Below are 288358 nucleotides of genomic sequence, written 5' to 3'. Positions count from 1 at the left end.
GTTATTTGCTTGTATTTTCATTATTTTTAACATCCATAATATCATCTATGTAGTCTATGTTAGATTCTTGTAAATGAAACAATTTATTATATGCAAGAGCCAAAGCAATGAAGAGTCTTATTGATAGCATATGGATATTATTGAAGATTTAGCTTCTTCATCATCTAGCCTTAAAAAGAGAAAGTGAACTTCAAAGACAAGAAAGACCCCCAAGTATACTAAGGAGGAGAGGTCCAAGGGATCCAAGGAGAGTGCAAAGGGCACATTAAAAATATTTTAAAAACCCCAAGAAAGACCCTAGAAGGACACATACAAGAAGGTATCAGATGGAATATCCCTTAGGAGGACCCTAGAAAAACCCAACAAAGAATCTTTGATGGAGCATGGATATTTTGAGTTGGATATTCTTTCAATCTTTATGATTTGGATATATCCATCATTAGGCATATTCCAATTTGTAAGTGAGGTGAGATTAAGTATAGAATGTTCTTTTAACCTTCCATACATCTATACCTTTGTTGAAAGAATACATATTATAAAGTATAAAATCAAATCTTTTTTATAAAGAAGGATGAATAATGGTGGCTGAGATAAATAACACGGTCAAATTTTGCATGTGCTCTTAATATACTTGTCAATGACTTCTCTTTGATGTTTGCCACTTAGGGCCAGTGTGGATCTGGCAGCTTTAGAGGTAGGGGGAGATCACCCCATGGTAGAGGTGGTGGATCTGGTTCATGGTAGTCAAATGATCAGTCAAACAGAGATAAGGACTATCATTGCTATGGCAGATATGGACACATTGCAAAGGATTGTTACAAGAAGCAAGTAGATATGAAGGCAAAGGGCAAACAACATGGGCACTATGCATCTTCTAGCCGTGCTCACGATGAGCAAGTTGACAAGTTGTTTGGCATGCAACATGTGTCTAAGAATGCATCTAGGTAGAATAGAGATGAGAGATGGTACATTGATTCAAGGGCTTCAAATCATATGACACCCCATGGAGAATGGTTTGATGAGTTGGTTGCAGGTTCACATGGTTATGTGTGTACTAGGGATGACACCCAACATGACATTCAGCACACATGAATTGTTCCATTGTTGATGCCTGATGGCAAGAAAAAGAGCCTGCATGATGTACTACATGTACCTACAATAACCAAGAATCTTTTGCCAGTTGGACATGGCAGAATAGAATCTGCAGGTGAGATTTAATAGAGATGGATGCTTTGTTGAAGAATATGGTAATGGCTGCAAATTGATTGCTAGAGGCCGAGAGATGGCAGAATGTTTTCTCTTGATGTGTCAGTTCCAGAATTGAAAGCAGTCATGTTTTCACATGATGAGGTGCTATACGGGATGTTGAGATATGGCATAAGTGGATTGGCCATGTGAATATACAAAAGCTGAGATCTATGCAGCAGAAGGAGATTGTGCTTGGACTGCCTAAGTTCAAGTATCATGACTTTGGACATGTATGAAATGCATGTCAGTTTGAAAAGCAAGCACGGTTTCCATTTATGAGACGTGTATGGAATAGCTGACGACCCTTGCAATCGGTACATTCAAATGCATGGGGTCCATCTCATAATGCTTCGTTTGGTGGTGCTCATTACTATGTATCCTTCATTAATGATTTTAGTAGGTATAATTGGCTTTACATACTGAAACATAAGGATGATGTGTTTGATGCATTCAAGGACTTCAAGAAGCATGTTGAAAATGAGTTGAGTTGTAAAATTTCATGTCTTAGATCAGATGGACATGGAGAATATGTCTCTAATTACTTTGACATGTACCTTGCTAAACATGGGATCAGAAGACAGCTAACTTGTAGCTATACACTGCAGAAAAATGGTGTAGCAGAAAGGAAAAATAGGGTACTGATGGAATCGAAAAGAGCTATGCTAAATGAGAGGAGTTTGCCAAATGATTATTGGGCTGAAGTAGTAGTGTCTACTGTCTATGTGTTGAATAGAACCCCTACAACAAGGATTCATGATGTAACTCCATATAAGAGGTTGTATCTCACATTTCACACTTGAAGGTATTTGGTAGCATTGCATATGTGCATGTTCCTAATGAAAAGAGGAAGAAATTGGATCCTAAAGCTGTCAAGAGTGTGTTTCTTGGTTATGCACAAGACTAGAAAGCTTACAAGTGTTATGTACCGTCTACACATGAGACATTGTTAGCAGAGATGTTGCTTTTGGTGAGCTTGCATCGTGGTATGGTAATCCTATTGCAGTGGCTACTAATGGATCAACCAACACTAGTAATGCTAAAGATACACCTACAGTGAGTACATCTATGAGTGGTCCTACAAGTGATGGATCACTTATAGTAAGTCATTGGTCAAGACACATTTGGAATCTTACTCCTACATCCACTGACACAGATATGTTAGTGAGAGGGAGATTGGATAAGGAAAAGAAAAGATTCTTAAGGATGTGTCATGTCCACTTATAGTAGGTTATGAGTCATCTAACAACGACAGTTTGGATAGTGAGTTGGGAATTCCGTCTATTATGATATCTGGAGCAAGGCAGAGTTGTTATGTACTGCCTCATGAGAGGCAAGCTCAGAGTGAGCCATAGTTATGGAGATCTGAGAGAGTCAGAAAACCTGTTGATAAGTTTACATACACTGGTTATTCAGCCTACCATTATGCATATATGACTAGTGTGATAGGTTACAAAGAACCTACAAAGTTTGATGATGCAGTTACAGATGATAATTGGTATGTTTCCACCATGGATGAGGAGTACGTAGCCTTGGCTGAAAATGAGACATGGGAATTGGTTGAGTTTCTCGTGAAGGCAAAGTCCCCATTGGCTGAAGTGCAAGTCAGATGGCTCGTTAAAAGGCTATAAGGCCAGGTTGGTTGCAAAAGTGTATGCACAGCAATATGGCCTTGACTATGAGGAGACTTTCAGTCCGGTGGCTAAAAGGGCAACAGTCTAAATTTTCATTGCTTTGGTAGCATGCAAAGGCTGGAAATTATGGCAAATGGATGTCAAGAATGCTTTCTTGAACGGTGATTTGGTTGAGGAAGTATATATGGAGTAGCCTGAAGGCTATTTTCTCCTGGACTTTCCTACACATGTATGTAAGCTAAAAAAGGCTTTATATGGACTGAAACAAACACCTAGAGCATGGAGTGCTAGGATCAGTAGTTATTTACGCAACATGGATTTAGATTGGGTGATGCATATCACAGCTTGTTCATGAAGAAGACAGATTGTGGATATGTGTTTCTAGTGGTTTATGTAGATGATCTTATCATCACTTAGATGATGAAGAGGGCATTGCTCAAATTAAATCATGTTTACAGGTTGAATTTAGAGTCAAATACCTTGGTGAACTATAGTATTTTCTTGGGATTGAGATAGTCTCTACGACAGAAGCAGTATGCTCATGACATGTTACAAAAGTATGGTATGGCTGAATGTAAGCCTATGGAGACACCTCTTGATCAGAATGTCAAGTTACAGATTGATGTTGGGAATGACATAGAGAATTTGATGATGTATCGACAAATTTTGGGCAACTTGATATACTTGCGTCTTGACTTATGTTATGCAGTGGGGCTGATTAGTCAGTTCATGTAGAAGCTATTATTTTTGGAAAAAAAGTATTTTTCTTGGAAATAACATAAACTTATTAAAAGTTTATGTATAATGCATTTGAAATAAGATGTTTGTGATTGTAAACTAGGTACTAGTCTTTTCTAAAGTGATTTGGCTAAAAGATGGATGACTGAGTACAGTTCATTGAGTGAGGCAATATTCTGGTGAACACAAAACGCCAACTGAGGCAATGTTCTTGATGGTGCTAGACCTCCCCAAGGCTAGCGTGAACAAAACCTACTCCAAGGGGTTTTTCTTTTTTTATTTCAGGTTAGTGAGTTTAGACCAATCATGACGTGAAAGGTCTTGTCATCGTGAACTCTAGTCGGCATGAGGAGGTGAGGATACCAGGGGGCTCTGGTCATAAACTCTTTAGGCTCTTATGAAGAATTGCCAACTACCCTTTGATTTCTAGACTGTGTTTGGAAGTTCCAATACTAGTTGGGGAACAGAGCTTGGAGAGAATAATATTTTGAATAGAAAACATTGGATGTGATATCCCGACTTTAATTTAAAATATTTCCAACTTCTCGCAAAATGGACTTCAAGAACTCTAAAATCATTAAATAGAGAAGGCCTCAAGCAAAAAGACCCGAGGATTGTAATGCGATATTTTTCAGATTGACAAGACTGCACGGAAGTTACCACGTGAACAAGAGTTATGAGCCATATTAGTCATTAGTGGTCCAAAAATAGTAGATTTTTGGACAAAACTAGCATATTTTTGATATTTTGAATATTATTTATTGTAAATATCCAAAAAAGCTATGGAAACTTCTAGAACAAGGTGTCATGTAAAAAAACAAGTGACTTTTTCAGCCAGTTTTAGAGATTTAATGCACAAATAAAAATTGGCAAATTTGTGTACATTGTGATCACAGTTTACAGGCAGCAAATAGCACTTCAAACAAGGAGAATAAGAAGAAGAAGAAGAAGAAGAAGTGATTTAGAAGAATTCTAACTAGGCATCCTGTGGGTGTCCTGGGGACTTTATCCACTCTTTCGGACTTAACAGAACCATCAAAATTATGGTCTAAACATCAAATTGCATCTTGAAAGCTTCAGATTGCTGATTTTGCTAAGATCACCTCCATAAAGAACTCTTCTTCTTAGCCACAATCCTTCTTCTCTAATTTAGATATAAACAAGAGGCATGGAGAGCCATCGAGAGCAATCACAGAGCAAGAGGGGAGAGCCCCTTCTCAAGAGTATAGAGCAAGAAGGAGTGGGGCAAGAGAAGTGCGAGCACATGAATTTCTCGTCAAGAAGACAAGGAGGATACTCCATGAGCTCTCGAATCCAATTCCTCCATCCCCTCTATTCTATTCCCCCCTATGGAATCAAGACTCTTCTCGATTTTTCAAAATTCTTGGTGATCGCTTTCTCCCCCCCCCCCCCCCCCCAAAAAAAAAAAACTGTCAATCTAAATACCCTCAAACTCCTTCATCAAATTCCCCCTTTTCTGCAATCTCTCAAGTAAAGACCATGGACTGGAACAAGAAAGCTACGAAGGTCACGGAGGCAAGAGTTGCCAATAATGTTGTGGACACAATTACTACAAACGGAATGGCGAGTACGGTGGGGATTACAAATGAATCCGTGAATACCATCAACCAAGCACCCGTCATGGATCTTCAGGTACTAATTTTCTTAAATAAAACCAGCTAGCAGTCCTTTATCCCATGAATAGGCAACATAAGCTACATGCGTAAAATAAGACTTTTTTCGATTCCTGCATATAATTTCTTTGAGGAATTCTTAACTGTGAATTCCAAGGGGTAACTTAGGTCTACACAAGATGAAACTAAGTGAGTACAAGGAAGGTATTGTGTCTCTAAAAGATTTAATATTTTTTATTTTTGTGTTGATCAAATGAAATCTCTGAATCACGAACGCTAATCCTTGGTATATAAGAGATCTTGAGATGCAATTGCCAAATGATACTGTTTGTAATTCAACTAATCAATATTTTCTTTTATTGCAAGTAAATACCCACAAAACTCTAAGGGAGTTATCCTAAATTATGAAATTCTTGCTTAAATTCAATCCAAACTAATCCCCAAGGAAGAGGGAGTCCATGAAGACTATTGGAAGGTATTGTCGCTTATGCTAATTTGCCTCAATGTTATTATTTTTGGAAAGAAAAGATTTGTCTTGAAAATAAGCTTGTTAAAAGTTTATGTCTAATGCATTCAAAATAAGATGTTTGTGATTGTAAGCTAAGTATTGATCTTTCCTAAAATCATCAGGCTAAAAGATAGATGACTGAGTATAGATCGACTGAGGCAGTGTTTTGGTGAACACAAAATGCCAACTGAGGCAGTGTTCTTGATGGTGCTAGATCTCCCCAAGGTCACCATGAATAAAACCTACTCCAAGGGGTTTTTCCTTTTTTATTTCATGTTAGTGAGTTTAGACCAATCATGACATGAAAGGTCTTATCATAGGAAACTCTACTTGGCATGAGGAGGCGAGGATACTAGGGGGCTCATGTCATAAACTCCTTAGGCTCTTACAAAGAATTGCCAACTACCCTTCAATTTCCAAACTCTGTCTGGAAGTTCTAATACTAGTTGGAAAACAAAACTTGGAGAGAATAATATTTTGAATAGAAAACATTGGATGTGATATCCCGACTTTAATTTAAAATCTTTCCAACTTCTCACAAAATGGACTTCAAGAACTCTAAAATCATTAAATAGAGAATATCTCGAGCAAAAATACTCGAGGATTGTAACCCGACACTTTTGGGATTGACAAGGACTGCACGAAAGTTACCGCGTGAATGAGAGTTATGAGTGATATTAGTCATTAGTGGTCCAAAAATACTAGATTTTTGGACAAAACTAGCATATTTTTATATTATTTATTATAAATATTCTAAAACGCTATGGAAACTTCTAAAACAAGGTATCATGTAAAAAAACAAGTGGCTTTTTTAGCTAGTTTTAGAGATTTAATGCACAAAGAACGATTGGCAAAATCGTGTGTGTCATGATCGTAGTTTACAAGCAGCAAACAACACTTAAATAAGGAAAAGAAGAAAAAGTGATTTGCAAGATTTCTAACTAGGCATCCTATAAGCATCTTTTTCAGAGCCAAAGGAACCATCAAATTTGTGGTCTGAGTATCAAATTGCATCTTGGAAGCTTTGGATTGCTGATTTTTCCAAGATCCCCTCCATAAATAACTCTTCTTCTTAGCCACAACCCTTCTTCTCTAACTTAACTATAAACAAGATGCATGGGGAGCTATTGAGAGCAATTGGAGAAAGAGGGGAGAGGCCCTTCTCACACGAGTATAGAGCAAGAGGGAGTGGGACAAGAGAAGCGCGAGCACGGAAATATCTCGTCAAGAAGATAAGGAGGATACTCTGTGAGCTCTTGAATTCAATTCCTCTATCCCTTCTATCCTATCCCCCCCTGTGGAATCAAGTCTCTTCTCAATTTATCAAAATTCTTGGTGATTGCCTTTTCCCCCCTAGTCAATCAAAATTCCTCAATCTAATTACCCCCAAGCTCCATCAAATTCCCATTTTTTGCAATATCATGATTAAAGACCATGGCCCCCCCAAGAAGAAAGCTACGAAGGTCGTGGAGGCAAGAGGTGCCAATAACACTGCAAAGACAATTACTACAAATGGAATGGTGAGCACGGGGATTACAAATGAGGCCACGAATACCATCAATCAAGCACCCATCATAGATCTTTAGGTACTTATTTCCTTAAATAAAAACAACTAGCAACCCTTTATCCCATGAATAGGAAACAAAAGCTGCATACGTAAAATAAGATTTTTTTCGATTTCCACATATAATTTCTTTGAGGAATTCTTAACCGCGAATTTCAAGGGGTAACTTGGGTCAATACAAGATGAACCTAAGCGAGTACAAGGAAGGTACCGTGTCCCTAAAAGATTTAATATTTTTTATTTTTGTGTTGCTAAAAGAAAATATCTGAATCACGAATGGTAATCCTCGGTATATAAGAGACCTTGAGATGCAATTGCCAAATGATACTGTTTGTAATTAAACTAATCAAGATTTTTTTAAATTACGAGTAAAGACCCACAAAACTCCAAGGGATTTATCATCAGGTATGAATTCCTTGTTTAGAGGGAGTAGAGAAAGACTATTGGAAGGTATTGCCACTTATGTTGATTTGTCTCAAAGTTATTTTGCCACTTATGATGAATTGTCTCGAAGTTATTTTGCAACTTATGTTAATTTGCCTCGATATTATTATTTTTGGAAAGAAAATATTTGTCTTGGAAATAAAGTTGTTAAAAGTTTATGTATAATACATTCGAAATAAGGTGTTTGTGATTGTAAGCTAGGTACTGATCTTTCCTAAAATCATCAGGCTAAAAGATGGATGACTCAATACAAATCGTGGACTAAGGCAATATTCTAGTGAATATAGAATGTCGACTGAGGCAGTTTTCTTGATGGTGCTAGACCTCCCCAAGGTCAGAGCGTGAATCAAACCTACTCCAAGGGGTTTTTCTTTTTTTATTTGACATTAGCGAGTTTAGACCAATCATGATGTGAAAGGTCTTGTCATAGGGAACTCCAATTGGTAGGAGGAGGTGAGGATACTAGGGGGCTTTGTTTCCAACTTCTCACAAAATGGACTTTAAGAACTCCAAAATCATTAAATAGATAAGATCTCGAGGAAAAAGACCCAAGAATCGTAACCCGATATTTTTTTTATTAACAAGGACTGCACGAAAGTTACCGCGTGAACGAGAGTTATGGTCATATTAGTCATTAGTGGTCCAAAAATACTAGATTTTTGGACAAAACTAGCATATTTTTTATATTATTTATTATAAATATCCTAAAAAGCTATGAAAACTTCTAGAACAAGGTGTCATATAAAAAACAAGTTGCCTTTTCATCTAGTTTTAGAGATTTAATGCACAAAGAAGGATTGAAAAAATCTCACGTGTCATAATCAAAGTTTACAAGCATCAAACAACACTTCAAACAAGGAGAAGAAGAAGAAGTGACCTGGAAGAATTCTAACCAGGCATCTTATAGGCATCTTGGAGTTTTACCCCTCATTTAGAGCCAACTAAACTATCATATTTGTGGCGTGAGCATCATATTGCATCTTGGAAGCTTTAGATTACCGATTTTGTCAAGATCCCCTCCATAAAGAACTTTTCTTCTTAGCCACAACCCTTCTTCTCTAATTTAGCTATAAATAAGGGGCATGGGGAGCCATTGAGAGCACTCAAAGCAAGAGGGGAGAGGCCCTTCTCAGGAGTATAGAGCAAGATGGAGTACGAGAATTTCTCATCAAGAAGACAAGGAGAATACTTCATGAGCTCTTGAATTCAATTTCTCCATCCCTTCTATCCTATTCCCCCCTGTGGAATCAAGGCTCTTACCGATTTCTCAAAATTCTTGGTGATCGCTTCCCCCCCCCCCCCCCCATCAATCAAAATTCTTGGCAAACACAATTACTACAAACAGAATGGCAAGTATGGGGATTATAAACGAACCCGCGAATACCATCAACTAAGCACCCGTCATGGATCTTCAGGTACTAATTTTCTTAAATAAAAACACCTAGTAGGCCTTTATCCCATGAATAGGTAACAGAAGCTACATACGTAAAATAAGACTTTTTTCAATTCCCACATATAAATTCTTTTAGGAATTTCTTAACTGCGAATTCCAAAGGGTAACTTGGGTCTGTACAAGATGAACCTAAGCGAGTACAAGGTACTATGTCCCTAAAAGATTTAGTATTTCTGATTTTTGTGTTGATCAAAGGAAATATCTGAATCACGAATGCTAATTCTTGGTATATAAGAGACCTTGAGATGCAATTGCCAAATTATATTTTTTGTAATTAAAATAATCAAGATTTTCTTTTATTGTGGGTAAAGGCCCACGAATTTCTAAGGGAGTTATCCTCAAGTATGAATTTCTTGCTTAAATTCAATCCAAATTGATCCCCAAGGAAGAGGGATTCTAGGAAGACTATTGGAAAGTATTGCCACTTATGATGATTTGTCTCGAAGTTATTTTGCAACTTATGCTAAATTATATCGATTTTATTTTGCCACTTATGCTAATTTTTCTCAATGTTATTATTTTTGGAAAGAAAAGATTTTTCTTGGAAATAACGTGTTAAAAGTTTATGTATAATGCATTCGAAATAAGATGTTTGTGATTGTAAGCTAGGTACCGATCTTTCCTAAAATCATCAAGCTAAAAGATGGATGACTGAGTATAAATCACGAACTGAGGAAATATTATGGTGAACACAAAACGCTGACTGAGGCAGTGTTCTTGATGGTACTAGACCTCTCCAAGGGTAGCGTGAATGAAACCTACTCCAAGGGGTTTTTATTTTTTTATTTCGCATTAGTGAGTTTAGACCAGTCATGACGCAAAAGGTCTTGTCATAGGGAACTCTAGTCAGCAAGAGGAGGTGAGGATACTAAGGGGCTCTGGTCATAAACTCCTTAGGCTCTTGCAAAGAACTTCCAACTACCCTTCGATTTTCTAGATTGTGTATGGAAGTTCCAATACTAGTTGGGGAATGGAACTTAGAGAGAATAATATTTTGAATAGAAAACATTGTAAAGGTCATTAATTTTTTAAAATGAACTATTAAAAAGGAATTTCTTTAGTTTGTTTTTGTGTCATGAATTAAGGGCATGTAATGAATTTGTATCATGAGATAATTCAAGGAAGATGATTTTATATGTTTAACCTAAAGTGGTAGGTAATTAAATAATTAAAACTACTCTCTCGAGGAAAGTGGGAGGATGGACATGCAATGGATCCAGACCTATGGCTGGGTGGTCTTGGTAGGTTGAGAGTTTTCCTAAGAATGAATGAAAATCGTGCTTGATGGACCATTAGAAACCAAAAAGATTGACTCACGTCACTTTAGAATCTGCTAATATTAATTAGCCGCTAGTAATAGATTTGACCAGAAAAACTCAAGTCGATCCTCGTGGGAGCGACCGAAACTTCCACTGCAGGGTAGGCTTAAGTGAGCCTAGTTAGCAAACTCCGCGGGTTTTATCAAAATCTCGGACTGCGCTTACTAGGACATCTCTTGATGGGCTACTAAGAATGCACTGCCAAGGAATAGCTCAAAAAGCACAATAAAGTTGGTATCAAAGTGCACGTTGATGTAGGACATGACACAAGTAAATAAAACTAGTTACATTTATAGCAAAAAATATATACTTTCCTTAAGTAGTAAAATCTTCTCTTGTTGATATATGTTCTTTATTTCTTGTAGAAAGACGAACCTTGAGAACGATTCTTGATTTTCCAAGTTATGTTTGCGTAAGCAATGCACTCCTCTAGTTACAACTGGAGAAACCAGATGATGCAGATACCATCAGATTTACAAGATACATTGATTTGAGCAGCTCCAATAGTTCAAAAGATTGAACAAAGGCCAAGAAATGCAAAAATTTGGAACAGAAGTAGTCAGAATAAGGGCAACTTCCAAGGTTATGCAAAAAGAGCCCAAGGACAATAGCAACCAAATAAGATGAAGAATGCCAAATCAAATGTGGTGGAAATCTATATACCCATAGGAAGGAGAAATGAGACTCCAAGGTGTTTCTATTGCAACGAACCAGGACATTTCAAGAGGCAGTGCCCAAAGCTTGGCCAAGCTCAGTTTCACAGGCAAAGCCAAGATGCTAGGGGAAAGATTGTTGGAATACACCTAAAGGAGGTCAATAATGACAAAGATCCCATAATGGAATCTGATATGGAAAGAGCCAGAGTTTATGCCACTCTCAATAAGAAGGGTCCAAATCACCAATTCTCAGTAATTCAAACACCAGTAGATTATCAAGCTTTTGAATTTTAATCGACTGTGGAAGTATCCATTCTTTTGTATCACGAAAATGTGCAAAAAGGCTAGGCATAAACACTATTCTTATACCTAGAATGCTTGTGTAATTAGCAAATGGCAAAGAAGTTCTATGAACACAACAAACTAGCATGACAGAATTTAGCTTGGGTGGCAATTCTTCCAAAATGAACTTCCAAATTATGGACCTCAAGGCTTATGAGTGTTTGCTAGGAATGGATTGGTTCATCCCAAAGAATGCTCATATCTATTGCCAAAAAGACACATTCTAGAACTCAAAGGGAGAACAAGTAATCACTCAAGGAGAAGCAGGAAACCCTAATGTTCAACTGGCTAAAGCCTCCCGAATAGTAAAGAGATTGAAGAAAGGATTATCCATCTATCTAATTAAACTCAACAAGACTGAGCAGGATAGTGAAGCTAAGGATCAACCATCTTGGCTAAAAGAATATACAAATGTTTTTCTACAAGACCTAACAGAGCTCCCACCAGCAACAAGGGAAGTAGATCATGAAATTCAACTCATTCCAAGCACTATCCCCTCGTTAAACAGCCTTATCGAATGTCGATTCCTAAAGCCATTGAGCTAAAAGAACAACTCAACTAGCTATTAGACCAGTACATTCAACCAAGTAATTCACCATGGGGATCCTTTATTTTATTTCAAAAAAAAAAAGACGGAACACTCAGCCTTTGTATTGATTACTGTGGATTAAACCAAGTGACAGTGAAAAACAAATATCCAATTCCTAGGATAGATGAGTTGCTTGACCGACTACAGGGAGAAAAGGTCTTTTCAAAGATCGATCTCAGATCATGATATTATCAAATAAGAATTAGGGAGAAAGATATCCCAAAAACTGCTTTCAACACAAGGTATAGTCATTATGAGTTTATTGTGATGTCATTTGGGTTAACAAATGCTCCTGCCACCTTCAACAAGTTGATGCAAGACATCTTTCGACCCTACCTTGATGACTTCATTCTCATCTTCTTTGATGATATCTTAACGTATTCCAAGGATGAAGAAGACCATGAACCATAGCTACGAACAGTTCTTGAAACAATGAGAGCCCACAAACTGTATGCTAAAAAGAAGAAATGTGCTTTTTTCAAGAAGCTGATTGAATATCTAGGATTCATAGTATCGATAGAGGCATTTCATTGGATCCTGCCAAGGTCCAAGATGTACAAGAATGGCCACCCCCAACAATGATCAAGGAAGTGCAAAGCTTTCTAGGACTAACAGGTTGGTATAGAGTCTTCATTAAAGACTATGGCTCAATTGCTCCACCTCTTATAGACCTTCTCAAAAAGCAGATCTCCATTACATGGACGTCCACTGAAAAATCTAGCATTAAGAAGCTTAAGCAGAGTTTGGTAACTGCCCCTATCTTTCGGCTACCTAACCTTAGCAAAGAATTTGAAGTTATAAATGATGCAAGCTCTCTTTCATTGGGTTGTGTGCTTATGCAATAAGGGCATCCAATAGCCTACGCTTTAGGAAATTAAAGATCCAGGAAAGAAACTATGCCACACATGATCTAGAATTACTTATTGTAATTCATGCCTTTAAACTATGGAGACACTACATGCGTGGTAATATGTTTTCTCTAGCCAGTGATCATAAGAGCCTAAACTGGATTTTTACTAGCAAGATCTCAATATGAGACAACACCAATGGATTGAGACCTTGCAAGAATTTGACTTTGAAATCAAGTATGGACTAGGCAAGGAGAATGTGATTGTAGATGCCCTAAGCAGTAAATCATTTTGTAATGCTCTAATCCTAGAAAGAACCCTCTAGGGTTGGAACTCTTGCCACAATTATTTCAACGCCTAGTAACCCTCTCCTAGAAATGGCTAAAGAAGATGCGGCAAAGGATCCAAGATATCAGGACTTCTTAAGAGAAATTTCTGTCAAGAATTCAAATCCAAATCTCAAGACTAAGTATCGATATTTTTCCATAAACGAGAAGCTTGCCTATTACAAGACAAGACTATGTATTCGTACAAGTCAGGAACTCAAAAGGAAAATACTCTGGGAAGCTCACGATTCCTCATTTTCACATCATCCTAGTTATGTTAAACTCTTGATACAGTAAGAAAAAGCTTCTACTCAGAAAGACTCAAGGGTGATGTACTCAAGTATGTCACTGAATGCATAAACTGCCAACGAATTAAGGCCAAGTGTGTCAAGATGCCAAGAAAGCTCCAGCCACTTGACATCCCTCGAATGAAATGGGAGTATATTGGTCCCCCCACCACGCAATTTTTGACATGGTATCAGAGCCGCGCCATTGAGAGAGGCTGATTTTGAAGGCTGAAGTGAAGGAGAAGAAGCAAGGTTCGAGCAAGCAAGCAACGGGTAAGAAGCTCTTCCATTCTTCCACTCTCTCTCTCGGATAGTGCCTATGGAGGCATCAAAAGCAGGGTCAAGCAAAAATCTCAGATTGCTGTGAGATTTAGTGTGTGAGAAGATCACTGTATATTTTGCAGAACAACACTTTAGGGCTAATCCGCAGTTATTTTGGGCGCCTGAGGCTGTTTCAGACCCGTTTTAGAGCCACAAGGTTACGGAAAACATTTGTAGGGTACACTGTGATTTCAGTTGTATTGACCGAAAGTGGGTGCATAGGTTACAGATTGCGAATCTGCAATTTTTGAGGTGTTTGCAGGAAGCAAACATAAGGTTTATCTACAAACAGGTTGCAGATTACATGTACTATGGAGCAATCAATGAAAAAGGTTGCTTGGTGTATTGTTGTGCACGTGTTGTGAAAGATTGCAAAAGACTAGCTTGATGTGTTGTATCCTTGTTTGTAATAATGGCAGAGAACAGTGGAAATCCCATTATTGAGAAGCTCAACAAGAACAACTACCCTTCATGGAAGTTTCATGTGGTGAACTTCCTCATTGGAAAGGGCCTTTATGAGTTTGTTTCAGGTGAAGAAAAGGAGCCAGAGCTAGGTATCCCTCCAACTGCAGATGAGTTAAAAGCATGGAAAGAGTGGAATGTGAAAGACAAAAACGTGATGTACTGGCTATCTGCAATCATTGATAATACTATGCTGGGACATATCAAGAATGCAGAAACTTCACATGCAGCTTGGACAATTTTTGAGAGCATGTTTTCAGAAATACAAAGGCACGAAAGATTCAACTCAAAATACCTTGAAGAAAGGAAAAATGTTTGTCAATGAGTATGTGTTGAAGGTGAGGAGCATTGTAGATGCTTTAGTAGCGATTGATGCAATGACAGATGATGATGATTTGGTTTCATCCACTTTGAGTAGCCTTAACAATGAGAAAGCATGGAAATCATTTGTTACTTCAGTATATGTACGGAAGCCATTTCTAGATTTTAACGAGCTGATCTCTCTCATGATTACTGAAGAGATCAATATGCAGGGTGATTCGTCTGAAAGAAATGGTAAACAGGTCCAAGTATTTTACTCAAGTTCAGGAAGGGGACATGGTAGATCCTCTTTGAGAGGCCGTGGTATGGAACGTGCTAGCAATAACCAGCAAAACAAGTTCAATCAACAGTTTGGTGAAATGCAAGTTTTTGGAGGCAGAGGAAACTTTAGAGGTAGGGGGATCTCTAGATGAAGAGGTGGATGGCAGAACAGAGGCTTTGGAAATTTTGCTATTGTTTGTCATTATTGTGGCAAAACAGGACATATTGCAGCCAATTGTTATGCTAACAAGGATAATATTCGCAGTGGTAAATCGCAACAAGGAAACTATGCATCGTCTTCATGACAGAATGAAGACAAAAATGAGCGTCTATTTGTTATGCAGCATATGATGAATGCAGTTACAGAAAAGGGGACACATGACGATGTATGGTATGTCGATTCAGGTGCATCTAATTATATGACCAGTCATGTTGAATGGTTTGGAGAGATGCAGGACTTACAAAACCTAGGTTATGTGTAGATGGGTGATGATTCGTGCCACCCAATTTCACACATTGGAAAGGTTTCCTTGTCCTTGTATGATGGCCAGACACAAAGAGTTTGACATATGTATTACATGTTCCATCAATTACAAAGAATCTAGTGTTTGTTGGCCAAATGGTAGAGCAGGGGTTGCAGGTCCGATTCAATGCAAAAGGTTATGTTGTAGAAGACTTTAATGATAAGTGCAGGTTGTTCACAAAAGGAAGTAGAGTTGGTTGAATGTTCACTTTAGATGTTTGAATTCTTGCAATGGATGCTGCTATGTATGTTAAAGGAAAATGACTAGTTGCAGATATTGAAATATGGCATAAACGTATTGGACATGCAAATGTGCAAAGGCTGAAATTAATGCAGTCTAGAGGATTGGTTACAAGGTTGCCTTCTTTTAGAGTTGCAGAATTGCATAAGGTTTGTGAAGCATGCCAGTTTGGTAAGTAGGCAAGACAACCCTTCTTGCATGATAGAGAAGTGAGCAGAAATATACTTGATGTAGTACATACAGATGTTTGGGGGCCTACACAGAATGTATCTCTTGATGGTAGCAAATACTTTGTCACATTTATTGATGACTGTTCAAGGAAGCTATGGGTTTACTTCATGAAGGAAAAGAGTGATGTGTTTGAGTACTTCAAATCTTTTAAGGCAGCTATTGAAACAGAAACAAGCTTAAGAGTGAAGTGCTTGAGATCAGATGGAGGGGGAGAGTACCTCTCTAATGAGTTCAGTGGCTTCTTGAGGACTCATGGGATAAAGAAGCAATTTACTTGCAGGTTTACCCCACAGCAAAATGGTATTGCAGAAAGAAAAAACAGGCATATTGTAGAAGTTGCACTGGCATTAATGGCTGAAAAGAATATGCCCAAACATTTTTGGTCTGAAGCTGTCCATACTACTGTCTACATTATGAACAGAACTCCCACAGCTGCAGTTCATGGGTTGACTCCTGAAGAATGCTTCACTAGCAAGAAGCCTGATGTATCTTACCTGAAGGTATTTGGCTGTGTTGTATACATTCATGTGCCAAATGAGCTACGGAAGAAGCTTGATCAAAAAGTAGAAAAATGTGTTTTTATTGGATACTCTTTAGAGTAGAAAGGGTATCGCTGTTATAACCCTATCATAGGTGAGTTCAAAGTGAGCAGGGATGCATCTTTGATGAGATGGGAAGTTGGTATACACCTATTGGTGATGTTTTGGATGATGATAATGATCAGGACAGCTATGTGCAGAAAGATAAACAAGAATCATGGAGTCTTAATGGTCCAGAAACATCATCTGGTACTACACCTACAGTGAGCCCTTGGTCTGGGAGACTAAGGAGTAGCCCCACATCTTCAGGTGGATCTATAAGTGTTGCAGAGAAGGACAAAGGAAAGAAGAAAGTGCTAGATGGTAATGATGCATCTACCAGTCATTTGGGATTTGATGGAGATTCTAGTGGTTTGGAGAATTTGGATGATGAGCTTGGCATTCCTTCAATCAAGACACCAGGTGTACAGAGAGCTCATAGTAATGTAAAGGCTCCATTGAGTGATTTAGTGATATGCAGATCTAGCAGGGTCAGATACCCTGTTAAAAGATTTGGTTTTGAAGGTTATGCAGCTCACCATTATGCTTATATGGTGAAACTAGTTGAGGATGTTGAGCCCACTTGTTTTGAGGACGCTGTTGGTCATGCTCATTAGGATGCAGCAATGGATGAGGAGATGGCTGCATTAGAATCCAATAAGACTTGGGATTTGGTACCTTTATCTAAGGGTAAGAAAGCTATTGGTTGTAAGTGGGTTTACAAAGTCAAGCATAATGCAGACAGTTCAGTTAGCAGGTATAAGGCTAGGCTGGTTGCAAAAGGCTATGCTCAAACATATAGCATATATTATGAGAGACATTCAGTCCAGTTGCTAGGATGGCAACTGTTAGGTGTGTGATTGCCTTGGCAGCAGCCAAAGGTTGGAGTTTGCAACAAATGGATGTTAAGAATGCCTTCTTGCATGGTGAATTGCAAGAAGAAGTGTATATGGAGCAACCAACAGGTTATGAGGATTTAGAGCATCCCACATATGTGTGCAGGTTAAAGAAGGCGCTCTATGGACTGAAGCAAGCACCTAGAGCATGGTCTAACAAGATTGGAGAGTATCTTGTCAATATTGGATTTTGTATTTCTAATGCTGATCACTCACTTTATGTGAGAAAGGGAGATGTAGGTTTGGTCATCATAGTCATCTATGTGGATGATCTTATTATTACAAGTGACAGTGACAATGAGATTGCTAAAGTTAAGGACTTCTTGAAGAAGAAGTTTGAGATGAAAGATTTGGGTGAGTTGAGATGCTTTCTTAGTATTGAGATGATCAGATGTGATGATGATATATGGCTGTCCCAAAGGCAGTATGGCTTGGATATGTTATCCAAGTATGGTATGATAGCATGTAAGCCTCTTTCAGTATCGATTGGAGCAAAATGTGAAGTTGAGTGTTGACATTGGGGATGAGATAGAAGACCCTACTATGTTCAGGAGGATAGTAGGGAGTTTGATTTACATGACTATCACAAGGCCAAATTTGAGCTATGTTGTTGGCCTTGTCAGTCAGTTTATGCAGATGCCTAGAAAGCCTCATTTGGATGCAGTTAGACATATATTGAGGTATGTGAAGTTCACTTTACATTATGGAATTTTTTATGAGGCAAGTAAGAACGTACAGCTCTTTGGATACACAATGCAGATTGGGCTGGTAGCATGTCAGACACAAGATCTACAAGTCGATTCATGTTTTCCCTTGGTAGTGCAATAGTTACATGGAGCAGCAAAAAGAAACCTACAGTTACTTTATCGAGTACAGAGGCTGAGTATAGAGGTGCGGCTATGGCAACATGTGAGGTGGTATGGCTGCAAATGTTATTAGGTGATTTGGACATGCAGGGAGATGGTCCAGTTGTCATTCATTGTGACAACATGAGTAGCATACAACTAGCTAGGAATCCAATGTTCCATGCTATGACAAAATACATTGAGGTGCACTACCACTTTGTGAGAGAGAAGGTACTTGCAGGAGAGATTGACTTGGTATATGTCAGTATACATGATTAGATAGCAGACATTTTCACAAAGGCATTGGGTGCAGAGAAGCTTCGAAAGTTTTGAAGCTTACTTGGAGTTGCAGAGATAGAATTGAGCTTGAGGGGGAGTGTTGAGATGGAAAGCTCAACACATGCAGACATTGATGATGGACCGCCTGGCTAGATGAGTCCGCATGTCTACACTTAGCACGTTGGTGGTCATTATGATACTCACATGGCCACTAACTTATCACTTATTATATTTAGTTTGTTACACCTACCTACATCTGGCAAAGATATAACGACAGTCGATTAGTGCAGTCGATTATGCACTGTTTGACTTAGAAGGCCACTTTCCTTTTTGTTGTATCTTATCTATACTTTGTATACCTTATATAGTGTGTGGAAGAAGAAGAAGAAACCAGCAAGAAAACGTTTTGGCCTCCATCTCTCTTGTGTTCTTGAGTGAGCTTCCTCTTGTGTATATAGTGTGTGTTTGGTGCAGCAGCTCAAGCACATTCCCCCATCATGCGATTTTTGACACAAATTCCCCCCTTTTTTGCGATCTTGCAATTAAAGACCATGGCCTTGAAGAAGAAAGCTACAAATGTTGCAGAGGCAAGAGCTAGTAATAATGCCTTGGACACAATTACTACAAGTGAAATGGCAAGTACGAGGATTATAAAACAAGCCACAAATGCCATCAACCAAGCACCTCTCATGGATCTTTAGGTATTAATTTTCTTAAATAAAAACAGCTAGCAAGCCTTTATCCCATGAATAAGCAATAGAAGCTACATGTGTAAAATAAGATTTTTTTCGATTCTTGCATATAATTTCTTTGAGGATTTCTTAGCTGTGAATTCCAAGGGGTAACTTGGTTCTGTACAAGATGAACCTAAGCGAGTATAAGGAAGGTACTGTGTCCCTAAAATATTTAATATTTCTGATTTTTGTGTTGATCAAAGGAAATCTCTGAATCACGAATGCTAATCCTCAGTATATAAGAGACGTTGAGATGCAATTGCCAAATGATACTATTCATAACTAAACTAATCAAGATTTTCTTTTATTGTGTATAAAGACCCACGAAACTCCAAGGGAGTTATCCTCAAGTATGAAATTCTTGCTTAAATTCAATACAAACTAATCCCCAAGGAAGAGGAAGTCCAAGAAGACTATCGAAAGGTATTGCCACTTATGCTAATTTGTCTCTCAAAGTTATTTTGCCACTTATGCTAAATTGTCTCGAAGTTATTTTGCCACTTATGCTAATTTTCCTCGACATTATTATTTTTGGAAAGAAAAGATTTGTCTTGAAAATAAACTTGTTAAAAGTTTATGTATAATGCATTCAAAATAAGATGTTTGTGATTGTAAGCTAGGTGCTGGTCATTCCTAAAATCATCAAGCTAAAAGATGGATGACTGAGTATAGATCGTCGAGTGAGGTAGTATTCTGGTGAACATAGAACATCGACTGAGGTAGTGTTCTTGATAGCGCTAGACCTCCCCAAGACTAGAGTGAATAAAACCTACTCCAAGGGGTTTTTCTTTTTTGTTTCTCATTAGTGAGTTTAGACCAATCATGATGTGAAAGATCTTGTCGTAGGAAACTCTAGTCTCTGCAGAAGGAGGTGAGGGTACGAGGGGGCTCTGGTCATAAACTCATTAGACTCTTACAAACTACAAACTACCCTTCAATTTCCAAATTGTGTCTAGAAGTTCCAATACTAGTTAGGGAACATAACTTGGATAGAATAATATTTTGAATAGAAAACATTGTAAAGGTTATTAATTTTTTGAAATGAACTATTAAGAAGGAATTGCTTTACTCTGTTTTCATGTCATGAATTAAGGGTGTTGTCGTGATGCTATGTGAACACAGTGTGAAAAGGCATGGAATGCATCATCATCCAACGTTCTTATTGATCAAGAGAGTCAATGTGATGTGAGTCATTAGTACTAGTGTAAGTGGCATGGATGGTCCAAAAATACTAGCTATATTATTTATTGTAAAAATATAAAAATTTAGAAAAGCTTCTAGATTAGGATGGCATGCAAAAAAGCAAGTTACTTTTTCAACCAATTAAGGGATTTTTCATAAAAAAGAGAGATTGGCAAAATCGTGCACGTTGCGATCACTGTTGATAGGCTAAAAACTGCACTTTGAAGTGGAAAAAGAAGAAGAAGTGATTTGGGAGATCCTTGATCAAATGTCCTAGGGTTTTACCCCCCTTCTGAAGCCAACCAACGAATCCATCAAATTTGGGTTCTGAATAGCAGAGAAGGAGCTGTTATTTTGATGTACGTTTTTGTTCTATGAAGAAGCTCCAGGAGATTTGATGCCTAGAGATTGTCTCTGAGTAGTGCCAAACAAAAGAATTCAGATTCTATCAATACATATTGATTCAATTCATTATGCTTTGTCTTTGTCGTGTTTACCTCTTGTCTATTCTTTTTCTTCTTTTCCATCTCCTATCTCTACTTCCTTCTACCTCTGATCCCCGATGGATTCGACCTTTCGACAAAAACCCCTCTGATAGCATGTAACAAATTTGTATAAGGAGATGATTCAAGGAAGTTGATTTTATTTGTTGAACCTAAAGTGGTAGTTAATTAAATAGCTAAAACTACTCTCTTGAGGGAAGCGAGAGGATAGACCCCCGACGAATCTAGACCTATGGCTGGGTGGTCTTGGTAAGTTGAGAGCTTTCCTAAGAAGGGAATTGATTTTATATGTTGAACCTAAAGTGGTAGGCAATTAAATAGCTAAAACTACTCTCTTGAGGGAAGCGGGAGGATAGACCCCCAACGGATCCAGACCTATGGCTAGGTGGTCTTGGTAAGTTGAGAGCTTTCCTAAGAAGGAATAAAAATCACACTTGATGGACCATTAGAATTGACTCACATCACTTTAGAATCCGCTAATATTAATTAGCTGCTAGTAATAGATTTGACCAGAAAAACTCAAGTCAATCCTCGTGGGAGCAGCTGAAACTTCCACTGTTGCGGGGTAGACTCAAGCGAGGGTTTTATCAAAAAGATGGATGGCACTTGCTAGGACATCTCTTGATGGGCTACTAAGAAGGTACCACCAAGGAATAGCTCGAGCGGCACGTTACATTGATGTATGATGGATTGTCCTAATATTACATGAGATTTGACAATTATTGGTGCCATGATTTTCTCTATATTTCGAATTTATTTCCAGAATTTACACTAATTTATATCTCTGATTTTTCGTGATTAATATTCGAGAGTGTGGTTCTATGTCTATATGTCATTGTACCTTAGTTTTTGGTTGATTGCCTGATACAACATTATGTATTTTCTACACTACTTAAAGAAATATAGTTTATTCCTGTATGAGGCAGTTTAGTCCTATTGTGCATTCTACATAGATTTGGGGTTGAAACACTTTGGCGATTCTATCATTGTCATCCTGAACCTTCAGTGTGAAGCTTTGTGAAAAATGAATTTGTTTTATGGACGAAAAATGAATTTGATGTATGTAATTCAAGGGATTTTCTGTGAGTATCCTTTCAATTGTCCATATAAGCAGCAAGAGACAACAAAAATAGTTACAACTCAAGTTTTTGAAGACCTTCATATCCAAACAAAAAAAGGCGACACTAGGAAGTGAAAGTTGTTGCCATCATCTAGTTGTCAATGAATTCACAAAGCTTATTTGAGAGAAAACCCAAGTCCTTTATCATATGCAACTTTACATGCAAGTGGTAGGTTGATTAGTATAGAGAGTGGTTGAAGGTGCTTCCTATAAATGCCATTGTCTTTATAGTAGACTTTACTAAGAACTACACAATGCTCAAAGACCATAATGAGATTTTGTCAATACATTGGCATGGACATCAATATACAATCTTAGTTTGCATCATTGAAGTAGTAAAAATGATAATATAATCATGGAAACAATCTTTTACATTTTTTATTATAAGCTTCATGATACTCTCTTTTTTTTAAATGTTGTCATAGGCATACCGAGTGGGCTCAAAAATCAAGGTATGGGTGTTTAGCACCATTGGATGTGGTTTGATAATGTAGCTTTGTAATTCAAAGCTTCAAGGCCATTCTATTCTATACATAGATTCTATAATCTAATAGGGATAAAGATGACATGGAACTTTTTTGGTTTGGAGCATGGAAAGGGAAAACATGATGGAGCTAGCATTGTGGTAAAGAGGGCCTTGACATGCTTAGATGGATGGAGTAATTCTTTAGCAAGCTATAAATGTTACTAATTTTTTGACAAAAACAATGATGCATGGTGCATCTAGTTCATATTCTTCAATAAAAGACAACCCTACCAAAAGTAAGACTTTTTGGTTGATAAAGCCTCAAGACATAGAGTCAAAATAGCGAGGATGCAAGACAATCCATGGGTATCAACCCTTGCGTAGCATGCAAATTTTTGCACCATGACATTACACAATTGAAAACCAGATGATTTTCATGTTTTTTGAATGCTTACATTAGAATGAAGTAAAGGTCTTGTTGCAATAAGGCTTATTCTAATGATGGAAATGCATTACCCTAAAATCAAACTTGGGAAATGAGAGAGTAATAAGTGAAGCTCAAGTTGACCGTGCTATGTTTAAAGGGGAGGAAAATATGCTCAATCAACTCACCCTTGAGAATGAAAATTATGTTGCGAATATAAAGGAGTAGAATAATGAAGGTGTGGACTTCTTTATTCTTAAATATGTTGGTCCTAGATGCTTGTTTGGGAAATCTCTCAAAGATGCACGGGGAGATAGTCTCAAAACATAAAACCACTAGTGGATCTCCTATTTGAAATACTACTAGTCCAATCTACATTTGTGAAGCCATGAAAATCTAATGGTACACTACATTATATAATAAAGCATAATGCTATGTGGACTTGCCATAGTGCAATGTATACTATACTGCATCCAAATGTGTCTTCCATGGAAGCTACATAAGCTGACTCTCCAAACCAACTGTGTAGTTTAGGTTTGGCCTAGTGATAATCAAATAAATAAGGCTTTCCATAATCTTTCGATAAGTAGTGACATCCTCAATCAAGTCATGCTCATGTGTGGTAAGTTTAGCATTAACATCCAAAGGTATAGAAATAGGCTTGCAATCAGCCATACCATACTTATTTAGTATATCCAACGCATATTGTCTCTGTGATAACCATATACCCTCTAGAGTCCTGATTATATCTATGTCAAGAAAGTAGTGCAGCTTTCTAAAGTCCTTTATCTTGAATTCAATCTTGACATGACTCTTCACATTGTCAATCTCTATCTCAATATCACCCATAATGATAAAATCATCCACATATATAGTAATGACCACAATACCTACATTATTCTCACATACATAAAGTGAGTGATAAGCTTCTACTCTACAAAATCCAATGCTAATAAGATATTTTGCAAATATATATGCTCTATCTCCTCCTTGGGCACCCATCCCCTTTTTAAATAACTGACCATTTTAGCCTAGGTCCTCTTTCTCTATTCCTTTCCTATTTACATTGTTCCTTCACCATACTTGTCTACATTTACAAATTTCATAGGAGGGAGCTTGGTGCTCTTTTACAAAAATTTAGGGTGCGCTTTGATATTTAAAATGTGTATTTTTCTTTTTTGCACTCACCTTGGCCTTTTAAAGTTACTCTTGCGCTTTTGGCTTTTATATTTTTCCATTGGGCTGCCTTTTTTCTCTTTGCCTTGCATCTTTTGGTTTTCTTTCACTTTTTTTTTACTTTCTTTGCACTGGGGTTAACATTAAATATGGGAGTTCATGCTTGATCACCAAGACCTATGGACCGCTTATTGTTTCAAGAGTTTCAAGCCAAGTGCAATGGCTACCTCTCATATAGCGGTGCACACTCTCACACCTATAAGTGTAGTAAGCTTACCTTCATGTCCGATCAAGTTGCCTCCTCCTATGAGATCTTTGGTAGCTTCACGATCTAAGGTGCAAGCTCAATCCTCAAGCTCCAAGCTGCTCCATTGCCATGTGTGAGACAAGAGAAGAGAAGAAGAAGAGAGGAGAAGATGGAGAGCTTCTGTAGCATGGTCCCTCACCCTCACACACTCACTCTCTCACACTCCCTCTCTCAAAGCATAAGCACAAGTAAGAACAAGAAGAAGATAGCTAGTTTTGGCCACACATAAGAATGACCTTTTTTATTCACTTTTAGGCTTTATATATGCTCTATCTCCTCCTTGGGCACCCATCCCCTTTTACATAATTGACCATTTTAGCCTAGGTCCTCTTTCTCTATTCCTTTCCTTTTGTGGAAGCAATATGCTCTAAGAGAATTTTCAATGACTTGGTTGACTCTCTCCGTTTGGCCATCAATTTGAGGGTGATAGGCTATATTGAAACATAGTTGAGTCCCAATGGCCTCAAATATCCCTCTCTAGAAGTGAGATGTGAAGAGGGAGTCGTGGTCAGTAATGATCCTTCTAGGCAACACATGGAGTTTGAATATCTCCTTGATGAATACTCTAGAAATATTTGAAGCTTTATAGTTTGTCTTGACTGGAATGAGATATGCAACCTTGGTGAGCATGTATACTATAACTATAATTGAATTGTATCCTCCTTCAACTGAGGGTAACCCAACAACAAAGTCCATGCTGATAAATTCCCACTTAATCTAGGGAATGTCAAGAGGTTGTAGCTTCCCAGGCATCTTGACATGCTCTGTTTTAATGTACTGGCAAGTCAAACATTCTGTGACATATTTGAGTACATCTCCCTTAAGCCTTTCCCAATAGTAGCTAGCATCCTAGTACAAGTGAGCTAGCATAATTCCTTTCATGGGTTTTTAGTTTCCTCAAAGAATATGCTATAGGATGACCTTCTCGCATTAGTACACAGCCTAGTACAAGTGAGCTAGCATCCATGACAACTTCAAATTCCTTGCTCAAGTCAAGGAGTTTTAGAATTGGTGTTGTCAGTAAGCTATGCTTGAGTTGATCAAAACTCCATTGTTTGGTGGGCGTCCACACTATAACAACATGTTTTTCAGTAGATTTGTGAGGGGTGCTGCAATTAAGGCATAGTCGTTAATGAAGATTCTGTACCAACCTATTAATCAAAGAAAACTACGCACTTCTTTGATAGTGGTTGGTGGAGGTCACTCTTGGACATCCTTGACCTTTGTAGGGTCTATAGAGATTCCCTCGTTTGACACAATAAATCCAAGATATTTGATTAGCATGTTGAGAAAGGCACACTTTTTCTTCTTAGAATAGAGCTTATGAGTCCTCATGGTCTCAAGGACGATGCGAACTTGGGGTTCGTGATCCTCCTCTTTCTTGGAATAAACCAAGGTGTCATAAAAAAAACAAGTACAAAATCATCGAGATATGGTCTAAACATGTCCTGCATTGCCTACTAAATGTGATAAGGGCATTAGTCAATCCAAAAGACATTACTTTGAATTTGAAATGACCATATCTGTTATTGAATGCCATCTTAGGAATATCCTCATCCTTGACATGGATCTGGTAGTATCCTGACCTCAAATCAATCTTGGAGAAGATTTTTTCTCCCTACAATTGATCAAGTAACTCGTCTATCCTTGGGATAGGATATTTATTCTTAATGGTTACTTGGTTCAGGCCTCTATAATCAATGCAAAGGCGAAGTGTCCCATCCTTCTTCTTTTGGAACAACATTGGAGCCCCCCAAGGAGAACTATTGGGGCGTATGTACCCTTGGTCCAATAGTTGTTTGTGTTGTTCTTTTAACTCAATAGCTTCAGGAATGGACATCTTGTAGGGCCTTTTTGCAACCGGTGCAGCACTTGGTATCAACTTAATCTCATGGTCAACTTCCCTAGGCAGTGGTAATCGTGTCAATTCTTCCAGGGAATACATCGGCGTACTCTTTTAACCAGGATGGTTCTTCATTGGAGTCCTCTACCTCTTCCGACTTATTTAGCTTGATCAGATAGATGGGTAATCCTTTCCTTATTCCTTGAGGTATTCACATTGCCTTGTTAGGTGGATCTTTGGTTTACCTGCTACTCCTTGAGTTGTAACTAACTCACCTTTAGGATTTCAAAAGGAGACTTGACTCTTCCCACAATGGATGTGAGCATCATTGGTGGGGACTAGCCAGTTCATCCCGAGTAGGTACTCATGGACTCCTAGATTCATTACCCTGAACTTAATAGATGTGGGCTCGTTTTCGAGTGAAAATCCCACCTTAGCAGTTTGTCTAGTGCAAGTGATTTCTTGCCCATTTGCTAGTTCCACAAGCAAAGTAGGTGTAGCTACAGCGGCTATCCCTAACCTTCTTGCACAAACTGGTGAAATGAAAGAAATTGTCCTACCACAGTCAATTAGGGTTTTGAATTTCTTACTTTGGTAATCTGATGCTGTTTGGATCACCAAAAATTGGCAGTTTGGCCCCTTTTTATGGAGAGCGGGATGGACGGATGCCCTCTCAATCTCAGCTTCCATGGAGGGGTCTTCTTCTTTGTTTATTCCTTTAATGGTGATATTGGAAGTTTTTTCCCTTCCCATTGCTACACAACCGTGGGCATGGGTAGCCCTGGCTTGGCCACTGAATTTTCCTTGACAATGATCTTTGCCAAGTTTGGGACATTCCCTTTTGAAGTGCCCAAGTTCATTGCAGTGAAAAATCACAGGCTTTGGTCACTTCTTTGAGTGGAGACAAAGCCATTGATTTCATTTGCCCTTGACTTCTTCCATTGGCCTTGACTCTATCCTTGCACCCTTTTAAATTGAGCTTTCAACGTCCCTAGATTCTGGTCTTTGTGAGACCAGGGTCTATTATTCTTGGACTTTGGTTGGACTTCTTGAGAAATGGGTCCGGCTCATATCAATGCATCTTGTAAATCTGAAGGACGCATTGATTCCAACTGAGTGTTCATTAGTGGGTTCACCCAATTATAGAACTTCGAGACTTGTTGGGGAATGGCATATTTTAACAAGGAGACAAATTTCGAGTAGTATACCGATAGAGACATGCCCAATTGTTTCAACTTAAAGAACTCATTCATCTTCTAAGTTCTGTATGCAGGTGGCATGTACCTTTCCTACATTGCTTCCTTTAGCTTATCCCAAGTTATTGTGCTTTTCGTAGACTGCTTGGTCTTTACACCATTGCTTCCACCAGAGCCTAGTTTTGCCGGTGAGCTTGAGATGGCAATCATGGCCTGGTTTACAGGTGCTGTTCCTATTGCATTGAAGTAATTCTCCATAGATTCAATCCATACCTCGGCAGCATCTTCAATAGTCTTCCCTTTTCCATCAAATTCTGGTGGTTTAATTTGTTTGAGAAGAAACTTCTTCTCGTGTGCCTCCGCCGGGAAACAAGATTTTGATTCTGCGTTTGGGGTTCTATCTGGTTTCAATTTAAACTTTCGCATTAGGATTGCATTTACACATCTCTGTGCAACCTATATCAATGTGCAAATTATTTTTCATCACTACTATGCAACAAATAAAATAATAATAGAATTCTTGTTTATCCATAAAGAAGCGTAAGCCTCAAGTACAAATATTCGGGGATAGATAGAGATTGACTTGAATGATTTTCTTTCCAAGAGATACATCAATGCCAGGCTAATAATTCCTTATTGGATTCAGCTACAGGGATAGAATAATAATATGTATTTGGGGAATGGATTCTTAGGAAGTGATAAGTCATGGGAAGTTTAGGAAATCCCTATTTTTGATAGCTATCACGTTTGTTTCACCCCCATTACTTTAATTCTGTCTACTACTAACAAGACTTTGACCACCTCCTCATAGATGTAGCGAGTCTATTCTACTTTCCGGCATCCGATGTGTAGGATCGAGTTCACACATGCTCATGGAAGATAAATAACTTGATAATCTTCAAGTACTTGGACCATTTTACCCTCTTCATAGGCGAGTTGGTTGGCATCTATGTAGCAGTAACCTGTGCTCCAAGTTCAATGCCTTTCCACATACATTGGTGAAGGGTTGTAGAGTCGATCCAGGATCCCCATCATGTCGGATCGTCTGTAATAACTTAAAGAGTTCATAGCCATCCCAAACATGATATGAAATATGAGGAACCTACTCCATGCCTTGTAGGTCTGGAAGCAACAACAATCCACAAGTGAGTAAAAAAAATTATTTTCTAATGAAAACATCAATTCACTCTTCTCGATTTATTCCTATCTTGATTGTTTTATTCGATGGTTTGCTTTGATACCAATTGTAACGTGCCTGCCTTTCGATTGCCTAGGCATGTTTTAGTGGTCCATCGAGAGACGATTCTAAACGACGCCGCCCGGTACTCCCATGGAATGTTACAGGGTTTGCCACCTAGGGTTTCTTGAGTCCACCTCGCAACGAAACGTTCGCGGCTACAAACCCACTGGGATCAACCTGATTCTGGGATCCTATTGGCCAAGGTCTCTTGACAACACTCTAGCATCGGGTCCTAGACATACTATTTTATGCAGAGATACCCAAGCTTAAGCTGACCATGTTGCACTTGGTTCAAAGAGAATGGGAAATGACAAGGATGCGTCGCTCAACGTCTCTATCGTAGGGCATAGTCCCATTTTGGTCCCCTAAAATAGCATGAATCGGGGTTCTATCCGAGGCTCTATCCGAACAATTTCTCAAGGTCAAAACGTTCGTAAAACCTTGTGAGAATCCTCCCAGTTTTTTGGGACTACCCTGCCGTAGGATAAACCTGTCGGGGGTTCCGCCCACCCATTTCCCTCAATAGGCATTCTTTACTTATCTAATTAGGACCTATCGCATTTAAGTGTGACATTTAAAATCAACTTTCTTAAGTAAGCCTTTTAGGAAACATGGTTTGTTCGCATAACTTATGGCATTGACATAAAAACAGTTCAAACAAGTTCCTTGGAAGTAAACTTTATATTAGCATTTTAACTAAGATATAGGACTTGTCCAAAAAGGATGATTCCCACAACCATGAGGATGTGTCTTATTTCCTCCAATTTTTTGCCCTTGCACTAGTAATAGGGCATCAAGATTCTATCTCGAGTTCATGCAGATCGCTTGAGTAGGACGGCCCAGAGGCAGAGATTTTATAGCTAGAGCCCCCTTGGCATCCAAGCATCCTCCTACATTCAAACTAACCCATGGAGAGTCCTCTCATGGTGAGTTAGATCCATATTCCCATCACGGCTATTAGAACCCCCTTGGATAGGGTTCACGGCCAGCTGGGGGTGGTTTGGATCACGCTCTAGGAATTTTAACCTGATTACTATACCGATTTCTTATGTGAGCCTGGGCCATACAATCCTTTTATAGACAGTGTTCCTAAATTTACAAGCACAAACAATAATGAAGGCGAGTGCTCAGGACATTTGCCAAGGTGGATTTTCTATTTTTGAATGCTTAGCATTCATCCTTTTTGGGTTTTTCTTGCCTTTGTGTCAACTGCAAGTGATCTTTTGAGGGGTAGGGAATACCCTCATTCCCCTCATTCTTATGCTATAGGAGCAAGCAATTACATCATTGGGTTTATATCCAATAGTTTTCGGGTGGTAATTGCCCTAATTTGCTAGCCTTTTGACTGGGGTTCTTGTCTTGAGATCACAGATCTTAGATGATTCAATCTATAATTTAAATTGGTCATTTGGTAACCATTTTCCACCTTAGAACTTTATCGGGGTTTCTAAGTTTACCCTAGGGTTTCACTCCCTCAAGATTTTGTAACATAAACTTTTGTTCATTCCTCCCGCAAGCCAAGAGTAAACTAAGCCCTTTGCAATCCTTGAATAGTTGCGAGCATCAAATGTCATGTGGCGAATGGTAGTTCTTTCTTGCGGATAAGATATTCAAGTTTTCTTGTATTGACATCGAGTTGTATCATGGTTTAAAACGATACCTCTAAGGGTGTTATTAGACATATTGTGGCTAGGTTACTAGGAATAGAGACCAATGAGCATGTTTACTTGATTCTAAGTCAACCTATGATTGTAATAATAATTTGACTTATTTACAACTAAACCCTAGCCTTACTTATCATATAGGGTTTCATTTACCAAAGTGCGTCTTGCAATTAAGTTTGAGAATTTACATGTGTATCTTAAATCTATCTTTTAAGATGAATCTCTAACATATAGTGCAATCGAAACTATCCATGATGCCACACAGATCTAGATGCAAGTCTTCCCTAAGTTGATGATACAATGCGGGAATTCTATTTTTGAAAATTCATTTCAATGAATTTATGAAAATCATAAAGTGTGACTTATGTTTTAAGTGCGAGGTACACGAAATCATCATGCTTAACATAAATGCAAGCTAATTCTCTTTAATGGTTTATAGGATGCAATCGTCTTATATGGTCTTGTATATTCATATATATTGGTATTCTAAGATGCACTCGCAAAAATTTGTGCCTAATAATTAGTTTAGTATTGTAAAAACCCATAAATGCTCAATCAACCCGTGGCCTATCATGACCATCATGAACTTGATTCAAACCTACGCATTTACCTTTCCAGTTATACAAATCACATGGTGCAAAAGTACGATTCCTTTCTATGATAATTACACTTTACCATTCTGCTTATAGGACAAAACATCATAGCAGTACGTGGTTTTGGAGTGATTTATTGGCATTTATACCCGATAACCCATTTGTGTTAGTGGTGGCATCTTTTCTCGATCCTCCTTCCATGGTTGCAGCCTTTCCGGTTACTTGGGAGAGTTTGCACTTCGGGGCCTTTTCGAATCTTGGAATGTGGGCCTTCTCTTTTCTCGATACACTCCTTTCTGTGGGAATTTCTCACTCTTTGCTTTGATTCTAAAAACCTTTTGCCAAGTCGAGGGGTAGTTGATAGAGAACCCGCAGGAATAGCGAGGGGGGGAGGGTACTTGTAACTTTTCATAAGAGAGGGAGGAAATGAATTTTCCATGAGGCCTATTCTCCCTCTCTCTCTCTCTCTCTCTCTCTCTCTCTCTCTCTCTCTCTCTCTCTCTCTCTCTCTCTCTCTCTCTCTCTCTCTCTCTCTCTCTCTCTCTCTCTCTCTCTCTCTCTCTCTCTCTCTCTTGCTCTAAGATTCCCTTCCCTTTCCCTCTCCCTCTCTCCCTCTCCCTCTCCCTCTCCCTCCCTCTCCCTCTCCCTCTCTCTCTCTCTCCCTCTCTCTCTCTTTCACTCCTTCACAGATTAGCAACAGGGGGAGGGGGGAGAGAAAGAATATCATGTCCTCCTTTGTTTTAAGGAGGGGGATTTTATGGGGGGGCAGGGGGGGGGGGGGGGGGGGGGGAGAAGGGTATTATTTGGGGAGGGGAAGCGCTATGATAATGAGCCGTTAGCCCAACTAGACGACCAGATCAACCATCGCCCATGCGGCTATTAAGGGGAAAGGAAGGAATAGTGGGTGGGCGGGGGGGGGGGGGGGGGGGTTTGGAGGTGGCACACATGTGCCCCTCCTCCCCATCGTCATTTTCATTGCCACCCTCATCCTTATGAGCGTCCTCGACATCATCGCCAACTGCACCTCCATCATCATGCTCGACACTTCAATGTAGCTCCCCCTTCGTGCGCCAGCTGCTGGCAGCATAGATAGGAGGGAGTTAAAAAAATTTTGTTTAATTATTAAGGGGAGGGTCTTATGGCCCACGGGAATATTACAATTTTAGGGTATAAGGGGAAGCCTTTGATTCTTAATACCCCTCTTGTTGGGGGTAAAGACACATGTACCTACGCCACCCTATATTTACTTCACACACCACGATTGCACACATGTACACTACAAGTGGTGAGCACCCACCGTTGTTACTTTATTCTTTATTCTTTTAGTGATCATGATAGAACACATGTACATATTGCGATTATTGAAGCTCTCTTGCTCCATTTTCCATAGCTCTTACTTTGCTCTTAATTCTACTTGAGTTGAGCTCTACGTTTCAATTGGTATCAAAACCAACCATTTGAGAATCTTCTTTATCCTTTGCTTCAATAGAGATTCAACACTTTAGCTCAAGGTTTCATGATAGCCATTATTTCTTCCTCTTGAGGTATGCATTGAGTCTTTCCTCCTCCCGGCTTGTTAACTTACTCTTAGCTTCTCAAGGAGTTTTCCAGGGCTAAGTTGAGTCTTATTGAGTACTTATTGAGTTAAGAGTAGCTATTCTATCCATTTTTTATGGATATAGAGCATACTATAGAAGTCATGGATAGATATGGTTGCTTTATAGTACTTTTGTATTTTGGACATAACTGTTGTATATGATATTAGATTCGTGTGTTCTATAGCTAAAAATAAAGAGCACAATAAGAGCTACATATCTGAGTATTGAGAGAGAGTTGATTCTATACAATTTTTAGTTCTCTATTTCACATAGAATAGAATAGTATTGGTCTAGATAACAAATAATAAATTCAATATGCATGTTTGATGCTTTAGGGGTGCTATTTTGATGCCCGTATGGTATGGCTATGATTTGGAATGCTATTTGGATTATTTAGACCTTGATTACCTCAAATTTGTAGAGGTTCATTGATGTGATAATAGTTTGGATAGTAAGCATATAATAGTGAGCTTCATGCTTTGAATGCCTATTGTGCCTACATGGTATTTTGAGTATGCTACATGTCTACAATGATGTCTAGCATTGATGTATAAGCTCAACTATGGTTATGAAATGCTTTGGCACTTAGATTTGAGCTACATTTGGTATACTTTGGCTTTTCCATGCTTACTAACTTATAGGTATTGAAGCTTCATTTTGGACACTTATGCTCCTAGATGTATTTATGATGCAGTTGGGCTTTTTAGATACTTTCATGTATATCTCTTGAGCTTTTCTTGCTCATTTTTCACTTTGGATTTGGTTCTAGTGGTGGGAGACACTTGTACTTACTCAGTAGAGCTTGGTTCTTTGAGACAATTGGACTCTTGGTTCATGTATATGCTCTCTTGTATGCTATTGGATGTTGTTACCTTCACTTGTGGGATGATTTGATTCCGTATGCTTTGGACATTGGAACTTACCTTTGTAAAAAATTTGTTAATGATGTATATACTTATGGGATATATGGCTTATTGACAATTTGAGCTCGTGCAATCTTTGGTGCCGATGGCCTATACTTAATCACTTTTAGTTACATTCTTTGTATCTCAGTTGCTCCTTGGATATGCTTAGCAATAGGAGCTTGCTTTCTTGGGTATTTGCCCAAAATTGGATTGATATATATTTATGTCTTTGTTTCAACAGTGCTATAATTATAGTTTTCAACATTCTTTGGAGCGCGAACATCATACTTTGGTAGTTTATTGCTTGTAGTTGGTGGATAGCTTTGTACTTTGGTATTTTCTTCTATTTTGCCCTTGTTTTGATTAATTTTTGGGGTGTAATTTGGAATCATTTACAACACCTCATTCACCTAGATTTTACATTGGTATACTATCATTATGACTGGTTCTTTGAATTATAGTGCTATTTTCAATATTGAAAATCTTGATGCTATAAATTTCACGTATTGAAAGACACAGATATGGTAGGTACTCATTCAAAAGAAGCAGGTTAGGCCTTTGAAAACCAAGAGTGTAAAGCTTGAAGGCATTGATCAAGATACTTGGGATGAGTTGGATGAGCTATATGAATCCACTCTTATATTCTCATTGTCAAAACAAGTTTATTTCAATGTTGTGACCCCTAAGGATAATGCTTGATAGTTATGGGATAATATATGAAATCTTTATGGCAACCAAAGTCTTGCTTCATAGATATATTGATTGAACAACTCATGGGCCTTCACATAAAGTAAGGGACTAGTGTGTCTACACATTTGAATGAATTTTATTCTATTTTCATCTAGTTGGCTTTAAAAGGCATTGAGCTCAAAGATAATCTCTCTCCCTTGTTCTTGCTTGTGACACATCCCAGGTCATGGGGTACTTATTGTATTGCCATGTGTACTAACATACCAAAGGATGGTTTGAAACTCTAAGATGTTAAGGATGCCTTACTCATAGAGGAGATGAATAGAAAGAATATGGAAGCTGCCTGTACTTCTTATGGATTGACTATGAGGGGTAGACATGATGGTAAGAGTGATAATGACCACTGTGGTAGAGATTGACAGAGTTCTTAGTCTTGTAGTAAGTTCCATGGTCCTAAGGCCTCTCTTATATGTCATTATTGTGGAAAGTAAGGTCACATTCAGTCGCAATGCCATAAGATGTATAAAGAGCAAAGAAAAGGGCAAGGGCAAAGTGTAGAAAATATTTGATGATTGCAACACTGTTCCTAGTAAGTCCAACATGAAAGTTGAGGAGGTAAATGCCTTGGAGCTTGAGTTTGATGATGATTTTATCTTAGTAGCTTATTCTCGTGATGTTAGTTAGTTGACCAATACCTTGTCCACTTTTTCTCAGTGTTTGATTGCTTGATTCAAGAGCTTCTTTCTATGTTACCTTGCATAGGAATTAGTTTCATTCCTATCACAACACGACACGGTTTATGAGACAAGGAAATGAATTGGCATTGGATAGTAATAGTATTAGTGATATTAGATTGCAAATTTGTTTCAGGTAGCGCTTTTTTTGTATGATATACACTATGTTTTGACTTTGACCAAAAGCCTACTCTCTACTCCAGTAAGTTCCTCATGAATATATGTGTGCATCATGTGGGTTCAAAATAAGGTATTTTTAAAATACCATTTTTATACATTTTTTACATATAGAAGGGTGTAATATAAAGAAGTTATTTACAGATTGAATAGAAAAGGGTTACATTTTATTCATGCAAAATTTACAAATAAGGATATTTATAAATACGCCTTGAACGCATGTGATGTAGAGGATATACATATGGTAACTTCCCCGAGACTCTCTACTGGTGGGAAGTTGGATGATGAAGGATATCATGTATCTTTTGGTGATTCCACATGGAATATTACCCATGAAAATCTTGTCTTGGCTCGAGGTGCCAAGGCTAGTAGCCTCTATCCCTTGCTTGTATTTGGGTCTATTGACCATGTGTTGGCTATGATTGATATATCACATGTATCTTTTTGGCATTGTCAACTTGGAGACATGTCCTTAAAGGAATGAAAATGCTTTCTCATTTGCAATATCTTTTGTCCTTTGATTACAAATGTTTGGATTCATGTGAGCATTGTCTTTATGGTAGGCAGATCCAGAATTCTCATAAAAAATCTAGCATTATATGCATGGGTGAGCCTCTGGCTATTATTCATTCTGATGTATGTGATCCCATGCCCTATCAATCACTAGGTGGGACAAAGTACTTTGCAACTTTCATTGACGATAATTTGCATAAGGTCTGGGCATATACCATAAAGCAAAAATTAGATGTATTGGCTGCCTTTCAGTGTTGGCTTACACTTGTTGAGAACTACTTTGGGTATAGGCTGAAATGCCTAAGGTCAAATTATGAGGGTGAATATGTCTCTAAAACATATGAGAGATTTTGTAATGAGCGGGGTATGAAGTGTGAATTGACCACCCCTCATAACCTATCCCAAAATGTTTGTATTGCAAAGTGTATGATTATGATGATTCATGAGGGAGTCTATAGTATGCTTAGCTAGGCAAGCTTATCATAACGTTTTTGGGTTGATGCAATTATTGCTACCATATACTTAATAAATAGATATCCATGCATTGCTATTGGTTGTCAGGTTTTAGAGGAGATATGGTCTAGAAAACCTCTGTCATATGCTCATTTGTGTGTCTTTGAATGTGAGGCTTTTTGCCATGTTTCCAAGAACAAACAAAATAAGTTGGATCCTAAATTCATGAAATATATGTTTCTTAGTTATGGGGATGCAAGTGAGATGGGATATCACCTATGGGATCCGTAGGCTAGGATGGTCATCCATAGCCATGATGTTGTTTTCCATGAGGAGAAGATACATAAGTGTAACCTAAGCAGGTAGTTGAGGTACGCATGGTGGTATTTTGGAGGAGCCTACTATTCTCATATAGCCAATTAGATAACCTATAACTAATGTTCCAATGGTCCACGATCATGATATTGGATAGGATGTAGATAGAGGCCCCATAACCTGTTTTGAGATAGTCTACTACAGATAGATGTTAGCCTGATCAATTCAAGCCCTCCACGAACTATGTTATGGTGACAAATTCTAGTGAGCCTCTTACTTATGAGGCAACCATACACAAAGATGATAGTCACTCTTGGGAGAAGGCCATGTAGTCAAAGTACGACTCATTGGAGAAAAATCATACATGGGATTCGGTTCCTTTGCTCAATGGAAAATATGCATTATTGTGCAAATGGGTATACAAGTTGAAGAGTACCCCTGGTGGACACCCCAAAGCTAGCATATAAGTCTAAATTGTTTGCAAAGAGTTTTAAGTAGGAACATAGTGTTGACTTTGATGAGTTATTTTCTATTGTAGTCAAGATGGCTACCCTACTCTTAGTATTGGCCTTGGTTGCTTAGTTAGATCTAGATCTCTATCATATGGATGTTAAGATGGCTTCCTTACATAGGGACTTACATGATGAGATTTATATGCAACATCCTAAGGACTTTTAGGAAAAGAACAAGGATGATATTTATATCCATAGTAGGCAGTTTGATGTATGCCATGATAGCCACTCGACTTGACATGGCATTTGCAGTGGGAGTAATGGCATGCTATATGGCTACACTAGCTAGTGACATTATGAGGCCGTGAAGGGTATCATGAGATACGTAAAAGGCACTACATATATGAGCATTTGCTATGGTGGTTAAGATACTATAATTGTGGGTTACACTGACTCCGACTATGCAAGATATGTAGATAGTAGAAAGTCTTCTAGTTATGTGTTCACTTTTGTTGGAGGTGCTGTTTCTTGGATTTCTAGGGTGTAGAAAAACATGACATTATCTACTATTAAGACAGAGTATATTGTAGCCACTACGGCTTCTTGCAAGGAGGCCCTATGGTTAAGCCATATAATAGAAGACCTTGGTATTACTGTTACTCCTACACTACATTTGGATTCTATGAGTACTATTTAGTTAACCAATAATCCCAGTCTTTCATGAGAAGACAACGCACATTGAGGTGCGTTATCACTTCATCAAGGAGGTGGTAGAGGAAAATTTTATTGAGCTTATTAAGATCGCAACTGACAAGAGTCCTACATTGAGGTGCTTTATCACTTCATCAAGGAGGTGGTAGAGGAAAATTTTATTGAGCTTATTAAGATCTCAACTGACAAGAGTCCTACATATCTTCTCACTAAAAGTCTATCAATAGAATATTTTACCTTCCTTAGGAAGTTGATGGGCATAGGATGAGATGATGTCTATTCCTCATCTTGTTGTACTTTATGTACATTTGTACTTTGCCACTTTTTTTTCTTGTTCTCTCCTAACTAGAGGCACATTTTCTTTTGAGTATGTACACTGCAGGTGGCAAGTGCCCATCACTATCACTTTACTCTTTATTCTTTCAATGACTATTGAATAAGGGAAAGCCAATCACACATTGTGACTATTCGAGTTTTCACATATAGTGTTTCTCTTTCTTACTCTCTTACTCCATCCACTATAACTCTTGCTTCCATTTATATTCTTCTAGTCAGTCTCTACCTTTCACCTCTCATCACAAAATTGTTCAAATACCTTAAAAACATATTCATCCCCATTGTCTGATTGTAGGCATTTCAGCCTATCTGTAGACTAGTTCTCAACCATAGGAAGAAAGTATTGAAAGGTGGGCAAAACTTTTAGCTTTTCCTTTTGGGATAGGCCTAAATATGTGAATAATCATAAATGAATGTAACAAAATACTTTGCACCACCTAATAACTAATAGGATATGGAGCCACAAACATCTAAATGCACAAGAGCCAACAACTCGCCCATGTGCATAGAATCAAACTTTTTATACGATTTATGAGTCTAGCTACCATATAAACAATGATCAAAACATGAATATTCAAGAGGTGGTAGATACTACAAATGAGTTAAGTCCTTTGTTCCTTTAAGGACATATGTCCAAGACATCAATGCCAAAGAGATACATGTGAAAGATTGGTCACAACCAAAATACGATCAACATATCTAGATACAAGGAAGGTATATAAGCTTCCAAGCTTGGCATTCTAGCAAAAATAAGGTTTCCATTTCTAATCTTCCATTTAAAATAACCAAAAGATACATGATACCTATCATTAGCCAACTACCCAACTGAGAAAAGGCTTTTAGTCAAAACCGAAACATGACATACATCATGTAGCATAAATGGAGCATCAATATAAAACTACAATATTACATTACCTATGCCAACAATATCACATACATGATTATCACCCAATCTAACAAAATGTCTAACTATGTGGTAGTTATAAAACCAATGATGAGATAGGGTAACATGGAAGGAAACCCTCGAATCAAGAAGCTAACAATAAGAGTAAGAGGACTAAACATTAGTCAATAAGTAGCATAACGTGAAGAAGAAGAAAGGATATTGTAACGTGTCCCCTTGTGCGCTTGTAGGACACGTCTTAGCAGCCCATCTGGAAGAGAGTCTAGAAAGCACCACCCGGCACTCCCAAGGGATGTCACGGGGTTTGCGATCTAGGTCTTCCCGAGTCTGCCATGAAGCGGAAGCATTCCGGCCGTTCCCACTTAGGACCGACCTGAATCAGGGTTTCACAGGGTCACATCCACTACACTTTCCTTGGGTTGCTTTAGTTATCTAATTACCTACCACATTTAGTTTGACAAGCAAAAAGAGCTTCCTTAATTAACCAATTAATCATTGGTTTCTTCACATAACTTAGGCACTGACATAGAAAAACAATGTCAAGCAAGTTCCTTTTCAACATTTGATCTTTATTTATCAATCTTTGGAATACATCATATAATCCGCCCGAAGGCTATTCCAGCAATCCTCAGGGATTGCTATTCCAAGTTCCGTCCGTTGACTAGTATGTGGGCCTCGAGATCCAATCTCGAGTCACATCGGCCTCCTGTGCAGGATCCAGAGGCAAGGGATTTACGGCCAAAGCCTCCCCTGACACCCAGGCGTCCTCTTGCTCCAAGTAGCACCCACCGAGAGACCTCTCCTAGCGGGTTCGGTCCACGTAACTGGCACGGCTAACAGCCCCCTTGGATAGGGTCAGGCAGACAGTCGGAGGTAACTGATACTGCCTCTCCCTCAAGGCTTTTAACTTCAAGCATTAGATGTTTTTCTTGAATTAGTTCTTTGAACAAAGAAGTACAAACAGTGCACCTAAATGTACAATCAAGAACATTCTAATGGTTGCTTGTACGGCCAACTACTAAGGTGTGAATCCTTCTCTCCGAATACATCCAGCATTCGATCCGGGATCAATTGCAGCTTGGCAAGATCCCAAGGGTTTTGTAAGCTAAGTTGCTTTCTTGGCAAATTCGTAACTCCCCTAACTTGGCAAGTCGCCCTAACTTGGTTGGTCAACTGCTTTCTTGGCAAATTTGTAACTCCCCTAACTTGGCAAATCAGCCCCAAGGAAGGGTGATGTAGCAGGATGACTACTCATCCTCTAGAAAATTTGACTTGTACTTAGAACTCACCAACCTTGTTCTAAGGAGTGGCAATACTATTTTGTGATTTAGACACAAAACCATGCGACGTTGCAACTTGTTGCACGAGATAGGTGCCAACACCTAACTTGTGGGATTATTTTTCTTTATACGGTCTTTCTTGATCAAGAATACCATTGATCAAGGTAAGGGCTTGGGAGTCCTCTTGACCCAACTCGATCCTAACCCTACTAGGCCGATAATGCTTTGGCCCTAAGGTTCCTAAGTTCATACGGAAGTCTAGTATTTGGTCAATTGATCCTTAGGGTGAGAACCCTAGATCATTTTTGCATGGGCGTTTAGATAGTCTTAACATTTTGAGAATGTGGGTAAGACCTTTGAGATCGAAAATATTAGATCAGCATCCCAATTGCGATACTAGGTAGAATTTTAACGTAACTTAACCCTACCTAGCACTTTGAGGTGATCATCATATGCAATCTAATCGTACCTTTATGATTTTCATATAAGCTACTCAATTATATGCGGATTACTTAGTTGATCTAACCAGCCCATGATTAGAGATGATGCAAATATTTTCTAAAAGGTGTAAGTAACTGCAAGATGAGTGAGATGTATCATTTCATGCAAATTCAAGTCCGTAGACCTTTTTGCCTTTATGCAACTAAGGATCTACAGTGATTTTTCTTTTCCTTGCCCTAAATGGTATTAGTAAACATTTAGAACTACTTCTTGTAAATCCCACGTATATGCATCAAATTCAAGGCTTTAGTCTTTTAATGAAAATGCATCCTTTTCCAATTTTGAACTTTGATAAAAGAGCTTCTATGCATGGATGCATCATTCTTTCGTGACGAGATGCCAGTGAATACATGGTTGATTCAATCCTTCTTCTATTGCTTATCGCAACCTAAATTGTAACTAACATTGCATGCGAATTGTATAATATCAAGTTCATAAATCTTTACCTTTGGGAGATGCACAAATTCGTCTTTTAACTTATGCATCATACATTTAGAATTTCAGCTACCCTTGACTATGGAGGTGCAAGCAATTGTAAATACACAACATGCAACTAACTTGTAGATCGAATGAGCAAATAAATTTCCCAATGTATTTAAACTTGCCTACAAGAATTAAACATGCTTAGTGCATCCTTTCCATGCGGAATTAATTTTTTGGAACCTGGGCATTAAGAATCGGGACATTGTCCACTCTCGTACTCGGGTTGGAAGCTCCCGCGTGTGCTCCTCTCGACTTTTGCTTAGGAGCCATCGATGACATAGATCTTGACTCAGCAAACTCTCCTTGCCCTTTATCGGATTTCCAAAACTCCGTACTGCCCGCGAATTTACTTCCCTTTGCAGGAATTGGGCCTTGCAAACTTGGTTTTAAAAACCCGAAAAGCATGGGTGAATTAGGCCTATGGAAGCTTTAGTTAGAAGCTTGCAATAGAAGCTTCCAAATTCTGTAACAGGGATGACGTGGATGAATGATTGGAGAGGATGAAGATAACGATGAGGGAGATGAAGATGATGATGACGATGTTGCTGCTGACGATGATGATGACGATGATGGTGATGATGACGACGGGGCGTAGCAGCCTGGCGGCAACAGATTGGCGGCAGCTGGTGGCTCCTCACGGCGGCAGGGCGGGCAGCACCACATGATCCTCTCTCCTCCCCCCTCAAGCTTGGGGAGGGGGGGTTCATATATAGTGTGAAGGGGGGGTAGCCACACAAGTGGCAGGCAGCATGTTCTGCTCCCCATGCTCCTCCCTACTCCACACATACTCCCTCTCCCTGCCATGCAACCGCTGAAGGGGAGAGGAGTTTTAAAAAAAATTACAAATAATTATCCATTATCTCTTTTCCAGGGTTGTTCCCGCATGGGCTACGGGTTTTCAGCCACGATGATGCGGGGCTGGTGTCATTTGATGCACACGGAGGGAGCACTTAGCCCAAAGTCTTTTGTTGCGGGAGATCACTTGAAATTGCTCTTGCGCAAGGTGTGTGGGGTCTAGGATCGTTAATATTTCGTTGCGGAAATATTACATTCTCTCCCCCTTAGAGGAATCGAGATGTCCTCATCTCGAGAAGATCTAGGGGTATTGTTGGTTGAGAGTACTTTCATCCATCCAAGTGGCATCCTCTTCGGGGTAATATTTCCACTGGATGAGGTTTTCTCTCAAGGTTCTGGATCTCAAATGCCTCTCCCTAACATCTAAGATCCTATCAGGCCGTAGCTCAAGGACTCCTTGGCTAGGCATTACAACTTGTTGATCATCAAGCATGTGACTAGGGTTAGGCACATACTTTTTCAATAGACTGATATGGAATACATTATGAACTTTTAGGTTTTCAGGGAGTTGAAGTCTGTAAGCATTAGGCCCTAGGCACTTGAGAATATTGTAGGGTCCACAATACCTTGGACTTAGCTTTTTGCATTCACCCAAGGATAGGGAACTCTTCTTTGGACGTACGCGAATGAAGACCATATCACCTTCAACGAAGAATCTGCCTTGACGTTTCAAGTCTGCGTAAGCCTTCTGTCTATCCTTGGCGGCTTGGATGTCTTGTCTTATTGATTTGATTTGGTCATCCATGTCTTCCAGAATCTGCTTTGAGGCTTTAACCCTCAAGGTTGGATCCGAGAAGCTTAAAGGAGTACGACAATTGTGCCCATACAATGCTTGAAAAGGGGTCATCTGAATGCTTTGTTGGTAGGAACCATTGTAGGCAACTCAACCAGTGGCAAATATTGAATCCACTTTTTGGGTTCATGACAACAGTGTGCCCTAAGCATATCTTCAATGACTTGGTTGACTCGTTCCGTCTGACCATTAGTTTGGGGATGGTAAGCTATACTGAAATAGAGTTGAGTCCTAATGGCCTCGAAGATAGCCCTCCAGAAGTGTGAAGTGAAGAGAGAATCACAATCACTAATGATTCTTCTAGGTAACCCATGCAGTTTGAATATTTCCTTGACGAATAACCTTGCAATGTCTGAGGCTTTATAATTTGTCTTAACAGGGATAAGATGTGCAACCTTGGCGAGCATATCTACCACGACCATAATGGAGTTGTATCCTCCCTGAATTTGGGGCAAGCCAACAACAAAGTCCATACTAATGAATTCCCATTTCATTTGGGGAATGTAAAGTGATTGCAATTTCCCTGGCATTTTGACATGTTCGACCTTAATGCGTTGACAAGACAAACATTCCATGACATATTTAAGAATGTCGCCTTTGAGCCTATCCCAATAATAGCTCTTCCTAACCGCATTAAGGGTCTTGGCATAGCCAGAATGTCCTGAGAAAGGGGAGTCATGGGCTTCCCAAAGTATCTTCTGCTTGAGTGATCTGCTTGCCAGTATACATAATCTTGTCCTATAGTAGACAAGTCCACTATTGACAGAGAATTCTTGATACTTTGTTTGTAGCTTCGGGTTTTGATCTTTGATGGGGATTTCCCTTAGCAATTTCTGATAGGTTGGGTCATGGCATGCCTATTCTCTAGCTAGCTCAAGAATTGGGTTGTTTGGCATGGATACCTTTGTGGCTAGAGATCTTGCTGTTGATGGATCTTGCAAAATCAGAGAATTCAGAAATGCCTTGCGACTGAGTGCATCAACAACTACATTCTCCTTTCCAGGCCGGTATTTGATTTCAAAATCATATTCTTCTAGCACTTCAATCCATTGGTGTTGCCTCATATTGAGCTCATTCTGGGTGAAACTCCATTTAAGACTTTTGTGATCTATCACTAAGGTAAATTTGTTACCCAGCAAGTAGTGTCTCCAAATTTTGAGAGCATGCATGACAGCCAACAGCTCCAGATCGTGGGTAGAATAGTTACTTTCATGGCTCTTCATTTTCCTTGAAGAGTATGCTACAGGATGACCTTCTTGCATGAGCACACATCGTAAGGCTAGTGTGCTAGCATCAGTTATTATCACTTCAAACTTCTTACTAAGATCTGGATGGGTGCTAATACCAAGCTTTTCTTTAGTTTGTCAAAGCTGGTCTGTTCAGTAGGTGACTCTACAATTGATACTTGCTTCTTTAGTAGATCAGTCAGAGGTGCTGCAATCAGAGCATAGTTTTTGATAAAGACCCTGTACCATCCTGTCAATCCAAGAAAACTAAGTATTTCTTTGACAGAAGTTGGTATTGGCCATTCCAAAATGTCTCTGACCTTGGCGGGATCTACTAAAACTCCTTCCGCTAATACAATGAATCCTAGATATTCAATGTGTCGCTTGAAAAACACACACTTCTTCTTCTTGGCATAAAGGTTGTGTGCTCTCATTGTTTCAAGAACAATGCAAAGCTGGGGTTTATGATCTTTTTCCTGCTTGGAGTAGACTAGGGTATCGTCAAAGAAGACGAGTACGAAGTCATCAAGATAGGGCCTAAAGATATCCTGCATTAACCTGTTGAAGGTAGCAGGAGCATTTGTCAGCCCGAATGACATGACTAGGAATTCAAAGTGCCCGTACCTTGTGCTGAATGCCGTCTTTGGGATATCCTCTTCCTTGATCCTTATCTGATAATATCCAGACCTGAGATCAATCTTAGAGAAGATCTTCGCACCTTGATGACGGTCAAGAAGTTCATCTATTCTTGGAATGGGGTATTTGTTTTTAATGGTTGATTGATTTAACCCTCTGTAGTCAATGTATAGCCGAAGTGTTCCATCTTTCTTCTTCTAGAACAGCACTGGAGCTCCCCATGGCAAACTGCTAGGACGAATGTAGCCTTGGTCTAATAGTTGCGTGAGTTGCTCCTTCCGCTCAATCGCTTTCGGGATGGACATCCTATATTGTCTTTTTGCGATTGGTGCAGCTCCTGGCGCTAGCTTGATTTCGTGATCAACTTCCCTTTGAGAAGGAAGTTCTGTCAGCTCTTCAGGAAATATGTCTGCATACTCCTTTAACCATGAAGGTTCTTCCCTAGACTCTTGATTCTGATCTAGCTTATTTAGCTTAATCAAATAGACAGGTAGGCCCTTCCTAACTCCTTTTATTATCCGTGTTGCTTTGGCCAGTTGAATTTTTGGCTTCCCAGCCTCTCCTTGAGTTGTGACTAGTTCCCCTTTAGAATTTCGGAAGGAGACTTGGTTCTTTCCACAGTGAATGTGGTCATCGTTGGGTATTAGCCAATCCAGTACGAGTAAACATTCGTGGACACCTAGGTTCTTTACTCGGAATCTGACCAAAGTCGACTTTTCACCTAGTAGGAATTTCACCTTAGCAGTTTGCCTGGTACAAGAGACCTCACGACCATTTGCTAATTCCAGAAGTAAGGTAGGTGCATCTTTTGTGGCTATTCCTAATCTCTTTGCACAGATTGGTGAAATGAAGGAATGTGTACTGCCACAATCAATCAAGGTTTTGAAGCTTTTACCTTGATACTTCGATGGAGTCTGAATCACTGAAAATTGGTGATTCGGGCCTTTCTTGTGAAGAGCAACATAAACTGTTGCCCTCTCAATGTCAGCTTCCATGGTTGGGTCTTCTTCATCACTCAGCTCCTTGGCAACACTGGAGGTTCTCCCTTTGGCCCTGACGGTGGCTCCTCCATGGACGGCTCCTTGGAATGGCCTTTGATGTTGTCCTCTGCTAAGCTTGGGACACTTCCTTTTAAAGTGACCAGGCTTGTTGCAATGGAAACAATGGAGATTCCGGCCATTACCTTGGATAGGAATGAAGTTATTGACAGTGTTGGCCCTAGCTTTCTTCCTTTTTCCTTGATTATGGCCCTGCGCTCTCTTAGCCTGAGACTTATACATTCCCTTGTTTTGATCCTTGTAAGACCACGTCCTGTTATTCCTTGGCTTGGTTTGCACCTCCTGTATTATTGGTGCAGCTCAAATGAGTGCGTCTTGCAGATCCGTTGGACGCATTGACTCCAAGCGGGTGTTCATGGGTGGATTTGACTCGGCACAAAACTTTGACACCTGTTGTGTCATATCCATTTGTGGTGCGTGCTTTAAGAGAGAGACGAACTTTGAATAGTAAGCATCCAGGGATAGTCCAAGCTGCTTTAATTCATAGAATTTGTTCATCTTCTGCGTGTGGTAGGCAAGTGGCAGATATCTCCCTCGCACAGCTCTTTTAAGCTTCTTCCAAGTAACTGACCCTTTTGAGATCCCTTGGTCTCTGCACCATTGTTTCCACCAAAGTCTTGCTTTGTTGATAAGCTTCAGTTTGGCGAGCATAGCTTGGTTAGCAGGTGCAATCCATGCTGCTTCGAAGTAATCCTCCATGGATTCGATCCAGACCTCGGCGTCAGTTTGGACAGTTCTTCCCTTTCCATGAAATTCAGGTGGTTTGATCTATTTGAGAAGGAACTTCTTCTCTTGGATTACAGCCGTATTTAGTGCAGGGGTCAGATTAGGAATCTGCACTTGAGGTTGCACCTGGGCAATAAGATTCTTTACGTTAAAAACTTATTAAACATTTCTCACATTACATTAATATGCCTAGTTCAGCTTTTAGCCAAGTGGCCTAATCACTTAACTCATTTACCAACACTTACAGCCATGACAGACAGTGATAAGAAAAATCTTATTCATTCATGTGGACATAACCCTTTCGAGTACATTTATTTTAGGAAGGTAGAACAAGTTGATTGGCACATCAGTTTGGGGAGAATAAGATTGTGTTACATTCGGCTACGGGAATTGAGTAATAATATGGAGAGGGATCATGGATTTTCAGGAATCGATAGGTCATAGGAAGCTTGGGGTATCCCTTCCTTTGATACCCATACTTCTCATAATGTCCCAACACCTTGATTCTGTCAGTAGGGATTATTCGAGTCACTTCCTCGTATATATACTTGTTCTACTTGACCTTTCGACCGCCGACATGTAGGGTTGCGTTTGCGTGAGCCTCGACAAAGATATACAGCTTCACGATCTTTAAATCCTCCATCCACTTGACTCTCTTCAAGTTGGTCTGAAGGTACGCAAGTCGGTGGGCCGCTATATAATAAATTCCCAATTCTTCTGTCCATCTCCGTTCCACGTACAGGGGTGAAGGATTGTAGATATGGTCTAGAATATTCATCATGCCTAGCCTCCATTGATAATCTGAAGCACGCATTGCAATCATAAACATAACCTGGAACACCAAGAATTTGTTCCATGCTTTACGACTCTGCAGGCCAGCATCCATAAGTAAGTAAGGAAATGTTCTTAATGGCAAGATTGTTCTATTTCCCCTCATTAAGTTCCCTTGTAAATTATTAGATTCTGTTGGTTTGCTCTGATACCAATTGTAATGTGTCCCCTTGTCCGCTTGTAGGACACGTCTTAGCAGCGCATCGGGAAGAGAGTCCAGAAAGCACTACTCGACACTCCCAAGGAATATCACGGGGTTTGCAATCTAGGTCTTCCCGAGTCTACCACAAAGTGGAAGCATTCCGATCGTTCCCACTTAGGACCGACTTGAATCAGGGTTTTCCTAATAGTCAAGTTTCTAGGAAGTAACTAGCATTGAGCCCTAGACGAACCACTTTACGCAAAAACATCAAGGTCGAAGCGGATTCATGCTGCACTTGGTTCAAGGAGAATGGGAAATGAGAGGGATGCGAAGCTGGACCTCTCTACCCTTAAGGCATAGTCCCATTCCGTTCCCCTAAAACAATACAAATCGGGGCTCTAGCTCTATAGATTCTAGGTTATCGTTACGTTGTTGTCAATTCCTTTGAGAAAAGTTATCGGCCAACCGGGACCACCCTTTCGTAGGACGGACCCAGGGTCACAATGTGCACACTTTCCTCGGGTTGCTTTAGTTATCTAATTACCTACCACATTTAGTTTGACAAGCAAAAGCAGCTTCCTTAATTAACCAATTAATCACTGGTTCCTTCATGTAACTTAGACACTGACATAGAAAAACAATGTCAAGCAAGTTCCTCTTCAACATTTGATCTTTATTTATTGGTCTTTGGAATACATCATATAATCCACCCGAAGGCTATTCCAGCAATCCTCAGGGATCACTATTCCAAGTTCCACCCGTTGACTAGTATGCAGGCCTCAAGATCCCATCTCGAGTCACGTCGGCCTCTTGTGTAGGACCCAGAGGCAAGGGATTTACGGCCAGAGCCTCCCCTGGCACCCAAGCGTCCTCCTGCTCCAAGTAGCACCCACAAAGAGACCTCTCACGACGGGTTCGATCCACGTACCCGGCGTGGCTAACAACCCCCTTGGATAGGGTCAGGTAGACAGTCAGAGGTAAATGATACTGCCTCTCCCTCCAGGCTTTTAACCTGAAGTATTATATGTTTTTTCTGAATTGGTTCTTTGAACAAAGAAGTACAAACAGTGCACTTAAGTGTACAATCAAGAACATTCCAGTGGTCATTTGTACGACCAACTGCTAAGGTGTGAATCCTTCTCTCCAAATACATCCAGCATTCGATCTGGGATCAATTGCGACTTGGCAAGATCCCAAGGGTTTCATAAGATAAGTTGCTTGTTTACCCTTATCCTTGGGTTAGGGTTTATACCCTGTTGACTCAAATTGTCAATACCTTAGGTTTCCTTATATTAAGGTCAATAAATCCTAGGCAACCTCGTCGCCCTAACTTAGTTGGGTCAACTGCTTTCTTGGAAAATTCATAACTCCCCTAACTTGGCAAATCAGCCCCAAGGAAGGGTGATGTAGTAGGATGACTACTCATCCTATAGGAAATTTGACTTGTACTTAGAACTTGCCAATCTTGTTCTAAGGAGTGGCAATACTATTTTGTGATTTAGATACAAAACCATGTGATGTTGCAACTTGTTGCACGAGATAGGTGTGAGCACCTAACTTGTGGGATTATTTTTCTTCGTACGGTCTTTCTTGATCAAGAATACCATTGATCAAGGTAAGGGCTTGGGAGTCCTCTTGACCCAACCCAACCCTAACCCTACTAGATCGATGATGCTTTGGCCCTAGGGTTCCTAAGTTCATATGGAAGTCTAGTATTTGGTCAATTGATGCTTAAGGTGAGAACCCTAGATCATTCTTGCATGGGCGTTTAGATAGTCTTAACATTTCGAGAATGTGGGTAATACCTTTGAGATCGAAAATATTAGATCGGCATCTCAAGTGCAATAATAGGCAGAATTTTAACATAACTTAACCCTACCTAACACTTTGAGGTGATCGTCATATGCAATCTAATCACACCTTTATGATTTTCATGTAAGCTACTGAATTATATGTGGATTACTTGGTTGATCTAACCAACCCATGATAAGAGACGATGCAAATACTTTCTAAAAGGTGTAAATAACTGCAAGATGAGTGAGATGTATCATTTCATGCAAATTCAAGTCTGTAGACCTTTTTGCCTTTATGCAACTAAGGATCTATAGTGATTTTTCTTTTCCTTGCCCTAAACGGTATTAGTTGACATTCAAAACTACTTCTTGTAAATCCCACGTATATGCATCAAATTCAAGGCTTTAGTCTTTTAATGAAAATGCATCCTTTTCCAATTTCAAACTTTGATAAAAGAGCTTCTATGCATGGATGCATCATTCTTTTGTGACGAGATGCCAATGAATACATGGTTGATTCAATCCTTCTTCTACCGCTTATCGCAACCTAAATTGTAACTAACATTGCATGCGAATTGCATAATATCAAGTTTATAAATCTTTTCCTTTGGGAGATGCACAAATTCATCTTTTAACTTATGCATCATACGTTTAGAATTTTAGCTACCCTTGACCATGGAGGTGCAAGCAATTGTAAATACACGACATGCAACTAACTTGTAGATCGAATGAGCAAATAAATTTCCCAATGTATTTAAACTTGCCTACGAGAATTAAACATGCTTAGTGCATCCTTTCCATGTGGAATTAGTTTTCGAAACCTAGGCATTACGAATCGGGGCATTGTCCACTCTTGTACTCGGGTTGGAAGCTCCCGCGTGTGCTTCTCTCGACTTTTGCTTAGGAGCCATCGATGATGTAGATGTCGACTCAGCAAACTCTCCTTGCCCTTTATCCGATTTCCAAAACTCCCTACCGCCCGCGAATTTACTTCCCTTTGCAGGAATCGGGCATTGCAAACTTGGTTTTAAATATCCAAAAAGCACAGGTGAATTAGGCCGATGGAAGCTTTAGAAGCTTCCAAATTCTGTAACAGGGATGACGTGGATGAATGATTGGAGAGGATGAAGATAATGATGAGGGAGATGAAGATGATGATTACGATGATGATGATGATGATGATGATGATGATGGTGATGACAACGACAGGGCACAGCAGCCTGGCGGCAGTAGACTGGAGATGGTGGCAGTTGGCGGCTCCTCATGGCAGCAGGGTGGGAAGCACCACATGATTCTCTCTCCTCCCCCCTCAAGCTTGGGGAGGGGGGTTCATATATAGTGTGAAGGGGGGGCGGCGGGGGGGGGGGATAGCCACACAAGTGGCAAGCATCATGTTCCCCTCCCCATGCTCCTCCCTACTCCACACATACTCTCTCTCCCTGCCATGCAATGGCTGAAGGGGAGAGGAGTTAAAAAATAAATAAATTTGTGAATAATTATCCATTATCTCTTTTCCCCCTTGAAGGGGTGTTCCCGCGTGGGCTACGGGTTTTGAGCCACGGCTTCTTATACATGACGCAGGGTTGGTGTCATTTGATGCACGCGGAGGGAGCACTTAGCCCAAAGTCTTTTGTTGCGGGAGATCACTTGAAATTGCTCTTGCATGGGGTGTGCGGGGTCAAGGGTCATTAATATTTTGTTGCAGAAATATTACATATATAATCATTTGAATGGTACTCCAAGGCATTTATCTCCTCAATCTTAATAGTGGACTTAATAATGCTATGATCATCAAAAGAATTAGCATTCTCCTTCACTTTTCCTTTAGATTTTTCACACCAATCATTGTGCATTTTATGGCACTATGGCCTTATGTGACCCTACTACCTATGAATGTGAGAGAGGATTTAGAACCATGAGACTTACTATGTGATTGCTTATGAGAGTTAGACTTGATTGGAATATGAGTCTCTACCATGGCTTATTCTATTTACCGTCATGTCTATCTCTAACTGTAAGTATGTGAGAAGTATGGGCTGCATCAATGTTCTTGCTATTCACTTCTTCTGTAAGCAACTATCCCTCTACATCAGAGTATTCAAATCTATCTTCAAAGAGATTAGCACTCATAGCAATACAAAATGTATCCCAAGACCCAAGTAGTGTAACAAGCAAGAATAGAGAATTTATGTTATCTTCATACTTAATGCCTTTCAAGATAAGCTAATTATAATGGAGGTAGAACTCATTCAAATGAGTGGATATAGGAATGCCCTCCTTCATGCAAAGATCCATAAGATTCTTTGACCAACACAATTGAGATATAAGACTTTTCTCATAAAGATCACATATCTTTTTCCTAAATCATAAAGATCACCTTCTATCTTAATAACATTGAAACACACTTGCTTGGATAATGAAAAAATAATGGTGTACTTGCATAGATCATCCAAATTAGCCCAAGTATCTATGCCAAATGCCTTGAGCTTTATGTCTTTGTGACAAACTCTTTGAGCTTTATGCCTCTGTGTCAAACACCAAAATCACAGCAAAACCAAATGAAAGAGGCAGGATATAATGCAAGATACAGATGTCCACAAAATAGATGTTGTAGAGTGTGAAAGGAAGCCCTTGAATCTATCAACCAACACTGTGTATATCTTAACAAAGTATCAGTAAGATATAATGCATCCAAATAAGAAGTTGCCAAGATAAGATCATCAAATACATGAGGGTGCACCACATTAACCTCCTCAATATTGATACTATACTTGCTAGGTACAATGCTGTGATCATCATTCTTGTCCTACACTTTACCCTTTCCCTTTTCCTTGTGCTTGTCTTCATGCATTTAATGGCACTATGGCCAAATATGACCTTCTTTCCCACAATAATGATAAGTAAAATCGGACTTACGGCCACAGGACTTATTGCAAGAATATCCATGTGCCTTAGACTAAGTCTTGTTAGAGTCTCTATCATGGCCATTTCCATCCTACGCCGGCCTCTCACACTCAATGCATGTGATGTAAAGAAGCATCCATATTGTTTTTGTTTAGCTCTTCTATCAAGAGGACACTCTTAGCATCCTGCAATTATAGTCCATCCTTAGCACAAAGAGCCATACGAAAAGTGTCCCATGACTCAGGTAGAGTATGGTAAATAGAAATAAAGGATGTAAAGTATTCTTAAACTCAATCTCTTGCAAAGCTAAATGGATGATGATGGAGTGAAAATCATTCAAGTGTGCAGATATAGAAGTCCCTTCCTTCATGCAAAGGTCTATTAACTATTTCTGCCAATGCATTTGAGATGCCGGACTCTACTTGCCATAAATATTCTTAATCAGTGTTCATGTAATATCCCGCGTTAATAAGAATGAATTAGTTAAATAGAATTTTTTTTAAAATTATTCCCCCCTTATCCCTCCAGCCGACTTACGAGCTGGAGGGGGAGGGGAATAGAAGGAGATACTAAGCTCCTTGGTGGAGCCTGTGGAGGGAGGGAGGACATGCCTATCGACACGCAAGAAGAGAAGATCCCCCTCCCTCCACTATTTAAACGAGGGGAGGGGGCCGCTGTACAGAAGAAGGCTGGGCCGTGAGAGAAGAGGCCGAGCAAGACAAGGGGAAGCGCCGCCATATCTCCGAGCTGAAGGGAGGAAGACGAGTCGCCACTGCCACGCCGACATCTGCCCCACGTGGGGGGAAAGCTTATTCAGCAGAACGGTGGGACTGGACGGACTGCGACAGTCGATGGTGATGTGGTGGAGGGCAGATGTCGGCGTGGCAGTGGCGACTCGTCTTCCTCCCTTCAGCTCGGAGATATGGCGGCGCTTTCCCTTGTCTTGCTCGGCCTCTTCTCTCACGGCCCAGCCTCCTTCTATACAGCGGCCCCTTCCCCTCGTTTAAATAGTGGAGGGAGGGGGATCTTCTCTTCTTGCGTGTCGACACGCATGTCCTCCCTCCCTCCACAGGCTCCACCAAGGAGCTTAGTATCTCCTTCTATTCCCCTCCCCCTCCAGCTCGTCAGTCGGCTGGAGGGATAAGGGGGGAATAATTTTTTAAAAAATTCTATTTAACTAATTCATTCTTATTAACGCGGGATATTACAGTTCAAAGCTAATACACAATCTCATTTTCAATTACAACATTACAGTGACCTTGCTTAGAGAGTAATAAAATGATTGTGGACTTGCATAACTCATCCAGTTCATCCCAATCCTCACGTACAATGTTTTTGGGTTTAGCAACCCCATTTTGAGTGGTCTAACCTACAATTTTTGCACTAGAACCTACCATATATTGGTATTCCAATAGCTATAATTGGTCCCATCTAGTTTCTCAATATTGAAGATAGCACTATTGCAAGAACCACTAGCCATAATGAGACCAAGTGCAAATAAGGGCAAGATAGGTTGTTGTAATACCCTACAAATTAGCTCCAAAACCATTGCTAAATCAAGCTTGATATTGGAGATACTGCCAAAGTAATGAGCTTTCCACAACTTATAAGCAAAAGACTATCAAGTCCATGTTACTGCCCTCAAATAGAATGCATAAAACTAAATGACAGGTTGTTGTAATAAACTATAGCAACATACCAGAAACCAACTATGAGCAACCAAAAATGAATAAACCATGAATGATCGGTAGCACTGAAGACTGTCATAACTACAGTGTGTCAGAAACCATGTATGCAATAGGCATAGTGTTAACAATATTGAGGATGCATGCTAAGGTGGATCAATGATGAGAAAATAAACAATCATAATGAGGCATAAGTAATGAGAATGAAGAATAACTGATATTATCCAAGCATAATGCAAGTACAAATGAATGATAATGATTAAGCAAATGAGTGTGGGGATGAGTGCCTTTTATAGGCTTATAGTAGGTGGTATTGGTAGGTAGAAAAAGGTGGAAAGGGACCATGGTATTCACCAAAACAGTGGTTTTAGTAAACCATACACACATGACCTAGTCTAGGGCTTTATTTGTAGTGTGATTCTTTGCCTTGCCGTTCCTTACAAAGAGGCTATAATGGGTGTGATTGCACATTTCTCAACACCCCTCCTCAATCACAACCAAGAAAGACTCTGATTATATAGAGGCTTCTGTCATGAGTAGAACCTTGTTAAGTGTAGACATGGAAAGAAACAACCATATAAAGCTAGATGTTGTCACAAGGCCTCACTAAGTGTATAGAGAATGTAGTGTGCAAAGGTTACATGAGGAGAACAAGAGCTTATGGTAAGAACATTCAGCAAGTACACATTTAAAACCTTAAAAAGTCTATAAGAAAATGGTGCACAGATCGGTCGCTGTATGCTCACGTAGTGAATCCTGGAAGGTCCCCAAGAACAATGAACTCTACCTTTTTGCACAAATTACAATGTAAAAAGCATGAACGACAAGAGCAAGAGACCAATTGGGTTCAATCTCCCCCCATGCCTTGTGTGAGCGCTTCACAAAGCATGTATTTTATGTTCATCCCAAAGAGTCTGGCACGCCCAATACAATGTCCAAATAGAAATAACATATCCGTGCGCATAGGCGCATACAAAATAATGATAAATAATCGATGCCTCAATAGACATAACAAAATATAGGCGTGGCGCCTATCAAAATATAATCCATAGGTCGAATACTCGCTAAACTCCAATGCTTTCCTCCGCCACTGCTGCTATCTCTACACATCAACTGAAGCATTCACAATCGTTAGTAAAATAATACAATTAAACCGAAAAAAGTGAATACCTAGCAGTCTTCAGCTACATAAATAAATCAACTGGTTAGAAATAAATCCTAACCTTAATTTATTACGAGTGCGCACTCTAAACTCATAAATGTTTATTAATTTAATATGCATTTTGCGGAATCACCCGCTATGGAATCACCCATGTACACACTAAATTAATGAAACGCCCGAAAAGGACAGGCGTCCCCATCAACTTCTCGCACAAAGAATCCACTTTGTGTATGAGCCCCGGTCATCAAAGTTTACGGAATCCACCGTAAAACCTCACGGAATCCACCGTGGCACGGAATCCATCGTGGAATATGCCTCCTGGCATCATACCCCCGGGGTGGGATAGCAATTGACCTCAATTGCTATTAGCTCAATGTGGAGCTAACAGAGTAGGGAAAGCATTTAAGTCTCTAGCGTGCATCCATTGTGCTTCCTCTACAGGATGGTTCTTAAATTTAACTAGATATCTAGAATACCTTCGGCCAGTTCTAGTGGTCATAAAATCAGTGTCTATTATAGCTTCTGGTTCAAGTATTTCAGTCTCTTCCTCTAATAAAGGTGGGTTTTCATAAACAGGATGTACAGGTAATTGGCCTCTAAATGGTCTCAATAAACTAATGTGAAATGTATTGTGAATTTTCCAATGAGATGGTAATTCTAACTTGAATGCATTGTCATTAATTTTATGAATGATTCTAAATGGTCCATAGAATCTAGGAGCTAATTTGACAACTGGATGTCTATCTACACTTTGCAGTCTACGTTTTTCTATTCTCAGCCAAACATAATCATCAACTTTGAAATTCATTGCTTGTCTTTTCTTGTTGGCTTGTTTGGTATATGATTGCTGGGCTTTAGCAATCATATCTTTAACTTCATCAAATATACTGTTATGCATACTAGCAATATCATCAGCACTCTGAATTCTATTAGACAAAGATGCAACAGGTGTAGATAATCTATATCCATAAATGACTTCAAACGGTGCTTTCTTTGTAGATGTGTGCGGTGTATTGTTATATGCAAACTGTAATAAATGCAAATGAGTGTCCCATGTCTGAGGTTTAAAGATAGTATATGCACGTAAAAGATCTAGAATGGTGCTGTTTGTGGCTTCTGTTTGTCCATTAGTTTCTGGATGAAATGCAGATGAGAAATCAATCTTTGTGCCTAGGTTAGCAAACAGGGTAATCCAAAAATTGTTACAAAATCTAGAATCACGATCTGAAATGATAACATTTGGCAATCCATGGTTAGTAAAAACAGTTTTCAAAAACAACTGTGCTACTTGTGATGCTGTTAAAGTTTTCTTACATGAAATGAAATATGCTTGTTTACTAAATCTATCTACAACTGTCCAAATCATATCATGGTTAGATTTAGTATTAGGTAAACCAGTAATAAAATCCATTGAAATTTGTTCCCAAGGTTTAGATGGAATAGACAAAGGCATAAGTAATCCATACTGTTTACCATGATGTCTCTTAACTCTTTGACAAATCAAACATTCAGAAACGAAGTTAGATACATCAGCATCCATATGCGGCCAATAAAAATCTTCAGTTAACATACGTAAAGTAGATATGATACCTCTATGGCCTTGATATGGAGGACAATGAATTTCATTCAAAACAAAAGATCGGAATGGAATTGTAACACACAGTCTCTTTTCATAAAACATAAATCCATCATTATATGACAATGAATCAACAGGAATGAAATTATTTTGAACTAATTTGTTCCAATCAGAATGAAAAGTAATATCCTGGTGATATGTATCTTTCATAGCAATCAAAGAATCAAAAGATATAACAGAAATATTATGAATGGCAGGTCTTCTACTCAATGCATCAGCCACTACATTTTCTTTTCCAAGTTGGTATTGAATGATAGGATGAAAACTTTGAATAAAGGAAGCCCATTTGATATGACGGTCAGAAATTTGGGGTTGGCTAAGTAAATGTCTAATACTTTGCTGATCGGTCTTTATCATAAATTCTGAACCCATTAAGTAGTGTTTCCACTGTCTTAATGCTTGTACAACTGCTAATAGTTCTTTGTCATATGTGGAATATTTCAGCTCAGAGGGTTTCAGCTTACAACTAGAATATGCTATAGGATGATTGTCTTGCATAAGTACGGCTCCTATTCCTGATCCACTAGCATCGGTCACTACTAGAAAGAATGGTCTATTAAAGTCAGGCAACTATAAAACAGGGGCATGGGTTAATGCATGTTTCAGTAAGTCAAAGGATTTCTGTTGATTTTCAGTCCATTGATAAACAATTCCTTTCTTGAGAAGTTTGGTTAATGGTAAAGCAAGTAATGAAAAATTACGTACAAACTTCCTATAGAAACTAGCAAGACCAAGGAATGAGCGTAACTCATGCACGTTTTTAGGAACAGGCCAATTCAATATTGCATCAATTTTCTTAGGATCAACTTTAATTCCATCAGATGATACAATATGACCTAAATACTCAATTTCTGTCTTAAAGAATTCACTCTTTTCAGGATTTGCATACAGTTGATTTTCTTTCAATAATTGAAAAACTAATGACAAATGCTCATAATGTTCTTTCTCATTTTGACTAAACACCAAAATATCATCAAAGAAGACAATTACACAATATTGATATTTCAAAAATATACGGTTCATCATTCTACTAAATGTAGCAGGTGCATTAGTCAATCCAAATGGCATCACTAAAAATTCGTAATGACCAAACTGTGTCCTAAATGCAGTCTTGAATATGTTAGACTTATCTAGCCTCACCTGATGATAACCAGACTTAAGGTCAATTTTACTAAATATAGAAGATCCTTGCAATTTGTCCATAAGGTCATCAACTCTAGGAATAGGATACCTATTCTTTACAGTGATCTTATTTAAAGCTCCATAGTCAATACACATACGATAGGTATTATTCTTTTTCTTGACTAACAATACAGGTGCACCGAATGGAGAACTGCTAGGTCTAATCAAACCTCTATTTAGTAATTCCTCAACTTGACTCTGGATTTCTTTTTACTCTATCTAGTTATGCCTATATGGTGCTTTGCAAGGTGGTTGTGTGCCAGGGATCAAATATATCTTATGGTCTTCTGGACGTGAAGGAGGTAAACCTGGTGGTAGGTCTTCTGCAAAACAGTCCTTAAAATATGCAAGAAATTCCTTATGCCTAGGGTGCATATGATTTTCCTTTACTTGCAATTCATTCACCCAAATGAGATAGGATTTACTACTCTTGCGTAATGCACGTTTAGCTTGAGTATGCGAAAGCAATGGAAAGACATTAGATGCATGCATACCATATAAGATAATAGATTTTCCTTGAAAATTAATATTCATTGTGTGTATGGAATAATCTATATCTGGATTATGCTGGTATCGCCAAGGCATTCCTAAAATAATGTCATTCGACTGTAATGGAACAACTAAGAAATTTCTTCTTTCAGTGTATGAACCAATTTGAATCTCTAAATCTTGCACTTCTTGTGTATCATTATACCTAGTGCCTAAAAATGCAGCTTTTATGCGATAATGCGTAGGTACAGTCTGTAATTTCAATTCCTTTACCAATTTTGCTGAAATAAAATCATGAGTACTACCGTCATCATGCAAAATAGTCTTTTCCTTTTCATGCACCAAACATTTCATAGTCAATAAAGAATGTGGAGTAGGCATACCTGGTAAAGTATCGGAAGTAGTAGTAGTGTCGTCCTCATCTTTAGTGAAATCAGGCATATCCTCATGTTCGTCTTCGTCCATGGCTCCAAGATAGTTGATATGAGCTGGTGGCTTCTTTGAATGACAATTTGCTGCTAGATGTCCAGGCTGGTGGCATTTATAGCATACTATTGGCTTGGCTTTGGTTACATTGTTTGCAATGTCGGGAAGTCTAGGTACATTTGGATTTGGCTGTGGAATAGGCTTAGGATTTGGATTGACATTGGATGGTAATGCAGGTGGTTTAGCCCAATTCTTGCGGAAAGATGATGAAGAGAAACGACCTGGATTAAATCTTCTAAAATTGGAATTGAATTGTTTAGATCCATAATTACCATTGACTTGGAATTGCTGTGGTCGTCTGTCTCTACCGCTTAGCTTATCTTTAGTGTCGTGAGCTAGTGAAATGGCGTCTTCAAGAGTACCAGGCTTGAACATGTTAACTTCAGCGTAGTAATGCCCAAGAAGTCCAGACATATACTTCCGCTTATGTGTCGCCTCTGGTACGTCTTCAAGCATGCGTAGCTGGAGGAGTGCATTCCAAAAACGCTCTGTATACTGAGGTATAGGCTCACGATCCCGTTGTTGGAGTAGATCCCATTGCTTGATAGCTTTCTCATGAAATTGCGGTGGAAGGAAATTTTGCATGAACTTCTTCTTGAAATCTTCCCAAGTAGCAGGACAATCTATGCTCTTGCGTACTACAGTCCACCAAAGTGATGCTCTGTCTACCAAATGATTAGTAACACACTTGATTTTATCTTTTTCTGGATAGGTTTCCTCATGGAAATAGTCATCAAACTGACTAATGAATGCTAGAACAGTCTTTCCTTCTCGTATGCCATTGAAAGTACGGAATTTGAAACTTCGTTTACTTATCTTTGATTCCTTGCGAATGGTTTGAGCTTCAAGGGTGGCATCGATGGTACGTCGAATCAAATCTTCAGCTTGAGGTTCTTCTTTGTCGGTAGACGCTCTTTGTAATTTTGCCAGTTGCGCTTGCAATGATTGCCTAGCCCTTCGTTCTTCTTCCAATTGCATCATGATTAAGTCCAGCTTTTGCTCCATTGTAGGCTCAGGTAGGTCGTCTTCAGCCATAAGACCATCCATATGTGGTTCCGCCATCCTGTAAAACTCAAAAGACCTTTCTCACTCAAAATCAGGTTAGCGGGATGAGCGTAGCTCAAGTTCGGGGTTACAAGGCTTATGTGTTTTTTTGGGTATTTCTTTCTCAATCTTCAGAAAATCTGCGATTTTTCCTTCTTCGTATGCTGAAAATGCTTCAGCAAACCTGCGTATGGGTAGAATACCTTCCAACGAACAACTTTGCAGTTCGGAGTTTCTGCGCAGGAACAGCCCTTCTAGGAGTTTTGAGCACAAGTCAGTTCTGACTCCAGTTGACTAGTCTGACTTGCAGAGTTGCAGACTTAGGTGACTTGCAGAGTTGCAGACTTGCAGAACTTAGCCGACTTAGTGAACTTGCAGAACTTGATCACAGATGACTTGCAGAACTTGATCTCTGAGGTGCGGGACCTGGAGTTGTTGACTTGCAGAGTTGGGGAGCTTTGGGTTACTTAGTGGATTAAGAAGCTTTTAGCTTCTTAATCCGCCGTCGATTTTAAGGACAAGAGTATGTCCTTGGCGGAATTTTCACCGCCCAGAACAACCTCACGCCGTTTTGCAAACGATTGATTTGTTGCTTAAGCTTCTAATCAAGCTTATTAAGTTTTAACTTTAAGCTTTGAAGCTTAATGAAAAGGGAGTTACTCTTTTTCTTTGTTTATCCACGATTTTGATGAAGGAGATGAATGAGTGGTCCTCCGCCTATACAGCCCGGTCCTTCGCGATCTGATGACAGAAACAGGGGTTCTTGATCGCCAGAAGTCTGCCTGTATCGACGGTTCGCGACAAGATTGACCGTAGAGCCCGATCATTCCAGGAGCTCCGCCTTCGCATGAGATGGGTAGCTATTGGAAGCTCTTGATCTCAGCTCCGCTCTGATACCACTGGTGTGCAGATCGGTCGCTATATGCTCACGTAGTGAATCCCGAAAGGTCCCCAAGAAAATGAACTCTACCTTTTTGCACAAATTACAATGTAAAAAGCATGAACGACAAGAGCAAGAGACCAATTGGGTTCAATCTCTCCCCATGCCTTGTGTGAGCACTTCACAAAGCATGTATTTTATGTATATTCCATCTTCATGCTCAATAATAGCCCAATTTACAAAAATATATCAAGCTTTTAGCTTTTGAGTTTGCTTTTACAAAAATAGAAATAAAGCTAATGGACGGTGCCCAAAGAGTCTGGCACGCCCAATACAATGTCCAAATAGAAATAACATATCCGTGCGCATAGGCGCATACAAAATAATGATAAATAATCGATGCCTCAATAGACATAACAAAATATAGGCGTGGCGCCTATCAAAATATAATCCATAGGTCGAATACTCGCTAAACTCCAATGCTTTCCTCCGCCACTGCTGCTATCTCTACACATCAACTGAAGCATTCACAATCGTTAGTAAAATAATACAATTAAACCGAAAAAAGTGAATACCTAGCAGTCTTCAGCTACATAAATAAATCAACTGGTTAGAAATAAATCCTAACCTTAATTTATTACGAGTGCGCACTCTAAACTCATAAACGTTTATTAATTTAATATGCATTTTGCGGAATCACCCGCTATGGAATCACCCATGTACACACTAAATTAATGAAACGCCCGAAAAGGACAGGCATCCCCATCAACTTCTCGCACAAAGAATCCACTTTGTGTATGAGCCCCGGTCATCAAAGTTTACGGAATCCACCGTAAAACCTCACGGAATCCACCGTGGCACGGAATCCACCGTGGAATTATGCCTCCTGGCATTAGAAAATGAGCTACAAAGGAGGGACTAGTGGTGAGTCCTATCCTTTTGTTCTTGGGTGTCTTGTTCTTCTTCTTCTCCATTTTTGTCTTTATATTCTTTGACTATTGCAAGGTATGCTCTTTGAGATCTTTTCTTAGCATGACAAAACTTCTCAATATGCCCACTTTTCTTACAAAAATCACAAACTATGCTCTTCTTCCCTTTGTCCTTACATAGAGGAGTTGTTAGTCTCCTCTTGGGGTGCTTCTTCTCCTTTGCTCTTGATCTTCTTTTCCTCTTCTAGGAGAGAGGCTTTGATATCCACAAGCTTTGGTTTTGGCATGTTGATTAATGTGGTAGACACATTATCATACTCAGGTGGAAAACTTTTGAGAAGTACTCCAATGCAAATGTCTTCATCCATCTTCGTGTTGATTCTTGCAAGTTGTGTTCACAAGCTTTCCATATAATTCAAATGAGTTGCAAGTGAGGTACTAGTCTTCATGTCAAGCCTAAAAAATTCAATTAGTAAGCCATATTTGGAGGATTTTGAGTGAGCTCCAAATAGGGTTTCTAATCGATCCCATGTTTCTTGAGAGGTTTCGCAATCATCAACATGATGAATGTAGTTATCATCAAGTTCAAGCTTGATAATAGCTTGAGACTTATCATCATTTTTATCCCATATGACTAAGAGTGTAGCTTCCCTTGGTTTCTTCTCTTGCATAGAATCACTATTTGATCCCAAGGGGGAGAGCGAATATGCGATGGAATTATTGTCGCATCTATTTTTGTATTGTTTGGAAAAAATACAATTAGTTTTGTTGGTTGATTGAACAACACCCTAAATGTTTTTCTTTCAATCAATTGATTGTTGCATTGTGATTTGGATAAATATTCCAAGGCTTGTGTTGATGGCAAATGTATGGCAGGGGTCTGTAATGACAAGTTGCCATGTGAATAAAAGAATGTTTTAGGCTGATTGCCTTGATTATGCTTGATCCTTAATTGGTTAATTAAGGAAGGATATTTGCATGGCTGGATCATCTCCAAGATCACACTGTGAATTATTCCAAGAGGGCATTGCTTGATTCACGGGCCGAAGGTTGAGTGGTGAAAAGGCCAACCACGGAAAGTGTGTCTCACTCCTAGGTTGCTCGGGGTCAGTGGAGCTCTGGACACTCCTTGCCAAGTTCGGAACGGAGTTGTAGACTACCATGAGCCCAACATCTAGAGGCATTGGAAGATCCTATTCTAGATAAAGGATGAAAATTTTGGTGCCATGTGATTTGGACCATGTATTTCTGTTGGACAAAAGGGATATATAATTCTCCTGTATGGGCAGGAGACAAAGATTAACTTGAAGATAAGTTAAGGAACTTGTTTGTCAAAAGGACTGCTTGTTTTGTTTTCGTGTCTGAGCTGTAAATTATGTGAACAAACCATGTGCCCTAAAAGGATTAATTAATGAAGCTGATTTTAAATGTCGTACATAAATGTGGTAGGACCTAATTAGAAAACTAAAGCTATCAAGGGAAGCGAGTGGACGGAATCCCGGACACGTTTGCCCTACGACAGGGTGGTCCCAGAGAACTGGGAGGCTTCTCAAAAGGATTTATTGCCATTCGACTTTAGGTATTGTAAAGTTAGAACCCGATTCATGCCGTTTTAGGGGATCGGAATGGGACTATGCCCTACGGGCAGAGAGGTTGAGCGCGCATCGTTCTCATTTCCCAATCTCTTTGAACCAAGGGCGGTATGGATTTTCTTCGGATTGGGTATCCCTACATAAAGTAGGATGTCCAAAACCCGACGCTAGAATGTTGTTAGGAGACATTGGCCCTAGAAACCTAGATTTTAGGTCGATCCTAGTGGGTTCGGCCGTGAACGTTTTGTTGTAAGGTGGACTTGGGAAACCCTAGGCAAAAAACCCAAGAACATTCCTTGGGAGTGCCGGGCGGCGACGGTTAGATTTGTCTCGATGGACCGCTTAAACGTGCTTGGATGCACGTTACACCTTTTGAGAAAAATTATAGTACCTATGATAAATGCAATGAAGGAGACCTAGGAGAGAGAAGGAGAAGGAAGAAGACTAGAGAGTGTAATATTTCCATGCAATTAAAAGTTAGTTGGTTAGTTCGAAAGTTAGTTAGTCAATTAATAAGTTAGTAAGGTTACTAACTAAAGACTGATTAAGGTAAAAACTAACTAACATTAATAACTAACAATTTTTATTTAATTAAAATATTTTATTAAAAAAATCGAGAGTCATAAATCCGGTATTTTCCTCGGATTAACAAGGACCATAGCCACCCTATTAGCACAACAAGCTAGACAATTATGGTTAGGAAATCACAATGAGCTCATAAGTGATTTGGGTAAATCAATAAGCATATGACTGCATAGAGTTTACAAGGCATTTGATCTCCTTGAATGCATCAATGTAAGGAGAGGGGTGGGCTAATTGATGACTAATGTTTCCTTTTCAATTTCAATAATAAAAGAGCTATTGAAAAAGTAATCTCAATGAATTATGAGCGGGATTCAATACCTCACCACTCCCATGGAGTCCATAGCTTCATGCATGAAGATCAGATACCCTTGAAGCTTCATCCCACACAATGGAGAGCCACTAGCACTTGAAGGTCAAGGAAGGTTGGTTAAAGAAGGGTCTTCAACTCTCTTGAGTGCTTGTCCACCAATATTAGTGTTCTTGATCAAAATTTTCAAGAAACAATCCCATCTTGCTTCTTGATGCTTTAATCCTTCTTCGAGTGTGCATTTTTGACTCCTTCTCGGAGTAAACCCACTATGAAAGAGTGTTGGGACCCAAAGATGGATGAATCTTGAAGTTCATGAGAGCTCCAAGCTATGAGCTATGGCTACATGTTGTGATTTAGGGTTTGCAGAGAGTATGAGAGCTCCCTATGCTAAAGAAAATAGATCCAAATGCTAAGCAAGAAGTGGAGGGAGGTTTCTTGAAGCACTAATGAGCACCATAACTAAAGAACCTTATTGGAGATGGAGCACAGAGAGCTGGTAGTTCAATGCAAAATATGTTGTGAATTTTGGGGCTACCTATAGAGGCCACACACAAGCTCCAACACCCAATCCACTACTCAACTTCAAGCTGATGATGCAAAGAATTCATTGGTGGATGTCCCTAATGCTCTAGAGGAGGAGAAAGAGAGATCATAAGGGATCTTTGGCTATAAATCCATGGTAGTTTGTGGATAAGAAGAGAGAGAAATTCTTATTTCAATATGCGGCTATGGATAATGACTTCTCTAACCCCTAAAGCTCCAAATTTGACCTCCGATTCCTAAAATTTGCATATATTTAATTGATGACATGCTACATTGTCATGGTTACCTCCAAGTAGACATGTAGCTCCTACCATGGCTCCTATCTATCCTTCAAAAGAGGTTGCCAACTTGTTTGAGTACTCTTGTGTACCTGAATGGACTAAGGTTTTCACAACTTTAAAAGGTGAAAGTAGATTTGAAAGGAGGAGAGAGAATGATCAAAACACATAGCTCTAATACCAACTATAATGAAGGAGACCTAGGAGAGAGAGAAGAAGGAAGAAGACTAGATAGATGAGAGAGAAAGAGGGAGAAAGAGGGAGAAAGAGAGAGAACAAAGAGAAATACTTAATTATTGATAATAAGTGATGCCCTAACTAAATCTCTTAACACCATAAATATCCCATTACTGTAATCGGGTATGCTCATGCTGACCCCATGTATCCTACCCATCTATCCCACTCTTTTATAATAAAAAGCTTTTAGCTATTGTGCATGTTCTAGATATTTGGAAAGATTACCTTATGGATTCAAAAGTTTAATAAAAACTAATCAGAAAGCAATAAAGCATCTTCTAATACTAACGAGATATTCTCATACGAACCATGTCATGCGTCCTACCCATCTATCCCACCCTTTTATAATAAAGAGCATTTAGTTGTTGTGCATGCTCAAGATATTTGGAAACATTACCATATGGATTCAGAAGTTTTAATAAAAATTGATCAACAAGCAATAAATAATCCTCTATCTAAGTAATTCCTAATAGGCATACTAAATAGGCTTTCTTCATTCAAAATTTTCATCATATGATCCAATATCAACTAGGACATGCTAATGTTGTAGCTAATGCTCTTAGTTGACATCCCATGATCATGTTTCTACTCATCATATTCTTGGGTTTGACAAGATAAAATCTGTTTACTTAAATCATGCATTTTCCACAACAACTCAATATTTTGATTCTATGATTTCTACTTGCTCTTTTGGTCTTGATTTTTGTGATGTATGGTGTCACATGCATGACTCTAACATTTCTACTTTCAATGATTATACTTTTGTCAATGGATTTTTTAACTTCTAAGAGAAATTGTATGTATCTACACCATTTAAGGTCATGGCTATGAATAAAATACATGGATCACCCTATTTGAGCTATCAAGGCATTCAATCTACTTTAACTATTTGTAAAGAATTGTCTATTGGCCTAATTTAAAACATGATGTAGTTGAATTTGTATCCAAATGTATTATCTATCAAAGAGTTAAACACCATCATAGTAAAACATTTGGTTTACTCATAGCTTTATCCGTTCCTATTGGTTTATGGAAAGTTTCCATGGGTTTCATCACTTGTTTGCCAACTACTTCAACATATAATGATATGATTCAGACCATCATTGATACATTTAGCAAAAAAATATTATTTTATTCCATGCAAAAAGACTTTAGCTAGCCCTCAAGTCACTAAGCTTTTCATTAGCACTATTTTTTCACACCATGGCTTTCCCCAAAATTCTTCTATCCAACAGTGACCATTGCTTTTGTAATCATTCTTGGGTTGCCTTATTTAAGAACTTAGGTTCTTATATGGACTTCGCTTCTTCTTTCCATCCTAAAAGCAATGATCAAACTAAGGCTACCAATAGCATTATCCTAGATTTACTTCAATCTTACATAGTCAATCAATCTAATAATTGGGATTATCATACAATTTGCTTATAATAACACACCTAACTCTACAACTGGATGAGCACCTTTTGAGATTGTCTATGGCAATAAATTTTCCCATTCCTATGCCCACTATTGCTTCTAATATTCATGTTGTTGCAGTTGATTTGGCCTCTAACAATAAGAAAAATTTAAAGAATGCCACTGAATATATTAAACAATCTCAATTGCACTATAAGCCCCCAATTTTGGCACCAAATTTATCACTTGGAAGCCGTTCAACAACACCAAATCTACATTCTTCTCCTACTTTGCCATGTTTTGTAGCCTTGTTCATAGATATTGCCATATGTTTTTTATCCTCTTTTTGTAAATGCTTACACAAAATTGAAAGCATAAGCCTAAGGTTCAAAAATCATGTAAATGTTTTCATTTTGAATAAAGAAAAGAAAGGAGGAAAGAAGAGTTGTGTGATTGTGGGTTGTTGAGGAAGTTGCAACTTCTCTCTTCCTTTATCAACCCATGCATACGGTCTTTTCAAATGCTCTCTCCCACTTGGCACAACTTCTTTCTTGATTCTTATTCTTTGCTTCTTGTTCTCTAGTGTGAGATCATTGGGGATTACGGGTGAGGATGAAGATGGGGATGGATTTCATGTATTCCTTTTGCATGCCAGGACCTAGGCTAGGTCTTCTTTAGTATGTGCATGGCTATGGTGAGTGTGTGTATGTGAGATAAGCGTAGTGAGTGTGTGTTTTATGAGAGCAATAGGAGAGTTTCTTGCAACATTTTGTGTCTATGGGCAAAAGCCCAAGGCATTGGTGTGTTTGCCGGGAGTCAAGTGCACTTGGCCGGATAGGTGGTAAGTTTCCCTAAGATATTCAAATCCTAGGGCACATTGGTAGAAAGTTAATGAGTGATTATGAAGTCTCTTTCTTAAGAAACCATTTTTTGAATTTTCCCCAGGATTTCCAAAGGCAAGTGTTAGATTGGGCAAGAGACACAGAATTAGTAGAGGCTGGAAAATATTTTGGTCCACAGTTAACGATAGATGTTGAACAATTATCCTCTTGGAGTTGGGGGTATAACAAATGTGCGCAAACCATTGTTTTCTTAGTGACAAATTTTGGGTTGATAGAAGAAATCAAAATAAATACGATTAGTGTGTCATACCACTTTGATTGGTATTATCACACAACTTATCAAACGTTTAGAAGAACTAAGTGGAATGATGTACTGCCTTGGATTCGTATATCCAAAGACTTGAAATTTTCTTTTGACACAAAAGATGTGAGAGAGGTAGCTTAAATTATAGGTCTAATTCTTGAGCAAAAGGAGAAACTACTGTATGGAGAATAAGATCTAGAATTGTTGACTATTCTCAAATTATTGAGAGCATATGCAACCACAAAACTCTAACTTTGTAGCTTTAGGGGAAAGCATATGAGTTGCAAGAAATTTGTGGAGAATGACATTACTGGGTACTAATTTAGTGGTGGGTGAGTTTTGAGGAGAGATAAAGACAATAAATTGAAGCTTGAGACCAACATGCAAGGAAACGAGCAGCTAGACAAGCTGCTAGAGAGGTTGGAAAAGGTGAATGCTTTGCTGAATTTGGGAATAGATGTTGCATCATGCTCAAACATGGAGCTGCTTTGTCTTAACATACCACTCAGTTGGTCGGGAACTTTTCTCAAAGGATTTGAGAGCAAGGCAACAATGACTTAGAATCAATAAAAGCTAGAGTCCTGATTTATGCTATTTTAGGGGAACGGAATGGGACTATGCCTTACGGGCAGAGAGGTCGAGCTTCACATCCCTCTCGTTTCCCATTCTCCTTGAACCAAGTGCAGTATAAATCCGCTTCGACCCTGATGTTTCTACGCAAAGTAGTTCATCTGGGGCTCGACACTAGCTACCTTCTAGGAACTTGACCATTAGGAAAACCTAATTCAGGAGGTCGGTCCTAAGTGGGAACCGTCGGAATGCTTCCGCTTCGTGGCAGACTCGAGAACACCTAGATTGCAACCTCGTGACGTTCCTTGGGAGTGCCGGGCGGTGCTTTCTACACTCTCTTCCCGATGGGCTATTAAGACATGTCCTACAAGTGGACACGGGGACACGTTACACTACACCTCTTCAGGATTATTAGAAATCCTAGAATTTTTATCAACATGTAGTACAACTTGAATTGGGCTAAACCTTACTCTTATAACTACAATTAACCCAAGTAATATAAGTTGCATCTATTTTGAGTCTAGAACTTGCAAGTGATTAGAGATATTCTAGTAAGGAATGGTAGTTATAACTTGCAATGAAATTTCCTAAAGTGTTCGTCTCAACTAATATAGATTGGGGTCTTGTCAAAATGTCAAAGTCTAGGAGTATTCTTTAATATTACAAGCAAATCTGATTTACCATGGACCTCAGTCCAGATTTAAAAAGATGACAATTGAGAAACAAAATTTCCACGATAAAGGACCACTTCAATCTGTTGAAAGGATCCTATGACAATTTGGCCTAAAGAAGAGAATCCTGCCAAAGCCAACCAAGAATCTTGTGACCCCAAGTGATAGTTCTGCTCTGTTTCTATTGCAAGGAGTTAGGTCATTTCAAAAGGAAATGTCGCACCCTAAACAGTGACACTCCAAGTGCCACAACATTGGGCATAACCATGTCAATTGTTCCAACAGGACTCAAAGAGAACTTGAACTTACAAGGAATGAAATTGTACAAGCTCTAGTGATCCAGAATATACAAGATACTTAGGAAAAAACCTAGAATATATCAATGGGATGTAACTACAATAAACTCTTCTCTTGTAATCCAGACTTGGATATATCTAATACAACAAGTGGTCGTTCTAAAAGACTATATGCTTATGAGTGAGCAACGAAAGTGTGATGGTTCCTACCCCACAGGTTCCAAAATGAAATCCCCAATTCTTCCGAGATGAAGACATCTCGAGTTCTCTAAGGGGAGAGGATGTAACAACCCTCGCTCCCGTGTAGGAATTCCCTCCCCCCTTTTTTCTGGTTAATTTTTTAAAAAATTTAATCTTTCTCTCCCTTGTTGTCACCTGACAGGTGGTGGGAGGGGAAAGAAGCGAAAATGGAAGATGACGACGGGGGAGTGAAACAACGTGATGACTAGGAGGCAAGCATCGATGATGACGAGGGAGGGAGGCAGACCACAACGATGTCAAGGAGGACGAGGATGACATGGAGGAAGATGAAGTAGGAGGGGGAGGCCATGGGCCTACCACCCCTCTCTAACAGTCCACAGCACCATGCAGTGATAGGTGGAGGTGGGAAAGACCACCACCACTCCACCTCTTCCAAACGTCCCCCCCCCCCCATTAATAAACCTCCCAAACCATTATATAATCCCCCCCCCCCCCCAATCGCAATAAAGGAAGAGGGCCAAGACGCTACAGAAAAGAGAGAGAGAAAGAGAGAGAGAGAGAGAGAGAGAGAGAGAGAAGAAGAAGAGAATAAGAAGAGGAAGTGGAGGGAGAGAGAGAGAGAGGGAAGGTTCTAAGAGATTCCTCCCTTCCCCTCCTTAGAAGGTGACCACACACTTCGTCTCTTCCCTGCAATTATTCCCTTTTTTCGTGGGTTAAACCCCCTTCGCGATAGAGGAGAATCACCCCGGCATGCTATCTCATTGATGAGAGAGAGAGAGAGAGAGAGAGAGAGAGAGAGAGAGAGAGAGAGAGAGAGAGAGAGAGATTTATAAGCCAAAGGTATGGCCCCCAAATGGAGGGAGACACGCACCAACCGTAATCCTGCACCCAACAATGGAGTCATCGATCGGGGCATTTATGCAAATACGAATACAACGTTGGGTATGGTTAATTCATATCCCAATATCTAGGTATTAATTACCATCCCTGCTATTCATTAAGACATAGGTTATATCACCTTGGCATGTGCATGAGTTCATTTTAAATAAGTAACCCAAAATTATTTTTCAATAGTTAATGTGCATAGATTTATTCATATGACACATTGAGGTTTGCACAAACCCTTGTATTTGAATACAATCATTGCATCCTAGTGCTATACGACAAAAATCATACGTAGCATGCATAGGAAAGATTATATGAAACATACATCGATGGTACACAAATTAATCTTGCATTAAAGTCTTGCTAATATCACGGACAATTAGTTTATTGGGATCTCAAAGTTGTGTATAGCTCATACAAACACCAATCATTGAGATTAAAACTACGATGCCTTGAGATCCACTGATAGTGACTATGTTTATCAATCCTATTCAGCGCTAGGCTAGATGGAACAATAACTCTAAGGCAAGCGAAGAGCTCAAGGGTTACGAAACCCTAAGTTGAAGGAAAAACCAATGCTTTTGTACTTGTTGGGAAAAAGGTGGGGTTATCGATCAATGTAAATGATTAATAGAACTTATGTCTTGTACAGTGTTTGAAACCTTAGCATATGCCTCAGTTGAAAGAAGGGTAAGTTAAGTAAATTTTACATGGAACTACTCCTAGTCCCAAGAGGGAGAGCGAATATGCAATGGAAGGTTATCCTGACTATTCCTGCAATGTTGGAAAAGGATATCATTGTTTTGGTGATTGATCTAACATCATCTTAAAAGCTTTTTGCATTAAACGATGATTATTCCAAGTGCTTGTGTTTGATGATAAATGCATGGTAGGGGGTCAGTGATGACAAGTTGCCATGGAAAAATAAAGGAATGTTTTCTTGGAAGATAATATTAGGTTGATTGCCTTGATTGTGCTTGATTCTTAATTGGATTAATTAAGGAAGGATATTTTGCATGGGTGGATCATCTCCAAGGTCACGCCGCATTTCAATCGAAGAGGGCACTGCTCGATTCACGGGCCGATGGTCGAGTGGTGAAAAGGCCATCCCCCACGAAAATTGTGTCTCACTCCTAGATTGCTTGGGTTCAGCGGAGTTCTCGACACCCCTTGCCGAGTCCGAGGGATGGATCTAGAGACTTCCATGAGCCCAACATCAGTGGCATTGGAAGATCCTATTCTAGATAAAGGATGGAATTTGTGGTGCTATGCGATTTGGACCGGGTACTTCTGTTGGACAGAAGGGAATACATAATTTCTCCTGTATGGGCAGGAGACAAATATTAATGTGAAGATAAGTTAAGAAATTTGTTTGAACTTGTTCTTCTTGCTCTATTTCCGTGTCTGTGCTGTAAGTTATGCAAACAAACCATGTTCCCTAAAGGCTTAATTAGGGAATCTGGTTTTAAATATCACACATAAATGTGATAGGACCTAATTAGAAGACTAAAGATATCAAGGGAAGTGGGTGGGCAAAACCCCGATGGGTCTGTCCTATGGTAGGGTTGTCCTAGAGAATTGGAAGGTTTCTCACAAGGTTTTACCATCATTTGACCTTTAGGCAGTGCTAGATTGAACTCAATTCATGTCGTTTTAGGGGACCGGGATGGGACTATGCCCTACGGGTAGAGAGGTTGAGTAGCGCATCCCTGTCATTTCCCATTCTCCTCCTTGAACCAAGTGTGGCATGGATCTGCTTTGGCTTGGATATCTCTGTGTGAAGTAGGATGTCCATAACCCGACGTTAGAATGTTGTTAGGAGTCCTTGACCACTAGAAGCCCAAATTTTAGGTCAATCCTAATAGGTTCAACTGTGCACATTCTGTTGCAAGGCAGATTCAGTGACAAACCCTGTGACATTCCATAGGAGTGCTGGGCGGCGTCACTTAGACTCGTCTCTCAATGGACCACTAAAAACATGCCTAGACAATCGATAGGTGGACACGTTATAGCCCCCCAATAATACACATCTCCCCTCCCATATAGAATCCCCTCCTCAAACAAAGGATGAAAAGCTATTTTCTCCCCCTCCCCTCCTGCCGATCGATAAAGGAGAAAGAGAAAGAGAAAGAGAGAGAGAGAGAGAGAGAGAGAGAGAGAAAGAGAGAAGAGGCCTCAAGGAAAAATTCATTTCCTCCCTCTCTTGAAAAGAGGATACAAATACCCTCCCTCCTTTGCTATTCCCATGATTTCTCTATCAATTACCCCCCCTATTTGGAAAAAGGTTGCAGGACTCAAAGCAAAGCGTAGGAGATTCCAGCACAAAGGAGTGCTTCGAGAGAAGAGAAGGCCCGCATTCCAAGCTCCGAAACGCCCCCAAGCGCAAACTCTCCCAAGCAACCAAAAAGTCTGCAACCACGGAAGGAGGATCAGGCAAAGATGCCATCGCTAACACGAATGGGTTATTGAGTGCAAATGCCAATTTTTCACTCCAAAACCAAGTACCACTACAATGGCTTGTCTTATGAACAAAGTGGTAGAGAGTAATTATCATAGAAAGGAATCATATGTTTGCATCGCATAATTAGTATAACTAGAAAGGTAGATGCATAGGTTTGAATCAAGTTCATGATGGTCATGATATACTATGAGTTGATTATGAATTTATGGATTGTTGACAATACTAAACTGATTATTAGGTACAAATTTTTGCAAGTGCATATTAGATTACCAATTATATAAATATGCAAGACCGTGTAAGGGGACGATTGCAACCTATAAACCATTAAGGAGAATTAGCTTGCATGTACATTAGACACTATGAATTCATGTACCTCACACTTAAAAACATAAGTCACAATTTATGATTTGCATAAATTCATTGAAATGAATTTTCAAGAATAGAAGCTCCGCATTGTATCATCAACTCAGGAAGGACTTGCATCTAGTTGTGCATGGCATCATGGATAGTTTTGATTGCACTACATGATAGAGATTCATCTTAAAATGTAGATTTAAGGTGCAAATGAAAATTATTAAACTTAATTGCAAGAGGCAATTCGATAAGTGAAACCCTAGATGATAAGCAAGGCTAGGGTTTAACTGTAAATAAGTCAAATTAATGCTACAATCATAGATTGACTTAGAATCAAGTAAGTACACTCATAGGTCTCTATCCTAGTAACTAGCTATGATAAGCCCAATAACACTCTTACAGGTATCATTTTAAGCCATGATACAACTCTATGTCAATACAAGAAAACTTGAATGTCGTATCCGCAAGAAAGAATGACCATTCACTACGTGACATTCGATGCTCGCAAGTAAAGGATTGCAAAGGACTTAGTTTACTCTTGGGAGGAATGAGCAAAAGTTTCTGTTATGAAATCTTGAGAGAGTGAAACCCTAGGGTAAACTTAGAAAACCCCGATAAATTTCTAAGGAGGAAAATGGCTACCAAATGACCAATTTGAATCCTAGATTGAATCATCTAAGATCTGTGATCTCAAGACAAGAACCCCGGTCTAAGGGTTAGCTAATTAGGGAAACTACCATTGAGGAACTATTGGATATAAACCCAATAGCATAATTGGCCGCTCCCATCGCATAGGAACGAGGGTCAAAACGAGGATATTCCCTACCCCCTCAAAAGGTCATTGCAGTTGACACCAAGGCAATAAAAATCCAAAAAAAAAGGTGAACGCTAAGCGCTCAAAAATTGGAACTCCACCTCGGTAGATGTCATGAGCACTCACCTTCATTATTGTTTGTGCTTGTAAATTTAGGATCACTATCTGTGAAAGGATTGTATGACCCAAGCTCACATAAGAAGTCAGTACAATGAATCAGGTTAAATTCATGGAGGGCACCCCAAACCACCCCCGACTGGTCGCCAACCCTATCCAAGGGGGTTCTAAATATTTGTGATGGGAATATGGACCGAGCCCACCATGAGAGGACTCTCCATGGATTAGTTTGAACGTAGGAGGGCGCTTGGATGCCAGGGGGGCTGTGGATGTAAATTCCCTGCCTTTGGGTCCTACTCAAGTGATCTGCATGAACTCGAGATAGAATCTCAAGGCCATGTTAGTAGTGTAAGGACGAAACTTGGAGGAAAATAAGTTGTCTCCTTATAGATTGCGGAAAATGTCTGATGGACAAAATTTATACTTCAGCTAAAATTTTAACATAAAGTTTACTTCCAAGAAACTTGTCTGAGCTATTTTCGTGTCAATGCCATAAGTTACGCAAACAAACCCTATTCCCTAGAAGGCTTAATTAAGGAAGCTGATTTTAAATGTCACACATAAATGTGGTAGGACCTAATTAGGTAACTAAAGAATACCTGTTGAGGGAAGCGGGTGGGCGAACCCCGGACGACGGGTCCATCCCCCAAGGTGGTCCCAGAGAACTAGGTGGCTTCTCACAAGGTTCTATGTCATACGACCTTTAGGTATTGTTAGGTTAGAACCTGATTCATGCCATTTTAGGGGAGCAAAATGGGACAATACCCTACAGGTAGAGAGGTTGAGCGTTGAATCCCTCTCGTTTCCCATTCTCTTTGAACCAAGTGTGGCATGGGTCATCTCTACGTAAAGTAGGATGCCCAAGATGACCCGCTGACACTAGAATGTTGTTAGGAGACCTTCACCACCAGGGACCCCAATTTTAGGTCGATCCTCGTGGGTTTGGCCATAAACATTCTAGACTCGAGAAACCCTAGGCAACAAACCCCGTAACATCCCATGGGAGTGCCTGGCGGCATCACTTAGATTTGTCTATCGATGGACTACTAAAAATGTGCCTGGATAGCCGAGGGCACATTACAGTTGGTATCAAAGCAAACCAACGAATAAAAAATTGAGATAAGAATAAATCAGGAAGAGTGAAGTGATGTTTTCACTAGAAAATATTTTTTCTTTTACTCACTTGTGGATTGTTGTTGCTTCTAGACCTACGAGGTGTGGAGCAAGTTCCTCATATTTCATATCATGTTCAGGATGGCTATGAACTCTTTAAGGTATCGTAGAAGATCTCACATGATGGGAATCTTGGATCGACTCTACAACCCTTCATCACTATATGCGGAAAGGCGTTGGACTTGGAGTGCGGGCTACTGCTACATAGATACCAACTGACTCACCTATCTTCAAAATAATCTGAAGAGACTAAAATGATTGGAGGACTTGAAGATTATCAAGTTATTCATCTTCCATGAGGCACATGTGAACTCGATCCTACACATCGGATGCCGGAAAATAGAATAGACTTGCTACATCTATGAGGAGGTGATCAAAGTCTTGCCAACATATAGAATTAAAGTAATGGGACGAAATGAACGTCATGGGTATCAAAAAGGGGGATTTCCTGAACCTCCCATGACTTATCGCTTCCTGAGAATCCATTCCCCAAATCCATATTACTATTCTGTCCTTGTAGCTGAATCTAATAAGGAATTATGAGCATGGCATTGATGTATCTCTTGGAAAGAAAATCATTCTAACCAATCTCTATCTATCCATAAATAATTTTACCTGAGGCTTACGCTTCTTTATGAATGAATAGGAATTTTACGATTATTTGACTTGTTGTACATGATTGATGAAAAATAATATGCGCATTGATATAGGTTGTCTAGAGATATATTGACGCAATTTTTAAAGTGAAACCAGATACAACCCCAAATGCAAAACTAGAGTTTTATTCCTGCACTAAGTCTCTGGCGGAGGCACAAGAGAAGAAGTTTCTTCTCAAACAAATTAAACCACTGGAATTTGACAGGAAAGGGAGGACTATTGAAGCCAATGCCAAAGTATGGATTGAATCCATGGAGGATTACTTCAGTGCAACAGGAACATCACCTACAAACTAGGCCATGATTACCAAGCTCAAACTTACCGGCGAAGGTAGGCTCTGGTGGAAGAAATTGTGTAAAGACCAAGTAATCACGGAAAGCACAATAACTTGGGATAAGCTAAATGAAGCAGTGCAGGGAAGGTACATGCCACCTACATACAGAACTCAGAAGATGAATGAGTTCTTTAAGTTGAAAAATTTGGGCATGTCTCTGGAGGCGTACTACCTCGGGGGGTCCACCTATAAGAAATCATCTATATAATGTGTGTTCAAAGGATATTAAGAAATACCATTTCTTTACATGCTATACAGCCTTAAAATGAACCCTTTTACTTTACTAAACTTACAATTTTTTTTCAAATTGTAATTTAAAAATCCCTTTTGTAAATATAATCTTATAAATGTAATAAATTTAATACCCTTTCTTTTGAGCTCACATGGTATCTCACATGTTCTATAAGGTGGACTCCACGAGCGTACTACTCGAAATTTGTCTCCTTGTTAAAATACGCCCCGACAATGAGTATTCCCCAACAAGTCTTGAAGTTTTGTGATGGGATGAATTTTGTCTCCTTTGACACACTCAAATTCAACTCTTTTGTTGGTATATTCTCAGTTATTTACTACTTCTACTGCCAACAAAATGGGCAAAGATTCACCCTCATGCCGATTTAAGGGTATCAAGTTCCACACATGGCAAACTAGGGTCAAACTAATCTTGATGGAAAACTAGGGTCACAAGTGGTCACTAACTCCCATGTGTCATTATCTGTAAATGCAATTGTTTCTTCATCCATAGCATGATCCCAATACTCATTACCCACTGCATCCTCAAAACAAGTGGGTTTTATATCCTGTGCAACCTTAGTCATGTATGCACAATGATGAGCTGCATAGCTATCATATGCCAAACATCAATGCGTTAACATTCTCACTATACTTGACCTGTGTGGACCTAGATCACTCCAAGTGCTTTAGCATCCTCTTGTGCCATCCACACATCAAGTGTTTTAATAGATGGAATCCCAAACTCCTCATCTAAGCTTTGCTTAAAGCCATTTGAATTAGCATCAACATGACAGAAACCTGATGATATATCTATCACAATAGGTGAGTCTCCAACTTTCTCTTTATCTTTTCTTGACATTTGTGATGTACTTGTTGGTAGAGTAACATGTGATCTCAAACTGCCACTCCATGTTCTATCAATAGAACCATGACTAGGAGACTCGTGTAGCCTACTCATTGTCTATGACCACCGACTTGTTTTTTGTATAGCTACATTCTCATGCCCATTAATCCCAACTGTATCCAGCACATTACTGTATCAACTACTCATTTGATCAAAAATAATATCCCTGCTAACTCTCACCTCACGGGTAACATGATTATGATATCTATATCCCTTCTACTCAAGAGAATATCCAACAAATACACATTTTTCTGCTTTGGGGTCCAATTTAATGTGAAACTCATCAAGAATATGCACATAAGCAATCCATCCAAATACTTTTAGATGGGATAGATTTGGTTTTTTACCCATAAGCTTCTCTTTAGGTATCATACCATGTATAGTAGTAGTGGGTTTTTTAATTCATAATGTATACAACAATAGCAACTACTTTAGCCCAAAAGTGATAAGGCAAGTTTCTTTCTAACATGAATGCATGAGACACCTCTACGATATGATCGTTTTTATACTTAGCAACTCCATTTTGTTGCAGAGTATATCTACATGTATACTATCTCTATATATCATATTTTTGAAAAAAATCAAAAAACGCATTTGAGATATATTCTCCCCCTCAATCCGATCTTAGGCATTTAATATGCAACCTTGTCTCCTTCTTAATTAAAGACTTGAAGCTTTTAAAGTGAGTGAACACCTCACTTTTGTCATGCATAAAGTAACTCCATACTTTGTGAGTATGATCATCAATGAAGGAAACATAATACCTACAACCACTCAAAGTTGCAGTTTTTATAGGACCCCACACATCAAAATGTATCAAGTCGAGTGGTTTCTTGCATACATGCTTTTTATGTGGAAACACCTGCCTTTCTTGCTTTCCAAGTTGACATGCTTCACATCCTTTGCGCATCCCATCAACTCTAAACTTAAGCAAGCCATCCACTATCTATTTTGATTGCATGTCTTTTAGTCATTGCACATCCACATGACCAATTCTCTCATGCCAAATTTCAATATCAACCACCACAACACCTGTATCATGTGCAAATATGGTAGCATCCATTTCATGTAGACTTTCATCAAGAGTAAATAATTTTCTAGTATGTTTTTCTTTTGAAATAAATTTTTAGATCTTCTACATAGCAACCATAAGATATGAACCAAACCTAGAATCTCCTTGTTCTACAATCTCGCCACTACTATCTCACCAATAGAAATCACATCAACCAAGTACTTAGTTTTGCCATCCTACATACTCAAATGAATATTTCCAACATGACTAATGGGGTGAGTTATATCATCCCCTATCTCCACATAGCTCGAAGACTCTAGACTGCACATCTCTCTAAACGACTCTCCATTAGAGGTCATGTGGTTAGAAGCACCTGAATCTATATACTATACATTATTCTTTGATGAACCATCAATAGTCATAGTGTTCACAAAGTGCTGCATAGCAAACAACTATTCACTTTTGCCATCATTGTTTCTACTACCAGATGCATAGTTACCTTGCTCCTAAAGTATCAACATTAAAATTAAGTTTGCAAAGTCAGGGATATTATCCCTTGTACTTGGTTTGTAACTACGTGTGAGGCATTCGGTGGCTTCTTCCAGGCGGATCACGCTTCTCATTAGTTGGGGTTCATCAAATTCCAAGGTTTTCCTTCTTAGACTGTGTCCAATTTACCAGTGTCTGATTCTGGGGATCGGACATGTTCAGGTCTGATTGTCACAATCGGACAGGGTCTGTCCGATTGGACAGCTGGAGTTGTGGTCCTGGGAGTCTGATCCTAGGGCGTCTGATTCTGGGTGGCTTGATTGGGGTATGTTCGATTGGACGATTGGGTATCCGATTGGACGGTTGGTTCGATTTTTGTGCGTCCTATTCTAGGAATCGAACGTCCGATTTGACAAGTGTCTGATTTTGGAATGGTTCGATTTTGAAAATCGAAGCAGGTATGTCCAACCGGACAAGGCTACTGGTTTGATTCTATGATCCAAGTGTCGTGATTGGATGGGTTAATTGTTCGATCGGACAGGTTGTGTGTCTGATTATGGGTTGTCCGATTGGACAGTTGGTTCGATCAGACAAAAGGGGTTGGTCCAACTACCAAGTGTGTTCGAATGGACGATCTAGTGGTTTGACTCCTAGCAGTCGAATGGTCCGATTCTTCCAGTTGGATGGTCCAACTGCCTGACTCTAGGAATCAAACCAAGACATGTTGGTCTGACTCGACGGTGCAACACGATGCATTTCGGTTGATTTCTCCATGCAGTGGTTGTGGCCACCTCCAGAACTTTCCAGATCAAGAAAATACATAGCTAGGAAGGTTTGTGTCAACCTGGTATGGCCGAAGAACTCCGAATCATAAAATACTCTATGCACTCTTTATGGCCTCTTTCATAAGTTAGACATCAAGGATTTGAATACCCTTGGAATTACATTGAAGAAGACATGATAGTAGCACCTAAAGTTCTTGCATGAAATGCTATTGCAAAATAGTTAAAGGCTAAGAAAGATTGGGAGTAGACATAGAGTAAAGTCATTTACTAGCTATCTATTAGTGTCATAGATAGCATGATGGGCTATTTGCAAAAATCTAAAACTCTCGCTATTGCATGAAAGAATTTGGCAAGGTTGTTCAAAGTATATATAAAGACCAGAAAGCTACATAACCAAGTGAAAAGAGAGAACCTATCCATTAGTGATTATGCATTGAAGATCAAGAGTATTGTGGAAGCTTTTGTATCTATCAATGTGATAGTTGATGATGATGATGATGATGTTGTGCGTGCATGTTTAGATGGACTTAGAGATAAATACAAGAGCTTCATGTCATCTATTATAGATTATGGTTGAATAGTTTGAAAGGGTGTTTGGTGTTGTCAAGCCAACCCGTGGACAAGAGCATCAGAGCTACACTTACTTTTTTTTTTCACTCACTTTGAACTCCACCACTCGAAGCTCAATTAAGGAAAACTAAAAGCTTGATTTTGCAAAGTACACAGAAAAGAGCACACACACACCCACCCACACATAGAGTGAGGGTAAGTTGAGGGCTGATTGTAAGTAACAAGGAACACACATGGACCTAAGGACTTGAAGAAACCCACCAATAAGAGAAGACTCAAAGACATAGAAGGGATATCGAATCCCCAAAGGTAGGACCAAGCGGAGAACATGGCCAAAGATCTGAACACAATAAGGACAGACAATACCACGGAAGTGGATCTGCTCGACCTTATCAACTTGATCAACAATTTGGTAGAATAGGAAGTCTCAGACATGGAAGGAGGCAGCTCAGGTCGTAGAGGTGATGAGGAGCTTAACCTAGGAGACTTTCCTGAGGTTGTTCAACATTTAGTGAACCAATACAACACTCAAACCCGACTAGAATACCACAATAGGCTGGTAGAGAACATCATAGTAGACTAGAGGAAGAGAGAAAATTGACCCATAAGACTCCGCAAGGTCTGGCTACATACAACTAAGATTAGCAAACCAAGAACTTGTGCCAGAGCTTAAAAATGTGAGAGATCTAGAGAGTGCTACCCTTAGCAGGCAAGAATCGGTCAAAGAGCGAGAGAGCACTGGAAGGAGATCTCACACTGAGCGAGCTGCTAACAAAGTGGCTGTTAGATAACATGGCCACAGAACAAAGCGCTACAACATTGGCAACATTGCTACTGATGGGGTTGGGAGTCAACTAAGGCCCTAAGAATCAATCGAAAACCGTTATGGTAGCAAAGCAACTAGACAAATACCAAGCTACCGACGACCCATACAGCTTCGTGGAGCAGTTTGAGTAGGTCTGCGAAGCTAACGGCCTCATTGATCCTTCTCAATGCTCCCAAGCCTTTGGACTGTGTTTAGGCAAAAAGGGTCGAACCTGGTACACAAGTCTGGATGCTGTGGAACGTGCCAATTTCAATGGCTTGAAAAATCTCTTCATTAAGAGATTTTTCGAACCTAGATACTCTGATAAAAGCAGAAAAAGAGAGAGAGAGGACATTTGAGATTATGTGACCCACGTAAGGAGCCTCTAAAAGAGAATTCCCCTGGGTGAGAGACCAACCGAAAGGGCGGCATCCACGATATTCATCAATGGAATATGGGGTGAGGAGCTCTACAAAGCCTTGGTCAGCAACTCAAGCTTGCAATGAGATGCACTGGCAAGGGTCTTTGAAGAAGCTATTAGAGTGGATGACTAGCTCAAGGAAAGAGGTTCCAAAGGCTCGAATCAAGAAGAGTCCAGTGTCAGGAGTTTCGAGAGAGCCTCAACGTCGAGTGAGAGAATAGACTCAAGCACTCAAGACAAAGGAAAGGGCACTAAGTCAGGACAAGAGCTAGCAGAGATTAGAATGGACATAGCCAAACTGCAGGAAATGATGAGATGACCAACGCGCCCACATGTCCAATGTGTGCATTGTGGCGGGAATCACTTGCCAATTGAGTGTCATGACCCTAGGTCATGACCTTATGCTAATTGTGGTAGGTTCGGCCATGAAACCATGCATTGCCGATTATCTCGGAGGCTCCCATACCTGCAACCTTACGGTCAACTCCACCCTGCGAATAGACCACCAAATTTCTTTGGAAGGGGAGCCCTGTTGGCTCTTCCAACACCAAATGGCTCTAAATCGACCATCCCTAGGAAATAAATATGAGATGCACTGAGTGTGGAATCACTCATCTCTTTGTCAACTGCCCTAGGTGGAGAACATCCTCTAGTTTGGCAAATGAGCCATCAATTCCATTGGGGTTGTTCGATGTCGAGACACTCGACGGGGAGGCCACAACTATCCCGTTACATGTCATAACCCATGCACAAACAAAGCAGGCCGGCATATCATTGCTAGGGCCTAGCAACCATGACGCAACCTCAGTTGGAAAGAGGAGTCAAAGACGAAGGAAAAGGAGACCAGATGCTAAGATCACCCTCAAAATCGAAAGTGCCATGACTTTGTCGATTGGAGAGAAATCCATTGATGCAGAAGAAGAGACATCAGCACCTTAGACGGCTGAAAGGGAAAGTAATAAGGTTGGGGAGTACCCCAACCCGAAGAAGTGCCAAGTCGAAGCCATCAAGAATGTGAAAGAATGGGTAAGGGAGGCCTAGGAGCACCTAAAGAACACTGAGCCCATACTGAAGAATGAGATTGATGATCTCTCAAGCATAGGCACCCCAATCTCTCCCCCACAACCAAAACCAAGGGAGGCAATGGAACCACAAGCTGAACCGCCTAGACAAAGTCTAACCAGCTCAAGCCGGCAAAATAATCAAGGCCATTGGCAAAGAACCACAGACCTAGAAGAGAGGCGAGTGACTAGCAACCTCCTCAATACACTGGTGACCACTGCGGTAACTCTGAGCTTAGGAAACCTACTAAGGTAGCACCCAACACTATGGTAGGAGCTTAAGTAGTGGATTGAAGAACCAAATGAGCCAATTGCCATAGACTTGCTTGAGCATGATGCAAAAACTCAAATACCGAGCCTAACTCTGCACTCCATATCCAAATCCCTACACGTCAACACCTTTTGGCAAGGCACGAAAATGCATGCAGTCCTGCCAATCCTAGCACAAGGAGACATCACCAGAAAGGGGATTTTGGACACAAGGGCAGGAGTGAGTGTACTAAGCCATTGGATACTCCAAACTTGGGGTAACCCACCGGTCAAGACTATTAGATTTAATGTCACACTGGCAAATGAAATGAAGGTGAAGCCATTCGGAGTGTTAAAAAACTGGCCAGTAAAGATCGCAGGGATCCGGTTCTCTGTTGTCTTCATAATCATGAAGGGAGTGGACTACGATATCCTGCTAGGATGGCCCTGGATGGGCAATGCGAGAGTCGTAGAAGACTAGGGAAATGGTCTTCTCTTCTTGGGCAATTGAACAGAAGCTATGAGAGTGGAAATGGTCACTTGGAAGACTACCCCAATTGACCTAAACACCATCTCCACCATGCTAAAGGGCGATGGATAGACTAGGGGATCCTATGGGGCCCTTACCAAGTATATTCCATGCCCTGAGAACAAACGAGACTAGATACACGTTCCAACTACCATCGACCTACTGTTCTCAGATACTGAGGAGTACGAACAAGCCGTCAAGGTGACTGATCAATTCAAGGGCACATCTTCAGTACCAGTCTGCATGATGACCAGGAGTCTACATGGAAGACCCTCTCATGTTGCATTCAGAGTCCCAAGCAATAGACGCGAGCTCTAGGAGGTCCTAGGATACTTAACCAACAAGTTGGCTGGCAATATAGCGACGACCCTTAAGCCACTCCAAGATCTCTTGGATGATCATGAATGGCGATGGTCCAAGGTACACAGTTTGAACTTGAATTACAAACTTCTTGACCAACAAGAAGGGAGTAGTCAAAACCAAGAGAATTAGGAGCAACCTAACGAAGACAGCTCCGAAAACAAGTATGAGAATTGTTGTTCCTTTAGTAGAGAGCTAAAAGGAAATCGATATCCTAGAGTACGACACTTGGGGACATGTAATCGAACAAATACAAGCAGACCCCAGACCACGCAAGCAAAGTGCACTTAGAGATGGAGTCAGATGTGAGGACTACGATCAAACTTGGTTGGAGCACACATGTCCAACCAAGTGATATACCACTACTGCGAATGAACTCACCTTTGGAGCTACAGCCACCAGGAGAGAGCCCCTCTTTTAGCGAAAACGGAGAGTTTGATTTCGAATCAGAAGTCAGCTCAGATAGTGATCTTGAAATACCTCGGTCTCCCAAGACTAGATGCACTAAGGGGGACCTACCCATTCTTCTATGATGCCGACGATTAAGGGAGGAACGACAAATGTTGAGCAAAGAAACGCTGACAGAGGAACAACGAAAACTGCAAGACCTACCAAAACGGTTCACGAAGTTCAAAAAGGGAGATAGGGTGGTGATCTTGATAGGAGCCAAACGACAACGGCAAGCAAGCGAACCCATCAAGGGCTGCCAAGGTCAAGGAGGTCAATTTAGCTAGGGAGGGGGAGACCCCACGACTTGTCTTTATAGTCAATGGCTTGGCTAAGCAAGATGAGGCAAGTCTCATTACTCTCTTGTGAGAGTATGTAGACACCTTTGCTTGGTCCCTAGAAGAGCTCAAAGGGGTGGACCCGAGTGTAGTGTCTCACAACATACCCATGACACCTGACGCAACACCGGTCAACAAACACCGACCGTATCCCATGAATCTAAAGCATGATCAGATGTTAAGGAAGAAATTAACAAGTTGATGAGAGTGGGATTCATCTACGAAATTGAACACACGGACTGGGTCTCACCCATCATCATCGTCCTAAAGAAAAATGGGAAGATTCGAGTGTGTGTCAATAAGCTTAAGTCAATACTTTTGTAAAAGAGCGCAAGGCGCATTGTGATTTACTTTAAGAGCACTGAGCTCTGAGCTATGCAAATTGTAAATATAGATGAGCAGTAGGAAGGAATTTAGGAAGATAGAAGAATAATGGAATTTAGGGCCTAGGCTATGGCCGACCATGTAAAAAGGGGACGATTGCCCAAATGGGATTTAGGGCTTTGTATATAAAGTTCAAAAGATGAAAGAGAGCTCATTCTTTGGTGTGTGGCAAAAAGCTTCTTCTTCTTCTCTTCTCTTGTCTTTTTGTGAGCGCTTGAGTGAGGGAGTGTGAGAGAGTGAGGGAGTGAGCGTGTGAGAGTGAGGGATCGAGGAGAAGAAGCTCCCCATCTCCTCTCTTCATCTTCTCCTCTTCACTTCTCTTCTCTTCTCTCACGCGACTATGGAGAATAGAGCTTGATAGTTGAGGTTGCTTGAGCTTGCCTCAAGGATCATGGAGCTACCTGTGTGCAAGAGAGAGGAATATACTCGATCAAGCATCAAGGTAAGCTCACTAAATGCCATGGGTAGGGATGGCGCGTCGGCTATATGAGAGGTAGCCATGGCCACTCGGCTTGAAACGCTTGACCAATAAGCGGTTCGTAGGTCTCAGGGGTTGAGCTAGAGAGCTCCCTTCAGCTGCTATGGTCATGTAATGCTTAATATACACATGGTAGACTGAGGATCGACCAAGAAACCCTCTAAGAGTGGTAGTTTTTACAAGAGTTGGCCAATCTCTAACACATTGTATTTTCTTAGGGTCAACCTAGTTACTTTTTTTTACTGGCAATATATCCCAAGTATTCCAACTATGTTTGCATAAAAGAGAACTTCATCTCCTTAGCAAAGATTTTGTGGTGATAGCTTGATGTTGGTTCTAGCTCATACTAGCCTTTCCCCAATCATTTTGGGCAAGAGGCATAATGCTTCTATGTGTGTGTGTGATTTCTCTTTTCTATTGTTTAGGGTTTATAGCTTGATGTTAGTTTTCTAACTCTTACTATTTTTTTATTGCAGAGATCTTGAGAGAGAGAGAGAGAGAGAGTGTGTGTGTGTGTGTGTAGTTAGTGCAAAAATTCTTTCACCTCTATTTGTTGTCCACTCTTTCCTTATTACAAACTGTAGGGTGGAGCCATGTGATCACAATGATCATAATAATAAAATATGATGCCTAGGTATGGAGTTTTTATGGTCAACAACACTCTTGCCATGCAACGGATGGCTTAGGGTGCAAAGTGCACTCTATTTTTATGACATTGCATCTCATGCAACCTAAGCTCAAAGTGTCAAGAAAGGTTGAAAACTTTTTATAATGTATAGTGATAATAAAATACTTTTTATACTTGATAATAATATAACATTAAAATTTTATATATTAAGAAACATTAATATATTAACAACAACAACAAGATATATATATATATATATATTATTACATCAATGATTATTATATCAATGGTAATCTGACAAGACATTCAATCCTCTCACTCACTCAATGCTTGCTTTCTCCTCATGTAATGTCATGTGGAAACATCTTACAAAAACATCAAACACTGATAGACAATGCACGAATGGGAAAATGGTCGTTTCACCATATTTACGTGCTCTCCCTTCAACTTTATTACGTATTACCACAATTAGTTGGCCTAACTTCAAATTGTCATTTTAAATTGGTTGATAAGCCAGCCTTGTGAGGTCCCCACACCCTTTCATGTGTGCATAATCAAATACTAGCGTTAGCTTCACTGCCTTGAAGCAGCAAGCGAAGTTGCCGTGCGATAACTTCACTCAACAATCCATTTCTCATCTTTCTCTCTCCTCTTTTTCCTCTCTCTCTCTCTCTCCCCCCCCAAAAATTCCCTATGTCTAATTCTCTCTCTCTCTCTCTCTCTCTTTCTTTGCCTTCTATTTTACTTTTTTTTCCTCTCCTGGTTCTCTCTCTCTCCTTTTATTCTCCCCCCTCTCTCCTCTCTTTTCCTTCTCTTTCTCTCCTCTTTTTTTTTTTTTTTCTTCTTCTTCTCTCTCTCTTCATTCTCTTTTTAAATTTTTTCTTTTCTCTCTCTCTCTCTCTCCTCTCTTTTCCTTCTCTCTCTCTCCTCTATTTTTCAAGTTTTATCTTTTCTCTCTCTATAATTCTCTCTACATGTTCTCTCTTCTTCTTCTTCTTTCACTTTCTTCCCCCCCCCTCAGTCTCTCTTAAAGTATGTAAATTTTATCTTTTCCTTATATATAATTCTCTCTTTATGTTTATATTCTCTCTCTTCTCCTCTCTCTCTCTCTCTCTCTTTCTGTCCCCTTTTCTTCTCCTCTTTCTCCTAATTTTCTTTTTTTCTTCTCTCTTTTAAATTTTATCTTTTTCTTCTCTCCTTCTCTCTTTTAAATTTTATCTTCTCTCTCTCTTCCCCCCTCTCTCCTTCTCTCTCTCAAAAAATATTTAAATTTTAAAAAGGCTTTTCTCTTTTCTATTTTTCTCAATCTCTCTTCCTCTTTTCCTCTCTCTTCTTCTTATTATTCTTATTCTCTCTCTCTCTCTCTCTCTCTCTCTCCCCCCTCTCCTCTCATTTCCTTTTCTCTCCTCTTGTTTCTTTTTTTTTCTTCTCTCTTTAAATTTTTTTCTTTTTTTTCTTTTAAATTTTATCTTTCCTTTCTCTATAATTCTCTATGTGTTCAAATTCTCTCTCTTCTTCTTCGTATTTTCTCTCTCTCATTTTCTTCTCTCTATCTCAGTCCTCCTCTCTCCTCTTTTTTTATTTTTTCTTTTCCTCTCTCTCTCTCTCTTAAATTTTATATTTCCTCTCTCTATAATTCTCTTTCTCTCTGTTCCCTCCCTCTCCTCTTCTTTCTTTTTTGTTCTTTGAATATTTCTCTCTCTCTCTCTCTCTCTCTCTCTCTCTCCTTATTTTAATTAAAAAGAAAGTTATTTTTTCTTTTTCTTTTCTCTTTCTTTTAAATGTTATCTTTCCTTTCTCTATAATTCTTTCTCTTCTTCTTCTCATTTTCTTCTCTCTATCTCTCTCTCTCTCTCCCCCTCTCCTCTCTTTTCCTTTTTCTTTTTCTCTCGCTCTCGCTCTCTCTCTCTCTCCCTCCCTCCCCTCTTCTTTCTTTTTTACTCTTTGCATATTTCTCTCTCTCTCTCTCTCCTTATTTGAATTAAACAAAAAGTTTACATTTAAAAGTTTAATTTGTGTGTGTGTGTGTGTGAGAGAGAGAGAGAGAGAGAGAGAGAGAGAGAGAGAACCTAGGCCCTACGCATGAGAGAGAGGGGGGAGGGGGAGAAGAAAAATTTTAATTAAAAAAAGTCTATTATCTTTCCTCTTTCTCCCCCTTCTCTCTCTGTCTTCTTCTTTTTAGGCTTATTCTTCTCTCTCTCTCTCTCTCTCTCTCTCTCTCTCTCTCTCTATCTCCTTCTCAAAGTGTGTGAAAAACTATGTTTGAAAATTTTTAAATTAAAAAAGCTTTCAAAATGTTTAATTAAAAAAGTTTAAATTAAAAAGTTTAATCACAGAGAGAGAGAGAGAGAGAGAGAGAGAGAAAGAGAAAGACTTTTGATTTAAAAAGAAGTTTGATTTAATTAAAGGAGAGAGAGAGAGAGAAAGAGAGAGAGAGAGAGAAAGAGACTTTTGATTTAAAAAGAAGAAGTTTGATTTAATTAAAGGAGAGAGAGAAAGAGAGAGAGAGAGAGAGAGAGAGAGAGACTTTTGATTTAAAAAGAAGTTTGATTTAATTAAAGGAGAGAGAGAAAGAGAGAGAGAGAGAGAGAGAGAGAGAGAGAGAGAGAGAGAAAGAGAGAGAGAGAACCTAAGCCTTACGCATGAGAGAGAGGGGGGAGGGGGAGAAGAAAAATGTTTACTTAAAAAAAGACTATTCTCTTTCCTCTTTCTTCCCCTTCTCTCTCAGTCTTTTTCTTTTTATCATTCTTCTTTTTCTTCTTCTTCTTCTTCTCTCTCTCTTTTACTTCTCAAAGTGTGTGAAAAACTATGTTCGAAAATTTTTACATTAAAAAAAGCTTTTAAAATATTTAATTTAAAAAGTTTAAATTAAAAAGTTTAGTGAGAGAGAGAGAGAGAGAGAGAGAGAAAACCTAGGCCCTACGCATGAGAGAGAGGGGGGAGGGGGAGAAGAAAAATGTTTAATTAAAAAAAGACTATTCTCTTTCCTCTTTCTCTCCCTTCTCTCTCCGTCTTCTTCTTTTTATCCTTCTTCTTCTTCTTATTCTCTCTCTCTCTCTCTCTCTCTTTTATTCTATCTCCGTCTCAAAGTGTGTGAAAAACTATGTTTGAAAAATTTTAAATTTAAAAAAAACTTTTAAAATATTTAATTAAAAAAGTTTAAATTAAAAAGTTTAATCAGAGAGAGAGAGAGAGAGAGAGAGAGAGAGAGACAAAGAGAGAACCTAGGCCCTACACATGAGGGAGAGGGGGGAGGAATTTAATTAAAAAGGGAATGGGGTTTTAATTTAAAAAAGGAAGGTGAGGAGGGGAGGCTTTAATGAAAAAAGGGAAGGGGAAGAAAAAATGAGATATTTTAGGTGAGAAAAAGAGGAGGGGAGGGGGTTTTGATTAAAGAAAGGAGGTTTGGAAAAGGGACTAGGTTTAGGAAGCCCTCTGGGGTTCAAGGCTTTCCCCCTCCCCCCTCTCTCTCATGCGTAAGGCTTAGGTTCTCTTTCTCTCTCTCTCCTTTAATTAAATCAAACTTCTTATTAAATCAAAAGTCTCTCTCTCTCTCTCTCTCTCTCTCTTTTACTTCTCAAAGTGCGTGAAAAACTATGTTCGAAAAATTTTATATTAAAAAAAGCTTTTAAAATGTTTAATTAAAAAAGTTTAAATTAAAAATTTTAATCAGAGAGAGAGAGAGAGAGAGCCTAGGCCCTACGCATGAGAGAGAGGGGGGAGGGAGAGAAGAAAAATGTTTAATTAAAAAAAGACTATTCTCTTTCCTCTTTCTCTCCCTTTTCTCTTCGTCTTCTTCTTTTTATCATTCTTCTTCTTCTTATTCTCTCTCTCTCTCTCTCTCTTTTATTCTATCTCCGTCTCAAAGTGTGTGAAAAACTATGTTCGAAAAATTTTAAATTAAAAAAAGCTTTTAAAATATTTAATTAAAAAAGTTTAAATTAAAAAGTTTAATCTAAGAGAGAGAGAGAGAGAGAGAGAGAGAGAACCTAGGCCCTACACATGAGAGAGAGGGGGGAGGGGGGAGGAATTTAATTAAAAAGGGAATGGGGTTTTAATTTAAAAAAGGGAGGTGAGGCTTTAATGAAAAAATGGAAGGGGAAGAAAAAATGAGATATTACATGTGAGAAAGAGAGGAGGGGAGGGGGTTTTGATTAAAGAAAGGAGGTTTGGAAAAGGGAGTAGGTTCGGGAAGCCTTCTGGAGGTCCGGGGCTTTTCCCCTCCCCCCTCTCTCTCATGCGTAAGGCTTAGGTCCTCTCTCTCTCTCTCTCTCTCTCTCTCTCTTCTTTAATTAAATCAAACTTATTTTTAAATCAAAAGTCTCTCTCTCTCTCTTTTACTTCTCAAAGTGTGTGAAAAACTATGTTCGAAAAATTTTACATTAAAAAAAGCTTTTAAAATGTTTAATTAAAAAAGTTTAGATTTAAAAAGTTTAATCAGAGAGAGAGAGAGAGAGAGAGAGAGAGAGAGAGAGAGAGAGAGAGAGAAAGAGAGAGAGAGAGAACCTAGGCCCTACACATGAGAGAGAGGGGGGAAGGGGGAGGAATTTAATTAAAAAGGGAATGGGGTTTTAATTTAAAAAAGGGAGGTGAGGCTTTAATGAAAAAAGGGAAAGGGAAGAAAAAATGAGATATTACAGGTGAGAAAGAGAGGAGGAGAGGGGGTTTTGATTAAAGAAATGAGGTTTGAAAAATGGAGTAGGTTCGGGAAGCCCTCCGGAGGTTCGGGGCTTTCCCCCTCCCCCCTCTCTCTCATGCGTAAGGCTTAGGTTCTCTCTCTCTCTCTCTCTCTCTCTCTCTCTCTCCTTTAATTAAATCAAACTTCTTTTTAAATCAAAAGTCTCTCTCTCTCTCTCTTTTACTTCTCAAAGAGAGAGAGAGAGAGAGAGAGAGAGAGAGAACCTAGGCTCTACGCATGAGAGAGAGGGGGGAGGGGGAGAATAAAAATGTTGAATTAAAAAAAAACTATTCTCTTTCCTCTTTCTCTCCCTTCTCTCTCCGTTTTCTTCTTTTTCTTATTCTCTCTCTCTCTCTCTTTTATTCTATCTCCGTCTCAAAGTGTGTGAAAAACTATATTCGAAAAATTTTAAATTAAAAAAGATTTTAAAATATTTAATTAAAAATATTTAAATTAAAAAGTTTAATTTAAGAGAGAGAGAGAGAGAGAGAGAGAGAGAGGCCCTACACATGAGAGAGAGGGAGGGGGGAGGGAGGAATTTAATTAAAAAAGGAATGAGGTTTTAATTTAAGAAAGGGAGGTGAGGAGGGGAGGCTTTAATGAAAAAAGAAAAGGGGAAGAAAAAATGAGATATTACAAGTGAGAAAGAGAGGAGGGGAAGGGGTTTTGATTAAAGAAAGGAGGTTTGGAAAAGGGAGTAGGTTCGAAAAGCCCTCTGGACTCTGGAGGTTTGGGGCTTTTCGAACCTATAGCTAAAATAATATAGTAGTGAGTGATAATATAGTAGTAAGAAAGACAAGTACTTGCACGTGGAGAATAGATAGAAATAACACGTGAGTCATGTATGTAAGTATCGATATCTCTCCTACTAGATGTGACATAGTATAATATAAAAACGTCCCTATAGGATAGGTACAGACAAAGGGTTGGAAAAATGTAGAAATAGTAGAGAAGGTGACAGTAAATAGTAAAATATAAAAACGTCCCTGTAGGACAGGTACAGACAAAGAGTTGGAAAAATGCAGAAATAGTAGAGAATGCGGACTTAACGTCACGGTGCCATTTCACGATGGACTAGCCTAGTGAGACACTTTTTGGATGATATTTGGTATCGTACTCTCTCGAAGATAGCTGAGGCCATCCAATGCTTTGTGATACAGACAAAATCACACACTGTTGTCACGCATGAGTGGTAATATACATTGTCCATAGATGATGATAGGAGACACAAAACGAGCGTGCTTTTTGTCACGCATAATAATGAAATAAGTACACGTTTGTTGATTGATGGATGGCAGGTGCGGGGCCCGCCCGGTCAATTCAACAAACAAGCATCCCAGATTCCCAAAAGGTGATCGACCAGAAGATGGCGCAGGTTGTTCGTTCTGTGGACTTTGTGACGACGGGCCAGGTAGAGAGCTGTTGCGATCGTTGATGCATTAATCTTCCTTCCTCGGCCATGGCCGCCTCGTTTCTTGCTTGCGCGAGCTTCAAGTTTGCCCCTATTCCGCGTGGACAGTTTTCTTCAAGCTGCGGCCATCCATCACAGGTGTGTACACACACACACACACACACACACACTCTCTCTCTCTCTCTCTCTCTCTCTCTCTCTCTCTCTCTCTCTCCGGGCGTGCCGTGCAAACACACTTAAAGCCTGCCACAGAGGCCTGCCATAGACCTTCATAATCATTTCCACAACTCGATCCAGCATCTAAAAATGGTCCCTTCGTTTGCCTCTTTACTCAATGCAAACGAGGAGCCGACTTCCAGTTATGCCATCAAGTATGTCAGGCTTTTCATTGACCGTGCTCCATTTTATGTTTCTGGAGCGAACAAGTAGTTTTTAGTCAGGGTTGAACGTTCGTTTGTTCTTTCAAACCAGAATATGCCTAAATTTGCTGGTTGTTGACGCCTTGCCGGGACTAACTATGTGGCCATTATTACCTTTCTGCCAGTTTCTTGCAGGTCAGAAGTTTTCTCATGGAAAAAAAAGATGCCCTCGAGGCAGGGGTGGCACCTTGTACTTTTGTGTCAAAGCAGATATGGACAACAAGCACACGGGCACCTTTTCTCATGATTTGATAGAATCTGGCGAGCACTTTTTAGATGATGTTAGCCATTGGATCTCCAAGAAACTAGCAGAAAAAGTTGGTCCACATTTACCAGAAAATTTTGATCTTCTTGATTGGTTACCAAGTAGTTTGCACAGCCGAATTCATTCCGCCGAGAGAGCTGTAAGTTCCAGTCATCCTCTTCATGTTTATCATCTGAACTGCTCGTTAACTGCATTTGCTATTCCTTCTATGTGTATTCAAAATTGTTGATCACACTAGGGTGATGTGGCTGTACAAATTATGCTAAACCAATGACTATGGGCATACGAGTTTGTGGTGTGATTAGCATTGTTAAGTATGCAGGTATTAATTGTCTTGCTTCAATTTCTTCAAATTTGCATTTTTAGAATCAATAGTCCTACCAAGTCAACAAGAAACTTTCGGACACACTATTCCTTGGATCATTTAACCTTTAGATTACCAGGGCAGGGAGTGTTTTGACCACTTGTCTTATTGGATAGGGCACATATAGTATGCATTGTAAACCTTGGTTGGCTATATTTCAAGATGCAAGATAACACCATAACAATGCACGCACATGTGTATGCATGCACAAGCGCGTGCTCACACACACACAAACACACACATGGAGGGAGAGAGTTTGGCTTCTTGGTTGTAATTGCATTAAAAAAAATGAAGGATTCTTCTTTGAACACCTTTGTCTCAATGTATATTGATCAAGAAATTTTCCTTTTATTATTTTGCACTAGCCTTGGTTTATCGTAACTGTTTGTGTATGTTATGGGATATTGCTCGGAAAAGGCTTGCTTGGTTACGTCTTAATTGCTCTGGCATGCATCCGTTGCACTTTCGTTTGAAATGGGGTAACTTTGCAGGGCATTGTTTCTCGTGTGGAAAATTGGGGCATTTTATGGCCGGATGCCCACTAAAGCAACCGACTTCAGATGCTGAGCATGTTTTGCCGCACATGGAAGATATGGTGCTTGATGCTCCATCGCAGGATGCAACCCAGCCACCCAAAGTTTTGGATAAAGGTAAGCAACAGGTTTCAGGTTTGGATTCCCGTGGCAATGACTGGGTAGATGTACGTGCAAAAAAAGGTAAAAGGCTTGATGCTGGCATGGCGGATACTGTGCCTAATGCTTCACAAGATTCCTTGCGTACTTATATACGCAGGAAAGAAATGTTGTTTTCAGAGCACACTGCTCATGCTGTGGTTTCTTCTGCTCCTCAGAATCAGCCTACTAGGAAAGTATATACGGATGGTCCAAAGGGCCCACCTACTAAGTTGGCTTTTGATGCTAGAGGTAACGTGATTACCCCATGGGATCGTCATTATCCCCGTTCCATCCCCAAGACAGTGGATATACCGTCTACCTCTAAATCTGGCCGTCAGAACTCTTTTGCCGTGTTAGCTGATTTTTTGGATGAGGGAGTCCTTGACATTCTAGCAGAAAAGGTTAAATCGAGGCAAGCTCTGCCTCGCTCCTGATTTTTCTTTCTTGAATATACATGAAGATAGCCACGTGGAATGCGCGAGGCATTTGTTCTCGTAATAAGCAACATGCCATGTGGACTGTATTGCATGAGAATCAGTGGGATGATTTGTGTGCTATTGAGCATAAGAGTCACGGTGAAGCAGGAAAAGTTGTGGATTGCCATGGGTTTCGCTTGTTTTATGCAGGGACACATGCGAGACACTATTCTGGTGTGCTTATGATTGTACATGAGAAATATCAACCCGTTCTTATAAAAAATGATGTACATGGTGGTTTTGTGGTGATTGAAGTTTTATTTGAAGGAGAGATCCTCTGGTTACTTGGCCTCTATGCTCCAAATGATCCTTTATCCTGCCGGGATCTTTGGAATACTTTGTAGACCTCGTTGTCACTGGGTAGACAGGGTTTTTTGATGGGGGATTTTAATATGTGTGTTGATTCTTCGCAGTCCACATCAGAGCATTCGGTGATGGACGCCCTGGAAAGCCGCGTATGGAATGCGTTTGCTCTTGCCGTACTTAAGCAAGATCTCTGGTCATGGCTACACCCTTTTTCTACAGGTTTTACTTTCCATTCTACGCAGTATACAACTACATGGTCGCGGTTGGACCGCATGTATATCATGCAGGATGATGATTTTCTTCTTGAGATGCTGGAAATGAAAGTGTTGCAGCAATATGCCTTGTCGGATCATTTTCCTCTACAGCTTGAGATGCTTGCACAACCCATTGCATCTTTTAAGCAATTTCTGGATAGACTCCCGTTGCGTTTCAATTTGTCTTATTTGAAGCATTCAATCTTTCGGGGCTATATGCAGCAATTGATTGATAGATTTGTATTGGACTACTTCTCTGAGGGCAATGCTTCTTTTGAATGATTGCTCGCTAATGTGCAGTGGGTTGTTCGGCAGTATGGGATCCATCATGCCTCTCTTTGTCGGCGGCGTCGACAAGCAGCAGAGGAATTATTGGCTTTGGTTCGTTCGCTATTGGTGGAGACTCCAGATGATGCATTTTTGCTGCCACTGGCTAGGCGTTTGGCTGATCTTATTAAAGAGTTTCAGTTGAAATATTATCAGCAGGCCAAATTGCAAAATTTGACTGAGAATTTGCAAGACAATGCTTATCAGACTCATAAGTTCTTTCAAGCTCTCTATGCATCTCTTGCTCGAGAGAATATGACTAGACTCCAGGATGCAGAAGGTCAAATGGTCATTGATCCTCAGACTATTGTGAATATGTGCATGACTTATTTTCTAGACCTTCTTGGTTCTACTCCTTCACCTTCGGACCAAATTACTCATGCCCACTCAGTTTTCTACGATTTGGTCCGCAATCAGGTTCCACATGATATGCAAACTACTTTGGAGACAGATATTCGTGAGGCGGAGGTTATGGATGTTTTGTTACACTTGCCCAAGGATAAAAGTCCTGGTTGGGATGGTCTCACGAATGAATTTTTTGAGGCTTTTGGTACCCAACTGGTGAAACCATTGACGGCTATGTTTCAGCAGGTTTGGGAAACGGGGTTAATGCCTTCCTCATGGAAAGAAGGACTGATCAAACTGCTTCCAAAAGTTCCGTCGCCATGTCTGCTAAAACATTGGCGACCAATTTCTTTGATGGGTTCTATGTATAAAATCTTTTCCAAAGTAATGGCGAATCGGCTCCATAAGCATCTTCCTGCCATTGTGCATCCTCTTCAATATGGTTTCATTAAGGGCCGAAACATTCTGCACAATGTCTTAAATATGCAAATGGCTATTGACTATGCAAGGCACTCTAATCAGGAGGTGGTATTGATTCAATTGGACCTGGAAAAGGCTTTTGATTATTTAGACTGGTCTTTCATTGCAGAAGTTATGTCTACTATGGGCTTTGGTACTCGGATGTCTCATTTGATCTACACCATTAGTGTCGAGGCTTCTTCGCGAGTGATACTGAATGGTGGTGTTTCCGAGCCATTTGTCCTTACACGCTCTGTGAGACAGGGTTGCCCTTTGAGTCCTCTCTTTTTTGCTCTTACAATGGATCCGGTGCTTTCGATGTTATCTCATATGGCAGCTTCTACTCAGTTGGCTGGATTGTCTCTTCCTTTTGGACAACACTTCATGAGTCAATCCTTGACTGATGATAGCTTTATGATTTTGTGCGCGGACAAGGATAATCTTTGCAAAGCATTGGATGTTTGGACTCTTTTTGGTCATACTTTTGGCCTTCGTATCAATGCTTTGAAATCAGCCATTCTCAGTTGCACGGAGTCAGATTTGCAGTCTTTGGACTGGCAGGGAATGGTTGTTCCCCGTGGTTCCATTGTCAGGCACCTTGGGTACCCGTTGGGTGTTGATGTTTGGCCAAAGCAACTACTTCAGTGGATTTCACAGAAACTCGTTGCTAAGTTTTTGTATTGGAAGTCGCAGGCTTGGCCCTTCCATGTTCGCCTCAAAGTGGCTCAGACAATTATGTTGCCAATGCTCACATATTTCCTGCCCGCTGCTGCCTTGGACTACTACTACATTGAATGCGGTGACTTAGTACATTCGTTTCATGTTATGGAAGGACTCCTTGCATGCAAGCATTTCATGGATTTCTTGGTCGCATGCATGTATCCCCAAACGCATGGGTGGTGGGGCTATTTTGGATGCCGAAACTCATATGCTGGCATTATGTTGGTCTCTCTTTCGTGCCATGTGCTTGGATCATCACCCGTGGGTCTTTATAGCTCGTTATTTTCTGAAGGATCACGGACTTCTACATGGTAATACCCAAATTCGGAGCTCCTAGTGGCATGTTCTTAATGCAGGCTCACGGTTTTCTAGTCCTTCATCATCCCTGCTTGCTCATTTGGTATGTTCCTGGAAATTGGTTCTCTAGAAGGCTCAGTGGCATCCAGCGGAGGACCACTCAGCTACTAACTTTTTCCAACTGGAATTGTTGGTAGCCTCGCGATTACTTTCTTGGGAAGGCAAACATGAGCTCAGACCAAAATTTAACCGCATGGCATGTTTGGGCTTGACTTCAGTTGCAGATGCCACCCTCGCCAGCCGCAATGTGTTAATATCGTTTCGTATAGCCAGGAGGCTTTTCAGGATCCCTCGTGGATACCGTGACTTATGGGGTCGGCTTTTGATGGTACTCCAAAATAGACAACCCTTTCCTGCCCTTGCGTTGGATCGTCCTTGGCAGGACTGGGACCTTGCAGGCCGGCTGAATTTGGAAAAGGCCTCAGCCAACCAGGTGTATCATCTTCTGATTAAAGATCATCAATGGCTGCTTACTAAAGCTAATACTGTATGGGGTTTGCGTAAACCTCAGTCATGGTGGAAGGTAACTGTGATGGAGGGCTGGTTGAACAAGACACCTTTCAAATGCAAGGTATTTGTTTGGAGGGTGATGATCGGTGGTCTTCCCCTTGCTTCAGCCCTTTCCAAGCATCGAATCTCCAATGGCAATTGTTTCTTTTGCACCACTAGTGTGGAATCGGCTCGTCATCGATTTATTTCTTGCCCTCTTGCTAAGAAAATCTGGTCACTCTTATTGGCAGTTTGGCGAGCAGTGGTTGGCTTCTCGTTAAGCCCTTTTGACTGGGTTTTTGCGCGGCCCAAATACCCCACACCGGCTCAATTGCATATGAAGATCTTGTCAGAGATCATAGCCTGTTTTCAGGCAGCAGCTGCACAGTCCAGCTGCACAGTCGGACTGTGCAGTCGGACTGCCACGTGGCAGTCCAACTGCCTGCAGCCGATTTTTATCAGGCTGCGCCCTATTTTGGCGCCCCATTCTAGGCAGATTTTCGCCTATTTATTGCTGACGTTTTCAGCAGTCTGCCCACTATTCTCTGTCGCAGATTACAGACCGGTGCCGTGCAGATCTCTGTCTCTGTTCGCAGATTTCAGACAGCAGACAGTGCAGACTGCAGCAGACTTCGAGGTGGACAGCAGGTCGCATCGTCGAGGTGGAGACACGCAGTCCAGCGCACTGCGCCCGTGTATATCTTTGTATTCAGCATTCTTTATACAGCAGATCTTCAGTGTACACTGTCTCTTTCTCCCCCTTCTCTCTCTGCGTTCTCTCTCTCTCAGTCCTACGCTTCCGCACCGCTGCACTCTGACATGGTATCAGAGCAGTGTTTGAGGGCTGACTGAGCGCAGAATCAACCTGAAGAGGAGTTTCCATCGCGACACAAATTTGCGTTTTTTGCGTTTAAGGGCAGACAGGAGGGCTGCGCCTTGGAACAAGGCTGAAACGAGTGTGGGCGCACAGGAAAGGAGTACAGGTGGTGGATTTGCTGCTGTTTACTGCTGTTTGACGCGGAGAAAGTTTGAGTTTTCAACCTAAAAGTGCAGGTTTTGCTTTTTCATCGCCTCCGGCGGGTGAAGAAGCTTCGGGACGCAGAAGAGCCTTAGCAGGCTGAGTTTACCCAGTTAGAGGGGGCTGCTTTTGCGTTTGAGAAGGCATTGCAGGTGAAGATGTCTACAGAGATGGACTTGGAGTTCCAGGCGATTATGGACCGGAAGGTGCCTGTCCTACCGGCTCTTCCTACAGATCAGAAGCTCGACGGCGACAACTACCGCATTTGGCGCGTTATGATGTTGGCCATACTGGAGTCCTATGATTTGGCGGAGTTGGTACAGGAAGATATTGACCGGCCTTCGGTAAGAGATGAGTCCAAACTCTCTTCCGATGCTCGTGCGGAGTTGGCCAGGGCCCAGTCTCATTGGGACAAACTGAATGCCAGGATTCGATCCTTTCTCTTTCTATCATGCACTACAGCCGTGATCGCTCACATCGAGCACTTGACGGTGGCTCGTGAGATATGGCTGGAGCTTGATCAAATGTACAATCGGATGACCCTGATGAAGAGGGTTTCTTTGGAGGTACAGATGCGGACCTTGTCCGTCAATAAGTCTTCTTCGCTAAGGGAACACATTAACAAGCTAAGGCAGCTACAGATGCAGGTTCAGAATGCGGGGAAGCCGATCTCCTCCGAAGACATGGCGATTACACTCTTGTCCCAGTTGCCGCCACGATTCGGTACATTTTACTCTGCCCTTATTGCTTCAGGGCGAGAGTCTACTCTTCGGTGGGAGGAGTTGGTTCCTATGGTCTTGGACCAAGAGGAACAGTTAAAGGGACAGAATGCTTCCAAGACGGAGGCGTTGACAGGTCAAGCCTCTCAGAAGAAGGGGAAGGACCAAAAGAAGAAGAAGGGGGATAACAAGTCCAAGAAGGACAAGGAGAAGGACAAGGACAAAGACTCCACATGCCATATTTGTGGAAAGACTGGCCATTGGAAGAAGGATTGCCCTGACAAAGACTCGAAGGACACCAAGAAGAAGGAAACCAAGGATTCTGGAGCGGTGGCTGCACCCTCATCAGCTGCATTTCTACATCTAGTTGTCATTGAGGACGCTTCACCGAATGCTTCTGATGCTGCGATGGCGGCTTCCCAATCTCGAGAGTGGATTATTGATAGTGGTGCCTCACGGCACATGACTCCTTCATCGGATGGTGTTGCCCAGCTGCAACCTTCGCGTGGGCAGGTTCTCATTGGAGACAGCTCTTCAGTTTCTATTGCAGGTCGGGGTAAGATGCAGCTTATTCCGGATGGACGAGGTGGCACCCATACTTCAGAGGTTTTGCATGTACCAGGATTGGGGTACCATCTCCTTTCAGTCCATAAGATTTGCTCCCTTGGTCTTCTGGTGGAGTTTGACAGTTCTACAGTGCGAGTCCTTGATCGTGACTCGAGGAAGGTTCTATCATCTGGATATGAGGAGAACGGCATTTACAAACTGAAGTCTTCCACTGCCCTCTCTACTCTTCTTCTTACCTCACAGTCACAGTCTGAATTATGGCATGCTAGGTTTGGTCACCTGAACTATGACTATCTTCAGAAGGCGTCACGGGGACAGCTTGTTCGAGGGTTGCCGGATATAGTGGTGAGCCAGCAGCCATGTGTCTCCTGCATAAGGGGGAAGCAGCATAGGGATGCCATTCCCCACACCGCTTCGCGGCGGTCTACTTCACCGATGGAGTTAGTATCTACGGATCTATGTGGCCCTATGAGGAATGAGTCCCTGCGTGGGAGCTCGTACTTCATGCTGATCGTGGATGACTATAGCAGGATGACATGGGCCTATTTTTTGGCATTAAAATCAGAAGCTTTCTCGCACTTCAAGGATTGGCTTCTCTTTGAGGAGAACCGATCAGGCCGGAAGTTGAAGACCTTGCGATCCGACAAGGGAGGTGAATTTGTCTCTAATGAATTTGCTCGGTTTTGTGCAGATAGAGGAATTCACCAGGAGTTTGCCAATACGAATACTCCACAAGAAAATGGTATTCTCGAACGGAAGAACCGCAGTGTGATCGAGATGGCGCGCACCATGATGGAGCACCGACAGACCCCCCAGGTTCTGTGGGCCGAGGCTGTGGCTATTGCAGTCCACATCCTTAATCGATCTCCTACTTCGGCCGTGGAAGGGATGACTCCATTTGAGGCGTATTTTGGGTCGAAGCCAGATGTTTCTTACTTTCGGGTCTTTGGGTGTGATGCCTATGTTCACATTCCCAAAGCTCACCGTGACAAATTCGAAGCGGCTTCCCGCAAACAGGTATTTGTTGGCTACAGCTCCCAGTCCCAAGGCTACCGACTCTATGATCCCGTCAAGCGGGATGTATATACTAGCCGTGATGTGCGGTTTGTGGAGGTTCCAGCTTCTTCAACGGGTGAGGAGCATCCCGTTCTTGGCGATCCAGGGGAGAGTTTGGCTCCTTCTACAGTTCAACTGGAGCCTGTGCCGTTTGATTATGATTCTGTTTCTGACACAGAGTCTACTGTTCCACCGGATCCTTCTGAGGAGTTACCACCGGTGGACATTCCAGAGTCTTCTACTGATGGAGAACGTCGAGGGGAGGTTCGGCCTCCTCCTCGCTGGGCCCGTGACACACTCCGTGATTCAGGGATCGAGGGGGTTCCTGAGGAGTGGGGACCGCAGGATGGTCCGCGGCGGTCACGGAGGCACCAGGCGCATTCTTCGGAGCTTGTGTGCTCCAATTATTGTTTGATGTCCCGAGTTATGCAGGATCGAGAGCCCACCTCCGTGAAGGAGGCTTTACAGTCCGCCCCATGGAAGAAAGCTATGGAAGCTGAGTTGGAGGCTATTGAGAGGAATGGCACTTGGTCACTTGTGCCACGCCCCCCGAAGAAGAAGGTGATTGGAGTCAAGTGGGTCTTCAAGACCAAATATCTCAGTGATGGTACTTTGGATAAGCACAAGGCTCGCCTTGTTGCTAAGGGTTTTGCCCAGCGCCCAGGGATTGACTGTCATGACACCTTTGCTCCTACAGCTCGTATGGCAACCATTAGAGCTGTTATTGCTTTGGCTGGCCATAGGAGATGGCCTGTTTATCAGCTGGATGTGAAGTCGGCCTTCCTGAATGGTGATTTGAAGGAGGAGATCTACGTTGAGCAGCCTTCTGGCTTTGGTTCTTCGGACGGGAAAGTCTACAGGTTGAAGAAGGCCCTGTATGGTCTCAAGCAGGCCCCGCGAGCTTGGAACGAGAAGATTGATTCGTTCCTCCAGACTCAGTTGGGATATCGGCGGTCCAAGGCCGATCCGCAGCTGTATGTTCACACTTCCGAGGATGGTTGTGTGCTGTTTGTATTATATGTTGATGATTTGATTGTCACAGGTGATGATGCACAGCAGGTCCAGGAGACAAAGTCAGCTTTACATCGGACGTTCGAGATGACGGATTTGGGGCTACTCCATTTCTTTTTAGGACATGAGATTTTTCAGTCTCAGAGGGGGATCTTTCTCTCCCAACAGAGATATGTCCAGGAGCTCTTGGTGTCTTTTGAGATGGAAGATTGTCGGGCCCTCTCTACTCCTATGGATCCGAACTGGAAGGCCACTTCCCACTCAGCTTCTCCTTTGGCGGATGCTTCCCGCTATCGACAGTTGATAGGGTCTTTGATTTGGCTTCTCAACACCAGGGTTGATCTATGTTTTGCTGTTGGGCTCTTGGCAGGGTTCATGAGTGAACCCAAGACGGTGCATTGGCAGGCTGCTCAGAGGATACTTCGGTATCTGAGGGGGACGTCTGATTTGGGGATTCATTACCCCGCAGGGACAGATGGGTCAGATCTTGTACTTGCAGGTTGGAGCGACTCGGATTGGGCCGGTGACGTGGACCACAGGCGGTCTACAACAGGTTACTGTTTTACTTTGGGTGCAGGTGTTATTTCTTGGAGTAGCAAGAAGCAGCCCACGGTAGCCCTTTCGTCTACTGAGGCGGAGTATCGGGCCGCGTCTTCCACCACATGCGAGGTTGTGTGGCTTCGGAGACTGTTGGAGGAGCTTGGGTGCCCCCAGACTCGTCCTACATTGCTGCGATGTGACAATGAGAGTTGCATTGCCTTGGCAAGGAACCCTGTTTTTCATGCCCGGACGAAGCACATTGAGATCCAGTACCACTTCATCCGAGAAAAGCTTTTGGATGAGACCATCACTGTGGAGTATTGCAAGACGGAGGATAATCTTGCGGATTTGTTTACGAAGGCGCTTCCTCAGGCTCTACTTCGGCAACATTCCAGATCCCTCAGGCTTCTGCCCTGTCCAGGCTCTGAGAGGGGGTGTCAGAGATCATAGCCTGTTTTCAGGCAGCAGCTGCACAGTCCAGCTGCACAGTCGGACTGCCACGTGGCAGTCCGACTGCCTGCAGCCGATTTTTATCAGGCTGCGCCCTATTTTGGCGCCCCATTCTAGGCAGATTTTCGCCTATTTATTGCTGACGTTTTCAGCAGTCTGCCCACTATTCTCTGTCGCAGATTACAGACCGGTGCCGTGCAGATCTCTGTCTCTGTTCGCAGATTTCAGACAGGAGACAGTGCAGACTGCAGCAGACTTCGAGGTGGACAGCAGGTCGCATCGTCGAGGTGGAGACACGCAGTCCAGCGCACTGCGCCCGTGTATATCTTTGTATTCAGCATTCTTTATACAGCAGATCTTCAGTGTACACTGTCTCTTTCTCCCCCTTCTCTCTCTGCGTTCTCTCTCTCTCAGTCTACGCCTGCACTCTGACAGATCTTGTTTCACTTTCTTAGATACTGGGGCTGTTGGCACAATTGGACCATTCGGAATGCTTTTCTTTTTGATTCAGCCTATAATGTTCCGAGACATATTGCTAGGCTTAAAGGCCTTTTGCATTGGCAGATAGATCTCATTCGGCACTCTGACTTACTCCTGCGGGAGGACTTACTTTCCTGGCATATGGCAATTTCCTCTGCGTCTTTGCCATGACTTTTTATAACCCTTTTGTCGTTTACTACTTTAGAGAGAGAGAGATTTTACACATGATGGCTTAGAGCCATCGTGTATCTTGTAATCATGTAACCTTGTACCTTATTTCGTAATTAATACAATTATCTTTTACGGAGAGAGAGAGAGAGAGAGAGAGAGAGAGAGAGAGAGAGAGAGAGAGAGAGAGAGAGAGAGTTATATTAACGTCTTCTGAAGACCAAAACTGGCCTATGAGACAAACTGTGATACAACTGATGAGGTCCAGCTATCCAAAATAAAAGTGCTGAATGAAAAGCTAAAAACTTGAAACTGAAAATACGGTGCTGTGAGTGTATAAGTGTCGTGTATGTGTATGTGCGTATGTAGCTCTGGTACTCCAGATAATGGCTACAAAAGGGGAACAAATGTCGGCTGTGATAGGGGAACAACTGTCGGCTGTGATAAAGTGGTGCGATGTGTATATGTAACAGATGCAGGGAGAGAGAGAGAGAGAGAGAGAGAGAGAGAGAGAGAGAGAGAGAGAGAGAGAGAGAGAGACTCGGGAGGATTTGCATCCGTGGCATATGGCAATTGCCTCTGGGTCGTTGCCATGATTGGTGTAACCTTTTTAGTGCATTTTTAGTGCATTACTACGGGGATTTCCCACACGTTGGCCTAGGGCCCTCGTGTTTCTTGTAACCAGGAAAACGAGAGAGAGAAAGAGAGAGAGAACCTCTTCACATGATGGCTTTGTGTCATCATGTATCTTGTAATCAAGTAATCTTGTATTTTTTTCGTAATTAATACAATTACCTTTTACGAAAAAAAAAAGAGAGAGAGAGAGAGACACACGGAGACTCTGCTCGTGACAGGATGTTTCGTGTTGCCGCGATCTTCCCTGCACCTCCTGCTCGTTTAGGGCAGCGCCTCGACCCAGGTTCGAACGTGCACATAGAGCGAGAGAGAGAGAGAGAGCGAGAGCGAGAGAGAGTGATGGGGACAGAGGATTGTGGAAACGCGCCGCCGCCTGACATTTTTCTGACGCGTCTGGCCCTACTGTTGTCGGGGTCGTGTGCCCTTGCCTGCGCCTGCGCTGCGGGGCCCGCTGCCTGTCGCGTGTCCTTCACTGGCCCGGCATCTGTCCTTGCCGTCGCCCCTTGCCGCCTGCCCTGCTGCCCGTCCCTCCTGTCGCCTAGACGTGCGCTTGTTTCGTCGCCTTGGTCCTTCCCTCCTGTGCCCGTTGACCGCCGTGCTGGCCTGCCGCCCTACTGATTGTCTTTGTCCTGCCCAGCTTCGGCCCTGTACAGTTGCCCGCCCTGATTTGACTCTTTTTTGCCACCAAGGGGAAGCGGCCCGTCACACCTAGGTTGCCACACAGCGAGTGCGAGAGCGTGAGCCAGCAAGGGAACGAGGCCTTCTCTGCCTGTGGACGTGCCCTCTCTGCACAGCGGCCGTCTGTTTCTGCGCATGCGCTTCCTAAGCCCCTTCGTCAGTTCAGTGCAGGGTCCGTTTTGCCTGAGAGAAAGAGAGAGAGGCCTGTGTGTTTCTGCCTCCCGTGAGGTCTTCACTCGGTCTCTGACCCGCATACGTAGTGACACAATATGGCTGGTTTGGATCTGGCTTTTATAGACCAAACGGTGGGAGCTCTTGGTCCGGATTCTGATACTGAGGAACCAGAGGATATGGTTCCGTGCACAGAGGAGATGCCCCCTGCTCCTGACTTTCAGCCTGCGGGCAAACGCACCAAGTATACTTCGGAAGAGACAATGGATCATTAGGATCGTTCCTATGCTCAGGTTGCTTCTGATTCTGTGGACTCTCAGGATGTTGACTGGGAGCATTTGCTGGAGTTTGCCAACACTCTGCTTCGCGATTATGTTCAACATAATCAGGAAGTCTTTTCTGACTCTACAACGGAAGATGTTCTGGAAGCCACTGTGGACCCGAAAAATGTCTTGGGCTCCTTTTCAGTTTTTTATGAATGTGCTGTGATACTCTTCTTCACAGGTAGGATCCCACTGCTTTCCCGTATTCGCCAGTGGCTGCACAGTCTGCTACAAGGGGAATGTGTTGAAGAGATTTTTTTTGGGCCCCGAGGTTTTTTTGAGGTGCTGTTGAAATCTGAGACGCACCGTGCTGCTCTCCTGTTTAAATTGCCATTGTTCTTTGATCACCGTTTGGTCCATGTTGTGCCATGGCACCCAATGGCAGATTTTCAGCGCCTGTTGCAACGTGAATGCCCTGTGTGGGTTGAAGTGGAAAACTGTCCGGCTGTCTATTGGCCACTGTTAAAGGACGCCATGGCTGCTGTGGGCACTGTTCTGGTCCCCCCAAGCCTAAGGGCCATGAATCGTAACCGTTTGTGTATGTTATGGGACACTGCTAGGAAAAGGCCTGCTTGGTTACGTATTAATTGCTCTGGCATGCATTCTTTACATTTTCGTTTGAAATGGGGCAACTTTGCAGGACATTGCTTTTCGTGTGGAAAATTGGGGCATTTTATGGCTGAATGCCCAGAGAAGCACCACACTTTAGATGCTGGGCATGTTGCGCTGCCCATGGAAGATATGGTGTGTGATGCTCCGTCGCAGGATGCCACCCAACCACCTAAAGTTTTGGATAAAGGTAAACAACAGGTTTCGGGTTTGGATTCCCGTGGCAATGACTGGGTAGATGTACGCGCGAAAAAAGGCAACAGACTTGTTGCTAGCATGGTGGATACTGTGCCTACTGCCTCACCAGATTCCATGCGTACTTATATGCGCAGGAAAGAAATGTTGTCTTCACAGTACTCTGCTCTTGCTACGGTTTCCTTTGCTCCCCGTCAACAGCCCACTAGGAGAGTGTATTCGGATGGTCCAAAGGGTCCACCTGCTAAGCTGGCTTTTGATACTAGAGGTAACGTCATTATCCCATGGGATCGTCGTTATCCCCGTTCCATCCCTAAGACAGCGGATATGCCATCTACCTCCAAATCTGGTCGTTAGAACTCTTTTGCAGTGTTAGCTGATTTTTTGGATGAGGGAGTCCTGGACATTCTCGCAGAAAAGGTCAAATCAAGGCAAGCTGTGCCTCGTACCTGATTTTCTTTTGAATATACATGAAGATAGCCACGTGGAATGTGCGAGGAATTTGTTCTCGCCACAAGCAACATGCCATGTGGACTGTATTGCATGAGAATCAGTGGGATGTCTTGTGTGCTGTTGAGCACAAGAGTCACGGTGAAGTAGGAAAAGTTGTGGATTGCCATGGCTTTTGTTTGTTCTATGCAGGGACACATGCCAGGCAGTATTCTGGTGTACTCATGATTGTATATGAAAAATATCAGCCTGTTCTTATTAAGAATGATGTACATGGCCACTTTGTGGTGATTGAAGTTTTATTCGAAGGAGAGATCTTATGGTTACTTGGTCTCTATGCTCCGAATGATCCTTTATCTCGCGGGGAGCTTTGGCATACTTTGTAGACTTCCTTGTCACTTGGCAGACGGGGTTTTTTGATGGGGGATTTTAATATGTGTGTTGATTCTTCACAGTCCACATCAGAGCATTCGGTAATGGATGCGCCGGAAAGTCGTATGTGGCATGAGTTGGCTCTTGCCGTTCTTAAGCAAGATCTCTGGTCTTGGCTGCACCCTTCTTCTACAGGGTTTACTTTCCATTCCGCCCAGTATGCAACAACATGGTCGCGGTTAGACCACATATACATCATGCAGAATGATGATTTCCTTCCTGAGATGCTCGAAATGAAAGTGTTGCAGCAATATGCCTTGTCGGACCATTTCCCTCTACAGCTTGAGCTGCTTGCACAACCCATTGCACCTTTCAAGCAATTTTTGGATAGACTCCCTTTGCGTTTCAACTTGTCTTATTTGAAGCATGCAATCTTTCAGGGTTATATGCAGCAATTGATTGATTGATTCTTATTGGACTTCTCATCTCAGGGCACTGCTTCGTTTGAACGATTGCTCTCTAATGTGCAGCGGTTGCTCGGCAGTATGGGATCCATCATGCCTCTCTTTGTCGGCGGCGTCGACAAGCAGCGGACCTGCTGACTTTGGTTCGTTCTTTGCTGGTGGACACTCCAGATGATGTATTTCTGCTGTCATTGGCAATGCGTGTGGCTGATCTTATTAAAGAGTTTCAGTTGAAATCTTATCAGGAGGTCAAATTGCAACATCTGACGGAGACTTTGCAAGATAGTGCTTGTCAGACTCATAAGTTCTTTCGAGCTCTCCATGCCTCTCCTGCTCGAGAGAATATGACTAGACTCCAGGATGCAGAAGGTCAAATGGTCCTTGATCCGTAGACTATTGTGAATATGTGTAGGAATTATTTCCTCAACCTTCTTGGTTCCACTTCTCCACCTTCAGGCCAAATTACTCATGCTCATTCAGTTTTTTATGATTTGGTCCGCAATCAGGTTCCGCAGGACATGCAAGCTACTCTGGAGGCAGATATTTGTGAGGCGAAGGTTATGGATATTCTGTTACACTTGCCCAAGGATAAAAGTCCTGGCTGGGATGGTCTCACCAATGAGTTCTTTGAGATTTTTGCCACCCAACTCGCGAAACCATTGACGGCTTTGTTTCAGCAGGTGTGGGAAACGGGGATCATGCCTTCCTCATGGAAAGAAGGTCTTATTAAATTGCTTTCAAAAGTTCCTTCGCCGTCTATGTTGAAACATTGGCGCCCAATTTCTTTGATGGGTTCTATGTATAAAATCTTTTCCAAAGTAATGGCGAATTGGCTCCATAAGCATCTTCCTGCCATTGTGCATCCTCTCCAATATGGTTTCATTAAGGGCTGAAACATTCTGCACAATGTATTAAATGCGCAACTGGCGATTGATTATGCAAGGCATTCTAATCAGGAGGTCGTACTGGTTCAGTTGGACCTGGAAAAGGCTTTTGATTATCTGGACTGGTCTTTCATTGCAGAACTTATGTCCACTATGGGCTTTGGTGCTCGGATGTCTCGTCTGATCTACACTATCAGTGCTGCAGCGTCTTCGCGAGTCATGCTGAATGGAGGCGTAACCAAGCCATTTGTCCTTGCCCGCTCTGTCAGACAAGGGTGCCCTTTGAGTCCTCTTTTCTTTGCCCTTACGACTCATCCAGTTCTTTCGATGTTATCTCATATGGCAGCTTTTACTCAGTTGGCTGGATTGTCACTTCCCTCTGGACAGCACTTCATTAGTCAATCTTTGGCTGATGACAGCTTTATGATTCTGCGTGCGGACAAGGATAACCTTCGCAAAGCATTAGATGTTTGGGCTCTCTTTGGTCAAGCTTCCGGTCTTCGCATCAACGCTTTGAAATCAGCCATTCTCAGCTGCATGGAGTCGGATTTGCAGTCATTGGACTGGCAGGGAATGGTTGTTCCCCGTGGCTCCATTGTTAGGCATCTTGGGTACCCGTTGGGTGTTGATGTTTCCCCAAAGCAGCTACTACAGTGGATTTCACAGAAACTGGCGGCTAAGTCTTTGTATTGAAAGTCTCAGGCTTGGCCCTTCCATGTTCGCCTCAAAGTAGCCCAGACAATTATGTTACCAATGCTCACATATTTCTTGCCATTGCTGCCCTGGACTACTACTACACTGAATGCTCTTACTCAGTCTATTCGTTTCATGTTATGGAAGAAGGATTCCTTGCATGCAGGCATTTCCTGGATTTCTTGGTCGCATGTGTGCACCCCCAAACGCATGGGTGGAGGGGCTATTTTAGATGCCCAAACTCATATCCTGTTACTCCGTTGGTCTCCTTTTCGCGCCATGTGCTCGGATCATCATCCATGGGTCGTTATAGCCCGTTATTTTCTTGAGGATCACGGGCTTTTGCATGGTAATACCCAAATCCGGAGTTCTTGGTGGCATGTTCTTAATGCTGATTCTTGGTTCTCTAGTTCTTCTTCATCTCTGCTTGCCCATTTGGTATGTTCCTGGAGATTGGTCCTTCGGAAGGCTCAGTGGCATCCAGCGGAGGATCGCTTAGCTACTAATTCTTTTCAATTGGAATTGTTGGCAGTCTCGCGGTTACTTTCGTAGGAAGGTAAACGTGAGCTTCGACCAAAATTCAACCACATGGCACGTTTGGGCTTAACTTCAGTCGTGGATGCCACCCTTGCCAGTCGCAATGTGTTGATATTGTTTCGTACAGCTAGGAGGCTTTTCAGGATTCCTCGTGGATACAGGCATTTATGGGAACAGCTTTTGATGGTGCTCCAGAGCAGACAACCCTTTCCTACCCTTGCTTCGGATCGTCCCTGGTAGGACTGGGACTTTGCAGGCCGGCTGAATTTAGAAAAGGCTTTAGCTAACCAGGTGTATCATCTTCTGATTAATGATCATCAATGGCTGGTTACTAAAGCTAATACTCTATGGGGATTGCATAAATCCCGGTCATGGTGGAGGGTAACTGTGATGGAGGGCTGGTTGAACAAGACACCCTTCAAATATAAGGTCTTTCTTTGGAGGATGATGATTGGTGGTCTTCCGCTTGCTTCAGCTCTTTCCAAGCGTCGAATCTCCAACGGCAACTGTTTCTTTTGCACCACCAGTGTGGAATCCGCCCGTCATCGTTTTATTTCTTGCTCCCTCGCTAAGAAAATTTGGTCATTCTTGTCAGCCGTTTGGGAAGCGGTGGTTGGTTTCTCGCTACGCCCATTTGATTGGGTTTTTGTGCAGCCCAAATATCCCACACCGACACAGCCACATATGAAGATCTTGTTTCACTTTCTTCGATATTGGGGCTGCTGGCACAACTGGACCATTCGGAATGCTTTTCTTTTTGATTCCGCCTATAATGTTCAGCGGCATATTGCTAGGCTTAAAGGTCTCTTGTATTGGTAGATAGATCTTCTTCGGCACTCTGACATGCTTTCTCGGGAGGACTTACGTCCTTGGCATATGGCAATTTCCTCTGTGTCTTTGCCATGACTTTGTAACTCTTTGGTCGTCTGGTTCTTGTAGAGAGTCAGTGTGTACACACGGTGGGGTAGAGCCATCGTGTATCTTGTAATCATGTAAACTTGTACCTTTTTCGTAATTAATACAATTACCTTTTACGAGAGAGAGAGAGAGAGAGAGAGAGAGAGAGAGAGAGAGAGAGAGAGAGAGAGAGAGAGAGAGAGAGAGAGAGAGAGAGAGAGAGAGAGAGAGAGAGAGAGAGAATGAGAGAGAGTTATATTAACGTCTACAACAGGCTAGATTGGCCTATGAGACCAAAATGTTGCATACAAATGTCTGGGAGATTTCAAAAGTCCCAGTGAAGCTAACATTTATGCTATGTTGAACTAAATTGAGTAGGTACAAAATGATATCTGGACTAGATACAATCTAGAGGTACTCCCAGTGCGGTGTGGAACTGCTCCTGGGGTGTTCATCCTAAGATGTCCCGCATGGGTTGGTCTAGCATGGAGAGGCTAAAGCGGCGAGGCAGGGCCCTCCGATGGCGGCGTAGTATCCCTTGTATCTTCGACCAGTGTCTTCTGCGGGGACGGGGGCCAGCGGGGCGTGGTCGCCGGGCTTTAGCTCTCGCTGTGGCTATTTCTAAGGTGGTCCCCGGGGGCCGAGAGGCCGGTTGGGCTGGTGGGGCCTCGGTGGTGGGGAGGTAGCTGTTATTTGGTAGAAGTCGTTGAGTGTGCGTTGGTTGGTGGCTCCTTGTCTTTGCTCCGTGGTTCGTAGGAGGTGGTCTCTGTGGCGTCGTATTTCCAGTAGAAAGAGCCCCAGGCATCTCTGGTCTTTGAATTCCATCACCTTGGAGAGTGGTCCGAATCCTTCGCTGAATAGGCAGTGGAAGTGTCCCCGGATTTCGTAGTACACTGGGCATCTACAGATATAGTGTTCCTCTGTCTCTGGCTCGAGATGGCAGAGCTGACAGATTCGGTCTTCTGGGGGGAGGGGGTTGGCCCCGTATTTGCCCGTTTCGACCCGTAGTTGGTGTGAGGACGTGCGGATCTGTCCGATGGCACTTCTGACCCCGTGAGACAGGTGTGTGTCCATGTAGCTTGGGCGGGTGATGAAGCCGTCCAGGGAGATATGCAGGAAGTGTTCTCGGTAGAAAGCCTTCTTGGTTCCTAGTTCCGATGTGGGGGTCACCCATGTCCTGGCGGTGTTTGTCTGGATGATATCCATTCTGGTGATGCGATTTACCTCCTCTCGGCTGAGCTCCAGATGTGGGCAGTCTAGGCTGTATTGTAGTGGGGGGAGGTGGTCCATGTGCAGGCCATGGAGCCGTAGTCAGGTCTCTGTTCGGGCATACCAGCACTTAGTGTCCCCTTGTGTTGCTAGCTGTTTGGATGACTTTAGGGCGAGTCTGGGGTACCGGTGCCGGGGCAGCTCCCATATTCGGCGCAAGAAGGTCACGGTCTGGAAGAGGGCCTCAGCCACGAGGGGCGGTGCCCCCAGCTCTGCGCGGATGATCTCGTGTGGTACAGAGGGCTTGCTTCGGATCATCCGTGAGATCATAAGTATTAGGGGTCTCTCCATCTGGTCCCATCCCTCATAGGTGGCCTCCTCCTTAGGCAGTGGCTGATCCTGTGGGGCCCTCCGCGCGTGGTAGAGATTGGACCCCCATATGGGAGCCCCATACAGGAGGGCTGGTGTGACCAAGGTGTCAAAAAGCCAGAGCTTTGTGTGGGGTTCCTGGAACTGTATGCGGGCACATTGGTTCTCCATTGACCCGAGGGCTGCATAGCCTCGGGTTAGTCTATCTTCCGCGGCTTTTCTCAGGGTAAATCTCGGTCCAGAGAATGTAATCCCCAGATAGATGTATCTTTGGACCACGTCCACGGTTTCTCCACCGTATGTGAAGGGGGGTACCGACCGTCGGAGCCATTGGGTTGACGTGTTGAACACCATGACCTTGGTTTTCCCCAGGTTCACAGTTAGGTCTTTGTCTTGGCAGAAGGCCTGTAGTGCGTCCAGTTGGCGCTGCAGCCCTTCGGGTGTGCTGGAGATGAGGACTATGTCGTCCGCATATAGTAAGATAGGTATCAGTGTCCCTCCCAGGCTCGATCCCTCCTCGCCCTTCGACATTGGTGAACTTGATGTAAAAGGTCGTCAGAAGGAAAGACAAGATGGGAGAACCTTCAAGCACAATTTCTAGTGATATTTTGCAGCAATTAGTGCAGAATATGAATATGCTTATAGAGGTACAACAACAACAATAGGTGATGCAAGCTTCTGCTCAAACAGAAAGTGTTGTGATAAATGCTTTGTTGGTAATGGAGCGTGAGATGAAGTTGTTTAATGGCAGGAATGTATCTGCATATTTGCATACCTATGTTTAAAAGATGAATTTCTTTCTCAACTTGCATGGAGCCGATATTTTGTACGGGTTACTGTACATGAACTGAAAGCTCGAGTTACTGAATTGTATATGCATGATGCTGACTGGGTAGCTTTCAAGAAGTTACTCAGGGAAGAATTTTACATTGAAGACACTAGTTTGATTACCCGTAAGACTTTCCAAGAGTGGGTTCTACAACCCAATAAGGGTCTTGTGGCTACAGAGTTATTAAGAGAATTTGAAAGTCGGTTCGAGTAGTTAGATCTTGCAGAACAACAAGCTCTTGCAAGTCAGAAAATTGAATTATTTCTACAAGGAGCAGATCATGAGCTTCAAGAGATGCTTGATGATTTGTTAGAGGATCAGACTACACAGACGTGGCTTAAAACAGAGTGGAGGTATGTTAAGGAAGTTGTTACTAGAGTGGTGAAAAAGCATAGAAGAAGAGAAAGATTGTATGTATCTAGCTTGCCTACTGATACGGGCAAAATAGTTGATGTATCCAGTAAGTCATCCACGTCTGTGGCTAATCCTATGGCGACACCAATGTTCCCAATGTTAGGGAGAAAGATGTATTAGATGAATTGGTCAAAGGCATGCATGATCTTCAGTTGAAGGTCGCAAAATTGGATGAGAAAGGACAAGAGGAAAGGGGATAGATAACAGTCCCTAAACTAGGAAAAAGATGTATGTGGTGTGATAGTTTTCTGCATGAAAGGAAGGATTGTGTTGCTTATGAGGAGGCCTTGGCACAACAACTCATCTTTTGGAAAGATGGCAAGGAATATCAATATGGAAATAACATGCTACTCTAATCAATCAGCATGACATGCATTATGGGATTGCCTCTTGCTTTGAATTCTGGAAAGGGAGGTATGCAAAAGTTGTTGGAAGACTTGGCTGTCCGAAATGCTTATGCGGTTGTATATGCTTCTACTTTTGGTCTACAGTTGGATAGAATGCTTATGGACATATGCTTTGCATGCTTCTTAAAAGAGAAAAGCTACTGATAGTGTAATGTCTTATGTAGGGCAATACATTCGTGACATAACTAGTTGGGAATCATCAGTAGATGCATATTCAGTGGATGCATATTTAGCAAAAGGAAAAAACACGGATGTACTTGTTGAAGAGAAACAAAAGAGATATAAAGATAATGCAGGGATATCTAAGAGAGTGTTAAGAAGAAGTGTGGATTCTCCTAAAGTTGCAAATCAGCCACCTCACGAGCATGTTATGGAAGAGGTTGGGCAGGAGTAGAAACAGGATAGCAAGCAAGAAGGCAAATAGCTGGGATATAAGTTATAGTTTGATATTGAGATAGCCATGGATGCCTTGGAAGATCCTGTAGTGGAAGATTGAGCCATTGTATATGTAGATTTTCTTAATGCATGTAAAGCGGTTTACAAAGCTCATGTTTTACTTGATGCAGGGACTCAGAGAGAGATTGATGAAGTGTTGGATGCACATGATTTGCAAGATACAGTTATCATTTATGAGTCATTTCATGAGCTCGAGGATATACCTTTAAAGGATGTTAAATGTAATGCTCCTCCACAGCTAGAAAATGTTTTGGATGCTTTGTCAGAGGCCTTGATAGGCGATTCAAAGATGCTTCAAGATATGGACTGTTGCACTAAGTTTGGTGATTGTCAGAATGTGTTGGATGCAAGTGAGGCTCGGTTTATGCTTGATGTGGTACACAATTGTTAGTATAAGCAGATTTCCATGGGCTCGACTTTGAAAGAGCAAGCTTTGTTTCCAGCAGCCTTTGTCAGTGTTGTTCAATAGATTTTAGGTTGCAGACTGTGGAGACTGCCCTCGGGGTTGACAGAGACTGAGATCTTCGAGGTGGAAACATATGCAGATATTTTCTCTGCACCCATATATAATTCTGCATCTTTATATAGCATTCTTCACTGCAGATTTTCTGTGTTTCAGTGTCTCTTTCTCTCTCTCTCTCTCTTCTCTCTCTGTTCAGTCTTTGTCTTGGTCATTCGCTTTCGCATTGCTTCACTCTGACATGGTATCAGAGCATTGATGGACTAACCTAGGGTGGACCCATGTGAAGAAGAGATTTCAGTGTGACACAAGGCTGCGTTTTCAGCATTCAAGTGTGGGTAGGTGGGTTGCTCGTTAGAACAAGGCTGAGGTGAGCGTGGGCGTTTGAGAAAGGAGAAGATTTGCTGAAGCTTTTGTTGTTTTTTGCTGCTAGAGAAGGAAGAAGGCTGCATTTTGGGCCTTCAAGTGCAGATTTTACTTTTTCATCGCCTTTGGTGGGTGAAGGAGCAGGACGAGCGAACCATAGCCCTAGCAGGCTGTATTTTCACAATCAAAGTGGGCTGTTCTTTGTGTTTTGTGTACGCATTATAGCTGAAGATGTCTTCTAAGACCGAGATAGAGTTTCAGGCAATCATGGACTAGAAGGTGCCTGTCTTACCGGCTCTTGGATGAGATCAAAAACTTGATGGCAAAAATTACCGTATTTGGCGGGTCATGATCATAGTACGGGGGAGTTTCGAAAACGGGGGAAACGGAAATGGGAAAAACCGGAGTTTCGGAGTTTCGGCCAAATTTTGGAAACGCGGAAACGACATTTTGGATTGTACACTAAAAAAAATACAGTATTATGTGGGTATGTAAATATATCAATGCCTACAACAACATGTACCCAAATTTCATACAAAACTTTGAGTCTTTATGTTATATGATTAAAATCATAATTCATTACACATTTCACGAGTCACGAGTGACGAGTCATGAGTGAAGATTGAGGAGTCAAGACTGAGGACTCAATGGTTGAAACTTAAGACAACTTAACACAATTAAGACTCAAATTTCAAAACTTAAGGCAACACAATAAATTAAAATTTATGACTCATGTGACGTGAATAATCTATGATCTAAAGAGCAGTGAAGAATGACATCAAGAACAATGGACCAAGAATCAATATGCATAATAAGTGGGATCAAGATACAATGATAGTAACTATGTCATGTGAATAATTTGTCAAAACTCCAAAGTCCAGTGAGGCTATAAGTATCAACATCAATGAACAATTGGCAACTCTAGTCTGGACTTTGCACTGCTAAACTGACTCCTGTATATCATGAGTCATGAGTCATTCGGACTTTGAGGATTTGTGCACCATCTCCTCGTCCGACTCCAAGGACCCTGATCCAGAAGTTGATGAAACAGTCTTAGCCTCATCCTCAGACTCTGGCTCAGACTCTGCTTGTGATGCACAACCACGTGTGGCCCTCACTCTAATCCTCCTTTGTGCACGAGTCTCATGCACCGGTGTCGATAGCTCCTCATAGAGCATGGAGTAGATATCCCACTCCTCCTATGGTATCTGCGGAATTTCATGCATCTTCTTTATATCAATCTTGTCAACATTGGGCTTCATGGAGTACATGAGACACCTCACACGGGATGATATAGACATGATGAGAAGAGTAGAGGATGATTTGCTAGCATTCCGCAATCATTCTCTTTATTTTGGCCGACCCACAGCTAGGCTTCGAGAGACACAACTTCTCAATCTGTCTCTTGGTGGGAGAAATACGGCAATTGTGCTTCTACTTTGATATGTGATTGGTGACTTTATATTTTGAATCTTGATTATCTAATGCATTATACAACCTAGGTAACAAGTTCTATAATCTATTGCCCACTCAAATGTTGATTTTGCAACATGCATATTAGAAATTGCCAATTATTTAATTTCAATTCCTTAAATTTGACTAGAAACGCATTGCCATTCGGATCCTCTCGTAAGATTGTAGTTCAAGGCCTGCTAAAAGGAACTGGAGCACATGGACCCTCTTCCACACCAAAAAGAAAAACAAGCTCACAACTGCCCAGCTGGAGTGTTTAGTATTTTGCCATTGCAATCTCCAGCTTCTTGAGAGGACCACTTTGTCCCCTGAGCCTTCATAGGTAAACTAATAATGATTAGTATTATGTATAATTAACTTTTTAACCTTGAGTCCTTGACACTTGACATTGCTAATTTGCTTGGAACTTGGATTGTAAATTGTAATATGTATAAATATTGAACATATTAAATCTCCTCTCATATGATATATCTTTGTCTCGTTCACCTTTACATGCTAGTGTACTGTCCCTTGCTATGCCAAAGGGGATGTAAGATATGTGCGATAGCATAGATTGGTTTATGGAACCAATCCCATCGTGCATTCCACACTGCACGAATGTCATCAACCCTATAGATAAAACAAGTTAAAAAATTAGAAGTTAGAATAATGATCAATCATCAAGGAGTCATTAATACCAAATAATTACATGTGTAAAAGTTAAACAAAAACTTACTTGTCTTGGGGCAAAAAGCTGTTGTGAAGCAAGGTCTCACCAATTTTATCCATATACTCATATAGAAGCCCCAAAGTACTTCCCTCCATATCAGTGATGTGCAATACAGTGTAAATAGGAGTGAGACTTTTCACCAATGCCTCTGCCTCAACCCACCAACTCTCATTTAAAATATTGCGCTTAAAAGCAAGAGCCTTTGGAGACTCTCTCTCACTCCATGTGAGCCATTCCAGGCATGCAATGGTCCGTATCAAATTTGGATGGACCCATATCAACCTCTCGAATACAATAAACATATAAGTAAATCTAGTGGTGGAGGGTTTCAATAGCTCAAGTGTGCTATTGGCTCGAAATATGCTTGTGACGGATGGCCTCTTCTTCACAAATCTTACCATGCTTGCTACCATCTTGAAAATGTCATCCACCCAAGATATTTTTTCAACATCTTCAATAAGCAAGTCAAGGCGATGGGATACACATGGAGTCCATACTATGTTAGAAAACTCCTTCTCAAGCATACGTCCCATAGACACACAATTGCTTCCATTATCAGTCACCACTTGCACCACATTTTGGACTCCTACGTCCATGATGATCTCTCGCATGTGCTTCCAAATGAAAGCTCTTGTGATGGTAAGACCTAAGGCAGAGGCATCGATAGCCTTAATGAACATGGTGCCTTTATATGAAGACACCAAAACATTGTAAACATTCCTTTGGCGCATATCTGACCATCTATCACATAATATTATGCATCCATATTTCACCCATGTCTTCTTCAAGGGCTCCAATTGAGTCTCTATGGATACTTTCTCCTTTCAAAGCTCTCATGTGTGTAATATATCTGCGGATGGGCCTTCCCACTCACACCCTATGCGGCTTACTGCCTTGATTATCTTTTTCCATTGATGTGTAGTGGTCGCATTGAAAGGGATAGCACACCGAATAAATAAGCGTGTGATTTCCCTAGTTGCCTCCACAATTACCTGTCTCTAAAGTCCTACATGGATACTTGCACCATGCAAGGAGCCCTTTTGCCCACCACCACTGGAAGATGGGAACGGGTTCCTTTTTGCACTTGGACCCGATACAGATATGGATGCACTTCTTTTTGATGGGCCACTGGCACCTCCAATTTGGCTAGCGCCACTAGGCCCACTAGCCTCTCTTTGCCCCACTTGTGCTTCATTAGCCCGATGTGGTGTTGGATGAGAGGATTCATCCTCTTCTAGCTCCATATCCATACGCTTTCGGTGTGAAAGATGGAGACTTACTGTTACTTCTGCCGACATACTTGCGTAAGGCCCAATGCCTTTGTTGGGAACGCATGCCAAGTGGTCTTTCATGTGCGTTACACTCCCTGGTTTCTCCAATCCACAATAGTTGCACCGTCACTTTTTTGATCCGTCGGACCCCTCGTATCTCGTGATTGGAGTGACGTGTCTCCAATATAGGTCAGGTGCCATGATATGATTAGCCTTTAGGACCTAGATAATGGATTAAAGGAGGAGGAGAAGAAGAAGAAGAAGGAGAAGAAGAAAGAAGAAGGAAGAAAGAAGAAGAAGATGAAGAAGAAGAAAGAAGAAAGAAGAAGGAGAAGAAGAAGAAGAAGAAGAAGAAGAAGAAGGAGAAGGAGAAGGAGAAGGGGAAGAGGAAGAGGAAGAAGAAGAGGAAGAGGAGGCGGGAGTTGGATGTCCGAGGGGAAGGAGGTGAGAGCTGTTGGAGTGTGCCATGCGCGTGAGTTGGGAAGGAGAATGCCTGGAAACACAATCCGGCGTTGATAACCAGCTCCGAAGCGGGCCGCAGGATTGCGAAACGGCAATCTGCCGTTTTCGTTCCGGTCCGAAACGGCCGGTTTGTTTCGGCGCTACCGAAACAGCGTTTCAGGATACTATGGTCATGATGCTTGGCATTTTGGAGTCGTATGATTTAGCGAAGCTTGTTATGGAGGCTATTCATTGCCTTCTTCGCGATATGAGTCCAGACTCTCTTCTAGTGATAAGGTGGAGTTGGCAAAGGCTCAGGCACATTGGGATAAGCTCAATGCTCATATTCGCTCGTTTTTATTTCTCTCGTGTACTAAAGCTATTATCTCTCATATAGAGCATTTGACGGTGGCCCGGAAGATATGGCTGGAGCTTGATCAGATGTACAATCAGATGACCGTCGTAAAGTGAGTTTCTTTGGAAGTGTAGATATGGATCATGAGTGTCAAGAAGTCATCTTCTATGCGGGAGCATATCAACAAGTTGAGGCAACTTTAGATGCAGGTTCAAAACGTAGGGAAAGTGATCACTTTTGAAGACATGGAAATAAGTCTTCTTTCACAGTTACCGGCCCGCTTCAGTGGTTTTTATTCCACCTTGATTGCTTTAGGGCAGTCTGAGACTCTTCGATAGGAAGAGTTGGTTCCTACGGTCTTGGACTAAGAGGAGCAACTGAAAGGAACCAATGCTTCAAAATCTGAGCCCTTGGTTGGTCAGTCCTCTCAGAAGAAGGGAACAGTCCAAAAGAAGAAAGAGGACAAATCTAAGAAGGACAAAGACAAAGAGTCTACTTGTCACATTTGTGGCAAAACAGGTTAGTGGAAGAAGGATTGCCCTGACAAGGAGAAGAAGGAGGAGAAGGAGAAATCTTCAAAGGATTCCGGAGTGGTGGCTGCTCCCTCATCAATTGCTTTCTTGCACTTAGAGGTGGTTGAGGATTTGACCTTGACAGCTTCTGATGCTGCGTTGACGGCCCCATACGCCGAGTGGATTGTTGACAGTGGTGCCTCTCGGCATATGACTCCTTCAGTAGAGGTGTTGCTCATTTGTGGCCTTCGCATGGCCGGATTCTCATTGGTGATAGTTCGTCTATTCCCATACAGGGATGGGGCAACATGCATCTTATTCTAGATAGACGTGGTGGTGCCCATACATCTAAGGTACTTTATGTGCTAGTTTTGGGGTATCATCTTCTTTCAGTGCACAAGATTTGCGCCCTTGGCCTTTTGGTCGAATTTGATGTGGATTCTTTTTGAATTCTTGTTCGAGGATCGAGATAGGTTCTTTCTTCAGGTTATGAGGAGAATGGAGTCTACAAGTTGCGGTCTTCTTTTGCCTTGACTTCTCTTCTTCTTGCCTCTCAAACTTAGTCCGAGCTTTGGTATGCTTGGTTTGGCCACCTCAATTATGATTACCTTCGGAAGGCGTCAAAGGGACAACTTGTTCAAGGTTTACCGGATATTGTGGCGAGCCAGCAGCCTTGTGTATCTTGCATCCGTGGGAAGTAGACTTGTGATGTTGTTCCTAGCAAGGCTTCGGGGGGGCGGTCTTCAACATCGTTGGAGCTTGTTTCTACCGATCTTTGTGGACTGATGAGGACCAAATCCCATAGAGGGAGCTTGTATTTCATGCTAATCGTAGATGATTACAGTAGGATGACATGGGCTTATTTCTTGAAGGTGAAGTGGGAGGTTGTCTCCAACTTTAAGGATTGGTTGTTCTTCAAGGAGAACCGATCAGGCCGGAAGTTGAAGACCTTACGATCGGATAAGAGTGGAGAATTCGTTTCTAATGAGTTTACTTGTTTTTGTGCAGATCGTGATATTCACCAGGAGTTTGCCAATTCAAACACCCCTAAGGAGAATGGCATCGTGGAGCGGAAGAATCCCAGTGTGATCGAGATGGCTTGTACCATGATGGAGCATCGTTAGACACCGCGGCGTCTATGTGCTGAGGTTGTGGCTACCGCAGTTCACATCCTTAATCGTTCCCCTACTTTTACTATGGTTGGTATGACTCCTTATGAGGCATACTTTGGGTCCAAGTTAGATGTTACATCTCTTGGATAGGTAGGGTGCCACGTGGCAGGTAGTCGTAGGCGCCACGTGGTAGGTAGTCCACCAATTGCAAGCACCATGTGGCATGCAGTTGGATTGCACCAGCCGGCTACATTAATTGCAGACGACCTACATTATTTTGGGCATTTTTTTCAACCTACTCGTAGGCTTTGTTTCTAGCAGCCTCTGTCAGTTGTGTTCCACAGATTTCAAGTTGCAGACTGTGGAGACTGCCCTCAGGGTTGATGTAGACTGAGATCTTTGAGGTGGAGATATATGTAGATATTCTCTCTACACCCGTGTATAATTGTGCATCCTTATACAACATTCTTCACTGCAGATTTTCTGCGTTTCACTGTCTCTTTCTCTCTCTCTCTCTCTCTCTCTCTCTCTCTCTCTCTCCTCTCTCTCTGTTCACTCTGTCTCGGTCATTTGCTTCCGCATTGCTTCACTCTGACAAATTAGTCCTTGATTTCCAAAGCATGTAGTAATGGGACAAATGCCTTTGTTGTGTTGGCAAATTTTCTAGATGAAGATGTTCTTGCTGTTTTGGCAAATAAAGCTGCAATGAGATAGCTGCAACCCCCACCCTTGATCTCCCCTTTTCATCATGAAAGTTGCTACATGGAATGTTCGGGGTATTTGTTCATGTGGCAAGCAGCATGCTCTGTGGTAAACCTTGCACTCTATTCTATGCCGGTGTTTCTATGGGAACCCATTCCAGTGTGTTGCTAATTGTTCAAGAGAAAATTAAGTTAGTAATGATCAAGAGAGATATATTAGGCAGATTCATAGTTATGGAAAATAACTTATGATGGGGAAGTGCTATGGCTAGTGGGCTTGCATGGTCCTAATGATGTTTTTGGTCATTGTGAGTTATGGCACTAGTTGAGAGTATGCCTTTCCCTTTAAAGCCAGGACTAATCATGGGTAATTTCAATATGCGTGTTGACCCATTTCATTTGACTTCTAGACACACACTCATGGATGGCCTTGAATGCCAAGACCAGAACACCTTTGCTTTAGTGGTTTTGCACAGGATGTGCGGTCTTGGTTGTCTCCTCTAGACCATGGCTACACCTTCAATTCAACAGAACACTTGGAAACCTGGAGCCACGTGGATCGGCTCTATGTTATGCATGAGGATTCCTTTTTTCCAGAGGTTTTGGAAATCAAGGTTTTGTAGGTCTATGTTCTCTTTGATTACTTCCCCGTGGTATTTGAGGTGCATATGCATGCTGTCGACCCCTTTCGAGCGCTTTTGAGCAAGCTGCCTTTGCATTTCAACTTCTCCTTCCTCTGGCATGAGATATTTAATGGCTATATGCAATAGTTGCCAAATCAATTTTCATTGGATCTCTCGTCTCAAGGGGTGGCTTCCCTTGATTGGTTGATATGCAATGTGCAAATGGTTGCTAGACAATATGGAATACACCATGCTACCTTGCACAAGCAAAGGTTGCAGGTTGCTAAGCAACTCTTAGCTTTAACACGCTCCGTTTTGATTGATTTGTTTCATCTCCATAAGACTGGCGCATCTTGTTGATACTTTTCAAAAGAGATCATACTAGCAGGCGAAACTTGCTACCCTTTTAGAGGGATTGTAGGACAATAATTGTCAGTCACAAATTTTATCGGGGCTTGCATGCTTTCTTTGTAGGGAAAATGTGGTCCATTTGAGCAACCCTGTAGGTGAAATGGTCACAGATCCTCAAGTAATTGTGCAAATGTGCAAGAACTATTTCATGGACTTGCTTGGATCGCAATTCTCTATTTCTCCTATAATTGGTATGGCTTGCTCATTGTTTTGTGACTTGGTTAAAGATCAAGTCTCACCAAATGTTGCCCATAGTTTGGATATGGATATTACACAAGATGAGGTGATGGATGTCCTATTGCTTTTGCCTAAAGATGAGTCCAAGGTGGGATGGTATCACTAATGAGTACTTTGAGGCCTATGCAACCCACTTGGCTGCACCTTTGACGTCCTTAAGCCAGCAGGTTTGGATGACAGTGCACATGCCACCTTTTTGGAAGGAGGGTCTTATTAAATTGATCCCTAAAGTGCCATCCCCCTTGGCCTTGAAGCATTGGCGACCAGTCTCTTTGATGGGCTCTATGTATAAGATCTTTACCAAAGTCTTGACTAATAGATTGCATGAACTCCTTCCGGACATTATTCACCCTGCTCAATATGGATTCATCAAAGGGAGAAATATTCAGCACAACATCTTGAACATCCAAATAGGGATAGATTATGTTGGCTACACAAAGTAGGAAGTGGTGATGGTCTAAGTGGACTTGGAAAAAGCCTTTGACCATTTGGAATGGTCCTTCTTGGATTTAGGGTTTTGGCTCTTTTACGGGAAATCGCTCAATCCATCCGGTTTTGGCTTTGGGAAAAAGATTCTACATGAATGGGTATTTCGTGGATCTCTTGGCACCATGTTTGCAATCCCAAAAGAATGGGAGGTGGTGCCGTTCTAGATTTGGAGACACATATGATTGCTCTCCGTTGGTCACTGTTCCAGGCTTTGTGTGAGGGTAAGCAACCTCGATCTTTGATTGCTAGGTTTTTCCTTGAGACTCAGGGTATTAAACATGGGAATACTAGCATCTCTGCCTTATGGTGGCACGTGATTAATGCTGAACAACCTTTTTATCTTAAGTCTTCCATGCTTTTGAATCATCTAGTCCACTCTTGGAAATCGGTCCTTCTTAAATCTTCTTGGCATCCACCTACGGATCAGGAGATGGCAGACTCCTTGAGAGTGGAAGGTGCAAAGCTTTTCACCTGGCAAGGCAAACAAGAACAAAGGCCGATGTTGAATAGGATAGCACACTTGGGCTGGTCATTGTTTCTGATGCTCTTCTACTTGCTAGTGGGCTGTTATGTCTTTTAGATTAGTTCGACACTACTTTCGTGTTCCCCGAGGCTATCATAATTCGTGGAACACCATTGCGATCTCTTTACGAGCCATGCAGCCTCTTCCCTCCTTGGACCAAGAGGCCCCTTGGCACAAAAATGTCAAGGGTGGTGGAAATATGTGGTAATGAGAGGCTTGCTTAGCAAAATGCCTTTTTGATCCAAGGTCTTCATTTGGTGAATGTTGATTGGTGCACTTCCTCTTACCTCTTGCCTCTTGCCTCTTGCCTCTCCAAGCGAAGGATTTCCAATGGTTGTTACTTCTTTTGTCAGACATCTATAGAACCCCCCCTCCATCGGTTCCTTACTTGTCTGTTGGCACAGAAGGTTTGGGTACTACTATTGGCCATTTGGCTCCAAGCGATTGGGCTATTGATGCTTCTAAAAGACTATTGGTCAATAAAAGCAGTGTTTAACTCAGACATGTTTGCTGAAAATCTCTCTCTCTCTCTCTCAATAAGTAATTGTTTTGATCATGAAAAAAATACAAGATCACAAGATTGCAATATGCAAGATGGCTCTAGGCCTTCGAGCATAGACCAAATACAATTGACTCAAAAAATCCTCTAAAACATCACTATCAAAGGTACAAAGGAAGTAGAGTGACTAAAGGGAGGCAGAAGAAACTGTAGCGTGCCAAGGAAGCAAATCCTATCTAGGGAGAATATTTGCCAATTCAATCAAGTCAAGCTGCCAATGAAGAAGTCCTTTCAAGCAAACTATACGACTCTATACTCTTGATGAATGCATTTCTCATGATCCATATATGTCAACAACTCTAGAAGTGTATGAAATGAAAGAGCACTTTCATATCAGCCTGCACAAGAACCACAAACTTGGGATGCCCAAAGACCTGATTTTGATGCTGAGGAAGGGGAAGACATGGTTCCTTGTACCAAGATGGAGGTCCCTTGTTTTGATGTTCCACCTGGCCTCGATACGTAGCCATTGATTAAATGCAGCAAACATGCCTTTGATGCCTTGAGGGAGGAAATTGATGGAATGCCACCAATTGATAATCAGGTGTGCTCCCACGCACTGGTCACATCCGTCACTGAAGACTCTCAAGACCTTGATTGGGAACACTTATTGGAGTTTGCCAATACTTTGTTGGATGATCATGCTCAACACAACCGTGAAGCATTCTCTGATCAGGATCAGGATGATGTTTTAGATGCAACCATTGATACCAATATAGTGCTGCGTTCTTTCTCGGCATTTTATGAAAGAGGGGTCGTTCTCTTTTTCACGGGCAGGATCCGAGTGCTTTCATGGATCCGCCAATGGCCCAACTCAATGCTATTGGGTGACTATGTGGAGGAAATTTTTGTGGGACCATGGGGCTTCTATGAAGTAATGCTCAAATTGACAATGCTCCGTGACAACCTCTTGGCAAAGGTCCCTCTGCTTTTCAATCGACGCCTTCTTCATGTCGTACCACGGAGACCAATGGTTGACTTTTAGTGCCTGCTCCAATAGGAATGCCCAGTTTGGGTGGAAGTGGAGGCCTGCTCTGTTGTGTATTGGCCTTTACTTAAGGAAGTTAGCCATTGGCATGATCTTGGTGCCCCCTAGCTTGAAGGCCACCAATCGCAATTGCATGTGTATGCTGTGGGATACTGCTTGCAAGCAGCCTAACTGGTTAAGGCTAAATTGTCCTGGAATGCCATCCTCGCATTACCGTTTCAAATGGGGCACCTTTGTTGGTCATCATTTCTCTTGTGGGCAGCTGGGGCATTTAATGGCTGAGTGTGCTTTTTGAATAAGCCTTTTATAAGATGTACAATGTTGGTAGGCCGTAGCCTTAATGGATACCCTCTTTAATTGCTGTAAGAACAAGAAGCAAAGATGGACTCAGCACAACTATCAGAATGCTGCTGGCATACACAACCTGGGGCCAATAACTATTGCACAAGAATTGTTTGAGCTGAAGGATACAATGAAGTGCTGGCTAAACTGTTGAAAGGCCAATACGATCCTGGGTGCATACAAAAATTGCTGCCTTAAAGAAAAATGCAACTGTAGGGATTATGTGGGATTGAAACTGCAGCAAGGATTGGGTTGCAAGGATGGCTCCATGAAAGGGGGCAGGAGACTCTGGTGATGCAGTAAGGGTTGATGCGACACAGTCTAGTGCAACAAAAAAACATAGCTCCTGGCTGAGGAGGATGAAATAATGAATAATCATCCGTGCACCTATTGATCTAGAATGTAGAGGACAAATTGTTGGCAAGAGTGGTAACACAAACTAAATGCTTATGCAATGCTGGATCCCTGCTCACAACTGCTGTAGACCTATTGCACAATCAATAAGTGTCAATCTTTGCTTGTATATGAGAAAGGAATATGGCATGTTTATTGAGTTTATTCTTCAACATTAAAAGGGAAACCATAGGAACTGCATAATGTGCCTCTTCATGTCTGCAAAGTGGAGTAAACTAGTCATTGTTCTACTACATAATGTGCCTCTTCATGTCTGTGCAGTGGAGTAAACTAGTCATCGTTCTCCTTCATGCGTCTCATTAAGATTTACACGACCTGAATCACTAGTATTTTAAACTTGAGTTTCTGTTAAATGTTGCTTATCATTCAAGTCTCTTTTGTGATTAAGGCTGCATGTTGTTGCAGGCAACAATCTTTGTTCGAGAATGCTTGCTTCTGGGAATTTTCTACTTTCTATTCATAAGAGTAGAGAACTTTTGTCGTTGGTTAAACTGGTATGGTTTTTACTCTAGCATATATTGTATGGATAAAAACAACTCTCTTGTAATAGAATGTCTAATTCAGCTGCCATTATTGGCTCATTGATACATAAAAAATAATTGCACAAGAGTTGCAGAGTCCTTTTGGATGTCTGGCTGGTATGAAGCATTGTTCTTTCTTGTATCCTACTGGGTAGTTTTTAGGGTTCACATAGACATTGGACTGTAAGTTGCTTTGTGTTGACAGGATGCATTACTCAAAAAGCAAACATGATCAGCAGTTCATAGAAGCTGAGTATCATGCCTCTGCATACCATGCAATGGCGGACCCATTAAGAGCTGGAGTTGTACTTTGGGAAGCAACTCGCTTGTAAGTATGTTTGTGAAGAGGATCAGCTCTCCAAGCTAGATGTCAATTAATTTGATGTGTTTAGTCAGGTGCCCACTGCCTCTGTTGTTAGTAGGGCCATAGTATTATAAAAGTTTTGGACATTGATGGAATATTCTCTATCAGCTATGGACATGAATGTCAATGGTTCTTGATGTATGTTGTAGAGAATGGTATAAAGTGAGGTTGTTCTTGATATCAAATGTGTATTATCATATAATTGTAAGTTGTAATGCGAAATTTAAAACAGCAAACAAGAATTTCATGGTAGATAGGTTGGGTGCATATAATGAGATATTGAAGCTCAAAAGTCAACAAGTCTTTTGAACTTGGTAATCTCAACAAGGCAACTCCATGCATCACTTCAGCTCACTCTCTTTGCCTGGTTCTAGAGACATGGGACTTCAAGGTTTTATATTCACCCTGCGTAGTGTGTTTACTGCATGAGCATTGTATTTATTCATTATCCTTTATTCATCGTCTGTGTTCCATGTCTCTGAGTTTCCTAGAGACATAAGAGTTTGAGGTTTTGTATTCACTGTGCCTAGTGTGTTTACTGCATGAGCACTGTATTCATTCATATTCTTCATTCATCATTTGTGTTCATTGTCTCTGAGTTATCCTAACCATACTGAGTTCTTTTATCAGTCTTTGCTTTGTCGTATGATTGTGTTTGCTATCTATGGACGAGTATTTCTTTACACCATGTGTAGCTTGATGTGGAGTTGCTGCTGGTACTACTGTGATCTTACTCATCTGTATCCTCCTCCCCAATCTAGTGCTGTAGCTAGAAGAGGGAACATCCCTAGGTGTCTCTGCAAATGGATCTCTCCATATCCGCTCCCCAAGGTTCCACTGCAGTCTCTAAAAAGGCCTCCTCTCCCAATATGTCCAGCCATCCATCATGCATGTGTCGGGGTCTGGGCCCAAGTATCAAGTCTTGTCATAATGACCCACAATCCTAATTCTCTGCGAAGTCCAACTGATGAAGATGCTCTCTTGAGTTTGCCATCCTCTTGTAGTGAGAAAGTAAATACACTCTCTCCGCTAGTCGTTACCAATGTAAGAAGGATATCTCCTATGGTAAAGAGCCCAATCCATGTCTAAGAAGTATTTGTGTTAGTTCTCCACTCAGTCAGAGTGCAGCGAATGCAGAAGCATATGGACAAGATTGAAAGAAAAGTGAACATGAGAGAAAGGGAGATAGAAAAGAGATAGAAGAATGTAGAAATGTGCAGTCAATGAATGCTGAAATGAAGAGGGTAGACCGCGATCTACACAAAATCTAGCAAGCTCATTAGAAACAAGTTCTTGTCCCTTATTTGATCGTAATGTCTTTAGTTTCCGGTCTAATCGGTTCTCCTCAAAGTGTAACCAATTCTTGAAGTGGGAGAAAGCCTCCGACTTTAGCTGCAAAAAATAAGCCCATGTCATCTGTCTGAAATCATCCAAAATCAACGTAAAATACAAGCTCCCCTTAGGGACTCTGTCCTCATAGGTCCACACAGATTTGTAGAAACAAGCTCTAAGGGTGCTAAAGACTGCCTTGAAGCCTTGTTGGGAATGGCATCGCGATGTTGTTTCCCATGAATGCAAGATACACACGGCTGCTAGCTCACCACAATGTTCGATATATCTCGAAGAAGCTGTCCCCTAGAAGTCTTCCGAAGATAATCATATTTGAGGTGGACTATGTCTGAGAGGTAAGAAGAAGAGAGGTCAAGGCGGAAGGAGACCTTAGCTTATAGACTCCATTATCCTCATTGTTGATCTAAAAATGCATTACCTTGACTTAAACAACCCCAAAACATGCTTATTTAAAAAGAAACCATCTTATTTTTAAAAGAAGTGCGATCCTAGATAGTTACTGTGTCCCACATGCAAAACCCTAATTTGGGCATCCCAAACTTTCTCTAAATAGGCATGCAATTCACCACTCTTTCTCAATCTTGTTTCTATAGGTTTTAGGTACCGTATCTCTACTGTCCACACCTTGTTCGTAGAGGACAACGTGGTTAGAGTCTTTCATTGCTGTTTGCTACAATCTGGTGCTTGATTCCAGCCTCCATCACCCATATCTAGCTGTTGCCTGCTGCTCCGTCACTTCCAAACTTGCGTTTGCTGCCATGTGTCCATCCCTAGCTATTGATGTCATCATTCGGGCTGCGTTTACAATCATTAGGGGTCTCTGCATATTGCCATCATCTAGTTGTTGTCGCCTTGCATTGACTACTTGCGTTTGATGATTGATCTTCTCTCTCCTCCATAGGGTCATCTACAATGTTACCCACATCCAGAGACTATTGTGTTTGCCTTCTCCAGGTGTCACTCAATTTTCTCTTACCTCGGATACTTGTGTTTTTAGTTTTTCTCTCTCTTGTACTATTGTCTACATGAGATCTAGCCTTTCTTGGCTATGTTTGCTGGTGTTCTCGACACACGGAGGTTGCCATCTCCAGGTATCACTCAGTTTTCTCTCACCTCAGAGAATATTGTATTTGCCATCTCCAGGTGTCACTCAGTTTTCTCTCATCTCAGATACTTGTGTTTTTAGTTTTTCTCTCTTGCACTATTGTCTACATGAGATCTAGCCTTCCTTGGCTATGTTTGTTGGTGTTTGACACAAGGAGGTTGCCTTTGCTATGATTTGAGATTTGTTCGGAGTATGACATACTCTTCAACTTATAACCTCTGCCTTGATTCCAGAGATATGAGAGTTCGAGGTTCAGTATTTAGTGCATAGTGTGTTTGTTGCATGAGCATTTTATGCTCATTATTTATTCACTTCATTATCATTGTGTTCATTGTCTTTGAGTTACCCTAACCCTAACCTTAACTATGTTCTGTGTTTATCAGTTTGTGCTTTGTTGTACGATTGGTTTTGTGTTTTTTGCATTTAGAGCATTTCTTCACATGGTATCAAAGCTAGGTACTCTCTGAGAAACCTTGACCTTTGATTGAAAAGCTCATCCACAAAAGTAGGAACAATAGAGGGGTCAAATGACTTCAAACACATTTAGAACATCGCTCTAGTCTCCATAGCCAAACATGAATACAAACAATTAGGAGTGGGCCTCCTAGCTTGCTTTTGTCCGATCTAACATGGTCAGAGAACCATCAAACTACCATGGAGTCCACCGACCATATCACATTTTTGCCAGTGAGTATGATCTCATCCTTATGCATAGGGCTTAGCAGGAGATTGAAGGTGAGCCCGGGTTTTCTCCTTTGGATTTGCTACACAGAACTAATGATCTTGCAGGACCTTCAGAATCTCCACTATGGATTGGCCATCCGCAAGTAGAACCTGGCTCGGACTACATGTCACTTCCACAGTACATCTTTTCTCCAATGTTAGATATGAATACTATTATTTTGTTGCTCGGGAGATGGTAGCAATCAACTTAGCTCAGCTTGAGAGTGTGCAGACAATAGAGAGAGAGTGTGTGTGTAGTCACTACTCAACACTTGATTAGTACAAAGTACAACCTTTAGACTTTAGGGTTGTGTAAGTGCCTTAAGGTGCGTTTACACACAAAAGTGTGTAATGTGCGGTAAGTGACCAAACTGTATAACATAAATACGCAACCGTGTGACTGAAGTGTTTAATATAAATACACAAATAAAGAATAATGTGATTGAGGGAAAGAACCTCTCTTACGGAGAGTAAAAAGTGTCCCGGTGTTCTATGTGCGGATCACTGACACTCCTGTGTGAGCATAAGCATGAGTAAAACCCAACAAACTGTGCCTAGAGTGATAAGTGATCAGTATACAAGGATTATCCACCAAAGGAGATAAAATTTAAAGCATTATGAAAAGTGACATATCCCTTGCATGTAGCCTCTCTATGACAAAGTGATAATGTATCTCAATGTGTTTTATGAGTATACGAAACATTGGGTTCCGTGCCATTGCAATGGCACTCTGACTGTTAGTAAAGAAAGGAGTAGGCTCCGTGATAGATACATCAAGATCAGCCAATAAACATCTCAGCCATACACATTCAACTGGAGTAGTGAAAGTTGCCTTGCATTTAGCTTCACAAAATGATGTGGCAACAAGGGATTGTTTCTTGCTAAGCCAAGAAATGCAAGAAGAGCCAATAAAGAAGCAATTTCTACTTGTAGAGTGACGAGAATCAAAATCTCCAGCCCAATTGGAATCATTGTAACATGTTATTGCAATGCCACCTCTGGGCATAAAGCAATCCAAGAGTTCTAGTGCCTTGCAAGTAATGGAAAACACGCTTCACAGCTTGCCAATGTGATATACATGGGCTGTGCATATATAGGTGTTGAAATTTGACCAACATGTGTCCTTGTGAGTAGAAGATCATCAACATAAGGACAAATGACTAGCAAGGATCCCCCCTCTTTGCATACATAAGAGTAGACTCTGATGAGCTGTTAATGAACCTTGGGTGATTAAGAAGGCATAAATTTTGTCATACCAAGCTTGTGGAGCTTGTTTCAAACCATACAAACCCTTTTTCAGCTTGCGTACCAAGTATTCGGATCCTTTAATTGCAAAACCCATGGGCTATTTTACATATACTTCTTCTTGAGTTCCCCATGTAAAAATGTAGTTTTAATGTCAAGTTGATGCACAGTCCAACCATAATGGGCAGCCAATGCAACCATACACCTGATAATGGTTATATGGGATGTAGGAGCAAATGTCTCCTCATAATCAATGCCTTTCTTTGTGCATAGCCTTTTGCCACAAGCGTGGCCTTGTACTTATTAATGGATCCATCCTTTTTGTTTTAGCTTATAGACCCGTTTAGTACCAATGGCTTTCTTTCTAATGGGCAATGCAACTAAATCCCATGTTTGATTCTTTATGATAGAATCATTTTTAGCTTGCATTGCATTGATCACCAAAGTGTGAGGAGAGTACAGAGGATGATACCTTACAATGTGGACGCCGCAATAAAACGTAGAAGTAGAACGCTGCAGTAAAGCCCTGTAGCAGAACACTGTAGTAAAACACGGCAGTAAAATGTCATGATAGAACACGGCAGTAAAATACAGTAGTAGAACGCTACAGTAAATGTGACAGTAAAATACAACAGTAGAATGCCGCAGTAAAGGAGTAAATGAGGTGACAATAGCAGTCACGAAGGCTGGACTGCCATGTGGTGGGAGACTGATGCTTGAGATCTGCACAAAATGGTACGAAACGCGCATAGAAGAGATTATACTGAATGGGGGTAGCTGTCTATTTATAGATGAGGGTGGACTCTCCCAAATTAGGGTTTACTGGACTCTCTTGAACCATTGCTTGTTTCAGGGTTTTCATTAAATTAATCTTGTTTTGGGACTGTTTAAGTAGCTAATAAGTATGGAATGCATTTCCTAGCTCAACACCTCTTCTTAGGCCCCAAACATGGTGAGAAGAGAAGGCCAACCTAGTTTACCCGAGACATTCCACACCAAAGCAACCAGGGTATCAGACAAAGGGTGCACGGTGGCTGCCCAGTAGGCTACCAAGACTACAAAGGCGATGGTTATCGTATTGAGGGAGTCCAAGTAGTCACCCCAGAGAGGACATGGCATCGGACAAAGGGTGCTCATTGGCTACCTTGTGGCCTACCAAGCCCTACAAAGGCGGATGGAACTACAATGAACTTTGATTTTTGTTGCGTTTTGTTTTGTTTTGTTTTTTTTTTTTTGGGTGTAAGTGAGAGATAGTTTGTAGTTGATTGAGAGGAAGATGGGAGAATGGGAAGGGATGGTTAGGTCCAACCCATCACAAAACGCACAAGCTACACATCCACTCGAGGATATCGATGAGATGAGGGAACGGTGATGAAGTAATGGTGGTGTGGTGTACATACTGTTGGTGGAAACAGCTTAGGATTCATCTAGTGGTGCTCTGCACAATGAGTATGCTACATGTTGTGAAATGCTCATGCAATAGGTGCTGCATGGACAGTATTCCTCGTGGGGAAATTGTTCACTTGCCCAAGCACCCTAATACGAAGATTATGATATCGTGCAATGCAAAGGGTGAAGGTGCAACAGGGAGGAAGGCTGATGTCAAAGACAAGTGCCAAAACTTGTAGAATACCAAGAAGGTAGGAACCTCCTCTCAACCTGGAATGGTGATGTTGAAGGAGGAAGAGGAGCCAAATGCTAATCTTCATGTGGTGCCAAGAACCATGATGAGAAGAAGTATCCCGACTTGAAGAGCGAGGTAGAAGTCACGGCCATGATAGTATCAAGAGAGATGCTATATGATCCACCTCCGGAGGGGAAGCCTTCATATTGGTAGAAGAGCAAAACTCCTAGGAAGATGAAACCATGAATGGAATGGTGTGCATCCCATGTCTCCAACCCAAGTAGAATTAGACAAACTTGTATGTTAGCCTTGCATTGAAAACAAAGTTTGCAAAAGAGAGTAAGATCTGCAATCACAGAGGCCAGTAGTGAGATGCTCTAAAAAGAAAAAACAAAACTGAAATGGAAAATGAACTGAATGAACAAGTGTAATAATGCAAATGTATATATGTGTGTAAATGCAGTGGAAGACTTGAAAATGAAAGGCTAAGAGTATGGCCACCATATAGCATATGGTTAGGGGGGGAAGAAGGCCTAGAAGGTGCAGTGGAGTTCCTAGGAACGGATACGTAAAGTGCAATAGGATTCGTGCTAGCAAACCTATCAGTCAACTCCTCATCGGGAGTAGAGTAGGATGGCCCCATTGAGGCTATTCGTGTGCCACATGTCTAGTAGTCGTGGGGGTTGAAGGGGCAGATGGGGTAGTACTGAGAGGCGTAGCCCCACTAGATTATGTAGTTGTAGTAGTTTGCTATGGTTTTCTAGGAGGAAGACCTTGGGTCTTGGTATGACACTCCTCGTCCACATGGCCCGACCTCTGGCAATGAGTGCAAAACCTATTTTTCTTAGGAATTTGCTGCCAAAGGGGTCGAGGTTTTTTGTTTCTGTCGGAGGAGGCAGTGTCACCCTTGTTTTGGCTTGCCTTTGCATCTTGCGAGTTCTTGCCATTGTTGGTTTTCCCTCCCAAAGAAGAGGCGACCAACTCTCGCCGCTCTAAAAGTGAGTGGAGGACTTCTTGTGGACTTGATCCATAGTTGCCTCCGTACGTGGTACAAAACAGTCCGTACGGTACGATTTCGAACGTTAAAATAGGCTTGTTTGGGCCGCCTGGCCTGCCCGTCCTCATTCCGTGTTTCCTGCGCCCCTGTGCCACCGTGTCCCGCATTTCCCGTGTTTTGTGCACTGTTGACAGTTGCGCTTTTTGGGGGGGGTGGGAAGCCTTGGATACCTCATCCCACCCCCTTTTCCAAATTCCAACCATGCAAAAGGTGCTCCTCTTTGGATTCCTTCTCTCTTTGACTGTTTGAACTTTGAACTTTGACCCTTCTCTCATCTACAAAAGGTGCTCCTCTCCTCCAAGGTTCCATGCTTCCACACCAATTCAGCAAGCACTTACAAGTTACCATTCTCATCTTCCTCTCTTGGATCTTGATTCTTGAATGGACTTGTGATTTGTCATTCTTGAATCTCACCTTCCATCCCCTCTTTCCCGCACCCTATCGAAGCATTTGCCATTCTCAAATCTCATATCCCATCCCCTCTATCCCGCACCCTATCAAAGTATTTGCCATTCTCATCTCCCATTCTCTCTCTCTTACTCTTGCCTTTCAACTTTACCCCAACCCTTGGGCCTCTCAAGTCTCCTTTCCTTTCAACTTTCAAGACTTAAGTTTCAAGAGTCAAGACTCAAGCATCTCTCTCTCTCTCTCTTTTTTTTTCGTAAAAGGTAATTGTATTAATTACGAAAAAAAAGGTACAAGATTACATGATTACATGATTACAAGAGACACGAGGGCCCTAGGCCAACGTGTGGGAAATCCCCGTACTAATGCACGAAAAAGGTTACACCAATCATGGCAACAACCCAGAGGCAATTGCCATATGCCAGGGAAGCAAATCCTCCTGAGGGAGCAAGTCGGAGTGCCAGATGAGATCTATCTGCCAATGCAAGAGCCCTTTAAGCTTGGCAATATGTCTCGGTACATTAGAGGCCGAATCAAAGAGAAAAGCATTGCGCGTGGTCCAAATGTGCTAGCATCCCCAGTATCTGAAAAAGTGAAATAAGATCTTCATATGTAACTGTGGCGGTGTGGGGTACTTTGGGCGCACAAAAACCCAATCGAAAGGAGTTAGTGAGGACCCCACCACTTTGCGCCAGATTTGCGACAAGAGTGACCAGATATTCTTGGCGAGCGGGCAAGAAAGAAATCGATGTCGGGCCGATTCCGCAGTAGTGGTACAGAAGAAACAATTGCCATTCGAGATTCTACGCTTGGAAAGGGCCGAGGCAAGAGGAAGACCACCAATCATTACCCGCCAAAGAAAGACCTTGCATTTGAAAGGTGCCCTATTCAGCCAGCCCTCCATCACCGTTAATCATCTCTCTCTCTCTCTCTCTCTCTCTCTCTCTCGGGCCTCTTTATTCTCTCTCTCTCTCTCTCTCTCTCTCTCTCTCTCTCTCTCTCTTTCTCGGGCCTCTTTATTCGTCATCGGCACCATAACTTGTGAGAAGCACAAGGCCTTTAATTTGCATGCGATCCATGTGGAGAGGAACACAAAGAAGTCCAACTCCCACCATTGGATATGCAAGTGTTGCGGGAAGCGCTATACAAGTGGTGCAACTCGGCTTCTCCAACATCTTTCCAAGGTGGGGGAGCAAGTTGCTCCATGCAAGGAGATCCCCCAAAACATTGTGGAGGAGATTCTCGCCAAGATGAGAGGGGGATCCACAAGAGGAGAAGGAAGTGGCTTATCGGTACCAACTCCTATACTTACGGCCTCTATCATTGGTGGTGGGGGCTCCACATCTGCATCCGAATCCGGTAAAAGACAAAGAGTGGAGGCTCATATGATGCCGGAGAGACAATCATCTCTCTCTCAAGCTCTCGGTCATGTGCGTGAATCGGTTGCCTTTCTTAGAGAAAGGCAATGACTTGCAGACATTGAAATTGCACGCACGGTGATTGAGTGCAATCTTGCTCTCAATGTCCTAAAGCAAGAGCAATGGAAGGAGATGGTAAAAGCCATTGCCAATGTGGGTCCATGTGAAGAATGGACCGGTGTCACATACAACGACATGAGGACGAGAAAGATTGATGAAGAGAAGGAGAGGATTGATAGAGCCCTTGATCCTATTCAGGCCGGATGGATAAAATATGGTTGCTCCATTCTCACAGAAGGATGGAGTGATCGTAAGAAACAGGGCATCCTCAACATACTCGTCTCATGTGCACTTGGCACTTACTTTTTGCGGGCCGTAGATACCGATAAGAGGGGGGACGCATTCATCTACCACCACATTCGACAAGCTATCATTAAGGTATACATTGCAATTTGTGTTTTAAATTTGTTTCACTTTCTTTCATTATCATGATTCATAATTGAAATTTGATTTATACATAACCTGTAATTTGTAAATTGTGGTAATGCATCGAATTGTCGGCGCATGGGCTGTTTGCTTGAGGCCGAGTTCCCTACAATTGTGTGGACTCCATGTGCAAGTCATTGTTTCGACTTGCACATGGAGGACATTGGGAAGCTCAAGTGGGTGAAGAGGGTGGTCTGCAAAGCTACATCAATTGTCACATTCTTCACGGTAAAGGTAAAGGTGCTTGTGATGTATCGTGAGGATAGCACACTGGAGTTGAAGAAGCCTTCTTCAAATCGCTTTGCTTACATGTGGTTATTGTTGGAGCGTCTTTATGAGGTGCGGTCCGCCTTGCGCCTGAAACCAGCCTTCCTTCTTGGAATGGGTGGTGATAACCTGATTTAAGAGTTAATTATAGCAATAAATAAATGCACATAAAATGAAATACACACTTTACCATAACATTCTTGGACAGTAGACACCGTGTTGGCCCCAAAATTGGTGCCCCTTGCGGTATTTCTTTAGCTTTCATTCAATTGGAAGGAGTACAACTTGAGATCTTCAATCTACTCCTACTAACCAATTGCTCTTGCTGTCATAAATGACCAAGTCTTTTGGGTCATTTCCCCCTTGATTCACCCAGGACTTCTCCAATTTGACCCTTGGCTGGCCAAGTGCTGCCCCAAATCAATTTGGGATGGGCTGGCTCCTGAAATCCCTTGATAATCTTCAATTATTAGCTGCTGATTTCAGTCCCTTGAGCTTTCAATCTCTGGCACGGATCCCAAGGTGGCTGCTAAACCCTAATTTCTGCTGTAAATTAGGGTTTACTGCAGAAATTACAGATCAGCCCACCAAAAATGGCTGAGATCTCCTTTGAATGGCTAAGAATTGCTGAGAATAGCTGAGCATGGCTGAAGGAGATGAGAGAATGCTGTAGAGAGAGAAAATTCTGAGATTTGTCGCGAAGAACTGATCAAAATCAGCTGCTGCTCTGTTGTACCAGCCCCAAACGGATGCACCAACAACAATAGGAGCATCAGAGACTGCGATCTTCAGGAGAAAGTGCATCAGCAGCAATTGTCAGCTTCCCAAGGTCAAGAATATGCAATCTCCATCACCAAAATGGACTCCAATGGCTGGGAAATGGCCCCAAAAGTTGGCAGCAACAGTCCAACACCTCTTCCCAACAGCTCCAAAATGAAAAAACGAGATTTCCCTCTCCTTTCAGCCCTATTTAGCCTTTCCCCCACTTGCATGGGAAAGTTTTGCCAAGTGGCAGCTTTCTTAATCCATTTTCAGCAATTTCCAGTCATTTAATTAATTTTCAGAATTAATTAATTCTGAAGATTAATTCAGCCCCTTAATCCATGACCATAAAATTGACCTTGCCTATCCAAAAATTAATTGGCTAGGTCATTTGCAACCCAAAGTGGTCCCATGCATTAATTGACTCTTGGACAAACATTAATCCATTAATTAATGCCTAGTCCCTAGTGTCACCGCTGACACTTAATGGCCAATTAATGGTCCTAGGGGCAAACTGACACCAAAATCCACCTAGAATCTAACAAATGTAACTTGTTACAACTTTTGCCTTTGATACCCGTCTTCTACAAAGGGTCCTTCGGCTTTCAACTATGAAAATTAGCTTGCACCTCACATGTGCAACACATGTGCATCTTTTAATTGCACATATGATTAATCCTTTAATCAAATGTCAATTAAATATAAGCAAAGCATCAAATTTTCACGTCCTCATGACAATGCCAAATAGTGGTGCCCACTCTATGAAATGAGTGGGATGAGGGTGCTTCCCTTTTGCTTCTCCCTCTAGTTTGAGAGGGGGTCATTTTTTCTCTTGATCAGTGATAGTGATGATGTTTATAGTTTAGCTTTAGACATTTCAGACACTTATTATTCTTTGTACTTATAGGTAAGGACATTTGAAACTTCAGTTTTTTTTTTTTGCAAATAAAGTGTGGCTAATTATATTACTGAGGTTTTGGCCTCTGACAGGATGCTTCTGGCGTGATGACTCTCTCTGATGGAGTGCTTTTGACAAAATGTACATCGACAGGATGCTTCTGGTGTGACGACCCTCTTTGACCGAATGCTTCTGATTGGATGCTTCTGGTGTGACGACTCTCTTTGACGGTGTGCTTTTGACGAAATCTCAAAGTGTCGTGGTGAGCAGTTGTGGCGTGAGGGACTTGGCGTGGGCAGTCGTGATTTGGCGTAAGGTGATGTACCTTGCGTGATGAAATGCAGCCTATTGGCCCTTCAACCCTGGCGTCAACCTTGCCTCGTCAACCCTGCCGTCCCCCCTTTTGCCCTGCTGGCCGACTACCACTGCCGCCAACTCCTTGTTCCTATTGCTGCCTCACCTTTTGCCCCCTGTCAGAGCCGCCTCCTCTATCCTACCATAGCCGCCTCCCTGGCTCACAGCAATCGCCCTACCTACCACGCCTCAACCCGCTTTGCCCGCACTCTCTCCTCGCTTCGCAGCCATGGACACTTCCTCAGCCTCCTCATCCATCCTTGCAGCCTTTGTAAGATTCCTTGCACAAGCAACATCCATCTCCCCTTCCCCCACACAACCCCAACAGGCAGACCAATGGCTATACCCTGCGCCAACAGACCTGGAAGCACCCGCACCACCGACACATGGAGCTAGCGTATCGCTCGAGATTGCAGCCGGTCCTTCACCATCCCCAGGGGGTTCCAGTGCAGCCCCCCGCATTCACTCGACCGATGTCTTCCCACCGATCCGCTTTGCTCCGGACATAGAGCTGGCACTCAGGGAGAGAGTGACAACCCTAGAAGCATCATCCTTGGCCTGCAGAATGGTTGGAGATCGTCCACCTATCCATAGTCTGAAGGACTCCATGCAGTCTACTCTTAACAGGACCCCAGCCAGGATCATGCGAGTGGTGCCCCTTGGAAAGGGATACTTCAGACTCCAGTTCAGCTCACCCGAGCAGATGGAGGCAGCGCTTGCTACCAGCCCGCTTGATGTCAGGACCTCAGTAGCATACTTTGACAGATGGACCAAGGGCTGGGACTATTCATTGCTTGGAGATGGCACTGCCATCACCATCTCTTTTCCTGGTCTTGATGAGTATTTTACGCCATACCTTTTTGAGATTGGCAGTGCATTCGGCCATGTCATACAGAGGGATAGGACTTTTGCTGACGCTGTCTCAGAAGGCCCACATAGATACCCATTGGTTTGAGTGATAATACCCACAGAGTCTTTGCAATGCCTTCCCTAGAATATTAGAATTCCCTCCATTCACGGGGGCTTTGTTATCCAGCCAGTCTCTTATACAGGCCTCGTTGGTTAGTGCTTTGATTGCAGGATGATTGGACATCTTGCAGTTGAATGCCCCAGGACATGCCGACGCGAGACCTCCTTCAGGGATGAGGGAGGTGGTAAACCTGAGATGCGTCAGAGGAGCGATGCAGAGCGCCAGAGACGGTGCAAGGCTAGATAGAGGAGGAGACAACGTCAGCGAAGAGAGTGCGTTGAAGAGAGGCAGAGACACGAGGACATAGAGCCGAGACGATGGAGAGTGATCAGGGATCTCAGGCCGTCAGCCCATGCAAAGCCACTGCAGCCCCCCACTGCTCCCATAGATGCTCCTATGGATGCCCAAGAGCCAGAGGTCCCACAGCCTGATAGGGGCAGCACTGCAGATAGATGTGATTCAGCCCACGGAGGCAGCGACACCAGTAGCTTCTCAGGAGCTACAATAGGCTTCAGATACACCAGTCCCCCAGACCATTGCTCCATCAGGTTGAGCTTTCCGAGCTTAGCCCATCTCAGGTACCCGACACACAGCAGGCAGGGGAGGCCGTGATAGCCCAGGACAGTGAGCAGGAGGCAGAGGACTCAGACGCCTACTATGAGGACTTTCCCCCATTACACCCCGCAACAGAGATAGCGGAGAGGACATATGATCGGGTATATACTAGGAGGCAGCAGAGGCTGGCATGGGCTTTACAGCCACACCGGTCCGAGAGGTTGAGATGCAGTCCATGAGGATACTCTCATGGAATGTATGAGGCTTCAGAGGTCGCCACTTTAGGCAGGGCTGGAGCCTCATGCGACAGGATCTGCACAGAGCTCTAGTAGGAGGATTGATTGATTTTCTTATGTTATAGGAGCACCATCTTTCGGAAGACAGGATATCTTGATGTTGCAGGAAGCTATTGCCAGGTCAGAGTCATACTTACTGGGCAACAGCTGTAGGTGCTACCGAGATACAGGCTGGAGTATGTATATGTGTCGGGGAGTAGTGGACTCAGTTGGTGCAGGGCTGGGGTATTCTTATTTCAGGGATAGCCATGTGGGTCTTGGTGAGAGTGGAGGAGGCACTCATTGGTTTGTTGGCCATTTACACCCCGAATGGCCAACGAGACAGGAGACAGTTTTGGACCACCCTCAGTCAGTCTCTACCATAGGTTGATCACTGGGTGGTAGGGGGTGACTTTAACATGGTGGAAGCTCTTGATGACAGGAGAGGCAGATGCATAGAAATCATTAGGGGAGGAGAGCAGGCTGCTTGGGAGGAGTTCTTATTCCAGATTAGAGGCCAGGACCTATGGTTCACAGCAGAGTTTGGCAGGACCACAGGATCACTTCAGTTCTCCAAGAGAGACAGGGCAATTGGAGCCAGGACTTTCTCCAGGATTGATCGATTTTATGTGGATGACTGGGCTTGTGACAGAGGCGGCCTTACAGGCATAATACTTGGCATGACCCTCTCGGACCACTCACCGATTCAGATACTTCTTCCTGAGAGAGTAGGTGGACCCATTCCAGTGTCAGGATTCCAGAGCACTTGTTTTATGAGGATGATCTTAGAGAAACAGTCACACAGTGTTGGAGATCTAGCCCCTTCTCAGCTGGACGGGCAGCTAGTGACTTGGATGAGAGCCTACAGGAGATTAGTTCCCTCTTTCAGAGAGGAGGCCACAAGGAGGAGACAGCCTTCTAGAGAAGGAAAGAGCTGCTAGGCCATCATTGGTTGCCTTACAGAGGGAGGAGGAGAGACGGCCAGGATGCAGATGGATAGTTGAGAGGATGCATACTGCCAGAGCAGAGATTGATTCCATGAAGAAAGCTAGATCAGAGTATATATTTCATGCGAGAGCCTCTTTTTGGATTCTGTCTGAGGACAGGGTTAATAGGGATTTTTTCCGCACCACAGCGCCTAAACACTCTAGACGGGGTGTTCCAAGACTCAGGAGAGCTGATGGATCCATTGCACACAGGGCCCTCTAGAGGCGAGACAGGTGGCCACACAATACTATACATTCCTACTAGGATCCACCAATAGACCCCCTGGATATGAGAGAGATAGAGAAGCAGTTTGGCAGAGCACGCAGAGGGTGGTTATGGACAGGATGAGCAGAAATTTGATGGCCCATTTCACAGAGGAGTTGGAGGAGGCACTTCGGGCACTACCCTCAGGCAAGTGTCCAGGGGAAGATGGACTAGATAAATCCTTCTTTGTGAGCTACTGGGATCTTATCAAAAAAGGCCTTCACTTAGCCTTTCAGGAGATTATGGCATCAAGGACTATGCCAGAGAGACTCTTTGAGGGGTTGATTCATTTTATCCCGAAAAGAAGTGGAGATAGATTGGAGATCACATAGTGTAGACCGATCACCTTGCTTGGAACTGCCTATAAGATTCTTGCAAAGGCGATTAGTCTCAGGCTGGCACCATTGATGTCATATATTATACACCCCACTCAGACAGGATTTGTCCGAGAGTGTAACATCTTAGACAACATCTTCAGCTTCTGGGAGACCACAGCTTTGGCTAGATCCAGGAGGTGAGACCTTATTGTGCTCCTTCTCGACTTTGAGAAGGCATATGATCGCGTGGATTGGGAGTTCCTGGAGGGCACAATGCTTAGGATGGGCTTTCTAGAGCAGTGGGTCAAGGGTGTAAGCAGCTCTCTGTTCTTCAGCACATAGCCAGGTCATGACTGGAGGGGCAATAGGAGATAGATTCAGCATCCATAGATCAGTTAGATAGGGATGTCCACTTGCTCCGTTCTTGTTTCTATTTGTAGCAAAGGCCATGAGCTCCTTCTTGAGAGACAGATCTACAGGTATCAGAGGCATCAGGCTACCCATCCTTGAATTTGAACTTTGAAGAGCTTCTTGATGTGGAGTTTGCTGATGATACAACAGTTTACTTGGATGGGAATGAGGCCAACTTTAGAGCCTTTGTAACAGCCATGGAGACATTTTGCAGAGCATCAGGGGCACTAATTAATTGGCACAAATCCTTTGGATTTTGGATATGTGACACTAGATAGCGAGAGTGGCGACCACATGAGGATTTCACATGGGTTCCCCGCAGGACGGCTGGAGATATCTCGGATGCCATGTGGGGATTGACATTACCTCAGAGCAACAGCTGGCACCCCTCCTTTTGAGCATCAAACAGAAGCTTTTGTATTGGAGCTCGACGAGACTCTCGTTGGCAAGAAGAGTAGTGGTTGCCAACCAAGTTCTTCTTGCGACCATGTGGTACATCACTTCTTGTTGGGCATTCTCTCGGTCGTGTATTGGCCAAGTGAAGCGCCTCATCAGGAACTTCATTTGGTCAGGAGGAGATGGGAGTCTAGCTAGAGCAAAGGTGGCTTGGGATGTCATCATACAGCCTAGATCTAGAGGAGGATTGGGGATCATAGACCTAGATAGTCAAAGCAAAGCCTTATTGGTCAAGCTCATTGTTAGGGGTCTGCTTCCAGGAGAGGAGCCTTGGAAGAAGCTTCTGATGGGGAGGCTAGAGGACTTGACACCTATACATGGAGGACCATGGCAGCCCAACATTCACTGGATATTTCAGGAGATCAACACCATACATTTAGGGAGGAGCTTCGAGGTCAGATTTGCAGCTGCCATTATTAGAGCTTGGAGATCTGTATCTCTAGGGCTCCACTAGCTCCCCCCAACTACTATTGAAGAGAAGAGGAGATAGCCTCTTCTCTTTAATCATTATTTGAGATTAGAGTCAAGCCACACCATTGGGCAGCGGACACACTTATCATGGGGGCGATTCTCTTTACAGGTCGCTACATCAGTGGGGGAGTGGTTTGCATTTTAGGAGTTACCACACGAGACCCAAAGGCATAGATTACATGGTCTTAGGGGAGCCAGGGCTATGATGGAGGCTGTGACGGAAAGGGTTCCACTAGATTGGCAAACTGAAACAGCTTCCTCGCAGACTTGGATTGGTCTTTTCTCTAGAGGGGGTATCCTTCTAGCAGTCATTGCATCTAGCAGAGACAAGACATTCACATTCACAGTTGAGGAGGATGGCCGCCTCGAGCGAGAGGACTTTGACCTTACAGTACTCAGTGGCTACTCCAGGCAAAGAATCAGAGTAGTGGCACACTTTCAAAGAAAATGGCACATAGACCTAGACCCAACCATTTGTCTTATAGATGGATGGAGATATTGGGTATACCAGAGGAGGCCTCTACAGAGACTTTAGTGGGATCTAGGAGAGTGGGTGTGGAGGGATCCCTTCCTTGATAGGCCATCCGACATCCCCTTCTTTGGCTACACTACTAGATTGGGACAGAGGATACAGACGAGCAAGATTAGAGCATAGCTTGCAACCATCCCTCATTGGCATAGAGAGGGAGTCTCAGATGAGTTCCTATACGACTTTTGGAGGTGGCTACATGAGAGCTTCAGGCCCAAGAAGATATCTCTCTTTCTATGGCTTCTAGCCCATAGGAGTTTAGCAGTGGGCACTTGGCTTGGATATGGCAAGGACCTAGTGGCTTGCGCGCGATGTGGTGAGCCAGAGGAGACATAGAGACATTGCCTCTGGGGCTGTCCTAGAGCCCAAGAGATTTGGAGGAGAGCTCTTAGGATAGTATTCCATGGTACTGGGACTGTCCTAGAGCCCAAGAGATTTGGAGGAGAGCTCTTAGGATAGTATTCCATGGTACAGTAGAGTCCATGGTGGCAACTTGGGGGGCTGCAGCTTGGGTCATAGATAGAGGTCCAGCTTGCGGCTATGAGGACACTCAGGGGAGCTTTTCTTTTCTCATCATTGAACAACATTTGAGTAGGATCCCTATCCCAGACTACTCACAGACATAGTGGACTCAGGGACATTGTCACAGATGGGAGCTGATTTCCAGCATTATAGCTTGGTACACATGGATTGCGAGATGTAGCCAGGTCATTGATCTTCAGGATATACCCACTGGGGAGTCTTTATTGAGGATTTGGACAGAGATAGTCCATACTCTTTGTGGGAGATGGGAGAGGTTGCAGGGCAGCTCTCAGAGGACGAGGAAGAAAAGAGAGGCTTTCCTGAGGATTTGGGATTCAGACACCTTCCTTCACACTATCCCTCAGATGGTCTGGCTACTTTAGCCCACCAGATTGGTTGTTTACGGAACCATTGTATCTTTGATGTACTTAGTTACTCTTCATAGAGTTTCTTGTACTTTGTATTTACCTTAGGGGGACTTTCTCCGAGGTGTTATTAATAGAGTTCTCTTTTCTTGGGAAAAAAAAAAGGACATTTGGAACTTCATCCACATTGTTAGGATGATATGATTGTAAAAGGGCACTGGGACAAGTGAACAATTTCCCTGTGAGGGCATTGTCGAGTGGCACCGTTGCATTGCATTGTGCATGAGTATGAGATCTTGCATACCCCTTTGCATTACCCTATACATTGGCATTCTGTTCATGTCTACATGTATCTGTGCACATTTATCCCTTTTCGGTCTTTCTTGAGTGGTCGACTTTGGATCCACTATATTCGTGGCATTGCACATGGCAGTTCTCCAAGGTAGTTTTCCTATGCTTGCTTGCTTTGCTTGTCTTGCTAAGTCACCATCATCTTCTTTGCCTCCCCACATATTCTCCATATGATTGACACACACACATACTTCCGTTATCCTTAGGCATTTATCCTAGTAGTGTGTGGGATAGGTTTGCTTTTTTTATAAAGGACTTGGATATATTTCCTCTCTGATACTTAATTGGCCGTGGCCCTCCATTACTTATGTATTCTAAAAATAAAAAAAGTCCATTATTGATTTCATTTTCCTTTGTAGAAGTTGGTAGGCCCTTGGGCAGCTGACAGGCACCCTTGGTACGATGCCCTGGCCTCTTTGGGATGCTCACTTGGGCTTCCTTGGTAAGATAACCATTGCCTTTGTAGTCTTGATAGGCAAGTGGGTAGCCATCGTGCACCCTTTGTCGGATACCTTGGCTGTACGCCTTGGGGTAAATAAAAACTTTTAGCTAGCTCATTTTTCTCACTTAGTTTTGGGCCTGAGAGGGGGTGTTGAACTAAGAAATGCACTTAGCTACTTAAACATCCCCAAAACAACTTATTTCATGTCTATTTTAGGCTTATTTTAGTTAAAATCCTAAAATGGATCACAGATTGAGAGAGTTAAGTGGGGGCTCCCATACTTTCTATAAATAGGTAGCCTGCCCTCCACTCTTCCCATCTCGTTTTTGCAGTTTTCAAGTCTTTTAGCTTGCTGTCCATACCCTAGTGTGGAGGACATTGCAGTCCAAGCTGGCTATTGCTGTCTATATCAGTTTGATGCTTGTTTTCCACCTTTTCCATGCTGATCGGAGTTGATTACAAGCGGACGACTATTGTTGAGTGCTACTGCTACTGACGTCAGCCTGCCACGTCACCATCCTTATTGGTGACTGCTGATTTACTGCTGCACGGACAGTTTTCTCTCTCCTCCAACTGTCGCCCTGTTGCATTTGGCAGTCTCTCACCTTAGCCAGCTGTCGCCTAGCCTGCACAAGCTGCGTTTTGGTATTTTCTCTCTCACTTTGCGTTTGTAGATTCTCTCTCCTCACTCTGTATTTGCAGATGTTCTCTCTCCTCAGCTTGCGTTTGCTGCTACATATTGCCATCTGCATCAGATCGAGCACACGTGCTGCTGGGTTTGCTAGTGTTCCACATCTAGAGGCTTCCTTGCTGCGTTTCGGGATCCGTTCAGAGTATGACACACTCTCCAGCTCATTGTCCCCGCCCTAATCCTCCAGGTACAAGAGTTTGTGGTACAATATTTACTCTTTGCATAGTGTGTTTGCTGCATGAGCATTGTATATTCAACAGTCATTCATTTCATTATTCTCTGTGTTCAGTGTCTTTGAGTTAACCTAACCTAACCCTAACCCTAACTATGTTTTGTGATATCAGTTTGTGCCTTGTTGTACGATTGGTATTGTGTTAGTCTCTCTTCACAATAGGTGATTTTCAGGTTGGCTAGATTTTACATCAGCAATTAGCCAGTTTCCATGGGATGTAGCATGTTGGTCCATTTTGGGCAGCAGCTGGCTACATTTCTTGTGCACCAAATAAAACAAAATTTTGTCAATAACACCTTAGGAAAAATCCTCTTGAGGTACAATACAAAGTACAAAGAACCTTGTAAAGGTTATCTAGGTATATCATAAATACATCGGTTATGTGAACAAACAAACTATAGGCTATAATGCTAGACCAGTTGATGGGCTGTTTGAGAAAAGGTGTGAGAGTCCTACGTCCATAAGGAAACATCTCTCTTCCTCTTTTCATCCTCTTAGAGCTACGTTGAAGCCTCCCCCATCTCTTGCAGAGAGTATGAATGATCTCTGTCCAAATCCTCAAAGGGGTTGCTGCAGTTGGCCATATTCTGCATGGTTTGCCTATTTAGAGGCTGCCTCAGCTGTGCTTCCTATTCAGCCAGCTTTCACCTACATTCTCTTCATCTTCACTTGTAGTCTTCATCATGTGCCTTTCATTCCGGCACCCTCACTAATGTGCTTTGGCATTTGTGTAGGGGCTTCCTGTACTCAGCTCATTATTGTGTTCAGTTTCAGACTTGATTCCTTCATCATTCCTGTGGTCTTCTATCAGACTCTTCTCTCTGTCTTCATATTTATTGCTTCTACAAGTGAAATAACTTTCAATGTCATCAGCTTCGCTTGGAAGTCATGGACTATCTAACTTGCTAAGACTGCCATATGTCCATATCATTAGACCATTCATTGACTAAACCTCATCCGTGCAAGGAAAGAAACTTGTGGTAATCATCACTCTAGCTAAACATATGTAGACTGTAAGAGGGCAAACTGAGAAGAAAGAGTGTAGAGTGGGGAATGTGAGAATACATTAGGGTTTGTAGAGAAAACATAGAGCATACAAATGGGATTAGCACAATGAGCTCATATAAAAGGAAATTAATGAACGTTGGAACTGAACTGGCAAACTAGTATGTGAGGTGTGATATCATCGATGCTCAAGGAGTGGAGGGGTGTCCATGAATCATTCTCTCATTGAAGCGGGATGAGGGAGAGTGTCATCCTTTGGAATGGATCTTGAATGCTGCAAAGTACCAAGCTCTATGCCAAAAGAAGTAAAATAATGTTAGAAAGATAGAATGGCTGAAGGGGAGTTAAAACATAGTAGTCTTGTGTTGCGAAGGTTGAGGGGATGCCGGAAAGGAGGAAAATGCAGCAGTAACAATGACAAACAGCAGTGCACCAATGAAACACAGACACTAGGAAAGATGCCCAGCTGAAATGATGGCAGCTGAGACCAAATGCAGTAGTTTGGAGCAAGATGATGATAGTAGGAGGTTGGTGATGATGGACAGCAAGTTGTAGTGCATAAAATGCAGCAGTAGCTTATGCAGACACTAGGGAAGATGCCCAACTGAAATGATGAAAGCTGAGACCAGATGCAGCAATTTGGAGCAAGATGATGGTAGTAGCATAGTACGGGGGAGTTTCGGAATGGGAGAAATGGAAATAATAAAAAATGGAGTTTTGACCAGTTTTGGAAACGGGGACGAGTTTCAGATTCTTGCCTAAAATCCATACATAGGTACTTAAATATATCAATGCCCACAATAACATTTACCCAAATTTGACACAAAATGATAACCCTTTATGTCACATGATCCATGAAGTTTGAACATGTTATGACTTACATTATACATGATCATTGCAAAATTGAAGAACATAAAATAGAGACTCACAACTTACAAACATTGGATTGAGCAAGTAATAGAGTTGTGATCTGCATAGATATTAGAAATCTTAGAAGAGCATAATGAGCATATCATACATGCTAGTGAAACGATGGAGCTCAATATCCAAATACTACTGTCAAGACTCAAAACAATAAAATGACACATGATATTGAGTGGCAAGTCCAAAACACATGAAAGCAGAATCAAGATACATATATCCATCAACATCATCTAATAAAAAACGTATGTGCATTTGTCATCATAGAATGATAGGTCATTCTATTACCACTTGCACCATATTTTGGATGCCTATATCGGTGATGACCTCTTGTATGTGGTTCCAAATCGAAATGCGTGTGATGATAAGACTTGTGGGAGAGGCATCGATGGCACTCTTGTATGTGGTTCCAAATCGAAATGCGTGTGATGATAAGACTTGTGGGAGAGGCATCGATGGCTTTAATGAATATGTTGCCTTTGCATGAAGGCACAAAAATGTTATAGAAATTCCTTTATGAATGTTTGACCACCCATCATGTAAAATCGCGCATTCATATTCGATCCAAGTTTCCTTCAATGGCTCCAATCGAACCTCCATGGATGCCTTTTCCCTTGTCAAATCTCGTGTCCACAATGGCCAGTTGAGGGAATTTCCCACATACATCCAATGTGGCTAACTACCGTGAAGGTTGATAGTCCTTTTCCATTGTTGTGTGGTGGCCACATTGAAAGGAATGGCACATTGAATGAACAACCATATGAGCTCTCTAGTTGCATGTGCCATACCTTGCTATTGAAACCCTGAATGGATACTTACACCTTGCAATGAGCCCCTTTGTCCACTAGAAGATTCTGGTGCGCAGATCGGACGCAGATAGCTCACGTGGTGAATCCCGGAAGGTCCCCAAGAACAAAGTACTCTACCTTTTTGCACAAAAACCCATGTAAAAGCATGCACGACAAGAGGCAAGAGACAAATTGGGTTCAATCTCCCCCATGCCTTGTGTGAGCGCTTCACAAAGCATGTATTTTATGTATATTTCCAATCTTCATGCTCAATAATAGCCCAATTACAAAAATATGACAAGCTTTTTAGCTTTTGAGTTTGCTTTCTACAAAAATAGGAAAATAAAGCTAATGGACGGTGCCCATAGTGTCTGGCACGCCCAATCTCAATGTCCAAATAGAAATAACATATCCAGGCGCATAAGCGCATACAAAATAATAATAAATAATCGATGTCTCAATAGACATAACAAAATATAGGCGTGGCGCCTATCAAAATATAGTCCAAATGTCGAAAACCCGCTAGACTCCAATGCTTTCCTCCGCCACTGCTGCTATCTCTACACATCAACTGAAGCATTCACAATCGTTAGTAAAATAATACAATTAAACCGACAAAAGTGAATACCTAGCAGTCTTCAGCTACATAAATAAATCAACTGGTTAGAAATAAATCCTAACCTTAATTTATTACGAGTGCGCACTCTAAACTCATAAACGTTTATTAATTTAATATGCATTTTGCGGAATCACCCGCTATGGAATCACCCATGTACACACTAAATTAATGAAACGCCCGAAAAGGACAGGCGTCCCCATCAACTTCTCGCACAAAGAATCCTCTTTGCGTATGAGCCCCGGTCATCTAAGTTTACGGAATCCACCGTAAAACCTCACGGAATCCACCGTGGAATATGGCAATGGAGACCTTTTCGTGCGAGGATCCGGCACAGATACGGATGTATCTCTTTTCGATGTCCCCATTCGGCTAGCCTCTACTTGACTAGCTTGAGCTTCATTAGTAGTAACATGGGATAGGTTTTGGGGATGTGAATAGGGGGATTGGGACAAGATAGGGATGGGATGGGACTAGAACAGAAAGCTAGAAACAATCGCAATTTCTAGGTGGCTTAATAGGGAGATCAACAAGATGCAGATGCTAGACACGTAACTCTCGACATGTCCATCAATTCATCAGTGCCTGTTTATGGGCGATCACACTTGTACATCAACTTATTTTTTAGTATTTTTGCACTGTCACAGCCTAGGAGCCTTGCTCATTTCTTCCATTCACTGAGTTCATTCTCTTTGAGCTATTCCCTTTGTGTCTATGTTTCCATCATGTGTGATATCTAAGAGACTTTTGTGACAAATTTTAAGTCCATGAAGTTTAGCAGGCAGTCAGTTACAGTAACTCACTTTCCAGCATGCCATAGTCTATATGTGTAGGGCTCAAAGTCCACAACACTGCATTTGGCCATTGTGATCCCTTACATGATAACCGGGTTTGATTACACTTTTCTAGGTCTCTTTCTTCGTATGAACAGCTCATAGTCTAAGTTAGGGGAGCACTTGCTTGGCTGAAAAACTCACTAAGTTGGATTCCTCCCCCCCCTTGGGGTTTGGTTCCAAGTTGTGTGCTCAGCTTGTTTAGGCAACCCAATATGGAGCAACTATCAGTTTTCAGAACTCTTGACTAGTGGATGTAGGGTAGCCCAAGCAAGTGTCTTATCATCACTCAGCTTTTGTAGCCATATGGACATTATGGCCAACGTGTTTTAGAATATTTTTATTATATGAATCTGTGGGAATGTGGAATTTCAAAAGGGCTATTTGAAAGAGTTAATATATGTAATTTTATGGCTCTCTTTTATGCACAATGTAACTATGTCTTCATGTGCTTTACAGATGTAGGCCTTATTTGTGACTGTTTGATTGCAGATTGTATGTCTCTGGACCATTGCTCAAGCTTAGGTTTGGACTACAAATGGTTGCAAAAGTTCGATCAGTGGGTTTTATTGTCATTATTACATGGTTCTTGCTTCGTTGGAAGAACTTGATATTAGAAAAATTGATTTCTCAAAACAAGTCAGAAGCGGTAAGTTTTTCTCCTTTTATCTTTATAATAAGTACTGTATACGAAAACAATCAGATGTACACGGCCCTTTGGCCAGCTTCTAAGACCAGTGTGAAATCCCATGGTGAGTCTTAGATCAAGGTCACCTACTCTTCTATTGTTTCTAACCAAGAATTTTATTGTGCTTTCTTGAGATTGACTTTGTTCAGCAAGCAAAGTTAAGGCCTGGACAAAATCTCACTTTACTATGGTTTTTTGGCTAAAATCAACTCCTAAAACAGTCCGAAGAAGAGTTATTTGAAAACCAACGCAACAGAAGATTAAACCAGCTTTCCTTAACTTCTGTAACTCCTCAAATAGCCCATCCCTCAATTCAAAAGGCATATGCCTTACTTTCTGATGCACAGGACGACTGCCTTCTTTTACAGCAATAGTATGAACAGCCAGGCTGGGAGGAATGCCTCTCACCTCATCATAACTCTAAGCAAAGATGTTGCGGAATTCTTGAATCAAGGACACATAGTCCTCCCTTCCTACTGAACTGAGCATGGAACCTAATTTAATTGGCCATGAATCATTCGGCATGCCAAGGTCTAACTCAATCACATCCGCATCTCTTATCCTATCTTGCGGCTCTTGTCCGGACAGTTAGACGCAATATGACCAGTCTGCTCACAGATAAAGCATTTCCTCTCAGCCATTAAAGCCTTTCTCTCTTCAAGAGACCTGCGCACAAAAGGTTTCTTCTGGTCCTTTGACTGCTGTCCAAAGGACTTGGCTGGTTTCTTCTTGAACTGCCAAGGTTTACCTGTGCTTTGAGAAATCTGAGAAACCTGTTTACCAAATGGCTTCTTTGCTGAAAATTTCTCAGATTTGTCCTGTTTAATGCTGCCCCCAAAACCACTTGACTGTCCCAACAATAATGCATTTCCTGTGGTAGCATTCTCAATTAACTGAGTCAAAGTGGTGACCTTTGTCTTTGTACAATAATTCCGGAGTTCCTTGGGCAGCCCATAGCAATATTTCTCTATCTGCTCGGTCAATGGCACAACCCTGTAAGAAGTGACTGGAAGCAAAGCCTCCCAAAACTTCTTGTTATAGTCTTCCAGATCCTTGCATTTAGATGCATCCAAATTGTGCCAAACTGACATAACATTAATCTCAAATTCATTGGTCAACCAAGCAGAAGCAAATACTTGCTTGAAGTAAGTCCAAGTAGCAAGAGCCTGTCCTTGCATCAACAGTGTACTCCACCACTGACTAGCATTGTCTTTAAGAAAAGTGGCAGCTTTCCGGACCTTAGAAGGCTCTGTAAAGTTCCCTCCTGCAAATGCGGCATCAAACTGCTATAAGAAAGAGAGTGCCTTAGTCCTATCTTCAAACCCTCGAAAGATATCAAACTGTATGGCTGCACCCCCTTCCTTGTATGGCTTTGGCTTCTCATGAGCCATCAAGGGATCCGTAGGATATGCCTGTAACATAGGAACACTAACAGGTGGCATAGGAGTTGTCGAACCACTGACTACAGGGCTTGTAGACACAATACTTGCTTGCTGATTTTGATAACCAGCCATACCAAAAGTGCCCTGTGGCATGCCAAAACTGCTCTGAACTCCCTGAAATCCAGGCTGCATGCCTATATTACCATACATGGGGTTTGACATAAAACCCTGTGTACCCCCAAACACTGTTCCTGGTACATAAATCTGGTTTCCAGGTGCATAACCAGCCATACTCTGAAATACAGATCTACCTCCAAAGTACCTAGAATGTACAGAGGTCGGTGGGAAAACCTGTGGTAAAGCGTGAAAACTGTTTCCCTGTCCATTTAAGCCAACATTTGGCTGCTGTAAAGTGGCAGGCTGAATTGGCAATGCCTGTGTAACTAGCGTTTCTGCCACCTGTTCCTGGACAGTCGGAACCAATCTTGGAGTCTCCATTGACTCCGCAAGCTGCCTTGGTGTTTCCATCGAATCTGCAGCATGCTTACCCTTATCCTGGACCTCTACTGGATCCGAAATCTTTGCAGGTTGCCCAACTTGCTGTAAAGGAAAAGAGGGCTGCAAAAATGCCAAAAACCTTGGATTCTGCCTCACTTGAGTAAACATACTCACAGCAGCAACTAATTGAGTCTTGAAAATGTCTTCATCCATAGAAGAAGCCGTAAGAACTTGTGGCTCAACCATAACAGGAGGAGTAACAAACTTTGGAGGTCTAGAAGACTCTCCCACCTCATGAACAACAGGGATCTCCTGTGATGAAGACGCTTCCTCTTTGGTGTCTTCCTTTCTATCAGCCATAATGCACAATTCTGTGTCTTATACCCAAACAAACCCTGGCTCACTCTTTAGGGAAAAAGTGATTCAAATCCCGGCAATGGAACCATGTAACCGGCCTGTTCACTGGAAAGGGCGGTAGTGTACAACCAAAATACATAAATGCTTTCACCCAATTCACCGTCGCCCACTTTACCTGAACTTAAAGACACAGAATCAAGAAGACATACAGGAAGCTAGAATGCTCTTGTTGTGACATAGACACCCTGTTGGCCCCTAAGTTAGGCGCCCCTTGCGGTATTTCTTTATTTTTAAAAAGAGAGAGAGTACAATGGGCTGTCTTTCACCTATTTTGGGTGAAATTTGGCAGCATAACAGTACAATTACTGACCCAAAACAAGCCAACCAGGAGGGGAAACTCTGCCCAAGACTGAATCTTCTGGTTGGAGTGCAGAATTGACCATTTCAGCCTGCTGTATTTACTGGTTCAGACCTGTTCTGAAACCTGTTTACAACTCTTACTGTTCCCTGTACTATTCAGCCCACTGTAATTACTGGTTCAGACCTGTTCTGACACCTGTTCTCAGCTCATATTGTTCCCTGCACTGTCCTGCATCATCTGTGCCAAGTGCCCCTTGATTCTGACATCAATCGGGCTCTGAAATACCCTCTGAACAGTCCAGAATCAGTTCTGGTTTAGTGCTGTTTCAGGCACTTGCTTGGTGAGGTTACCACCCTCACCTATTCCTGCTTGTGGGCAGCAAACAACTGCTCCTGTTCCTGGAGAAAGGAGGCTCTTGCCTCATGCAAAAACAACATATTCCAAACAGCTATACCTGAATCAGAAGAAAGGCCCTTGATTCTGCAGCATAACCATACTGTCAGGGAGAGAAAGAGAGAGAATAGAAAGCAAGCTCAGCCCTCTGTGCATCATAGACAAGGTAGACCAGCTCTCAAGAGCTCTCCATCTGCAACAATTTTTCACAAATGAGCCCCTATCCATCAAAAAACTGCACACCAGCCCTCTTTAAAGAGGTAAGTGCACAACTTTGTGCCAAGTGGCAGCACTGGAAGATATTTCCCATTCCAGCCTTCCGGTCTAAAATTCTCCATGCTTGGTGCAGAATTTGACCCCAGCACAGACCAGAGGATTGATCCTCGTGCAAAAACGAAGATAATGACGCGAATAGATTCTGGGGTCCAAAAATAGTAACTCCCTAAATTTTAGGAGTTGCTTCCATTGCATCCCCACTAGTCTTCTGACCATCTTTGCAGACTATGGCTACATCCAAATCTGTAATGTAGCTCAACTGAAAGTGAATTTCCACTGATGACCCCACATGGACTAATCTCTCGCAGATTTGTCCATCTTCACTTTGAACTAGTCTCTTCCAGGCTAGTTCTTCAACACACTTGTCCATATACACTTTCACAAGTCTCTTCCAGGCTTGTCAATCTACAGTGCCATCAGTCTCTTCCAGACTTGTACTGGACCTTAACTGTCTAGTCTTGACTCACTAGACATTCCTGTCCGTTTCACATACTGGCCATGCAACTCAGGTATTTAGATTTCAAGAGGGATCCTTCCAAAAAGAAAAACCAAATAAAATATGTAATAAAGAAATCAACAAAAAGGTAATAGTTGTCACAGTCTTGTGACAATGGGACCAAATACAAGGTCATAAGCATGAATGCAACTTACACAATTTTTTCAGATAGGGTATGATGGCAATGATATCCTTAAGAAGGCAAGAAGGTATTATAATTGTAATAGAGGTATACAACCAGATAATCCTCTCAATGGGAGTTTCAAGAGTAGGTAGATTAGGAGTTTCAAGAGTGTGTTTGCCCATGTGAATGAGCTCTTGGGTCCCATAATACAAGGCTTAGCTAAAAACTTGTAATTTCCTTGCTGTTGTGAGAGCAGAGGATTGAGGTACAGCTGGGATTCAGTAGACAGTGTGAGAGTGAGAGACAGAGTTGAAGCACGACACCCAAGAGAATAGACTGAATGAGTGTAACCTGAAAGTACAAAGTACAACCCTTAAACCTTAGGGTTGTAGGGGGTGTTCACACCCGACATACACTAAGTGCCCAAATGTGTGTAACATAAGCACATAAGTATATACGACAATAAGACCATAAGTTTGGGGGAAAAAACCTCTCCTACCGAGAGTAAAAAGTGCCCCAGTGTCCTACTGATCACCGACACTCCCATATGAGCGTAGGCGTAAGTAAGGCGTGAGTCAAATACCCAACAAACCCCCCTGGAGTGAAGAGTGATCAAGAGTACAAGGATCATCCGCCACCAAAGGATATCAAATTTAAACCATCTCGAAATGCTTCAAATTTGTCACGAGGAAGAGCTTTGGTGAAGATGTCTGCCACATTACTGGTGGTAGGACAATAGACAAGGCTGATATCACCTGCATGTAGCCTCTTTCTGACAAAGTGATAGTGAATCTCAATGTGTTTCGTGCGAGCATGAAACACTGGGTTCCGTGCCACTGCAATGGCACTCTGACTGTCAGTGAACAATGGAGTAGGCTTAGTAACAGATGCATCCAAATCAGCTAGCAACCGTCTAAGCCATACGCATTCAACTATGGTAGTGAAAGCTGCCTTGTATTCAGCTTCACATGACGATGTGGCAACAGTGGATTGTTTCTTGCTAAGCCAAGAAATGCAAGAAGAGCCAAGAAAGAAACAATTGCCACTAGTAGAGTGACGTGTATCATAATCACCAGCCCAATCAGAATCACTGTAAGCATGTAACTGCAGTGGTCCCCCCTTGGCATAAAGCAACCCAAGAGAACGAGTACCCTGCAAGTAGCGAAAAACACGCTTGACAGCTTGCCAATGTGACATTCGTGGCTGATGCATATACCTGCTCAAAGCTGAAACTGCAAATTGTATGTCCGGCCTAGTATTGCATAGATAGATAAGACATCCAACTGCAGGAGCATATGTATGTATATCAAACAAATCACTGTCATCATGTAATGACAGTTTCAGTCCAGGTTCCATGGGAGTACAAACTGGCTTGCAATCCTGTAAGCCAAACTTCTCAAGAAGCTGCCCAATATACCTTGACTGTGATAACCCAATACCTCGAGCATTATGTATGAACTGGATGCCCAAGTAGTAATGCAAAACTCCCAAGTCAGACATGTCAAAAGTTTGCTGCAAATTTTGTTTGAATGCTGAAATCTGATCAGCATGTGTTCCAGTGAGCAAAAGGTTATCAACATAAAGACATAAAATCAGCATAGATCCCCCTTCTTTACATACGTAAAGGGTAGACTCAGATGAGCTGTTTAGAAACCCCTGACCAAGCAAGTAAGCATCTATCTTTTCATACCAAGCTCTAGGAGCTTGTTTCAAACCATATAGTGCCTTTTTGAGCTTGCATACCAAATGTTCTAAGCCTTCAACTGCAAAACCAATGGGCTGCTGTACATAAACTTCCTCCTGAAGTTCCCCATGTAAAAATGCAGTCTTGATATCTAGCTGATGTACTGTCTAACCATAATGTGCAGCCAAAGCAATCATAGACCTGATGGTCGTCATACGGGAAGTAGGAGCAAATGTCTCCTCATAATCAATGCCCTTTTTCTGTGCATAGCCTTTAGCTACCAGCCGTGCCTTGTATTTATCAATGGATCCATCTGCTTTTCTTTTCAATTTGTAGACCCATTTCGTTCCAATGGCTTTCTTCCCAAATGGCAAGGACACCAAATCCCAAGTTTGATTCTTAGTAATAGAATCTAATTCAGCTTGCATAGCTGCCATCCAATGCACACTGTGTTGTGCATCCTCATAACATTCAGGCTCTTCATTATCAAAAGTACTTGCTACCATAATAAACTCCATGGTATGTGCTGAATCATGCAAACGAGTTTGCCTTCTAGTACGACCAGCCATGGGTGCATCCAAAGGACTATCTTGCATAGTCTGCAAATACCATCTAGGTAGCTGTCTAGCATCCTGGCTGTGTGCAAGCTCTTGCTGAATTTCAGTTTCAGCATGATGCTGAATATTTCGATCAGCCAATGGCTGAATTTCTGCACTTTCCATAGGAGAAGCTGGCTGAACATTAGGTTCATTTTCTGAACCTCCAGCTGAATCACCAAAATGGGCAGCAGCCCTTCAAAAACATCACGGGCAGCCTGATATGTGTCCAAACCAGCCAAGGATAATTCTGATTTTTCATCAAAAACAACATCCCTGTTGACAAAAACCTTCTTTGTAATGGGATCATAGAGTCTGTAGCCTTTGCTCTCATTGCTATATCCCATAAAAATGCATTTAACAGCCTTGTTGTCCAATTTTCTTCTAAGTACCTGTGGAATATGGGCATAGGCTAGACACCCAAAGGTACGAAAGTGACCAACAGAAGGTTTACGGCTGTTCCAAGCCTCAAATGGTGTGATGGTCTTCAAGGCTTTGGTAGGGCATCTGTTCAAAATATGGCAAGCACACATGACTGCTTCCATCCAAAAACTATGAGGCAAGCTCTTTGCCTTCAGCATACATCTGGCCATCTCCATGAGTGACCGATTTTTCCTCTTTGCTACCCCATTCTGCTGTGGAGTATAAGCTGTAGTATACTGATGGACTATGCTCTTCTGCTGCAAAAAAGAATTCAGCATAGAGGACATGTATTCCCCCCCTCGGTCCGAACGGAGAGTCTTAATTTTGCATCCAGATTGGTTTTCAACAAGTGCACTGAAAGCCAAAAATGCATCATACACTTCTGACTTCTTTTTCAAACAGTAGACCCAGCAAAAACGTGTAAAGTCATCAATGAATGTCACAAAATAATAACAACCACCCAATGACATGGTCTGCATAGGCCCACAAACATCTGAATGCACCAACTGCAATCTGGTTGTTGCTCTGAAAGCAAAATCACGAGGAAATGAGAACCGATGCATTTTCCCCAAAATGCATCCCTCGCATAAGTGATCAAGAGGTCTCTCCAAGAGAGGTAAGCCATCCAACATCTGAGTATGCTGCAAAAGTATCAAGCTGCCAAAGTTTACATGCCCCAAACGAGCATGCCATAACTCCGCCTGTATCATAGCAGGAGTAAGAGTGGATGTCAAGTATGCTGACTGATCTACTGAAAGAGCATCCAGCTCATATAAACCATGACACAAAGATCCTGTCAAGACTAAAGTCATGCATTCTTTTTCTCTAACCATGCAACGGTCATCATCAAAGGTGACCTGCATACCACAACGTCCCAAAGAAGAAATAGAAAGCAAATTCTTCTTGATTCCAGGCACAAACAAAGCATCCTGCAGGCGGAGAATAGAGCCATCAATGGCTGTGAGCTGAATCTCCCCAATACCACGAATAGGGTATGATGCATTTTTGGCACACTGTACCGATTTCCCAACGGGAGGTACACTAACTGAAGCAAACAAATCTCTGCGAGATGTAATATGTCTAGAAGCTCCTCTGTCAAAGAACCAAGTGTCAGCATCCTCTGTAGAGCTAAGTGCTCTATCGGCCCAAGAGATGTCATAACTGCAAGTGTAAAAACAATAGTCCCTGTCCACAACAAAGGACGCGGACTCACTAGCAGTGGAAGGAGTAGTAGAAACAGACATTCTTGACTCCTTCTCTTTGGCAATGCGCTTTCTGCACTCAGTGATATAGTGGCCGGGCTTCTTACAATAATGACATTTTCCTTTCTTTGCTTGCGTCCCCCCTTGTGACTGATTCTGCGATGTGCCCGAAGTGCTAGAACTCTGTGGAGCATTTTTCACCTTGCTGTTCTTGCCTTTCTGTCTTGCCATAAAAGCCTGCTCAGAGACTATAGCATCCACACCACTATTTTTCCGTGTTTGCTCCTCCTCGAGAAGCAAACTAACCAGCTGAATGAAAGTGAGTGGGTGCTCAGCAATCCTCATGGTGAGGTTTAATGCAGTATGAAAAGACAAGTACGAAGGAGGTAAGGAATTCAAGGTGGTGGATATCAACTGTGCATCCGAAAAATACTCATCTACATTCATGAGCTGCTCCCTCAAGTCCTGAATCTTATTTAAGTGATCTTGCATAGAATCACCTTCATGCATCTTTAGAGTTTCCAACTCTTTCTTCAAGAAAGAGATCCGAGTCTCATTCTTTCCTGCAAACATATGCTCCAAAGTCAACCATGCATCTCGTGAAGAAGATGCTGAACGGATATGAGATATGATGGACCGCTGAACTGCCAGAGCAATCAGCGACAAGGCCTGTGCATCACGGGTATCCCAAGCTTTTTGAGCTGCAGTTCTTGGAGGAAGTGGCTGAGGTGGAGCGGGCTGAGGTCCCCACTGTCCACGTGCGCCATGGGGAGGAGGAGTAACGGGAGCTACAACTCCCGGTCGAGTTTCCTCTCCACTGACATAATCCCATAAATTCTTGGCCACTAATACATTCTTCATCATGAATGATCAAAGGGAATAGTTGTTTCCGTCCAGTCTGTCTTCCTTGGATACATACGTAAAGACATCACCTCCCTGATTTGCCATGATGACAAATTTCCAAAGACAAAATGAGCAATGTCAAAGCAGTATGAACTAGAAACCTGCAAATTTCCAGAAATTGCAGCAAACACGTTTCTGCAATTAATGTGCAAGGGCGTACTCTGTCAGAAAACCGTCTTTTAATGCACGCTTCCCAAGGTGCAAACAGTGCACTGCAACACTGTTATCTCAAAATCCCCAAAATTTTTTGCCAAAATTTCTGTCAAAACAGTCTTTCTGTGACTGTACCAGCAGTTCAAATGCAACTGCCCACAAAATAAACAAAAGCCCCAAAATTTCTGATGATCCAGTCCAGAAATTTGCATGAAATTTATCCCCCACTTGTTCTGTGCTTGCCGCGTGTGAACCTCCTCTTCCAGAACTGTGTTCTGGGCTGAAATTAAAAAAAATTTTGTTTAAAATTGTACCTGATGCAGAGCAGGCTGGCGAGCAGACGCAGGTTGCTGACGTGGACACGTCAGACTGCGGGAGAACAGTCGCGAGCTGCTGACGTGGAGGTTTCAAAACGGCGGGCAGGACGGCTGACTTGCGGGCTGCGCGTGGTAGGTCGTCTGGCGGGCGTCGTCTGACGTAGTGCTACTGACGTGGATGACAGGCGACGCAGGACAGTCGAGTCGTCTGGCGGGCGGACTGTAGGCGGACAGTCGAACGAAGGCTGCGCACAGAGGAACAGCGCGCTGGTGAACAACGCGCCTTAGTGCTGACGAAACTGACTGCTGGCGAGACTGACTGCTGACGTGGGCTGGAGCTGGCGTCGCCCTTCAGACTGGTGGCGACTGGCGAACGTGCTGGAGGCAGACGTGCTGGAGCGGAACTGGCGTGGACTGCAGGCTGCTGGCTGAAGCTCAGTTCAGAGCTTGAGCTCTGATACCAAATGTGAGAGTAGAGGATCGAGGTACAGCTGGGATTCAGTAGACAGTGTGAGAGTGAGAGACAGAGTTGAAGCACGACACCCGAGAGAATAGACTGAATGAGTGTAACCTGAAAGTACAAAGTACAACCCTTAAACCTTAGGGTTGTAGGGGGTGTTCACACCCGACACACACTAAGTGCCCAAATGTGTGTAACATAAGCACATAAGTACATACGACAATAAGACCATAAGTTTGGGGGAAAAAACCTCTCCTACCGAGAGTAAAAAGTGCCCCAGTGTCCTACTGATCACCGACACTCCCATATGAGCGTAGGTGTAAGTAAGGCGTGAGTCAAATACCCAACAGCTGTCGCGCTGCTGCCAGCCATTGCGCCTCCACCCCCTCTCTTGCCGTGCCATTGCACCTCCCCCGCCTTCTTTGCTGCCATCGCATCCCCCCCTCCAGCCCGCCATCGCGCCTCCTTCCCTAGCCTGGCCGCCATTACGCCTCCTCCCCTCCCTCCGTTGCGCTGCGCCCATCTCCCCCTTGACGCGCTAGCTCCTCCTTCCCCCCTCCCCACGTTGCCCCCGTCTCCCTTGCCCTGCGGCCCCGTTCGGCAGTAGATTGCACAGGCTTTGGAACCAAGATGGCTTTGCTGACAGGCCCATAGGTGGATGCGGACGGCTTTATACGGGTCCAGAGATGATAGAGAGGGAGACGGCAGGGGGGCCACAATTAGCCCTTCAGACACAACCACGGCAGCAGGGAGCAGGAGGGCGAGCGTCACCCCCCCCGGCAGAGCACCACGCGGCCCCCTCTCCTCGTCCGACCCCACAGGACCACAGGCCTCCACAGCCACCTTCCACGGAGGCGTCACAAGCCACCTCACCCAAGGGCTCACATCCCTCCCCCCCCCAACAACCATCTCCCCCGCCGATCAGCCCCCTTGATCCCCACCCAACCCCCCACAGGAGGTGTGTGTCTCCCTCTCTGCTCCCCACAGGAGGTGAGGAGCCCCATACATCGACATTCTCCACTCATCAGCAGCCTAGCCCCCCCCCCCCCCCCCCCCCCCCACACACACACACAACCACTAGCTCATCCGTCCATGCTGCTTGTCACACTTTCCCGAGACAGGTGCAGGTGCTACCATAGGAGTTTTTTCGCAGTGGGCCATGGTCTTACCTGAGAGTTGCGGAGTGCGGAGAGTTCCCACTATCTCTAGAGGTGGGAATCTTCGTGGTATGCAAGTCAAGGAGTGGTAAGGTCCATCTACTAGCACCACCGGATGGACCAAACTATGCTTTCTTCCTTCAGTCCTCTCATACAGGAGACTGGACGATGACACAGATAGAGGAGGAGGTGAAGAGCCAGGTGGTAGACCATATCTCCCAGTGGATGGGAGGAGGACTGGCACTTTTCTCCCAACAATGGCTAGGTTTCATAATGGACATTAATTGGTGGGCTGGGGCAGAGGTCCCACATTTGAGCATTATCTTTCGAGCCCCTCTGCAATGGAGAGCTCCGATGGATGTGATTGAGTGGCCCCTGGCACAGGCGGCCCGTTTCTACTAGTGTATAGAGTCACACCTCTCTGCTTGGCTAATAGATGCCCTCGTGGTATCACTAGGTGCATCCATCACCCCCATGGTCCATTATCATGGGGGAATGGAGCTCACCATTCAGGCTGGTAGCAAAGCGTATCCGCATGCCCCATAGCTCTTTTTCTTCGTCAGCAGCTTCCACAAAGTGAAGAGATGCCTGTTTGCTCAGTCACATGTTTCCCTATGAGTTTACATTTTGCCCTGGAATGTGAATAGCCTCCACTACAATGGAGCACGTGGTTCCACAAAGTTGATTGTTCGGCATGAGAGCTATAGCCATCCCTTGCCAAATGAATCGACATTTTACTTTTGCAAGAGCACAAGCTCACTCTCGCCCAGGCCCACAGCGGGTAGGAAAGGTACTCCTAGGCAGCTCACACACTTATTGGGAGCACACCATCGGTGCCTACGGCAGGAGTGGTGGGGTATGCGCCTCTATTGGCCCGAGCCTCACCGCCTGTGTATGGGACCACGGGACGATTGTGGCAGGGAGGGTTCTATGGATTGGATTGGATATTGGGGTCTCATGCCTTGGAGTCCTCAATGTCTATGCCCCTACTGAGGTTAGGACACGCAGCAGGTTCTAGGTGGAGATCGCAACAAGTCTCCCAGAGGTGGACTCCTCGATTATTGGAGGAGACTTCAACAACCTAGAGGCCTTAGAGGACCAGCAGGGTAAAGGCAGAAACTACCAGGGCATGGCTAGGGAGGAGTAGGAGGCATGGGAGGTCTTACTACTGGCAGTAGAAGCACGTGATGCTTGAAGAGACCCAGCTTTCCACAAGAGGGAGAGCTGCTGGACTTCTCTTGGGAATACAGGCGGCTAGGTGGAAGTCTGTTGGAGCAGCTGGACAGGTTTTATGTGGGAGAATGGGGATGCTCTTGCGGAGTAGTTGGCTAGCACCACTTTGTCCGATCACTGCCTGGTTCTCCTGACACTTGATGCCCCAGCCTCTGCCCTAGACACACGATCTTGTCGGATCCCTGACTCGATCTACAGGAGGGAGGAGGTGAAGAGATAGATTGAGCAGATCTGGACTAGGGAGTGGGGCAGGAGGGACCCGATCGCAAAGAAGGTTGCAGAGGTCCTAGCCGAGTTGAGCAGTATCTCTAAGGAGGCAGCCCTACAGGCCAGGCAGTAGAGCTGGGAGGAGGAGAGAGCACTTTGGTAGGACCTAGCAGCCACACAGAGATTACTATTAGGAGGTACCAGGGGATCCCATCCTTCATGCATAGGTGCGAGCACGAGCTGCCCTCGCTAGCCTAGAGGACAGGCGCTCGGAGTTCTCATTCCGCACCTGAACAACCTTTTGGGCGCGGAAGGGGGACAAGATGTGCAGGGAGTTTTTCCAGGTGCATTAGGCCCGCACCTCACGAGAGCAGATACACAACCTTTGAGAGAATTTGCTCTAGCCTAGACGAGGTGATGGAGATTGCCACATACTACTACAGACGCGTCTTCCAGTAGGAGATAGCCTCAACCAGAGGACATCGATGTAGACAACAAGTTTGGGATTATATCCTCTCCCTCGTCACAGAGGAGATGGGATGCTCCCTCCTAGACTCCTTCACAGAGAAGGAACTGGAGGAGGCTTTTCATACACAGGATGGGCAGAAATGCCTGGGAGAGGATGGCCTTTTTAAGGCTTTCTTCACTACCTACTGGGAGTTGGTAAAGAACCCCTTACTGCTAGCCTTCCAAGAGATCTTTAGTTCAGACGGATGCTTGGGAGTCTTTTGGTAGGTCTGATCAGTCTCATCCCCAAGGGGGGAGACCGGTTGGAGCTATCCCAGTGGAGACTGATCACCCTGTTGTTAGTGGCCTATAAGGCACTGGCAAAGATGATTGGTAGGCGACTCTGCCCTGTGCTTTCAGACATCATTCATGACACACATACAGGCTTTGTCCAAGAAAGGAGCATCCTAGACAATGTCTTCACCTTCTTTGAGGCGACAGAGTGGGCCTAGCACAGTGGTTAGGGATTGGTGGTACTACTCCTGGACTTCGAGAAAGCCTATGACAGGGTTGATAGGGACTTCTTAGAGGGCACCATGGTGAGGTTGTTTCCCCCAGGCATGGATTCACAGAGTGTCTGCACTCTATAGATCGGCTACTAGCAGGATTCTTATAGGTGTTAGGTGAGGGGAGCAGTTTTGGCTGGAGAGATTGGTCCGGCAGGGCTATCCTCTAGCCCCGTATTTGTTCCTACTCTTTGCAGAGGCGGTGTCTCACTTTCTCAAGGCATGTGTGAGCGGGTTATGTGGCCTCCGACTTTCTGTGAGGGAAGAGACGGAGCTGTTAGACTTAAGAGTATGTAGATGATATAACACCTTACATAGAGGACGATGAGTTGATGTTGGAGAGAGTGAGACTAGCTCTCGAGTTATTTTACACTTTAGCGGAAGTGAAAATCAACTGGCGAAAGTCGGTTGGCTTTCTCACAGACCCGGACTTTAGCATGGAGTAAGGCGTCCACTTGGGATTTAGATAGGTGTGCAGAGGGCAGACCGTCTGTTACCTAGGGTTCCAAGTGGGACTCGACATCACTTCTGCCTAGAAGTTTCTTCCAGTCCTGGACTCTATTTGAAGGAAGCTGACCTATTGGAGTATTGCTCGCCTTTCCCTAGCGGGCCAAGCCCTGGTGGTTAATCGGGTCCTCCTAGCGACGGCCTGGTACATTGCCTCATGTTGGTGCTTCTCCTCGTCCTGTGTAGTTCAGCTTCGCCGCCTAGCGCGGAGTTTCCTTTGGGACGGCTCAGACGGTTCCAGGGACTCTCGGGCCAAGGTGCCATGGGCAACCATCATTTGGCATCGGTCAAAGGGAGGGCTTGGGATCATAGACCCAAAGTATCAGAGTCTGGCCCTTTTGGGCAAGCTAGTAGTCGGTGGTCTTACACCAGGAGGGCAGACGCAGAAGGTCCTATTGCAGGAGGGTCTCTAGGAGTGTAGACCGAGGTTTGGCGGTGATTGGAGGCCATCCTTAAGATGGATCTTCACGATGGCCCAGATCAGGCCCCTCAGATCCCCTTTCCTATGCTGTCTACTTTCTGTGTAGTAGTAGGGCCTCCATAAGGCTCTAATTTAGAGGTCCCCAGGTTGGCAGGAGGAGATAGACTGCCAGCCAGTGATCTAGAACCCCCAGGTTAGAGATTGGGATGGGTTATAGATTGGCGAGCGATCCCACATCTAATGGGTTGTTTGGGAGGCTAGCTCGGCTCGTACCATCTGTTGAGAAACCCTTCACCCTTCACCTGCAGTTTGCGTTTTTGCGTTTTTGCATTTTGCAATAAGGGTTTGCGTTTAGGGTTTGTAGCCCCAAAAAGGGGCGCCATCTTAGACTAACTGTGCTTATTTATAGGCCACTCTCTCATTCATTCCTCACGGTTGATTCATTCAGTCCGTCACCTCTTCTCTCCAGCCTCTTCACTACCCTCACACCCCTTCAGGAGGACATTGCGGTTCGTGGTTCGTGGCTGTCTTCATCATCTTTCTTGTGTTACGGCACCCTTGGTCCCTTGTATCACATTCACTCCATGATTCGGAACTTCATTATTCCATTCATCAAAGTTTCTTCTCTCTTCTCTTCTCTTCTCCATGTTTGCTGAGTTCACTCCGTGTTCCTCCCCGCCAACCCTATTGTCTCGTTGGTACGTCATCTTTTGACATGGTATCAGAGCTGGATCTGCTCAAACAGCGGCAAAGATCCTCCACTCCAGTGAAGGCAAAGACCGGTGGCGAGTTTGGCATCCACTTCTCTTCTTCTTCCGGTGCATCAAAATCTCGTTTTTGCAGGTTTCAGGTGTTTTCAGGTTGCTGCCCACACCCTTTCACGGAGGATATCATAGTCTCAGTTGTCCCTTGCTGTCATCTACAGTCTGGCGCCTGTTTCCAGCCTTCCGCCCGCAGTTTGCAGTTGTTTACAGTAGATTGAGTGTTGCTGATCACTCTCCATTCAGAAAACAATCTCGTTTTTGCAGATTTCAGGTATTTCAGCTTGCTGCCCATACCCCAAACGTGGACATCGCAGTCCAAGCTGGCCATTGTTGTCTACAACAGTCTGGCGCTTGTTTCCAGCCTATCACACACTGTTCGGAGCTAATTTCAGCATATTGACTGCTACTGCTGTTTTTTCCTGCGTTTTTAGTCTTTCTCTCTCCTGCAGGTTGCCCTGCCTGCGTTTTTAGTCTTTCTCTCACCTATGCCTACGTTTTTAGTCTCTCCCTACGTTTTTAGTCTTTCTCTCTCCTGTAGGCTGTTTTTCCTGCGTTTTTAGCCTTTTTCTCACCTGCTGCCTACGTTTTTGTCTTTCTCTCTCTTGTAGCATACGTTTTTAGTATTTCTCTCTCCTCACTTGCGTTTTTAGTATTTCTCTCTCCTCGCCTACGTTTTTCTACTGGCTGCAATCTCTTATTGCTGGTTGCATCCTCCTCCCACTAGCAGCTCACTTCCAGCCCTTCCACTGCCTTTCCACCCCTTGAGGTAGACATTGCGGTTCGTGCTTCACACTGCTCTCACACCCCTTGAGGTGGACATTGCGGTTCGTGATTCATGGTGGCTGACCTCTTTCTTCTTCAGCAAGGCACATTGGTATCCATGGCTTCTTTACCAACAAATGTCCAGACGATTGGGTGCTCCTACTGTGGCATCACCGGACACACTACCAATGCTTGCCGACTTCAACCTTTGCTCCCCATCCCCTCGGAGTATATGTGTCTTCCACTAGGCACTCCTTGTGCCACCTCTCCTTTTTGGGCCACAAAGATCGTTCTACATCGGCTATCAGAGTTCTTGACAGAGAGGAGCAGGATCATTGTTCTTTCGTCATGGAGAAGGATTCGGGTGGTTGGCTTCCAAGGGAAGACATGGTGGCTGGATCCTTATGTGTTTTGGGGGGAGCTCCGGGAGTGGCGCCTTTGGATATGGGAGGGCAGCCCAGGCCACTTGATGAGCTGGAGTGGGATCCGGGAGTGGCTATGGCCAGCCCACTACGGTCGCCAAGAAGCCACTGAGGTTCCTGGAATACACAGCCAGGATTGGCAGACACATATTGATGCAAAAGGACATGGACTGGGCACCGTCACACGCAGCAGGTATTGGTTGAAGCACAGCATCACGGATGCTTTCCGACAGACTTTCTGGCACTGCCTATGGGACAGTTGGAGACCGAGGAGGGTATCGTATTTCTTATGGCTGTTGGCATATGGAGGCCTGGCGGTGGGGAGTTGGTTAGCCTAGATATAGAAGGATGGAGGTTGTAAACGCTGCACACAACAGCTTCTGGAAACTCCAAAGTACTGCCTTTGGTCGTGTGAGGCGGTGCAACTCGTATGGAGAGGAGCATACCACATTCTCCGCCGTATAGCACTCAGCCTTGGATGTGTCTCATGGAGGGCTTTCTGCCTGCTGGCAGGCAGTCGGCTAGGGCCGTCACCTTCTGTATGAGGCTGGGATGCAGGACACGATATTCATGATTAAGGCTGGGTCGTGCATAGTGGTCGGCTTGGAGGCTCTACCCATCCGCCAGCTACTGGAGCCCACCAGTCGGGCAGGGAGCAGGCATGGAAGCGTGGCGTTGACAACAGACACAACACGGTCTAGCAGGCATGACGGGCAGCAGCAGGCAGATCGCGACGGACCAGGGGGGCTCACGGGCTCACGGACGGTGATGAGCGGGCGATTTCAGCGGATGGGACGGCAGCTAAGTGTCAGATGAAACCAGCGACGACAGGCAGCAGTTTGGCAGACACTACGTCGCCTGACAGGTCACGGACCTGAATGGCCATTGACCGTCATTTTTCTTTTCTTTTTTGAAATTGAGATTATTTTTTGCCTCCTCTCCTTCGAGTGTTCACGCGTGCAAGCACAGTGCGCAAATCTGTGCAGGTTTAGGCCTAGAAACTTAGGGCTCTTCCCAGATTTGGGGACGTTAACGCAAAACTGGACAGTCTGACTCAGAAATTGCAAAATCGGTGCACATTTGCTTGGGAATTTTGAGGCTTTTTCACATTTTAGTGAAAATTTTTCAATTTCACTGAAATTAGTACACACCGGATCTTAGAAATTTGGGGATTTATCAAATTTGGTGCAAGCAAGACACAACAGTGACATCTGTCTCAGAAATTGCAGGAATTTGTGACATTTTGCCTTTGACATTTGGGGCTTTTCGAGTATATGCAAAAATTGGGCTGAAATTTATCCAATTTCTCAACACTGATGCACATTGGACCCCGTGCAATTTGGGGCTTTTGTAGTTTGGGCAAAATTTGTGCGCCATTTGGTCATTTTATATACATGTGGGCTTAATTCCATGCAATTTGGACATCTAGCACTTGAAAAATTTGGGGGTTTTGCTGAAATTGCTCTATTTTAAATTTGGGATTTCTCATGTAATGAGATGTATATGCCCTTGGAACAACTGTAATCAATTGTGGAATGTTGTAGCACATGGTTTGATGCTTTTGAAAATTTAATTACAGATCTGAAATCTCTGCTTTTATGTGGTCATTTATTGCTGGATGATACTTGTTTGTAGCTTGGTCACTTGTGTGATAGTTTGGGCCTGTATTTGCTGAATTTTTTTGGTCACATTTGGGCTGGAAATCATGGCTGGCAGCAGTGACAGCAGTGATCTCATGCACATAAAGAAGCTTGAAGGAGCACATAACTTTGCAGTTTGGCAAAAACAGTCTTATAATATCCTATTGCAAAAGAAGCAGGCAAAGCTGATTAAGACCAAAGGGGTAAAGCCCGCAAATATGGAATAGGATGATTGGGATGAGTTTAATGAGCTTGCATGCTCAACCATCGAGCTATCAATTTCTGATGCGTTGTTGTTCAACATTGAAGGTTTGGATTGTGCGTATGCTATATGGACTCGACTGGAAGAATTGTATGCACAGAAGAGTATTGCAAGCAAAGTGTATTGGCTGAAAAAGCTTATGGATTTGCGTATGAAAGAGTGTACAACAATGTCTACTCACTTGAGTGATTTTAACTCCATTTTCAGCCAGCTAGTTGTCTTGAAGTTCTTGATTAATGAAGAATTTAAGGCTGCGTTCTTGCTTTGTACTCTTCTAGAGAGTTGGAATACATTCAGAACTACTATGATCAATTCTAATGCGATTCTTTTGTATGCTGATGTAGAGAGTGCTCTACTCATGGAAGAAATGAATCGGCAGAGAACAATGCATCCAGTAAGTCTTCTAGTGCTTTGCATACTAGGGGCATATCACAGCAGAAAGGCAAATTTGATAGCAAGGGACGCAGTAAATCACGTGGCAAAGATGTTGAATGCCATCATTGTGGCAAGAAGGGTCACTTTAAACATGACTGCTACAAATGGGAGAAAGAGAAAGGAAATGGCAAGAAAACAGATGATGGCAAGGAAGAGAAGAAAGAGGGTCAACCTAAGAAAAACAGTGTCAAAATTGAAGAGGTGAATGTAGTCATTCATGACAGTGATAGTGGGAATAACGTACTCTTGGTCTCTTCACACTTTGGTACACATGCTTTACTTGCAGATACAGATGATGACATGTATACTTGGATTTTCGATTCAGGTGCTTCCTTTCATGTCACCCCTCATCGTGAGTGGTTCTGTGCCTATACAAGGGGTCGACATGGTGTTATCCATCTTGGGGACAACTATACATGTGACATTGCAGGTATTGACAGTGTACAGTTGCAGTTTCAGCATGGTTTTGTCTTCACACTTTAGCATGTACTACATTCACTTCAGCTCAAGAAGAGCTTGATTAGCACAGGGCAGCTAGATGATGATGGATTTCATACCACCTTTGGTGATGGGAAATGGAAGATCAGTAAGGAATCTAGAGTGATTGCTAGAGGTTGTAAAAGTGATACCTTGTATCCTCTCCATGTATCTAGTGTGAGTGATCATATTGTTGCCGTGACCGAGCAGCCAAGTGTTTGTTTGTGGCATGGCCGGTTGGGACACATGAGTCAAACATGAATGAAAGTGCTTTCTTGTTTGGGTTACTTGCCTTGTCTTCGTTATGTTGATTTTAAGCATTGTGATCATTGTGTTTATGGTAAACATGCATAGACGTCTCACAAGAAGTCTCTTTCCCTGAAATCTTCTCCTCCAGAGTTAGTACATTCAGATGTATGTCAGATGCCAGGATTATCTTTAGGGGAAAAGAAATATTTTGTTGCCTTTGTCGATGATGCTACACGAAAGGTATGAGTTTATCCTATTCGTAGCAAGGACTAAGTGCTTGACAAGTTTAAAAAATTCTTGGCATTGATTGAAAATCAGACAGATAAGATACTTAAGTATCCTTGCTCTGACAATGGTGGGGAATATGTGTCTAAGGCCTTTTAGGCATTTTGTGACATCAAAGGGATAAAGAGGCAACTCAGTCCCCCTTATAATCCACCCCAAAATGGAGTTGCAAAGCGTATGAATCGAACCATGCAGGATAAGGTCCGTAAGATGCTGTCTCATGTTACATTATCCCATGGTTTTTGGGCAGAGGCTATTATGACAGCCCTACACTTGATTAATCGGTTACCAAACAGGTCTTTGGGCGGAGGGGGGGTTCCCCAAGAAGTGTGGTCGGGCAAGCCACCTTCATATGCTCACGTGAAAGTGTTTGGTTGCGAGGCTTTTGCGCACATTCGTAAAGAAAAACACAGCAAACTTGAGCCAAAGTCTTGTAAATGCATTTTTCTAGGATATGGTGACAAGGGTGAAATGGGTTATAGATTATGGGATCCCGAGTAAAGGAAAGTAGTACGCAGCAATGATTCTATCTTCCGGGAAGATTGCATGCACAAACAACCCGAAAGAACGGAGGAAGTCCGTAGGGTTGTATTCCGGGAAGAAATACCTTTTGGACAGTAAAATGAGCCTGTTGATTGCTGGCATGCTGATTGTATTTTGTATTTTGATGACATGCTGATTGTTGGCAGGGATACTCATGCCTTGGACTCATTGAAGCAAAGTCTTCATGGCAGCGTTGAGATGAAGGATCTTGGTGATGCAAATCACATTCTTGGCATGCGAATACTCAAAGATAGGTTGGCAGGGTTACTCTATCTATCTCAACAAGAGTATATCTCCAAGGTTTTGCAGTGTTTCAATATAGAGGGGGGGAAAACAATTGGCGTTTCATTGTCTCCATATGTGAAACTCAGTGTAGAGGACAACCCTATATCTGATGATGAGAAGGTTGAAATGGCCAAGATACCATATGCTTCAGTTGTTGGCAGTTTGATGGATGTTATGCTTGTTACACGACTTGACATTGCCTTTGCTGTGGGAGTGGTTAGCAGATATATGGCAAACCCTGGTAAAAAGCATTGGGAAGCAGTGAAAGATATTATGAGATACCTCAAAGGCACAAAGGAGTTGTGCATCTGCTTTGGAATGCAGAAGGCATCTGTTGTTGGCTTTAGAGATGCAGACTATGTTGGTCATGTGGATTGCAGAAAGTCCACTTTTGGCTATGTGTTTACTTTCACACGAGGAGCAGTCTCTTGGATCTCTAGGCTACAAAAGTGTGTTGCATTGTCTACTACAGAGGCAGATGCAGAGTATGTGGCTGCCATTGAGGCATGCAAGGAGGCTTTATGGCTTTCATGTCTAGTGGGAGAGCTTGGCATTACAGAGTTACGTGTTCTCCATTGTGACAGCCAAAGTGTTATGATGCTAGCACGGAATCCCGTCTTTCATGCGAAGACGAAGCACATACAGGTGAAGTACCACTTCATTAGAGATGTACTTGACAGCAAGAGCATTAAACTTGTCAAAGTGCATACAGATGATAATCCTGCAGACCTTCTCTCAAAGGGTCTTCTAGCAGAGGAGTTTGCTCATTGTCGACGGATGATGGGAGTTGGATAGATATATGTATTTCAGCTTTGTACATACCTAGACTTAGATGATTCTATTCTCCTCTTAAGACACATCGCCTTTAGGTGGGAGGTTGTTGGGAATAAAGGCCCTCGTGCCTTTTAATGTGCTCCAGTGTGAACACACCCTTAGCACTTGTACTTTCATATATATATATATATATAAATAAACCTAAAGTGGTACACTCGTCATTGTACCCACAAATTGTGCACACTCTCTACTTTGCTCTCTCTCACTCTGTCTCGCTGCTGCTAACGAACATTGACTGTCTCGATCTTCGTGCCTCTCGGTCACTACACCGTATGAGAGATTGTTTCCCCCAGATTCATTCTCTTTATTTTATGTGCCTATGTTACACATTTACGAGCACTTATCATGTTGCACACACTTTTGGGTGTGAACATCCTCTTACAATCCTAAGGTTTAAGGGTTGTACCTTGTACTTTCATCTTACACTTTCTCAGCCTATTGCATTGGGTATTGTGCTTCACTCTCCACACTCTCTACTGCACTCTTAGTTGAGCTTCGATCCTCTCCACCTTCTCACATTTGGTATCAGAGCTTAGCCCAACTCTGATCTGGCCTCAATCTCTAGGAGTCCCTGCTCAGTCTGGCCTCAACTGCTGCCTGCTTGCAGCTGAAATGCTGCGCTATCAGATGCCTCACCAGCAGCGCCTCCACCAGCTGAAGACTGCCTGAGCCAGTGCTGCCCACCTCCAACTTGACAGTACTGCCCACTCGCACCTGGTTCCAGTGTTCCCTGCAGCAGTCCGCCTCCAGTTTGCCAGCAGCGCCTTACTGCCTCTAGTCCAGTGCTGCCCTAGCATTGGCTCTGGTCTCTGCGCCTCCAGCGCTGGTCCTTCCTGCTCTACCCCCTGCTGCCGCTGCCCTGCTGTGGGCTGCCCCTGTGGTGCTCCTCCTGGTGTGTGCTGCCCCCACCCCTAGCCTGCACCCACCCCTAGCTAGCGCCTCGCCACTGTGGTCCAGTGCACATGCAGTTCGAGCCTGCTCAACAGTCCAGATTAGGGTAAAAGGAAAAATTTTAATGTCTGGGACACATTTCATGCAAAGATTTTGTGAAATTTTGGGGCTTTTATTGTCAGTCAGAGAGTGGCAAATGTACAGCAGTTTCAGTCTGAAATAGACTGGTTTTGAGCATTCTTGGGCAAGAAGTTTTGGGACTTTTGCTTCTACAGTGTTGCTGAGCATTAAATGCACCTTGGACTGTGTGCATTACAAACAGTTTTGACGAAGTGAACTTTAGTTTGCGAATTGCAGCAACCTATTTGCTGTAATTTCTGGAAAGAGATTTCTAGGTTGGTCTAGCTTGGACATTGCTCTTTTTGCTCTTTTTGGCATTGATTATCATGGCAAATGAGGGGGGTAATGTACTTATCTATGTATTCACTTTGGTCCTTCATGATGAAGAATGTGCTGATTGTGAAGAATCTTTGGGACTATGTAAGTGGTGAAGAAGTCAGGCCCGGAGTTGTGGTTCCTGCTACTCTTCCTCTAGGAGGACGTGGACAATGGGCACCTCAGCATGTTCAGCTTGCTCCACTTCAGCCACTTCCCCAAAGATCAGCAGCTCAAAAGGTATGGGATACACGGGATGCACATGCTTTGTTGTTGATTGCATTGGCAGTTCAACGGTCTATCATCCCTCACATTCGGTCTGCAGCTTTTTCATGAGAAGCTTGGTTGACTTTGGAGCAGATGTTTGTTGGTAAGAATGAGACACACATCTCTTTCTTAAAGAAAGAGCTTGGGACACTAAAGATGGATGAGGGTGATTCTATGTAGGATCACCTAAACAAAATTCAAGACTTGCGTGAGCAACTTATGAATGTCGATGAGTATTACTCAGATGCATAGCTGATATCTACTACGTTGAACTCATTGCTGCCCTCGTACTTGGCCTTTTATACGGCCTTAAATCTCACCATGAGGATTACTCTACAGCCGATTACTTTTCTTCAGCTGGTCAATTTGCTCTTAGATAAGGAGCAGACAAGAAGAAATAGTGGTGTGGATGTTATAGCCTCTGAGAAGGCTTTTATGGCACGACAGAAGGGCAAGCTCCGTAGAGCTCTTGAAATTCAGGGACTTCACAGGATAATAAGAAATAAGGGGGCACACAAGCCAAGAAGGGTAAATGCCATTATTGCAAGAAGCCAGGCCAAGAACGGACTTTTTTTTTAGTTTTTTCTTTTTGCTTGTGTCACACTTCTTCTACCACATGTTCACCCATCTCCATTGCCCAATGTGCACATATTACTCTCTCTCTCTCTCTCTCTCTCTCTCTGTGGTTGAAGATTCAAAGTGTCAAGACAACCCACAAGCCAATCAAGAGTCCATGCAAATTTTAAATTTGATGCATTATCAACTCTTACAAATCACAATCAAATTTCAGCCTATCCTCAATTCCAAGGTAATCATCATTTATATTGTCTAATTTTAAGGGAAATTGGGATAATTGGGGCAATTCAGGGCAATTTGGAGCTATGGGGGTAATCAAGTCAATTTTGGGACATTTGGGAAAATTTGGAGCATTGAAGGATATTGGGGCAATTGGAGGGATATTCTTTGGGGCAATTTGGGTCATGTATGGCATATTTGGGGAAGTTAAGACATGTGCCGTTCCCCTCGTTCCCGTTCTCGGACCTTGGACGTTCCCCCCGTTCCAAGGGGTCCCATTCTTGTTCCCGTTCTCGTTCCCCATTCCAGGTAACTATGAGCCAGGCCACTACATCACTGAGTATAAAAAGCGCATAGCCAAGGAGGAGGAGGAGTCAGGAATGTCTGTTTCTGATGCTTCTTCCACTGCTACTGAGTTAGTGTCCTTTGTTGTAGACAGGGACTATTGTGTTTATACATGCAGTTATGACTCTTCTAGGGCTGATAGAGCATTTAGCTCTACTGAGGATGTAGACACTTGGTTTTTTGATAGTGGTGCTTTTAGGTACATCACATCTCGTAGAGATTTATTTGCTTTTGTTGGTCCAACTCCAATTGGCAAGTCTGTACAGTGTGTCAATAATGCGTCATACCTTGTTAGAGGTATTGGGGAAATTGTGCTCATAGCCATTGATGGCTCTATTCTCCGCCTACAGGATGCTTTGTTTGTGCGAGGTATAAAGAAGAATCTGCTATCTATTTTTTCTTTGGTACGATGTGCATTGCAGGTCACCTTAGAGAAGAGTTACCCCGAGAGGTTACACAATTCCCTCTATCTCGATCCTTGACTTAGCCATCTTCTCTTACCCTCTCCCATCTCGAATCTATTCTGCCTTCTTAATCTCTTGAGTCTACTTGCGGACGATGGCCTCCAAGCGAAGAATGTCGCGTGCGGATGGCAATCCTACAACCAGCAACGAAGCTTCAGGCGAAGGCATCACTATCAATCCAATTGTGCTACCGGTCATAAGTAATGTATTTTCAAATTGATAGATGCTTGTTTTGATTCTCTCATGAGATACATTAGGCTCCATGCTATGATATACGAGAATAGGTCATGAGGAAAGGATAGGCCTCTTTTCACATTGACATATGCATGGTGTGAGATAAGGAACACATGACTTTGGTCTTGATTGGTACTCTATGTCATCGGTTATATGAGTTGGATACTCTTTCAGTTGACCAGTCAGCATACTTAGCATCCACTCTTACTCGTGCTATGTTTTAGGTGGAGTTATGGTATGCTTGCATGGGGCATGTGAACTATGGTAGCTTGATGCTCTTACAACGTATACAGTTGCTAGATGGATTACCTCTTTTGGAGAGACCTCTTGAGCACTTATGCGAGGGTTGTATTTTGGGAAAAATGCATCCTTTTCATTTCCCCGTGGTGTTGCTTTTAGAGCCACAGTGAGGTTACAGTTAGTGCACTTAGATGTATGTGGCCCTATGCAGACAAAGTCATTGGGTGGATGTTACTATTTTGTGACTTTTATTGATGACTTTACTTGCTTCTGTTGGGTCTATTCTTTAGTGAAAAAGTCAGAAGTGTATGATGCATTTTTGGCTTTTGTAGCACTTGTTGAGAACCAATCTGGTTGTAAAGTAAAGACTCTCCGTTTGGACCAAGGAGGGGAATATATGTCCTCTATGCTGAATTTCTTTTGAAGCAGAAGGGCATTGTTCATCAGTTCACTACTGCTTATACTCCACAACAGAATGGGGTTGCAAAGAGGAAGAATCGGTCACTCACGGAGATGGCCAGATGTATGCGGAAAGCAAAGAGCTTGCCACACAATTTTTGGATGGAAGCCGTTATGTGTGCTTCCCATGTTTTGAACAGATGGCCCACCAAAGCATTAAAGAATGTCACACCTTTTGAGGCTTGGAACAGCCGGAAACGTTCTGTTGGGCATTTTCGCACCTTTGGGTGTCTTGCATATGCACACATTGCCAAGGTACTTAGAAAAAAGTTGGATAACAATGCTGTCAAATGCCATTTTGTGGGATATAGCAATGAGAGCAAAGGATACAGACTATATGATCCTATCTCTAAAAAGGTATTTGTGAATAGAGATGTACTTTTCGATGGAAAATGAGAATTATCCCTTGCTGATTTTGACACATCAGGCTGCCCATGATGTATTTGAAGGGCCGTTGTCCATTTCATTTGGTGATTCAGCTGGAGTTTCAGCAAATGAACTTAATATTCAGCCAGCTGCTCCATTTGAAAGTGCAGAAAGTCAGCCATTGGCTAATCTGAATATTCAGTAAAGTGCTGAATCTGAAATTTAGCAAGAGCTTGTGCACAGTCAGGAGGCAAGACAAATGCCTAGACGGTATTCACAGACTATGAAAGATAGTCATTTGGATGCTCTCATGGCTGGTCGTACTAGAAGACAAGCTCGTATGCATGATACTGCACATACCATGGAGTTTGTTATGGCAGCAAGTACAGTTGATGATAAGGAGCTTGAATGTTTTGAGGATCCACAACATAGTGTGCATTGGATGGCAGCAATGCAAGCTGAGTTGGATTCTATCATTAAGAATCAAACATGGGATTTAGTGTCTTTGACTTTTGGGAGGAAAGCCATTGGAACAAAATGGGTCTACAAGCTGAAAAGGAATGACGATGGATCCATTGATAAATAGAAGGTAAGTTCATATGCATGATACTGCACATACCCTGGAGTTTGTTATGGCTGCAAGTACGGTTGATGATGAGGAGCTTGAATGTTTTGAGGATGCACAACATAGTGTGCATTGGATGGTAGCAATGCAAGCCGAGTTTGATTCTATCATTAAGAATCAAACATGGGATTTAGTGTCTTTGCCCTTTGGGAAGAAAGCCATTGGAACAAAATGGGTCTACAAGCTGAAAAGGAATGCTGATAGATCCATTGACAAATATAAGGCAAGGCTTGTAACCAAGGGCTATGCACAGAAGAATGGCATTGACTATGAGGAGACATTTGCTCCTATCTCCCACATGACTACCATCAGGTCTATGGTTGCTTTGGCTGCCCTTTATAGATGGACTGCGCATCAGTTAGATATTAAAACTGCATTTTTATATGGTGAACTTCATGAAGAAGTATATGTACAGCAATCCATTTGTTTTGCAATTGAGGGATCTGAACAATTGGTTTGCAAGCTGAAAAAGGATTTATATGGCTTGAAACAAGCTCCCAGGGCTTGGTATGCAAAGATTAATGCTTTTTTACTCAGCCAAGGGTTTATAAACAGCTCATTAGAGTCTACCCTTTGCGTATGTAAAGAGGGAGGATCCATGCGGATCATTTGTCTATATGTTGATGATCTTTTGCTTACAGGGTCACATGCTAATCAGATTTTAGCATTTAAACAAAATTTGCAGCAAACTTGTGAGATGTCAGACTTGGGGTCTTTGCATTATTACTTGGGCATACAGTTCATACATGATGCTAGAGGTATCGGTTTATCATAGTCAAGATACATTGGTAAACTCCTTGAGAGGTTTGGCGTATAGGATTGCAAGCTAGTTTGTACACCAATGGAACCTGGACTGAAGCTGTCATTACATGATGACAGTGATTTGTTTGATATACACACACATATTCCAGCAGTTGGATGCCTTATCTACCTATGCAACACTAGGCGGGACATATAGTTTGCGGTTTTAGCCCTGAGGAGATATATGCATCAGCCACGCATGTCACATTGGCAAGCTGTCAAGTGTGTTTTCTGTTATTTGCAGGGTACTAGATCTCTTGGATTGCTTTATGCCAAGGGGGGACCACTGCACTTACATGCTTACAGTGATTCTAATTGGATTGGTGATTATGATTCACGTCACTCTACTAGTGGCAATTGTTTCTTTTGAGGCTCATCTTGCATATCTTGGCTTAGCAAGAAACAGTCCACTCTTGCCAGATCATCATGTGAAGTTAAATACAAGGTAGCTTTCACTACCACAATTAAATGTGTATGGCTTAGACGCTTGCTACATGGTGTGGATGTATCTATCATGGAGCCTACTCCTTTGTTCATCACTAAGAGTTAGATTCCCATTGCGGTGGTACGGAACCTAGTATTTCATGCACGCATGAAACACATTGAGATACATTATCACTTTATCAGAGAGAAGCTACATGTAGGAGATATTAGCCTTGTCTATTGCCCTATCACCAGTGATGTGGCAGACATCTTCACCAAAGCTGTTCCTTGTGACAAATTTGAAGCATTTCGCAATGCTTTAAATTTGATCTCCTTTGGTGGAGGATGACCTTTGTATCTTGATTACTCTTCACTCCAGGGGGTTTTGTTGGGTTTTCACTCACGCCTACTCTCAGAGAGGAGTGTCGATGATTAGTAGGATATTGGGGCACTCTTTACTCTCCGTACGAGAGGTTTTTTCCCCCAGATTCATTCTCTTTATTTTATGTGCCTATTTTACACATTTACGGGCAGTTATCATGTTGCACACACTTTCGGGTGTGAACACCCTCTTACAACCCTAAGGTTTAAGGGTTGTACCTCGTACATTCATCTTACACTCTTTCAGCCTATTGCATTGGGTATTGTGCTTCACTCTCCACACTGTCTACTGCACTCTCAGTGGAGCTTCGATCCTCTCCACCTCACAGCTTGTTGGCTCTCCCTTTCCCTTCACTTGCCATTGCCATGCCTTCTTATAGGTATCCATTACCCTTGTTACAACTTACAATCAATTTCTTCTCTAAAGCTCATATAGGTGTTTGACATGCAATTTTTAGAAGAATGGGAGAGAGATAGGGGCAACAGTGGGCTGACTGCTCTCATTGTTATTGATTATTCCTCTTACTCTTATTAATTGAATAACACACAATATGAACCAGGTCTAAGTGACCACACTGACTAACCACTGATTAAGTATGGTTAAGTCATGTACCGACTTATTAAGAACACACACATGATTGACCGTAACACACACTAGGTTGTCATGTCTGTAGGTAGTAGATGAGTGACTGGAGCTTGACTATCTCAATACTCCCCCTCAAGCTCAAGTGAGATATTGTACTCCAAGTAGCTATATGAAGTAACTAAACTTATCTTTACCTAGTGACTTGGTAAAGATATCCGCTACTTGATCATATGTCTTCACATGCAGGAGATCCACTTTTCTTGCAAGTACCATCTCACGGATGAAATGATAGTGTACCTCTATATGCTTCGTTTTGGCATGGTAAACAAGATTTGTTGCCAGAAGTACACTACTCAGGTTATCATAGTATAATGTCACTGGAGCCGCTACCTGCATATCTAAATCAACCATCAACTTAAGCAACTATGCAATCTCACATGCGGCTAAAGCAACATGTCTGTACTTTGCCTCAATATTAGATAGTGCAACAATTGGTTGCTTCTTGCTATTCTAGCTAATCATCCCACTGCCAAGGCTGAATGCATAGCCACTAGTAGAGTGGCAATCATAAGGACATCCTGCCCAATTTGCATTAGTGTATCCAATGAGCTTTAGGTTCTCATCTTTCTCATAAAATAGCCCACAGTCTATTGACATATCGCATTATCCTTCTTACTACATTTAAATGTCGTTTCCTGGGCTTTTGCATAAATTGATTGATAAGTCCAATTGCATATCTTAGATCAGACCTAGCGATAGTCAAGTATATCAAACTTTTGAACATTTTCTTGTACATAGTAATATCAATAATCTCAGCTCTAGTGTTTACATCCAATTTGGTATTCTGATTCAAAGGAGTATCAAGTGGTTTACACTCCGTCGTGCCATACTTATTCAGCATTTTCAATGTGTACTGACTTTGCGTTAGCCAAAGTCCATTGGTTGAATTTACCAATTCAATGCCCAAAAAATACTTCAGCTCACCTAAATCTTTCATGTCAAGCTTTGATTTCAGCATAGTCATCACAATTTGTATTCCAATGTTATCATCACCTGTAATAATGCGATGGTCCACATAGATGACTAGCACAACCACACCGTAGTGAACAACACTCCGAAGGGGGAGATGGAGTGATCTAGTAGAATTCTGGCCAGGTGTGCTGAGGTGTGCTGGTATTTTACTCCCCTTTTGGAGCCAATGGAGGCATTAGATTGGCAATCTAAGCAGCATAGACGAAGGTATTATTTTATACACGTTTTTGTCTATTAGAGTTATATCTTCTCATAATGTTGAAAGAAACTGACATGATTCATCTCTGTTAGTATTCTTCTACATTTTCTAATTCTTTTTGGGAGCATTCTTCTACGTCTTCAATTTCTTCGAACCCCTTCTCTTCTGTCTACTCCTCTTTCTGAATCTACCTTCACCTTGCTATCTCTTACCCTTGTGGTGGACTCTCAATAACGCACTGACACCGTGTTAGGGGAAGTTTATGCTATCATTAGAGGTGAATTCCGAAAGATATTTGGGTTGATATCTTCAGCCATATACAAAGAATTAGCTACAGCATTGTTCTTTTACTTTATTTCTTACTCTATAGAAGATATCTTATCAAAATATGCAAGTATTATGTGCCCCTATGGCAGGGCAATGTTTGTAGATCATTCATAGATGCTTTGAGTTGAATAAACAGGAGCTTTTTATCTTATTTCTTGGCTATGGTAACTTATCCTTATCAAAAACTCAATTTGAAGCTCTCTTGAAGCAAGTCTCTTTGCCCTATAAGCCTTGTAATTGACTCATAAGCTTTTGTCCCTAATAGTCTACATTGAATGTAGTCATGGAAAGTTGATTCATGCTATGGCTTTCTTTAGCTTGTAGACATAATTAGGAAATTGCGGGTGTACATACCCCTCACGCTGATCCATCAATATATCCTCTTCTAGGTCACCATTCAAGAATGCATTCTTTACATCCATCAGCTGTAATTTCCAGCCCTTTGCTGTGGCCAATGCAACAGGGCTGAAAGTTTCTTCATAATCTAAACCATGTTGCTGAGCATATCCTTTGGTGACCAACCTAGCCTTGTATCTCTCTATGCTACTATGAGACTTGCATTTTACTTTATATACCCATTTACAGCCTATAGTCTTCTTGCCTTTAAGCAATGGAACAAGCTCCCAAGTCCGAATTTCAGCCGATATAGCCATGTCTTCATCCATAGCACATGTCATGAAGTGGATTGTGGGACAAGTGGATAAACACTTGGAAGCTTGAACGACAAACAAGTGTCTTGTTACTTTGTCTCTTTTTTATGGCTTTCCTCTGAATGGTCCTTAAATTTGAGGAGGGCCCTAAACTCTTAGGAGCCTTGGATTGGCTTGGCAAAGCTAATTTTGAAAAAGAGGGATGATGTCTGAAAAGTAGTGGGTTTGTGTTTTGACAGTTCTTACTAAATTTTTTTGTTTCTTGACACTTTTCAACCAAAGAAGGAAACCCATAAAGAAGAGGCGAGTGTCTTGAGTCTTATCACTTGAGCTTCCAAGTGTCCTTGCCCACTTGTTCCATTTCATGACATGTGGTTGGAGACTTGTCTTGTGCCACTTCACTTTCTGTCTTTGCACTTGAGCCTTTCTTTCCTATGACAAGAGTCCTCTTTCTCTCATTGTTTATCAAGTTTTCTTGTTGTAATCTATCCTATACAAGCTAGAGATAGCCTTGAAGTTACTCACAACCATCTCCACTTTCATGATCCACCACTTCATCATTAAATCTCTCAATTTCTCTCTTCCCTCAACAACAAACTTGTAAATTTATTCCCTTCACTTTTGGATCATGAAAAAAGCCATGCCAATGTACTACTCAGAGATGATGAAGAGGTTGATTTTTCCTCTTGCCCTACTCTTAACCTATAAAGAAATTAGTTGTTTTTGGCTATATAAATATAAATATAAATATATATGTATGTATGTATGTATGTATGTATGTATGCATGTATCGGGAGGGTGAGAAATACTTTTCACTCTCTGGTTGATTATAAGTGAGTCATCCCTAAGGGATTTGGATTGAGCAGAAATACATTCCTTGGGGAGGGAGGGAGGGGGTTGCATACTTGATTCTCAACTTATGTCATCTCTTTTGTGTGTCCACGGTTGTAATTTATTTTTGAATAATTGTCATATTTAGCCTCAAGTGTTTGTTCTTTCCATTTACTTGAAATGTTTAGGCATGAAATTATGAATATTTGGTTGCCAAGCATGCTATGTTTTGTGGTGCACTTAGAGTGGTATGTGAGCTTTGGCTCAATCTTCACCACAACTTTAGTAGTGCTTAAATTTATAAGTAGGCTGGTTTTCAGCCCTTGCAATAATTTATTAAGCATACTTTTCTCAAAACTTCAATGAAGAGTTGAGTGCTATGCTTCAGACCATTTAAAGCCTTACAGAGGATAATCAACATATCTGTGAGCAACTTCTGAAACTAGTAAGACTTGAGGACTATAAAGAATCCAACGAAACTTTCTCAAACTAGAAAGAGTTGAGAAACCTAAAGAATCCAAGGAAAAAATCCGTTTTGCTTCTAAGAGACAAAGCCATAGCAATGAAAGGAGCTTTTCAAGAAGCCATCTACTTCCAAGGGGTGAAGTGGAATATATGAAAGGACCCATTCTACTTTTAGACAAGAAAGACATTGCATTGAAGCCTTCCAAGAGGTAAAGTGGAAAATATGAAAGGATCCATTCTACTTTTAGCCAAGAAAGAGATTGCATCGAAGCCCATTCTCTTATTCAAAGTTGACTAGTGTCTTTGTTGATTGATCCTCATCAAGTGATGAAGAGTCACACTCTACTCATAGAAGAAGATCTCATCATTGATGAGGGAGTTGGCGTTCTCCATCCTCACCTCAATCTTCATCCCTAGCAACCACTTCATTGTCTTCAACCTCGAGGTCTAGGCATGTATGAAAGCATAAGAAGAAGAAGACCATCAACAAAGGTGTGGGCATTCTCCACCCTCGTCTCCATCTTCATCCTCATCAACTGCTACTTCGTCTTTAAGTTGAGGTCCAAGCATGGATAGAGGCATTAGAAGATGAAGACCAATTCACTGTATCACCTTGAAAGATCAAACTCAGTTTGTATGATGTTTTGTATAATCCTGATCTTCTTCTCACATTTTTTTGTTAATTCCAAGTATTGTATGTGTTAAGCTAAAAAAGGTACCTTTTAGTTTAAACCTTAATTAGCTCTTTTTAAACAGCCCCAAAACTCAAAATCACAAAGCTTTTGTTTCCCATAAGCAAGCACCCAAACTTTGGTTGGACCCACATCTCTAAATAGAAAGGCTGCGCAACCATTCAGCTCATCCTTGTTTTGCATATTGGACACTCCATCAGCTGATGCCCTCTTCCATTGCTGTCCACACCCCTCCTTTGGCAGATATCACAGTTCATGGTGCAGCCAGCTTGCCGCCAGCCCCTGGGGATCTGTCCCACCTTGCTTCAGTCTGTGTTTGCTGGTGGATTATCAGTCTACAGCCATCTCCAAGAATTCAGCAGGTTGGAGGTGTTGCGTTTTCACTTCAGCAAACAATTGGAGCTGTCCCAGTTTGTGTTTTCAGCTTTATGCAGGCTGCCATGCTGCCTTTTCCCAGATTCAGCCTGTCCGGACTTCACTATTTTCATTTATAGTAGTTGATCACTTCCTGAGACTGCTTGCATCATTTCAGGATTCATCTTTGCCCCAATCCACACCGAGACACGGACATTCAAGATCATTGTATTCACTTTAGCATAGTGTGTTTTATCATTCATTTACATTCTCTTTGAGTTACTGTTCACCTTTGAGTTCTACTATTTATCATTGTATTATTGTTGTACATTTAGTGTTGATATTCTTTGTTCGAGTATTTCTTAGCAGTATGGTTGTGACAATATAAAGCCAAGAAAAAGATTAAGCTTCCAGCTTGAAATTTAATCAGCTTAGCCCATACTTTGTGGACTAGGTTGGAGTTTAATCATGTTGCCTCAAAGTCATGGAGGTCCTTTGGTTGCATGATACAATGAGAATCTCTTCCTATCCATTTCAAAAGAGATGTAAAGATGGAATAGGATCAAAAGGAGACATTTGATGACTATACAAAGAGGTTTTGGGAGCTACTTTTAAAGGTCTAACACTTCAAGAAAATTAGTACCTCCAAGAAGCTAGGGAAGTTCCAAGGAGGTTCATGTTATCATTGTTCTAGTCTTAGAGAACTCATTGACCACATGGAGATATAAGAAACATAGAATAATGGTAACCTATCATTCCAAAAGAATGATAAGAAGAGATGAGCTAATCAAGAGTATCTTTTAGCACCCAAAAAGGACAAAAACAACAACAAAACAGCCATTCAATAAAAAAAAGATGAAGCCCTTGCACCTGGTAATAACATGATAGAGGCCTTGGCGGATAGAAGAGGCAAATGCATTGATATTATCAGAGGAAGAGAGTAGGCACTTGGGAGGATTTTGTGTAACCAATCTTTCTTTCGAGGAAAGGTGGTAATGACTTGATTTATAGTAATTATAGCAACAATAAAAATCATATAAACTGAAAATTCAACATTACCACTTAATCTTGGACAATGGATAGCCTTCTTAATCCATTTTCCAGCATTACTAAATTAAATTTGAGAATGGTAATTTTGAAAATTAATTGAAAAATTAATTTAAACATTATTTCTTACTCAGAAAAATAATATGACTAGCCAATAATTAAATTGGCTAGGTGAATTTAGCACTCTGTTTTTTCCAAGAGAAGAAATTTCTAATAATAACACCTTGGTGAAAAGCGTGGAGTAAAATACAAAGTACAAGGATCTGTGTGAAGAGTAACTAAGTACACCACAAATACAATGGTTATGTGAACAACCAATCTGGTGGGTTGTACTCATCGCCACATGCTGGGCCTCTATCTATGACCCATCATGACCCATGCTATATCCCCCCAAGTTGCCACCATGGTCTTTGCTGTGCTGTGAAATATCATCTTGAGGGCTTTCCTTCAAACCTCATGGGCTCTATGGTAGTCCCATAGGCAATGTCTATGTCCCCATTGGTGCGTTGCATCTCATGCATGCTATTGAGTCCCTGCCATATCCAAGCCATGTGCCAAATGCTAGGCCTTTGTGAGCTATAAGCCATAGAAAGAGAGGTATCTTCCTAGGCTCGAAGCTGTCATGTAGCCTTCTCCAAAAGTTACATAGAAACTCATTTGTGATTCCCTCTTTGTGCAAATGGGGGTTGGCTACTAGTTGTGCTTTGATCTTGCTCATCTGTATTCTCCTTCCTAGCTTGGTAATATAGCTAAAGAAGGCTACGTCGCAGGATCTATCAAGGAATGGATCCCTCCATCTTCATTCTCTTGGGTTCCACTCTAATCTTAGTAGAGATCTCCTTTGGTTAGCCCAATACCTCCATCCCTCTCTCGGATAGGTGGTTGGGTTTTTGCCAATGTGATGTGTCACTTCCTCTCTAAGTGAGCCATTACTCAGATCCTTTGTTTGGAGCTTTGAATGAAAGCTATCTAGTCAATGTACTCTCACTAGAGATGGCCATCCTCCTCAATCATAAAAGCAAGTGTCCTCTCTCTCTTAGTTGCAAGGAGTACTAGAAGAATGTCATCTCTAAAGAAGAGATCGATCCAAGTCTAAGAGGTACCTGTATCTGTTTATCAATCTGGTGGAACTCTCTCTGTCACAGCCTCAATCATAACTCTAGCTCCCCTGAGACCTTGCAGTCTGTGTCTCTGAGCCTCCAATGGTAACTCCAAGAATGCAAAACCAATCTGTCACTAATACAACATGTAAAGAGAATCTCCCTCATGATAGGTATGTCCTCTATCCAAGAGTGTGACTGGTGTCTAATCTCAAAAAGTGATTGAAGAGAATTTCCATAAGGCATCGTAGTTAAAATAATATCAGACACTGTCGCTCAACCATGCTAATGCCAACCATAAGGCATCGTAGTTGAAGTAATATTGGCCACTATTGCTCAACCATGCTAATGCCAACCACTCGCTGAAAATTTCCAGCAAGGATAACTACAATATTAGACTCATAAAGAATCCAAAACTTCTATTAGAAACTCATAGAATGCATACCTTATTAGCATACATCAACTGTTCCAGCCAAACAACCATAGCAAAGTTGAAAGTAAGCATAAACCATGGTTGAACTATTAATGGCATTCATAAAACATATTGCTATTGAGAAAATGAGCTGAATACCATTGACAACTCATGATCATCCACTAAAAAATAGAAACTGATAATCAATCTTTGATGATCATACAATGATGCAAATGTATAGCTTTAGAGATGTAGATGAAAAGCTTTATCATATGCATATCAATTACAGTGACTAGTACACTGAATAGTGACCTCATGGCAGACATACTATTAGCACAGTACCTTGAGACTTGGATTCATGTTGAATACATTCAAGATCCACTATATGTTAGAGTTGTCTATCACTCGAGAAGCAGAAGTGCTACCTCTCCTTTGAGCATTAGGCAATGCTTTGGACCCTTGCGTTTCTAAACGTGATTGAGCCTGATCCAAAGTCGGTTCTAAATTGAAAAGCATCAAGGTAAAGTTGTAACAATTGAGAGTGGTCAACCAAGTCACTCTCGTCCATTCAATAATTCTAAATTTCACCAAGTATCTTCTGGAAACTTTACCTTTGATCTTTTTGCATGCATCAAAATTTGCCCAGGTATCTATATCTCGTCCAACTGCTTGACCTCTAGCTGAATTTCAGCAGACACATTCTCTTGCACATCACCATGAAAAGGTCTCAATAAGCTTAGATGAAAGGCTTTATGTATCCACTAGTGAAGGATATTTTAGCCTATAAGCAACATCATTGATATTCTCCAATACTCAGAAGGGCTCACAATATCTCATGCTTAGCTTTGGATACAATGTCTCTGCCTTTCGTCTTTTTCAGCCTTGCCTTTTTAAACATAGCAATACATAATCACCCTATGCAAATTGCAAAGCACGTCTATGGCGATCAACTACCCTCTTTTTCTTCTCAAATCTCTGAAGTGCATGCTTAACTTTTTCATAGGCTGCATGCATGTTCTACTCATAATGATCAAATTCAAAATTCTTTCCCTTTATCTCTAAGATAGGAGGCACTTTCTTTCCACCCTTCACAATCTCAAATGGAGTCTTGCTAGTGGAACTATACATTGTATTGCTATATGTAAACTCTAGCAAAGGCAAGTACGGCTTCCATTGTGTCTTATACTAAGATACATAGCATCTCAAGAGATCTAGCACTATGGAGTTTCCCTCTTTGGATTGAACATGGATTTGTGGATGGATGGACAAATAAAATTTCAGTGTAGTATTCATTTTTCAAAAAGTCCCTTTCAAAAGAAAACTAGTCATTTGAGGGTCTCAATCACTAATGGTTGACTCTAGCATGCCATGATACTTGAATACATATTGCATAAATAAGCGTGGCATATGATTAGCCTTGATCTTCTTCCTCATCAGAAGGAAATGGGCCTATTTACTAAACCTGTAAATAACAGTCCATATCCCATCATTCCCTGTAGGTGTCCTATGAAGCTCAAAGTTAAAAGTCCATAGCAATGCTTTTTCGAGACCTATCAGAAATAGGCAAGAGCTGTAATAAATGTGGCATCTTTTGCCTATGATACTTCACTTTCTGACGTATGATGCATACCTTGACAAATTGCTCTATATCGTGTCTCAAAGTAGACAAATAAAAGAAGTGCTCCATTGCCTTAACTATGGTATCTATGCCTCTATGCCTTGTAGGAGGAGGAGCATGAATCTCAGTCATTACCTTAGACCTAAACTGCTTCGTGAGACACAGTTGTCCATGCATCATTAGAAAAATATATTTAAGCACAAAGTGCTTATGCCTCTGGCCATTGCAGAGTGGACATATACATTTGCAAAATCTGAATTAGTAGCATACTAATCTTTCATAGCATCCAACTCATTGTGATATACGATATTGATGGTCTGAAATTTGGGGCTTACGAGACATTGCATCAGCCACAATATTATTTTTTCCATTTATGTGCACAATCTTAAAGTGAAACATAGATAAGAAATTTGCCTATCTCATGTGCTTCTCGGGAAACTTCATTTGTGTCAAAAAGTAGCGCAATGTTTGAGGGTCTGTTTGCATTGCAAAATCAACCCCGAAGAGATGGTGTTTCCATGTTGAAAGTGCATGAATTATAACAAGCGTTTCTTTCTCATAAACTTGGAAATTCCTCTTTGCATAGTGGAGAACACGACTCTCATATGCCACTACTTGGCCATCTTGCATTAGAACAACCCTTGGCAATTTTTTATTTTGTAATGGAATATGCTAAACATTTGGAGGAAGAAATTCCATTGCTGCAGATTGATGTGGAAAAAGCTTTTTATATTGTGCATTGGGACCTTATTTCTCAAACAACTTCAAAATTGGACTTTGGACCAAAATTGCAAAATGTCATATATTTGCTCTATCAGAATAACAATGCTTCTGCATTCTTGTTCTGAATTAATAGAATCTTTGAGTTTAGGCAAATCAGTGAGGCAAGGATGCCTTTTGAGCTCCATGCTTTATGCAATTGTTAATATCCTCAGCTTTGATATCTTGATTATCTCCCGGCGTTTGATCAAATCCATGAGCTTTATCTTTTGGATGGCACAACTTTTGAATCTTAGGCATATGATGATGATTCCTTCTTTCTCCCTAGAAATTATCAAAAGGATCTTGCTTGTGTAATGAGAGCACTGGAGACCTTTGAATTGGCTTTTCAGATGCAGGTGTTGTTTCTAGACATTTCGCTTGTCCTATGGACTGGAATGTTGCACTGAATTGAATGTTGGGTTGGGTTTTGGATAAATTGAGGGTCAAATATGATAAGTAGAAGTTGTCAACTCGGCCATTTCATGTTTGATTTGAGAATTAGACAATCTATCATCTAGGCATATCTCTTATTTTTCCTTTTGCTGCCTATGTGGACCAAGGATGAAATTATTGCATTTATGTCTAGGCAATGGAGTGTTTTTGGAAAACTAAGAGATGTAAGAAATGTGTCTAACTGTTGGTAATGGGAAAAGTTTGCTCTTCAAAACTGGATGGTGGATTGGTGTTGACCTTCATTTCATGTTTTGGCACATGAATTGGATTACTACAGAAATTTGTTAAGGGATGACAACCTTGGATCAAAATATTGGCTGTCTTGGACATGAATTGTTGTAGGAACGCCTTGGTAACTGTATCATTCATACAGAGGATAGGATTTTGGGACAAGTTTTGAGGTCCCATGCATGTGTACCCTGTTAGCACAAGCACCCAAATCTCTAGGTCTCGCATTAATAGGAAACAAGTGTGCCCTGACCGGCATTGTCGGGCCTAAAACATTCGTGAGTCTAACTCACCAAAGCAATCATTCCTTGCATGTCTTTTCTTCTAATTATGAGACCCTTATCTAACCCTTTATTTGTTTGATGTGTTGCAGGCAATGTCTACGTTAAGTAAAACACATAATATGAATCTCATACATGTGCACAAGCATGTATTTCATAGATGATATTGGAGACTAAATGTGGATTTGATGTGTGCCTCACACATTTGCACATGCGAATATGTGTTCATGTGCAAGTGTGATTGTGCAGTTTTAGGGGCAGCACTTTGTCATATCAAGTAGAATGGTAGAATGTAATTCCTTATGTGTGGTGGGTTTGCAGTGATATAAAGTCTTTGTTTCTCTTTTGGTGTGTTGCTCTGTTGGTTGTTTGAGAACCAAGAAAGGCTCATTGTCTGGTAGTGAGAGCATTTCTAGTGTGGGTGGTGTTTTGACTCCTTTGAATAAACTTATGATTTGTCTTCAAACTGAAATAATGTATGCTTTGAGTCATTACTATGGGCCTCTTTGGAATTTGATTTAGAATATGATCGGGCCTTTTCAGCCAAAATATGGGGAGATTACAGTATATGAGATTTCATACATGGGAACATTCTATTGTCTTTCTAATGTAACAAATGAAAAGAGTGCATATTATCCTACAACTTCAGCCTTGGATGAGAGAAGATGCTTTCCTTGAGCATCATATTCATTCTCTTGCTAAACGGCATTGAAGCATGTCTAAATTTTGGGCCAACAAACTGCCACTTAAGGAGCAGATCTTTTTATGGAGTTGTGCTTGGTATTGGTCCCCTGGGGATTAGGCTTACCATTAGAAGGGTTGCTCCTGTCACTTGTCATAAATGTGGTGCTTCAAATAAGACCTCTCCACTCATTCGTTGCTACCCTTGTTTACAGGAGGTTAGTCATTGGGTGTCTTCCTTCTTTCAAACTCCATTTTCTATCTTTTGGATTTCACAAGCTATTTTGGCTTTTTAGACCTTTTCCGAACAAATCGAAGCCTCATGTCACTTTCCTTTCCTACATGTGGTTTGAGACTTCTAGAAAATCTGGAAAGCATGCAAGTTGGCTACCTTAGCTACTGTTTTTGGTGATCCTACTGACTCAAGAAGATATCTGCATCAAACTCTTTATGATGCTCCACAGAGGTGGGAGAGATTGCATGATGACTCCGAGTGGAAGAGGGGGAGATACTTTCATGCAGACATGCTACTTTGGTATCTTCTTCCACTCATAGTCACATATGGTTTTACATTACGACCCACTTGTTTGGTTGATTCACCTAGTCATCATGTTCATGATGTGCTTTAGTTGTCCTTACAAGGCATTTATCATACTTTTTATTTCACTTCAGTGATGGGCCTCAATATGTTCTCATGAGTACTTTTGAGCTTTTTTCGCTGCACTCACTCAGAGTGTTCATCCATTTTGTTCATTGATAATTAAAATAAGACTTTTCTTCTAAAAAATGTGTGTGTGATGTGTGTGTGGATATGTAGATATGAATATAAGAGGGCCATATAGTTTTATACGTGTACACACATACACAGGCAAGCATATCCTGACTCACTCGTTTACATTGAGAAAGAAACCAAAAATGAGTTTCTTTCTCAATGTAAATAGGCTTACTTTATTTCATACTATGAGAAAGAAACCAAAAGTGAGTTTCTTTCTCAATGTAAATAGGCTTACTTTATTTCATACTATAGATTCTTCTGTACTTGGATTTTTCTAAATTGGTAAATCTTATGATTTAACATATACATATTCTTACGCTTTTATGCATGGCATATAATAAGTGAAATATACAAGGTGGTTTGGTTGTTTTTATTGCAAATTTGTGTAAAGTGTCGTGGGATTGTATGTACTAATTGGCTTTTAATGTGGGGGTGTGTATTTTGTGCAGCCACGCTATATTGCTTTTGACAAAGTGGTGTCATTATTGGTGTATTACATAGCAGGAACTTGTGTAGGGGAAGTTTCAGGATTTGCCTTGCGCTCTGTACTTGCGATTGGTGGTGTTTCTGGTATGTATAACTTGATCGAATAACTAGATACAATAATTGTTTTTGATTGAATGTTAAGAGTGTTGTGAAAAAATACTTGTGGTTGTTTTGAAAATTAGTATTTGGTAACAAATTTCATGAGAGAATGCCTTCACATGAGGAATTTGGTAATCTACACCTTAGATGAGTCCTAGTTAGGCCTAGTGAGTCCTAGGGTTGTCTAGGAACCCTTACAACCTGAGAGTAGAGAAATTAAGTAGAAAGAAGAATCTTAAAGGTAAAATATTGACCCATAATGTGCAAAAGGTTGCCTAGCATTATGGCATTTATCACGTGTCTCTTTGCAAGGGCATTGATAGGAAATTGAAGAAATGTTGGATTTGATCCACTCTTTACTCCTTGATTTCCTGGATGATCCATTTTTGCTTCCATTGCTTATAAGGCTAGTGAATCTCATTCAACAATTCCAATTGAGATTGTATTAGCAAGTCAAGCTGGAAGCTTTGACTGAAAATTTGCAAGATGCTTCATGCTAGTCTTATAAATTCTTTCGGGAATTCCATGCCTCTCTTGCTTGAGAGAATATGGTTAGACCTCAGCATGTAGAGGGTTAGATGGTTACAGATCTGCACTCCCTTATGTATATGGGTAGAAGTTACTTTTTGGACCTTCTTGGTTCTACATCTCCTTCTACTGAGCACATTGCCCAGACCGGGTCAGCTCACGCCTTGGTTAGGGATTGGGTGTGTGAGATGGAGAGAAGATCGAAGCTCAGCCCAGAGTGCAGTAGACAGTGTGGAGAGTGAAGCACGACACCCAATGCAATAGATTGAAGGAGTATAAACTGAAAGTACCAAGTAGAACCCTTAAACCTTAGGGTTGTAGGGGGGTGTTCACACCCCAACACGATAAGTGCTCGGAAGTGTGTGACATAAGCACATACGAAATAAGACAATAAGTCTGGGGGGAAAAACCTCTCGCACAGAGAGCAAAAAGTGCCCCAGTGTCCTACTGATCACCAACACTCCTATCAGCAAGGTTGTCGGACGTGTCAACTCGTTCGACCCGTCCTGTCCCGTCCTCTGCGTCCGGTCCTGTCCGGACCTGTTCGGTCGTTTCCTGCGAGCCATCCGACTGTGCTCTGTCACCCGTTCGACTGTGCCCCGCCGTCACCCGTCCGGTCCACCGTCCGTTCCCTGCGGCCTGTCCGACTGCGCCCTGTCACCAGTGACCGTTACACCTGGGCCTTGCGGCCAGTAAAGTTGTAAACGATCACTTTTTTGACCATTTTCAGGTGGCCAGGGCCCAAGCCCGTTTTTCTTTTCATTCTTATCTTTCTTTTCTTTTTTCTTTCTTACGTTTCTTTTCTTTTTTTTTTTCCGTAAAAGGTAATTGTATTAATTACGAAAAAATACAAGATTACTTGATTACAAGATACATGATGACACTAAGCCATCATGTGAAGAGGTTCTCTCTCTCTCTCTCTCTCTCTCTTTCTCTGATTACAAGAGACACAAGGGCCCTAGGCCAACGTGTGGGAAATCCCCGTAGTAATGCACTAAAAAGGTTACACCAATCATGGCGACGACCCAGCGGCAATTGCCATATGCCAAGGATGCAAATCCTCCCGAGGGAGCAAGTCGGAGTGTCGGATGAGATCTAGTTGCCAATGCAAGAGCCCTTTAAGCTTGGCAATATGTCTTGGTACATTAGAGGCCAAATCAAAGAGAAAAGCATTGCGCGTGGTCCAAATGTGCTAGCATCCCCAGTATCTGAAAAAGTGAAATAAGATCTTCATATGCAACTGTGGCGGTGTGGGATACTTCGGGCGCACAAAAACCCAGTCGAAAGGAGTTAGGGAGGACCCCACCACAGCGCGCCAAATTTGCGACAAGAGTGACCAGATATTCTTGCCGAGCAAGAAAACGATGTCGGGCCGATTCCGCCGTAGTGGTACAGAAGAAACAATTGCCATTCGAGATTCGACGCTTGGCAAGGGCCGAGGCAAGAGGAAGACCACCAATCATTACCCGCCAAAGAAAGACCTTGCATTTGAAAGGTGCCTTATTCAGCCAGCTCTCCATCAGCGTTGTCTGCCACCAGGACAGCGATTTCCGCAGTCCCCAAACAGTATTAGCTTTCTCACCCAGCCATTGGTGATCTTGAATGAGAAGATGATACACCTGATTAGTAGAGGCCTTTTCCAGACTCAACCAGCCTGCAAGGTCCCAGTCCTGCCAAGGGCGATCCACAGCCAGGGCAGGAAAGGGTTGCCTACCCTGAAGCTCCGACGAAAGCTTTCCCCATAAATCACGGTAGCCGCGCGGGATCTTGAAAAGTCTCCTAGCAGTCCGAAACGATACGAGGACATTGCGAGTGGCAAGGGTAGCATCCGCAACCGACGTCACACCTAAATGGGCCATGCGGTTAAATCTCGGTCTGAGCTGGTGTTTATCTTCCCATGAAAGTAATCTCGATACTGCCAACAATTCCAGCTGAAAGGAGTTAGTCTGCAAGCGGTCCCCTACTGGGTGCCAACGGGCCTTTTGGAGCACCACTTTCCAAGAGCCGACCAAGTGCAGTAACAAAGAGGAAGAGGGACTGGAAAATCGAGAGTCAGCATTAAGGACATGCCACCAGGAGGCCCGAAGCCGTGTGTTACCATGGCGAAGGCCGCTGTCCTCAAGAAAATAACGGGCTATGATGGTCCACGGGTGATGATCCACACACACATGGCACGAAAAAGGGACCAACGGAGAGCTAGCATATGAGTTTCTGCATCCAAAATAGCTCCACCACCCATGCGCTTAGGGGTACATGTATGTGACCATGAAATCCACGAAATGCCTGCCTGCAGTGAATCCTTCTTCGATAGCATGAAACGAATGGGATGAGTGAGAGCCTTCAAAGTAGTAGGCGTCCATGGCAACAATGGCAGGAAATACGTTAGCATTGGTAGCATAATTGTCTGAGCCACTTTGAGGCGGACATGGAATGGCCACGCTTGCGACTTCCAATACATAAACTTCGCCGCCAGTTTTTGTGAAATCCACTCCAGCAGGTCCTTTGGCCGTACGTCCACCCCCAATGGGTATCCAAGATGCCTGACAATGGAGCCACGGGAAACCACCTAGCCTTGCCAGCCTAATGACTGTAAATCAGGCTCCGTGCAACTGAGAATGGCTGACTTAAAGGCATTGATGCGAAGACCAGAGGCCTGACTAAAGAGCGTCCAAACATCTAATGCCTTTCGAATATTGTCCCTGTCCGCCTGCAAAATCATAAAGGTGTCATCAGCCAAAGATTGGCTAATGAAGTGCTGGCCCAAAGGAAGAGACAACCTTGCCAGCTGAGCAGAAGCCGCCATGGAGGATAACATTGAAAGGACCGGGTGAGTCGCCAGGGCAAAGAAGAGAGGACTCAAAGGACAACCCTGTCTGACCGAGCGTGCAAGGACAAATGGCGCTGTAACCCCACCATTGAGCATAACTCTGGAGGAAGCCGCAGCACTAATGGTGTAGATCAATCGGGACATCCGGGTACCAAAGCCCATAGCAGACATGAGATCTGCAATGAAAGACCAGTCCACATAATCAAACGCCTTTTCCAAGTCCAATTGAATCAATACCACTTCCTGACCGGAGTGCCGCGCATAGTCAATAGCCATTTGCACATTTAAGATATTATGCAGAATGTTGCGGCCCTTAATGAAACCATATTGGAGAGGATGCACAATAGCTGGAAGGTGCTTGTGAAGGCGATTCGCCAGCACTTTGGAGTAGATTTTATACATCGAGCCCATCAAAGAGATTGGTCTCCAGTGTTGCAGCTTTGACGGCAAAGGGACCTTTGGAATCAGTTTGATAAGGCCTTCTTTCCATGAGGGCATGACCCCTGTTTCCCAAACCTGCTGAAACATGACCACCAATGGCTTCACCAACTGCGTGGCCGAGTTCTGAAAGAATTCATTAGTGAGACCATCCCAGCCAGGACTTTTATCCTTAGGCAGGTGCAACAAAACATCCATAACCTCCTCCTCGCAAATATCCACCTCCAAAGTGGCTTGCATATCAAATGGAACCTGCTGGCGGACCAGATGATAGAAGACCGAGCGGGCATGCGTAACCTGGCTAGAAGGCGAGGGAGAAGAACCAAGAAGTTCCATAAAATAATTTCTGCACATATTGACAATGGTCGGCGGATCAGTGACCATGCGACCTTCCGAATCCTGGAGTCTGGTCATATTTTCGCGAGCCGGAGACGCATGCAAGGCGTGAAAGAACTTATGAGACTGGCAGGCACTATCTTGCAATGTGTCAGTCAAGTTATGCAGCTTGGCCTGCTGATAAGATTTCAACTGAAACACTTGAATAAGATGGGCCAAACGCCTCTCCAGTGACAGCAGAAAATCATCATCTGGGGAATCCAGGAGCAAGGAACGGACCAAAGCCAGTAAGTCCTCTGCTGCATGTCGACGTCGGTGACAAAGCGAGGCATGGTGGATCCCATACTGCCGAGCAACCCGCTGCACATTAGAGAGCAGCCGTGCAAATGAAGGCAAGCCCTCAGAGGTGAAGTCCAATAAGAACCTCTCAATCAATTGCTGCATATAGCCCTGAAAATTTGAATGCTTCAAATAAGAGGAGTTGAAACGTAAAGGGAGCCTATCCAGCAACTGCATAAAAGGTGCAATAGATTGTGCCCGCATCTCAAGCTGGAGGGGGAAATGGTCCGACAACGCATATTGCTGTAAGACCTTCATTTCCAGCATCTCGGGAAGAAAATCATCCCCCTGCATGATATATATTCTGTCCAGCCGCGACCAAGTAGTTGCATATTGTGCGGAATGAAAAGTAAACCCTGAAAAAGAAGGGTGAAGCCACGACCAAAGATCTTGCTTAAGTACATGCAAAGCAAAGGAATTCCACACCCGGCTTTCCGGCGTATCCATTACCGAATGCCCTGAAGTGGACTGAGAAGAGTCAACACACATATTGAAATCTCCCATCAAAAACCCCCTTCGGCCAAGTGACATGGAGCCCTGCAAAGTGGACCAAAGATCCCGTCGGGATGCGGGATCATTCGGAGCATAGAGGCCCAACAACCATAAAATCTCGCCTTCAAATAAGACTTCGATTACCAGAAAGCGGCCCTGCACATCATTTTTAACAAGGACAGGCTGGTATTTCTCATGGACAATCATCAGCACGCCTGAATAGTGCGTAGCATGGGTCCCTGCATAAAACAGACGGAATCCATGACAATCCACAACTTTTCCTGCTTCACCGTGACTTTTGTGCTCAACTGCACACAATACATCCCACTGGTTCTCATGCAAGACAGTTCACATGGCATGTTGCTTATGGCGAGAGAAAATGCCTCGCACATTCCACGTGGCTATCTTCATATATCTTCAAAAAAGGAAGTCAGGAACGAGGCGCCTGTTGCCTTGATTTCATCTTTTCCGCGAGAGCATCCAGGACACCCTCATCCAGAAAATCAGCCAATACTGCAAACGAATTCGGGCGACCTGCTTTAGAGGTAGAAGGGAAATCCACTGCCTTGGGAGTGGGGCGGGGATAACGCCGATCCCAGGGTGTGATCACATTACCTTTTGTATCAAACGCCAGCTTAGCAGGTGGGCCTTTGGGGCCGTCGGTATAGACTTTCCTTGGAGACTGATTACGGGGGGCAGATGGGGCCGTAGTACGCGCAGCCTGCTGTGAAGTGACCATTTCTTTCCTGCGCGTATACGTGCGCACGGAATCCTGGGAAGTATTAGGCCCAGGATCCGCCAGGCCTGCATCCAACTTTTTACCTTTTTTGTGACGTGCCTCAATCCAGTCAGTGCTACGGGAATCCAAACCCAGGACCTGTTGTTTGCCTTTATCCATGACATGAGGTGATTGAAGGGCCTCCTGGGGCGGGGCATCAAGCACCATGTCATCCTTGGGCAGCACAACCTGCGCATCCTCCGAAGACGGTTGCCTTTCAGGGCATTCGGCCATGAAATGCCCCAATTTACCACATGAAAAGCAGTGTCCCGCAAAGTTGCCCCATTTCAAGTGAAAATGTAAAGGATGCATGCCTGAACAATTGAGGCGAAGCCACGCGGGCCTTTTCCTGGCCGTGTCCCATAACATGCATAAACGGTTTCGGTTCATCACCCTGAGGCTTGGGGGAACCAGCACTGTTCCCACAACCGCCATCGCATCCTTCAACATTGGCCAATAGACCGCCGGACAATTTTCCACTTCCACCCACACCGGGCATTCTCGTTGAAGCAGACGCTGGAAGTCGCCCATGGGGCGCCATGGTACAACATGGACCAAGCGGCGATCAAAGAATAGTGGCAACTTGGACAGGAGCTCAGCTCGATGCGTTTCCGATTTCAACAGCACCTCATAAAAGCCGCGAGGTCCAAGGAAGATCTCCTCAACACACTCCCCTTGCAATAAATGGTGCATCCACTGGCGAATATGCGAAAGCACTGGGATCCTGCCAGTGAAGAAAAGTATAACTGCACGGTCATAAAACACCGAGAAGGACCGCAAGACTGATTTGGGGTCCACCGTGGCTTCCAGCACATCATCCGTTCCCGCATCAGAAAAAGATTCATTATTATGCTGGACATAATCGCCAAGCAGAGTATTGGCAAAGTCCAGCAAATGCTCCCAGTCAATTTCCTGCGAATCCACAGGATCAGAGGCAACTTGCGCATAGGAACGTTCCTGAGGACCCATTGGCTCATCAGAAGTATGCTTGGAGCGTTTGCCGGCAGGCGGCAGTTCAGAACCCGGAGGCAGCTCCTCCGTGCATGGCACCATATCCTCCGGCTCCTTTGCATCGGAATCAGGGCCAAGGGCTGCCACTGTCCGGTCGAGAAAATCCATATCCAGGCCAGCCATACTGCTGTCTTCTCGCTCGCGCTCTCTCTCTCTCTCTCTCTCCCTCTCTCTCTGTGCAAGTCCCGCAGACCTGCAAAATCAGGGAACCACCCGGCTGCAGCAACAGGACTGTAACGGGGTGCCTGTGGAAAACAGGACAGGCACGCGCAGATGAACCGGGGCGCACAGTAACGGGTCCGACACAGGTGAGGCTTCAACGCGGCTGCATCAGCCCTGCACGTTGATGCAGAGCAGTCAACCACGGACGGAGTGCTCTGCACCGGTCAAACGTGGACGGGGCAGGCGTCACGGGGTCAGGCAGAAGGCAGACGTCGAGAGGCAGATTCGAAGGGCGTTGCTCGCTGGCGCAGAACCAGCGACCAGCGGGCGGAACTGGCGGGCAAATGGCGGGCGTCCACGGGGCCTGTCAATAGAGGGCGCAGGTTAGGGCGACGGCAGGGGGCGCGAGTCACAGGCCAAACGGGGCGATGGGGCGCAGGTTAGGGCGACGGCAGGGGGCATGAGTCACAGGCCACGCGGGCAACGGCAGCAGGTCGCACAGGACGGGACGACGTCAGGGGCCGTGGTCGACAGGTCAAACAGCAGGCGGCAGCAGGGCAAGACGCACAGGCGACGACACAGCTGCACGCACGCTCGCCATCGCACCTCCTTCGTCTCTCTCTCTCTCTCTCTCTCTCTCTCTCTCTCTCTCTCCCAAGGGCCAACCCTAAACTCCAAAGCACTCTCCCTTTCTATAAAATCTCCCCTCCCCCACCGTCTCATTCATCCTTTCAAGTTCTCCACCCCTCCTACTCCTTTCAAGCTCTCCATTCTTCCTACTCTCTCAAGCTCTGTCCTTGAGTCCTCCCTTAACCTTTCAACCCTTCCAAGTTCCAACCTCCTCCTTCATCAAGCTATAGCCTCTCTCTACTCCGTTAATCTCTCTACTCCTTCAAGCTCTCTACTCTTTCCGCTCCTTTCTTCAATCATCTCACCCTCCACCCGTGACCCTCACGGCTCTCTCTATATATCATCAATGGCACCTCCTCTCCATGAGGCTTTTCGCTTGCATTGTGCCTACGTCAAATGAGTGAAGGAGAAATCCAACACTTGCAAGTGGCAATGCAAGTATTGCCCAAAGCTCCAAATCTCATGTGTCACTCGCCTTCTCATCCACCTTTGCAAATTAGGAGGGGAAGCCACACCATGTCCCAGTATTTCCGACGATGTCTATGAAGATTGTCGTCGGAAATACTTGCCCTACCTCTCTCTACTCCGTCAAGCTCTCTACTTCTTCAAGCTCTCTACTCTTTCCGCTCCTTTTTTCAATCATCTCACCCTCCACCCGTGACCCTCAAGGCTCTCTCTACATATCATCAATGGCACCCCCTCTCCATGAGGCTTTTCGCTTGCATTGTGTCTACTTCGAACGAGTGAAGGAGAAATCCAACACTTGCAAGTGGCAATGCAAGTATTGCCCAAAGCTCCAAATCTCATCCGTCACTCGCCTTCTCATCCACCTTTGCAAATTAGGAAGGGAAGCCACACCATGTCCCGGTATTCCCGACGATGTCTATGAAGATTGTCGTCAGAAATACTTGCCATTGAAGCGACGCAAAGGCCTTTCAAGGGCAAGTGAGGAGGTGATCTCTCCCGATCACGAGGTCTCGGATGCGGAAGACGATCCCTCTCCAACTGTCTTGATTTCCTCCGTTGGAGGGGCCTCTTCTATCCCATCTAGAAAAAGCCATTCGAGTGGTGCACCTATGCCCAAGAGACAAGCCACTCTTACCCAAGCAACGGGGCAAGTTTCCGGTCCTCTCTCCTTTCTCAAGGAGAGGCAAAGGCAAGCGGAAGAGATTGCATGCACCATAATTGAGTGTAATCTCTCTTTCCATATTCTCAAAGTGGATTGATGGAAGCGGATGGTGAAAGCCATTGCTGCCGTTGGTCCATGCGAGGGATGGTACGGTGTCACGTACAATGACATGCGTACCAGAAACTCGATGAGGAGAGAGAGAGGATTGATAAGTCCCTTGAGCGTGTGCGTGCCGGTTGGCGGAAGTATGGATGCTCTATCATATCCGATGAATGGAGTGACCGCAAAAAAAGGGGATCATCAACATTCTCGTCTCTTGCTCACTTGGCACATACTTCCTACGAGCGGTGGATGCAGACACAAGGGGAAGGAGAACCATGGGCTCGTTCATGTATCAACACATACGGCAAGCCATCATTGAGATAATGCTTCTAAATCCATTATTTTGTAATCTCTTCTTTTAACCTCCCAAATTTATTCTAATTTCATCATGTATAATCTTGTAGGTTGGGCCACAAAATGTGGTACAAGTTGTCACAAACAACGCCTTGAATTGTGCATCTATGGGGCGGAAACTTGAGGCCGAGTTTTCGTCCATAGTATGGACACCATGCGCTACACATTGTCTAGATCTTCTTATGGAAGATATAGGCAAGTTGGAGTGGGTGGCGAGGATTGTCAACGATGCTTGCACAATCGTTAGCTTTGTCAACTCCAAGGTTCGAGTTCTTGCGATATATCGCTCATACTCGGACTTGGAGTTGAAGAAGCCCTTGAAGACTCGGTTTGCAGCCATGTGGCTTCTCCTCAAGCGTCTCTATGATGTTCGCAACGAGCTACAAAAAACAATTGTGTCAGATGAGTTTAAGGAATGGCTTGAAGGGGAGTCCACATCAAGCCAAGTGGAAGCAAAGGCCGTTCAAAGGCTTTGCTTAAAGGAGGGATTTTGGATGGATGTGAGAGGCATTATCATTGCCGTCACTCCCATCTACAAGGTGCTTCGCATGACGGACATGGAGGGGGCTACTATTGGCCTCCTCTATCATCTTATGGCGGATGCGATGGAGGAGATACAATCATCGACCATCTTGGATGGGGAGGCCTCTTCTTCATGATATTGTTTTTATTTTTATTTATTTTTAATGATTCATGCTTCTTTTTAGTTTTAGAATCTATATTTCATATTATCTCTCACTTTCTTTTCAAATTTCACCTCTAAATCTCTCTCTAAATCTCTATCATCTTACACCTACTGTAGTGATATCTTGGATACCACCCCTAAAAGAGATGACATTCTCTTTTTGACAAAGAAAAGATGGGAGTGGATGAAGTGACCCATACATGGGTTTGCGGCACTCTTGCATCCCGCCTTAAAAAAACCCTCTCTCCTCATGGATGCCAATGTCATTGCTGATCGTGATGTCTTTCTTCCAAAGGCTTTGGCGGAAGAGCACCATGGTGCCTTCCTCTAGGAGCTTATTAATTATAGTGATCAAAGGGGCACCGCTTTCGCATCTACCATTTGTTGGAAGCGGGAATCGTTGGTGAAGCCCATTTTTTGGTGGAAGTCATTTGGCTATCAATTGCCTCACCTCCAAAGAGTGGCCTTACGCATTCTTGCACAGGTTTGAAAATCTCTTCTTTTTTTTCATTTAATTCTAGTTACAACTTACAAATTACAAACTTAAAGTTTAAACTTACTTTTTCTTCACATGGTTTAGGATTGTTCGTCGGGTGCATGTGAGAGAAATTGGTCCGCCTATTCCCTCATGCACACCAAAATTCGTAACAAGCTTAGCACACGACAATTGGAGCGACCAATTTATTGTCGCTCTAATTTACGCATGCTACGTAATATGCATGACATGTCTATGGCAAGTCAAGTATCATATATCTAATTTTTATACTTTTTAGTTCATAACTTTATTCATAGATTATGAAATATATTTAAAGAATTTTCACTTGTTTAATCTAAGTTCTTTATTATTTAAATATATAGATAAATGTGGATTCACTCAAGCTCTCCGCTAGTACACTTAAAAGTGTGACTTACAAGAGAGACTTGGAAGAGGAGCAAATCTTTAGAGAGCTTTACTTGGAGCTCGAGGAGATAGACCGGCGGGTCTCTCGCACTCCTGCACGCGTGTCTGTGTTGTTATTCACCCTCGCACCGGTAGCAATGGAACTTCTACTTCGGCATTGACATCGGCTGCCCGTGATGCTTATGGGGCCCTTAGATGCTACACGAGGCGTGGGAGTGGCTCGAAAAGTACTCCTAGTTCGGCCCAGGAGTACATACCTATCACTGCCTCTCACCTAGAGCTTAGAGAGCGCGAGTATGATGACGAGGGTAATGTCATTAGTGAGGGTGATTTTGTTGAGGAGGGTGATGGCTTCTCAAGCGGTGACGAGGATGCTTTCACCTTCGATGCCGAGAGTGATATGAGCACCTAGAGTAATTATGTATCTTAATTCCGATTGAGCCACGGATGATGACTTTTATTTCGATCCATTTTTGTATACTTTTTGTATGAGATTGCACATCTGGCTCATAATAAAGTTGTTGGTTTCATTATTCATTTTACATAGTACACTCTCGAGTCTTGTTTCAACTCTCTTGTGCACTTTTGGCTTGAATCTCTAAGTTTATGTTTTAACTTGTAAGTCCAAGCATTAAGCATAGACTTATATGTATTTTTTATTTCATCGGATGTAACATCGGACGTAGGTCCAAGATTTATTAGTCTGATTAGTACCGTACTACCATCGGACTGTACTTATTGGACGCCATCGGACGTGACAACCATGCTCCTATGTGAGCGTAGGCGTAAGTGAAAACCCAACAAACCCCCCTAGAGTGAAGCGTGATCAAAAGTACGAGGATCATCCGCCACCAAAGGAGATCAAATTTAAAGCATTGCGAAATGCTTTAAATGAGGAAGAGCTTTGGTAAAGATGTCTGCCACATTACTGGTGGTAGGACAATAGACAAGGCTGATATGACCTGCATGTAGCCTCTCTCTGACAAAGTGATAATGTATCTCAATGTGTTTCATGTGTGCATGAAACATTGGGTTCCGTGCCACTGCAATGGCACTTTGATTGTTAGTGAACAAAAGAGTAGGCTCCGTAACAGATAGATCCAGATCAACTAGCAGTGTCTAATCCATACGCATTCAATTGTGGTAGTGAAAGCTGCCTTGTATTCAGCTTCACATGACGATGTGGCAACAGTGGATTGTTTCTTGCTAAGCCAAGATATACAAGATGAGCCAAGAAAGAAACAATTGCCTCTAGTGGAGTGACGTGAATCATAATCACCAGCCCAATCAAAATCATTGTAAGCATGTAACTGCAGTGGTCCCCCCTTGGCATAAAGCAATCTAAGAGATCTAGTACCCTGCAAGTAATGAAAGACACCCTTAACAGCTTGCCAATGTGACATGCGTGGCTGATGCATATATTTACTCAGGGCTGAAACTGCAAATTGTATGTCTAGCCTAGTGTTGCATAGGTAAATAAGACATCCAACTGTTGGAGCATATGTGTGTATATCAAACAAATCACTGTCATCATGTAATGACAGCTTTAGTCCAGGTTCTGTTGGTGTACAGACTGGCTTGCAATTTTGTAAGCCAAACTTCTCAAGAAGTTTACCAATGTATCTTGACTGTGATAAACCAATACCTCTAGCATCATGTATGAACTAAATGCCCAAGTAATAATGCGAAGACCCGAAGTCTGCATCTCAAAAGTTTGTTGCAAATTTTGTTTGAATGTTGAAATCTGATCAGCATGTGTCCCTGTAAGCAAAAGATCATCAACATATAGACAAATGATCAGCATGGATTTTGCATACCAAGCTCTAGGAGTTTGTTTCAAACCATATAAAGCCTTTTTCAGCTTGCAAACCAAGTGTTCGGATCTCTCAATTGCAAAACCAATGGGCTGCTATACATATACTTCCTCGTGAAGTTCCCCTTGTAAAAATGCAGTTTTAATATCCAACTGATGCACAGTCCATCCATAATGAGCAGCCAAAGCAACCATAGACCTGATGGTCGTCATTCGGGAGGTAGGAGCAAATGTCTTCTCATAGTCAATGCCTTTCTTCTGAGCATAGCCTTTAGCTACAAGCCTTGCCTTATATTTGTCAATGGATCCATTTGCATTCTGTTTCAGCTTGTAGACCCATTTTGTTCCAATGCCTTTCTTCCCAAAGGGCAAAGACACTAAATCCCATGTTTGATTCTTAGTGATAGAATCCAATTCAGCTTGCATTGCTGCCATCCAATGCACACTTTGTTGTGCATCCTCAAAACATTCAGGCTCCTCATCATCAACTGTGTTTGCTACCATAACAAACTCCATGGTATGTAGAGTATCAAGCATACGAGCTTGCCTTCTAGTACAACCAGGCATGGGTACATGCAGATGACTATCTTTCATAGTTTGTAAATACCATCTAGGCATTGTCTTGCCTCCTGACTATGCATAAGCTCTTGCTGAATTTTCAGATCAGAGAATGGCTGATTTTCTGCATTTTTCAATGGAGCAGCTGGTTGAACATTGAGTTCCCTTGTTGAAACTCTAGCTGAATCACCAAATGTAATGGGCAGCAGCCCTTCAAATACATCACGAGCAGCCTAATATGTGTCTAAACTAGCAAGGGACAATTCTGATTTTTCGTTAAATAGTACATCCCAACTGATAAACACCTTTTTAGAGATAGGATCATAGAGTCTGTAGCCTTTTCTCTCACTACTATATCCCACAAAAATGCATTTGACAGCCTTGTTATCCAAGTGTTTTTTGAGTACCTGTGGAATGTGTGCATATGCAGGACACCCAAAGATAGGATCATGTTAGCTGGTCTTTCTTGCAGCGATTAATGTCTACAATGGGTTTTGGGCCCTGTATGATTTCTCTAGTTGATACTATCAGTTAGGGTGCTGTGGCCGATATTGCTCTTAATGGAGGGATTACTGAGGAAATTGCCTTATACCGGTCACTTTGGCAAGGCTGTCCTCTTAGCCCTTTGCTGTTTGCTTTGGTTACTCACCCCATGCTTTCATTACTAGATAAGTTGGTAGCTCAAGGTGAGATAGTTGGCTTAACTCTTTCTGGCGGTGATTAGCTTGTGGGTCAATCTTTGGCGGATGATTCTTTTATGTTCCTTAAGGCAGATGGTATTAATGTTAACTGGGCAATGGTGGCCTGGAATCTTTTTGCTTTGGCATCGGGTCTTCACATTAATACTCAGACATCCACCCTTTTCTCCTTTCGGAGAATGATCTGCAGGCCTTAGGCTGGAATGGAATTATGATCACAAGGGGCAATATAACCAGACACTCGGGATACCCTATTGGTGTGGAGGTTGCTCCTCGAGCCTTGCTGGATTGGATGGTCTCCCGAATTCATGACAGGTTCATGTACTGGAAATCCCAGAGTTGGCCACTATATGTTAGACTAAAAGTGGCTCAATGTATAATGATCAATATGATCTCATTCTTTTTGCCACTACTTCCTTGGACAAAGAAGTCCATTTTGAATTTGGTTCAGCCTATTAGCTTTATGCTCTGGAAAAAGAAAGGCAATCGTTTGGGACAGGTATGGATCTCCTGGCAGCATGTGACCACTCCGAAAAGGATGGGGGGTGCAACTTTGCTAGATGTCAATTTGCATATGTCCACTTTGAGGTTTTCCCTGTTGCAAAGTCTATGTACTGAGTGTCATCCTTGGTCAAACATTGCCAAATTCTTCATAAAAAGATGGTCATCTCTCATGGTAGCACGGTTATTCATGCTTCTTGGTGGCATGTGCTTAATTCTATGAGGCCTTTAAAGGTCTCCTAGTCTCTTTTTCTTTCTCATTTGATAGCTTCCTGGCAAGAGATGCTTCGTTTTGCAGTTTGGCGTTCTCTCGGATATTTGTAAAGAGGAAAATTCCCTGCAAGGAGAAATATTGGCTTGCTCAAGGTTATTGGATTGGCCACAAAAAGATTTGCAGCAAGACAGGTTCAATTGGATGGCAAGGTTGGGGTTGAAGACAATCAGTGATGGTGTTATTCCTGGGCTGGCCCGTCTTTATTCCTTTAGGCGTATTCGTCTGTACTTTTGGGTGCCTCGTGGATATAGGGACATTTGGTCGTCCATATAGGACAGTCTTCAGAGGTTCTTTCCTTTGCCTGTGTTATAGCCATTTTATCCTTGGCGTGATTGGATGTTTGTGCTTCCTGATGATTTTGGGAAAAGGTCAGCTAATTAGATATATCATCAGATGGTGGAAGCCAAGAGATGGGTCATGAGGAAAGCGAATAGATTATGGCATTGTAGGGACAGTAAAAAGAAGTGGTGGGAAAGATTTATCCAGCTTTGGAAGTCTAAGGTCCCGTAACAAGGAAAAGTGTTCATGTGGTGGCTGCTCATTGGGGGTCTTCCAATGGGCGAAGTGGTCCGTGCCCGGATAATCTTTGCTGGGCATTGTGTTTTCTGCACTACTTGTGATGAGACATTGCTTCACCTCTTTGTCTCCTGCCCTGTTGCACGACAGATTTGGAATTTCATTTCCCGTGTCTGGTCCTCGGTGACTTAGCACCGCCTGTCAGTTCATTTGTGGATTATGGGAGACATGTTGTCTATGCCCTCTTTAAGTTCAGATTGTTCCTGCTTATTTCATTTCCTTAGATGGACAGCCCTGTGGCATATATGGCGTACTCGCAATGCCTTTATTTTTGATTCAGCATCGGGCATCCATGGGCATGTGGCTCATGTGCGAGGAATAGTGTTATGGAAAATCTCCTCTATGATGTCAGTGGACCTGGTTCTTTTGGATATTGCTGCTCCCTGGATGGCAATTGTTCACTCTACTCCAGCTGCTCCTTCTGTGTGATCTGATAGTACTGTTCATGTAATAGGTTGTTCTGGTTGTTCTGATAGCCTGCAGGCCTCATGTAAATATTAGTTACACAGAGAGTGAGAGAGACAGAGTATGCTGACCTCTTCGTCTGATGTAATAGAAAATAACTGCTACAGAGACAGAATGTTGACCTGATGGTCTGATGTAAATATTCACTATCTAATTCGATTATCTTCACGAGAGAGAGTGAGAGAGAGAGAGAGAGAGAGTCGTGATGCTAGGGAACGGTGATGACCTTGGCCACCATGGAACCTATCGCTACCTTGTAGGTCTGACTTCTGTTGGTCTCTTGATACCAGTCACTCCCCTGCACTGTGTCCCTTGGCGCCGCCCTGTACTTGATTGTTGCACGCCACCAACCAGTTTGTTGCACGTGTCCATAGTTGTTCCCTTACTCCCACTTGTGACTACTTTGGGCTTGCCATGCAGGCCTGCTTGTTTGCTCGCTTGGTGGGCATGTCTTGTGGAGAGCAAGGCAACGACATCTTTTGACAAGCATGGCATATTGACAGCTTCCGCTCCTTGATGGTGGGCCAGGATACGTAGAGTATGCAAAATATGGAACAACCTGTTGCTACTCAGACTCCGGCTATGGAAGTGGAAGAACATACTGAAGATGCTCATATGCTCAAGTGGCCTCTCCTTCACAGGACTTGCAAGAACCCAACTGGGATCAAATGCTAGAGTTTGTGAATCCTCTTCTGGAGGAATATGTCGAGCACGATTGTCGAGCTATTCTAACTTGTGCAGAGGAAGAGATCCTAGATACACATGTGCCTACTCAAGAGATTCTTTTATCTTTTTTGTCTTTCTATGAGCATGGTGTTATTCTTTTCTTCACCCGTTGACTGACTCATTTGTTAGCCTATTAAGAAAGAAAACACTATGTAAGCCTTTAGAAAAGATAACTTCATTCATAAACGACACAAAGCACTCTTAGGGTTGGATTCCCGTGCTTGCTAGGATCCGTCAATGGTTGACATCTATCTTTCAGATTGATTGTGTGGAAGAGATCTTTGCCAGTCAGCATGGGTTCTATGAGATTGAGTTTCTTTGTCCTTAAGCACAGGATCATCTTCTAACTAAGCAGCCCCCTTTTTTGTGATAAATAGTTAGTGCACATTGTCTCCTGGCATCCAATGGCCGATTTCCAATCCTTGCTTAAGCAATTATGTCCAGTATGGGTGGAAGCAGAGAGTTGGCCAGCAGTTTATTGGACCCTTCTAAAGGACGCAGTGGCTAGTGCCCTTGAGCCTCAAGGCAGCCAACCCTAATCATATGTGTATGCTGTAGAACATTGCGAGAAAGAGGCCTAAGTGGTTACACCTCAACTATAATGGCATGTGGCCTCTTTGGTTTAGGCTCAAGTGGGGTACTTTTGCAGGTTAGTGTTTCTTGCGTGGCCAATTGGGTCACTTCATGGCCGAATACCTTGATTGAAAGAGTCTCGAGGTGGATCAGCCCATGTATATGGACTCAAGAAAAGATCAGAATAAGCCTTCATCTTCTTCCCAACATTAGGCTGCTCAGCCCAGTCAGTCCCAAGGCATCCAAATGCAAGCAGCCGGCTGCTTCATCAGCAATAGAACCATAGGAATGGACAGAAGCCCGCCGCAACAAGGGAAAAGTGAAGGAAACAACAATGTATACAATGCCTATGGAGCTCTCTTCTTCACGAGAACCCCTCCGCACTTATTCCTGTCACCAAGATAAATCCTCGGATGTACCCACTACTCAATGTCTTGATCTTGCTTAGGATCCATAGCCATCTAAACTGCAGCCCAACCAGTCATCATCATGTGCCCGTGACCCTCCAGCTCAGCTAGTCTTTGATGCGGCCGATTGAATCATTACTCCATGGGACCGCAAGTATCTATCCCACCATGAAGATTTGTCCTCCTCTTTGCGGGCCGAACATCAAGATGCCAAACCTTATGTGGTTTTGGGTGACTTCTTTTATGATGGTGTATTGGAGACATTGGTTGCCAAGGCCCAACAAAGATCTCATCACAATTCTTGATCCCTTGTGTTTGTCTAGTCTCGAGGCGCCTCTTGCACGCTTGTCCCTTGTATTTGGTTCATATTTGATGGCCTAGAGCCACTTTACATTTTGTAATCTTGTTTTCTTGTACTTTTTTTCGTAATTAATATAATAATCCATTACGGGGAGAGAGAGAGAGAGAGAGAGAGAGAGAGAGAGAGAGAGAGAGAGAGAGAGAGAGAGAACCTCTTCACATGATGGCTTTGTGTCATCATGTATCTTGTAATCAAGTAATCTTGTATTTTTTTCGTAATTAATACAATTACCTTTTACGAAAAAGAGAGAGAGAGAGAGAGAGAGAGAGAGAGAGAGAGAGAGAGAAACGTGGGGATCGTGATGGCGAGGAGTCTGGTGCGTGGGCGATGACGGATCTGCTTCCTCGTCTAGCGGACGTGTCTGCTGCATTCGTCAAACGTTTTGCCCTGCTCGTGTCATCGCGCCCAACCCTTGTCTGCTGCCTTCGACCATCGTTTCGCCCTGCGCGTGTCCTCGCGCCCAACCCTAGCCCGCGACCTGCTGTCGTTCTGTTGTGCGATCTTCTTGCTTACGTCACCCTGCTCTGCGACGGACGAGTCACCAGCACAGGGTCTGCGCCCTGGTTGCGCTGTCGCGTCTTGCCTGTCCGTTAGCCTCCTGTCCCTGCTGACGTCAGCGTGGTGATCTGCATCGCCCTATCCTATTCTGTCATCCTTAGTGCCTGACAGCGAGGGTGTGACAACAGGCCCCAATCCGGGTTGCCACATAGCGAGCGTGAGAGTGTGAACCAGCAAGGGAACGAGGCCCTCTCTGCCTGTGGACGTGCGCACGTGCGGCCGACTGTTTCTGCGCACGCGCTTCCCAAGCTTCTTCATCAGTCCAGTGCCGGGTCCGTTTTGCCTGAGAAAGAGGGAGAGCGGCTTGCGCATTCCTGCCTCCCGTGAGATCTTCGTTCGGCCTTTGACCGGTATATGCAGTGATACACCATGGCTGGCCTGGACCTGGATTTTATAGACCAAACGGTGGCAGCGCTTGGTCCGGACTCTGATACCGAGGAACCCGACGATATGGTTCCGTGCAATGAAGAGATGCCCACTGCTCCTGACTTTCAGCCTACAGGCAAACGCACCAAGCACACTTCGGAGGAATCAATGGATCATCAGGATCGTTCCTATGCTCAGGTTGCTTCGGACTCTGCAGACTCTTAGGATGTTGACTCCGAGCATTTGCTAGAGTTTGCCAACACTCTACTTGGCGATTATGTTCAACATAATCAGGAAGTCTTTTCTGACTCTGCACCGGAAGATGTTTTGAAAGCCACTGTTGACCCCAAATCTGTCTTGTGCTCCTTTTCAGTATTCTATGATCGCGCGGTGATACTCTTCTTCACTGGTAGAATCCCCCAGCTTTCCCGTATTCGCCAGTGGCTGCACAGTCTGCTACAAGGGGAATGTGTTGAAGAGATTTTTGTGGGGCCCCGAGGTTTTTTTGAGGTGCTGTTAAAATCTGAGACGCACCGTGCTGCTCTTCTGTCTAAACTGCCTCTGTTTTTTGATCGCCGTTTGGTCCATGTTGTACCATGGCGCCCAATGGCAGATTTTCAGCGCCTGCTGCAACGGGAGTGCCCTGTATGGGTTGAAGTGGAAAATTGACCGGCTGTTTATTGGCCACTGTTGAAGGACGCCATGGCTGCTGTGGGCACTGTTCTGGTCCCTCCAAGTTTAAGGGCAGTGAATCGTAACCGCTTGTGTATGTTATGGGACACTACCAGGAAAAGGCCTGCGTGGTTACGTCTCAATTGCTGTGGCATGCATCCTTTACACTTTCGTTTGAAATGGGGCAATTTTGCAGGACACTGCTTTTCCTGTGGAAAATTAGGGCATTTCATGGCCGAATGCCCAGAACAGCAACACACTTCAGATGCTGGGCATGTTGCGCTACCCATGGAAGATATGGTATGTGATGTCCCGTTGCAGGATGCTATCCATCCACCTAAAGCTCTGGATAAAGGTAAACAACAGGTTTCGGGTTTAGATTCCCGTGGCACAGACTGGGTTGAAGTACGCGCAAAAAAAGGTACCAGGGTGGTTGCTGGCATGGAGAATTCTGTGCCTTCTGCGTCACAAGATTCCATGCGTACTTATATGCGCAGGAAAGAAATGTTGCTGTCGGAGCACTCTCCTCCTGCGATGGCTTCCTCTGCCTCCCGTCCTCAGCCCACTCGGAGAGTGTATTCGGATCGTCCAAAGGGTCCACCAGCTAAGCTGGCTTTTGATACCAGAGGCAACGTCATTACCCCGTGGGATCGTCGTTATCCCCGCTCCATTCCCAAGCCAGCAGATATGCCGTCTACCTCCAAATCTGGTCCGCAAAACTCTTTTGCCGTGTTGGCTGATTTCTTGGATGAGGGAGTCCTGGACATTCTCTCAGAAAAGGTCAAATTGAGGCAAGCTATGCCTCGTACCTGATTTTCTTTTACAAAAAACACATGAAAATAGCCACGTGGAATGTGCGAGGAATCTGTTCTCGCCATAAGCAACATGCCATGTGGACTGTATTGCATGAGAATCAGTGGGATGTTTTGTGTGCTGTTGAACACAAGAGTCACGGTGAAGCTGGGAAAGTTGTGGATTGCCATGGCTTTCGTCTGTTCTATGCAAGGACACAGGCCATGCGTTATTCTGGTGTGCTCATGATTGTACACGAAAAATATCAACCTCTTCTTATTAAAAATGATGTGCATGGCCGCTTTGTGGTGATTGAAATTTTATTCGATGGAGAAATCTTATGGTTACTTGGTCTCTATGCTCCGAATGATCCTTTATCGCACCGGGAGCTTTGGCATACTTTGCAGACTTCTTTGTCACTTGGCAGACGGGGCCTCTTCATGGGGGATTTCAATATGTGTGTTGATTCTTCGCAGTCCACATCGGAGCATTCGGTAATGGACGCGCCGGAAAGCCGTAGGTGGCATGAGTTGGCTCTTGCTGTTCTTAAGCAAGATCTCTGGTCCTGGCTGCACCTGTCTTCTATAGGGTTTACTTTCCATTCCGCTCAGTATGCAACAACATGGTCGCGGCTGGACCGCATATACATCATGCAGAATGATGATTTCCTCCTTGAGATGCTTGAAATGAAAGTGTTGCAGCAATATGCATTGTCGGACCATTTTCCTCTGCAGCTTGAGATGCTCGCACAACCCATTGCACCTTTTGAGAGAGAGAGAGAGAGAGAATTGCAGGTTTGTAGAGGGCAAATCTTGTTGATGTTATCCGAGGTGAAATGGAGAGATTCCAGGCTGCCAAGGCTATTGATGTAAAAGGGAAAGGGAAAGCGGTGGTTCAATAGTTTTTCTCATTTATGATTGATCATGAAAATTGCTCTGTGGAATGTGAAAGGTATTTCTTCGGGCAGCAAGGAGTATCGGTTCTGGAAAGTTGTGCTAGTTGGAAATTGGGATGTTTTTTGTGTTGTAGAGCATAAACAACACGCATTGACTGGATCTTCTTATGCATACAAGGATTATGTGGTTTTTTTTAGTGGTTGACCTCCGCATAAATTGGGAGTTATGTTGGTTGTCAAATCCTCCCTACAACCATTGTTGGTCTCTCAGGATCCTCCTGGTCGATTTTAGATTCTGGAAATAATTTATGACGGAGAGGTTTTGTGGTTTGTAGGCATGTATGCTCCTTCTAGTGCAAGGGAACGTCGTCAGCTTTGGGATGACCTACATTGCCTTGCCATGGCTCATCAAGGCATTGTTTTGGGTGATTTTAATACCTGTGTTTCTGGGGATCAGGCGACTTCTCCGCATTCGGTTATGGATGGTCCTAAGCGACAGGCTTGGGATGCTCTTGCAGCAGTATCTTTGAAACAGGACACGTGGTCCTGGATGTATCCATCACAAGCTGGATATACTTATCGTTCTTTTCAGCATCCAAATACCTGGGCCAGACTGGATAGGATCTATATCTGCCAGAGTGACTCTTTTCTTCCTGCAGTCATTGATATGTGGGTGGAAAGACAATATGTTTTGTCAGATCATTACCCTTTGGTCATGGAAATGAGCCACAAACCTGTTCATGCATTTAAGGCTCTCCTTGCTCATTTGCCTCTTCGGTTTAATCAATCTTTTCTGCAGCAAAACGAGTTTTTGAAAGGTGTTCAGCAAACTGATAGCTTCTTTTAGCTTAAAGGTCCTATCTAGAGGGATGGAAGCACGGGCGGTTTTTAGGGATAATGTGCGAGCATTATCCCAACAATATGTTATTCGGAAAGAGAGAGAGAGAGATGTTCATTAAGGGTCAGAATATAATGCACAACATTTTGAATGTTCATGTGGGGATTGACTTTGCAAAGGCTTCAGGCCAGCACATTGTTATGCTTTAGCTTGATATTGAAAAGGCATTTGATCATGTGAGCTCGTCTTTTTTAAGGCAACTAATGTTCACCATGGGGTTTGGGCCATGTATGGCTTCTCTTGTGGATACTATTAGTCAGGGGGCAGTGGCCCTTATTGCACTTAATGGAGGGGTCACTGATGAAATTGCCTTACTTCGGCAAGGCTGCCCTCTCAGCCCTTTGTTGTTTGCATTGCTTACTCACGCGATGCTTTCTTTGTTGGATAAGTCGGCCAATCAAGGTGAGATTGTTGGTTTGTCTCTTCCCAGTGGGGCCCAACTTGTGGGTCAATCTTTGGCAGATGATTCCATGTTTCTTAAGGCAGATCGCTTGAATGTTGATCGGGCAATGGTAGCAAAGAAACTTTTTGCTATGGTATCAGAACTTCATATTAAGGCTCAGAAATCCACTCTGCTCTTTGTACGGAAAATGATTTACAGGCTTTGGGCTGGAATGGTATTGTGATTCCTAAGGGAAATATAACCATACATTTGGGTTATCCTATTGGTGTGAAGGTAGCTTCTCGTGCCTCGTTGGATTGGATGGCATCCCGTATTCATGATCGGTTTATGTACTGGAAGTCTCAAGGCTGGCCTCTTCATGTAAGACTTAAAGTTGCTCAATGCATTATGATTCGCATGATTTCGTTTTCCTTGCCATTGCTTCCTTGGACTAAAAAGACCCTATTGGAATCAGTTCAGCCTAATCGATTCATGTTATGGAAAAAGAAAGGAAATCGCCTGGGCCAGGTGTGGATTTCATGGCAGCATGTGACTACTCCTAAAAGGATGGGGGGAGCAACTCTTTTGGATGTTAATTTTCATATGGTTTCTTTGAGGTTAGCCCTTCTGCAACAGGCACTCTGTGTTGAGAGTCATCCCTAGACAGATATAGCAAAATTTCTTATAGAAAGGATTGACATTTCTCATGGTAGCATGGTTATTCATGCTTCTTGGTGGCATGTGCTTAACTCTACAAGATCTGTTAAGGTCTCCAAGTGTTTTCTCCTTTCCCATATGATCACATCTTGGTAGGCAATATTATGTTTTGTAGTTTGGCGCCCTCTAGATTTTCATAAGGAGGAGAATTCCCTGCTAGGAGAAGTACTGGCTACCTCTAGGTTGTTGGATTGGCCTGATAAAGATCTACAGTGAGACAAGTTCAATTGGATGGCTCGTTTGGGGTTGTAGATAGTCTCGGATGGTGTCATTCCTAGGTAGGCCCGTCTTTATTCTTTTCGGTGTATTTGTAAGCATTTTCGGGTGCCTAGGGGATATCATGATATTTGGTCGGCCATACAGGACAGACTTTTGAGGTTCTATCCTTTGCCTGGGTCACAACTATTGTCTCCTTGGTGTGATTGGATGTTTGTGATTCCTGATGATTTCGAGAAAAGGTCAGCTAACCAGATATATCATCAAATGGTGGAGGCCAAGAAATGGGTCATGGATAAGGCTAATAAAGTATGGCATACTCGGGATAGCAAAAAGAAGTGGCAGGATAGAATCATGTAGCTCTGGAAATCTAAGGTTCCGTATCAAGGAAAAGTATTTATATGGAGGATACTTATTGGGGCCCTTCCTACCGGGAATGTGCTGTGTGTTCGTAAGATCTCTGCTAGTCGATGTGTATTTTGTACTACATGTGATGAGACAGTGCTTCATCTTTTTGTCTCCTGCCTTGTTGCGAGACAGATTCGGAGTTTTATTTCCCATGTATGGTTCTTGTTGACTCAGCACCGATATCAGCTCGTTCGTGGATTATGGGAAAGATGACCTCCATGACCTCTTTGCGATCAGATTATTCATGCCTGTTCCATTTCCTTAGATGGACTGCCTTGTGGCATATCTGGCGTACTCAGAATGCCTTCATTTTTGATTCAGTATTTGGCATTCATGGTCATGTGGCCCGAATTCGTGGTTTAGTGTTGTGGCAAATCTCCTCTATGGTTTTTGCTGATCTGGTTCTTCGTGACATTGTTGCTCCTTGGCTAGATACTGGTCGCTCCACACCAACTGTTCTTTCGGTGTGGCATTTCTGTGTTTGAGTCTGTGTAGGCTTTCCTTTATGTCTGTTATTTTTAATGTTGACCTGATGGTCTAATGTAAATATTTACTACTTAATTCAATTATCTTCACGAGAGAGAGAGAGAGAGAGAGAGAGAGAGAGAGAGAGAGAGAGAGAGAGAGAGAGAGAGAGAGAGAGAGAGAGAGAGAGATTTGACGACCTGCCTGCGCGCCGCCTGACGACCTGCGCGCCGCCTGACGACCTGACGACCTGCGCGCCGCCTGACGACCTGCGCGCCGCCTGACGACCTGATGACCTGCGCGCCGCCTGACGACCTGCCTGAAGTCCCACCCGCCGTCGACACCCGCACTTCACAGCTGCTCGCCTGCCTTCACACGCCCTATTCGTCAGGGGTTCACCGGCGCGCGTCTGTCCTGTTCTGCACAGGTGCCCCGTTGCAATCCTGTTGCTGCAGCCAGGCGGTTCCCTGATTGTGCCGGTCTGCGGGACTTGCGGAGCGAGCAAGAGAGAGAGACAGAGAGCGAGAGAGAGAGAGAGAGAGAGGAAGGGACAGGCAGATAGACATTTTACAAGGACAGATCTGTGCTGAGGAGGCAGCAGATTATTGAAGAGCAGAGACTGTAGGCAGTGCATCCTGCTGCTGCAGTGAGGGAGCGAGCGAAAGAGAGAAGACAGCGGTATGGCTGGCCTGGATATGGATTTTCTTGACCGGACGGTGGCAGCCCTTGGCCCTGATTCCGATACCGAGGAGCCGGAGGATATGGTGCCATGCACGGAGGAGCCGCCTCCGGGTTCTGAACTGCCGCCGGCAGGCAAACGCTCTAAGCACACTTCAGACGAGCGAATGGGTCCTCAGGACCGTTCCTATGCGCAGGTTGCCTCCGAACCTGTGGATTCGCAGGAAATAGATTGGGAGCATTTGCTGGACTTTGCCAATACTCTGCTTGGCGATTATGTCCAGCATAATAATGAAACTTTCTCTGCTGCGGCTGCGGATGATGTGCTGGAAGCGACAGTGGACCCAAAATCAGTCTTGCGGTCCTTCTCGGTGTTCTATGACCGTGCAGTTATACTTTTTTTCACCGGCAAGATCCCAGTGCTCTCACATATTCGCCAGTGGATGCACCACTTATTGCAAGGGGAGTATGTTGAGGAGATCTTCCTTGGCCCTCGCGGCTTTTATGAGGTGCTGTTGAAATCTGAATCGCATCGAGCTGAGCTACTGTCCAAGTTGCCACTATTCTTTGACCGCCGCTTGGTCCATGTGGTACCATGGCGCCCTATGGCTGACTTCCAGCGTCTGTTTCAACGCGAATGCCCGGTGTGGGTGGAAGTGGAAAATTGTCCAGCGGTATATTGGCCATTGTTGAAAGACGCGATGGCGGTTGTGGGCACAGTGCTGGTTCCCCCCAGCCTCAGGGCTATGAACCGAAACCGTCTATGCATGTTATGGGATACGGCCAGGAAACGGCCTGCGTGGCTTCGCCTCAATTGCGCTGGCATGCATCCTTTGCATTTTCGCCTGAAATGGGGCAATTTTGCCGGACACTGCTTTTCATGTGGTAAATTAGGGCATTTTGTAGCTGAATGCCCGGAACGGCAACTGTCTTCTGAGGAGGCGCAGGTTGTGCAGCCCAAGGATGACATGGTGCTTGATGCCCAGACACAGGAGACTCTTCAGCCCCCTACTGTCATGGAAAAAGGTAAACAACAGGTCCGAGCTTTGGATTCTCCTAGCTCTGATTGGATTGAGGCACGACAAAAAAAAGGTAAAAAGTTGGACGCAGGCCTGGCAGATCCTGGGCCTCATGTTTCCCCGGATTCCGTGCGCACGTACACGCGCAGGAAAGACATGATCACCCCACAGCAGGTTGTGCGTACCATGGCCCCGTCAGCCCCCCGCAATCCGTCTTCAAGGAAAGTCTATTCCGAGGGCCCCAAGGGCCCACCTGCTAAGCTGGCGTTTGATGCGAAAGGCAACGTGATTACTCCTTGGGATAGGCGTTATCCCCGCCCTGCTCCCAAGGTAGTGGATTTCCCTTCTACCTCTAAAGCAGGTCGCCCGAATTCATTTGCAGTATTGGCTGATTTTCTGGATGAGGGTGTCCTGGATGCCCTCGCGGAAAAGATGCAATCGAGGCAACAGGCGCCTCGTTCCTGACTTCCTTTGTTTGAAAATATATGAAGATTGCCACGTGGAACGTGCGAGGCATTTGCTCTCGCCATAAGCAGCATACCATGTGGTCTGTCTTGCACGAAAATCAGTGGGATGTATTATGTGCAGTGGAGCACAAAAGTCATGGTGAGGCAGGAAAGGTTGTGGATTGTCGTGGATTTCGTCTGTTTTATGCAGGGACACATGCTAAGCATTATTCGGGCGTGTTGATGATTGTTCATGAGAAATACCAGCCTGTTCTTGTTAAAAATGATGTGCACGGCCGCTTTCTGGTAATCGAGGTCCTATTTGAAGGTGAGATTTTATGGCTGCTGGGACTTTATGCTCCCAATGATCCCACATCCCGACGGGATCTATGGTTGACTTTGCAGGGCTCCATGGCACTTGGCCGCAGAGGGTTTTTGATGGGAGATTTCAATATGTGTGTTGACTCTTCGCAGTCCACCTCAGGGCATTCGGTAATGGACACGCCAGAAAGCCGGGTGTGGAACTCCTTTGCTTTGCACATACTTAAGCAAGATCTTTGGTCGTGGCTTCACCCTTCTGTTTCAGGTTTTACTTTTCATTCTGCGCAATATGCAACCACTTGGTCGCGATTGGACAGAATGTATATCATGCAGGGGGATGATTTTCTTCCCGAGATGCTGGAGATGAAGGTCTTGCAGCAATATGCGTTGTCGGATCATTTTCCCCTCCAGCTTGAGATGCGGGCACAATCTGTTGCACCTTTTATGCAGTTCCTGGATAAGCTCCCTTTACGCTTCAACTCCTCTTATTTGAAGCATCCAATTTTTCAGGATTATATGCAGCAACTGATTGAGAGGTTCTTATTGGACTTCGCCTCTGAGGGCTTGGCTTCGTTTGCACGCCTGCTCTCTAATGTGCAGCGGGTTGCTCGGCAGTATGGGATTCACACTGCCTCTCTTTGTCGCCGCCGTCGACTTGCAGCAGAGGACTTATTGGCCTTGGTCCGTTCCTTGCTCCTGGATTCCCCAGATGATGATTTTCTGCTGTCACTGGAGCGGCGTTTGGCCCATCTTATTCAAGTCTTTAGCTTGAAATCTTATCAGCAGGCCAAGCTGCATAACTTGACTGACACATTGCAAGATAATGCCTGCCAGTCTCATAAGTTCTTTCGCGCCTTGCATGCTTCTCCGGCTCGCGAAAATATGACTCGACTTCAGGACTCGGAAGGTCGCATGGTCACTGATCCGCAGACCATTATCAATATGTGCAGAAATTATTTTATGGATCTTTTTGGTTCTTCATCCTTGCTGTCTAGCCAGGTTACGCATGCCCGCTCGGTCTTCTATCAGCTGGTCCACCAGCAGGTTCCGCTTGATATGCAAGCCTCTTTGGAGGCGGATATTTGCGAAGATGAGGTTATGGATGTGTTGTTGCACCTGCCTAAGGATAAAAGTCCTGGTTGGGATGGTCTCACTAATGAATTTTTTGAGCACTCAGCCACGCAGTTGGTAAAGCCTTTGGTGGTCATGTTCCAGCAGGTTTGGGAAACAGGGGTCATGCCTTCTTCATGGAAAGAAGGCCTCATCAAACTGATCCCCAAGGTCCCTTCGCCGTCAAAGCTGCAACACTGGAGACCAATTTCGTTGATGGGCGTGATGTATAAAATCTTTTCCAAAGTGCTGGCAAATCGGCTTCACAAGCACCTTCCAGCTCTTGTGCACCCCCTCCAATATGGTTTCATTAAGGGACGCAACATTTTGCACAATATCTTGAATGTGCAAATGGCTATTGATTATGCGAGGCACTCCAATCAGCAAGTGGTCTTGATTCAACTGGACCTGGAAAAGGCGTTTGACTGTGTGGACTGGTCTTTCCTTGCAGAGCTTATGTCTGCTATGGGCTTTGGGATCCGCATGTCCCGATTGATCTACACCATTAGTACTGAGGCTTCTTCAAGAGTTATGCTTAATGGTGGGGTCACCGAGCCATTTCTCCTTGCACGCTCGCTCAGACAAGGCTGCCCTTTGAGTCCTCTCTTCTTTGCCTTGGCAACTCACCCGGTCCTTTCAATGTTATCCTCCATGGCGGCTTCTGCCCAGCTGGCAGGGTTATCTCTTCCTTTGGGGCAGCACTTCATTAGCCAATCCTTGGCTGATGACTCCTTTATGATTTTGCAGGCGGACAGGGATAACATTCGCAAGGCATTAGATGTTTGGACGCTCTTTGGTCAAGCTTCTGGTCTTCGCATCAATGCCTTCAAGTCAGCCATTCTCAGTTGCACGGAGCCTGATTTAGAGTCATTAGGCTGGCAGGGCCAGGTGGTTTCTCGTGGCGCGATTGTCAGGCATCTTGGATACCCATTGGGGGTGGATGTACGGCCAAAGGCCCTGCTGGAGTGGATTTCACGCAAACTGGCCGTGAAGTTTATGTATTGGAAGTCGCAAGCCTGGCCGTTCCATGTCCGCCTCAAGGTGGCTCAGACAATTATGCTACCAATGCTGACGTATTTCCTGCCATTACTGCCATGGACGCCCAGTACTTTGAAGGCTCTTACTCATCCCATTCGTTTCATGCTATGGAAGAAAGATTCACTGCAGGCAGGCATTTCCTGGATTTCATGGTCACATGCATGTACCCCTAAGCGCATGGGTGGTGGAGCTATTTTGGATGCAGAAACTCATATGCTGGCTCTTCGTTGGTCTCTGTTTCGTGCCATGTGCGTGGATCATCACCCGTGGACCATCATAGCCCGTTATTTTCTTGAGGACAGCGGCCTCCGCCAGGGTAACACACAGCTTCGAGCCTCATGGTGGCATGTCCTTAATGCTGACGCTCGTTTCTCCAGTCCCTCTTCCTCTTTGTTAGTGCATTTGGTCGGCTCTTGGAAAGTGGTGCTCCAAAAGGCCCGTTGGCATCCTGTAGGGGACCGCGTGCAGACAAATTCTTTTCAGCTGGAATTGTTGGCGGTATCCACATTACTTTCATGGGAAGATAAACATCAGCTCAGACCAAGATTTAACCGCATGGCCCGTTTGGGTGTGACTTCGATTGCGGATGCTACCCTTGCCACTCGCAATGTCCTTGCATCATTTCGGACTGCTAGGAGACTTTTCAGGATCCCGCGCGGATACCGTGATTTGTGGGGGAAGCTTTCCTCGGAACTTCAGGGTAGGCAACCCTTTCCTGCCCTGGCTATGGATCGCCCTTGGCAGGACTGGGACCTTGCAGGCCGGTTGAGTCTGGAAAATGCCTCTACTAATCAGGTGTATCATCTTCTCATTAAAGATCACCAATGGTTGGGCGTGAAAGTTAATGCTGTTTGGGGCCTGCGGAAATCACTGTCATGGTGGCAGGCAGCGCTGATGGAGGGATGGCAGAACAAGACACCTTTCAAATGCAAGGTCTTTCTGTGGCGGGTAATGATTGGTGGTCTTCCTCTTGCCTCGGCCCTTTCCAAGCGTCGAATCTCGAATGGCACTTGCTTCTTCTGCACCACTTCGGCGGAATCGGCCCGACATCGTTTTCTTTCTTGCCCGCTCGCCAAGAATATCTGGTCACTCTTGTCACGAATCTGGCACGCGGTGGTGGGGTCTTCACTGACTCCCTTCGATTGGGTTTTTGTGCGCCCGAAGTATCCCACACCACCACCGTTACATATGAAGATCTTATTCCATTTTTTCAGATACTGGGGATGCTGGCACATTTGGACCACCCGAAATGCTTTTCTCTTTGATTCGGCTTCTAATGTACCGCGACATATTGCAAGGCTTAAAGGGCTCTTGCATTGGCAGCTAGATCTCATCAGGCACTCTGACTTGCTCCCTCGGGAGGATTTGTATTCCTGGCATTTGGCAATTGCCTCTGGGTCCTTGCCATGATTGGTGTAACTTTTTAGTACCCTAGTCCGGGGATTTCCCGCACGTTGGCCTATGGCCCTCGTGCCTCTTGTACTCGTGTAATCATGTAATCTTGTACTTTCTTCGTAATTAATACAATTACCTTTTACGAAAAAAAAAAGAGAGAGAGAGAGAGAGAGAGAGAGAGAGAGAGAGAGAGAGAGATGCCCGCTCGCCAAGAATATCTGGTCACTCTTGTCGCAAATCTGGCGCGCAGTGGTGGGGTCCTCACTAACTCCTTTCGATTGGGTTTTTGTGCGCCCAAAGTACCCCACACCGCCACAGTTACATATGAAGATCTTATTTCACTTTTTCAGATACTGGGGATGCTGGCACATTTGGACCACGCGCAATGCTTTTCTCTTTGATTCGGCCTCTAATGTACCGAGACATATTGCCAGGCTTAAAGGGCTCTTGCATTGGCAGATAGATCTCATCCGGCACTCCGACTTGCTCCCTCGGGAGGATTTGCTTCCCTGGCATATGGCAATTGCCTCTGGGTCGTTGCCATGATTGGTGTAACCTTTTTTGTGCATTAGTACGGGGATTTCCCACACGTTGGCCTAGGGCCCTCGTGTCTCTTGTAATCATGTAATCATGTAATCTTGTACCTTTTTTTCGTAATTAATACAATTACCTTTTACGAGAGAGAGAGAGAGAGAGAGAGATGGCTTCTTATTGGGGGTCTTTCCACTTGAGATATGCTATCTGGTTGCAAGATATCGCGTGTCAAATGTATTTTGTGTACCACATGTGATAAACCCTTGCTCATCTTTTCATCTCTTGCTTGGTTGCTAGACAAATTTGGGACTTCATTTCTAGAGTATGGATGGATTTGATAGGTTAGAGAATGCCCATTCATTCTTGGGTTTTGGGCAACATGCCATCCATGATCACGTTATACTCCCATCATCCTTGCCTCTTTCAATTCATGCAATGGACTGGTCTTTGGCACATTTGGTGGACTCGCAATGCATTTACCTTGGATTTGGCCTCGAGCATCCATGGGCACACGGGTCACGTGCGAGGATTGCTCTTATGGCAGATTACCTCCATGGTTTTGGATGGCTTGATACCTAGAGAGGTGGCTACTCCATGCATGGATATTGTTTGCTCCACCCCTGTTGTGCCCACTTCATGAACCTCTTCCTTTGTAGCCTTTTGGCTTCATAAGTGTTTGCTGCCTTGGTCTTTGATTGTGGTTGGCTGGCTAGAGGGCGTGATGCAAATATTTTTATACATTCATTCAAACTTCTTCATGGAAAGGAAAAAGAATGGAGCTTCTATTTATCATAAAAGCAAATTGTTGAGTCACCACATAAGGTGGCAATAATAGAAGGGAATCTCCCAAGGACCAAACACTAAGTTTGAAAAGTTTATTAAGCCAGGATGATATAGAAGGCCAAAGAGACTTTGCAAAGCTATAACAAGAACTATTGCCTTCAATCAGATGGCATAGGAGCCATTTTTTTTTTTTGACAACCACCCAGCACCTACCATATAAGGACAGATCACCTGCCTGCCACAGCTCAATGAATGGATACTAGCCACAAAGAGAAAGAGAAGATGGGTATGAGAGCTACGAAAGAGAACATAGGAAAAAGGTGCCAAGAAGAAAAGCCATAATACAAATAGAAAGTGGCAACGTGGGAAAAGAATGGAAGCTACTAAGATGGTATTGAAAATGGGAAAAGAAAAGTATTGAACATGGGAAAATAAAAGAAAATGAACAGCAGGTGTCGAGTTTGTGGCTTCTGCTTACTAGCTCAATGAGTATATTTTAATAATGAGTTGCATAGTTACCCTTGAAGCTAGTTGGTATTTGTGCTATTTGAAAACATATTACTAGATTTTTGCCAATACTTGGAGCCACTAGTTGTTTTATCTTTTTGGCAACAAGCTTGGGGCTACTTGTTCTAGACAGGAGAAGTTTTAGATGTCTCCCTTGCATTAATGCAGGTATTGCTGTGGGGCTAGCAGCAAAGGAGATTGTTGGAAACTTCTTAGGGGGTACAATACTTTTCTTAACAAGGCCTTTTGTAATTGGTGATCAAGTAAAGGTATGCAAGTTAGCTTGTATGTTTTATTAAGGAATCTCTGGTCATATTATAATATTGCATTCTTGATTCAAAGGCTTATTTGTTTGTTGAGGTGTGCATGTAAAGGGGAGGGAGCTGCTATCAGTGGTTCGCCTGCTGTTGTCTGAAAGTACAAGTTATCTTGATTGTGATGATTCTGCACTATGTTTAAATTGCAGATGTTGTCAAAGTGTGGACATTGTCAATAAAGAGTGCAAGGATGTCTTTGTATATACTGATTGCACATTGCTTGCAGGATATGCCACTTTTTGTTTAGAGTCAAGGGATATACCACTTCTTGTTTAGAGACAACTTTGAATGTCTTTTTAGGTTAGCTTGAGTGTAGAGAAATGAAAAGCAGTACTCGAAAAGCAGAAGTTTCAACCAATTGCACTCCCAACAATGTTTGCAGCCTTTGACTGTGTTGCACAACTGCAGAAGAAAACTGGGCTGTAAAAATATACTAGGAGATTTAGATGTACTCAGATGAATGACTGCTGAAATCAATGTTGGCTTTAGTATTCATTAAGAAGAGTAAAAGAACTGCATGTGGCCATCAACATGGGTTGGTTATATTGATTGGCCTATTGGGACAGGCAACAAGTGGAAAATTCCTAAGACTAAAGTTTCAATGGCAATTTTTACACGAACCTACTATTTTGCAGCTTATGAGAAGTACTCCATGGAATAGGGCAACTTGAATGGCCCATGGCTGCTGCATTTCATCACCCTAAGATACAGTCTACTGCATCCTCATTATCATTTGCCTTGACATCGTGGTTGTTGGACTTGAGGTCTATCACACTAGAGGATGACGGTCTTGAACACTCCTTTCTCAGTCCACTTCCGCAAGAACCATCGGCTCTTGGACTGCTCGACCTTTAGAGCATAGTGTACATTCATTAATTCATTCATTATTCTGCATTTGTCTTTCATTTAGTTTCATCTTCATTCTTCAGTTTTACTTTTTGCATGCTTGTTTGTGTTTACTTTTCTTTAACTCTATCCATACATTTTGTGTTTCCTTTCACAAACCCTAGCATATCTCGACATGGTATCAACCGGTGCTCTATTGAAGAGTATCCTATGGCTATTGTGGATTGATGGGTTTGTTCTTGACTACAATATGCATCACACACTGGCTCACGATGGCTCAGACTACTCCATCTTGGGATCCTCTAGTGTTTTTTTAGGCCACTCCCTCAATGGAGGCCTTATTGAGGCATTACATTCTTCATGTGGAGGACAATGCTCCATCATCATCTTCCTCCACATGTTTTTCCTCTAAGATAACTCATCGAAGTCTAACTCTTCTTGTTTTTATATTTGTTCACAAGGTGCTTCTTAGTTGGGGTACTTAGTTGACGAGTCTGATCATCTCTTAGTGAGGGAGGACAATCTATCTAGGAGAGAATTATTGAGCTAAAAATGCATTAGCCGGACCTAAAAAACCCAAAAACATGCTTAATTAATGAAGAAACTATCTTATTTTAAAAAGAAATGGGATTCTAGAGAGTTATTGTGTCCCACATGCAACACCCTAATTTGGGTGCCCCAAAATTTGTATAACTAGGCATGCAATCCACTAGTCTCCCAAAATCTCGTTTTTGCATGTTTTAGGAGCCATATCTCAGCTGCCCACACCCCGTTCATGGAGGACATCATGATCAGAGGTTTCCCCAACCATCCACTACCATTTGGTGCCTAATTCCAGCCTTTGCTTTCACTCTGCAATTGTTGCTTGGTACCTTGGAGCTATCGCCTAGAGTCTGTTTGCTGCATTTGATGCTGACGTCAGCATTTGGTGCTGTTGCCATCAGTTTGGAGCTATTGCCCTGATCTTCTCTCTCCTCCATAGGTTGTGTTTACACTTTTTTTTTGTAAATAAAATGTGGCTGATTATATTACTCAAAGAAATTGATTACAACGGAGTGCTCATGCTCAACAGACTAGCTGGAGCTGAAACAAAAATACATCATGAATACAAGCCTCTCAGGGCGGTCTGGGGGGAATGGGGGCAAGAAGCCATGGAGGGGGGGGGGAGTATATCGCCATCTGGGGCTGCGTACCTGCATCACGAAAAATAGATCCTGGCCGCCCCAGGTATGCATGAAGTGACTACGGAGCTCCTGACTCGCCCTGGACTCGCCCTGCACCTGATCCCAACAGCCGCGGAGGGAGTGGATGATGGAGGTCCAGAGCTTAGCTAGGGTCGCCTGTGCTGAAAGTCTCTCTCCGCCGAAAGTCTCTTGACACTGTGCCTTCTAGATATGCCATCCAGTAAGACTCCCTATGATCTCCCATACCTCAGAGCGGTCTGTTGTGGGCTCCAGTACTTGGCGGATAGGTAGAGCCTCCAAACTGATCACTACACACGACCTTGCCTCAATGATGAATATCGTGTCCTGCATCTTGGCCTCATACAGAAGGTGACGGCCCTGGTTGACTGCCTGCCAGCAGAAAGCTCCCATCCAAGGCTAGGTGTTGTACGACGGAGGATGCGGCATGCTCCTCTCCACACGAGCTGCGTCTCCTAACATGACCAAAGGGAGTGCTTTGGGGTTTCCAGAGGCTGCTGTGTGCAACGCTTACAACCTCCCCACAGTAAAATGGGAGGTGCTAGTCTAATATCACACGACTACGTTGAGGGTCTTACACTCATGATAGAAAGGTGCAATAATGGAAATACTACCCTTAGTGAATGCCTCAAGGGCCTCATAAAAGGGAAGGTAGAGTGCTTCTAATAGGAGAGTTCAAGGCAATGGCCTCAAGGGGGAAAGCTCGGGGGGGTCACTCATATATGTATATATAACGTGAGTTCAAAATAAGGGGTTTTTAAAATAGCATTTTTATACATTTTTTACATACAAAAGGGTGTCATATAAAGGCGTTACTTACAGATTGAATAGAAAAGGGTTGTGTTTTATTCAAGAAAAATTCACAGATAAGGATATTTATAAATAGGCCATGAACACACGTTATATAGAGAATATATATACAGTGAACCCCCCGAGGGGGAAAGAAATAAGATATATGCCTCGAAAGCTTATAACAAAACAACATAAATGGAAAAAAACAAAGGATAAAACAATGTAATCAACACAACAAAAATAGAAAATAGATATAAATAAATGTGATAGAAGTATCCTCTAACATATGAATGGTTGTGGATCTTAAATTTTGAGGAGTGTGCTCATTCATTGTATAATCATCTCACCTTCTTGTAGTGATAGCTATGTTGAGATGGCAAGCTCAATACGTGCGGACATTGGGGTTTTTCAAATAGCCACCTCAATGAGTTGGAATTAGGGAAAAATCAGGCCCCTATCTAAAAACCCTAAAGGGCACCCATAGCCATCAAACTTCAAGCTTCTATTTCACTTCATTTTTCTCCTCTACCACTCAAGCCACAGTGTTACCACTCAAATATTTTTGGATTTGGCATATACTCTCACAACAAATCATTGAGGAGGGGAGACCTTGGTGATGTTTTTTTGCAAAATTGAAGCAGAGTCAAGCATAGTGTCTCTTGATATTGATACAGTGACTCTTGTCACTGTATCATCTGACACAATCAAGTTTTCCCCTGATCAAACTTGAGTTTTTTTTTGCTACTCTAGCATCAAATCAAGGAGGGGAAGATTCGGACCAGGGACTTGTAAGACCTTGAAGATTCCAAGTTCAAAGGGCATATTGGTCACCTAGTCACCTAGTATCTCTTGATACTAATCACCTAGTGCTTCTTGGCACTTGTGCTCAACTCTTCTGCTGCTGAAATCTAAAATTTTTGGAGCTGATTTGCTGCTGATCTTGCAACCTCAACATGGGCAAGGACTCACCCGCAACTCGATTCAACGGTGTCGGATTCCATACATAGCAAACTAGGATCAAACCGATCCTGATGAAGAAAGGCTTGTGGTCAATCACAAGTGGTCAAGAGAAGAAACCAAGGGAAGGTACTGTCAAAGAAGATGAAGACAACAATGTAGAAGAAGAAGAAGAAGAATCCCAAGAACAAAAGGATAGGACTTACCAGCCCCTCTTTTGTAGCTCATTTTTTGATAGAATTTTTAAAGTTTAAAATGTGGACTTGCCTAATGTTCCCACCATAAGCTCCTATACTCCTCATGTAACCTCTGCACACTACAACCTCTACACACTTAGTGAGGCCCTGTAACAGCCGCTAGCTTTGTATGGTTGGTTCTTTCCATGTCTACACTTAGCAAGGTTCTACTCATGACAGCGTCTGTATACTCAATGTCCTTCTTGGTTGTGATTGAGGAGGGGTGTTGAGAAATGTGCAATCACATTCACCATAGCCTCTTTGTATGGAACAAACAAGGCAAAGAAAGATATTTCAAATAAAGCCTTAAACTAGGTCATGTATGCATGGTTTATTAAAACCACAGTTGGTGATTACCATGGTCCCTTTCCACCTTTTTCCACCTACCAATACCACCTACTATAAGCCTATAAAAGACACTCATCCCCACACTCATTTCATCAGTCATTATCATTCAATTGTACTTGCATTATGCTTGGATAATATCAATTGTTCTTCTTTGTTAATGCTTATGTCTCATTATGATTGTCTATTTGCTCATTAGTGATCCTCCTTAGCATGCATCCTCAATATTTTAATACCTACAACATGGACAATCGATGGATTACACATGTATATAGGGTGGGCACTTCATTTATGCAATTGACATTTTGGCTCCTCTCCTTGCTTTTATGTTCAATAGGATCCTAGTAGAAGGCTTCCCAGATGAGTGGACTATACATACCATCGTGCCCATCCACAAGTCTGGAGACCCCTTAGATCTTGATAACTATAGAACCATCACGGTGGGCCACACATTGGCAAAGATATATGGAGCACTATTGGAGGTAGAGCTTAGTGCGTATGCAGAGAGGGGGAGATTGAGAGAAGTAGGACAGACTCGCTTCAAATTGGGATTTTGTACACTTGACCACATCTTCACGTTGAGAAGTATGATTGAATAAGTGAAAATGAGAAAGAAGAAACTCTAATGTTGCTTTGTGGATTTCCGTAAAGCCTTTGAGACGATTCCACGAGATAGACTACTACAGAGGCTGCAGATACCAGAGATCCCATCAAACGTGATTTGGGGTATCTATGCACTATATGAGAGAGTGAAGGGTTGAGTGAGATGCCAAGGAAGACTTTCAGGCGTGAACTTGAGCACCCTTGAAGTGAAGCAGGGATGTCCTTTGCCACCTACACTCTTCGGTCTCTACATTGACAAGATAAAAGATCACATCACACGAGGAGGTGATGGGGTGGAGCTAGCAGGTATGTTGGTCTCTATTATGTTTTATATTGACGATATTGTTTTGGTTTCTGAATCACAGGAGGATCTACAGCAATGTCTCCATACCCTTCATGACTTTTGTACACAACATGAATTGATGGTTAATCTGGGGAAAACCAAGATCCTGATCTTCCATAGATTGGCCCCATTGAGGAGGAGATTAGTGTCCACCCTAGGAGCTGGACATGTGGAGGTTATGGACTCATACATCTACCTAGGGGTCACTTTCACTACATCGATTGGGAGATTCACCATGGCACAGGTAGTTAGAAACCGACTCACACAAGGATACTTAGCATTGGCCATGATGGAGAGACAATGCACACAGAGGTGGCTATTTGACATGTTGGTCATACCATCCATGATGTATGGTGCACCTATTTAGACCCTTGGCCTAGCTACATACCTGTGGACACACATTGAATGACCGCAAATCATCATGCTGTCACAGATAATTTGCAGCAAACCATCAGTTTATCGCATGAAATTATCAGAGCCGAGTTCGCTACATCCCCCATGATGATGGAGGCCCTTTTTCATACCATTAGCTTTATACAGAGTACATGGCATGCACCCAGTTTGGCTGGCTAGGAGAGCCTTCAAGGCCTCTAGGCAGCTAGCTGAGGCAGGACAAGACACTTCATAGTATGCACAGGTTGAGCAATGGCTTACAGGATATGGGATCAACATGGGCTATCTCCCTCCCTTTCAGTATGAGCCTAACTCCCCCTTAATGCACCTCTACCACACAGAGATGAACTTGGTCATGTGGTAGGACCTTTACCAATTGTACATACACCATACATGGACCTCGCCCAAGCAACCCCTCCCCCCAAAGATGTCGTACTACAGAGACCACTTCATGAAGACTACAGTAGATGGCTTCATTGAGAGACCTAGACTACCTAGATGTATACATGTTGCATAAGATGCGAGTAGCCATTGGTTGGTATTGTCTCACCAGCTTGAGATTGAGATTGGGAGGGCAACCCACATTCCCCGAGTTGAGCAGATTTGCAAACTATGCTAGGAGGAGGTGGAGAGCAAGGAGCACTACATCTACAGATGCAAAGCCTATAGCACATCCCAAGCTAGGTACCTCCACTATTTGGAGGAGACACCTTGCTCAAACTAGTCATCTAGTCCCCACACCAACGCCACCTGGGCTAGTTCCTAGTTGAGATTTAGATGCTCCACACATCACTAGTACAAGTTGTTGACAAACCCTTCACCCGCAGTTTGCGTTTTTGTGTTTTTGTGTTTTGCGTTTAGGGTTTACATTCAGGGTTTGCAACCCTAAAAAGGGACGCCATCATAGATAGGCAGCCCTAGATGGCGATACACCTCTCTTTCCCCCCCCCCCCCCCCCAACCCCCAAATGGCTTCTTGCCCCCATACCCCCTAGACTGCCTTGAGAGGCTTGTATACATGATGTATTTGTGACTTTGCATCAGCTCCAGCTAGTCTATTGAGCATGAGCACTCCATTGTAATCAGTTTTTTTGAGTAATATAATTAGCCACATTTTACTTGCAAAAAAAAAGGGGCGCCATCCTAGATTGATTGTGCCTATTTATAGGCCACTCTCTCATTCATTCCTTATGGCTGATTCATTCAGTTTGTCACCTCTTCTCTCCAGCCTCTCCACTACCCTCACACCCCTTCAGGAGGACATTGCGGTTCGTGGTTCATGGTTCGTGGTTGTCTTCATCATCTTCCTTGTGCTACAGTACCCACCCTTGTCCCCTTGTATGACATTCACTCCATGATTCAAATCTTCATCATTCCATCCATCTATAGTTTCTTCTCTCTTCTCTTCTCTTCTCCATGTTTGCCAGGTTCACTCCATGTTCCTCCCTGCAAATCCTACTATCTCGCTGGTACATCATCTTTTGACATGGTACCAGAGTTGGATCTGCTCAAACAGTGACAAAGATCCTCCACTCCAGTGAAGGCAAAGACCAGTGACGAGTTCGGCATCCACTTCTCTTCTTCTTCAGCTGCATCTAAATCTCGTTTTTGCAGGTTTCAGGTGTTTTCACCTTGCTGCCCACAACTCTTTCACGGAGGACATCGCAGTCTCAGCTGTCCCTTGCTGTTATCTACAGTCTGGCACTTGTTTCTAACCTTCCACTCGTAGTTTGTAGCTGTTTAGAGCAAGACGACTGTTGCTGATCACTCTCCATTCAGAAAACAATCTCATTTTTGCAAATTTCAGGTATTTCAGCTTGTTGCTCCCACCTGTTGCGGCGGACATTGCGGTTCGTGCTTCACACTACCCTCACACCCCTTGAGGCGGACATTGCAGTTCGTGGTTCATGGTGGTTGACCTCTTTCTTCTTCAGGAAGGCACACTAGTATCCATGGCTTCTTTACCAACAGATGACCAAACTACTGGGTGCTCCTATTGTGGCATCACTGGACACAACATCGATGCTTGCCGACTTCGACCTTTGCTCCTCACTCCCCTGGAGTATATGCGTCTTCCACCAGGCACTCTTTTGACATGGTACCAGAGCTGGATCTGCTCAAACAATGGCAAAGATCCTCCACTCCAGTGAAGGCAAAGTCTGGTGGCGAGTTCGGCATCCACTTCTCTTCTTCTTCAGCTGCATCAAAATCTCGTTTTTGCAGGTTTCAGGTGTTTTCAGCTTGCTGCCCACACCCCTTTCACGGAGGACATCGCAGTCTTAGCTGTCCCTTGCTGTCATCTACAATCTGGCGCTTGTTTCCAACCTTCCACTCGTAGTTTGCAGCTGTTTACAGCAAGACGACTGTTGCTGATCACTCTCCATTCAGAAAACAATCTCATTTTTGCAAATTTCAGGTATTTCAACTTGTTGCTCCCACCCCTTGCGCCACAGCTAGATCTGCTCAAACAGTGGCAAAGATCCTCCAGTTCAGTGAAGGCAAAGACCGATGGCAAGTTCGGCATCCACTTCTCTTATTCTTCAGCTGCATCAAAATCTCGTTTTTGCAAGTTTCAGGTGTTTTCAGCTTGCTACCCACACTCCTTTCATGGAGGACATTGCAGTCTCAGCTGTCCCTTGCTGTTATCTACAGTCTAGCGCTTGTTTCCAACCTTCCACTCGTAGTTTGCAGCTGTTTACAGCAATATGACTGTTGCTGATCACTCTCCATTCAGAAAACAATCTCATTTTTGCAAATTTCAGGTATTTCAGCTTGTTGCTCCCACCCCTTGCGGCGGACATTGCGGTTCGTGCTTCGCACTACCCTCACGTCCCTTGAGGCGGACATTGCGGTTCGTGGTTCATGGTGGCTGACCTCTTCCTTCTTCAGCAAGGCACACTAGTATCCATGGCTTCTTTACCAACAGATGACCAGACTACTAGGTGCTCCTATTGTGGCATCACTGGACACAACATCGATTCTTGCCGACTTCAACCTTTGCTCCTCACCCCCCTGGAGTATATGCGTCTTCCACCAGGCACTCTTTGTGCCACCTCTCCTTTCTGGGCCACAGAGATCGTTTTGCATCCGCTATCAGAGTACTATGCTCAAGGCAATAAGACGCATCCGATGTGCACTAAGTCCTTTCAAGCACATGGAGGACCGATTGGCGCTATGACCTCCTGGAGATCGTCGCAATGCCAGCGGCAGTCTTTTTCTCCGTATTGTCAGGTATAGTGGCTTCCTCAACCTTCGGATCTGCAGTCTGCTCCATGAAGAGACAATGATTGTTTGATACCGTCTCCTCGTCAGTCCGCTCCTTCAAGAGATAGTGGCTGCTCGACTCCTTCCTCTTCTTCAGCTACCCAGTCCGCTCCACTGAGAGACAACGATTGTTGCCCACCTCTTGCTCATTCTGAGTCCTACTCTTCCCCACCCTCGACTACTCAGGTTCGAGAGGCTACCTCTGGGAGCTCTCAGCGCCCCAGATACCTTCTTCGGCACGATTGGCGGCACTTCCTTTATCATCAGACATTTCAGAGTTCGTGATCCATGAGTTTTTGGATTCCCTATCTACTTCAGAGGGGATGTTATTTCTTTGCAGTCAAAGGGGGTATCTACTTCTTCTTCTCGACTTCAGCAGGGACCCCTCCACCTCCCACCTCAGACAGGGGGAACCTACTCCACATGAAGTTCTTCACCCATCCTCTACTTTCTTGGGGTGGCTGTCTTCGACCAGTCATCTCTTCTACTGATACCTAGAATCTTCAGGTACCACGTAGATCGGGACCTCAGAGGTTCAGCCGCGACTTGGTGACGAGGCCTTCGTATTTCTTCCAACATGGATGCACGGAACTAGTGGCTTCTCTCCCGAGGTTGAGTTTCGAGTTCTCCAATTCACTGTGTCTATTGTTGCAGTTCCCTTTCTGGTGGAAATCATGGATCTTAGGGATCCTCTACATCTTCCTCCTCCTCTTTTCTTCTTGCCTTGGTCACTTGGTCAGCATGGAGCCACCTCTCGAGATCGAGTACGGGCATATCCTTATAGTTCTCAGCACCACACAAAGTCCGATATTCCTCCTATGCATTGCATGTTTTTCATCATCTTTGTACTAGGGCGCTTGGGCTAGTGAACAATTTCCCCACGAGGGACACTGTCCAAGTGGCACCTGCTGCATGAGCATTCTTCAGCATGTAGCATTGCATCTCCACCTCACTCTTCTCTTGTTTCCCTTTTTGGGCCTGAGAGAGGGTGCTGAGAAACCCTTCACCCATAGTTTGCGTTTTTGCATTTTGGTGTTTTGCGTTTAGGGTTTGCATTTAGAGCTTGCAGCCCTAAAAAGGGGCACCATCCTAGACTGATTGTGCCTATTTATAGGCCACTCTCTCATTCATTCCTTACAGCTGATTCATTTAGTCCATCACCTCTTCTCTCCAGTCTCTCCACTACCCTCACACCCCTTTAGGAGGACATTGTGGTTCGTGGTTCGTGGTTTTCTTCATCATCTTTCTTATGCTATGACACCCTTGTTCCCTTGTATCACATTCACTCCATGATTCAATCTTCATCATTCCATTCATCAGAGTTTCTTCTCTCTTCTCTTCTCTTCTCCATGTTTGCTAAGTTCACTCCGTGTTCCTCCCCACAAACCCTACTGTCTTGCTGGTATGTCATCTTTTGACACAGGTTGGCACAACACAGAGAGTGGTGTTAGGTACATCTGACCGATTTATTCCAGATAGTGACTACACACAGCACCTACAGAGAGAGGGGTGACACTCCAAAGAGCCGAGGAGATCAAAGCAGCATGCGGCCTGCCGTTACAAGGATACCAGACAAAGATGCCATGTCAAAGAGAGAGGAGGGAGATCCGCTAGCGACATGAGCAGCAGCTGACAGAGTTGAGGGCCTAGTCTAGATGTTACCCTCATACTATCTCATCCGACATGTATGACATACTCTATCCATTGATCTTGAATGGGTGGAACTAGATATAGGGATATCATTCAGCTGCACAGATAGACATGTACTACCTCATCCTCTCGTTGTATCCCTATATGAGCACCATCTTGTTTTGTACATCATCTTAGCTTCCTTTCACAATATATCACCAACCATCTTTTAGCATGTCACACTTTGATATGTAGTAACAACCAGTATTATACATGGTTTTGTCTCATAGGCTGATTTTGGCCTTAGCAGACATTAATCTCTCTCTCTCTCTCTCTCTTTTTTTCGTAAAGGTAATTGTATTAATTACGAAAAAAGGTACAAGTTTACATGATTACAAGATACACGATGGCTCTAAGCCATCGTGTGTAAAATCTTAGTACTAAATCACCAAGGAGTTACAAAAGTCATGGCAAAGACGCAGAGGAAATTGCCATATGCCAGGGAAGTAAGTCCTCCCGAGGGAGTAAGTCAGAGTGCCGAATGAGATCCATTTGCCAAAGCAAGAGACCTTTAAGCCTCGCAATATACCCCGGAACATTAGAGGCGGAATAAAAAAGAAAGGCGTTCCGAGTGGTCCAATTATGCCAGCACGCCGAGTATCTAAGAAAGTAAAACAAGATCTTCATATGCGACTGTGCCAGCGTGGGATATTTGGGCCGTACAAAAACCTAATCAAAAGGGCTTAACGAGAAACCAACCACTGCTCGCCAAACCGCTGACAAGAACGACCAGATATTCTTAGCGAGAGGGCAAGAAATAAATCGATGACGGGCCGATTCCACAGTAGTGGTGGAAAAGAAGCAATTGCCGTTAGAGATTCAACGCTTGGAAAGGGCTGAAGCAAGCGGAAGGCCACCAATCATCACCCTCCAAAGAAAGACCTTGCAGCCCTCCATCACAGTTGCCTTCCACCATGACTGCGATTTCCGCAATCCCCATACAATATTAGCTTTAGTAACCAGCCATTGGTGATCTTTAATCAAAAGATGATACACCTGGTTAGTTGAGGCCTTTTCCAAATTCAACCGACCTGCAAGGTCCCAGTCCTGCCAAGGACGATCCAAAGCAAGGGCAGGAAAGGATTGCCTACTCTGGAGTACCAACAAAAGCTATCCCATAAATCACGGTATCCACGAGGGATTCTGAAAAGCCTCTTGGCTGTACGAAAGCATATCAAGACGTTACGACTGGCAAGGGTGGCATCTGCAAAACTGAAGTCAAGCCCAAATGTGCCATGCGGTTAAACTTTGGTCTAAGCTCATGTTTGCCTTCCCAAGAAAGTAATCGCGAGGCTGCCAACAATTCCAATTGAAAGAAGTTAGTATGTAAGCGGTCCTCCGCTAGATGCCAATGCGCCTTCTGGAGAACCAATTTCCAAGAGCAGACCAAATGAACAAGTAGGGATGAGGAAGGACTAGAAAACTGAGAGTCTGCATTAAGAACATGCCACCAGGAGCTCCGAATTTGTGTATCACCATGCACAAGCCCGTGATCCTCAAGAAAATAACGGGCAATAACGACCCATTGGTGATGATCCACGCACATGACACGAAAAAGAGACCAACGAAGTGCCAGCATATGAGTTTCAGCATCCAAAATAGCCCCACCATCCATGCGTTTGGGGGTATATGTGTGCGACCAAGAAATCCATGAAATGCCTGCCTGCAAGGAATCCTTCTTCCATAACATGAAAGGAATGTGCTGAGTAAGAGCATTCAAAGTAGTAGTAGTCCATGGCAGCAATGACAAGAAATATGTGAGCATTGGCGACATAATTGTCTGAGCCACTTTGAGGCGAACATGGAAGGGCCAAGCCTGTGACTTCCAATACAGAAACTTAGCTGCCAGTTTCTGTGAAATCCACTCTAGTAGTTGCTTTGGCCGAACATCAACACCCAAAGGGTACCCAAGATGCCTGACAATGGAACCACGGGGAACAACCTGTCCCTGCCAGCCCAATGACTGTAAATCGGACTCCGTGCAACTGAGAATGGCTGATTTAAAAGCATTGATATGAAGACCAGAAGCATGACCAAAGAGCGTCCAAACATCTAATGCTTTGCGAAGATTTTCCTTGTCCGCACGCAAAATCATAAAGCTGTCATCAGCCAAAGATTGAGTAATGAAGTGCTGTCCAAAAGGAAGAGACAAGCCAACCAACTGAGTAGAAGCTGCTATAGAAGATAACATCGAAAGAACCGGATGAATCACAAGGGCAAAGAAGAGAGGACTCAAAGGGCAACCCTGTCTCACAGAGCGTGCAAGGACAAATGGCTCAGTAACACCACCATTTAGCATAACTCGTGAAGAAGCCTCAACACTAATGGTGTAGATCAAGCGGGACATCCGAGTACCAAAGCCCATAGTAGACATAACTTCTGCAATGAAAGACCAATCTAAATAATCAAAAGCCTTTTCGACATCCAATTGAATCAATACCACTTGCTGATTAGAGTGGATGCACAATGGCCGGGAGATGCTTGTGGAGGCGATTCGCCATCACTTTGGAAAAGATTTTATACATCGAACCCATCAAAGAAATTGGTCTTCAATGTTTCAACATTGACGGTGAGGGAACTTTTGGAAGCAGTTTGATAAGACCTTTCCATGAGGAAGGCATGAACCCCGTTTCCCAAACTTGCTGAAACATAGCCGTCAATGGTTTCACCAGTTGGGTAGCAGAAATCTCAAAGAATTCATTGGTGAGACTATCCCAACCGGGACTTTTATCCTTAGGTAGGTGTGACAAAACATCCATAACCTCTGCCTCACAAATATCTCTCTCCAAATTAGTTTGCATATCAAGTGGAACCTGATTACGGACCAGATCATAGAAAACTGAGCGTGCCTGAGTAACTTGGTCAGAAGGGGAAGGAGAAGAACCAAGAAGGTCTAGAAAATAATTCCTGCACATGTTCACAATGGTCTGAGGATCGATGACCATTCGACCTTCTGGATCCTGAAGTCTAGTCATATTTTCTCGAGCAGGAGATGCATGTAGAGCTCAAAAGAACTTATGAGTCTAACAAGCACTATCTTGCAAATTCTCAGTCAAATTTTGCAATTTGGCCTGCTGATAAGATTTCAACTGAAACTCTTTAATAAGATCAGCCAAACGCATCGCCAGTGATAGCAGAAATACATCATATGGAGTGTCCATCAGCAGAGAACGAACCAAAGCCAATAAGTCCTCCGCTGCTTGTCGACGCCGCCGACAAAGAGAGGCATGGTGGATCCCATACTGTCGAGCAACCCGCTGCACATTAGAGAGCAATCGATCAAAAGCAACATTGCCCTCAGAGGCGAAGTCCAATAAAAATTTATCAATCAATTGCTGCATATAGTCCTGAAAGATGGAATGCTTCAAATAGGACGAGTTGAAATGCAAAGGGAGTCTATCGAGAAATTGCTTAAAAGGTGCAATGGGTTGTGCAAGTATCTCAAACTGTAGAGGGAAATGGTCCGACAAGGCATATTGCTGCAACACTTTCATTTCCAGCATCTCAGGAAGAAAATCATCATCCTGCATGATGTACATGCGGTCCAACCGCGACCATGTAGTTGCATACTGCGCAGAATGGAAAGTAAACCCTGTAGAAGAAGGGTGTAGCCAAGACCAGAGATCTTGCCTAAGTACGGCAAGAGCAAACGCTTGCCACACACGACTTTCCGGAGCGTCCATCAGTGAATGCTCTGATGTGGACTGTGAAGAATCAACACACATATTAAAATCCCCCATCAAAAAACCCTGTCTGCCAAGTGACAAGGAAGTCTGCAAAGTATTCCAAAGATCCCGGCGGGATAAAGGGTCATTCGGAGCATAGAGTCCCAGCAACCATAAGATCTCTCCTTCAAATAAAACTTCAATCACTACAAAACGGCCATGTACATCATGTTTAATAAGAACATGCTAATATTTCTCATGAACAATCATAAGCACACCAGAATAATGCATGGCATGTGCCCCTGCATAAAACAAGCGAAACCCATGGCAATCCACAACTTTTCCTGCTTCACCATGACTCTTGTGCTCAACAGCACACAAGACATCCCACTGATTCTCATGCAATACGGTCCACATGGCATGTTGTTTATGGCGAGAACAAATGCCTCGCACATTCCATGTGGCTATCTTCATGTGTATGCAAAAAGAAAATTGGGAACGAGGCACAGCTTGCCTCGATTTAACCTTTTCCGCTAGAATGTCAAGGACTCCCTCATCCAAAAAATCAGCTAACACGGCAAAAGATTTCTGACGGCCAGCTTTAGAAGTAGACGGAATATCCACTGTCTTGGGGATGGAACAGGGATAACGATGATCCCATGGGGAAATGACATTACCTCTAGTATCAAAAGCCAACTTAGCAGGTGGGCCCTTTGGACCGCCCGTATATACTTTTCTAGTAGACTGATTCCGAGGAGCAAAAGAAACCATAGTATGAGCATTGTGCTCTGAAGACAACATTTCTTTCCTGCGCATATAAGTGCGCATGAAATCTTGTGAAGCATTAGGCCCAGTATCCGTCATGCCAGCATCAAACCTTTTACCTTTTTTTGCACGCACATCTAGCCAGCCATTGCCACGAGAATCCAAACCCGAAACCTGTTGTTTACCTTTATCCAAAACTTTAGATGGCTGGGTTGCATCCTGCGACGGAGCATCAAGCACCATATCTTCCATGGGCAGCACAACATGCTCCGCATCTGAAGTCGGTTGCTTCTCTAGGCATTCGGCCATAAAATGCCTCAATTTTCCACACGAAAAGCAGTGCCTTGCAAAGTTGCCCCATTTCAAACGAAAGTGCAAAGGATGCATGCCAGAGCAATTAAGACGTAACCAAGCAGGCCTTTTCCTAGCAGTGTTCCATAACATACACAAACGGTTACGATTCATGGCCCTTAGGCACGGGGGGACCAGAACAGTGCCCACAACGGCCATGGCATCCTGTAACAATGGCCAATAGACAGTCGGACAATTTGCCACTTCAACCCACACCGGGCATTCATGTTGAAGCAGGCGCTGAAAATCTGCCATTGGGCGCCATGGCACAACATGGACCAAACGTCGATCAAAGAACAATGGCAGCTTAGACAGGAGATCAGCACGGTGCTTCTCAGATTTCAACAGCACCTCATAGAAGCCTCGGGGCCCAACAAAAATCTCCTCAACACACTCTCCTTGTAGTAGATTGTGCAGCCATTGGCGAATATGGGAAAGCACTGGGAACTTGCTAGTGAAGAAGAGTATAACAGCATGGTCATAAAATACCGAAAATGAACGCAATACATTTTTCGGGTCCACCGTAGCTTCCAGAACATCTTCAGTTCCAGAGTCAGAAAAAGCTTCATGATTATGTTGGACATAATCGCCAAGCAGAGTGTTGGCAAACTCCAACAAATGCTCCCAGTCAACATCCTGAGAATCCACCGAATCAGAAGCAACTTGAGCATAAGAACGTTCTTGATGATCCATTGTCTCTTCCGAGGTATGCTTGGTATGTTTGCCCACAGGCTGGAAGTCAAGACCATGAGGCATCTCCTCTGTGCAAGGAACCATTCCTCTGGTTCCTCTGTATCAGAATCCGGACCAAGGGCTGCCACCGTTTGGTCGATAAAAGCCATATCCAGACCAGCCATGTTGTATCACCACTTGTGCAGGTCAGATGCAGAGCCAGGAGCTCACAGGCGGTAGCAATGAACACCGGCCTCTCTGTGTGTGTCTCTCTCTCTCTCTCTCACTCTAAGCTGTTTCTCTCTCTCTCTCTCTCTCTCTCTCTCTCTCTCTCTCTGTACAGATCAGTGGGCACTCTAGTCAAGACGCTGCCTCTCTGACAACTGTCGGACTTAGGGTTTACAGCAGCTGGGCGTCTCTCTCTCTCTTTTTTCGTAAACGTCTCTCTCTCTCTCTCTCTCTCTCTCTCTCTCTCTCTCTCTCTCTCTCTCGCTCTCTCTGCAGATTCCGCAGACCTGCAAAACCAGGTAACAGCAGGGCTGCAGCAACAGGACGGCAACGGGGCGCCTGTGCAGAATAGGACGGGCTCGAGCAGGTGAACCCCAGACCAACAGAGCGTGTGAAAGCAGTGGGCGTCCGCAGCGTGGCTCAGCAGGCGATTGTTTGAAGGCGTAGATCCAGGCGACTGTCAGGTGACTAATGGCACGTTCCGTCAGTAGGCGCAGCAGGCGAGAACTCCACGCAGGTCCGGGGGGAGATCCCCCACAGCGCGCAGGAGGCACGTCAGGTCACGGGGGAGCCAGATCCGCCATCGCGTCCTCCCCCCACACACACACACCTCTCTCTCTCTCTCTCTCTCTCTCTCTCTCTCTCTCTCTCTGTCTCTCTCTCTCTCTCTCTCTCTCTCTGTGCACACTATATCCAAACATTTGCAACCTTATATAGTGAGAGAAAAAACAGGTGTGCTTAATGGAGGGTGAATTCTGTGATTACAACAGTTAGGAAAGGATCAATTAGTTCCATTTTCAAGAGATTACTGTGAAGAGTCATAATTGTCCTATGTTTTGGCTAGTCTAATTTTTCGTTTGTGTCCTTACAGGCCAAGTCTTTTGCAGGCTATGTGGAGGACATAGATTTTCTTCATACAAAGTTGATTGGTTTTGATAGAATGCCTGTGATTGTTCCAAATCAAGCCATACTTAATGAGGTGATTTTGAATCTATAAAAGTAACCTAGGTGCTTAGCATATTTGCTAAGAACATTTCTGCAGTGTTAAATTGGTCTCATACATAGTGCCTTCTTTTGATCTGACCATGGCACTCTCATTTTTTGAAGCATAGGTGTCCTGTATGATGTTTTTTCTGCAGGTTATAACAAATTATTCCAAAGCCAAATGCCGGCAGCTAGATGCTGTGTTTCAGCTGCGCAATGAAGACATCTTTCTTGTTGACAAAATCACAGAGCGTATCACAGATTACCTTTCCAACCATCCAAAAATTGATCTGGAGAACAGCCATGCTCCCCTTTGCTACCTTAAAGCTATGGGTCCTGATGGTCTTGACATTGAGCTGCTGTGTGCTCTCAAGGAAAAGGTACTTGTGCTGAAAGTTCTGGTGCATCCACAACCGTTTAAGAGCATAACCTGTGGTTTTATATGCATGCGCTATGCTTTCCTGTAATTGTATCTTTTGGGCCATATTATTTTTCAAAAGTAACAGAAAATCCTTGTTCGTCATCTTCTCAATCATTAGAGTTGAAGGTGTTCCATAAGAACAGTCTGTACTGTTCTGCTGACAAAAACTTATCATTGAAGGTGCTCCATAAAAGCAGTCTGTACTTTTTCTGAATCTAATCATTATCGACATCTCCCAGTTATCCAACATCTTCCTTATCCTTTGAAGGACCCATTCTGTGGCATTTAGACAGGAGCATTCCTTCCTAAAGGATAGTTGAGCTTGTAGAACGATCCTATCCTCACATACTTAGCAGTCTGGTAAACACTAAATCCCTCTACATAAAATGAATGAAAACATATAAAGGGATGCCACCTCCTTGGCTTTGTGCTTTGGGGGATGTTAGATAAAAGTCCAAGAGAACAACCAATTTGGTGGTCTGTATTGCTACACCATGTGGGGAATCCTTGAGTGGAAGGTGTGAGACTCCCAAGTAAAGAAAACATCTAACCTCTTACTTATGAGATGTGAATCACCCTGTAATCTATCCATATACCTCTCATCCCTGAGTGGAAGCAGGTGCCTGAATCCCAAATATGTTGGAAGGCCTCTTGCTCCTGCTCGTGTGAAGTGAATCACCCTGTAGTCCCTCCATGCCTGTCAAAGAGTGAATGAGCTCTGCCCATAGCATGTGAAGGTCTTTGAGGTAGAATATCCTGCGGCTCCATAGCCTCAGTGCATCTTAATAGCTAGATGTTCCAAGCTGTAAGTGTTGCCAATGAGATCCCACCTGGGACAATCAGGCCAGCAGTCCACTTACAGAGAGAAATCTAGAGTGGGGATCTCTCTCTACTGCTGTAATCAGGTATTGGAAAGGTAACACTCCCTTGGAAGTCATCCCAACCAGAATTGGGCCTTAAGACTACCAATGAGTTTCCATCTCCAAAGTGACTAGTGGTCCATTCTGTGTATAAGAAGTCTGGAGTGGGTATTTACTGCTGCTCATATATTTGCTTGGTAATGATCCCTTGGAAGTCTCATATCCACCAGTTGACCCTCTGTTCATGACTGGCACTATTCCTAAGGCCACTAGACCACAAATCTTGTGGACTGCCAATTTGTGGGTTCTCCAAACCTCCTGAGCCCTTGGGGGACAGTCCAGATGTAGTGCCTTGAGTCCCTACTTGTAGCTTATGTGAGTCCTCTTCTTCAACTTGATCATATACTTCATAGAGAGAATTTCTAGAGCCCTATCCTGGAAGGGGTCTCCCAAACCCTCTAGGCTCTTCCTGAATCCCACTCTAGTCACTATAGAGAGGTATCCTTTGGTATGCCCAAAAGCTCCACTGGTCTCCAAAACCTCTAGGCTCTTCCCTAATCCCATTGTAGTCAGTATAGAGAGGTGTCATTTGGCATGCCCAAAAGCTCCAGTGGTTTTGAGCACACCAAGCTTGACCTGTCACCATGTAGCAGCTCTAGTCATTGCTCTATGCTACTACTCTGATGCTTTATTTGCTATAGCTAACATGCTTTCTCAAATTAACCTCCTCCCTCATATATTTGCACTCCTTGTCAACTTGGAAATACGAGGATTCTTGTCTCCCAGTTACTCACCAAAAGCAACATATCCCCTCTTAAAAAGAAACCAATTTGGGTGTGCAAATAGGGAAAATCTATCCCCCATTCCTCAGGGGCTCCCTACCACAGCAAGCACCATTAGTTGGCCTTCTCTTAGGCCTAGAGGGAGCTTTATGAAGGAGAACCATTCTCCATTACAAATTGACAATCACATAATCTCCCCTTGGATAGAGGATTTTAGCATACAATGTGTCCACTCTAAGATGAGGCCTAATGGTTAAAGAGAAGGGGATGCCTCAACCTCTCTTCAAGATTTCTTTGGCTCTTACTTAAAATAACTGAAAAAAAAAAGCCCTTTTGTTTGTGATGATAACACTTGTAGGTCTGACCTCAAAAGGTCTCCTCAAACTTTTGAATCTATTGATAGAAAGCCCATGTATTTAAAAGATGGGTCATGAGCAAGGATAACAGATGGTGCAAGTCAACATTGAATTGTTTACTAGGCTATATTGCCTCCAAGCAAGCTTTCTGGACTTTTGTCACATTGTGAATCGTTTAGGCTGAGATATTGACTACATCTGGATTGTTGGATTTGACGGCAAGTCTTTGTCATGCAGGGAAACAACTAGGATGGCGAGATTGTGGTTGAAAATAGTAGATAATGAAGTTAATCTACGTTAGTCATGATTCTGTTAGCCTGGCCTTATTTTGTCAGTTCGTCATCTTTTGGTTGTGAACCCTAGTCAGGACAGGGACATTTGAAGCTCTGATTGTATATTTCTTCCTTGTTTTGGTGTGTTTGTCAATTATGCTGCCCTGATAGATGGTTTTCAGTCCCCCCAGGATTGATGCAAATTTTCCTCACTGCTCGGATGCCACATCAGCTTTTTTTGCATTATTTTATGCTGCCGACTGCAGTCAGCCAACATCAGGTCAGCCAGATTTGCTAATTTCCTGCTATACATAGCTGGTCACTTTGTTGGGGCAGTCATTCGCTTTTTTGCCTCATAGGTGATCCGTCAAGTGGCCAGTCTTCTCCTTCTCCTTTGTGGACAGCAAGCTGCATACTCTTCATCTCTGTCTCCATCACCGTCACTATCACAGTCTCCATCACTGTTGACAGTGCTATCATCATTATTCAGCCTGATCCTATGCCCTCACTAACGCCTTGGGCTGGTGGAGGCACTGATCAGTCCTCATTGTACTCAGCCTTCTTCTTTATTTAGAGCAGATCATTCTTCTCTTTTAGCTTTCTCTTCTTGTCTCCTTTTCTCTGAGTGTCCATGATTCTCTTCCATTGCACACTCTCACATGGTATCATCACCAAAATGAGGATATGGAGGTTCCCCCATCGAGAGAACACCCCCCAGGCTGAAAACACAAATTTTCAGTAATCTGTTCCTTGCTAAAAATGCAGATTTTCAACTGATCCATATGACTTAGGCAGGACATCTACAATCTTTTCTTTGCGAAAGTGTAGGTGGGTGTTTGTAGGTGTTGAAGATGTCTTATAATCGGTTCAATTGCCTTTGATGACTCTGATGAGGAGATTTCTCATCTTGCTCTGACCAGCAGTGTGATCATCGTGAAGAACGGAGGTCTCTGAGCCCTGTTAGTAGGCTTGGTTTTTACTAGCTACCTAGATGAGTTATATATCTCAGCTGATGCTCTATTGATTGCCATAAGATCCAAGTAGGAGAATAGAAAATGTGCCTTTATCTAGAAAATAAGGTTAGGGTGTTTCACATAAATCCAAGTTGCTCTAACTTCCAATCCTCTTAGATGTTTGACATTCATAAGTAGATTGTGAAGTACTTGAATAAGCATTTTGTGGCTTGAGAAGGAAAAGAACCATATACCCGATCATGTCCGGCCTGTGATATACCTTTATGAAACTCATCTGGCATTGTACTGATTGACTGAAAATAAAAACTGCTTAAAATCCAAGTTTGAGTTAGGTTTGACAGTGGCATTCATTTGAACATTTTGAATTTTTTATTTATCAGAGCACTCTTGGTTTCTATAAAGCAAAACAAGAGATTCTGGTCAAGGCAGCAGAGATAGTAGTCAAAGAAGGAGCCTCCCTTGAAACAAGTGCACAATTCATACTGAGAGAACGTCCAGTGGAAGAGATGGCGTCTATGTAGTATGAGAAAGTTTGTTATTTAACAGCATCAACAAGGTAAATAAAAGAAATTATCCTTTTTTTGTAAAAGAAGTTTTAAGTTTTTTTTTTTTTCAACCTAGACACAATGTTTTAAGCATGCACTAGTTGATGCTTCAATGTTTACTTTTACTATCATTTTCCAAAAGTAAAAATCTCCATTAATGACACTGAGGAAAAATCCCCTGAGGTAAAATATACACAGTACAATGGAGAGAACTGTTTAGTACATGATAAATATAACAGTTAAAAAGAACAACCAATTTGGTAGGCTATGGTGTCAGACCATATGAGGAGCTAGGTGAAAAAAGGTGCCAGAATCCAGAGTGAGCATTAATTTATCTCTTCTCTTCATTTGCTCAGAACCACCCTGCAGCCTCTTGTGGCTTCCACAGAGAGTATGGATGCTCTAATGTTTACTTCTAACTACAAACGCACACATTAGACATTGATCTGAGGCCTTCTGACAGCAGCTGCGGCCAAAACCATCTCACTGTAGGTATTAGAATGATACTTGCCTTCAGATAAACCAACCTTCCCTGAATGAAATCTTGCCTGAAAGTTTTTATTCTTGCAAACATGTATGGTTTATATCTCCATTCAGAAAGTAACCACTGCAGTCAATACTGACTTGAAAAGAAAGCATACATCGTACGAAGCCCAACAGCAACAACTGTTTGTGATGGGTCTAACTAAATTCTTCTATTTATTCTAAGAGCTGAATTCACTCAAACATTATGGTTTGGTATGAATGTTGTTGAAAAATGTGTTCTCGTAATCATGATGCTCCTAGGAAGATTCCAAGTCATACACCAGTGCGTGATAAAGGAGTTCCTAAGTATCTTCTGTTCTGGCCATCTGCTTATTTGGGAGTAAATGTGCAGAACTTAATGGACCAGTCTACAATGGTCAACCACTGTCCATGTTGGTTAGCCAAGTTCTACTTGCCATCATGTGGTATACCAGGTCATGCATCAGTCAGGTGATGCCATGCATGGGATCGTAGTTGCATTTATACTTGTATGATTGGGAAAATCAAACGAATGAGTAACTTGTAGAAAAAATGTATGAAAATAATATCATACTCATCCTGCTTAAGTACAAATAAAAAGTAAGAACAAAATAAGTATGAAAGAAAATTCATACATCTCCATTTCTAGATAAGAAATGAGGTTGGATAATGGTTCCACTTGAGTAGGCTAAGCTAGAAGGGTTGTTACTTCATCTTTTCTTTCATATGAAGTTGCGCCATCATTCATCATGTGGTTTTGTTTCTCTCCATTCCTGTATATGGCAAGACTAGTCATTGTTTCATTCTTTGCATATTGATAAAGTGGATAATGATTGGACTGTAGGCCGTGGGACTTTGGATCATTATTATGAATAGACAATGGGCTCTTGGCAAACTAGCAGTCTTATGAGGTTATATCTCATTATTTCAGCTAAGTAGTGTTTCTTGGAATTTGAATCTCAAAAAACTCTAGGGCCATGTATGATTCAGTCTCCAGGTTCATATCCTACTCAAATCAGACATTCATACCTGTTTGCATTACCATATGAAAAAACTATGCACGGGATTTTATAATTTAGCCTAGATCTAGGAGTGGTTTGAGGATCATAGACCAAGACAGTGACGGCAAAGTTTTGTTGGTGAACCTCATTGCAAGGGGGGCTTCTTTCAAGTGAGGAGCCAGGGAAAGAGTTACTATTGTGGAGATCTGAGTCTATTGTTCCTGCTGATGGAGGACCATGGCAGCTGAGTTTCTAGTATTCATGTGTTTCAGCAGATTTGAGCTCCAGCTACCCTTGAAGAGAAGACGAGGCAGCCTCTTTTCTTCAATCAGTTATGGAGGACAGAGAGAGGCCTCAGCATCAGAGAGAGGATGTGCTTTTCTTGGGGCAGGCTCTCTTCGAGATTGCTTCTACGGTGGGGGAGTGGTTTTCTGTCCTAGACGCATGGCCTGTGGCATCAGAGGGGCAAGAGACATGATGGAAAGCATTAGGGAGGTGCTCCCCTTAGAGTCGAGGACTGATGCAGACACCTCTTAGCCATGGATTGGGCTTTTCGTCAAAGAAGACATTCTTCTCATAGTTGTTGCTACCACTAGAGAGAGTTTGCCTTTTCAGAACATGAGGATGGTGAACTTACAAGAGAAGATTGGGATTAGTTGTTGTTTACATGATGCTTTTGATGAAGTATTACAGTTGCGTCTCAATGTGGCAATACTTGGTATTTAGACCCTGACCCTATGACCTACATGATGGACAGCTGGACTTACTGGGCATGTAGGAAGAGGCCTCTTCAAGGATTACAACTGAACCTTGGAGAGTGGATCCGGAGAGATCCATTTGTAGGAGCAGACGTGGATATGCCCTTCTTCAAAATACTACACCAGACTGGGGAGAAGGATATAGATGAGTAGATTAAAGTGATGCCAGTGGCAACTGATCATTGGATCATGGGTATCACATGGCCTTTCCTTGCTGACTTCTGGAGGAGATTGAAGGATAGTTTTAGCTCTAGAAAGATCTCTCTTTTTGTGGTGAGTAGCACAGAGGACTCAAGAGGCTGATAGATAGCTGGCACATGGCTCAGTTTTGGCAAAGGTCCAGTCCCTAGAGGAGACATGGAGACAGAAAAGACACAGAGACACTATATATGGGATACCCTCTGAGCCAGAAGGTATGGAGGAGAGCCCTTAAGATGGTGTTTCGAAGCTCAACAGAGTCTATGATTATGACATGGGGGACAGTTGTATGGGTCATGGACAGAGGCCTGTGTATATGAGGATACACATGTTATTGATCTCTACCACATTTTGGGTAATCTCCTAAGTAGGATTGCAACAAGAATTTTTATCCATTACATGCTATACCAAGCAGATATTGCCTAAGATAAGCTGTCAGATTTTAAGTAGATATGCATATTACCGCACTAGTGATAATGTAGTTGTACTACCAAGTTCAAAGACCAAAGAAGAAAGGTATGCCATGTCAGAAAAGAAATATTTCCATAATGTTGAGCCTATCATAAACAAATGTGTTTATCTAATTTATTAACTTTTCTGATAATGTAAATGTAGTAGCAAGTTCAAGGTCGAAAGAAGAAAGGTATGCCATGTCATAAAAGAAATATTTCCATAACGTTAGTCTATCATAAACAAATATGTGTTTATCTAATTTATTAACTTTTCAACAAAACCATATGTTACTAGCCCAACTAAGAGCTAGTAGGGAGTGCGAGTGTGTGTTTGTATCACTATTTTCCTCAGGAAATAAAACATATAGAATCATTGAAAATTTAATAAATTATTTAAATTTTACTGAGTACACAAAATATATATAGATTTTACATTTTCACAGAGGTTACCTTCAAATTAAAAAAGCAATACGAATTACATTGAATTTGGGATATTTACTAAAATAAAACAAGTATATTTATACTTTGAGCATGTAAGTAGATCCAAATTTCCTTGGAAAGTACAACAGGGGGAAGAAAAGAAAGTCAAATTTGTTGAAAAGAAGTCCTTGGAAGTAGCCTCTCTAGACCTAACTGGGTGAACCTGACCACCTAATGTGCATTGCCAAAGATGGAAGGTTATAGCTAGAATCGTTGATTGATACATTTGGACCACAGTTGTATTCATGCAATAGATCTATTGGACGTACCCATTGCTGAGACTCTCCAAGACTTGGATAGAGATTGTCCATACTCTCAGAGGGAGATGGGAGAGAGGCCATAGGGTGGTTCGGAGAGTATGAGGAGGAGATGCTTTTCTCAAAATCTGGGATTCAGACACTTTCTTTCACTGTCAAGCACACACGATCTGCATTATGGACCTCTTGATTGCCAGGCCAGGTAATAGACTTTCACTTTTTTGTATATTCTTTAGTTTTTTAACTCCCTTAGAGTTATTTTTTGTACTTGCCTTAGGATACCTTTTCCTGCGGATACTTATAAATAGAATTTTCTTTTCTCCGCAAAAGAAAAGAGAGAACTTTCCATGGCTAGGAAATGAATCATCTTTCAATTACTGCACATAGCATGGCCAGGCCATATCAAAGTGATTAGCCTTCAATGCTAAGAATTTTTACTCCTGCTTGCTAGGATTTGAAGGGATCAGAAATGGTGCAATGAATTGAGCGTCGGCTACACGAGCTAGGTTTCAAGTTAATCATACCAGGGTAGGTATTGTGCTATGTTGGATGTCCCATGGGTGTGGTCATCTCCATGAAGCAAAGAGCTGACTGAAAGACGGGGTTGCAGTGTAGGTGTGTACATGTGTGAGTTCGTTCAAATTTCAAGCCTTTCTCGAAAGAAAAAAGTTTTTTTTAAAAAAAGGGAAGACAAGATAGTGAAGTGGAGGCAAAACCGGTCTCTTTTGGGGGTAAAGTAATAATAATAATAATAATAATGCTTTTTGCCATGTTTGTTTATCTATCCTTAATTCTTTGCTTCAGCTCTACTTCCTGAAACCAAAATTTGACTGGGAGCTTAGTTCTCTTCTATGGGGAAAGGATAGTGGAAAAGGATGGAGATCCATTGTATGGGCATAAATTACAACATCCAAAGAGGAGGGAGGTCTGGGAGTCCCTAATCTGAAGACGGAGGCCCAGTCTTCGATCTTCTCAGCCCTGAAAAGAGATAGATGATCAACAATCCTGGACTATCAAATGAAAGATTGGCTAAGGGTTGCAAAGATCAAAGGTGGCACACCACCAGCACTGAACTGGGCTGATACACTCCTCTCGGGTCAAAGAATCAAAATTTCACCATCTGAAGTACCTCAGGCTATGGTCAATGTGATGGGCGGGAATAATTGGCAACGCCAGTGGACGGGCAGAAGATAGGAGGGGAGATTCTTCTCTCATACAGTCACTTTATAGCTTCAAAATGGCCTACAGTCGACCATACTCCCCCTGGAGAGAGAACCTGCAAATGGCCCAAAGACTGATAGGAAAAGGTGTAAGCCCGTAGGCCAACGTCTGGGACAGCAGAACAATGGAGTTCTATAGCCAGGATGAGATAGCACAGATGTATCAACAAACCAGGGAGGTGAGCAATTGGCTCACAGAATCGATGGATAAAAAAGGAGAGGATTGCCATGGAAATGCAAGAAAACCCAAGACTTCCAAGCGAAGGATCAACAATTCATTAGCAGGCTAGTTCAAACATGAAAGAAAAGATTCCCATAACCTAAAGCCAAGACTTGGAAGAAGAGGTTGACGATAGTATGGCAGGGAACCCCATCAGCCCGCGTTAATTTAACATTGTGAAAGGTGCTCATTAACAATTTTGCATTAATTTAACGTTGTGGAAGGTGCTCATTAACAAATTTTCCACCAAAGACGGGATCCGCAAAATTTTGAAGACTTCACCACTATGCGCCTTCTGTAAAGAGAGAGGAAGAAAGTATTCTTCATCTCTTTTGGGAGTGCAGACATGCTAGAGAGTAATGGAGGAAGCTACACAAATGGATGCAAGATGCAGGCTTTGACTCTGCAATAAATCTAAAGGTAGCCTTTTTTTTGGATGCAGCTCAGCTTAATGAAGAGTCTTTGAAAATAGGAATGTCCTTAGAAGAGTCACGGTTTACCATTGGATGGATTTGGAGAGAGAGGGAACAGGATAAAATGGTATGAAAGCAACTGTCTGAGGGCTGATCTGACCTGAAAGCCAATGATTTGTTGCTACTGAAAGCTCTCATACAAAGGACACATTTTGCAAAAAAGTGAAAATTATTATATTTATAAATTTTTTGATTGGTTACAAATACAAAAAGAGCACCTTATCCATCACTTTACAAATTGGGCAGGGAGACTCCCCATTCAAAAGTGAGCGGGGGAGTTCACTTGTTTAACAGGTAAACAACAGGTCACGTCCTCTCCAATGTGTAAAGGACTGTGGATGCCCAACTCCCAAAGAAGTATTTTGATTGGTTAATACTTGCAAAGCAGGCGTCCGCCATTTGGTGTGTGTGTAACCAGCCTGACACTGGTGTACATGAAGCAAGGGTAGCATCTCCTCTATTGCATCTCTGTGCCATGTTCGTTGGAGATTTAAGGAGTCAAAAGCTGCCAAGTGTCCCAGTTAAACTAGGAAATAGTTGCACACAGGATTTCCCCACAGTTTATGGGCCTCCTATGGTTTGAGAACTGCAACAACCCTACCATGCAAGAAAAGGTTTCACCATGGGAACCTTTTTGACTCCATGGTTCATTATGTGCGCACCCTATCAGGAAACGCAATCACACCTTCAAGGTGGCGTGTAGACAACTAAGGCCCGGTTCAGACTGTGCAGAAGGCCACATTGTGAGAGTGCGCAACGGAAGAAGAACACGAACACAGAGGAGGAGAGAGAGACAACAGAAAATGAAGGAAGAAAATCTGCACTGACTGTAATGAATGCTGAATACAAAACTGTGGACTGATCAGCCCCTGCACGCAGCCCGAAGCGTCAGTGAGGGCACCAAATCAGGCTGATGATGACGGCAGCACCGAAGACGGAGGAAGATGACGGAGTCGGAGTGTGCACCTGCCAAAGGAGGAGGGAAGATGATAATACAACTGACTGCCAAGTGGGAAATGGCTATAAATAGCCAAAAAACCCAAAAACTGGCCGACCTGAAATTTGAGGCCATAAATATGTCCGACCAGCATTTAATGCTGATCCGACCAGCATTTAATGCTGGTAAAAATGCCAGGAATGCTCAGAAAAATCCCGGAAAGGGTGGACAATGTCCGGCAGGTGAGGCAGGCTGAAGAATGCAGAAACTGCCCCGGGAAATGCACATAAAATCCCGACTGGAGGAGAAAATGCACTGAAATGCAATAAACTGAGTGCTCTAGAATGAGCTACCTCCTCCGTCAAAACAAGTGATAGACAAGTCAGAGCTCCTAAAGTCCTCATCTGACTCAGACTGAGGCTCACAAGCAGGAGATGACAAGGCATGACAAACATGACTGCTAACACCCCCTCTCAGATCCTGGATGTGGCTGAAGGCCAAGGGAGAAACGGATCCTGGGGTGGCAAGAGGAATGCCAAGGTCAATGAAGTCCGTCGATGTAGACTGCTGCTGAAGGAGCTCCTCACGATCCTGGGAATCCCCCTCTAAAACACTAGGGGCCAGGGAATCCACAGCCGCATCACCGAGATCGTCCCTCTCTGAAAGGGATGGGGGGTACGAGGGAACCACCGAAGGAGAAGGTGGGGGATGGGAAGGAACCTGTGGAATAGAAGGTGCACAAGCGGGAACGGGTGTAGCAATAGATTGCCTCGGAGGACCCTGCATCAAAGAAGGGGAATGGAGCGTGTAAAGCCCGCTCTCCTGCCAACCTGTAGATAAGACAGCTCCTGCAAGAGAATCCTCAATAACAACGCCATGCTTGGTGAAGATCACTCGTGTGCCAAGCCTCGTAAGGCCATAAATTGAGAGGAGGGGAAGGCCCAAATCCGGAACATGTAGGGCCTGTGAAAAGGAGCTCGAAGGTCGGTCGGTAAACAAGGGCAATGTGCCAACACCACTAATAGGCACCGATAAAATGTCACCAATAGTGACTGAACCCTCTGATGGACGGAGATCCTGTAACAAATCACCTCGGGGAGTCATATGACTCGAAGCACCACTGTCCACTAACCAAGGCTGCGCAGAAGACACTGCAGCCACGGAAGAAGGATCCTCCTCCAAAGCATGGATATGAAGGAACACTGACTCATGGGTAACAACGGGTGTAGAGGTAGAAGAAGGCTCCGATGTAGAGCCATCCTTCGCTCCTGGACGAAGGTGAGGATACTTCTTCCAGCATTTCTCCTCGGGATGTGTCCCTTTCCCACATTGTGGGCACTTCGGTCTCTCTGAATTTGAGTCAGAGCCTGAAGAACTGACCTGCTTCTTAGCCTTTGACTTCGTCTTCTTCTTCTGTCCTCCCGAACCTGCAACAAAGGCTCTAGTGGAATCGGATCCACTAGCACTGACCTCTCTGAGTCGCTCGTCATGCTCCAAGACAAGCGGGGATAGCTCCTCCCATAGAAGCTTCTCACGGGTCCTCGATGTAAGAAGGCTGGTGTAGAAGACATCAAACCGAGGCGATGGCAGCTGAGTCAAAAGAATCATAGCCATGTCTTCAGAAGATATCGTCCGACCGAGGGATGCAAGCTCATCCCTCATATCCTGTAATCTGTTGATGTGGTCCTTCATGGAAGGACTATCATCAATAGCGAGCATCCGCAACTTCTTTTTAAGAGATATCCGGTGGGCAAACGTCTTCTGTTGATAGAGAGACGCGAGCTTTCTCCACACATCTGCTGCAGTCTTCAACCTGTGAACATGAAGAAGGACAAAATCCTGCAAACTCAGAAAGAGGAAAGATCTGGCTCTAGAATTAAGCCGATCCCATAAGGCTGCACGATCCATAGATGTCTCATCTGCGGGATCCACCTTAGGCCGAGGAATAGGAACAGAAACAAGCTCCCAAAGATCGAAGGAGTCCAAGATACACTCCACCTTGCAGGACCATAGAGAAAAGTTGGAGCCATCCAACCGGTTCTCTTTGGGCAGCTGAGGAAGTACGGGTACTTGTACAGGGGGTACCAAAGGCTGCATCGTCGGCCCACTGGAAGGGGATCGCCGAGATACATGAATAGAAGGGGGACGGGAAAGAAGAATAGACTTCGGACGACGGTCCTCGTGATAGAAATCACGCCTTCGTTCAGATGAGTGTTGAGACAAAAGCTCGTCATCTAAGTCATCAAAGCCTGTAAACTGATGAGAAGACATCTTCCAATCTGCAAAACACCAAACACCAAAGAAAACTGTGCCGAAGCCGAAGTAGGACCAGCAGTCTGGTCACCAACCACCAAAACACAGGCTGTGATAGCCTACAAACACCTGGAGCTGCAAAACGCAAGGATATCTGATAGGATCACCAGAAAAGAAGCCACCAGCACCAAAACGCAGCCTGGGAGTGGGTCGCCAGCAGGAGATGAGCCACCAGGAGTGGAAACGACCACCAGATCTGCAAAACGCAGCTTGATGATGTGTCGCCCAGCTGAAAGAGGGGCTGCCTGATGGAAAACGCAAGCAGGAGGAGTCGTTTGATGACGTGGCAGCCTCGGGAGTAGTCGTCTGCAGCAAACGCAAGAAGAATGGCCACCTGGAGGGGCCGCCTGGGCAGTTGGAGATGAGACGACAGCAGCAGAAGAGGGGTGAGGTATCTCTCCACAAGGTTAGGTCCTCCGTGCTCTCAATCAAGCAATGATACCATGTGAGAGTGCGCAACAGAAGAAGAACACGAACACAGAGGAGGAGAGAGAGACAGCAGAAAATGAAGGAAGAAAATCTGCACTGACTGTAATGAATGCTGAATACAAAACTATGGACTGATCAACCCCTGCACGCAGCCCGAAGCGTCAATGAGGGCACCAGATCAGGCTGATGATGACGGCAGCACCGAAGATGGAGGAAGATGACGGAGTCGGAGTGCGCACCTGCCAAAGGAGGAGGGAAGATGATAATACAACTGACTGCCAAGTGGGAAATGGCTATAAATAGCCAAAAAACCCAAAAACTGGCCGACCTGAAATTTGAGGCCATAAATATGTCCGACCAGCATTTAATGCTGATCCGACCAGCATTTAATGCTGGTAAAAATGCCAGGAATGCTCAGAAAAATCCCGGAAAGGGTGGACAATGTCCGGCAGGTGAGGCAGGCTGAAGAATGCAAAAACTGCCCCGGGAAATACACATAAAATCCCGACTGGAGGAGAAAATGCACTGAAATGCAATAAACTGAGTGCTCTAGAATGAGCTACCTCCTCCGTCAAAACAAGTGATAGACAAGTCAGAGCTCCTAAAGTCCTCATCTGACTCAGACTGAGGCTCACAAGCAGGAGATGACAAGGCATGACAAACATGACTGCTAACACACATAAGTACAGGCTTGTGATGCCGACGTGTTAAAAAGGGATTTGTCAAGGAAGAAATACATGTCCGACCTCAATGTGCCGAACAAGGCCCATTTAAAGCCACAAGATTTGATCCCCTGCCAAGATCATATGGGCTTTACACTACCACGTAAACCAACAATCCAAGCAAGAACTTGTGATTTTAATGGCCGGTTGTTAGATCTATTCATACACAATGCAAAGAAAGCGTGCATCCGTCCGCATTTGTCTGAACCGGGCCTGAGTAAAAGTAAGGCCTAGAGATCCTCTGTGACTCGACAATTCCCTTATTTTGAAGCTTGCAAATATTTTCTCATTAATATACACATTTGCATTTTTTAAAAAATTAAACTAAGCTTGGGAACAAACTATAACATATAAGCTCAGAATATCTGCCCAAACATCTACAGATAGCATTTAGGGTAAATGCGCCAATAAGCGGGCTGGGGCCAGAAAAGAAAGAGTCATTTTTAAAGTGTCACAACTGCCCAATTTTTAAAAAAGGAGGGAATTAAAAGCATGAATGTTTTGCGCCAGAAAAGGGGCGGCTCCGTCTAGGGTACAAGGGCCAATACAGTAGCACCCCCCTCCCCCCCATGAAGGCACAGCTTACCCCCCAATAGAGTTGTCAATTTCTGTTACTTATTGAGAGAGGCGATTGGTTGGAGGCCATCAGAAAAGCTTTTGATCGGTCAGAATATCTTGCTCATTTCGTCATGCTTCTGGTCTCTGAGCATCACTCATTTTTTTAACGAAGCAGGTCCCCTGTACAGCGTCCATCAATCGCAGCAAGAAAAATTTCTCAGTGTTAATCAGTCCTTGGGAGCATCTTTCCGATGGCAGAAGTCGAAACGAAGAAATTGTTGCATTTCCGACGGGCACAATTTTTGACGGCAACTTACTGGCTCTGCTACCCTATTTGGCGAGCACTTTCGGCCACTTCTCTCTCTGTATTCCTGGATCATTCATGCTCTGGTATCTATCCATCACCTGCACGTGAGAACATCAAAGCCATGTCAGAGCTCCACCTCCACGATCTGCCTAACTAATCACCGCATGATTACAAATCAAAACAATAGGCACCTCTCTACTAATTCCTTGATGTGCTCCCTATACCTATGCCCTGCCTCTATGAACACGCTTTGCTGATCCTGATTACCCTGCGGGAGCCAATCAGAGGCTCTGGATAGCAGATCAAGGACGTTGATCATCCTGTTCACCATTGTAAGGCTTGAATCGACCCAAGTAGAAGGCTTCTCCATGTATAAAACTGCTCTCTGTCAAGTCCTTTCATGCCATAGCTCCAACCCCCTGCTGATTTTCACCCCCGATATTGCCAATGCAATCTACCCTTGCCTCAGCATTTTACCATGGCCACACCTCCCACTGTTAGATACTGACTGTGTGGCCTACTTACTCCTGTCATCCACAATTAAACAATATCTTATGCACAGATCTTCTGCTAGACAAGCGTGGGCTGAGAGTGTGGAACTGTGGACCTGTGTACAAATGTCAGGGGACACTGAAGAGATCTCTCTCTCTCTCTCTCTCTCTCTCTCTCTCTCTCTCTGTGTATGACAACGTTCAGTTTTCTTTTTCAGTTTCTTTGCTTCGGACCTGATCACAGATCGTATTGCAGTGTGGTAACTTCTGGATGTGTTGGCGTAGATGTCGTTAGTTTACAATTACTTCTTCCGGCCTTGCAGGTGAAGGTATTGGAGCTTGCAGGTCATGAGAGCTGAGAGGCTCATGGGGCGTCAGTTTCAGGGCTTGTTCAACAAGGCCGACCAAGAGAGCTTCTGTGGATTCGAAGATGCATCAGATCATCTTCCTTTACCTACAGTCTCTTCTACGTGACGGGGGGTTGTATCTATCGTGCTGCTGGGTAGTATGCGTGTCTACACAGTCCTGCTTGGTTGTAATTGCAATGAAAAGGCAAGCAATACTACCTTAGTTTAATGTTAAGAGTTACCTTTGTGCTTGTCATTCAATCATAGTTGTTACCTTAGTCCAATGTTAGAGTTCAAATTTTACCAAAGTATAACTATTTAAAAAATAAATTAGAGTCCTTACTTTTATCTTTTTCAAAAAAGAAAATAATGCATTCTTGATGGTTTCTTACAAAAAATGCTTAAATACTTAATTGTTTCATAGCTATCCCATTGCTTAACCATATTGAAGTGGAAGATACTTAAATGTATACCACATTTTATACATATATTTATACCTTGGATTTGAGCAATGTTTTAGGTCCATTCCAATTATAACATACTTTTGTGTACTTTTTTTGTAATTCCTCTTAACTATCCATAGCTTGTATGTGAATGGATTTAGAGGGCCTCATTTTTCTTAATGTGATGAAGTTCTATCCCTACTAATAAAAACAAGAAGAATCAAGTGTATTGCATAGACTATTGCAAAATGAGAAATTCGTAGTAATCTATTACTTCATCCCACTTTTACAAGCCCATATATAGCTTTGAGCTTATATTAGATCCATCTAAAATTGTAAGTTGAAACACACTTGGTTATTTAAACCCCATGGAAAATAGATTCAATACCAAATAAGTTCAATCATAAATTAAATTAACATAAAGTGGTAATGAGCTATTAAAATGTCATGTATTCATTTGCATATTGGGATTGCACTCAATGATTTCTCTAGTTCACAATGATAGTTTTTCTTCTCTCAACATTGCGGGTTCTCTTTCTATATGTGGCCATAAACTACCTTATATTAGGTCTACAAGCAATTGGCAATGATATGCAATTGAATATTGATATCAATGATTTTGAGGGATTTATGGTAGTGGCAAGCCAAGGATTCAAGTTTCCATGTTTTTCAAACATCGAGGAATATGAGAATCCAAAGAATAGTCATATTTGTACTCTAGTTTAGTGTAGAATGGCACAAATCTAGGTTGACTAATTTCACTTTGGGATTGATTTCATTTTGGTATGGAATTTCACTCTTAATTGTTTCATGCAAAGTTTGTTTTTCTTGAGTATGTGCAATTCTTCATAAATGCACTTTTTATTTGCTTGATGTCCAATAACTCAAATATGAAACCGTTACAAGACAAAGTGTATATTTCTTGATTAACCAAGCATGACAATGATCTAGTGATAAATTTAAGGATGTTATATATGTAATTTCTATTGATGTTAGATACAATCCTATAGCTTTTGCCATGTAAAAACTTAAAAATGCTTCACTCATGGACCTAGAGTTGAGGAGATTGAGGCACATACTCAAGTCACATTCTACGGAGAGGTACTATTGATTCTTCTCTATGCATTTATGCATGTTCTTGAGGGGATGATAACCTTAGATGGTTCTCTTAAGTGAAAAAAGTATATGGGGATATTTGTCCTTTTTTTAGTGCAATACTCACTTTTTTGTAACTATGTGATACCATTAATCTTGATGTTTTGTATTGTACACATTAGGCAATAATAATGTTTACATGTATTGGAAGTTCTTTTTTGCACTCTTTTACAACAAGGTGTGCATGGAGTATCCCTTGATTATTCATTATTATGATCAAAATTTTATTAGTATTTGATATTTTAGTGTTGATGATGATTGTTTATGATGTTGATTTGCACACTAACTTTATTTATTATTAGATTTGGTTAATGTATAGAGATAAGAAAGATATAATATGAAGAGACAGGCGGCATATGTCTATGGGGTTAAGTCAAGCATTCAATCTATATTTTACTACTTTGTATTTTTATGTATTTGATGTTCTTATTAGGATTATTTAGTTTGGATTTGTATCAATGAATTTATGTTATAGGTTCGTTCGTCCTACTTTATTCAAAATCCTATGAAAAATATATATGTGAATGATCATGATTTTTGTGATCCTTAGCTTCAAATACTTAGCAAAATTGGATTCCTATTCTATTTTGCCTATATCAATGGTTTTTTCCTTTCAAAAGCACCTTTTGTGACTCGTCCTTTTTTATATTTTCAAAGTTAAGAATCATCCAATTTAGGAATCTTGATGGATTAAAGCTTGTGCTTTGCATTCTTATCTCACTTGGTTCTTTGTGCATTGTATCACTGGCAACTAAGGGCAATTCTTTTCCATCTTGTGGCTATGTTGCTATGAGGTACTAGTTTTATTATAAGGGCTTACAATCGTAAATGATTCTCCTCTATGTATCAAGGCATGTTATCAAGGGGATGGTGACCATAGATGGTTTTCCCTTGATAGAAAGTTGATGGAGATGCCTATCCTTCTTGAATGCATCATTGCTCTTATGTACATGAGAGACGCCATCAGTGGTGATTCCATACTATATACATTTGCCAGTACTAGTGTTTACATATGTTACAAGCTCATTACTCTTTTATAGTTGGGTGCCAATGGAGGATCCCTTGACTATTCATTTTTATTACAAATCATTTTTTATTAATTTATATTCTCATGTTCATAAAAATTATTAATTTAATTGAACCTCATGCCAAGTTGAGCACTCAATCTACTTTTAACTATTTTATATCAATTTATATTTTATGACATGGTCAATGTAAATGCATAATGATGGATTTACTTTTATGATAACACTAGTAACTTTATGAAATGGCTATCAATTCATCATCATTTTAATTATTGATCTTTTAGCCTTGAACCTAAGTTGGTTGTTTGATGTTTTATATGAAGGTTTCAATATCACATTGATTAGCAAGCATGATTAGAAAATCTTGCTTAATATATTTATGGAAGGGAAATTTTGGGCATGAGGAGAGCCCTCTCAATGCATGGGGAAATATAGTATCTAGTCTTGATTTTTATTAAGTGAGAGATAGGTGAGAGAAGACTTAGATTGAGCTTCTAATAGTCACCATGATCATATTTCATGTCCAATTTATGCAACAACATATGCCTCTTATAGTGGAATGTCGTCTCAATCTTACCCATAGAATAAATATACAAATCTCATAGTATAAAGAAAAAGGACATACAAGCTTAGATTTATAACTATACAAATGTATGCATTTACTTGAGCCTACAACTTATAAATAAGTTTCAAAAGCCATGCTTTGCTCCATTCACTATATATCTATTTGTAAGGTTCCTACCTCTATATCAAGCTTAATTAAAAAATGAAATGAATGAGTCAATTACGAAAGAAATACAACAAAATGAATCAAAGTTGTAAGGTAGTGAATGAAAGAAAAGTACTTATGAAGTCATCAAGGGAATGTCATCCAACACTTCCAATGTGATGATGGTCCCATTACCACTCAATTTTGTAACTTCCTCCTTTTTATGATTCCACTTATTTGACTCCTATTGTTTCTGTCTTCTTCCACTCCTTTCTACATTGTAGCCATCTAGGCTTTTCCTTCCCTACTTATAAATATTGCCTAAGGGAATTACTATAGCTAATGTGCCATTTGGAGGGGCTCCCCAGATGGTGAGTAGCTAAGTTTGGACTATGGTTATGAGCTAGGTTCTTCAATGATAAAACAATGGACATGAGAGATCTCCACCCTAATTTTACCCTTCAAAATTAGGGGACCATCTGATGATGTATCAACCTAAGATACTAGTGATCTGGCATGTAGAACAAGGAATAGGGGACCTAGCAAGGCTCATGCAAGAGGTGTTGGAGGAGGAGAAATCATATCATCTCCTCCACAATAGCTACTCAATATATGGCCTTGTGAACATGGCCCAAATTCACTTGCTTTATTAGATTGCATTTATCACTTTGATGGAGCACATGAGAAGACCATGACCTTTTCTTTTAGGGTTTTTTAAAAAGTTATGAGTGAAATGAATAGAAACCTATTTTAATGTCAATCATTTCGAAACGACATAAATATAGTTACTACCCAAAAAGACCAAATAAATATGATATGCTCCTTCCCCCCCTCTCAATCTAAACACATATATGACCCTCAAGATTAGAAGAGGCATTTTGACTCGATGAAGTTTTGTTTGATCCATAGAGATGTGTACACTATTTCATCCATTTTGTTCTCCAATATCATTTTAACTTGTGGAAAAAGTAACTATGTCTTACTCAATAAGGACCTTGATTAGTTGCACGTTCTTTTCCTCAACATCTTGGATATCCTTTCTTCCAACCTTGTGATGGGCTACATGGTCATCATGAGCTTTCACATCATTTGAGGAGCCCTTCATGCTAAAAGAAAGTCAAATTTTCGGTATAAACGCTTGTGACCACGATTGTTCGTGCAACAGTATCAATCCCGTCGGGTGTAACAATCAACCCCATTATTGCATAATGCCTTTGGTGTTCCTTTCGAGCCCTATGCATTTCACCGCTCCATCGGAACAAGTTTGTACTATTGGCATATCCTATGGGACCATCCTACCACACTTAAATGAGATATAACTTCTCAACTAAAGAATTAGGGTTTAACGTACAAAGTTATTATATAAGCATCTTTTAAGTAAGAAAGTAGAAGATATGGGCTCTAAGTTGACTCTTGATAATGTTAAGTAGTTTTGTTCACAAATTTTTTGATGTGACATCTACGAATCTTGCAACTTGTCCCTTGATGTGATTGTCTTGTACCATTGAGTGTGAAGGATGAACATGGTAAATGTGCAACAATCAAGGTGTAGGATCTCCTTCTCTTAACAAAGTTTTCAATTTGTGAGTCTACAACATTTAAATCCAAAGCCCTTGTTTGGCTCTCTTGTTCGAATTTGACCTTGAGACCATGGTCAAATTTGAAGCGCTTTTGATCTAGTGCTCCACTTGAAGGTGGTGAACATGAGACAATGGTCAAATTTGAAGTGCTTTTGATCTACATGCTCCACTTGAAAGTGCTAAACATGAGACCACATACACCATATATGTCTTTTTCTATAGATATTGATCAACTTATTGGAATATATTAGTTTTTATGTGGTACAATCATGCATCACACTTTATAGCAAATTATTGTACTTCAACACCTAGAATCCAAGTATTACATGGCCAAGCAAAAGAATACAAGCTGCTTAGCAACAAGAAATATGTGACCTACCAATAGGAGTGATAGAAATTGGAGTTGAATGTGAAGATTTACTAAAAGTTAGCTATCTAGAAGAGACTATAGGATTAGGGGAGGTTGCTAAGGAAAATGGTAGAGGAAGGGGAGATGAATCCATAAATGTGTGAACTACCTTTTAGAGGATGTCTAATACTAATCAATGATGTTGGTCTAATATGCAAAGACTTAGAGCACCCCATGTACATTCAAGTACTAGAAAAAAACTCCATCTAAGATTTGTAAGACATCAAAGCCCACAAGTTCTCATCACCTAGGAACCCTTAACATTCAAAGTACCAAATGCTTTATTGACCTACTACTAAACAACTGGATCAATGATATACATATATGGGGGAATGCCACAAAGCTAGAAAGGGTATACTACTCAAATTCAATCTAAGATTAATGTCCATAAATGCTTTGCTTTGCTCAATTGATCATGTTGAATCTTTGAAGGAGCAATTGGAGTACCTAGAGACCTTGATGGAGGCAATGCATAACTACCATGATGTCATGTCAAGGTCTAATTGGTTTAGGAATTGATTAGGGTAGCCTCCTTAAAAATTCTCCACACACGTGCAATGGTCCCAAAAAGCGGAAACCTTCCTTTTTCCTTTTCACCTTTGTTCAAACCCCTAAAAGAGCCTATAATATGGAGAGATTTGAGGCCCTATTGGAAAAGTTGATTGAGTGGTACAAATCAGAGTGGTGGACATGATGAAATGTTGAAGGATACCCTTCATAAAGCATATATAGCCACAAGGACACATTGACTCTCTATGCATAAGCACACTTTAATCCGTATGACACAATTCTTGAAAATGGCAAGTATGATTGACACTCATAATGAGGCCTTTAAGGATGAGAAAGAACATCATGGAACATTGTTGGGCATTGTAATGAGTTGATCTAGCTCCACCTACTTACTTAGTGGCCCCTTAATCTGGTTACCTCTAGAGTGCATTGACTTACTTAGTGAGCCCTCAATGTAGTTACCTTTGGAGGAGTGCATTGAAAATTTGAGTTTAGATGGCCCATTCCATGAAGAGGCAAAGCAACTACTCAAGGCCACATTCGTAAAAAAGAGCCCATACCACAAGAATAGATATATGAGAGCTTAGTGATCTGTCCTAATGCATCTAGATTAGGCTTCTCATGTTGCCCAATACAAGGTGGCAAGATTGGCCAAAACATAAAACTAAGTAGCTCCATGTGTTTGAGAAGGAGAAATCACTAGCAATGGGAAAGAATAAGGTGCCTCTTTGTTAAAGATCAACCTAGTAGCCCAAAGTTGTAGGGTGGCCCCAAGAAACCCAAAAATAAGTAGCTCCACATATTTAAGGAGGAATCACTAGCAATAGGCGAAAATAAGGTGCCTCTTAGTGAAATATCTTTGTAGAAGCTTAGGCCACTGGTAGAAAATGACCCTTATTATTTAGGAAAGGAGTGACAAAGACATAGGCTATGGGACTAATAGTTATGGCATGAATGATTCATATGATATTTTCATTATGTTTAGGCTACTAGAAAGAAAGGTGTAGGAGAACCTCTTCCTAATTGGGGTTTAATCATTGGGCTCTTCATTAGCTAAGGACCACAATGCTGAAATAAATTGAAGAAAGTCAAAATACATGCATGAATATGATGGAGAACAACCGAAAGAAACCCATTATGGAGGAGGAAAGACCATGCTTAGAAGTCGTGAACTATTCAAAGCATCACTATACTATCATATCCTTAGATCACCACTAAAAAGCCACTCAAGCTTCAAAGTTCCAAGAAACCTTGTAATGTAGACTCTAGAAAATTGTCACACCTAGTATCAAGTTCAAGAAGGGGGGAAGCTTGAAGGAATGCTAGAGGAAAAATGCTTCAAGAATCTTTGCCACCACCATAATCAAGGAAATAGCACATTGTGAGAATTGTCAAAAAGTGCAACAATATTCGTTAATAGGGAGCGCAAGAGCTTAAAATAGAAGGCCTCTATTATTTTGAAGGTATTGGTATAAAGCAAAGTATAGTCTATCTTAGACTAGCCCTAATATCTCATTTATTGTTAGCGTTAGCATGATCCTCACCATATTATTGTACTTTCTATGTGGGGGATGCTTGGAGTGTGAGCATGATGTAAACATCCTATGGTGATGGTGGATCAATTTGTACTACTTGGTACTAGTAGCCCCAAAGGCATTGGCTCATGTGCCTTTACATAGCAACATAGTTTGTGTGTGAGACTCATTGTTTACACTCTACACTCATTGTCTACACTCTACGCTCATTGTCTACACTCTACACATAGTTTGTCTGCCCTTACATATCAGTGGTTTGAATTGCTAAGATTCATGTGTGAAGGGAGGCGAGTCCTGAAGTGGAAGCACGAGCGAGAGCAAGAGCTATGGTGGAAAGAGCAAGAGCAAGAGAGAGAGACACACACAATGTGGGAACTCCAACAGTCACAATGTGTGACCAGCCTTCCCTTTATTCAATTTTCATTGAAACAATAAAGAATGAAGTGACAGTGATTGGCGCCCACCGACTACAGTGTGCAGGTGTGGGTATTGTCAGTGTAGTAACACATGGGGGAAGCTACGCAAAAGTGCCTTTACCCCTAACAACCTCCCACTTAAAGGCAATTTTGCCTCAGTGAGGATTGAAAAGAAAAAATAAAAGACGGTACAACATGATGAGGAAAGATGTTAGCTCATCCAATGCCCATCAACCTCCTAAGGAAGGCAAAGCGCTCTATAGAGAGGCTTTTTATGAGCAAGTCTATAGATTTCTCACTAGTTGAGATCTTGACAAGGTCAACAAACCTGTCCTTAACAACCTCACGAATGAAGTGATACCTCACTTCAATGTGTTTCTTCTTCGCATGGAAGATTGGATTCTTGGCTAACTGGATAGTACTCATAGAATCTGAATGCAGTGTAGGGATAGTATCTGGAATACCAAGGTCAGCACAACCAAATGGCCTCCTTACAAGCCTCAGTGGTGACTACAACATACTCAGTCTCTGTGTAGTAGAAAGGGCCGTGTATTTTTGCACCCTGAACATCCATGAAACAACACCTCCAACAAAAGTGAACACATAGCTAGAAGTGGACTTCCTACTATTTGCATATCCTACATAGTCAGAATCAGTGTATCCCACAACTCCTGTATCTTGGTTGCCATAACCTATGTACATATCAACAGTTCCCTTCTCACGTACCTCATGATATCCTTTATGGCATCCCAATGCCTCTTGTTAGGTGTAGCCATATAATGTGCCACAACACCAACTACAAATTCAATATTTGGACGGGTGGCTATCATGGCACACATAAGACTTCTCCACTGTGAATGCATAGGGAATCTTGGCCATCTCGGTCCTCTGCTCATCTATTTGCGGACAATCAGCCTGTGATACCTTCACATGAGAAGGCAATGGACAGCAAATAGGCATCCTACATACGGAAGCACTCAATGACTTTATAGATATACTCCTTCTGTGATAGATAGAGTAGTTCTTGAGACCTATCACACGTAATGCGCATACTAAGTATATGAGGGGCTTGTCCGAGATCTTTCATCTTGAAGCTCTTCTTAAGCTTAGCCCCTTAAGAGCATCTAGCTCATCATGAGCTTTCCTTGCTAAAAGCATGTTATCCACATAGAGTACCAAAATCAATAATGAACCATCATGGGCTTTCTTCTGTACAAGCATAGATCCATAGCACTATTGTTGTAGCCCTGTGACTACGTGAATGCATCGAATTTGTGGTACCATTCCCTAGGTGCCTGCTTCAAGCCATAAAGAATCTTCCTCAATCTTCACACTAGGTGTTTCCTACCAAACTCTGCAATGCCCTTAGGCTGCTCCATATATATCTCATCATGCAAGTCCCCATGTAAGAAAGCCATCTTGACATCCAACTAATACAAATCCAAGTCAAGTTATGTAGCCAAAGCCAAGACTAAGCATAGCGTGGTCATCAAAGTCAACACCATGCTCTTGCTTAAAACCCTTTGCTACCAATTTGACCTTGTATGCCGGTCTGGGAGGTGTCCAAGGGTACTTTCAACTTGTACACCCACTTGCAAGGCAAAGCTTACTTGCCAGCACATAGCAAGGAAACCAAATCCCACGTACAATTCTTATGCAACGAGTGAATCTCAGACTGCATAGCCCTCTCCCGAGAGTGACTATCACCCCTGTGCATAGGCTCATCATAGGTGAGAGGCTTTCTTTCATCTATAACCAAGGCATAATTTATGGAGAGCTCATAGCAGTCAGGAGGTTATCTATCTCTAGTAGAATGCCTCAATGCAAAGTGTGTTGCCTATCCAACATCCTATCTCTAGCATCATGTCTAACATCTTGGCCATGAGGATCAGTTGCTAGTGTAGGCTATCTAGCTAGTTGTGCGGGAGCAGGGGGATCCTCTTGAAAGATAACCCTGCGTATTTCAATAACTTTCTCCGGCTGCATATGCATTTTTTCCTCATAGAACACAACATCATGGTTGCGGATCACTCTTTGCACCTGCAGCTCCCAAATACGATATCCCATCTCACCTGCATCTCCATAGCCAAGGAAAATGCATTTCAGACTTTTAGGATCCAGTGTATTGTGTTTGTCCTTGGGCACATGGCAAAAGGCTCACATCCAAAGACACGCAAATGAACATATGAGGGAGGCTTTCCTATACATACCTCCTCTGCAACAACCCAGAAGTCAATACCACTGCAAGGTGACCTATTAATGAGATGCACGGTAATAGATACTGCCTCAATCCAAAAATGTTGTGGTAAGCCTGCTTGGCTAAGCATACTATGGATCCTCCCCTAGATATTTCTATTCATGCACATAGCCATACCATTCTGGGGAGGGGTGTAAGGGGCGGTCAACTGACATTTAGTACCCCGCTCGTTACAAAACTGCTCAAAGGTATGCGAGACGTACTCACCATCATTATCGGTCCTTAGGCATTTCAACCTATGCCCATACTAATTCTCCATGAGAGAAAGCCAACGCTAAAAGATAGCCAAGACATCATATATCTGCTTTATGGGATAAGCCCAAACCTTACATGAATAATCATCAACAAATGTGACAAAGTACTTCTCACCCCCTAATGTCTGACAAGGCATGGGTCCATATACATCTAAATGCACAAGAGCCAAAGGCTCACCTATGCATGGAATACTAGACTTTTTATGCAAATTCCTACTATATCTGCCATACAAACAATGATCACATGACTCAAAATACGAGTAGTCAAAAGGCGAAATATATTGCAAAGCACTAAGCATTTTCATTCCGTTAAGCAACATATGCCTAAGATGAGCATGCCAGAGAGATACATGTGGGATCGAACCCACTGAAAAAACATGGTCAATAGTACCAAATAATACAACCAAGGGGTAGAGGCTACCAAACTTGGCACCTCTTGCAAGAAAAAGCCTGCTACGAGTTATCGTCCATGCAGAATCACTAAAGCATACATGATAACCTGCACCATCAAGTTGCCTAACAGACATAAGGCTTTTAGTCAGTGCAGGTACATAAGATACATTATGCAAAACAAAAGTGCTACCAAAGGGAAACTATAGAGTGATATCACCAATGCCAACAATAGCAAGAGACTGATCATCACCTAAGCGCACAGTACTAGGTACACTGTGATAGTAGGTATGAAACCACTCACAGTAGGGGGTCACATGAAAAGATGCACACAAATCCAAGGCCAACATTGTGCATGCATAGACTAAGCCTCAGTCGGCTGAGAGGTATCCATGAAGAGACTGCTAAGATGTAGTCACCACATCAGACTCCTCAAACTGCATGACATTTATCTCTTCAATCTTTATGTTGGACCTTGTAGGTATAATGCTGCGATCATTGGATTTCTCCTGCACTTTTTCTTTCCCCTTTTCTTCACGCTTATCATCGCGTATCTTATGGCACTACGGTCGTATGTGTCCTGCTTTCCCACAATAATAGCATGGAAGATCATACGTATGTCCATGGGACATGCTACATCCCCCACGTGACTTAGACCAAGACTTCTAAGAGTCCTTTCCATGACAACCATGATCTTTTTTGCCACTTCTACTACCTCTAACGGATAAAGCATGTGAACTGGGGAAGAATCATTGTTTTTCCTATTAATTTCTTCAATCAAAAGATCACTCTCTACATCTTTCAATTTTAGCCCATCAAGTTTGTTGGTATAGATCGTAGTGCGAAATACATCCCAAGACTTGGGTAAAGTGCCAAGCAGAAACAAAGGATGCAAATTATCTTGAAACTCGATATCTTGTTGAAGCAGATTCTTCATGATAGAATGAAACTGGCTAAAGTGAGCAGACAATGAGGTCCCCTCCTTCATGTGGAGATCCATCAACTGTTTAAGCCAATACATCTACAAAGCAGGACTTTGTTTTGCATAAAGTTTCTGAACCTTTTCCCATAGATTCCATACACTCTGATCTTCATCTTCAACAAAATTATTGTGGACCTCTTCAAAGAGTGATCAAATGATAGTGAACTTGCATAGTGCATCTAAATCAGCCCAGTCATCATCATCCATGTTTTCAAGTTTAATACCTTTGTTTCTTAGTGGCTCAATCTGCCATTTCTGCACCAAAACCTGTCATATTTGAGACTTCCAGTAGCCATAGTTGGTGCCATCCAACTTGGCAATGTTAAACAAAGTTGTATCTTTGAGATGACCAACCATAATGAGTCAAATAGAGGCGGACTATGGATAAAAACAGCTTGTTGTAATTAGCATTAAACACGTCAAAACCATTGCCAAAACAAGCTGAAAATAAGAGAAACTACTAAAATGACTAGTTGTCCACTAAATAGTACCAAAAGTACATCAAAATGACACGATTAAGCTCAGTAAATACATCATAGTCGGCATAAAATAACTTGTTGTAATAAATCACAATAGTGAGAAAAGGATAGCAAACAACGAGCTAACAGTGATCCAAAGTCAAGTATGACTGCCAGATTAGATCATGTATGAAGTAGGCATGTAACAAACACTGTAGCAGCCAAGAACCATAAGTCAAACACCCAAATGTATCAGAGCAATGTTGATGTCAGTAGGAGGATACAAGCCCTATCGTCATAAAGAGCTCAGAGAGTAAGCCAAGCTAGGTGTATAGCTAACTGATAGAACCAAAGGTCGATGTATGCTCAAAGAGAAGACGGATCAAATCAGACCAAAAGCATCCAATGTAGACAAGTATCTATCAAGATCAGCATAGACATGTAAGAGATCCCAGTCTCATCTACTCAAGAAGCTCAACTGCATAAACCAGAGATAGCATGAAGCTCCCACTGGTAGAAAGATCTATGTCAATTGAGCAACCAAGCTCAAAGATAGCATGCGAATATATAAGGCATCATGGAGCCAAGATCCTATATTAATGGAGCATCCAGAGCAAGAGATCGGCCAAGCATCACCTATAACGTCCAGTACTTCATGTAACTGTTGGGGGTAAAGGCGCCTCCACCTAGCCGCCCATGTATTACTACACTATTAGTACCCGCACCTGCACATTGCAGGTGGCGAGCACCCATCACCGTCACTTTATTCTTTATTCTTTTAGTGGCAGATGAATAAAGGGAAGGCTGGTCACACATTGTGACTGTTGGAGTTCCCACATTGTGAGTCTCTCTCTCTCTCTTGCTCTTGCTCTCTCACCAAAGCTCTCCCGTGCAAGCTTTGATCCTTCTCACCTTTCAACTGGTATTAGAGCATGGTTACTTAGCATTCGAGCTTGGTCCGTGACTCCTTCAGCATTCATTTGAATCCCTACACCACTGGTTCTCACTCTTGGCAGCCATATCCGACTCCATTGAGCTCCGATCACTCCCCATCGGGTCGATCCCTCCATGGCTTCCCGAGCACCTACCAACCCATTTGGCCACCCTCAGGACATTCCTTCAGAGGTACTAGAGTTCTCTTTTTCTATTTCACTTCAATCCATAGGTTTTGTGAAGCAGGGCAGCCATGTTCTCTTACTTCTTGTGACGCCTACACTCTATCGGTGACTTTGCCCTTCAAGAGGGAGCTATCGGGGGTCCTTGACTGCCCCCAACCTTGCCTTGACCTTGCCCAGCCCTTCCATAGGCCCCATATCATTTTGCGCCATCACATGACCTACAGGAGTATCTTCCTCAACTTGACATTGATCTTCTCCAGCTACTCCAGCCATTAGGCACTTGGATAGGTCTCATTTGATGCCTAGAAGCATACTTGGAGCTTGACATTGAAGCATTGAGCATTGGTATTGATTTGGGTCTGATTTGGCACTCTTTTGGGATTGTCATAACAATCCACATGCTGTTATAAACAGTGTTACACTGACATTTGATGCTACAGCTTGGTTGGCATTGACATTTAATGCTCAGTTGGTCCCAAATAGTCCTCGAATGTTAGGAGAATGTATGCCTATTGATTTGCCATCATTTAGAGTTGATTTAGTGGTCTGAAATACTTAATTTTACACACTAAATCACTACCGTACACTCCAGGGCTGAAGCTTATTTAGTCACTTTATGCTCTGCCGTCACGGGTGATTCCTGGGTGTTTCATATGACTATTGGGATGCAAATGAAGGTTGGAAAATGCTTTGGATGGTTTTGGAATGTATTTTGAGCCTTATTTGAGCTCCGTATTGGTTGGCATTTACTTGACATTGGTCTACACTAGCATGCTTTGTGACAGAGGTTATATCTATGGTCTATGTATGATCTGTTGGTACATGATTGATGCTTATGCTACCTATACATGCTAGTTACATTGTTTAGACTTGAATGCTACTGAAGCTTTGTTTGGGCTTGACTTTGTGTCAAGAATCGCATGGTGGGGGGACTTGCTTGAGCTATTGCGCCAAACACACACTGTATACACACGAGGAAGCTCACTCAAGAACACAAGAGAGACGGAGGCCAAAACGTTTTCTTGTTGGTTTCTTCTTCTTCTTTCACACACTATACAATGTACACAAAGTATAGATAAGATACAACATAAAGGAAAGTGGCCTACTAAGTCAAACAGTGCATAACCGACTACACTAATCGACTGGCTCTATATCTTTGCCAGTTGTAGGTAGGTGTAACAAACTAAATATAATAAGTGATAAGTCAGTGGCCATGTGAGTATCATAATGACCACCAACGTACTAAGTGTAGACGTGCAGACCCATCTAGCCAGGCGGTCCATCATCAATGTCCGCACGTGTTGAGCTTGCCATCTCAACACTCCCCCTCAAGCTCAACTCTATCTCTGCAACTCCAAGTAAGCTTCGGAACTTTTGAAGCTTCTCTGCACCCAATGCCTTTGTGAAAATGTCAGCTATATGATCCTGTGTGCTGACATATATCAAGTCAATCTCTCCTGCAAGTACCTTCTCTCACAAAGTGGTAGTGCACCTCAATGTGTTTTGTCCTAGCATGGAACACTGGATTCCTAGCTAGTTGTATACTGCTCATGTTGTCACAATGAATGACAACTCGACCATCTCCCTGCACGTCCAAATCACCTAATAACTTTTGCAGCCATACCATCTCACATGCTGCGATAGCAGTACCTCTATACTCAGCCTATGTACTCGATAAAGCAAATGTAGGTTGCTTTTTGTTGCTCCATGTAACTACTGTACTACCAAGGGAAAACATGAATCCACTTGTAGATCTTCTGTCTGACATGCTACCAGCCGAATCTGCATGTGTGTATCCAAAGACATGTACGTCCTTACCTACCTCATAAAAAAGTCCATAATGTAAAGTGGACTTCACATACCTCAATATACGTCTAACTGCATCCAAATGAGGCTTTCTAGGCATCTATATAAACTGACTGACAAGGCCAATAGCATAGCTCAAGTCTGACCTTGTGATAGTCATGTAAATCAAACTCCCTACTATCATCCTGAACATAGTAGGGTCTTCTATCTCATCTCCAACATCAACACTCACTTTCACATTTTGCTCCATGGTACTGAAAGAGGCTTACATACTGTCATACCATACTTGGATAACTGCTGCCAAGGCAATCACACACCTAACAGTTGCCATCCTAGCAACTGGACTGAATGTCTCTTCATAATCTATGCCATATGTTTGAGCATAGCCTTTTGCAACCAGCCTAGTCTTATACCTGTTAACTGAACCATTTGCATCATGCTTGACTTTGTAAACCCACTTACAGCCAATAGCTTTCTTACCCTTACGTAAGGTTACCAAATCCCAAGTCTTATTGGCTTCTAATGCAACCATCTCCTCATCCATTGTTGCATCCCAATGAGCATGACCAACAACATCCTCAAAAGAAGTGGGCTCAACATCCTCAACTAGTTTCACCATATAATCTCCATCAAATCCCAAATGACTGGTAGATGCATCATTACCATCCAGCACCTTCTTTTTTTATTTGTCCTTCCCTGCAACACTTATAGATCCACCTGAAGGTGTGGGGCTACTCCTTAGTCTCCCGGACCAAGGGCTCATTGTAGGTGTAGTACAAGATGATGTTTCTGGTCCACTAAGACTCCGTGATTCTTGTTTATCTATCTCCACATAGCTGTCATGATCATTATCATCATCCAAAACATCACCAGCAGGTGTATACCAACTTCCCATCTCATCAAAGATAACATCCCTGCTCACTTTGAACTCACCTGTGAGACAGGGTTATAACAGCGATACCCTTTCTACTGTAAAAAGTATCCAATAAAAACACATATTTATGCCTTTGGATCAAGCTTCTTCCGTAGCTTATCTAGAACATGAACGTATACAATACAGCCAAATACCTTCAAGTGCGATACATTTGGCTTCTTGCCAATAAAGCATTCTTCAGGAGTTATCCCATGAACTGTAGCTGTGGGAGTTTTGTTCATAATGTAAACATCAGTATGGACAGTCTCAGACCAAAAATGTTTGGGCATACTCTTTTCAACCATTAATGCCCGTGCAACTTCTGCAATATACCTATTTTTTCTTTCTGCAACACCATTTTACTGTGGGGTATACCTGCAAGTAAATTGCCTCTTTATCCCATGAGTCCTCAAGAAGCCACTAAACTCATTGGAGAGGTACTCTCCCCCTCCATCTGATCTCAAGCACTTTACTTTTAAGCATGTTTCTGTTTCAACAGCTGCCTTAAAAAATTTGAAGTGCTCAAACACATCACTTTTTTCCTTCATGAAGTATACCCATAACTTCCTTGAACAATCATCAATAAATGTGACAAAGTATTTGCTACCACCAAGAGATACATTTTGTGGACGTGTCATGTGCTTCTTTCATTATTATTTGTTTGATGTCTTTATGTTTGGCCTTCTCTTTTCTTTTCTTTTCTTTTGTGCTGAGTTACATGATTTGGGCAGTAGCTAATTGCTAGTTATCATCATCAGAATATGGTGGGGAAGGCGATTAATGGAGTGACTCAAGAATTTCTAGCTTTGCATGTAACCCTTAAGGTTCAAGTGGACATGGAAAGAGGTGGTGGAGAGGAATGGGTAGTTATAGCGGGTGAATTGGCTATTACTCATATCCTCGAGAATAACTAGGCAAAAGGAAGGTAGAATACTGGCTTGCATAATTAGGCGGGTCATTATGCAACTATATATGGGGTTAGGATAAAAAAAGAGTGGGGAGATACCACGTTCTACTGTGGTGGGATCTTGCTTAAGTAAGATTTTTAATAGCCTAAGGTAGTTGCATGTGGTAATGAAGGCGCGACCGAGACAGGAGGAGAAGTCAGCAATGAAGCGGGTCATGGTAGCATCTAGGTTGTCCAAGGTGAAAGCGAGGGCTTATGCTAAGGTAGTAGTACAGGGGTTATATATGAAGTCGTCGCAACCATGGGTGTTTGTAGCAAAATCTACTCCTACCCTACGAGGATATGCTATGAAGGTGGGGTTGTTTCTCTCAGAGGGGAGGGTATTACAAAAAGCCATCTAGGAGAACACATTGTTGTCACAAGTGCATCTCCGCCACATAGGATTGGCACTCGTATTCGAGCATAGACCAAGACACTTCAAAAACCTTATTTTGCCAATACTTCGCATCCTCGATGCCCCAGAGGGTGGGATTCTTCTCTCTTTCTTCCAGCCATTGTTGGCCTAGCTGGTTTCCAACGCCGATAACCTCTTCCACCACGTTAAGGGGAAGGACTCTGCATAGGTCGTTGGAGAGGAGAAAGCTGAAGTTAAAGGGCTCCTTCTCTTTTTCTTATCTCTCCTAGACTAGTGCCTTTGGCTATTTTAGCCTTAGGGATCCATATCCAGGTATTACCCTCATAATAGCCTTGCGCTTGCAATAGGGTCTTAGGAACCCATCGCGGCTTGACCGTACGTCACTATCTCTGTAGCTTTGTCTTGGCCTCCTAGGTTTTGAGGTTGCGTTCTTAGCCTCGCAAAGGCATGGCCAATTGCTTCTAAATGGGGGCAGAATCTGATGTTTAGGTATCCATCTGAACTGGGGTTCATGGGCATTGGCTTTGGCCTTAGCGGTTTGCTAGCATAGAGGCTTGGCAGGTTGTAACAAGTCACAACCCCCCTCCTTAGACTTGGCTACTACAGATGTTTCTACCGGTGGCTTTGTGGATCTTGTAGGAGTTGTGCAGCCCTTGTTGAAAGCTGCTACTATGTGGAAATTGCCAATGGCTAGGTGGATACGCTGCGACTCATAATTGACATTGCAGTGAGCTTGTTTTTTAAAGGTTCGACCTAGAAGCGACTCTGTGCATGCACCTTTAGTATTTGGCAACACATAAAAGATCATTGGTATACTCTCAGACTCGATAGAAACTGTGGCCCTGCACTTCCCTAAGAGTGCGTATGATCGAACCCCATATGGGCTTAGTTTGGCGGTAGTGAGCTATAATTGTGGTTTGCAAATGTGGGTCCAATGATCGTGGGTTAAGACATTGAAGTCTGCTCCCTCATCAATCAAGGCGTTGAAAGTGCATGTCTGCTTGGCAGTGACTGTGATGTGGAGGTAAGTAGGTTCTATGGCTTCCTCATTTTCATCGTCAATCTCCATGATTGTGGCTACTCGTACCTTGACAGGAGGTTCCAACATTGGTAGTTCATCCAGAGGATGCGTGGGAGGGTAGTACTTCTTGATGTGACTGCCATTGAAGAAGCCTATGCCCTCACCTTTCAAAGTCTTGAGTTGGACATTACCAATTCGGCTAATGGCATGAACCTTGAAAGGCCCTAGACCTTTAAACTTCATTTTCTATTTATGCCCCTTAACGGAGTACAAGAGCACTAAGTCTCCCTGTTCAAAGTCGCACTGCTTGACATGCTTGTCAAACCAGCTTTTGCGTCATGCTTTCTCGCAATTGAGCGCATGGGTAGCTAGAAGTCGAGTTTTCAAGAGGCATTTGAGTTCAACTAGATGTTTTGTCCATGCCTCTTTCCCTTCCCATAGTTCGTGAAGTGTGATCCTCAAGCTAGGAACGAAGAACTCTATAGGTAGAATTACTTCAGTTCCATAGGTCAACCTAAAAGCGTCTGACCTACAACCGTTTTATAGGTTGTGCGGTAAGCCCACAAGGCTGCCATCAACTTGTTATCCCAATCACTGTGCAAAGTAGAGACTACCTTGGTCAGGACGTTTACTAGAATTTTATTTGTGGATTCTACCTAACCGTTTTCCTAAGGGTAGTATGGCAAGGATTTTCGATGGATAATTAGAAAGGTGGATAGAAGATGCGCAATCACTTCATTAATGAAGTGTGTGCCCTAGTTGCTAACCAATTCGATGGGGCAGCCGAATCGTGAGATTACTTGCTCCCATAGAAACTTGGTAGTCATTCTAGCGTCATTCTTTCTCCTAGCTCTTACTTCTTCCCATTTCATTAGATAGTCAGTGACTACAATGATGTACTTGGCTTGGGAGTATTGTGTTGCAAGACTAATGGGTCCTATGAAGTCAATTCCCCATTTTTCGAAGGGTTGTCGTGCAATTATTGGGGTTAGCTCCATCTGATCCTTGCGAATCGACACCTTTGTCCGCTGACACTCGTCACAGTGCTTAGCGAGTCATGCCGCATCGCAAAAAAGTGTGGGCCACCATAGTTGAGACTATAGCACCTTGCGAGCTGTTGTATCTCTGCCAAAGTATCCAACCATTTCGTTGTGCACCTCTGAGAGTGCATCGTGCATCTCATGTTTGCATATGCATCTATGCAACAATCCGTCTTGCCCTAGCCTATATAGTTGGCATGCTATCAAGTGATAGGGTTGGATCTTGAGGATAAGTCACCTAAGTCAAGCTTTCTCTATTGGTCATTCATGTAGTCCTTGCTCAAGCACTTGGACTATGTCGTCTGCCCATTATGGCGTCAAGTCGACTCGAAATAAATCTCTCTCACTGGATAGGCTAAACAAGTGCGCATCTAGCAACTCATCGGGGGATGCCTGCTCTAGCGGCCTCTCCCGTGGGGATGCGTGACATATGGTTGGCCATGTAGTACTACTTTACTTTTCATACAACCACCGAGAATTCAAATTCTAAAAGTAGAAGGAGTCATCAAGCTATGCGTCCTATAGCACAATGTTTATTTACTAAATATAGCAATGCTTGATGGTCCACAAAGAAAGTGAAAGGCGTGGCTAATAAATAGTACCGAAATTTCTTCATGGCAAATACCATGGCCAACAGACCTCTTTCTGTCATCGAGTAGTTCATCTCGATCTCAATGAGTTGTCTACTAGCAAAGCTCACTGGATAGTCGAGATTGTATTTGCCAGGTTGGCACAATACTGCCACCGTAGCAAATTTTGAAGCATCAATATGCACGTGGAAGGTAATGGTCCAATCTGGGGCTCCTAGAATCGGTGTTGTGGTCAGAGCCTTTTTAAATTCCTCATATGCACGTTGGTATTCTTCAGTCCATTCAAATATAATCAACTATTTGTACAGAGGTCTAGCAATTGATGAATAATTCAACACAAACCGCCGATAATACCCTATATGACCTAAGAAGCATTGAACTCCCTTATAGTTGGTTGGGGGTGAAAGATCAACAATGACCCTGACTTTCAAAAAGTCCGTGGAAATTCTGTTCTTTGATACCACGTGCCCTAGGATGCATTCGTGCTTTACCCAGAACTAGTACTTTAAGGGATTCAGAGAGAGACCATATAGACGACACTGTTGTTCAAAGACTGCTTGGAGTTTGTCTAAGTGTTCTCTCTAGGTCGAGTGAGCACACAAGTTGTTGAATGCTAAAATGATTAGATTTTTTGGCTGATTTTTGTTGTTTTTTAGGCCTGAATGGTTGATTTTTGATGGATTTTGAGTGATGTTTAGTTATTTTAGAAGTGTTTGAGAGTGTTTTAGATTATGTTGATTATGTTTTTGAAGCTCATGATGATTCTCAGTAGAAATATGAGGTTCTGTGATGTTTTTATAAGGTTCTGTTGAGGTTTTGATTGGTTATGATACCTTCTATTTAGCTTCTGTTTTCTTCTGTATGAAGCATGGATTGATGATTGATGAAGGTTGAGATTTTTTGAAAGATTATTGAATAGTTTTTGATATTTTGGGATAGTTTTAGTATGAGTTATGAGGTTCTGGTGGAGACCTAGATCCCTAACGAAACTAAACCGAGTAAGATGGTGCAGCAAGAATATCCTAAAACCTACCAAGATGGCCGAAAATTGATTGAACAAGCCTATCAGGCCTAAGACAAGATGAGAGTGCGCAGGCCACTTAGACACTTGCTCTTCGCACTCACCTTGACTTCTAGCACTTGAAGTACACCTAAAAATAACCAAAATCCTAATTGAACACAAGTGCACAGAAAAGAACACACTCGTTGAGTGGACGTAGCTTGAGGATTGTATGCAATAATTAAGGAACTCACTCAGATAAAAGAACATGGAGGAACCCACCAATAGGAGGAGATCCCAAGACATAGACGAGCAAGTGGAGTCCAGCCGTAGGACCAAGCGAATAGCGATAAAGACGTGGATCTACCTGACCTCCTTAACCTTATCAACAACTTGGTGGAGTAAGAAAACACAATCATGTCGAAGGAAAGCTCAGACCGCAAGGAGAACGAGGAATTTGACTTAGGAGTTTTTTGAGAAGCGGTCCAATAGTTGGTGAGTAGCTATGACTCTCATGCTCGGTATGAGCACCGCAGTAGAGCGGCAGAAGCCATCATAGCTGACCTAGAGGAGAAAAGGAAACTAGCCCACAAAGGATTGCAAGGAATAATGGAATATACCTGAGACCAGCAGACTAGGAGCCTGAGGCAGAATGCAGAGACGCAACAGATACTGAACCTAGCAGGCAGGAATGGAACTGACCATGAGAGAGTGCTAGAAGGAGACTTGATGCTAAGTGAGCTTCTCATGAAGCGATTGCTAGACAACACAACAACAGAGCAGAGCGCTGTAGCATTAGCTACGTCACTACTAGCAGGGTTAGGGGTGAACCAAAGCTCCAAGAGCCAGCCTAAGATACCAGTTGTCACTAAGCAGCTCAATAAGTACCAGCCCCAAGATGATCCATACAGCTTTATAGAGTAGTTCGAGCAGGTTTGCGAGGCCAACGGTATCACTGACTTGACTCAACGCTCTCAAGCATTCGGGCTTTGCTTAGGCGACAAGGGTCAGACTTGGTACACAAGTCTAGACGTCATAGAGCGAGTGAACTTCAATGAATTGAAAAACCTCTTCATTAAGAGATTTTTTGAGCCCAGATACTCTAACAACCTGCTAGTACGACTTATGAACATCAAGCAGAAGGAAAAGAGGACATCCACGAATATGTGACCCATGTAAGGAGTCTCTTCAAGAGAATCTCAATGGGCGAACGACCGACCGAAAGAGCAGTGTCGAAGGTATTCATCAGTGGAATACGAAATGAGGAGCTTTATAAAGCCTTGGCGGGCAACTCGAGCTTGCAGTGAGACGCGTTAGCTAGGGTGTTCGAAGAGGCCATTCGAGTCAACGATCAATTGAAGGAGAGGAACTCTAGGAACTCAAACAAAAAAGAGACCAACTCAAGAAGTTCGGAGAGAGCTTCAGCATCCAGCGAGCGATCATGCGCAAGTACCCGAGATAAGGGAAAGGCTGCGGACACCAACTAGGAATTGGCTAACATGAAAATGGAAATAGCCAAGATGCAAGAAATGCTAATGCAACCAACGTGACCACATGTCCAATGCATGTACAATGGCGGGAACCACTTTTCGGTTGAGTGTCAAGACCCCAGGTCATGACCTTGTGCTAACTCCGGTAGGTTTGGTCATGATGGTGCGCATTGTAGACTCCCTAGAAGACTTTCGTACTCACAACCATACGGTCAACCATACGGTCAACCTTACCTAGCAAACAAGCTGCAATAATTCTTTGGAAGGGGAGCGCCATTGGCCCTTCCCGCACCAAACGATGCTAAGCCGGCTGTTCCTAGAATGAATATAAATCCTACTGGAATACCCAGACCACCTGGTCCCTATGTGACACATCCACTGAGTGATGCTCCAATCCACTATGTGGAAGAGCCAAATGAGGAAGAGCCTTACGTATGCCCTTACGTCTTGCATGATGATGAGGGCAATGTAGTCCTTATGGACTATCGACCAGTACCAATGATGGCATTAGGTAGGGGGCGAGGTAGAGGCCTGGGAAGGTAGACCCAAGATCCAATCATGTGTTGGACTTGCAGTCACGCAGGACACATCTCATCACGCTATCTTGAAAGGGAGCAACAAAATAGGGACAAGGCTGACCTAAGGTGTCCCGAGTGTGGAATTACTCATCTCTTCGTTGTGACTGTCCAAAGCGAAAAACCTCCTCGAGTTTAGCTAATGTGCCATCCGTCCCATTGGGGTTGTTCGGTGTTGAGAATCTTGATGGGGAGAGTACACCTATCCCATTGTATGTGACCCATGCACAAACGAAGCAGACTGCCATATCATTGCCAGGTCCTAATAATCTAGACATAGCCTCGATAGGGAAGAAGAGCCATAGACGAAGGAAGAAGAGACTCGAAGCCAAAGTCATGCTTAAAACTAAGATTGCCACAATGCTACGTGCTAGAAAGGAAGTCCCCGATGCTGAGGCAGAGACATTAGCTCCAAAGATGGCTGAAAAGGAAATTGCTAGGGTAGGGGAGTATACCAACCCAAAGCGCCAACTAGAGGCCATCAAGAAGGTGAAGGAGTGGGTAAAGGAGACTCGGGAACACCTAAAAGATGCGGAGCCCATCTTAGAGGACGAGATCGAGGATCTCTCCAGCATTGGTATGCCACTCTCATCCCCTCCACCAAAACCGAGAGATAGGACTATGCCACAAGTAGTACCGCTTAGGGAAAGTCTTAACTCTGCAAGCCAGCAACCCAGCCAGGACCACTGGCTAGGACAATTGGAATAGGAGAAAGACGAGCAATCAACAACCTCCTTACCACTCTAGTGACCACCCAGGTGACGTTAAGCCTGGGAGATCTTCTTAGGCAGCATCCAATCCTATGGCGGGACTTGAAGCAGTGGGTTGAAGGATCACAAGAGCAAGCTGATGCAGGCCTACAAGAACATGATGCAAAGATGCAAATACTGAGTTTGACGTTGGACTCCATGCCTAAATCCTTGCACATTAATGCTTTTTGGGAAGGCACCAAGATGCACGCGGTCTTACCGATCTTAGCCCTAGGCAACACAACAAGGAAAGGGATTGTAGACACAGGGGCGGGAGTTAGTGGTACTGAGCCATGCAGTGCTCTAGACTTGGGGCAACCCACTTGTCGAGACTGCTAGGTTCAATGTCACATTAGCTAACGGAATGAAAGTGAAGCCATTTGGGGTGCTAAAAAACTAGCCGGTGAAAATTGCTAGAGTCCAATTCTCAGTTGACTTTATAGTCATAAAGGGAGTGGACTATGATGTCCTATTGGGCCGACCCTGGATGCGCAATGCCAGAAAGATCGAAGATTGGGGGAATGGTCTCATCTTCCTAGGCAATAGAATAGAAGCCGTAAGGGTAGAAATGGACTCCTAGAAAACTGCACCAATTACCCTCAATGACATCTCCACGATGCTCAAGGGTGATACCCAAATCAAGAAATCCTATGGGCCCCTAACTAAGTATGTCCCATGTCCTAAAGACAAGCGAGATTGGATGCATGTCCTTGCTACCATCGACTTTTCGTTCTCGGACAATGAGGAGTATGAACATGCCATTAGGATGATTGGCGAGCCCAAGGGTGCATCCTCAGTACCAATCTACATGATGGAAGGAAACCCCCGCAGAAGACCCAACCCTGTCACCACCAATCAACTGGAGCGAGCTCTAGGGGATTTTAGAGTATTTGACCAGCAATCTAGCAGGCAATCCAATAGCAAACTTCAAGCCACTCCAAGATCTCTTAAATGAACCAAGGTGGCAATGGGCCACGGTGCATGATCTAAACCTCAAATACAATTGGGCCCTGGTCCCTGATCAAATACACGAGACTTACCAAGACCTAGGAGATGATGAGCAGTCTGAAGAAGATGCTTCATATCACTGGCTCTGAGCTACGACCGCTTGGACTTGGACCTATTGCAAGAACCCTTTGCGATAGAAGTTCGTACAATGCCTTGTTCATGGGACACACTGGAATTTGCATTCGTAAAAGCACTCCACTCAACTGCAGAGTTGCTCCACAGTGAGATATCTACAGAGCAAGACATCAAATAGCGGCTCATCACGTCATATGATAAGCGAGCCTCTTCTACTATCACTGATTGAGAACTAGAGGAGTTAAAAAAGCTTGCTGAAACCAAATCCCCATTCTTACAGAGCTGGTATGCTCTTCAATTGCAATGGGAACTCAAAGGATGCCAAATAATGACCAATGCTAAACAACGACGCACCATCAAGACATCGGAATATGACCTAACTTATGTCGCTCCAACTTCGTATAGGGTGTTAACAACTATTCATGACCAATCCCTAGAAGAGCACATCAAAGGACACCCTTACCTTGACCGACTCTTGATAGAGAAAGAGTTATATATTACTAGTTCCATCGATTTCGGTGACATCCTGACAGATGTCCTTACTTACATCACACATGTAGGTAGTTGACCCTTCAATTTGGACCGCGTCGCTCAGTTGGAGTACAATCTAGACTTCTATGCTTGGCTCATGCCAAAGTAAATACTCAACCATAAGCTGACAGCCTTGGGCCTGCTAGCTTTCAATCCTAGGAAGGATTATCCCCAAATCTGGAAGGGGAGGGGATAAGGTAAGGTGGGTGAGTCAAATCGAAACCAACCAAAATCAAGCAAATGCATAAACTCATAAGGAAAAAACACACCGCTGTGAAAATCTCAGTCTGACATTTAAATGCAAGAAGAAAAGAAACACATTAATTTGCAATTGAGGAAAAATGTCACGAAAATGTTGAATTAAGGAGCTTAAATGTTTTCATTCAACAAACATGAAGCCTTTCTTTTCAGCAAATAACTCTTTTGGAAGCACTAATGGGAATGATGGTTCATGACAGGAACGAAAGATGTCGCAGCAAGATCATGCTCACTGACTCCCTTTCACAGAGGAGGAGAGAACACAATACGACATCAGCTTAAAAAACCGTGCTTATAGTCAGTTGAAATTCCATAGCATTCACAACCTTGAGAAGGTGGTAGCCAAGGAGCAGGCCGCAAGAAGAGTAGTGGAATAGTGTAACCTCTCCAAGTACCTAGAGAAGTTTGTGCAGGAACCTGATCACACAAAGTGTGTGGAATTTCTGAGAACGTACAACCCCGACCAAGAATGCAGAATGGTGACTGTGGAAGAGGGGACAATGCTCAACAGGTGCAGGTGCCATTAAACCAAGCCTTGGTGGAGAAGACACTGGGGCTGGAGCCTAAGGTGGATAAGAAACGTAAGAGAGATGTGTATGCTATGCTAAAGATGAAGATGGAGGATGTTTTGACAAATGACGGCATCAACATACAGGATATCCTCGATGTTGAGATCTGCATGCAGGCAAAATTGGTGCACTCTTTTTTCTCCAGCCAACACTATAACTCCCTCATGCACTGAATCAGTGTGCCTATGCTGGAGAATGTGGCAGCCCACACCTTGGATGAGGTGGACTGGAATGGCTATATGTGCAAGACTATAGACCAAGCAACCAAAGCACTAGCCCTGGGCAGCAGACAGGCAGGCGCAGATTCCCTAGCCTCTAAAAATATGAAGAGGAAAAAATGTTCCTCGAAAGCCTCCTTCATTGGGTATGGAAGTGTGCTGACGGCCATCATCCAAGAGGCTGTAAAAGAAGCCCAACAAGGAAACAAAGGAGCAAATGAGACCCCAGATAGGTCACGACCCACTAAGGGAAAGAGCCATTGATCGACACGATAGAAACTGAGACAGAGAAGGAGGAGCAAGAGGCTCAATCTGGATGGAAAAAAACAAAGAAGCCCACTAAAAAGACATCTCAAAAGAAACAGAATGGGGGCAACAAGAAGGAAAAAGAAGATCTAGAGAGATCTAAAAGGGAATCCCTAAGAGAGGTGGTGGAGAGGAAAAAGAAGGAGAAGGAAGAAGCTGAAAAGCTGGAAGAATAATCAAGGAAAATAGAGGAAGAGAGAGGAAGAAGAGCTGTGGAAAAGGAGGCGGAGTTGAGGAGACAAGAGGAGGAAGACATGGCCGAAGCAACTCACCGGTCCATAGAACAACAAAGCCGACTTGATGGCCTAGGCGCTTTAAGTCCGCCCAAGGAGGACAAGCCCGGCTCAAGTGCTCACGTACCCGAAGTCATGCCACCCATAGTCATTGAAGGCAAGGGTAAGGTTCCCATCCATCCCATCCTGTCCCTCTTGGTGCCCGCTAGCAAAGAAACCACTATCACCCCAAGCATCCTGACCAGCATTGATGTGAATAGTTTTGTGGCATGGATACAGTATTTCATCAATAAGGAACTAGCACAAGGAAAGAGTGGGGAGACCATGGCCATCGGGCAGAAAAGGCCGACCACAGATGCCGAGTCTAGGCAATATCCAAAATGCCAAAAGATGGAAGCTTTGATCACCCCAATCCCTACCACTATGACACCACCAACAAACCATGATGAATATGTGGATGAATTGCTCTCTCAGTTAGAGAAGGCAAGGGAGGAAAGAAAGATAGCGGTGGCCGAGTTGGAAGCGGAAAAGGAGTCAGTGGTAGCTTTCCATCTTGAAAAGACGAGGCAAATGGCTATGCAACAAAAGGAAATCATTGATCTGAAATGGGAACTAAAAGCCAAAGAAGAAAGGGAGAAAAGCTGGTGGAAACAACTCGTGGATGAAAATCAAGAGCTAGTGAAAATGCAGAGAGAGTATAAGCTTCTAATCATGCAACATGAGGATCTAGCTGCAAGAATAAATTAGATCAGATGGGATATGAAAGAGTTTGCCACAGGGGAAGAAGGAAGGAAGCGAGAAGAGGAGGAACACCACAAAGAAATGGAAACCATGATCGAAAAGCTGAGTCTTGAAAGAGAGGAGTAGGAGAGAATGAGCAGGGAATCGGAAGACCAGGAGTAGAGACTCATGGCCTTGGTACAAAGACAAGGAGAGGGTATGGAGGAAATGAAAAAGAGAGCCAAAGAGTGGGTAGGCCAAAATGAATGAAGAGTGAAGACTTGGCACGTCGCCTGGCTCTTGTGGAAAAAGAGAAAGTCCTAGCAGAAAGTAGAGCAAAGGTAGCCCAAGTGGCTTTCAATACTCAACAACGAATCTTCTTAAATACCCTAATGGATGCCACTCATGCAAAGAAAGGGAAGTCCTTGGAGATGGTAAAGAAGAAGCTGAGCATAGCACGCAAAGCTCTGCGAGCAAGGCTACACATGCCCTCCCAACTCGTTGCAGTTGGGCTGAGCCTTGATGAACAATGTAAATACCTGTTGTTGACCGGCCTAACCCCCCACGAGATTGATGCTTTGGGATTCGTAGAGGAGGTACAACAGGAAGAGGGCCCAGGAAGCAAAGATGAATTGCAACTTGACCTAGTCGGATTCGAAGAAGTGATCCCACAACCCCCTTCACCCCGTTCTAAAGGGTAGGGGCAGCCAGCAGACCCGTCCACTGAAAGAAAAACCACCCTAAGGGAGAAGAGAATGAAGATGGTGGAAGAAGCCAGTCAAATATTGAGGGCTAACCCTATGGCACAATCGCGTTTGTAACCCTTCCCCCATGCCCAAATGACCTGCTAGCCAATTTCCACGCAGAGTTCATAGTCTGGGAAAGACAAGAAAAAGAGAAACAGCCCTTCAACTTCAGCTTCCTCATCCACAATGCCCTGTGCATTCCTTTCCCCTAAAATAGTGGATGAGGTGATCAGCATCGAAAGCCAGCTAAGCCAACAATGGCTGGAAGAAAGAGTGAAGAATCCCACCCTCTAGGGCACGGAGGATGCAGAGTACTGGCAAAATAAGGTTTTTGAAGTGCCTCGCTCCATGCCCGGATACGAGTGCCAGCCATTGTGGCGGAGACTCATTTGCAAATGGTGTATGTTCGCATGGATGGATTTTTGTAATACCCTCCCTGCTAAGAGAAATAACCCCACTTACATGGCGTATCCTTGTAGGGTAGGGGTAGACTTTGATGCAAATACCCATGGTCGTTACGACTTCCCTGGTCATATATAACCCCTGTACTACCACCTTAGCCCAAGCCCTCACCCTCACCTCCAACAGCCTAGATGCCACCATGACTCACTTTATTACTAACTTCTCCTCATGTCCAGATCACGCCTTCATTACCACATGCAACTATCTTAGGCTATTAAAAATTCTACTTAGACAAGACCCCACCCCGGCAGAACGTGGCCTCCCTCCACTCTTTTTTGACCCTAACGCCATTGATAGCTGCGTGATGACCCACCTAATGATGCAAGCCAGCCTTCTACCTTCCTTTTGCCTCACTATTCTTGAAGACATGAGTGATAGCTGGTTCACCCGCTGCTACAGCCACCCATTCCTCTCCACCACCCCTCTCCATGTCCAATTGAACCTTAAGGGTTTCATGTAGAGCCGGCAATTTTTGAGCCACTCCATTAAATCCCCTTCACCACCACCTTTCGATGATGAGAACTAGCAATTAGCTATTGCCTGAATCATGTACCTCTGCAAGACTTTTTTAAAAAAAAGAGAAGCCCGTGACATATCCACACACAAGTCGCGGCACATAGCTCACAGTCATTGCACCTAGGGGTCCTCAAGTTAGGCATGTTCGGTGACCTCGCTCGATCGATCCCATTCCTAACCCCCTAGCCCTTTTTGCCTCCCCACTTCACGCTTAGAGCACCCTAAGGGCAGGATACACCTAAAGACATAACACTCGCCTATGGTTAGCCTATTGTTAGACCTATCATCCTAAGCTTCACACACTGCACCCCCCTTTGCACGAAGAGGGCCCTTAAGTGTGGGACATCACCCACGCTTACCTAGGGTTAGACCCAACTCCCTGTTCCACTAGCACGAGCACCGAGCACTGAGCATCGAGCACCGCATGGTGAGATAGACACACCCTTTAGGTCGAGCACTTTCTCCTTCCAAGTACCACAAGATGCTGCAAACCACCAACTTCAGAGGCCCCCATCATCCACTCCACGCACCTTGGGTTCTTCATCCAAGTCATTACCGAAGCTTCCCAATCAAATGAGTCCCCCAGCCTTGGCCCAGACTCCACCTTTCCATAACAAAGACCTCGAAGTGCCATGTGACTGGCACCCGTCTCAGAGCAGGGTAATGTTAACCTTAGTTCAAGATGGCAGAAAAATGAAGCAAAAAGCAAAAAAATAATAGAAAAGAGCAAAGGCATAAAGGTGGCTCCTAAAATCTAAGCTATAGCAAAAGCACAATTTTAAATAGAAGGCGTCTCAAAAAACTCTAAAAACTCTTGTAAAAGAGCTCCAGGCTCCCTCCTGTGCCATTTGTAAAGGAATAGATAGGTGTAGGCTTAAGGCATGAGGCAAGAAAAGGGAAATAGAAAAAAGGACCTTGCCACAAAGGCCAATCATATAAAAAGGGATGGGCACCCATGGAAATCTAGGGCTTCTATATAAAGTTCAAAAAGTGAATGGAAGTTCATTCTTTGGTGTGTGGCTAACAAGAGATCTCTCTCATTTTCTTCTTCTCTTCTCCTTGGTCTGTGGGTGTGGTATTGAGAGAGGGAGATGGAGAGGGTGAGGGAGTGAGCATATGGGAGTGAGGGATCAAGAGGGTGAAGCTCTTTGCCATTCCTCCTTTTCTTCTTATCTTCTTTTTCCTTTTCTCGCTCGCACATGACCATGGTGGATGGAGCTTGAAGGAGGAGGCTTGAGGATGCTTGAGCTAGCATCTAGGATCGTGGAGCTACCGGTGTATGCAAAGGAGGAGGTAACTCATTTTGGCATCGATGTAAGATCACTACATTCGTAGGTTTGGAGGCGCTTCGGCTATTTGAGAGGTAGCCATAAGAGCTTGCTTGGAATGCTTGAAACAATAAGTAGTCCGTGGGTCTTGGCGGTTAAGCAAAAGCTC

General features: G+C 43.0%; 3 protein-coding genes, 1 long non-coding RNA gene and 1 pseudogene across 7 annotated transcripts; 3 read left to right on the top strand and 2 right to left on the bottom strand.

The window, feature by feature from the left end:
* The first annotated feature begins 91811 nt into the window (after positions 1-91811).
* LOC148022081 (mechanosensitive ion channel protein 1, mitochondrial-like) lies at positions 91812-257964 on the top strand. 4 transcript variants are annotated; one of them, XR_015694455.1, is made up of 12 exons: positions 91820-92042; positions 92449-92727; positions 126353-126441; positions 126674-126796; positions 151020-151176; positions 192005-192125; positions 224173-224273; positions 241543-241650; positions 241811-242035; positions 245701-245876; positions 246222-246353; positions 257509-257964. XR_015694455.1 is itself a non-coding variant. In XM_087697698.1 (11 exons), exons 1-10 carry the CDS (start codon positions 91953-91955, stop codon positions 245839-245841), a joined length of 1434 nt encoding a protein of 477 aa, XP_087553824.1. In that variant the 5' UTR covers positions 91812-91952; the 3' UTR covers positions 245842-245876; positions 257509-257956. The 4 variants fall into 4 exon arrangements, 1 of the variants encoding a protein (XP_087553824.1); XR_015694456.1 differs by having other exon boundaries at positions 246222-246357; XR_015694457.1 differs by lacking the exon at positions 246222-246353 and adding an exon at positions 249967-250043 and having other exon boundaries at positions 257509-257963.
* LOC148022085 (uncharacterized) lies at positions 116494-118267 on the bottom strand. The gene is made up of 4 exons (XM_087698070.1): positions 117988-118267; positions 116976-117774; positions 116765-116869; positions 116494-116587 (listed from the first exon to the last, which is right to left on the bottom strand). Exons 1-4 carry the CDS (start codon positions 118265-118267, stop codon positions 116494-116496), a joined length of 1278 nt encoding a protein of 425 aa, XP_087554196.1.
* Positions 142662-143767, top strand: LOC148022084 (uncharacterized). The gene is made up of 2 exons (XM_087698069.1): positions 142662-143194; positions 143378-143767. The coding sequence occupies exons 1-2, from the start codon at positions 142793-142795 to the stop codon at positions 143765-143767; spliced, it is 792 nt and encodes a 263-aa protein (XP_087554195.1). The 5' UTR covers positions 142662-142792.
* LOC148022083 (uncharacterized) lies at positions 200371-203264 on the top strand (annotated as a pseudogene).
* Positions 253912-257554, bottom strand: LOC148022082 (uncharacterized). Its single transcript, XR_015694458.1, has 3 exons — positions 257420-257554; positions 256886-257301; positions 253912-256792 (listed from the first exon to the last, which is right to left on the bottom strand). It is a non-coding gene; the product is annotated as an uncharacterized LOC148022082 (long non-coding RNA).
* Positions 257965-288358: the final 30394 nt, after the last annotated feature.

This window comes from Lygodium microphyllum, chromosome 17 (genome assembly GCF_053477565.2).
Source record: "Lygodium microphyllum isolate KBCC chromosome 17, Lygodium_microphyllum_v1.1.10, whole genome shotgun sequence".
Taxonomy (NCBI): Eukaryota; Viridiplantae; Streptophyta; class Polypodiopsida; order Schizaeales; family Lygodiaceae; genus Lygodium; species Lygodium microphyllum.
The sequence above is the reverse complement of the archived record's forward strand: the minus strand, read 5'-3'. Positions and strand labels throughout refer to the sequence as shown.

Bases quoted from the DNA above. Each gene is read 5' to 3' on its own strand.
- LOC148022085 (XM_087698070.1), bottom strand. From the start codon at position 118,267: ATGTCGGCAGAAGTAACAGTAAGTCTCCATCTTTCACACCGAAAGCGT. The intron at 117,775-117,987 runs GTATCCATGTAG...AAGTATCCATAG, and splicing joins GGGCTCCTTGCATGGTGCAA to AGACTCAATTGGAGCCCTTG. The intron at 116,588-116,764 runs GTACACTAGCAT...AATCATTATTAG, and splicing joins CTTTGGCATAGCAAGGGACA to TTTACCTATGAAGGCTCAGG.
- LOC148022081 (XM_087697698.1), top strand. From the start codon at position 91,953: ATGGCCGCCTCGTTTCTTGCTTGCGCGAGCTTCAAGTTTGCCCCTATT. The intron at 126,797-151,019 runs GTAAGTATGTTT...GTTTGATTGCAG, and splicing joins CTTTGGGAAGCAACTCGCTT to ATTGTATGTCTCTGGACCAT. The intron at 224,274-241,542 runs GTATGCAAGTTA...GTGTCCTTACAG, and splicing joins TAATTGGTGATCAAGTAAAG to GCCAAGTCTTTTGCAGGCTA.
- LOC148022084 (XM_087698069.1), top strand. From the start codon at position 142,793: ATGTGGTACATCACTTCTTGTTGGGCATTCTCTCGGTCGTGTATTGGC. The intron at 143,195-143,377 runs GTATCTCTAGGG...TTTGCATTTTAG, and splicing joins TTATTAGAGCTTGGAGATCT to GAGTTACCACACGAGACCCA.